At 40.7% G+C, this 239,955-nt stretch overlaps 5 protein-coding genes across 11 annotated transcripts; 2 read left to right on the forward strand and 3 right to left on the reverse strand.

The window, feature by feature from the left end:
• Positions 1-27,742: 27,742 nt before the first annotated feature.
• On the forward strand, positions 27,743-130,236 carry PEX5L (peroxisomal biogenesis factor 5 like). 5 transcript variants are annotated; one of them, XM_066557049.1, is made up of 16 exons: positions 27,743-27,833; positions 90,022-90,126; positions 91,429-91,467; positions 101,993-102,104; positions 103,938-104,147; positions 105,214-105,340; positions 105,850-105,946; positions 106,369-106,443; positions 111,445-111,540; positions 117,966-118,082; positions 118,988-119,131; positions 120,001-120,071; positions 120,937-121,134; positions 122,485-122,650; positions 123,037-123,194; positions 123,831-130,236. In XM_066557049.1, exons 1-16 carry the CDS (start codon positions 27,813-27,815, stop codon positions 124,033-124,035), a joined length of 1,941 nt encoding a protein of 646 aa, XP_066413146.1. In that variant the 5' UTR covers positions 27,743-27,812; the 3' UTR covers positions 124,036-130,236. The 5 variants fall into 5 exon arrangements, with proteins under 5 accessions (XP_066413146.1, XP_066413148.1, XP_066413147.1 ...); XM_066557051.1 differs by lacking the exon at positions 106,369-106,443; XM_066557050.1 differs by lacking the exon at positions 91,429-91,467.
• A 2,206-nt stretch (positions 130,237-132,442) lies between these two features.
• Positions 132,443-183,125, reverse strand: USP13 (ubiquitin specific peptidase 13). The gene is made up of 21 exons (XM_066556676.1): positions 182,973-183,125; positions 173,506-173,631; positions 169,472-169,532; positions 160,226-160,347; positions 159,662-159,804; positions 159,276-159,460; positions 154,185-154,279; positions 152,394-152,581; positions 150,846-150,917; positions 150,485-150,578; positions 147,233-147,358; positions 145,186-145,339; positions 143,754-143,928; positions 143,285-143,373; positions 142,803-142,925; positions 141,386-141,412; positions 140,517-140,660; positions 139,384-139,550; positions 138,725-138,887; positions 137,071-137,155; positions 132,443-136,438 (listed from the first exon to the last, which is right to left on the reverse strand). The coding sequence occupies exons 1-21, from the start codon at positions 183,123-183,125 to the stop codon at positions 136,345-136,347; spliced, it is 2,586 nt and encodes an 861-aa protein (XP_066412773.1). The 3' UTR covers positions 132,443-136,344.
• A 2,226-nt stretch (positions 183,126-185,351) lies between these two features.
• Positions 185,352-189,710, reverse strand: NDUFB5 (NADH:ubiquinone oxidoreductase subunit B5). The gene is made up of 6 exons (XM_066556847.1): positions 189,553-189,710; positions 189,005-189,093; positions 188,030-188,096; positions 187,253-187,314; positions 186,169-186,275; positions 185,352-185,587 (listed from the first exon to the last, which is right to left on the reverse strand). The coding sequence occupies exons 1-6, from the start codon at positions 189,692-189,694 to the stop codon at positions 185,467-185,469; spliced, it is 588 nt and encodes a 195-aa protein (XP_066412944.1). The 5' UTR covers positions 189,695-189,710; the 3' UTR covers positions 185,352-185,466.
• Positions 189,711-189,925: 215 nt separating this feature from the next.
• Positions 189,926-194,087, forward strand: MRPL47 (mitochondrial ribosomal protein L47). Its single transcript, XM_066556846.1, has 7 exons — positions 189,926-190,057; positions 190,758-190,903; positions 191,487-191,547; positions 192,187-192,283; positions 192,864-192,994; positions 193,267-193,362; positions 193,790-194,087. The coding sequence occupies exons 1-7, from the start codon at positions 189,972-189,974 to the stop codon at positions 193,905-193,907; spliced, it is 735 nt and encodes a 244-aa protein (XP_066412943.1). The 5' UTR covers positions 189,926-189,971; the 3' UTR covers positions 193,908-194,087.
• Positions 194,088-195,268: 1,181 nt separating this feature from the next.
• On the reverse strand, positions 195,269-204,820 carry ACTL6A (actin like 6A). 3 transcript variants are annotated; one of them, XM_066556811.1, is made up of 14 exons: positions 204,733-204,807; positions 203,846-203,922; positions 203,473-203,647; positions 203,003-203,103; positions 201,663-201,760; positions 200,884-200,978; positions 200,550-200,656; positions 200,375-200,464; positions 200,127-200,188; positions 199,689-199,803; positions 199,261-199,341; positions 198,221-198,316; positions 197,132-197,218; positions 195,269-196,539 (listed from the first exon to the last, which is right to left on the reverse strand). In XM_066556811.1, the coding sequence occupies exons 1-14, from the start codon at positions 204,755-204,757 to the stop codon at positions 196,459-196,461; spliced, it is 1,290 nt and encodes a 429-aa protein (XP_066412908.1). In that variant the 5' UTR covers positions 204,758-204,807; the 3' UTR covers positions 195,269-196,458. The 3 variants fall into 3 exon arrangements, with proteins under 3 accessions (XP_066412908.1, XP_066412909.1, XP_066412907.1); XM_066556812.1 differs by lacking the exon at positions 203,846-203,922 and having other exon boundaries at positions 204,733-204,820; XM_066556810.1 differs by lacking the exons at positions 203,846-203,922; positions 204,733-204,807 and having other exon boundaries at positions 203,473-203,818.
• Between the last annotated feature and the right edge of the window lie 35,135 nt (positions 204,821-239,955).

Consider the following 239,955-nt stretch of genomic DNA (forward strand, 5'->3'; position numbering starts at 1 on the left):
GTTTGTGGTCTGCCCAATTTGAGTGCTTTTTCTCTGTACCATGGTAAATCTTAAAAGTATTGTACAGCTTGGGGGAAAATATCAACTGTGTAGTAATTGCAGTTCTGTGCTTACTTTCTGTTTACACATTATTATCTGACTGCCCATTTAGGAGAACTAATTAGAACTCAGCTAATTATAAATAAGACAGATTTGTTCTTTCTGGCAAATTCCTTAATGTAACTTATTACCCTTGGCAGAGAAGCTGCCATGGCATGAACCTCTTAAATAAAACTGGCATGGTGACCTTTCCATCTGTCAAACTATCATAAATTAAGAGATCAGCAGCAAAGAGGAGGAGAGCTTAAAGTCTGGTTCTCAAGCATGGATAGGATGTGTTATTTATTTGACAGACAGGCTGATTTGCCTTCATTTCACTATTTTAATTGTTTTTCCTGCCATACCAGGACACCTGTGGGGGACCAAGGAGTCCACTGGACAGCTCCTGCTTTCAGCTACACCTGCAGAACACCGGAAAACATTGAAAAACAGTTGTGCCAACGTTCAACAAAAGGTAAATGTTGCTCATGGGGTGCTGACAGATCTAGAGGTTTTGAGTGAGATATATGATTGTGGGAGACATAAGGGAAATAAACATTCCTTCCATATAATGGAAATAAAATACTTGAGTTCTGTCCAGCTTCAGATCATATTGAACCAATGCAAAGGAACCTGTTGGTATAGGAACTTGAAGGGACTGATGTTTCTGGGGCTTTCACCCCAACTACAGTAATTAGTCACATAATGAAATGAAAATTGACCTGTGATAACAGGTTCCAGTTGCAGATCTATGCACCCATGTATTTCATTCAACAGATTTTTCACGCCCTTGTTGAAGTTTCAAGTCTACTTTCACCCACTTTTAAGGTTTTCTCCTTGCCCTGCCCTCTGTCTCTTATATGTGTCTTGCAGCAGTTAAAGCAAAAAGACAGAGAAACCATTCTGCTACAGTGATCCATCACATCAGAAATATATTTGATGTCTTGACTCAAGGGAAGCAAAAAAGATCCTTCTTCATAACAGAATCTATTGGGTCCTGGCTGAGGTTCAGAGCACGCAGAGCACCTACTCTCCACTGAAAGCATAAATTCAGTTGTTTCATAAAAAGTCACTATCTCTAAGATATTGGAATTTGAAACTAAAAACCTGCAGTTGCATAACTTATTTAGAAATTCTGTCACTTTATTCAGACACTGTCCATATTACGAAGACTCAAGTAAACAACTTAGTCTTTAAATGTGATCACTGCTTTGTTAACTGCAGAGATTAGAATATGAGATTGGGTATTAGAGAACAAGATATCAAAGAAGCACATACCCACACACCTTTCTGGAAAGAGAGGCAGTCTGAGGGCAGAAGTTGTGTATTTGAGCACCATCTAAGTGGGTTGGTAAGGAAGGGTCCTGTGGGGAGGCAGTGCCTCCTGTGGCTGGGATGTGACTCAGAGCAGCCTTTCCCTGTTGGGATGAGCTGACTTGGAGCAGGCTGTTGCTCACCAGCCTTGCCCACCCTCCTGCAGATGCTCCCAGCCCTGCTGGCTCTTCCTGCTGCCAACAGGGAACCTCCCACAGCCCAAACCACACAGGCACAGGCACTGCAAATGTCATGGGCTGCAAAAGATGGCAGCTCTGATCCTGCTCAAAAACACCCAGCTGAGAACTGGCAAACTGATCTGCAGCCTACAGAAAATCTCACACAGGGAAACCTTTTCTGATTGGATGTGGCCTCCTGTTTACACAGAATTTTGAGCCTAAATTCCCCTATTTGAAGCATGAAACAGAAGGAAAGCGAACATTTAGAAATGTGGTATTTCTTTTTTCTCTCCTCACTCTAGTAAACATGTAACTCCTTCCACACAATTACCTCACAGAAAAGTATTTTTGTGTACCAATATTAAAAAACTTATCTGCACAAAGTTTTTGTTTTCAATTTTCTTGCTTTGTCAGATGTATGTTATTCTAGCAACTGAACTACAGTCAATCTCAACTGGAGAGCCAATAATCAATTTGGAAGCAGTAATGACTAAATTCATTAAGTACAGAATTCTCATTTATTTTATATTTCCTTAATATTTTCCTAGGGCTTCAGGTCAACTAATACACAAGTCAGACTGGAATAGTTTCCTTACATCAGAGATTAAACACAGATCTCTTCCTCTTCATCAAACTGTTTCTAAATTATCCTTGTGCAGACTACTGAGCCCCTCATACAGCAGCATTTTCAGAAATACAAATTATACTGCAGCAGTTTTGTCCTTATTTAGCACTTCAAAACAGAAAACCTCCAAACCTGAGGAGAAACAGTGAGAAGAGAGAGTATATAGTAGAAAAAGTTCCTAAGCAGAGAGCAGAAAGATAAAAATGGAACATGCATGTAGCAGGAAACCAGTCTTCAAAAAAGCCAATCTTCAGATTCCATGGGTAAATCCAAAGGAAGCTGCTGTGATCCTCCAGACATCTCTGACACAAACATATGTGTCAGAGCTTTCCCACACAAGCCCTTGTTCTCCTTTCTCAATTCTGGTAAAATTGTTCCAAAACCTTCAAGATTATGTATCTCCCTTCTCTTTAGCCAAGCCAAGGTGTGTGGCTGAGGCACATCCACCCTGCCCTTCCTGGCTTCTCCAGAAGAACAAGCTGCTCAGTGGGAGAGAGGAGAAGGACAGAACAAGAAGAGTTTTCTTGAAGAAAACTATTCTTGCTTTTAAACAAGTCTATGACAAATAGACTTCATTAATTCCAACATTAAATGCAGAATCAAATGTGGTACAACCCATATAATTCTCTAGGAGGAACAGGAAAGGCCAGGACAATTCTCAGTAGGACCTTACTGGAATCTTACTGTCACAGTTGCCTATTGCAATTAAAGCTCAGTTGTAAAGCATGGCACCAATCTATTTCCACACAAACAAATACCTCCCACTTAAATACTGTCTTGAGGCAGGAATTTCTGTGAATGGAACAGAAACATGCTTCTAGAGCTAAAGAAAATAATGTAATAACACACTCCAGTTCATGTCTGATGGGACAGCATCAAATGTAGAAACTTCATCTAGAAAACAACGTTTGCCATGTTGCTTGATGTGCTTTAGAGCCCAGTTTCTGTGTGATGGATAAATAACATTGCTGAAGAGACCAAGCATAGGAAGGATCCTGGATTTGCAGATAACCATTTACATGAGGCATTAAATTTCCTTTTGACAGCCACAATTACAACATCACCAAGTGCATGTATATGTTGGTGTCCTGGGCCTCCTCAGCAAGGCTGGCAATTTAGAACAAAGAATATTTAGGATACAGTTTCAGTAGTAGGAAATGGAGACGTCTGTGTTGATGCATACATTTCCAAAGCTGAAAGGACAAGACTTCAGCCCACAGCTGTAAATTATTCATAGCATATTCTGACACACTGGGGAAAAGCCCTGAATATTCATATGCCACACAACTGGTAAAGTCCCTATAAATTTGGGAAATGATGAGGTTGTGGAAACTTTTCTTATTTTTCATTACACAAAACTGATGGGACAAGCTGTGCCACAGTGGATTTCACCAATACAAGACATGCAAGCAGATGAATTTCTGGAAGACCTGAGCCTTGACTTATAGCTCCTATATTTTTAGGCAATTTTCCCCAGAACAACTGGGGTTGCCAGGAATTTGAGAATCGTATTCTGAAACCACAGACACTCATAAAATATTACTCATTGTATTGCACTCATTTGTAAATCAGATGAGAAATTGTTTTCATAATCCGTCCATATTCAATAATGTAAACATCTGATCCATGATTCTCTGTTCTCGTAAATCTTATTTATCTGGACAAAATGAGTGCAAAATATAACTATTCCAATTTGGTTACATCTATTGTGCATTAATAAAATTGACTACTTAGTGCCCTTGATGATAACGAATATAAGTGCCCAATGATTGCCTCTGAATAAAAAAAAAATCACTATTTCTGCAATTTTTGTAATTTTTATTACAGAAATACACTACAGTGCCAGCCAAGCACTGGAAAATCAAGAATATGGTGCTCTTTTTCCTTAGAAAAATCATTTGACTTAACGAAGCAGATCTTCTCTGACAATACGTGTTGTGTGAGTGTCATATACTTCATATGAGCTGAGATGAGATTCTCTTACATAGCTTTAAACATCTTTAGACTTTAGCTAAAGCACCCTTTTATTTCTGTGAGGAATCAGTGGGACTCAGAAATCTGCTTTAGGGAGAAGTGAATTCTGCCCCAAACCCAGTGCCCGCACTGGCTCAGTCTGCACTGGGAGTCAGGATCACTGGTTCAGATGAATGCACTCACTTGGGTCTGATGCTGGGTGTCTTCTCTGGAGTCACACAGCAGCAAATCAATGACAGAGCCAGGATGGAACTGCAATTTTCTGGCCCTTCCTATGATGCCTCTGCTTCCATGTATTACTGCCTTGCTTTTGAAACTCATGCAGAACAAATTTTAACTTTGTCCACGGATACAACATCAGGTTTAAAGATGCCAAAAACCAGAAGACCACACTGAAAAGCCACATGTGTAGCACTGACTTCTCCTTGCTGCACACATAATTCCCACTGACATGAGCACTAATGTGGCATTTCAGGCTGGTGCACTGGGAATTCAGCTGCTCAAGGAGTGCAAGCACACAGTCCTCAGGTGAACCAGCCTCAGGTAGATTTCAATTACTCTCTGCTCTTTCAAAATGACAGTTTCTGATTGTGGATTTCCACTGGCTACTGAGCTTCAGAAACGAGCATATTGTACATGGCAAACAGTTATTGTATACACTGGGTCACCAGCCAGATTGTCACCAGCCTGCCTTTAGTGACACACATCTACTGTCTGCAGCAGTTCAGGACCCACCCAGATATCCTGAAATTCAGCTTCAGAAAGGCACAGTAGGGTGTGGATGTTGTTCTGGTGAAAGAAAACAATCCTAAAATTCTGCAGGATTTTCCCATGTAGAAAAAGAGTTCCTGGAAAGCTTGGAGCTGTTCAGCATTTCTCAAGATTTCCATCCTTTCTTGGGCACCTCTCTTTGCTTCAGGGTATGTGGTTAAGAAATGCATGTGGGGCACTCCTCAGGAGGAAATTACAAATGATAAAAAGCCTCTCTGAGGAGAAAGAATGATGCATAAACCAGAGCAGTTTCTGACTTGCATTTTTTATGCATGCAAACCAACCAATTACATACATCTATGCCCATTTCATGGTCCTTAAGCCAGGAGCAATCTTTTACCCAGACCCCTGAACTGCACCGTGCACCCATCCACAGAGACCCTGTTACAGCTATAAAAGAGTGAAAGCATAAAAAATCCTTTCATATTCCAATCAGTTCTGTGCAGATGCACCAAGAGAGATACAGACTGACAAACAGAGTGAAAGCATTGAGCAGTTATGTAACATCCTCCCTAAAACTCTGTAGAGCAATATAACCTCTTAATTTCTGCAAAGGCTGTAATGATACTCGCAACTTGTTTACAAAATAGTGATCCCTCTTTAATCATTCTGTATTTCTCATATGTTGTACTGCATATTAAAAGATTTTAGCCTTTCCAAAATAGATCTTGCTTATATAACATCAGGCACATGAAATAGAGTTTTCACTCTACAGCAGTTCACACCAAGAAGTACCTCTGTGATTCCTACATGGCTTCAAGCAATGCAGTCTTCACTGGAAAAGTTTTTTTTCCAATTAATTCTGAAAGTTTTCAAAGAGACTTCTAAAAATGAAGGAAGCAGTTTATTGTCTCATATATATACAACTCTATAAAGTTAATTCTTTGTATTTGGTAGCATTTCAGATTAAATTATCCATGCATAAACAGAGAATTCACAAGAACAGAATCCAGACACACATTCTCCTCCCATAAAATCAGATATATCACACCAAAAGCAAGCTTCTACAAATTATAATTTTGTGTAAAATAAACAATAAACTGTGGCACTTTTTTCTGCTAAAACTGACAAAAATTTATCAGATGTCAACTGAGAGCTTAACTGATTGCTGAGCCAGTTCCCCTTGCTGCTCAAAATGCCAGCTTTTTGCACTGAAAATATATTATATTTTGCAGAACTGAACGTTCCTTCATACATGCATGCACAGACACAAAGAGACAAAAGCAAGTACAGATTTTTATTCCACAGTGTGATGCAACTAATTTGAACTTGTTCACGGTGGCGCTCAGGAAAGATAATGCGCTCCCAAATTGGACTCTGGAGGTTTGGTCCTGCTCTCATTAGAGGCATTAGCAGAACTCTCTGTGATTTTACCAAGAGCCAGGATTTGGTCCTTAGGAAGATAAGAAAACTTAGTATCAAGTGTTGCAATCTTCTTAAAAGATATTGCCACTATTGGTTGATTTTCAGAACTAGCATCTCGTAAGTAGTTGGAGCATTTGTTGCGATAAGAAGTTCTGCTCATGCCTCTGGCTTTTCTGAGTTTCTTTTTACTTTATATTCTTGTCTAGTATAAAGATAAATGCTCAATGAACAAGGCTGTTTTAAAGTAATTTTCTTTCATTTTAATTTGCAGGGGTTTGTAAGATTGCAGTGGCTGTGTGTAATTTCTAAAAACACAATAATTTGCATACATTAAGAAGGTATGTGTGTGAAGTATGTCATTACCTCTGTCTCCTGCAAAGCTTTTCTATATGAAAAGAGATTCTGATTCAGAATTATGAAACATGTCTATAAATACTGTCGAGAAATTAAATTAATAATACTTGGCAATTATTTCTTTTCTTGAAACATTAATCATTGGGTCTTGTTCAGAACCTGTTTAATTCTGAGTAAAAGTGAAGACCCACTGGAGCCAGAAAATTTGTCATAAATTGTAATTCCATTTAAGTGACAAGGAAACTAAGAACTGGAAAGTTTAAGAGACTTGCAGCAGCTTTTCAATTTTTTTTTTTACACCAACAAGTCTGTATTCAGAGAAATATAAGCTTTTTGGAAGTCTTCAAACCTCATACCATGTTATTTTTGTTACAAAAAGGAGTTACTGAGTATTGAACAGCTTTAAAGTCCTGTCAATGCCAAGTCTCCTAGTGGAGAGCTGCTGCATACTCTGGTCTGTGTGTGAGGCTATTTAGTACATATTCAGTTGCATAAAAAAATAATGAAGCAAATTGCATTTATTTAAGGACTAATTACATCCAATAAGTGGTTGAAGGTAAATCAGAGACTTAGAAGGGAACAGTAATTACAGCCAGCTATCTAGATATCCACTATAACTCAAAAAAACACAGCAAAGTGTATTTGTATGTGGCTCACATCCCTGTATGTGGTGTTTTCTGGCCTGGCTGGCCACGCTGCTGAGTTTAGTAGAGGACAGTTCTTTCATGGTGCTTTAATGCTGCAACCCCAAGATGAAGGGCAGACCAGAGCAGCTCCAGTTATAAGCATGGCAACACTTCATCTTCATTTTGGCAGCTCAATTCCTTTTGCCCTCCTTTTGAAGACAAAGATGTCTATATTGCCTACAAGTCATTTTTTTTAACCTGAGTGATAAGAATTGCTCTTGATTTTCCAAATCAAATCTCTCTAATGCCTTATAAAATGACATTTCAGTCACAGTTCTACTGGAGATTTCTTGCCTGACATACATCTCAAATAGTTCTTAATTTTATTCCATGGATGGCTTACAGCAATCCTGTGAGTCAAGGACTGCAGTTGGCTTCTTCCTCCTCCTGTTATTTTCAAAGAGCTACTTTCAGGCTTTAATCATGTATGTTTATACTTTCACTGTTGTAGGCAGCATACAGGAGTTATTAAATGAGGTTTTCTAGCATGTGTTAAACAGGTTGTGTGATTTCTCATGCCTCTTGGCTTCGAAAACAAAACCATATAAAGCAGGGCCTTAGTCTACCTCTAACAGAGCTGATTAGGAGAGGGCTTGCTTTGATTGAGTTACTCCATAATAGCTGCAGAAACGTTCCTTGGCCCCTTTGCTAAAGCATCTCAGCACAGCATTTTCAGAACCACAATGCTGGGTTAACAATGACAACAACTCCTGCCCTTGCCTGAGTCTCCTGCTCGTGGCACAGGATTTGTACTGCTTGGAATTCCTGCTTCTGCAGAAACAAGTAAACACTGAGGCAGATTAGAAAACAGAATTGGCCTCACAATCTTAATCATTTCTAGTAACATCTTTGTTACTGTATTAGTCACATCCTTCACAGAGAAAAGGACTGTGAAACCTACTGCAATTTCCAGACTCTCCTCCCAGATTTTGTTAAGTTCAGAACCATTATACAATTGACTGTTTGCTTATTTTCACTTTTCATTTGTGTTCTATTGTGTTTCATTCCAGTTTTTCAATCTGGTTCATCTCTAATTCTATTTCCTGTCTTCCATGGTTGAACTCTTCCATCTCTCATTGTGCTATTTGCATGAAAGAACAGGTCTAGCACTTAGATTTGGTTTTGTACTTGTCATATCACAGAGCAGGATCTTCCCATTAATTACATCCACTCCTCTGCAATTTTAGTCTTTGTTTTGGTTTGAACACTTGTTTTAGTTACTTAACAAAACTTTGTATTTTTCATTCACATCTTCTGGTATTTGCTACCAGGAAGAGACTCCATACCACTGTACATCTTAGAGGAATGTATATGAAGCCCTCAAGGTCTGACATTTCAGAAACCTCAGGGACAAATCTCATTCCACTTCCCTTGCTCACCTTCAAAAGAAACCCCCAAAAGAGAGATTTTTCTGTATTATGCAATGGAAAATTAGATCAGCTAAAACTGTTGGCTTTAACCTTCATTAATTTAACATCTAGTTCATATCTGATTTCTGTGTCCCTGCACTGTAAGAGGGAGAGTAATACAAGTTAGCTCCCTAATAAGCTCCCAAATATTTAATTTTAGGTCTTTTGGCTAGAACTGCTCCAAAGATAAAATTTTTATTTCATTTACCTTTTTCAGCCTGTTTTTTATTACTCATTTCCTTAGCATGGGAATTATCACCAATTATCACCAGGATGGGGACTGGGAGGGACACTGCCAGAGCCATGTGCATACCAGGACTCATCCCTCTGCAGCAGAAAATCAGAGAAACAGACAAAACCCACAGCCTTTCACCTTTCCCTATCACTGAACTGAAATGTGTTCCTGCCTGGAACATGCAAATAGCTATTTTGGATACAGCTCTGGGGCTGTAAGGTGTAAAGAGCAAGCCTGTCTATGACTGAAATAGCTGTCATAGTGATTCTTGCTCATTAAGCTTTCTAAAATCCACCAGCACATCCAGACAGACCCTTGAAACTTTCCTACAGTCCAAGGCAACCTTCTGTTTAAGCTTTTAGGGTCTCTCCTGCCAGTTTTCCCAACAGTGAGAAGAGCCATACCCTGGCTCTGTGGTTAAAATTTAAAAAAAAATGGTTAAAATAAAATAGAAAAACCAGCTGCGGCCAAGGACTGGACTGAAAATCAACCCCATCACTTTTCAGGACCATTTCCCTGTCTGACACTGCTCATCTCTACCATGACCATCACACACCCAAATCAAGCACCCTCCTGTCAGATGGCAGCAGCTGCCAAGGGGTTTGCACATTCTCTGTCTTCCCAGTTTTAGGTGGGAGACAGTGAAATACCTAAATACCTCCCAGAGTCAGACATTTCAAACTCAGAAGAAAAAGTCATGCTCTGGAATATTAAATATAGCCTGGTGGAAAAATACTTGACTCCTCTCTAAAATGCTGTGCTGTTAAAAGAATGTGGAGCACCATTTTCTAGTTCTCCATGGGTAGGTGACCTCTATGTCACTTACACACTGCTCCATTAGTCAACTCTGCTTTTTCTGGTTCCAACCCTCGGTGAGGAATTCTGCAGACTCCAGCTAATTGTTGCAAAAAAAAAAAATAATTACAGTCCTGAGAATTATTTCTGGATCATCGTAACTGCCTGTCACTGTGAGTAAAGCCATTACCTGGAAGTACTTTTCATGGAACAAAGCAGCTCTCTCCCATTAGCATGGTCTTGTAGGAGCATACAAATATAGTGAATTTGTTGGCAATACTCTTAAAGATGTTGCTCCAAAACTTGCACAGGGAACTTCTACAGGGAAAAGAGCATCACTGTACTGATCCCTGCCTTCAAAATAATCAGGTGTTATGCAGTATGGGTCACTTTGTGGGTATCAATTACAGGAAATTCTGCTGACACATCCCTCTGTCAAGATTTAATGGGATAGATTTGTCTATAAGTAATGTGCTGAAGTTTGTCACAAAAAAAGAATTATTCCCAATGCAAATCACTCTCTTCTTTACCCATTCTCTCCTCCTTTCATGGATAGATAGATAGATAGATAGATAGATAGATAGATAGATAGATAGATAGATAGATAGATAGATGATAGATAGATAGACAGATTGATTTCCAGCCAGAGATGGCATCTTGCTACACATGTGACCCACATGTCACCAGATTTTGAAGATAAATATTTAAAGTACCAATAGGATGTAGCAGAATAATAAAAACTAAATTTTCTTTCTGGTGAAGAAAACAACAATAAAAGGATGCACGTGGAGCTCACTTGAGATAAGATAGATAAGGTGTTACTGATAGAGCAGGAAGCCATATTCATTCTCTTGAATTCTTATGCTCTTTTTCTAAAATACAGGGAAATGAACAGTGGAGACACTGAAGTGACACCTGAAAGTCTATCACAGCAGGGTCTCTGCAGCTCTGTGCCTCCGGGGATCACTCAGAGCCGGCAACTCAGAGCTGGACTTGGAAAAGCAAGCTAGATTTATTAAAGATATTTTTCTAAGAAATCAATATTTTTTTTATCATGACATTATTATTATATGATCCTGAAAATATATATTTCACACCATCATGAGAAGGAAATAATGGTTAATGTGACTACTGAAAGAAGCAAGTGGTGTATTTGGTATTCTTGGGCAGGATCAGTTCTGTCCTAAGGTTATATAAAATATTTACAGGACAGGAGTCTCTGAATTTCATTTTGAAGTTGCAATAAAAGATGCCAGTTCTACAGAGAACTCTGTTCTTTGTGAAAAATCAAAAAAATTTAAATCCTCGAACACAAAAATAGTTTTATTTTAGAGATAAAATTTTAAACATTACAATTCCTGAATTGTACAACTTTGACTGAAATACATCCTTAACGTGTAAAAATTTCTCATGATTCTGCTGTCATATAAGCCTGACCTGCCAGAAAATACTTTATAATGTTAATTTCTTAATTTAAAAAACAAAACAAAATTTAAAAAAAATTTATAAAATATGTATTGACTAAGATTACTCTTTTCTCATCCCTATGCCACCCCTGGCAAGCCCTAACAACAGCTCAAAACATCATTTTACTGTGTGGAAAAAGTTTAATTAAATGCATGTCCTATGACAGAGACATTCAGTACTACTCAGAAGATTATCTGAGCATTCCACATCCCACAAAATTCATTTATTTTACTGATTAGCTGTAAGTAGACAGAACTCAAACTTTGTTCTTTTGTTCAAACTGTATTTTATCGCATTTTGTATTTTTCTCATTATCCTCTTTCTAATTGTTTCTAGTTTTTGACAAATCCTACCTGAAGTTCCATACTTTAATTTTTTGAAAACTAATTTTGTAGAAGTCCTTCATTTAGTAATTAAGTAGTTAAGTTTAGGAGTTAAAGCTCTAAAGTTAAATGACAAATAATAAATTACAGCTCATTAGATAATCCTGGCCCTGCAGTTGATATTTCTCAATGCATTTGCTGCTCTCTTTTTACAGCAAGGTTACTCATGCTTTATTTTTATCATTTATTATTTACAAAGAACCATGTGTTCCTCATTCTTCACAAAACAGCAAATGTTCCAGGTCTCTGCTCAGAAAAGCTCAGGATTTATGATCAAAAGGATGTGGATTCTTCTGCTTTGAAATGTTCTTGAATGTTACATCACAGAACAACCAGCAGGAAAGTGAACAGCCCATCCCACCCCAACCCACCCCTTATTTGTTACCATAAAGCCCCAATCCTTTTCCTTTCCATGATTTCCATTCTTTCAGCACTTCAGAGCTGATGTTTCCATCATATTTTGGAAACCCATCTCTAACATGTGTTTGGGTGCTGGTTTGTCCTTACAGCTGTTCACTGAAATCTGAATCGATGAAGGGCTTGAAAAGTGACCACGACCTCAAGCTGCATTGCAGAGCACACATTGAATTTCCTTGTTCTTTTAAGTGTAACTCACCAGCACTCACTGGGTATCTGGCTTATGTGAATGATAGGTCTATAAATATAACTTATAGCTCTTTAAACTTGTTCATTCCATCCATGTCTGAGTGCCAGAGACATCTCATTAAAGTTCCTGATATGCCAATGAACACGAAGAAGAATTGCAGGAACATGCAGAATTGATTTTTATCCTTCTTTTTACATTTTTTCCTGAACAGTTCATCCTGTGATAACAGAAGTTAAATCCTTTACCAGCTTTCTAAACTGTCTTGCTCCTTGTTTAACCATTTCAGGTTTTCAATGAGCTCCAATTTCATAACCTCTGAGATGTGGAAAACCCACATATTTGAACTTCTCAACGTTAAAAGAGACAAACCAGTGGTAAATACTGTTACAGCCACAATCAAAAACTGAGCTGCCTCTTTTTCTCAGACCAAGGAGAGTAGCTGCCAAAACAACAGGGGCTTTCAGGTATGCTAACTTTTCTTGAGGTCTGAAATAGGAGTTAAATTTAAAGGCACATCAAGGCCCTCTTAGGAAGGGAGTTTCAAGTTTATAAATCAGGCAAGTGTTACTAGTAAGAGGGAAAGGAAATTTCCCAACCTCCCAAATTTATTCTCAGATGTGATGTAATTGTGCTCTTCTTTCTAGAGAAAGAATTGGTTTTTTCTGAAACATCTGGATCAGTTGCACAGCACTACATGAACCTCATCAATCATTTAGATAACCACATTATTGTATTTTATTTTCCCTATTTTTTCTCCAAGACCATATGTATCTCAGTGTCAGCTTTGCTTGGTGACCCCAGCAGGACATTGTGGTACCTTATCGAAGAACCACTTGAAAATGTGAATTTCTGTAGCATGTTAATAGAGTGAATAAAGCTAAAATATGGGCAAGAAGAGAACAAAGAGGTCACCTATGAGAAGAAATTCACTTTGTGACAGAGTTATGGCTACAGAGGAAGTCCAGGCCACAGAGCAAAGATGAGGAAAAGTCTGTTCTGGAAATACAGTCTTGTCTCCCCAACTGTATCCTTCCCTTTGTGACTAACATTTAAAAATTCAACGTTGATGGAGGAATAAATGCAGTTTACATGATGCTGAAGTTAAATTCAACATTTTTACTGCTCTGTTAAGTTTCTGACTGAACCAAAAAGTCCCTTTGGTTTGAGGTAAGATGTATTTCTTCTGTCAGTCATTAAGTTTTGCATTTTTGGGCAAACAAAACCAGAAATGTTTCTCTCCAGATTAAGAGACTTAGTTATAGTTCAGAAACATATTATGCTAATCTGGTTTAAAAAAAAAAGCAAAGGAAAAAAGGTCTGAAGAGGTAACAATACTGATTCAGCTTATCTCTACTCATGTTTTTAAAGGAAGCAGTCAATTACCTTTTATTTTTATTAATAACTCAGTTTCTACAGTATGGCCAAGTAAGAATTGGTTGCAACTGTGGATTGCAGAAAGTGATTAAGTGATCACTTCTCAGTCCAAAGAAATGGCTTCAGTCATACCTAAGACATTTAGGTATTTTCAGGCCTATATAAACACTCTTCTGACTCCCTTTCAGAAATACAAAGTCATATTTTGGGAAGCGTTTTTCTTCAATGACAAATAATTTTACATTTCAGGAAAAAGATGATTTCAAAACTGAAGTTGTCAGTACTTCAAAGTTTCCAATTCATTTAACTTTCCTCTGAGATTCAGTACATTCTCCTCTCAAATGAAGATAATGATATTCCATAACTTCTAAAACTTCTAAAAGGTTTTGCAGTGCTTAAGAGCAAAATGTTACAAAAATTGAAAGCATTTTTGCTTTATTAGTTAGAATAGAAGAGTGACACCTCGGCTGAACTGCAGGTCACACTTTAATACAGGTGGTTTTGTTATGTTATTTTGTAAATGTTTTTAGCTTTGGAAACATTTAATTTCTCTACTGTGAATGACGCACATATAAAAGCATATCAAATACACAGTGCCAACACAGCTCCCAGAAACACTCATTTATCTGGCCTTAGTTCTTCATATTTTTATCTGACATTGTACAGCTGTATTGGAAAGAAATAACTCATGTGTTGCCTTTTCTCCTAAGAAAGTGCTGTGAAAATGAACTTGTAGATTGTATGGAGGAATCATGACCAGAGCTCCATAGCCTGACAGGTCCAGGAACTGCTCAACAGGTTGGAGCAGAATAAAGGATGAGTAGGGCAGCTGAAGAAATGTTGAGTGCTTTGGAAGGAGCTACAATTAAGTTGGGCAGAGCATAATTTTTTTTTACCTGGAATTTAAGGAAGACAGCAGAGCCAACATGCCAGTAATGTAAGGAAATTGAGATGCAGGCACAGTAGATATTTTGACCACTATTAACTCACTTCACAGTTCTCTTAGGGTGATAGCACAATCTGTTACCACTGGAAGAATTGTGAAGCTTTAATTGAACACATTAAAGTCTCTTTATCCATTATTGGAGGAAAGACTTCAATATTATACAGCTGAAGTGCATTTTCTGAATCCTAAATGGAAACACCACTCAGTTTCTGAACCAAAGTTTGCATAAACAGTGCTTAAGCAGCAATTTCCTTGATCTGATTTATGAAGAGGCACTGAGACTGGAGCATCAGTATTCCAGAACCAGCTTCTGGAAGGATTTTTAGCACATCAGTAAGAAACACCCTGTCACAAGGAGTAGATACACACTGGGCAAGGTATCTTTAGCAAAAGCAAACGGCAGACAATCAGTAATACAGAAAATAAAGGAAAAATTCAGATTAAATCCCTCCATACTTCAGAGAAGGACAAGGGATTTGAGAGCTTTGAAAGTAGAGAGAGACAAGACCCAAAATTTTCTCCGAAGTGCCTCCATCTATTCATTTGGTTACAGAGCAAAGCAGGATGATGTGCAGCAATCCAAATAAAATGAGTAAAGGGGGATGCATTAAAAAAATTAGGCTGCTGCCTCCTCCTTGGACCTATCAAGTAGTTCTTTTGCCAAAGTACAAATTCTCTACTTGCCCTCCAGCTTCCCCACGTCAGCAGCATTTTTGCTCCTCATCAGCCAGACACTTCCCAAGTTAATTCTTTTGCCATGAGCTGGACTAAACAAATCTCCCAGCACACACTGCATCTTCCTCCCTGCCTCATGAAACAGGGATCTCACTCAATCCCTATTTTCTCCCTTGTATCACATGATATCTTAATCACTAGTACCTCCTGAAGAAAAGTTTCAACATCTGCTGTATCTTAATTATAGCATCTCAAGGGACACCAGCTGACTCTGACATTAGTTAGCAAAGCCTTTCCTATTAGGGATTCTTTGGAGGCCAAATTGTTCATCTGAACAATGCAACAACACAGCAGGTGAAATACCCTGATGCAGCAAAGCAGCCCAAGATCTATTTGCCAAGCCCTCATGCAGGATTTACTTGCTGAGCCTACACCAGGCAACGTAAATACCTCTCTGCTAAAAGATGAATTCCACTCTGAAAGAGGTGGAGTTGTTCTGTAAAGAGCAAGCCTTTGTCAGGTATAAATTATCACAATGCTGTTGTCATGGAGCTGGGAGAATTTATCCCTGCTGAGGATCTGCTCCAGGATTTTCCAGCTTTTATTGCTGTGTATGTATTGTTGTAGTGAAAGGTTGTCTGTCATGGTGAAAACAAGCACAGCACAATGATTTGTTTGTATTTATAGTTATAGCTCTGTGGCTTTGTGTCTGTTAGTCATTGGTTTCTTTGTTTTATCCTAATCACATCTGCTCATGCTACTTTCTGAATCTGAAATCCCCCATTAAGATGAGCTGTGAGTAACAGCTTTTTATCAGAGTTTATAACTCTCTGCCGGCCCTGGGACATGTGCAGCTAATGCCATGACTGCAGCTGAGAAAGCAGAAGTAGGGAGGCTGTGCTAGTGACAAGTCTAAAGAGAAACAGTGCTAGGAAAGTTTAGATAAATTCCTGGTAACATCCCTGACAAAGTGAGGAAGTGTTTCTTTTTGAAAATTATGAAAAAATTATTTAAAAGTCAACAAAAAGTGAACAATTAAAACTTGTGACAACTGTCCTGTAAAGATTTATTTTTATGCTTTATTCAGTTGCACAGCTGTTGAGAATCTCTCTTACATAGCTGGTTGTAATGAGAAGGGCTTATTTTTGGGATTAGATTTACAAAGAGATCTGTAAGTGCAAATCTCATGTCTTTCTCTGAGTCTTGTGTTATTGTATCAGTCACATTTGCTTTGAAAATAACCTCTTCTTATTCCAGTGGGGTTTTTATTCTGTTCTTCACAATCAGGACAGGTAGTCAGACTGGCCCAAAGCCAAAGTAAAAATATTTCCCCTGCACTGGAGTCATATATTATCATATAGATATGAAAGAATTCCTAAAATGAAGCAACTTTCCCTGGCACTGACAAACTAGAAGGCAGCTTTCAAAGAATCAGTTTTTCAAAAGACAGACTTCAGAGCCCAGTGTTGCACTTTAATCACTTGTTTTACAGAGATATTTCTCACACAAGCATAAGATGCAAATTATTATTCTCACCCTATCTCAGCCTGTTAGACCTGATTGCTGCTGATGTATGTTCTTTAAAGAACTTTAAAACCCAGAGTGAGCTTTTTATTCCCTCTTTGTCAAAGAACCCCAGCCAAATTTTGTCTGCTACCATCTATGCATCCCAATATGCTAATATTTTGTTAGCAACTGAAAAAATGACGCCTTTTTTCCCTCTCTGTAGTCAAAATGAATATCTGTTATGAATATGCCTAGAACCATTAAATAATGAGCCTGAAACACAGGTTATTTGTGAATGACAAAAAACCCAAAAAGAAAAAAGCAGCAGAATTTGTTTGTGGCAGACCAGTCTGACACGCTGAGTCTGACATTTACAAACTCCAGCTATTTAAAAGTTACTTCCTTGCTATTAATCCTGTCTTGCCATTTTTGTAACAGCAGAAGAAAAGATGAACTGAAGCTGGTGCATTACCATAACTGGTGACCCAGCAGCTTTTCCCTTGGCAGGTGTCCCCCAGCTCCCTCCACCAGCCTGTGCTGGAATCAAATGAGGATCTGTTCTCTTCTCAACGAGCTGATGTACACAATTCTCTGCATGGCTGCCTCTCTTGCTGTGAAATGCTGTAAAATACAGAGATCCTTGTGCTGCCTCTCCACATGACACCACATCAAACATAAAGAATACCAAATGACTTCAGGGGTGACGCTGAATCACTCCGGAACTGGCCCAGCTGGACTGAAAAATTTCAGAGCACCTCTCATTTTGAAGCAGCTGAGCAAGGGCACGGGTTTGGCCTTTGGAGCTGGTGGGACAGACACACGTTCAGGATCCTACAAAAACAGGTCTCAGAAGAGTGCTTCCTTATATCCTCCCTCTTGGGCAGTACACCTTTTCTGTCTGTCAGCAAACAACTCCTGATCTGTGTTATAGGAACTATTTAACCAACACAGGTATTTCAGTTAAAAAAAAGGGGGGGGGGGGGGAGAAAGATCCATCATTACTAAAAATTATTGTTAGGAGTTGAAATTGAACAATTGAACATGCATTATGAAAAAGGAGCATCTGAAACACAAACTTCCTGCTCAGCAGAGGAAAGTAATGACTTGGGAGCCAGTGCAGTAGAGGAAAGCCAAAAATTGTAATGAAAAAAGCTTTGATGGCTCCAAGGGAACTGAGAAAAGCACATTCTTCATCTGATATGGGGTGTATGTGGGAGATCAGCCCTGACTTCCAAGAAGAGCCTTCCCAGAGTGACATCAGCTGTCTAGATGCCACAGACTGAGGTTCAGCTTGGCCCTGGCTGGGGTTCCACAATTCTGCACTCACCCAGCACAAAGTGCAGCTTGAGAGCTGCTCCTGGGCAGGGTGCACAGATGGGGAAAGAGCTCCCTCTCAGCTCCCCCACTGAGCAGGGAAGAAGGACTCTCACATGTATATGCATGTGTAAAAACCATATATTGAAGAAATTCCAGCCTTTCTCTTAATCAGTAGGAAGTGGTGTGGTATAGAGGATAACACCCCAGGCTGGGAATCAGTAGGAACAGGTGCTATCCTGTCAGTGTCCCACTGGGGAGTCTCGAGTAAATCAGTTTAGAAATTCTAAAAACTGTTCTAAAATGATCAGTAACACAATGATCAATAACATGACACAGTGTTCCCATAACACAACTACAGGTTCAGTCTAAATCAATTCCTACATGAAGTAGAATATATTTTCCAGGAAAAAAAACCCCAAGGAATCTTGATTTTAAAATCTCCAGGCAGAGGACCCCTAATGATCCTTTAAAAATAATTTAAATGGTTTATTACTATTATTACAGAAATTTGCACCTAGAGTCTAACTTTGCCTAACTTCCAAATTTACACCATTTTATTTCTTTATAACTGCTATGTTGAAGGTTTTCAGCCTCATATTCTGTGCCTCATATAGACACAGGCTGGGACAAATGACCTCTGCTTAAACTAAATAGGTTCAAGTCCTTGAGTATCTTGATGCAAAGAATCATTCTCTAAGCCCTCACCAACTCTTTATTCCTGTGTGACACATGAACCTGTATCTTCACGTGGACTCAGCTGCTGGGGAATTACCGCACCACTACTGACACAGGATGCTCCATCATCCCTGCTGGGAGATTCCTTTAGGCCACCTCTAGGCCTTTGGTGGGACAGTGAAACCCTATATTCCCCCAATTATCCATCATGATCCCCCACACACCTTTCAGTTATTGTTTCACAGGTCAGTCATTCATCCTGCAATAATAATTTAGAATCACAGATCTATATAATGGCCTGAGTTGGAAGGGATCCATAAAGATCATCAAAGTCCAGTTCCTTGCCCTTCAAAAGACAGGGGTATACCTTCAGTTTTACTGAACTGCATATAATTTATTAATCACTTCATACATTAAATTTATTTCCAAAGGTCCAAAATTTATTCTATCTACATAAATTTACCATTCATTATTTTTAAAATAATTTCCCAGTCTTTAAAAGAAATGGGAAACAGAGCATGACCCAACAATCCCTAAGGGAGCCTATTAGATAATAATTCCCACTTTGCATATTAAGACTACCAGATAAGCAGTTTTAGGTTTTTGTAATATGTTGCCCAGTTTCATTTGCTTTATTTTCATTCCTTAATCAAAGGTTGTGTGGTACCATGACAAATGCCCCAAGAAAGTCCATTACATCAGCACCAGAACATTCATCAACTAAACCTCATATATCAGAAGAAAGTTGTTGAGTTAGTCCAACAAGATATATTTTCCATAAACCAATAAGAACTGCCATATATTACGTTATTCCTGATTATTTTGCTAATAATATCCCATATCAGTCTTCCATTATTTTGCCAGAGATTGGCACCAGGCTGAAAGGCCTGTAATTATGAAGCCATCCCATTTAAAATTCTGGCACAGTATTTGCCTTCCCAGTGCTGTATCAATTAATAAAAACCAACATTAACAGTCCAGAGACATTCTTAAGCAGTTCCTTGAATACTCCCTGATGAATGTTTTTGGAACTGCTCATCATAAAATGTCTCAACTTTCTGAGCTGTTTAACAGCCTCCTCAGTCAGTGATGGAATTTCCCAATCTCTTTCTCTGCCTGCATGAAATGCTGATATGCACTTACACCCAAAATGCCTTGAGATCTGTAGTTGAAAGACTGCTCTTAAGACCCAGGTATTTGGGTTTTCTAACTCCTCTGTGTTGCAGTACCTCTCCAGTGAGTAAGAATATTCCTACTTCAATAAAAATATTTCTTTCTTTTATATTGAGCAGGATCTGAGGAACAAAGTACTCTCATATCTTTTTCATGCTGCCTACCATGGATTTATATGGCAACATTAAACCTTTTGCTGCCAGGAAGTCCCTTATGTCAGTAACCATGTGGAGTGGCTCTAAATGGATGCTCTGATGATTCCAGTAATTTCTGAAGGTTTGTTAAGTACAACAAACAGAAAAGCAGTTTAATATAGTAAGAGGACTATGTCTCATCTATATCACCAGCAATCACTAGTGGATAAAATCTAATTAGAGCCAAATTTTCACTTTGAGATCTGAAGAGAGCTTTTGTACTCAAGAAAAAAATGATCAGAAGAAAAACCTTTCAAATCTTCCTTTCATTTCAGGGCCATCACGTTTTAGGTACTAGTACTGCAGAAACATTTTTAGCAATACTCAACCATTTAAGCCAGACTTTCATGAGCTCTATAAGCAAGTTTTCTGCCTAAGCAATTTTTCCCAATTTAGGGTAAATTTATGTGTTTAAATTGCACTCATTTATGTAATGGCAATGCAGTGCAGGTATACCAAAGCTGGGTGTAATCACAGCCAGGCTGGATATGTCACCCATACAGCACAGACACCAGGAGCCTGGAGTAGATAAATGCCTGCATACTTATGCAGCTTCTAAAACATGTTTTAGAACTTCCAGTGAGCTATATGAAAAGTAAATCCTACTGGTATCTGAAAAAAAGGTAGATTTAAATTACCTAAGATGGTGAGGTGTAAAGGGAAGCACAACAGACCTAACAGTAGTGATGGGAAAACACGGACTTGAAAGTATTTAGGCAAGTCAGCTGTCTTCAGAATACTCCACCTGATCAAAATTGCCCTCAGATAATCTGACCATAAATAGAAGCAATCTCAGAAGCATTAAACAGAACTTATAAAGAGGTACAAACACAGTGCTTATCATTACAAATAGGGCAAAAAGAGCTAGGAAGCTTATTTCTAGTTACAGCAAAAATACTGTAACAAATAAATTGTTTTAATACCTAGATTAAAATAAGGGAGGAGTAATCAGCATTGCAGACTGATTTCTCTCTACGGTACTGCCAGGTATTACAGACAGGCAAAACACAGTAGGTATATTTAACAAGAACTTTACAATCTAGTCATAAAGAGCTGCGGGAAAAACATAGTCCAGAAAAATCCCACTTACATGATTGCTTAGCTTTACTCAGAAAATAGTTCCTGATGATGCACTGTCAAATAGAGGGCTTTCCTGAGTGGCATTCCAGCATGTAATCCAGTATTTTGATTAATGATTTGGCTGAAGGAATAGAAGGCATATTAGTTAAATTTACAGGGAACATAAATCTAGAAAAAAATTAAGTGAATTAGACAAGGATGTGCTCAAAATTTAAAAACATCTAAATAAAGGTGTAAAATGGTTTTGAAGAAGCAGAATACAAGTGGTTAAGTACAGCATCAAAATTCTAAAGTTAGGTAGGACTTATCAGCCACAAAAACCACAGTGGCTAAGAAAGTGATTCAGTAATGTCACCAGAGGTAGCAGGATCACAAGCTTAACACCACTCAGCAGGATCCTGGTGTTGCAATACCACAGAGAGATGTAGAAACAGAAACACTGCATGTAACACACATGAAGAATTTCTTCTGGTACTTGTCCAGTTTGGGTCATTACTGAAGTAAACCAGTCTAAGAGAAGTAACAAAAGAGATGATCAATATCTAGAAAACCCAACCTGTGTGACAAGGTTTAAAGAACTGTCATTGCTTACTCTTTCAGGAAAGAGAAAATTACAGGAAGATGCAATAATTTTCTTAAAATGTGTACAGAGCAGCCACAAAAGAAAATGGAATATATCCTTCTTCACATCAATTTTGTCTAAAGCAAACAGAACAAAGGGCATAAACTTCATCAGTGCCTGTTTAAATAAGGTCAATATTAAAAACTCAAATAGTAGGACAGTTAAGAACTAGAGCTGATTATCTGTTGGGTTGTGGACTTCCCACATTGTGAGACTTTCGGTGGGGTTGCAGAATCAACCCCAACACATCTGTGCTACACTGCAGTCACACCAGCTGCAGGACCAGCGTATCTCTGGGGGTTCTAAATCTTCCATGAAACCTTTTCCTACTCCATAAATGAGGAATGGTGGGGTTACAAGTCTGCAGCACTTGTAGATGAGGCCCCTATCCATGCATTGTTCAATGGAGTCAGTGAAAGGTTTGTATTCACTTCAGCAGACACACACTGGGGTCCAAATTCAGGAAAACTTCCAAGAACGGCCATATGGCCATTGACATGGAGCTTTCCTGGGATCTGCAATCAGGTGCCTGGTAAGAGTGGAAAGCCATGATTTCTCCTCTTTTCTTTGTCTACACTGGCAGATGATCCTTCCTGCATGAGGCATTTCTGTGTGGGGAACAGTGTCACTACACATCCAAACCAGCTCCTCTGCAAACAAAGAAAACCTCCTGTGCTGGGAGCTGTGTGGCTGCACAAACAGAAACTCTGGTGCTAAGAAACACAACCATGCAGGGTAAAGGCAGGACAGACCCACTGGGAGGCAATTTCCTGCTCTCTTGGTTGATGATTTGATGGGGATGATGTGTTACTCCCTGCCCATGGCTTGTATCCTCTCTCAGCGGCTGCTCACAGATTCCATCACAGATACAGAGCTGCACATGGATAAAAGTGGTGTATTTACTAACAGATACAGAGCTGCAGGTGAACAAAACTGGTGTATTTACTAACAGAGCTGCAGGTGAATAAAAGCGGTGTATTTACTAACAGATACAGAGCTGCAGGTGAATAAAAGCGGTGTGGCTCCAACATAATGAAGACTTACTTACACTGTTAGTATTCTACTCACACTATCTATAACCTAATTGTCATTTGTTACTGTGGCTGGTGGTTTCTACACTGAGTCTTTTTAATTAAACATTGTATATGCATCATTAGCAAAACTTTCAGAATTTTAAAATTAATTTTGGATTGCATCTTGTTCACATTTATTATTCATTAAAGCACATAAAGGATCTCAAAAACTTTCTTTATATGTATTCCCTAAACATATATAAACACATTAGCATAGGAAAAGAATGTGTAAATACACATAATATAATTAGCACTTTCACTAATGTGTGGTTGTACCTTTCATACCTTATAACTGCCACTAGAAAACAGAGTATAAAGTGTAATTAGAATCTGTCAGAACTAACAATATTACAAATCCTAATTGTATGTTATTGATAAAGTTTAACACTATAAACATATTAATATATTAATTTTGACAGTTTTTTGCAACTTCACTTGAGTCTAAGAATAAGCTAGGTTATTTTCAGTAGTTAATTTTTAATCAGCTCCATGTTTTCACCAATTAGGCCAATTATTCTCAGTTAGCAGAAAACAGCATTAACGAAAATATTTATTAATAATAATGTTTGTAAAGATCTATTTCTTAACAAAATATAGGCACTAGGCATAAATTAACCCAAAGAGTTTCCATGTATGCAAATTACTTATCTCCATGGTTACATGAGCTAATAGACTGATGTTTCATACAACGTATATGCACCAGAACATTAATTTATTATTGAAAAAAGCAGTAAATATGTGTCTTTATGACCAAACATGTGCTATTGTTGGATGCTGGCAGCACAGCCTGTTGTCACACCTGAGAAACACCAGAGATTCAGAGGCATCTGAGAAGCACCCTGGAGTGATGGGTGCAGCACCTGCTGGGCATCCAGAGGCACAAATTCCCCAAAGTGGCCCCTCCAAATCTCCAGTGCTACAACTCACCCTCCTCAATTTGCATTTCAAATTCTTCCATTGAACACTTCTTTGCACACAACACATTGAGGATATTTTCACTTTTCTACATGAAGTGTGCAGGCCTGTTTATCTGTTCATGTTTAAGATTTTCCTAATAAAAATTGTTAATTACCCTTGCCATGTGGTTTCTTGGAGTGGAAATCCCAGACCCTGCCATTCCCATCACTGTGTTAATGAAGAATGTTAGAATAAGTGTTCTGAACTTGGAATCTATAGAAATGGTTGTGTGCATTTTCACAGTCAGTGATTTAAGAGTATTTTAAGTTTACAGGATGACAGAAATATCAGTAAGGTCTAAAGGAATGAAATCTCTATCACCTCCCAGGGTAGTTAAGTGTCAGGACTTTGACAGTAGCTAGGTAGCTGCCAGCTTCTCCAAAATCACCTTATGCACTTTGTATTTCTGAGAATGCCCTCCTATTACTGTCTTTAGGCTTCACAATAGTCCCAATTGCCCCAGCAATGTATTCAAAAACAAAATCTGAGCATTTATTTGTAAAATAAAGGATTTTTATTTGACTTCTCTCAAAATTTCCCCTGGAAATTTAATATTAATTAAAATCTGTTGAGCCATATGGTGACTTTTCTTTTTCTTAACAAACATTATGACTTTCATATTCTCTACCGTGATTTTTTCCATTTTTGCCATAACAAACAACAAAGCTTAGAGAGATCATAGCACACAGACATCATTGGTTCAAATATTAATGCAGCCACAGAGACAGACCAAAAGGGAACACAAAAGAAAAATGTTTTCAAAGCATTTAAAGCAAGTGAACCTTGTGCGATTATCTATGCCCTGCAACAAAACAGATTTTCACACTCATAAACAGAGCAGAGTGAGAGAAGATTGTGGATCCTGGCACTCACCTGTTTCTAAGCTGTAAAGAACTTGCCTTTATATGCATGGTACAGAATTACACATTAATGCTTTCTGTGCAACCCAGCACTGCCTTTTTTAAGTTGCAGGATAACTGAGCTATAAGGATCATACATTGATTGCAGGTTAGGACTAGATGGAGAGAGAAACAACCTCACTGAAGCTTCTTCTTGTGAAGAGCAAGAGCAGAGGCAGAGTTTACACCTGTGGAAGCAGAGCACTCGTGAGCGTGCCCTGGGCTGAACCACATTTGAGGAGCAGTTCCTGAAGCAGGAGGAGCCCCTGGCAGCCCCTCTGTCCCTGCACAGCTCTCCCTCCATCTCTGCTCTGCACCGACTGCTGCCCTGCCAGCTTCCTCCCTGACCACTGCCAAGAGATTTAGCCCTGCTAAGGAAAAAGGCAAAAGCTGGATCTATCTGGCTTTACTGGATCGCTCAAATCCTGCCAAAATGTGACATCAACATGCTATTGCATCAACAAATTGTGCAACAAATTGTGCTTCAGATGCATTAGGAAAAATGCCTGTAACACACTACACTGTTCATCTCTAGCATTTGGATCTTGACAAATTCTACCAATGTTTGTCCTGCACTCACAAATAACACAGCATGAATAACCATTGCTAAATTAACAACTCTTCTACTATAAGTGTGATTTTCATACCCTGTAGAAAAAATTTAAGTTACAATGCAAATACTTAGATTTAGAGAAAGGAGATATTGCTACACACTGGCATTGACAAATTTCCCGCAGTTTTACCCCTGAGAAAAACACAGGAGCCTCAGACTTAAAGCAACAATAACAATAAAAAAACCAGTAAGGAAAAGGTATTTTCAAGTGCCTTAGAAACATTCAGCTACTCTAGAAAACCTGCACACTGACACAGGAATGGACACTCTGGATCTACTGCAGTCAGAGTGAAAAATTGCACCTTTGAGATTACTAAAAGCTTAAGAGTCTAATAAATCTCAACAAACAGCAAAGACATCAGGGCTCCAAGTTTAAATAGGACTTGGTTGTTTTCATCTGGATCTGAACTTATAAATTGAATATATATATACTTAAAATATAAAAGCAGCCAAATATTTACATCTGGAAAATCTGTTCTCCATATCATGTATTTTAAATGAAACCATGCTAATTCAAATCTGATATTTTCACCTAAGTGCAGTCACCCTTTGTGAAATTTTACAGTAATATAAGTCTAACACGTATAGACAATCCCAAAGATGTATTTTAAGCTCATCAGCTCCTAATTGAGGTTTTCAAAGCAGCTTAAGGGATTTAGACAAAAAAAAAAAATCATTTCTTCTTTCCTTTTGTCACCAATACATGGCTAAACTCTTCGGCTGCTCTGAAAATCTCAGTGAGCTGGGTACATATTCACTGGATGTAAGAGAACTGTCACTTTTGCTATTTATCTAAAAGATAAAACTCTTAAGCCTAAGTGAAAAAAATAATTGGATAGATTTTGCTTATGCCATCACTGAAGACTTTATGAACTCATGTTCTGCAAAACCCCATTTTTTTAGCTGAATGGGAGCACTTCAAAAAGGCTTTTTTAGTCAGCTGAAATGAGAGCTGTGATGATACAAATGTGCTGCTTTCAGGAATAAGAAATCTATTTTGCATTGCTCTAGTACAGGAGCACATTTAATGCTGGATTGCTCTGGTCTATCAAAAGCATCATAAAGTTTTGTGTAGTTTAATAGTGAAACTTGAGAGCTCAGAGCCAAGAAATTACACAATCTAGCAAATTCCAGGCGCTGGAGGTTTTCTGTGCTACTGAATATAGACACACTGGGTAGGACAGAAATTTACGATAAAATTGAAGCAGCTGCTCCTTTTAGCAGATGGGGAGTTTCAGGTTTGAGGTGGCGAAGTAGAGAAAAAAGCTGGATCCAAGATGATGCAGGTGTCTCCATCAGGATTTAGCCAGGCCTGTTGTGCCAGTTTACAAGGTCAGAATTTTGCACGTACGGGCCGGTGCCAGATTTTTGCCTATATAACAAGCGTCTTTGGCAAGCGTTGAAAAACGCTACTAAGCGCTACTACCACGCCAGAACAGGAGTCTCCTGACATTTTCTGGGAATCACAAGAGATCACGTTCGCTCTTCATACGCAGAGCACAAGGTAGGGCCCGGTCCTTTTGCTGAAACCCGGTTAATTGCGGCCGGGAGCGCGGCGCTGCCGCTCCCGCTCCGCGGGCAGCGACCGCTCCCGGGATGCGCCCGCGCCGGAGCCGCTCCCTGCGCGCCCCCTCCGCTTCCACACGGGGAGCGAAAGTCGCGACCACATCCAGGTTTTGCCGGGTCCTGCCTCCGGGACGCTCCGATTTTTGCTGTTATGCTTAGCAGGGTTTTTGTGGTTATTTTGTTTCGCGTTGTTTTGTATTTTTTTTTTCTTTTAATGACTGCAGCGGGAGCCGCCAGCCCTGGCGGGGTGGTGGGGCCGGGGCAGCGCGGCTGCAGCGGGACCCGCCCGGTGGCCGCGGGGCTCCGCGCGTTCCCTGGATGCTGCGCGCTCCCCCTGCGGAGGGAGAGAGGGAGGGAAGAAGGGAGGAGAGAAGGAAGCAGGAGGAGGGAAGGGGGGCGGGAAGGAGGCCGGGGCTGCCGGCGGGAGGCGGGGGAGGGCGGCCGGGGCCGGGGCCGCCAGGCCGGGGCGGCTGCAGCGGGACGAGGCGCGGCGCGGGCGGGCGGGCGAGGCCCGGCAGCAGCGGCGGCCCCGCTCCGCCCCGCGGCTCTCCCCGCCCGGCCGCCCGCAGCCCTGCCCGGGTCCGCCCGCCTGCCCAGCGCCCCCGAGCACTGCCCTGGGCAGCGCCGGCACCGCCTCACGGGGGGAAGCGCAGGCAGCGAGGCGAGAGGAGGGCGCCGAACAGCTCTGGCTTACTGAAACCAGTACAGGAGCTGCCAGGACAAATTTTGCTATTTAGCCAAAAATAGCTCGTTCAGGGTTAGGCTTTTTTTTTTTTTTTGTCCTTTTTGCCTTTTTTTTTTTCCCCTTTTTTTTTTTTTTTTTGCTTTCTTGTAGTGGAGCGGCCGGAGCAGTGCCCCCCGCGCAGCGCCGGCCTGAGGGCAGCCGGGCGGCCGGGCAGGATGTACCAGGGACACATGCAGGTAAGCAGCCGCGCTCGGGCAGCTCCGGGCGGGCTCCGGGAAACGCGGCTCCGGGAAGTTTCGGTGGGCTGAGCGGAGGGGAGATGCCACCCTGGCACTGTGCAACAAGTGACCTGGTGCGGTGTGACCGTGGCGCTCCGGCTCGGGGCCGAAGGGAGCGGCGTGCCCGGGGCTGGCGCTGCTCGGCGGGGGAGGATGGCAGAGGGGTTCTGTCAACTTTGTAACTAGGTGAAGTTCTCTGTGTATTTTTCCGTGTGCGATGCCTGCTTGTTCAAACAGATTCAAGGGAGTATTCCAGGGCAAACATTGTTATGGCATGCTTTAAGTGACACATGTCTCCTGCCATCCTCTTGATGCATCTCTTCCTGTATGTCAAGTGAAGGGCAAACAATTAGGGAAAAGACAGAGCACTTGCTTTGCAAAATCTGCAAAGGTTTCACAACACACTCAAACTGTCGATTTGCTCAGCGTGTTGTGTTTAAAGGGGATGGATTTCTATTCCTCCCTCCCCACACGGGATGAGGATTAATTTTGCTAAGCCACGGAATGACTTTGTAGAATGAATTCAAACACCTGGCAAAGAGACTTCAACATTTTAGGCAGAAATCTTGTCTGATGATCCTACTGATCTGTTGCCTTGGCAGAATACAGCCCTCCCTGATAAAAACATTCCACTGCCTTGGACCTGATGGCTTTAACCTTGACTCCCGCTCTCCTTCACATGGCTCTTCCTTGGAAAGCCAAGTCTGTTTTGAAGGAGGGAGTATCAAAGTGGAGTAAAGGTTTTCATTGATCTCCCAGATTCATTCCTTTGCTTTGACCCAACAATCTGGCTTGGTGTTCACCGCCAGGAACAATCAAATGCTTTTATCAGGCACCAGCCTTGTGTGTGGTGTTAGCACCGAGGCTGTTCAGAGGGGAACTGCAGCCTCGGGAGGTGCGAGCTGACCACTTGTGATTGGTTTGCACAGCATTCAAACCCCGGCTGGGTGCTCATGGGGACAGCAGGAGTGTCAGAAGATGAGTTAAGGCAGGACTCTGATCCAGCACTGCCTTCCAGAGCTGAATGACACCGGTTACTCTTTCATGTTTGTGTTATCTGGTAGCAGCAGTGATAAATAATGTGACATAGCACTGCTTGTAACAGAAGAGCAAACAGGTTTTAACATGAGATGAAATCAATGGAGAGAGTATGCATGTTACCCTTTATTTCTGATAATAAGGTTAAAACACAAAACCAATCCTATAAATAATGCGGCTGAATGGGAGGTTGCCAAATAGGTATTTACATCCTTAAGAAAGCAGAGGTTCTTTGCTGTGAGTGACATCTTGCAAGATTTCAACAGACATACAGCACTTTATAAAAGGGAATCTAATGGAATCTTGAGGTGTCTCACAGCACTGTAAATTTTCTGAGTCATTCAAAGATTGAAGTCAAACTTGCAATAGGAAATAAGGTCAAAACATGCAAATATGTAGTGACTGGTGTACTTCTTTAATTTTTTCTTTCAAAATACTTCTATTTTTCCAGCTCAAATATAAATAAATTATAACTAAATTATCTTAAAAGGCATGCTGAGGTAAAAATACTATTCCTGTTGAGTACACTTATAATTTTTAAATACAAAAGCCCACCTCAGTTCATCATCCAAACTTTTGAATACATTTTTGTCCTAACAGGAAGCATTAATGAGCTTCAGATAACATCTACAAAGCTTAAAGCCTTAGGAGAGATTTTCATGTTTAGTATATCCTTAATTAGATCCTTTAAGTGAGTCAGGCAAAGACAATAAAAAGCTAATTTCTTTGCAATGAGATGATCTACTGTAATGTTGATTAAACCATGTTGGGACATAGGCCAAGTTACCATACAAATACATGAAAAAAAAAAAAGAAAAAAAAAAGTCAGCACATTTTAAGCATTATAGGTTCTTTCTTGCTATCCAAGACTACTTCTGAGACTTTTACTAATTTAGGAAGAGCTATTTGCTATTACCTAAAATAAGGTGAACCATAAACCCATCCCAGTTTGGGTGGATCACGTCAGACACATAGGTCAGCACCCTGGACTCCTAAGCAAAAATGATCTGATTTTTAAAGCACTGAGCCCTTAATAGAACTTACACTTCTTGAAGAGAAGGTGGTGTTTAGCTGGGTAAACTGCACTGGGTACATCCAAATGCAAAATGATGGGTCAATATCTAACACCTGATCCTGCACGCCTTAGAGCAATCGCTCTTCTGAACTTACCGGGGTCAAATGTAGGATCTGATTTAGAATTCCAGTAATCATTTCCTTTTTTCCTAGTGTTCTGTTCTCAGATATAAAAGTAAAATCTGCAGAATTAATTCCATAGTCCCCTTATTTTGAAAGATGCTTGCAGAGCCCTGTTTCACTAATAACCTGCTGTAACTCAGCTAATTCTTGGAATACTTCTAAAAGGGGAGAACCTTAACAACCGTGACAAGGTAATAAGCATAATTACAGAGATTGGGGTTTTACCTATCTTGAGAGGCATCAATCATTATCAGCTTCAGTGGGGAATTTCTGACTAAGCTCAGTAAATTGTGCAAGTGTAGATGAAATATACTTTGTATTTAAGCTCTGCTGAAGTCCACCACCGAAAATACTTTACCACATCAGGCCATAATGTGTGTATCTCTTCTTAATTTTTTGTTTATAGTACAGATTAGGTTTGTTGGTTTTGTGTTTTTTTTCCCCAAAAACCAGAAAATCACTTTGTTTATTCCAAAGACCTAGGTTTAGATTTTCTCCTTACTGGTTTCTAAGTGAAGCCTCACAACACAGAAATACTGAAGAGGTCCTAAGCTAAAATTTCAAAGTCAGTTTAAAACATCTAACAGGAAGGTATGTCCTGCCTTCACATTTCCAGGTGCCTTTCTGTAGGATTTGCTTTTGCCATCACTTGTGCAGCACATGCTTTCAGGTGAAACACCAGGAGAGAGGTGAAGTGCCCTTCCACAGAGCCAGCACCACGAGCAGCACGAGGATGCAGAGAAATGCAGTGCCACAGGAGCTCTTTCAAAGCTGTCTCACCATCCTCATGAGATTAAACCTTTGATTTCTCCATGTTTGCTGGTTGGGTTTGCACAGTGACCACAGGGACTGCCCTGGGTCCTGAGGCAGCAGCTGCCCCTCCTGAGCCACGGGGGTGAGGCTTCTGCATGAGAGAGAGAACTTCAGATGAGATGCACGGGTTGTTTGTCCACAAGTGTACAACCTCAGTTATGTAAGAAGTCCTGTTTAATTCAGTAGATGTAGGCTCTGACAGGATGGAGCCTGATGGATACAGGAGCACACCCTGGAATTCACAGATAAGGCAGAAGAGCCAAGTCTAAATGCTGAACTGTACAGGTGAAAGAGAGTGTTTGTCTCCTAGGATAATGTGTGCAATCCTGTGTGTGTGGTTTTCCATCTTCAACAGAACAGTAGCCGACCAGATGGAAGCAGAACATAAGCTGAGTTCAACCCCCAATCACTGCTCTCAAATTGCTGTCATTTTAACAACCAATTATAAAATGTTTTAAAGTTTTTACAGTATATTATAGACCTGATACCAGTCCTCCTGTTGACTTCTATGAAAGTACTATAAATGAGCAGGGGGCAAATTTCAGTCACAGAATGAGATTTGCACAGCATTTGGCTTCCTATGAAATTCAAAATAAATGCTTTCAAAACTGTTTGCCCTGATGCTGTATTTAGTCAGCCTTCCCCAGCACAAATGCTTGAACAGAAGAAGTGCTTTGCCAAATGTTGGCATGGGATTTTATATATGGCAGTGTTATGTTTTGAGATGGCTTAATTTAGACAAAGCAGAAATCTTGACCACACAGGGGTACCAGAATTCCTCTGGCACTTTTTTGCAGGAGCAGCCTTATTAGTCAAGATGCCTTGGCCAAGTTCCAGATCAGATAGTTGTCTCCTAAACTTTTAATTGCATAGGCAATCAGCTTCATGCCCTTAATTCTTGTGTTGTGATATTTAACATTGTGCCATTGGCATTTCCTATTTACATGAAATGATCCATATTAATCATTCCTGTTTCATTTCAGTTTGTCAAACACACACCTATATGCTCGTAGAGGGTCTACAAAAAAATAAGTATGTGTACATGAAAATTCTTGCATGTTGGAACCTCAAGGGCTTCACATCTTTTAGTGGGCATGAAAAGTATTGCTAAATATTTTATAAAAGGCATTTTTGCACTGATTAGTCAACATTTAAGACACAGCTAACTCACTGAGGAAAGGGAAGCAGAACAGTCTCAATATGAGCTGCAGATGCAGAGCCCATTTTGGTTTACTTGGAAACCTATTAAAAATATTGCAACAGTGTTGGTGACACTGCTACCTAAAGTAAATAAACCCCAAGCTATTAAAAAGTTATGAATAAAAAAAAATAAGTAATGTGCATTTTTACATTAATAAAACAGCCCACAAAGAATATGCACAATGTAAAATTCCATTCAATACTAAGTTGAATCTCTGCTCAGCTGTTAATGCCAACATAAACTTAATAACTTTAAGCTACAAAATTTTAAAAATCTGGGCACATGGCTGGAATCCTAACTGATCTCTAGTGGTGTCTATGAATCATAATTCCTATCCTATATAAAATTACGTTGTGATAAGCTGATAATATTTTATTATTACAACTCTTTTCTAAAAAAGTACTCACAACACTAGGGTAGTCTTTATGGTGGTAGGTGTTCCAATTTGCCTTGATATTTTCCAGTATTTCAGTAGCAGCCCTACCAAGTTTTGAACAGCAGATTATGAACTGCTTGTAAATTGAAAAAAGGTAAAACTAATGAGCTCACTTTCATAGAATGAAGTTAATTCAGAGAAAGTAGATGATGAATTGCATTTGGCAAAGGCACAGACTGAAACTGTAAAAATTGTGAGCATTTGCAATGCCGGTAGAGGAAGCGTTGCTTGAAGCTGTTGAGCAGTTTTATAAGAGCCTGGTAGAAAATCTTGCAAAGGCTCAGAAATTCTTGGCTCATGCTGTATTTTTACTGGATGTAAATTAGGAAGAACTTTTACTAACTAACTAAGGATCCACCCCTCTATTCTGGAATTAAATTCATTCAAAAAATAGAAAAACAACAGCCCCTAGTGTAGTCCCTGTCATATATTAATATAAATGTTAGTCTAAACCCAGTGTATAACTTTCACCAAAGAGGCACTGTTTACTCAAGAACCATGCTGTACTTTATTTTTTTAATCTACCATTATTTTCACAATTTACTATGCAAAGGAGGAGGATAAAAAGTTGGGATACAAGTCCACCAGCTGTATCAGGATGAATTGTTCAAATAGAACTGATAGTGGAGCCCTGGAAAATGTTAAAGATAGACTTTGAAAATGTTAGGCTTTGTGTTTTCTCAGATCACTGCACCTGCGTAAGCAGTATGAGGAATGATATAATTGTTAGATGTGATGATTGTTTAGTAACTAAATATAATTATTGTATAATCATAAGAAGAATCATGAGAAACTATGTTAGAAATTGAAGGGGGAACCATGAGAAGCCATGCTTGACTGAAATCTATGTATACAATAGAACAGTATGAGTTTAATAATTAACATGAAAGTTCTATAACGATAGAATATAAAAACACGATCATCTCGAATGTGTGGCCGGAGTCAGATTTGAGTTGGATACTCCTGACACCCAGAGCTCTTAATAAAAGCACCTGCATATAATCACTTATGTGATTATGTGTTTCTGAATGCTAACAGAACAACAGGCATGAAATGATGGAAAAAATAATTCATGCAGAAATTTAGACTTTAGAAAATGCAGTCTCATAACTTGGCTTTAGATTATTTTGTAATTTAAAATAATCTTGTTTCTAAGCAAGCTTTAAAAAAAGGAGTGTTGGTGTACAAACCAGGTCCATTTAAAAGCCTCTATCTAGCTCAATTTGCTACTCTTTTTGCAAATGTTGAAAATGAAAAAGGTAAAAGCACTGAAATAGTACTTAGAAATAATCTACCCAGCACACAAAGTATGTATTAGTTGTTTGTATCACAGAATCTAATTTTGCAGAGTCTGTTTCAGAAACAGGTGATGCAAAACTGAGAGAAACACTTGTCTACCAAATTAGAGTAATGGCATGTAAACTAGAAGGTGACTTACTGTAGCTATGGATTTTCATCATTGTCCAGTAATATTTCTAATAAAATGCCTAAGGATCATAAAGACCAAATTCAGCAAATTTTTCTGCCAGGTTAGAATTATTATAAACAGTCTAACATTTCATTGCTCTGCTCTCAGGCTTTTGAAGTTCTGAGTCATTGGTACATTAGTTTTACTTCCAGTGGTTTATTTGCATATAAATAAAGTAAATTCTAAAATATCAAGTAAGTGAAACTCATTATACGCAATGGAAAAAAAAATCCATGTCTCATCAGTTTACCCATGCCCAAAAATACAAATCGCAACCCAAAGTTTCATGTTAGCCCCTGAATGGATTTTCCCGAATTTTGCACAATTAATCATGTATCAGCATTGCTGCAGCTCCTCTCAAATAAAGATTTTGTGCCAAACTTCTGCAGGTTGGCATAGCAGATGTAAGTATTAAGTTTTCTTCCTCTACTTCTCCATTGCCTACCATGACACTTTGATTTGCCGCTGCTGCTCCTCTCACTGTCCTGTTTGCTGATTTTCTCCTCCTTGCTGGAGTTTGAAGGCTTTCATGAGATGTTTTGTCTCCTGCCACGTTTGTGGTGTTTTCCCTCCTGCTGCCCAGGGCAGGGCAGCCAGATCACCCACCCATGGCTGCTGCCTGCAGCAGGGGCTGAGTCCCCCCTCAGCACCCCTTGGGCACAAAACAAAAGTGTTCCACAGCCAGGTTCTGCTCCCTGAGCAGTGGTTCACTCACATCATTAGAGGGAGGTGAACTGGTGGGGGAAGATTTCTTACCAGCAGAGCTCCCTCTTCACAAGCTGGGTGAGGATTAGGAAGCAATAGGGGACTCCCAATAGAAGGGAAGTAGCCAGTTTAAAAAAAAAAAAAAAACCTGAATTTTATCTACAATGTTTGCAGGATAGACCTGTACACATAAACTCAGTCTTCTCACATGCTTCTCTATTTTGGCAATCCCTAGGGGAAAAGAGCCACACTAAATAAAGTGTTTGTGAGTTTCCCTGTGAAACGTGGAGCACTCTCCTGCTTCATGTTCACTTTCTTAGAGCAGCCTGCTGTCTTCTGGTTCATTTGTGTTCATGTTCATCTGGTATCATTTCCTTTTTACACCTCTTACCCCAATATGGGGAATACAAGTTACCAACACTTTTGGACAGCATTTTTTAATAAAATATGCATTTAGAACAGAATAACATCTATGCATTTAGAACAACAACAGAAGCATATGTGATAAGGAAAGTGCAGTGCAATTAATTTAGACAAATTACCTTCCTTGATTACATTAGGACTTTGCTGTTATGAGATACATAAATTCAGATGCTCTTGTCCACTGACATTTAAAAATGAGAGCTTCAGAATTATTTTGACATGCATTTACTATCAATCATTTGGCTTTATAGACTTTAATAGTTTTCAAAAGCTGAGGAAACAAACTTTGAAATTTGCCTCCCCAACCTTAGAGCCAGCAGTATCTTAACCTTTATATCAGTGTATCTACTTTGAAATTACACTGTTGTAAAAAATGCAGTCATTTGCTTCCATGTCTTTTTCATGTTAATTTCTGTCTTCCCAATGTCACCAGTCGGGTTCCAAAGCTACAGTGTCAAGTAGTCAATAAAGCATTTCCTGGATAGGGGTAGGGAAGCTGACACAAAATGCCTTTTCAAATTCTGCATTTTCTGACTAGTAGGTGTATCAATAAAAGGTCTAGGAACTCTTATTCACTGTTAATTAAAAATCAGTTGAGGGGAAATACTTGCCCATTTAAGCTTGGCCTGAAATACAGAAATATGATTCTCAATAAGTAATGCTGAATATTAGAGTTAAACTTCACAGAATTTCCTGTGGTCAATTTTGCTAATATTAATGTAGGAATAAACAAAGACTATAATCATAAATAGAAGCTTTTTGAGTATTTCTGAGTATTATGTAAAACTGAGAGTAAACATCACATTTTGATAGGTTAATAATCTGTCAGAAACTCTTAAAACTGAAAAAAATAATATTTTAAACAAAAGTACAGATTCATATTATTTATGCTAGGTAGGAGGTGGCCTTAGTCCTCAATATGGCCTTGGACACCATTGTTATAGGAGTAATGACAGAAATGTGACAGAAATGATTAATAAAATAAAAAACACAGCTTGACATGTGTCTCATCAAAGTGACAGGTTATTTCTGCTGTCATTCATGAAGTTTAACAAGGAATGTAATTTTCCAGTTGCAGGCTTGAGATGCAGATGACATCTTTCATCTTTTGCTATTTGTTGTCTAACACTCCTTTTAAGAACCAGGACAATTTTAGAAGGCTTTGAAAAAGGAACACAAGAAAGAATGTATAATAAAAGTGGGGGGGAAATTATTATGTATAACAGAGAAAACAATGCAAAAGTATGGAAACTAGGAAATAAGTGATTGGTGGTTTTGTTCTGAACAGTTGATATTACCACTCTACCCAATCCAGGTAATGTACACAACATGACAAGTTATATACAGCTAGAAGAGATGCATAGGATTGCCTGAACCTGTGCAAACAAAAGAAATTGTAATTATTAGAAGACAGGTAGATACTACATGGAAATAGTGAAAGAACAATGATCCATGTAATACTCACAAAAAAGGGTTACATGCTGTTCAGGAAAGGCAGAAAAACAAAGGTGTTGGTTACATTAAGATCTTGGACCCAAAGAAAATGAGCAAAAATTTTTTAAGAAGCTTCACAACTAATACTTTCAATTTTTATATTGTTGAGGTTATGCCTTAATACAGAGTATGGAGAGCACACAGAGGATGAAGATATTCCCTCATAGGCAGAAGGAAAATATGCAAGTTGCCTAAAGTAAAGCTTATTTGGATCTTAGAAATATATTAAAGTATATTAAAACAATCATTGGAGGTTTTTTTGTTTTCTCATGAAAAAGTGGGAGGAGAAGTAAAACATACTCAAAGTGGCATCTGTATTATGGATAACCTAATTTATGGTGCAAAACCAAAATGTTTAAGAGGGTATGAATTCTTCAGCTATTACAAATGTGTTATATTAAATTGAAGACTTGGTAGAAAATATATTATAGTCTAGTTACAAATGTGAACAGAACAACAGAAAAGAGACCAGATTTAAGATAAGGTGAGAAAAATGGTAAGACAACAGACCAGATACCCATATGGCTATCTGTAATCTTCAAGGTTTTAGGGAACAGATTTCAAAGAGAACTAAACAAATCTAGACCCAAAAAAAAAAAAAAATTGAATTTGCCAGGAAAACATAATGTCAGACTAACCTGACAGCATTTTCTGTTATCATAGCTGGGGTTTTAGGCAAGAGAACTATAGTGGGCGTGATCTATATGATCTTTGGTAAGCATTTGTTATGGTGTTACAAAAGAAATTATTATTGAAGTTGGAGAAGGTAAAGAATAGCACTAAATCTGTAAAGAAGGCAGGAAACTTATTCATGGGGAAAAGAAAAATAGAGCACTAAAAGAAGGACTGTCAGACTGAGGAAAGTTTAAGAGGGAAGGATTTTGTGGATCACTGTTGGAAGCGGTTGTTTCTGATGTTTCATCCACAAACACACAAGAAGCAGGAAGATGGTGACTGCATTTGTTGATTACTCAGTGCTGGAAAACATTGTCAATATTGGGAAACATTCAGTACTGCTGAGCTCCAGTCACCACACAGAGGGACCTGTCTGTACTTCAGCAATAAAAATACAATTTCATTTAACACTATCATCAATAACGGAAAGCCTACCCTAAGCCATGGACTATCATTTAGGAATTACTGAGAAGAACGACTTGCACACACATAATGACTGCAAGTTGTCAATAAAATACATCCATAAAAAGACAGATGCAGATCTAGCTTTAGAAGAGTTTTTTCCAGAATAGTCAGGAAAATATCAGTGCCAGTTGACAATGCCAGCAGCAGATTTTCAGTTGAGAATCTTGTACAGAAGGGAGGCATGGAAACAGCTCCAAAGAAGGATGATCAAGGAGAAGGGAAAGTCTGTCTTGCAAGAAGAGACCAAAAGATTTTGGCTTATTTCATTGAGCAGAATGACAGCTCAGCAGGACCATAATCACAGCATGTAAATGCATCAGGGAGATAAACACCAGATATGGAAAAAACTAAATTAGCTAAGAACAAAACTGGCATGGAAACAAATGGATATTAACCAGCTGTGAATAAATTTAGGTTGGAAATTAGAAGAAAGTTTCTGATCATTAGAGCAATCAAGACTTCCAGTAGCCTTCCAGCTGGAATAGTGGATGCAAAAAAACAAATTACTTTTAAGATGAAACACAGTCAGTTTCTGAGAGATTTGGTATGACATGCTGCCTATGAGACCAGAAGATTGAAGCTCCAAGGAAGGAACAGTACCTTCCTTGTCATAACAGAATCAAAGAATGGTTCAGGAGTGGAGCACAGTGGATCACCTGGTGCTACTTCCCAGCTCCAGCAGGGTCATCCAGAGCACATGGCACAGGGTTGTGTGCAGATGGTTCTGGGGTGTCTCCAGTGAGGGAGACTCCACATCCCCTCTGGGCAATCTGTTCCAATGCACAGGAAATTTCTTTCTCATGTTCAGATGGAACTTCCTGTGCATCCATTTCTGCTCATTGCCTCTTGTTCTGTTGTTGGGCACCATCAAACAGAATGATGAGCCTGGTGCATCCTCCTGACCCCCTCCCTTTAGATATTTATACAAATGAATGAGGCCCCCTCTCTGTTGCCCCTCTGAGTCCTCTTCAGAAGTCTTTCAGAAATTGCATTCTCAAATTTCTGTGACTTCAGCAGCAACACACCCCGAGTCTGGTTCAGAAAAACCAAAATACTCAACATCAAGAAGTCAAAAGTCTTCCTGTTACAGCTGTGGAAGGTTTGACTGTATTCACAGTTTGAGTAACCTTCTGCTAGGAGACCCACACAGGCAGTGACAAATTTGTACCACTTTGCCAAGTCCAAAACATTATTTTGAGTAGAGCTGAGCTTTAAAGTTTGAATATTCTCTCTGCCAGCTTTCTTATCAAGTCTCCCACTCTGCTGAACTCATGTTTTTGCTTCATCTAAAACCTTTACAATCAGAGAAAATGTATTTCCCCCATACAGCTAAACTCAATGGCTCATGTTGGAGACATTGAAGCCTTTCACCACCTTGTATTCATGTGGGCACTGCAGGCTGGAAATCCCCAGCTGTGTCAACATTGTGTAACAAGAAGCTTAAATTTATTTCAATAATAACCAAATTTTGTGTGCATGAGGATATAAACTAGAACCCATCAGAACCAGCAGGGATATTTTCCCTGACGTTGGCTGAGTCAGGAGTAAGCTCTTTTTCCATACTACCACCAGCTCACTTTTCTCTCCTGAGCTCCAGAAACAAATGCATTGGTTATTATTTAGAGTATGTGGTCTTAAATAAGAGAACTCTGTTTTGCAGTCCTAGTCAGGAAAAACTGCTGAACTCACTTTGGACAGTTCTTTTGGAAGGGATCACAAAGCCACATCTTAGTGTCAGTGCTCCTTCCCTGTACTGAGTCAGAAAATCACTTCTGGATTGATTCAGGCTCATAAAAGTATCTCAGGATCTGATTTCTGGAGTTCCTGTCCCATCTCATATCTGTGATTTGCATCCCACGATGTATCAGGGAGACAGATGTCCCTGAACACTCCATCACAATCTGATAACATCACTGCAGCCTTGCAGCTCTTGGTCATTATCAGTTCCGTGCTGTAGTAACTGAGCATCACTCTGCTACTCAGATCTTAGAATTTCAAGACTCACACCAGCAAAAGAGTTTCCAGATAGGTGAGGTCACTGGATATTGGCTAGACAAAGATATGCAAAAGCATATCACTAAATTTACTGAGCAGGGGAATAAGGTTTTTTTCCTGCCATTACACAAAAAAATGAATGGTTTTTTCCAAAGTGGTTTATAGCTGTCAAAGAGAAAGCAAATTTCACTGCTTTTTTCTCAAGTAGTCACTGACCAATACCAGAAATAAAAATTCAAATAGAACTTCAAATAATTTAAGACTAATTCCTTTATTTTACTTGGGACAAATCCTTACCCATGTGATTCTCAGTTTATTACAGTGTCAAAAAGCAGCTGTGAGAGGGGCCAGGCAGTTGACACATATGGCCCCAGGTGCTGGAGCACTTCTATGGGAAGAGGAATCTGCCAAAGGCATCCTGAATATCACTGTGGTCACCAGCTGCTTTAACAGCTGGTATAAATCTCAGCCTGCCCCGTGGGCAGGGGATGTGTACATTCACTTCACCCTCTTTTCTCAAGCTGTGTTAGGAATGACAGTTTCAACAAAACCTGCTGTTAAAGACCACAGTATTTGCTTATAGTTGCTCTCAGCTCTGACCACAGTTCTTTGTCATTAGACTGTGTGAGCTGTAGGCTACTGCTTGTAGAATCCCAGACCAGCTCTCCAGGGAGCACCAGCAATCTCTCAACAAAGGTAATAAGGAAAGATGTGATCCTCGGACCTCAATTCCCTAGGGATTCTTGTTTAGGAGGAGAAAGGAGTCCCAAGTTCCTTCTTCCTCTTTAGGCTGCACTGCCTCTAGAGCTATTACTACTAATGATACCAAAAATTATCTGTGGTGGATCTTGGAGATGGAAAATAGAATCAAATCAAATAGATCTTGAGTGGAATAGATCCCTGCAAGCTGCTTAGCTTTACCCCATCCTGACATCTGCACAGTCCCTTTTAGTTCAAGGGATGATACAGATGTAATTAGAAGAGAACCTGATGGAAGGTATTAATAACAAAAGCTAAATAAAATAATGTCACGGATTTATATTGAGAAGCTATTTAGGAATAAAGGTATTTTTTTCACAAAATGCTGAAATAAAGGAACCATTAAATCAAATCATTTTAAGAGAAAGCTACATTGCTTTTTTAGGAAAAAGAGAATGAACAGAGGGCACTGCTGCCAGCTAGGTGTTTGTTAATTTTTCATGTGAATTTATTGCATATGTAAGTGATTGAATTAGTAGCACTGACAGGAACCCAGGCACGGTAAAAGCTTCCTGCTACTGACACAGCAGTGCTCAAGCTGTGCACTCCTGACCATTAGCAGCCCTGCTGTGGGAGCCTGAGCCTGGCTCAGCCCGGGCTGCAGAGCTGCCTGGAACGGGACCGAGCCCTCCGGAACCAGGGCTAGCATGAGACCACTCCACTCCTTTAGATTAATGACCTCATTTGGACTCTGATGCCAGGCTCCAGGGAAGAAAGTCCAGTGCAAGCTAATATGCTGCCAAAATACTGCAAGGTAAGTTTGGGGGGGAAAAAATTGTTACGAGGATTTTGTGTTTTGAGGTAAAGAGACTGAATGCGGAAGGGAGTCAGAAATGGGCGGCTCGCAGGAGAGAGCGTAAGGGGCAGGAATCAGAATGTTTTCTCACCTTTGAAAAAAGAGGGTCATTTCCAAACACTCAGAGGCTGAGCAGCGAGATCTGGATCTTCTGTCACCCAGCAGTAGATTGCTTCAGAACAGCAAGGCTTTGAGAGCAAACTGGGGGAATATAAATTGCATATATAATAATATAAGCATGCCAGTGTGTTGCCAAATATTACCATCTAAAAGGAATATAAGTATCATGGCTGCTGTGAAGTCCTTAGGGAGGCTCATAACCTTTTGGGAACCCTTTCCTCCTCCCCTGCAATGTATTAACCTTTTGACCACGTCGGTGCTTAGATGTACATAACGAAATGGTACATGCAGACAGATACAGTTGGGGAGCGGTAGGAACAAAACATCAGGGATGCAGGATGTTGTGTGAATTCTTTATCAAAATCTTATAGCCAAGAATAGATACAGAGCTAAAAAAAAGGTATTTCTGATGTATTATGAATGTGCAGATGAGCAGCGATGGAAAAACATTTCATGGCTGTCCTACAAACTCTATTCCTGTAGCGTCAGATTGTGACAACTTAAAGGAACAAAAATGAGCTTTTTGTACAAGTAGCACTGCTGGATTTAATGGTGCTGCTAATGGAGCAAGATTTTTCTTGGAGTAAGGGTGCCATAAACCAGCCCTCAGCCACCACTTCCTGTTTACTTGTGGTTTATTCTCTAGAGCAAACCCAAGTTTCTCTCACTGCAAATTTCTAAAATTCTTCTCGTTACTAAAAAAAATTCTTGTTTAGTATTTTCCTTTGTATACTGTTCATCCTCATGGAGTGTTTTCTTTTCTAGTCAGTCATTTGACATGTAGAAGAATGAATGAATTAACTGTTCTATGATTTAAAGAGGTACTCTGCTTTACTCTGCTAAGAGGTAGAGCTTCACTTAACATGTTCTTTTCAGTAGATATAGACAGCCACTTCTAAAATTTCATTTAGGTATCATTTGTAATTAATTTGAACAATGCTAGTCACTTAGTAAAGTTGCTTCAATTCTTTCCTTTTTATTGAAAGTTATTTCACTGCTGCAAGCAAGGTATTTTATTTTATGATTTTCCATATGGTTGGTCCCAAGGGAGAAAACACAAAAGAGTTCCAAATTAAATTCTAATCCAATTTAACAACAGCTGTAAGGGAAATGAAGACATATTAGCTACTCTAGAACCTCAGCCTCCTGGAAAAATGAAAAATGAAGCTGATCATCCCAAAATTTTTATTAGTTTAAGTCTTCACCTATATAAAAATGTATAGTGGGCAGCTGGAAACAAATCTAGGCAGAAGCTCCCATGGAACTATGACATTGTACTGATTAAAAGACTATAAACATAGACTGTGGTGCATGACTAATAGCAAAACTAGCAAATGTTTTTTACATTTGGATCACACTTGAAGTTACAAAAAAAAAATTGTGTTCCAACACCTTGACAGATTTTGAGGCTGGGAGGATCCGTTTATCGACCTTTCATGTGAACTGTAACGTAATACAGGCTGATCACACACTTGACACAATTGATCTTCAACATCATCCTTTGAATGGGAGTAGCCCATGCTCTGGAAAAGCATTTAATTCAAGCTTAAAGATTTAAGTGATACAAAAATCCACCATCACTTGCTCAAGATACTCCTGCAGTGATTCTCCAGACTATTCTAAGTATTCTTAGCATCAACAAAATATTTATTTCATACACACACAAAATACATTAGAAACTACCTTAGAGTAATGTAATAAAGCAGATAATATTTTTAGAATTCTCAGGTAAGCTGTATTGGAATAAAAAGGCTTGAAATTACATTTATAGCCATGAAGCATGCAGCTCACTCAGGAGCTGTGCAAACAAGCACACAAAGAATCAGTCAGAAGATTCTGTTCCCACTTGTTCCCACTGAGTTTTCCAGTTCACTTACAGTGGTTAAAGTGGCACTTGGAGGAGTTGGAGGAAAAACCCTCAAGGCATCAGCAGCCTCCTGCTGTACATGGCACAAAATGAGCTTACAGTGTAAAAGTGTCCACTGCCTCTAGAGGAGCCAGGATTTCACCTCTAGCCGTGTGGGAGGGACTTCTGATCACCTCTTAGAAAACAGCTGGGTCACGAAACAGGAGAGCTGCTCTGGAGAGAAAATAGAAAATCTATTCACATGTGTATCAGGAGTGTGCATATCTATATTACAGTAAGCAAAGGGTAGTCTTACCTCCTCTGAGGTGTTTGATCATCTATTTTAGCATTTTCTCAGAAAGTTGTTGCCAATGAGGGGTTTTACAGTCCAATTAACACAACAGGGAGTGACAGTCTCTAAGCCTGGAAATAGTTCTCCCTAACAGTGATGTGGGCAAGGCTGCAGATAAGAAACTCCTCTCTTATGCATGGAAAGGTAATAAGGTTATTTAACCAGTTGCAAAACATGGAAGAACCATTTTTACCCATACTAAGAATGGAAGAAAAAGACAAGGAAGCTTGTACTTGTCAGGGAAAGAAATAGGTTAGCATGTGTCCTGATTTGGGAAGAATAATCAATATTTAAAGACACTGAACAGACTACAGTTGGAGACAATCCTCTCTCCAGGAGAATGTTAGAAGCCAAGAAAGGACCAGAGGGAGACTGAAAGGGGAAATTGCACTGTGCTGGTAAATCAAGGTAATGATAAACACAGGTCAGAATAGCAGAAGCATTGACTCCACCACCAAGTTATCATTTCCCTGTTCAGTGGAGATTACATACAATATCCCCTACTGCTCTGCTTTATTTATGATAACCAAGCCAATACTCCTAGAACTTAAAACAATATTTCATGCTTTCCAGTTGCATTCTCTGGATTCATTTCTATCCTGTTAACTCCATCAAGACACCAGTTTCTTGGGTTAATTCCCTTCTCATTTCTTGGCATAAATAGTAGTAATTTCTGTGAAACTAATACCAAAATGCAGTGCACTGATTTGGAAATGTTTTGTGTACACATAAAACAGAAATAGAGTGACCTTGCCTGAAAAGTACATTACTAAATACTTGAATATTTATCAGGACTAATCAGATAAGAAATACTGAATTTCAGAAGCTTATATATTTCAGACAGTATATTTACTTCCTTTCACAGAAATTATTCAGTATCATTAATTCAAACCAAAATACATCTACCATATCTTTTTAATGCTGGATTAGGACTTAAGGGATGTTTTTATTATATCTTCATGACAGTATAAAGGCCAAAAAAAATTCCTTTTCATAGACTCAGTGGATGAATCCACTTGTTTATGAAGCAAAGCCTACTTGTTTTATTTAGAACAGGCTCAGCAGAGTGAAATGAATCTCTGCCTGGATGCTGTCAGCCTGACTAAGCTAAAGCTGTGCTTTACCTTGAATTTCTAACATTTTGACCAACAGCTTTTTTTTCCCTCCCAGTTATTTTATTTGTATTTATCCAGCAGCAAAAGTTGATACTTAATAATTCACCAACAAGACTGTGTGCGTGCACCTTTCCCTTGCAGCTGTATTTACTCAAAACAAAGCTATTCAAATGAGCCTTAATCAAGACACATCATTCTGCTCTGTGTGTGAGCAAATCCACCCAGATCCCCTCAGCTGGGAATGCCAGCAGTGAAGCCCCAGACAGGAATTCTGGCCACTTCTCTGACAGGGCAGACTGGATCCATTGGGATGTGGCATTAATGCCACATTGAGCTGATTTAGGATTCACCTGGGTTCCCTGAGTACTCAGCAGAAATGTTGGTCCTTCTGTGCCTGCTGAGGCATTGTTGGAAGCTGATGGAGGAGCTCCTTCATGCTTGACCCTTTGCTCTGGCAGCACAGCTCTTCCAGAGTGTCCCTCCGCGTCAGTCTGTGTCCTGCCGTGTGACCAGCTCCACAGTTCCACGTGGAGAGCAGTGTCACTTGTTACCTGGAAATTCCCAGGGAAAGATAATCTCTTTTAAAGGCTTACTTTAAATACAATTAGGGTTGAAATTACAGTTTAAAAATACTATGATAAAATAAAAGCTTTATCAATAGCTTCAGAGTGCCAGGTGTTTTGCTTAAGGGAGGCCTGTCTCCTACATGCCATCCATCAGTGTTATTTAAATAACATTTTGACAGCTCAGCATAGCAGGTTATACTGGAGAGTTTTCACAGAGACTGAATGGGATATGTCAATAGCCCAGACAGCCTGTGAGGTGTTTGTGATTCCCAGTATGTCAGATTTGTTGGATTCTGCCAGGTTGCCCCGTGTAAGTCAGTCAGAGCTAACTGCTCATGGCTGTGAGTTAACAAATACAGCTGTTCTTTAAAAAAATCACTTTACTGAGCAATAGTGCATGTTCTTTTAAACACACTCCACTTTCACTCCATCACCTCCCACAAAAAATAGTGTCTAAAGTGCTTTCTGTATGGAGTGGCTGTGAGCTGGAGTTAATTCAGTGCCTGAGACTTAGCAATACATCAAACAGCATGGAGAGAAATAGCAAATTTCCAATGGCTCCAACAAAATAGCTTGAACACCCTGCCATGAGACACAACCTTTTATCTTTTCACTTGGAGCTATGGATCCTGTATATATTGTGCTGTAAGCACTAAGGAAAAATTAGAATGGCAGATGCCAGAAGGAAGACAACCATTTTTTCAGACATTCCAACCCTGAGCAGCAGCTCTGTGTGCCAGCCTGCAGCTGGGGGAACTTTCTGCTCCTTGGCATCCATCTGCACATGGAGCTCGTGGCAATGAGTGGGCAAGGCCACAACTGCTGCAGTTCACACTGCAGAGGCTGCACTCTTCTCAAACTTCTTAAAATAAATCCCTATCTATTTTATCAGTGCAGCAATCTGAAGTGCAAGTGTCTTGAAAGATTTCTGGCTTTATCTAAAATATGAAATGTATTTAAAGAATAAAGTTTTCGTGTAGAGCTGGGAAGATAATGTGAGCCTTGTGGGAAATAAAGCTATTTGTGTAAGGAACCTTTTCCAGCCTGGATGCTTCTGAACATACTCAGCTCTATAGCCATAGGTACTTGGGAAATGTGGCTTTAACTTTGTGACTAATCTCCAATGGCAGATTTAAGAATGAACTAGAGAAATAAATCAAAATCTGTTTCCACATGAAGTTTAGGTCATTTGTAAATAAAAGAAGTAAAGAACTTTTCTAAATAGGCTACCTGTATGACTAATGCTTCAGGCAGATAAATGCAGGATTTAGCAGAATCATTTGGAAGGTCACAGAAAGAGACTGCAAAAAAATTTCCATTCTCCCTTGCTACCAGACCTATAATGGAAAAGTATTTTGTGTTGTTATGAAAATTTGTAGGACTGTAACCTCTACATAATAAGAGTACTTTTGTCCCCAGAAAATCAATAGCTGTATCTTCACTAGAGGTAATCACTAAGGCCAAAATTCTAAGTGCATTTTTGAAAAGCAAGCTTTTATTTCTATATGTACTTTTATATACGTAACCAGAAGAGTAAAATTAAAGAAGATCTATGATATCAGTCTAAAACTACCAGCAAACACCAGAATATCATCTCCAAAACTATTCTAAAAGTTATTCTTCTCTATGTGTGGACTTCAATATTTTCTTATCAACCCCTCTGCCTTGAACATGAACTTTTGGTGTCATGGTGGACGTTATCCTGTACGTCCACAGAGCTGGCAAATCAACAGTAAATCCACATTTCATACCAATATTTATTGGTGTGCTGTCAGCTTGGCAAAGACCTTTTACTGGGTCCCCAAGGTGTTTGAAGAGTGAGTCTCACTGGACACAAGGTTCACTGTGCCTGTAAATACAGTCCCCTGTTCTCTGTGCCTTGGTTCCTCTCTTCATAAAAACACCTCAGGGACAGTACCAACCCATCTGAGAGAGATCAATCATGTGGGTAAATTCACTGATGCCTGTCAAGTTCTTCTCTTAGATACTTTGATATAATCTGAAATAATATCTCAAAATAGTGGGAATTATTAGCTACTACAATATAGCCAGTTATTTAGTTTTTAAGGCATAGGACAGGAAATACTTAATCCAGCACCATTAAAAATTATTTGGCACACCCATAGCTTCAGTCCAAGATGTACATACATTCCCAGACTAAAAAAAAATCTATTGTTTCAGCACATCCAGAGGGTTATGTGGGAAAATAACAGCTCAACCTGTTAAGAAACAGCTGACATCAGCACTTTCTGCAGTGACCCAGCTACTTCATCATAGTGAGCTTCAGCCTGTTTTTCTGGCTGGCAGTAGTGAGCAAAGAGATACTGAGAGAAAAAAAAAACAAAATGAAAGTTGGGGTGAGAGATTAGCTTGAGAAAGCTGCAGAGGGAATGTCTCTAACTCCATTATTCCCAAGTTTGCAGGCATTCACCAGTGGACTGCAAAGACTTGCTTGTTTTCTACACATACATGCAATAAAAACTGAAATCACCAAAGATTTAGTGTCTTTTGAAAAATACATGGGGAACCTCAAGCTACATTGTACCTAATAGGAAAATTATTGCAAAATTTCACCACAGCTGATAGATTTGTAGACAGATGGCCTGTATACACTACCCTGTGGTCTCCTCCAAGTTGTTTTGGGACTCAGGCCCTTGGATCAGGAGAAAGAAGAAAGAGCTCTCTGGTTTTGTTGGTCTGTGAGTATGTTATAAATATGAGTGCCTTTAATTCTTCTATTTATCACCATGATAACTTAGCAAAAAATCGAAAAATACTCACTAAATACACACAGCTTCTCATTCATACACATGCAGAGAAGGGTAGGTGTGACAGTGGTGAAAGAGTTCTGCCTTAAAATGCTGATGGGAGTAAGGAGTGGGTGGCAGAGGGGGGAGCCCAGGTGTGGGTAGAGGCTGGTGGACAATCTCCAGGGTCACTGAGGTGCTGCAGAGACAGGTGTTGTACCTGCTGCCCTCCTGACACATGTGAGGCTTTGTCAGTAAAGTATCTTAGACAATTCTCACTGATTTCCAGAATGTCATTGGAAATCAGGTCAGTAGTTTTATCTCCATCTTGTAAATGGTGAAAGCTACTGAAGGAAGTCACTTTTCAGTTCTACACAGCAGACTGAGAGGTAAAACACATCAGAACTTGTAGACCTAAGTTTCAGCACCTAAATTAGCTCCCTAGGTGCCTTGGAAATCAGCAGGCTCCCTGTGAGAGCAAATGCAGACTATTCCCCTTGCTGCATCAGTGAAGTGCCTGTTGCTGGTTCTACAAACAGCCATCTCCTGCCTCCAGAATCCCACTCAATAATGCTGCCTTTTTCCTTCAGTCTGTTCCTTCCCTCTTCCAAACACCAGTGCCTGAAGGAAACATGGCATTTGCAACTCCAGAAAGAGTATGAATGAGGCTGATCTACAGAAGACTTCAGCAGTCCCCCATGGGGAAACTATCTGACAAATCCATACTTTTGGAACAAAAACCAGTTTTTGGTCAGCAATTTAATCAAATGTACAAGTTACATTTTCCATTGCAAATCCTAACATTGCTGCCTCCTCATTGTGATGCTCCAGTATTCTGCAATTGTACCATAAATCTTCCTGAAACACATTGTCTGTCTGCTTTAGAAGTGGTGTTCAAAAACTCCAAGTCATGGAGAGCAATCCTGAGCTGGGAGCAGAGAAAGCAGCATAACATGCAGGGTTTTCCCACCTCTCAGGTTTAGGAAGCAGTTATATTAAAGAAGCCTCAAAGAGCTTTCAAGCTTCATTTTTCCAAATCTAGCCTCTTTTTAAAATAATAACTCATACATGGCTAACAACCTCCAGGCAGTAATCCTGAGCAGAGAGTCAGAGAAATTAGGCTAAATGCTGCTGCCCTACAGGTTTTATTTATGCTGGTAAAAGGTCAGGGGAAGGGCCTGGATGCTGGACTGTAACAATCTCTGCTGGGCTGCCATAATGGTCCCTGACAGGCTTTCACCCTCTGTTAGCCCCGTGCACTCTTCCAAGCAATTCCCAGGCAGGATTCAGAAGGTGGCAGAGGACAGTGACCACTTCCAGTGGCAGCAGCACAAATCAAAGAATGAGACTCCAGTTCCTCAGCTGAGACCAAGAGAATCTGTTCAGAATGCATCTTCCAGAAAGCCAAGCAGTCTTGACAGAAACAAGAGGAAGACAAGCTGCATTCCCCAGTGCACTCCCAGCTAAACAGGATGCATCATTCACTTCAAATGCACATGGCTGGGGTGTTTTTAGCACTGTTACCTGCCTTGTCTAATTAGTTATTCCTAATTGTATAACCCAGCACTAACTTCGTGGTAATGACAGCTTTGGAAGAAGATTTTCATGGCTGAGAGAGAGGTTTGCTTTAAAATCTCTAAACTGAAAATGTACTCATAGAAATTATAGCATGCCCATTATGCAAAAATATGCAGAATTATGTGAAAACAAGCAGTCAGCAGAGGGCAGGTAGACTGTGCTGATGTCTCTGGGTGATATGTATGTTTTGCTGTCTTAGCCATTCTCAGCAGTTTCTTTTGTGAAATAGAAGTGATGCTGTCTGGAAAAATCAGAGGCAGTCTAGTGCTTGTTGCAGATTTGTCACTAAGAATTTATTTGACATACATTTTCCTCAGCCTAGGACACAGGGTTTATTCCCTACGTAATATTGATATGATTGATATTGATATTCCCTACAAAAACACAGATACTATAGTGATTTTATGTCTCAAAATATCTGCTTAAGTTATACCAGTCAACTAAAGACACTGCTACTAGTCAGCATCAGCTTCTGCTTTGTGCCCAACTCTTGTTACCAACAAACAAATCTTCTTTAAGATTACCTCCTTGCAAGACTGAATCTCACTCTTAATAATTAGATAATCATAAGATCTACCCAGTTGTCTCCTAAAAATAAATGGACAAACAACAGAAGCAGCTGGGGTCCAAGGGGTCCAATCTAATTTAACATTGTAGGGAACATTGCTACTCTCAAAGCTATTCCTGTCTTCCCTACTGATGGAAGTGCTTGGGATCTCTCAGTGCCAGCAGCATGAAGTAATGTAACTACTCTAGCAGAGAGCATGACATCAGATCTGTCACTGCAAGCCAGAAAATCCATCACATTGAGGCTTTCTTCCCTCAAATAGTCATTTACTACATATCATCGAGCTGCTTATTTAATATTTATGCAAATTTTTCAAGACATTGCACTGGGCCATGCATCAGAGACAATCTGTTACAGAGGACCAGAGGAAGCAGAGGGAAGTCCTTTCCCTTTACATTCTTCCCAAACACAAACAGTCACCTTAACTGTGGTTTCTCAATTACAGTTTCCTCTCCAGCACAATTTCTGAATTGGAAGCCCAGTACAAACCCAATTGCCTTTCAAATTGGCCTACTCAGCACAGCAATAAAAATAAAATCTCAGATGCCACACTGTCAATCAACCTGGCCCTTACACAACTGTGAGCTCCACTCTTACATAAATGTCACAAATGCCATAATTAGTATCAGCTCATGCCATAGGAGTGGATCAGAATCTGTGTTATTTGATCATTTGGTTTTGATCAAAACTCACTTCTGGAAAAGCAAAAAAAGATGAAAGTAAAAAAATCCACTTTGATCAGGACTTATTTTGCATCATTTTGATTATGAGACTTCATCTGTGTTTGCAAACTCTAACAGTGGTGTCTGACTTACACCTTACAGTACCAAGTAATTCCTAAAATAAACATAAAATTAAAATCTCCTTAACTCTTGAAGTTTTAAAAGTATTTGGGATACAGACAGTGTTTAACTAACACCTTCTCCCTTGGAGTTATTACATTAATATTATTATTCCTGTCATGTTCTGTCAGTTTAATTGGATAATAGCTGCAGTCAGATTATTGCCTTGTAAGTGCATACAAGCACCTAGCAATGTTTATGCAAAGAAGCCCAAATGCCTTGCTTGTTAAATGGGAACATCAGATTTTGGGTGTGCAGCAAGGGCTCGTGGCTTCATTCACGAGTGCAAGTCACAGAGGGGTGAGAGGACAAAGGGTGAATTAATGAGGATGCTGAGATCTGGCCGCTGCTCACTGCTGCAAATGACAGAATGAAACTGGTGCTTTGCAGCACAAGGGCTGCTCCTGGCCATGGCCATCCATGATCTTCCATTATTTTCCTTCTTGCCTTGTGCTTGGTGGATCCACAGAGCAGAGAGCAGAGGAAACTTGAGTACAGGCACTGGCAGTTTGGGGTTTCCCCTCCACAAACTGTGCCTGTGTTATATTTGACAGCAGAACAGGTTTCCATGTGCCAGGGAAGAGCCATCAGAGATTTTTGCTCGCTAGTGTGGCAGAAATCCCACAAAACAGGTCAAGTGCAGTGACCTCAGTCCAGCTGCTGGGTATAGGTCAGACCCAAATCAGTCAAAATTCTCAACAACTGCATGGATTCATGTAGCTTATTATTAACACACAAAGCAGATTATACACATTTCTTTTATGGTAGCATCCTAGATTCTGAAGACACTGGGTAAAACCCACGACAGCACTTTGCCATCATTTATATTAAAGTTAAGCACAATCTGAGAGCAATAGCACTGAAAGCTCCCACAGAGGAGTTATCAAATGCTCACTTCATGTTCATATAGTGCTTGATCTGCATCAGTTTAATATTTTATATGTAGGGGAACACTTTCCAGAGGGTTCCAGATAGTTTCTCACAGAGAAATTGGTAGAGCTATAATTTTTATTACAATGTCAATATAAATACTCTTTTTATCTCATTTTAGGGAAAAGTTTCTCCTCCTACTGTACACTGAGATAGATTTGAAAGAAAAAAGGTTCAGTTGACACTCTCTAAACATATGTTCTCCCCAAATGAGCTCATTCTACTTCACACAAGTCAGAATGCTGGTGGAGAAAACTGAAAATGCAGCCCAATCTCCAAGCACGAATGGAAATGATTGGTTCTGACACCAGTAAAGGCATGTTGTTTTCCCTCCAGGTTGCCTACTTTTCACATAGGCAAGAAGAATTAAAGACATAAGATTTCTCTTCATGTGGGGAGTTGATAACCTGCCTTCTCAGAGGGGTTTGTTTATCTCAGAACATGTGCAAAGGGAAAAAAGCACACACAGCTTCAAGAAGCAGACTGTTTTGTAAAAAGTTTTTTGCCTTTTAGCTGAATTGTTGTTAGGGGAAACAGTGTTTCAGTATTTTTTTGAGGATAAAGGTTGATTTTTAATTCGTAGTAACCAAGTGGCTCCAGTGGTCAATGCAAAATGAAAAAGTCCTCGTTCTTTGGTTTAAATCCTGACCAATTGCACTCAAATAATAAATCTAGTTGTGAGTTCTAAGTACCAACTAGTGAAGAAAAAGTAAGAATTTCAGAACCTCAAACAGTACATGTAAGGACAATGCTCCATCTGTATATCTCAATCGGCATCTCTGGAACAGGACAATGCCTGCTAGGGAGGTTCAATAGAAGAATATCTTCTAAGATATGTTCTGCCAAATATCTGTCAGTGCGATTTGGTGGGCTTTTCTCATGCTCCACCAGGCAGTCAGTACATGGCCCGAAGAAATTTCAGGTTTCTGAAGTTCTTTGCAGTTCCTGGTGTTTAGGAGCATCCCCAGTACCACACTGGGCTCATTTTCCTGGAAGTGCTTTGCTTTGATTTCAGATAATGGGCACTAAATGAACAATTGGGGATGAACCATTTCAAGGACTTATAGAAACTTCTGATTCCCTTACAAGGTTCCACTTAAGAAGCTGAAGAAGGGAGAGAGAGGGAAAAAAAGAGTAAAATATTGTGAATTTGTGATTTCTTTTCCGTGCATATAATTACAGAATAAGCATTTGTAAGGTTATAACCACATCTCAGAATCCTACATGTTCAGATGAGGAGTGAAAGTTTAGATACAAGCATGAATATTTTCATTACATTGTATGTCATTCAAGGGAATAGTGCCTTACTAACTGCAGGACTGTGGCTTAGTCAACACATCATTAAGAGATATTTGCTTGAAAGCCTCTGGCTTACACTGAAGAAATGTGCTTATAATCTCTTTACCTGCCATGTATTTCATTTATTTACAGCAATACTGAAATGTTCAGTACCAATCAAGCCTACAAGAATGAAATGCATCTGCAGTATCAGGCAGTGTGTGAAATTGTACTGCTCTAAACAGTTATGCTCTTAGGGCAGGAATCAGTAAACAATTTACCATGCCATTTCACATGGCTCTAGGATTCACTGTCTGTACATAAATAAGTCTTTTTATGCAAAGTGAGAAAATTACATTCTGAAAAAAAAAATACAGGTCCTTGATTCTGCCTTGGTTTTCTTCCTAGCAGTTGTCTCCCAGATAAAACAGTGCTGAGCAGATGTATAGCCAGATTCTAAAGGTATTTTGCATGGTGTGCCTGGGAGCCTGCCACAAAACAAGCCTGGTTTATTTTTAGATACCCTTAACTTTATTTATTGATTTAGGAGGATATGAGGAATGGGCATAAGCAAAGAGAGTTTCTTGAAAATGGTGTCTTTTATTAGATTAGCTGATACAGCTTGAAAAAAGCGAGTATGCTTTTGGGTACAAGCTGCTTTCTTCAGCAAAATCTAAGTCAATACAGGCAATTTCAATTTAATCTTATTACATTGATAACAATGCTGTTATGATATAAGTGTGGAAATGAGTAAAAAGAGGGGCATTTTGAAAGTTTTTTATTTATTCTGAAATGTCAGAATGTAAATATATTTTTCCATATAAAGCCAAATGAAATTCCTTGGTCAAGATTATGGGAGGAAAGGAACAAGATTTGTTCCAGTCCCTCCCATTCTCCTCTCCTCCAGGAGCTGACTGTGGCTGTTGCTGGGAGTGGTAACTCTTAGAAAAGCAATATTTACTCTAAAGTTTCCATGCAACAGCAAAGATTCTGTTGCCCGTATGTGTTTTTGCTGAACACATAAAATAACCAGTGGAGTCCCATTGCCTTGCATAGTCCTGCTCCTTTTGCAGATCCTGATGGGAAAAGGCTGTGGGAACAGCAGGTGGGAGATATCCAAGCCTGGATTGCTGGTGTGACTGTGCCAGACTGAGGAACAAAGTGCAGGGAATAAAAGGCCATTGCTATTGAGAGATCAAATGGTGGCAAGAGAGCCTGCACTTAAAATGAGGAGAAGGAGAAGGAGCCAAGGAAGAATAGAGAGAAACTGCTGAGGCCAGTAGGGAAAGGTCAGGAGAGGAATAAAGGCAGATTGCCTGAAAGCTAAGAGGTGTAAAGAAAGACTTATAAATTGATGAGAGCATAGAAAAATGATGAGGGTAGAAAAATACCAGATAGCAATCCCATTAATAAGTGGAGACCAGCCTCCATGGTGATTCCTGGCAGTGCCACTAATAGCTGACAATTAGATTTTTCCACAGCAAAACATAACTGAACATCTAAGCAAAAATAAACAATTTTTTGTAAGTCAGCAGAAAAACAACACAGCAGTGTCAGTCAAAATCATTCTAATTAATTTACATCTAACTAGATGTGAGAATCCAAAGAACCAGGTATTTATTAGACAAACTACAGCAAGCAAATTAAGTGCAGCACTGATTATTGCACCAGCACGATGTTTTTATTCATCTTCATCAAGCACAAGACTTTGCTGTCTTCTAATTCTTTCTGACTCTGCTGCTAGATAACTCCTTCCTGAAAGGAGGACCATGAAAGTGGCATTTAGGCTAAGAAAGGCAAGAAGCCTATCTCACAAGGATCATCCTAAGCACACAAGGCTTCAGAAGAAGAACATGATGCAGGTGAAAGGACCCAAAGGAGCATCAAAGCTGACAATTTTAGGACTACACGGGAGGACGTGCCACTGTGTACAGAGGCTGACACTGTTCTCTATTTTCTTTCCATCCTGTCCAGGCTTCAGCTTCCATCAAAGTTCATTAATAGGAAATATTTCCAATCACTATTCATTAAGTTGAAAATGAATAGGGAGAAGAATTCTGGCTGGTTTTATTTCTGTCCCTGGTATTAGCGAGCTGCAGAAACCGCAGGCGAGTTATTTATCACCTTGTAATGAGACACTGCCTGAAGTGCTGAGGGAGGAGGCAGTGCATCCCAAGTGCCTCTAGAGGCTTCCAAGGAGAAAGAACAACCAGAAACAACAACCATCTGCATCCAGATGGGAGCAGAGGCAGGTTCCCTCAGCTCAGATAGGTCTGGTCTTACCTGGGTTTGCTATAAAACAGGATCAGCAATGGGTGTGGTAGCACATCCCAGCTCTTCTCTGCCCTTGTTGTTTTACACCTAGTGGGATTCATGGTTTGCCTCTAGGCTAAAAGAAACAAAGGATATTTCTGTATGTCCTCTGCTTTTGTACTTTAACTTCTCTTTGAATTATCTCCTCTGTAAAAGAGGACCAAAATAGTTCTTTACAGTACCTGCAAGTGTTGCTGTGGCTGTGCAGCTCGAGCACTGCAGAAGGTCACGTGAAGTGCTGCTTAACAAGACAGAAGTCAGAGCTCTTTATTTACAGCCTTTCATCCAGCAGTGCTGTGCACGGCTACCCTTACTGGTGTGATCTTTGTAAGGCATTTTATGTGTGTTTTGACATGTACTTTTCAAATTGCATCCTTAAAAGCACAGCTTGTTTGCTCCATGGACTATTGCCAGTGATTTTGATAATTTGAGCAACAATTTTATTTTATTATCGTGAATATATATTATTTTAATATTCTGAAAATTATTGTGGATAGAACAATGCTTTAAGCTGAAAAGAAAAAAAAAAAAGAGGAAAGAGATTAAATCTTTGGAAAACTCTTTCTCATTAGGATTCTAAGCTTTCCATGAAGAACCTGGTCAGGGCAGGAGAAGCACAGAGGCACAGTGGTGCTGAACAGGGCATCATCCAACACAGAAGTGCTGCACTGTGCCCTGAAATCCTCAGCTCAAGCTGTGCCCCAGACACCTGAGGTGAATGCATGCCTGAAATCACCATTCACAGCCTTTCAGAGCTGGAGCTGGAGCTGCTCAGGAATCCACTGCTCAGAAAAGGCAGGTTTGGCTTTTTACTGAGACAGAGGAAAGATTTCTTCTGACCCCTCCTGGGAATCCAACATGTCCCTGTCAGACTGAGGAGGTCCAAGTGCCCCTCCCCAGCACCTCAGGGTCCAGGGGAGAGCTCCCCTCTTCCAGAGGGAGTCTGTGGAATCCACAACAACATCTGCCACCTTCAAGGTGTCCCCAAGCCAGCAGATGTAGGACAATCTGCTGTATTAATGGAATTTTCATTCCTTCCTGCCGAATCTGCTCCACTGCATGGAGCTGATGAAATATTCATAGCACCAGTCAGAAGAGGGATAAAAGCAAACTTGGATATAACCCAGAGGCCAAAGCAGTTATGCTGGGCAGAAAAACACCTCAGTTTTAGTCTTTCTTTTGCTGATTATTTGAAAATAAAAAATGAAGTGTTCAGTAAAGCAAGGGTCTGAAACTCAGGGTATTCTCCTCTTAGTTTTTCTCCCACTAGGTTTTCTCTATATTCATAAACAGGGCTTTCTACAGTCCACTGAAAAACAGTTATTCCATACAAAGAGATGCTACAATAAAAAAGTAGTAAGAATGGCTTCCACTACACCAGGGTGTCCTGCAGTTGGGCATGTGAGCACTCTGATGGAGTGAGGAAAATTAAATAATTTTGGAAAATGGACAGAATGGGGTAGAAGATGACTATTCTAACCATGGCACTCCTGGGTGAAATAGAAGGATGTTGTGTGAACATGATATGCTCCCCAAAGGCCTCCCAGATTAAACCAAGCAGACAAAAGAGACACAGGAACATTTATTTGTTAATTTTACAGACACAGAATGAGACCTATCAAGATGGGAATGTCCAGCAGTAAAAGCTAAGTAATTGAGAAACTGCAAAATAATTGATTTTAGTGTCGGGCCTCCTTTCTCCATGAAAAAACCAAAAAACTTTTGAAACAAAGAGCCTTTACCTCATTTAGAAGCTCTTTGGGCAAGACAGCATTTGTTTAGAGAAATTAAAATTAGAACTTACATGACTGGAGTAGAAATTTTCTATCTAAAATCTGCCCAGCTAAGGAAATTGTCACAGCAAAAGAAAGGAGGTGCATAGAAGAGGACATGTAAACAATATATAATTAATATTTAATACATTTGAAAATAACCAATGCATTTTAGAGACTGTGTAAAGTTTAAGGGATATGGACTGTCTTGCACACTCAGGACTTTAGTACTGTATTAATTGCCCTCATTTGTCAGTGTTTAACACACAAAGTGCAGAACAAAATCATTTTGCCAATTCAGTCCAAGTAATTAGCTATTTTACATCCTTTTAATGTGAAAGGATCTGGTCCTTCATTTTGTGACTTGGAAAACCGTTCACTATCAATTTAGTGATAATATATTAATAATTGTGTGATGTTCTGAGCAGTTTCAATGGGTGATGTCACATCCACAGAACAGCTTATTATCAAGAGAACAAATCTGAGATGGAAATCTGAGTGAGAATTTAATTATGTTTAAAAAGACAGATGCTTTGCCATTCACCAAGCCATCTACTGACAGCACTCAATAAAACACAAATTGAATGCACATTTTTACACACAACTGTCACTTCCTCATCTGCATCAGTTGTCCCCTTCCTGTACACGTGCTCCTGGCTTAATAAACAAAATATCCACACACAGTGGATGCCAGCTGACTTCCATCCACAACTGTGTGCCACACAAAGGAGCTTTCTTCCATAAATTTCATTTTTAATGTTATTGCAGCCTTTTCCATTTTCACCAATTTGCGTTTTGGTCTCATTCTGTTCTTTTTTAAACAGCAAGCCTCTAGAGTCACACGTCTTTTGATTCTGGAAAAATGCGTTTAGCTTTTCTTGGTTGTGGAGAGGAACTTTAAAATGTAGACTTAACAAGTCACAAAGCAAGCAGAATAATTGACAGTTTTATTTTTACTATCTCATTATTTTTAATGAGTTAGTTTGTATTCCTAAAGAATTCAGGAATTCTTGACTTTCAGTGCCACTTTAGGACAACACTGAATCTAAATCTGCAATGTTCTTTTCAGAGAGCAAATTTTCAGAAGATACAGACCTGCAAGTAGGACTAGTTCAGGAATTTGAAAGTATGAAACTCCTCATATTGAAAATAATTGTGTGTGCAAAGGGAATCACAAACATACTCCTAGAGTGCTTGAGCACATACAAAGAATTATTTATTTGTTCCCACATATGTTAAAAAAAAGAGCCATGTTTAAGCTGATTTGATTTTGCTTCACATGGAACTACAAATAAAGCACACTGAAAAAACAGAACTTAATTTCTTTTAAAACCAAGAGTGGAAGTAAACTCTAAACTTAGTGACTGAAGAGAGAGTTACTAAAGGAACAAAATATTTTGATAGTGAGAATGTTCATTGAAACCTGACTGCTGCTACATAAATCCAAGTAACAGCAAGCTGAAAAAAATCCCTTCTGATCTTTTCCACTGTAAATGGGCTTTTCCATATCCACATCTCACTCAGCTGAAAATTGCCTTCACAGAGCTGAATACAGCATTCATTCCTGCCCTGACCCAACAGGACAGATTAATCAGGTTACTTCTTCCCTCCCTGGAATTGCCTGGATCATTCTTTCCACTGATCTCTCCTAGCCCCCAGTTCCAGCACTGAAAAGCACCTTACAGTAAGCAGCCCTTCTGTACTTAAGTCCAAAGCAGTCAGATGTGAATCACTATTCAAGGCTTTTCTGCAGCTTCTCTCAGCTGTTCCAACAGCATTTGCCTTTGAAAGATGCCTCAATGTACATTAAGCTGGGAAAATATCTGGGGATTGATTATTATCAGCAAGATGTAGATGCTTTTTCCTATTCATCCTGTTTAGTTATCTTCATAACCTAAAAGACTGTGTAAAATATTGGCTACATAAACTAATTAGCTGTTACCAAATCTGCATTCCAAAGAGGGATCTGCTTCTTAATGAAAGCTGCAGGTAAAGAAGCAGGTGACTGGTGGTGTCTTCGAGCAAGTTAGTTTATACTGGGCTTTAATCTAGAACAGTCTTTCAAGTACTCACCTCTTTCTTGTGATGGGTACATAAAGCAAGACACCCCTTGTTGAAGGGGACAGGAATGCCAATAAATGCAAATTACCATGCTGTGGAAAGCTGTATCGGATTTATTGTAATACAGGAAGCATGTATGTTGAGATTTGTATGTAATATGCAGAACAGTTTCTATTACTACAGGCTGAGCACAGATAAATCAGTGTGGCTTTTGGATATTTCTCTTTAAACATTTTTCAGCCATCAGTGTCTCATCATGACCATCCACTGACTTTCAGCTTCAATCTGTGCTTTTCTGACCCTGCCCATGGTACCAAGATCCAAAGTTTCCAGCCCCTACACTGTTCAATTCCTGACCAGACACCTGCACGTGTGCAGCAGACATCTCCTTTAATGCTGCCTTTGCTGTTCTTCTCTCTCATTGTGCTGAAATCAATACCTAGCCTTAATGTGAATCCAAAAAAAAGCAGCATTTGAATCTGACATCGACTGCTTTAATTAGGATTGGAGTACAACAGTTTTGCCAAACTGTTCTCTCAGTTTCAACTCCTCCAAGCTAAATCCTCATGGACAAGCCTGTATGACCAAACTTTGTACTCTATGCATTAGGAGGATTCACATGAACAATCATTTGGCTGAAAATGAATGTAAATTAGAAAGTTTGATGTATCTTATATATATATATATATATATATATATAAGTTTTTTTTCTTAGCAGAGTGGATATATTCCAGTATGTAGACTTCAACTGGCTTAGAATCATAAATTCCACAACTGTGGAAAATATGTATTCGTGCTATGCTTCCTCCAACATCATAGTTGGTAGTCTCAACAATTTCATGTCCTCTTTGGTAAAAACTGCAAAGGCTCAATATATTGTAATCTACTGTGAATTCAGCATCTGTTTGTGATATTCTCAGCAGGAAAATTTGTTTCTTTTCATCTCCTGCAGATGCAATTATACCAGCAAGGCCTGCAAAGTGCTCAGATATGAGATGTGTAAGCTTGGCAAAAACCCTGGAAAGAAACGTTACTTTTGTCGTAAAAAAGGTCCTTTGTGTTCTCCTGTTCAGAGCCCTTTAGCTTGAGAGTAAATATCATGTAACTGTAATACTTTGCACCTTTGTTTCACCTCCCATGCAAGCCTCTCAGCTGGCTTGGCAAACATAGCTGGATTAGGTATTTCAGCAGGGAGAAGCATCCTGCCAAAGCAGAACGCCCCAGAGGTCACACTCACACATTGAGCTCTGCATGTCTACCACTGTTCACACACAAATATGCTAACACTCTACATAAAAATATAGAAACTTAAACTTTTCAAAGCTAGCATGCCTATTTTCAAAATAAATGTGAGAGTACACGGAGATTTGGACCTGCTCATCACAATAAGATCTGAGAGTTTGTCAGGAAGTGTCAATGAATGGCTCTGGGAGGGTTCAGAGCCATATTCCCTACAAATAAAAAACACATTCTCACATCCAAGACTTTACATAAATCTGTCAAAATTAGCTGTATAATTAAGGACACTGTGAGCTTAGATACATGAAAGTGCCATGAGTGAGTTAACACACCAGGCTACAAGGATTCACTCTCCTATACTGCACCAAATAGAAAACAACCCCAGTTAATTCAGCCTTTTTTCATCACTTCCACAGGATCATGTAAGTGTTGATGTTGGAGGAACCTCTAGATTGTGTAGAGATTGTGTAGATCTCTGCTGGGAGAAGAGTCAACAAAAGCAAGTTGCCAAGGACAGTGTCCATTGGGATTTTGAGTATCTCCAAGAATGGGAGTCCACAGCCTCTCTAGGCAACGTGTTCTGGTGCTCTCATGTTTGAGATTGATGATGACATCCCTCATATTTAAGGTTCTCCAGTTCTCTTCATCATCTTCACTGCCCTTTTTGGACTCAATTTGGTGCCCACCAGGAGTCCCCAGGCCCGTTTCTGCCAAGCTCCTTTCTATCCAGGCCCGCCATGTCCTGTACTGGTGCAGGGGTCATTCCCCACCAGGCCCAGCACTTTGTTGAGCTCAGGAGCCCATGTAGCCCATTTTCCCAGCCTCCTGAGATCCCCCTAAACAGCAGCACAACCATTTGGTGACCCAGCCACTCCCAGTTCAGTGTCTGCAGCCCTGCTGGGCTCACTGTGGCCCATCAGGCCAGTCATTAATGAAGAGGTTTAACAGTGTTCATCCACTATTGATCCCTGGGGTAGACAAGCAGACATGGACTGTTTTCCTACAGCTCAAGCAATTTATTTTTGTCTGAGTCTTAGTCCCACTTCATTAAGTGCCTAACGACGAGGCTTTGCAGTAGTCAGAGAATCACCAAACAACTATCTTCCCAACTTTATTTAGGATCAGCAACCTAATCTTTGTAAATAACTTTAAAATATCAAAAACTTCTTATCTGCATCTTTTGGTAGATTTGGGAAAAATCCAACAGGAATTGTGTTTAAATAAAATGTCCACTGCCAAAAAGTCTGCCACTTTTGAAATTTTTATTCTTACTTCGTAAATGGGCAAATAGTTACCACTGTGCATTTAGTGGTGACAAATGGAAACAATAAAAATCTGGGCAAAGTTTCACAAAAAGATTGTAGCAGAGCCAGGAGCTGAACCTAATCACATTGATTTAAGCATCATTCCTCTCAGAATTAAGTTGTGGGTAAATGACTGAAGATATATGAAGGTTATGCAGATTATATATATCCATTCTTGTTACAAGAAAGAGGCAGCTTGGTTTTGATTGAAATTAGGTTTGTACTTTATCTTTGGACATCTCCTTGCTGTTGATTTTCTCCAGCTCTGTCCTCCTGCCTCATGTCTGGTTCACAAGTCTGCCACAGCCTGGAGCAGGGCAGTGACAGAAGGAGCAATCAGAGGAAGGTGAGCAGAAAAGCAGGAGAAATTTGCTTGGTTTTTCACTTGCTTGGTGCTGAGTTCATGTGGTTCCAGACAGGAAGTTCAGCCCAAACAAGACCTCTGAGAGCACAAAAGGCAAGTAAGTGAAGGACAGACTTTAAAGAGGTGAACTGGTGGAAATTCTTGTGTGTAAGACAGACGACTTGCACACCCCCAGATTATGCAATCTTAGTAGATCCTAAGAAAGTTTTTTCTATCACTAATTAAAACTACCCCAAATTCTCCTGTCAGTTTTCAGTGGGTTGATTCTGGAAAGATGAGTAAGTGTGAAGTTACAGGAAGCAGTGTGGTTTCTGATCAGATGGCAGATAGTTAATCTCAGAGACAGACATTTTACTGGAGAAGACCTCATCTCATTTCTTGTCATGCAGTAGTGGTCAAATTTAGCTAAAAAACTGCATAAAGAAATTAAACTTTACCATAAGGGTAGTAAAGGTAAAGGTTTAAGTAACCATTTATTGTGAAGGAGCACATGAGCCAGGGGCAATGATCCAGAATGTCCAAGCAACTACAGAACCATCCAGGCAGCAGTAGAAAAATACAAAACAGAGACAGCAATACCACCTTTACTTCTTAGTCCACACCAGTGGTTTTCTACCTGTGGCTCAGAGAGAGGGAAAATTCACGATGAAGGAAAATCCATGGATATCCAGAGAGACTTAGAAATGCAGTTAATAAAAGCAATGTCACAGTTGTTAGGCCTGAATTCCCTCTGCAAAGGTTCCAACCTCCACTAGCAACATACACACACATCTACAAGTGAAAATTATTTACAAACAGTGCCCACACTTCCCACCCAGGGAAACAATTCATTGTTTAGAAAGCGAGCTCATGAGCTGGAGAAAAAATATTCAAACCCCTGCCTTGCTGTGCACTTCCCTGACCTTTAGAAAATCAATCCCTCTGCTCCTCAGCCTGTGCCTGCAGAACAGGGCATGCACTGCTCTGTCTCTCCAGATCCTTGTGAATGGCACTGAAGGTGTGCACTTCAATTGGGTTGTTGTCAATAGGCGTCACAGGGTGGAGGAACAGCTGTCGATGGAATTATTTTAGAAACATTTGTAAAGGAAGCTGCCTGTAATTACCAGTGGATTTATTGGCCACACTGTGGAAGAAGGAATATTAGAAACAGCATCTAGTCATCTGTGTAGTCATTTATGAGACAGCTATGAATAAATGAAAGGTTTTTGTGGGAAAAATATGGGGGAAAAAAGCCAGAAGTATCCCTCAACTGTCATATATGAGATTAATCACAGGATAAAATCAGTCACTCTGCATTCCACTGCTCAAACCCTTTATTAAACCAAAGAGCCTACAGGAAGAAAGAGAAAATCAATCAGTAGCTTAAAAAGATTTGGGATATGCTCAGTCACATCATAAAAGAATTTCATTTTGCACTTGCAAGGAAGATGGAACTTCTACAGGAACTTGTTTCTAGACACTAAAGTATGATAATAAAATGCTTTTCATAACTATTTATAAGTTCAAAGACAGTCAAAGCCTCCAGTATTTAAGCAGTACTGCATGGCCAATTCTAGGATACTCTGTATTTCCTCCTCCAGCAGAAATGTTGATGCCCTAAGTGTCAAAAGATCTCCCCTATTTTTTGCATTCACCTGTCAGTCAGGGAATACAAGCTAAAAAGGGCTATTAACTGAAAGATGCTGTCAGTGGAGGTTTTCCAGGCAGTAACAATCAAGGATTCTTTTTCCCAGGTGCCCAAGATGAAACATACATCTACCAAGTGCACAAAAATAAAAAACATAAAAAATATTAAATAGGGGCAGAAGAAGTAACATAAGGTAAAATGTTTTGCAATGCACTAAATAATGCTGAGGATTCTGGCAGCTTTGGTCAACTCAGATGCTTGAAAAATGCAACTACTCACTGAGTCATTCCAGGCTGCTAAAGACCTGAGTATTTATCAAATATCTTTGTGCAGGCTGCCTCTGCCTCATGGCTATGCTGTGAATTCAGAAATCTGTGTTTGAACAGGCAGCACTGGATTTCAGAGGTGTAACATAGCCAGGCCAGAGCATTAAAATTCAGTTTGTGTGAATTTTATACCAGTGCCCAGGCAGGATGACTTCCAGTGCCAGCATTCATGTGCTGACACAGGCAGGGTTAATGCTGTCCTTGGCAGGGCCCAGACAGATCTGGTAAGGGAATGCAAAGATAAATATTTGTGAAGCATTCACATACTGCAGGGATAAACACAAATAACAGAAAGGTGATCACAAGAATAACCTCACTCATAAAACATCTTTAGAAGCAATAAAAATCTCACTAGGGCTTATCCTGATTTATTCAAACAAAAATATGTGAGTGGTATTCCATAAAACACACAAAATTAAAAACAACATTCAAACCTGAGAAACAAAGTGCTGCAATAAATCATACTTTCTCAGCAGCTTTATGTCTAACAATCCTCTTCTAACAATCTCATTTGCTCATTTGCTTGGTGGCCAAATTTTTGAAGCAGAACCATCCAGGTTTTCTGTAGTGAAAGTTTCCTGAGGTTTCTCTTTGAATGCAGTGTGCCCTGCCCCTGATAAATTTCTTAGAAAATGGTTTCTGCATCTTGGGCAGCACTGTTAGTTTCCAGTTCTATTTCAAGTCATACAAAATAGGCTCAATAGGCTCAGGAAGATGACAAGTCTTGGAATAACATCATTTTCTCAGCAGAAAACCAGGAAGAACATAAAAAGGTCTGTAAAAGCAGAAGGTAATAAACAATGCATTGCTTCATGAAGCATCTGCAAATAACTTTGTCATCTCAAAGGGGGATGGTGCAGCCTGGTTTCCTGGGCTTACCTGGATCTCACTTTGCCTACCAAAGCATGAAAGCTTTTGGCACATGCAAATGGAAACACACACCTCAAACTGCTCATGTAGTCAATCAACTCTCGTATCTAAACCAACAGAAACACTTGCGTGCACATTTTTCTCAAAATTCTCAAAATTTTAAGGCATCTGCAACTCAAAATCTTCTCTGACTTAAAGCTTTCAAAGGAATAAGACTGAGAAGTTTTCTAGCAAATTTCTAGGGATTGTTTGAATGCCAATCCACCTAGTAACACTTGTATTGTAATGCAATCCAGGACCTAAATCACATTTCAGAGTCTGCTAAATTTCAGTAATTAATGCAGCAATTCCCTCACAATGAGTTTATGAAAGTTCAGTACCTTTGTTAAGAGAAATGCAGGAAGAATTCAAGAAACATGTATTATTTTCTTGCAATTTTCTCCCCCCAAAAAAATCTATATCTGATTTCCAATATAACTGCTTTTAGAAGAATTCTGCACAAGCTGGCTCTGTGTACAACCCCAAAAGCCTTCAAGGAGAGATCATATGTCCAAAATATTCTGTTTCAATACAATTTCAGTCTTCTACAGATTGGACAGGAGAAAATACTCAAAATATTTTACATAGGTGGGAAAAAAAAATCCTTGGAAATGAAAGAAAAAAAAAGGTTTTAAAAGTCCATGTGTTCATATGCAAACAGCTGCACCAAGCCTGAGCCCCACTCACCCTTCAAGTACTGCACCAGCTTAGGGAAGAAAAAACATGAAACTCAGCAGAAATTTGCAATAAGCAAATCAGTAAACAAATTGTTTCATAAACTTTCTAAGGAGATAAATTCAAGGAGAGATTAATAGTGTACACAGGCAAGGAGAATTAGTTTCTCACAGCAAATTGTAAATATCACCACATACATCCTAGCACATCTCTTTCTCAGCTTTTGGCAACATCATCAACCATTTCTTATCCTGTTAAATATAATTTTAAATATATCCTGTTAAATATACTTTCCCTACTCCCTATATTTTGTCCCAAGACAAAACAAAGTAACATTTATACCCAAAGTGTCTGAGCATAGGCAGCACAATTCCAGAACAATACCAATATCTGTGACACGATAATGTGAGTTATATGCACAGAGTTAAATTTATTTGCTTGGCAAACTCTTTCCTCCTTCATGTTTTATCACCTTTAGCTTACAAAACTTGGTGATGATTAGCAGAGCACTGCAGAGGCTAATGCTTAATGGATTTAACAGAAGGGCTTGAAGAAGTGTCCTCAATGCCTGGGGCTTAAGTCCTGACACAGAAATGCAAACGCATACATATGCTTTAAATTTCACCACATTAAACATTATACAGGATATTTTCTCCTTGTAACAATGCCTCTAGCACAGTTCAGCTCAGGAAACCCAGAAGAGAATATGTAAAGATCCCTTACTCAGCCAGCCTTCCTCTAAGAGCTTTTTAAAAATGTTTATAGCTCTGATAACATTTCTCCAGGCTTTGCTAGAGCTGCATTCAACCAAATCATCCACAAAACAGAGAGAGCCAACACCACATCCTGAGAGGAACAAATCACACAGGAACTGAATGCTGAAATCACATTTGTAATTCTTCAGTAGACTGAAATATGTTTACATTAGAATCCATTCAGTAATTCTGAATAAAAAGTCTGGAATTGAAAATGAAGAACTGTTCACGTGTGACTTCTCAAGAAGGACAACTGAACACTCAACCCATCTCTAGCACCACTTATAAAGTAGTTTATGATTCATTATTTATATCAAATACTCACTGGAGGAAAAGGTTTACACTCCAAGCTGTTAGCCTTTTAGGCATGCTTTCTTTATTTGAAGATTTACTTTACCTCAGTGGTTATGTGAGTGACACACGACTAAGTCAAAAGATTACCCAAAATTTGCAGCCTAACATTGAGATTTGGTTATTTTTATGTTATCGCTCACCATGGATTTCAAGCTAAGATGCAAATAGGGGCCAGTGCCTATTTCAGTGTTAATATGAGTGGAAAGAACATTAAATTTAGGAGAAGAGACAAAGTCTGACTGCTCCAGGTATAGAGGAACTGGGTGGATTCTTGTAACAGCAAGAAAATTTGGTGAGCACGGATCTGTTACAGTATTTCTGTGATAACTTACACCAAATGATGTGCACCAACATGAAGAGTTTATTATGGGCTAAATCAACTACAACACAAGAAGAGATGAAAACCAAGACCTGGAAGCATGTGGCCATTTTTCTTGTTAGAATTTTACCTGTGAAAAAATCAAATTGATGTAAACATCAGTACTCAAAGGGATACTTGAAAACAGTGAATCTGGAGACATTATTGTTCTCATACAAGCAACAGAAATTAATTTCCCAGTTCAGTGATTCCGTAGGGTACTGAGAATTTTCTAGAAGCGTGAAAATGAAGATGATCATTATCTCCTAGGAGACAATAATCTTCAGTAGAATCATCCTCCTGAACATAGCTAGCAATTCTGTAGGGTTCAATTATTTTAGAGGAAGAATTCAGAGTTTACCTGCACTTTTAAATGTTTCTGATGGGTGGATAACACCCGAAGCTTTAATATAGCTTTTGAAAGATCAGTAAAATGAAATTATTGAAGAGGGACCAATACCATTTATGATTATTTTTTGTTTATAATCTTCTGACAAAACATAGAAACCAAATGTATTTCTTCAGCAGCCTAATTTTTACCTTTGTTTCACAGATGTCAAGCTTTTGTCCCTACAGCCATTATAGTTTATCAATTCCATCAAAAACAATGTAAAAATTTCACTTTCCAAAACAAAGACACATTTCACAACTCCCAACAGAAATCTAAAGGTCGGGCATTTACGTTTTCACCAGTTAGCACCTTGCCAGCAAAAAGCTCCCATTGTCTGTTCAGCACATTCCTCATTATTCTGACATTTTTTACCCTTTAGAGGGTGATGTCCCTCTTTTAATGAGGATATCAGTGGAGAGCAATTGTTAAACAGAGTCATTTTCTCTTCATACTGAAACAAACCGTTTATAATTTTAAAGATCATTGCCTTGTATAACAAACACAGAATGTAACATTTCCTTCCTCTGGAAATGCCCTAATGAGGCACTGCATTCTGTGCACCAGAGGACTGCTCCTATCCATCAATCCTGAAATATATCAGAGACTTTTGCTTCTTTGATCCAGGCTAATCTTAAATCATCAGCTTTGAGGCTGCAGAACATTCTTGCAAAAATTCATCAAAGTGACAGAGAGGGAAGAGGAGCTGATCCAGTGGTGCCATCTGCAGTTTGACATTCCTGGAGAGCTCTTCCTGGGGTCCCTCTTCCTGCTCTGGACCAAAAGGGCCCTGACCAAGCACGAGGGTGAGCAAGAAAAAGGGAAACCCTGACATCCTGCTGGGACTTGCACCTCCCTGTGCTGACCAGGCTGGGTTTTTGCATTGGAGTTCAGTAGCAGCAGGGATGGGGTTTCACACCCTTCCCTTCCAGATCAGTAATTACTCACTCCATCAATTCCAGTGTTTCAAATTCCCAGCTCATTCACATTCCCTCCCAGCTGCTCTTCCCTGAGTGAGGACCCCGTGTGCTGCAGCAAGTGTCTCCAGGATTATCATGCAGTCTGTACTTTATATGACACAGTGGAGATTAAATACTCCCACTATTTGTGAGACAGTGATTTGCCAGATGGCATCAGCAGAACAGGAACCCCAGGCAGCTTGGTAAACATTGCCCCTGAGTTCTCACCCAGGTACTGCATGACTCACACCATGGGTGGATGTGCTCCCTCACCTTGGGCCTACTATTGAAATACAAAAGTTCTTCACCTAAAAGGAAGCAAAGATTAAATTCAGGATAAGGAAATAGAATCATAGAATAATTTCATTTGGAAAGGCCTCTGGAGATCACCTGGTGCAAAGCCTTGAGCCCCACCAAAGTAGGTATTTTTTATTTATGTCATACAAAGAATCTATAAATCTGGAGGAGATAATCTTATAGAGAGGAACATATGATAATACCCCTTATAGGATATAGAAATTAATTGAACTTATAACAAATGCAAAAAAGCATTTACAATCTTTGTATTTTTGATATCTGGTGACTGTCTAATCATAGGCTTTATCTGGGAAATGCATTCAGGCTCCTGGGATAAGTATTAACAACATTCCTCCTAAATATGAATGATTTTCTCCTTCTCATGTGATGCAGGTCCCACATATCCCACTGACAGCAGGAATGAACAGTTACAATAAAAGAACAAGTATTTTGCTTTGTCTTCCACCCTGGAGTAGGCAAAAAGGAAGCTTCATTCAGCAGCACCACAGCACAGCTAAAGGAACCAAGGAGCTGTGTCATCCCACTCTTCCCCACACAGACAGCAGCAGCCAAATGCAAATGACATTTAATTAAAACTCTCAAGTTAGTTTAAGTTTGGAGTGCTTCCACTGAAATACAGTCTCTGACATAAAAAGAAAATTATAATCAGCCAGTATTGTGGGACCCACTGACAAGAGATCAACGGGCTTTCTGATGCTGCCTGCAGATTTCATTAGTGCTCTATTAAAAAATACCATTTTAAAATTATTTTTATGACAGAAATACAGCCAAGTCAAAATAAAAAGAAATGGATGAGATGATTTTTAAAAATCCATAGATCCATCATTTACTGTGACAATTTTGCAATAGCTTAGAACACACCCTGACACATTTTTAACTAAATGCTTTGAAACCAATAAGCAAAATGCAAAGATCTAATGCCAGGTATAGTCAGGTACAGGTCTGGTAAAGGTCATCTATTACTTCTAGTGCAAATGAGTTACATCAGACTCAAAGGAGAGGTTAGGATCAGAGTACAGCACTTGAGTTAACCCAAGCAGTTTCTGTGCCCACAAAGCATGGCTATACACCAGCAGCAATATTGGCTGCAAACACTCTCAGAAGGAGCCCAGTGGAAAGCTGCACCCTGACAGAGCTCTCTGGGCCACCTCTTCAGCTGTTTTCTGTAGATCCACACCAAATGCAACACTTTAAAAAGATGAAACTCTTTAGCTGCATCTGGGCACCAAAGTGCTCCCTATGGTAAAACAGATTTAGTAACTCCTTTGAAGAAAGCTCCTGAGTAGTCTTATGAGAAGCTCTTCCAATGACTCCATTCCAGCCCCAGGCTGTGGTGCCCCTTACTTCCACTGACCACAGTGCCTGGTCACAGCATTAGCAGGGAGGTGAGAGTTACAGAAAATGGGTTTAGAGCAGAGGACAGTATAAAGAAACAGATTATTTGTGCTCCTCTGTAGCTGGAGTTTTCCCAACTCACCGCCCAGGAAGGGATGGAGAAGAGAAAGCTGCAGCCACTCCCAGAATCCACCCTGGGCAGTGGTGACAGGGACAGGGTGGCCTGGGGACAGCACAGAGTTGTCTTTCAGTGTCACTCGTGGACCCAGGGGCTGCATCCACCTGTGAGAAACTCTGACTTCAAGCCATCCATCCACAACTCTGGCTTCCACAAGAATGTCAAAGTCCACCTACATTTTCCAAGAGGAGGATATAGAATCACAAGGGCTCCAAACTTGTCTAAAATACACTGCAAAAAAAGCACAAGTACATTTTCCTGACAAAGATACATCTGACACCTGAGAACAACCAGCTCCAAGAGAGGCATATTGAAAAACTGCCACGACAGAATTAGGAGGAGGGATGCACCTGGCCTTCCAGGTGTGGCAGACTCACAGGAGACATCCCATCACACCCCAGCCTTTCAGAAAGAGGATCCTGAATTTATAACATATGTAAGGCTGAGGAGTCACACAATCTGGTGTGCCAAGGCATCTGATTAGTTTCAGAGGGTGCAAAGATATTGATAGGAGAAAAAAGGGGGAGAAGATGGGGAAACCAACCCCAAAACAAGCAGAAAACTCTCTACATTTTAATTTATGGTTTTTTTCATCCAAAATTAACTTTAATTTTTGAGAATAAATTTCCCTTTAGGGGAAGGGGGGGGGGTGGAGAGATGTTTCTAGGGTAGATTTTAAAACTTTGTTTTTTGGCATTCTCAGTGGGGTTTTTTCAGCTGCTGGATACCATCATGAACAGCTGCTCCCAGCCATAGAGCACTTACTGCTGCCAGACTGCATGCTGAGAGCTGGAAATCTACTGCAAGGGAGGATTGCAGAGACCAAACCTCCACAGACAACTTTTAAGGCTGATTTAGAACTCTAGAGGTTAATAATTCAATTCCAGTCTTTACTGGAATTTTTACTGCTATCTTTGATTCCGTGATAGACCTTTAGTCTCAAGAAGAGAGGTTGCCCTGTGCAACCTCTTGTCTCTATGTGGTATTTATACATGTGATGGGTAAAATAACATGGCAGCGTGAATCTTGCAAAATTTTGCAAATAATGGAACTCTCCACTTGAAGTTTTCATACCTATTTACATCCTTGTGTACATTTAGGAAAGCATGATGGATAATGTGATTTATTGCAAATGTGTGCATGTGAAACACAGTCATGCAATAGTTAGAAGCTTTGAAACTCTGATATTCATATTTCTGCAGATACTGAATTTTCTCCCTAACTGGTCTTTTAAAAATATTTCACTCTACAAAAATTAAGTGTCTCACTTCACTGTGTCTTTTCAATAATTTAAGCAGGATAAGAAGTTCATTATAGAAGGTAGTTCACAAATGTTTAAAAGCTTAATTCTCTAGATTATGACTTCTGACAGGCTATATATATAAATTCAGCTAATGTATCCCTACAGAGAAATGTTGTGCCTCAGAATAGAAAGTCTTTTGCAGGCAGCAGCTGGAGACAATATTTTCTTACCACGTGCAGTGCATGGAGAAGCAGAGCTGTAGGATAACTGCAGGCCATATTTGTGCTGTGGAGCTCTGGAGTTTAGGACAATCAGTTTCCACTGTTTACTACCAATCTGAACTTTCTCAAAGTGGAAGTTCAGGTTGATTTGTGGTCCAGAAACTGCCAAAGACTGGACACAAGATGTTTTTGAACTTTAGCAAATCACAGCAAGGCTTCTATTGAGAATGAACTGATAGGAGAACTTGCAAAGGTACTTTTAGCTATTATAATTCATGGATGGTTGGGAACAAGCACCATCCCTCCTCCCTTGTGACAGGGTCCTCATGGAGCACAACTCCATATCCTTGCACATGTCTCATAAGACTGCCAAACATAGGAGATTTACCTCCCTGAAAATACAAAAATACAATTAAAAATAACATAAGAAAGACTAAAAATGACAACACATGGACTAGGAGACAAAATATAAATTGCACAAGCATATGTCAATTACCTGTCCACTTTAATAGGATTATTAGTTATTAAAAATACATTCTCACCAAAAAGATCACACCAGGGAAACAGAGGCAGATGCAGCTAGAACAAGTAGCTATAGCAATAGGTGGACACAGAACAAGTCCAGCTCTATTTCCCCTTCCCTCAAAGTCCATAGGACAAGTTGCAGGTGTGAGGTGCTAACTTAGAGCTGGAATGTGCTGTGCTGGTATTCCAATTTCACAGCTGCTCTCAGACTGCCCTAACTTGAGTTCTGAAATCCACAGGTTTTAATCATTACCTGTAACTGTAAATAAAATTAAAAGTGCACTGCCATGATGAATTCCTTATAACACAGCTGAATTTGCTGACCTTCACTTGTTGTAGGTTCTTGGTTGCTCCCAATGCCTTTAAAACTCTCTATGCTGCAAGTTCTGTGGCAGACTTTTTGGAAAGTTTAGACTGAATAAGTCCATGGGAAAAGTGTTTTTTTTCCCTCTGAGCCTTTAATCACAAACACTGAGGACAGCCCTGCAGAGAAGGGCTTGGGAGTGCTGGAAATTCTTTGCTCAGAGGGTGGTGAGACAGTGGCTGCCCAGAGAAGCTGTGGATGCCCCATCCTTGCAGGTGATGAAGGCCAGACTGGATGGGACCCTGGCTAACCTGAGCTAGTGGGTGGCATGCTGGCTCATGGCAGAAGGGTTGGAATTAGATAATCCTTAAGGTCCCTTCCAACTCCAGCCATTCTATGAAAAATGCTTTAAAAATAGTAAAATTGTGCTGCAGATATGCAAGTATATAAGCAGAGATACTTTCAGTGTGTGGTGTGTGTTGGTTATCTCACCTCATCATGTCAGCCACCTTTGACATGACTCACTTCATGAGGGCTGATGATCTCATCGTTCTTCTCCTCCTCCTCACTTGTGACATTTTCCATTATCCCTGGTCTCTCTTCCTCTGTCTGATGTTGGCAATTTTCACTGCTGTCTCTGTTCTCCTGAAACCAGGAGACAAGCTCTGTAAGTGCACACAATCCCTGATGCTATTTGCAACAGGGAGGTGTGGTGAAACTGATAATAGGATTGTGAACTTCATCAACAACTCTTTTTTTATTTTTTTAAACCTGTACCAAGAACTGATAAGGAGTATTTACCACCCAGGAGCTCTGGCTTGCTGCAGCTGTGCACACTGACTGGTGCTACCTCCAGGCTCTCCTAGTCCTAAATATTCCAGATGTTTCATTAGCATATTTCCCCATCATTCACAATACAATTATGAGCTTCATTTGTCACTACAAACCAAGCAAAGCCTAAAGTTGGAAATTTCAGTCACAAATGGGTTTGTGCTGACTGAATACAAACTTCAGGCTGCTTTTCGATGTTTATTTTTAATGGATTCTGAATGCTCCCACTAATTCAGGAACTCAAGTGATTAAAACAAGAGAAGGAGGACTTATTTTGCTAAATGTAATTCCTGCTTAGGGGATTTGCTGATCCCCCCTTGTAGCTGGAGGAGGCAAGGGGATTGGGAGCATTTAACTTCTTACAGTGTCAAACAACAGCCACTGCCTAAATGCCTGCAGGTTAATGCTCTGAGGGCAGATAACAAGGCTGGCCTGGGTCCCACCCCTAACTACAGACAGGGAGTTATATTTAGGGTTTAAATATATGAGATTTAGTCCTTACACACATCAAAATAGGCTGTTATATCTTAGACACGTTTGTGTCTTTACACGAGAGTCACATGTAACTACAACTACAATCCAGGGTACAGTTTCTGGTTCAGTAATTGCATTACTCAGACTTAGGACATACTTCCAGAAAACACCATATTCATATTCATATTCATGTTCTCAGGGGCTTGTAAAACAGCAGTACCAGCTGTAGATAGGCAGCACTATAAAACCTCACAACAGGAGAATCTGCAATATTTTAAACTGGCTTCTAGCCATTTTGATAACTGCTAGTTGATAACTGAATATTAAAGATACTGTTCTGGATTTCTCTGAGCAAAAAATGCTATTATTTTTCTATAGCTTGTTTTACATCATAATTTCCCAGCATCCTAGGTGAGACAAAGCATCTCTATGATGCTTGTGGCTCTTCAGTCCTTTTCCAATCATTTTATACGTGAAAGAAGTAAAAGAATACAGACACAGTTATTGCAAAAGGACAGTCTAATCTTTGATTTCACTTTAATAGCTGAAATTAGTTTAAAAAATAAAATGCTGTGGAAAAATATTTGTTCTTTGAAGTGGTGAGGGACAGCTGTGCTTATTCATTACTCTTTGTGCCACATTCCCTGATTTCTTTCAATTTGTCTTTCTCACTGGAATCCTCTTAGGCAATATGTTGCTGTATAGGCTCTGACCTTCACTGTTATGAACAACTTTTAAGAAGCTAATAGTCCTTTTTAGATGTGTTTCCTCACATCCATCCCCCATCAGGACCCCAGGGAGAAAAACATCAAGCTCTCAAAAGTTGTTCTGTTCTACTGTAGAGATGACAACTGCATTGCAAAGATTTCCTGTTGAGCTCTGAATGTTGCCATAAAATTCAGAAATTCCTTTACATCCATCTAGTCCTGAAGGTTTTATTCCACTTGCTGCCAACTTTAGGTCGTTTTTACAAAATGAGCAATTGAGAAAGGAGATACAAGTTTTTTCATTTGGAATTCATCCATAGAAGCAGCAAGCCAGCAAAGGAAGAAAGATGAATCCAATGCAGCAAACACTGAAATGGCATTGTTAAAAGAAAAAACACCAAACCAAGAAAGTCCTTTTGTTTTAGTATATAAAATTTGTTTTAAATGTCCATATTTCTTTTCAGTGAGAGGGCTTGTTCAGCATGACTACAATTTTAATAAACATTTGATGTACAGGGATTTTTCAGGAAAAATATAGCACATATTAGGTTTATAACATCTCCAGCTTTTGGTGACAGTCTTCTGTGGAAAATATCTTGAGATATCAGTTCCAAGTGTTCAGTTACTGATTTCTTTCTAAGCTATATATTTTTCTGTCCCCTCTGTAACAGGATAACTTGGACTTAGGAAAACATCCCATTTGATTCAAAGCTAACTACTTTCATAATTTTGCATTGCATTGATAGTCACTTTAGCTCTGGGTCAAAAACCCAATTTTTTCATTGTGATTTTTCCAGTCAGACAATGAGCCAAAGACTCACAAGCCAGAACAGGCAGATGCAGTCTGGATAGGAACATTTACAAGGATATTGTCATAGCATTTACACCGGTGCTGGTGCCAAATGAGCAGAAGTTCCAGCAGTTCTCCTGATAAATCCATGTTTCAACACTGCTTTATTCAGAACATCTTGTAAGGTGATCATTATTCCAGACCACTCTTGTATGTTTTTCTAAATAATGATATTAAATTGATATGTAAACATGGTAGGAGAAATGTCAACAGTGTACTGTAGCTTCTGCAGCAGGATGTGTGTCCTGAGAGGCCACAGCTGAGATTTATTGGTCCACAGTGTAACTCCAACTCAGCAGTTTCAATAGAGAATGTTTCCCATCCCCCTATACAAAGAGAACCTATTGTTTCTAGGTATGATATTCTGTATAAGAAACAGAATAGGGGCAATAGACATCAGGGCAAGCATCCTGGTAGTCACAAAGTGAAACAGAAATATCTCATTTTAGTTCTATAACAGCATTTCTGACTCACTGAACATGTAATTCTCAGAGGATGAATTGCAAGTGTTGATAGATTTATTGCAAAGTAAAATTAAGGATCAAAAACCAGCCTTCATTGCTATTTTATAGATTTTCTCCTAGGAGGATTTATAGAAATCATTCTTGAAGCAGACAGCAAGTGATTATCTGGAGTTGAACTACCACATTCAACAGAGCACTCCTGTGATAGCAGGGGCTCTGCTGCCTTTGGGGCTGCACTACAAAGACCAGAAAAGTAGCAGCAAAATAAAAAAGAGGACATCCAGCAGAGAATCCTAAGGACACTGAAGGGAGATGCAAACTGAAAATTCATGAAATGCTCTCAGCACAACATCACACCTGCCCTGAAGTGTGAACCCAGGAGAAGAAAGGTAGCAGTTTCCCAAAATAAAACCTTCCCCTCCAGATCAGTTGAGATCCTTTCTCCAGGCTGCTGAAATCCCTGCCTGTGGGAGTATGCAGCACCATCTACTCCCAGTGCAGAAGTGAAGTGCTGACAAGTTGATGTGAACAGCAGAAGGGTTTTTGGGGATGTATCTCATGAGGAAGGTGGAGGGAGCAAACCAGTGTCTCCATCTGAGCTTGGTTTTCCCCAAGCTGAATGGTCAGAGAGACAAAGATGTTCCTCTGACATAAGAGCAGCACCAGAGCACTTCACAAGCAGAATAATACAAATTCCACAAAAATTATACATATACACATATATATATATGTCTTAGAGGATATTCCCTGCAAGATACAAGTGTTGTACAAAACAAAGAAAGGCTTTTTCTACCTGTAATATATGAGGCCAGCTAAGGTGAGCACAAAGCATATCATAACCTCAAAATCTATGAATTACTAAGGGTTACTATATCACATGGTATCACACAACCCAGAAATTTAAAGCCACTTTCTCAACGGTACAAAAAAAAACTTGGAAAGGAAGTCCTTCTTCTTGTGGCTCCCACAGTATTTGTAACAATTTAAAATGTCACCTGTAATTTGCTGATCTGGTGATATCTGTAATACTCCTCATTAGAGTTAAAGGGCTAACCTGATATAGTCTAAACAAGGCATGCTCAGTAATAGGAGCTCTAAATTAGGCAGCTACAAGATAAACAAAAGACCATCTTTTGTTCTTGATCCTTCTCTGGTGCACTGAAAACCAATCATGCCCAGAGCTTTGAGTTCCTAAATTAACCAGCAAAATTCAGACTGAAATTTCAAATTTACTCAAATGCAAGCACTTAATGCATTCATTGTCTGTGTCTATTTTCTGCATTTAGTCTTAAAGAGCTCACATTTGCACAGAAGAAAATGCCTTGTTTTAATTAACAATTGATTTCTAGCTATCTTTGTGTCTGGAACATGCATTTTTACATTTACAAGCAGATCTTTGAGTTTCTAGAAACTCACAGCCTTTGGTAATGTAAGGATATTTACAGGGTGCAAAAAAATGTAAAGCCTTTATATGGAAATAATGCACAGTTAAACAATAAGGTCACAGACAATGGAGAAATAAAAGGTCAGCATTTAAGAAAAACAACACAAAAAAAACCTCTTTGGAGAAAATAGAAACAGCCTCAGCAGGTATATGAGGAGGCATTCCTCTACTACTCAGGGAACAGGAGCATGAAAAAGAGAGGGTTTTTCCCAACACTTTCAGGATAACATGGTAATATTTGAAAGGAGATGGTCTTTCATGTACTGAGATAAAAGTTCTCAGTCTACCATAGCCAAACTCTCTCCAGCCACTGGCACTGTTACTGACCAAAAACCCTACTCTATTAATGAAATGAGGCAAAACATGTGTAAAAACTCAAGTGTAGCTGGTGAGTGGACAGTGCAATTCAGAAAGGAGTGTGTGGAATCTGCTCTAAGCTATCCTTTCCACTTCACTGACCAGGAATCAACTGCTGGAATTTTTTTCAGCTGCCAATGACTCCACAGGCACTTCGCGTTAAGGTGTGAACAGGAGGGGGGAAAAAAGATCCTGGTCTTGCTGTAGACACTCTTAGTTCAGCTTTTAGACCAACCACAGCTTGGCAGGGTTTCAATCAAGGCTACCTTGTGACCCAGGTGACACCGTCCCTCCATCCCTCCCTCCCTTCCAGGGACGCACCGGCATTTCCCAATCCTACTGGGCAGCTGACACAATTACAGGTAATCCTTCCTCCCCTGCCCAGGCAGTGCCTACACAGCCCCAGTACCACAGGTTGCCTCTCTCTTGGAAATCCTCCTTCCCTCCTCTTTGCCAGATGCTCTCTGGCACCGATCTCTTGGGACAGACACACGTTTCTCACTTCTCTTTTCATCTCCTGGACACCTCCCCATAGGAAGGAGGGATTCGATTCACTCTCTTCATGAATATGCAACTCTAATTAGCTAATAAGCGTGTTTCTTGGAGCCTGAGATTCTGGCAGTAGCTCTGGTGTGTTATCCTACCTCAGTAACTCCCCTGTAGCAAACTTGGAGTTGAAGCACATGTCACTGGGCCTCTCACTGCTATCGCCATCTGCGGCAGCTCCTTTTATTCCTCAATTATGCTTGTGCTATCTGGGCTGAAAAAAAACTTCCAGTCCTTGCCAGTCTAAGCATATGCCTGTGTATTTATTCAAGTAATTTTTAACGATCTGAGTTGACAATGCCATCTTTCATATCATTTCACTGCAGTTTCATTAATACGAAGTGTCTCACGCTTAATGGGAAAGAGTGAAACTGGGATGAAACTTCCTTATTTACAAGATTTTCAGAACGAAATGAAGCAGCAGAGTGTTTCAGTGAATACAAAATCCAGAGTACTGGCTGATAGACTGATTTCAGTCAGTCATAACACTGTCATTAGAGAAGCTATCTAAGGCCACTCTCTGTTCCTAAATACAAAACCAGACAGGATAGTGAATTACTGCAGCACTACAACAGCAAAACCACCTTTCTTTCCCTGTGCTGGCTCAGTTGCTCGCCTCAGTGAGTAAAAAGCAAATACATATATATATATATATATATATATATATAAACATATTTTATACATACAAAAAAAAAAAAACATATTTCATACAAATATGTATGTTTGAAGCTCTACAATTTATCCTCTACACCTCACCCAGCCCGGGGTGCCAGAAACACCCGACCCCTCTCCAGGTGTTTGTCAGCCACATCCTGGGCTAGTCCTTGGTACAATGAGACATGAGTGAGCTGCTGCACCCCTTTCCCTCAGCTGCAAGCCTGCTAATTCTCTGATGAAAGCACATTTATTGAGATGCCTGCAAGCCATTCAGAAGATGGTTAACTCATCCCTGCTCTTTCACTTGAGCAAGATCGATTTTGATGTTCAAGAACGGTCTGTGGTAAATGAATGTGATCTTGTGGAAGGAGGCACCAGCGGAGTACAGGACTGCACTGCACAATTGAGAGAGATTTTTTTTTTTTTTTTGTGGAACCTCTGAGGAGAAATATTTCTGACAATAGCTGTCATGCGATTGTCAGGCCACTTAACCTCTGCAGCGTTGGGTTACCGTGCCCTGGGGTGTAGGGGAGATTCAGTTTGGCTTTAACTACACAGGACAGACTGGTGCTAGATTTGACATCCCAGCTGAAGAGGCACAATCCATTAGCTGGAGAAACTGTACCTCCACAGGGTTTTGTATCTGCCAGAACCCAGTTTTGAAATACAAGTAGCACCACTTACCTCCCAAGAAAGTAATCGCAATGGAAGCTTCTTGGAAAATATAACTGATGATTTAGCAATTGTTTTGCATATGAAATCTTAATTAAGATGTTTTGAGGATTAAGAATTTCTCCATAAGAGCCATTTGCTGTTACCAGCTGCTTTTACTACTTGGTCACGGATATCATCTTGTAGATACCCCACAGAGTTTTTATTAAACAAAATTGCTACACTACCAGCCAAACTACACTGCTGTAAAAAGTGTGGACTCACCACCTTTTTAATTACACTGCAGACATCCTCAAACTACTAGCTAACAACTGAATTTTGTGATACTGTTGAATTACAGGAAAAAAACAGAAAACTTGCTTCCCTAGTGAGGAACCTGCCAACCTAAGCCCAAGTGGACCACAAAACACTGCACTTTATAAAACATTATACACTGATAAAACACACATTTTAAAAGTGTGTATAAAGTGAGTGAATAAGTACATAATTTTCTTGACTTTTCTTCAATAGATACTTTTTACCATATAAGTATGCAAAAATAATTAAAATAGGTGAAAAAATTTCGATAGGAGAGGCTAAATGCCTATTCAAGCAGAACAGTACAGAGAATATCCGATATCAGTGATGTGCTGGCTATCAGAAATAGAGATGTTGCTTTCAGCTCCTTGTAGAGCAGGCCAGGTGCTAATTACTGTCATTGATATGAAAATGAAGTTAAATCCACCAAAGCAAAAAAGAGTATAGAGTACTTGCAAATATATGCAAAAGAGCAGATTTATACAAATGTAACTGATGTGGCCCATTATGCTAAAAAATTATCTTAAAACAGTAAAGAGAGATAACCAGGCCAGATGGGACTCTGTGCAACCTGATCTAGTAGAAGGTGTCCCTGTCCATGGCAGGGAATTGGAAATAGATGGTCTTTAAGAACCCTTCCAACTCCAATCATTCTATGATTTTTTGCTTAGAACAAACTTTTAGTTGTCCAAGGCAGCTGAACTTATGATTAGGTCTCAAAGTAATTATCTACTAATGCACCTAATTTTTTTTTTTCATTTTCATGTCTGTAATAACAATGTATTTGCAATAATGGAGTAGAAAAATCCATTCTCCACACTAACAGTGCACGTCAGAGAATTAGGAACATCTTTTAAGAGCGCAATCATAATACCTCAATTTTAAGAATTTCTCCCTGAAGCTTTCCAAACTGTGTAAATGAAGGGACAGTAGCATAATCCTCTCTAAATAGGTTTATATGATGCTGCTAATGCTGCTTTTATATGATGCTGTTAATGCTGCATTTGCAGCATTTGCTGCATTAACATACTTTGGAACATCAGATGAGATCATTGTGAAGCTGAGAGTGCATGCAGAGGCCATGTCTAGGTCAGGGACATGAAGTTATTTTGCAGCCACACTGTTATTCAAATTCCTCATCTGGTATTGCCACTGTCTGATAAGTGATAATTTACTCTTTTTAGGGAATAAAAATAAGAGGGTAAATATACTCTACTACACAGGTTAAAAATAGGGTTTTATTCTGGAGGTAAGTACACTCAGGTTCTGAACCCTTTGTTGCAAAGAACACACAGCACAAGAGAGACAGAATGAATTTTGGGTCAAGGATACAGCATAAAGACCCTTTATGACCAAAGTGCTAAAAGAGTTCTACTTTGACACCACTCACTGTAGAAAGGACTCAAATCTTAAGGTTGTGGCAAAAAAATTACATAATAAATTCAAGGGTATCAAGAATTTATATTATGGTGGGAATCAAATGTTTGTATTACAGGAAGGGCTAAATTTATCTTTGCAGCATTTAGAACCATGGCAGGAGAGAACTCTTATTTTTCAGAAAATAAGCCTTAAAAGTATTTTTCAATCACAAACTATCCTGATCAGTTTTTTTCAAACCTGCCATCCAGTATGATATGTTTTCCTTATTTAATATGTACAGGTTTAATCAGAGATGATGAGAAAGTAACATCAATCTGCTTCAAAACAAACCTGATCACAAACTTCCATCTACCCTTTGATACTTCTTTGTTCCATTAATTCTCTGCCTCATCATCTTTCTATCCTTTTACATGGTAGAATCACATATATTGTTATGTTTGGATTAAATCTATTTTAGCTTTTCATGTTTATAAAAGCTTTCATTGTTTGTAATAGCCTTTGAGCAAGGTGTTCAACAAGCAAGCCAAAGAAAAACAAAAATCCTAAACAGAATTAAATCTTGTATGGCTATACACAAACCATGAAAGAATCTGTATGAAAACATTGAACTGAGGACATGAATTTTGATCACATAATGTTTACCAAATATTTATAGAACTCAAATCCTGAGATTTTCCTTCTAATGTTCAATAAAAGTTAATAGTGACAATGCATTACAAACTGTCTTCAGTGCCTAAGCTGTCATCCTTCATAAACAAAACCAGAACATTCAAAATAAGTAATTTAAGAACTAATACTATTTTTAAATGGTTCTGAGATTAGGTACCTAGCAAGAGACATATACCAATTCACTTATTTAAATACAGACCTCATTTTTCAAAACAATATGCAGAATTTTATAACAGGTCATCTGAGCTGTCACCCTCATTCAACATAACTCCACCTTTCCTAAACAGCACCTTCCTTAAGGACTTCCAAAATAAGAGTAAAACCTTGACTATGAAAATAAGCAATTTGGACTCTAATCTGGTGATGTAAAACAAGAGGAAACAACAGGCAACTGTTATGCCCCTCCAACAGTTTTGACAAACATTTCTGTTATATTCTTTAGAGGAGTACCAGTTCCCTTCTGTGCAGAAAATCACAGTTTCAGGACTTGAAAATTATCTTATAACTCTCACAGAATTGTATCTGTAGGATATGATCAGATTATTATGCATTCAGATCTTTTTTCTAGCTCTGTCAGAGATTTCTTTCTTTTAAATTTTGTTTATTCCTTTGCCTGTCTTTTTCTCATTCTAAATGTCTGATAAGTGTCTGCCCAATCTAGAAAAAGTCTACACTAACAAAATTATGGGGTTAATGGGACTTAATGCATTTTCTGGCTACACAGGTTTACAACTGTGAAGTGCAGGATTTAATAATGATATCTGGAACAAGAACAACAAAGTCTGTAAACACTGGAAAAAATGCATATTTCTTCTATGTTCCAGGCTGGCAGAGGGCAGATTACACTATTTAAACATCAGAACCTGCATAACTTTCTTTTAAAAATATCTTGCATCATATTCCAGACACAGTTATACTTCCAATTGTCTTTTACACATGAAGTATAAAATAAATAGCTGCCTTCCAGTTAACTTGGAACAATGTTTTATATTCTGCATTTTCTACAAAGACTATCCTGGATTCATGCTCACTGATAAGCTGCTGATTTTTCCACATAAAATACCACCACTTCTCAGTTTATGTCATTGCTTTTCCTAAACAGACTGCAGAGTTAGTCTGAGTTCTCTGAATGTTTCATGAAACACAACCAGAAAAATTGTGTAGCAGGAGGTAAGGAACCCCTACCAGTTCAAAGAACAATACAGCATGTGCTGGGAGGAAATGAGGGAGCAAAATCCATCATTTACACATCATGGGTGCAGTAAACATTTAAACAGCAGACAGCACTTTAGTCACAATTGTTTATTTTGAAAGTGACCTGATCTCCTGGAATTTCACTGGCACTGGTACCAGAGGAATCTCTTATTCTAATTCAGCACATGCGTCATCATGGCAATATAGCAAATAATAGCAAGTAATTCTGTTGCTATGTGTATGTTATGACTGAGGATCATGATACTGAAGTCAACATAAAAGGAACTCAAATTATGGGAGAGAAAATACCTCAGCATTCATTCTCTGCTGAAGACTACCAAACAAATTTAAAATTGCCAATTGCTAAACCCAGTGGTTTCACAAAGTTCCTTGACACAGACTAAGCAGAGAGGAAAGAAACCCTGCAGCTATTCCCTAAGATTTTTGAAGTCATATACCAGTGTGCAGTCAAAGGACTCATCCCTTTGGTAAAGCAATTCCAAATTATTAAGAAGTCAATCAAATAAGGGCTAAAAAATAGTTTCTACATATTCACAATGGTCTTATTAAAAGATGACAATTGCAGAGAAAGAAAAGACTGCAAAACTTCTCATCCAAGCCTTCTATCACAAGATTTATTACATAACTCGTTCGTAAAAGGAGCAGAACCTTAAACAACCTCTAAATATTGGTTCTGTCCCAGACCTCCTTCTTCTTACCAACTCTGCCCGATATTCCCAGCTGTATTTATTATTTACAGTTAAATCATCATTATTGTTTCAACATTACAGTGTTATTATCTTGTTGTTATCTCGAACTGTGCACTCCCTATTATACCCCAAATAAAACTCTTTGACTTAAGAGAGGAAAAAAACCCTATTTCACATCCTCCTCTTAGCCTGCAGGAATCATACTAACTTATAGAGAATGAGTTAGATTGGCAGAATTGTTAATTTCCAGTCATAATTTGTGTTCAGATGTGTTAAGTCAGGTAACTTTGTACAAGTTCTTGAGAGCAAAATGGGTCTTGCAGAGCTTCTACCAGAGATGTTTGGAAGCTGTCCCACTTGGCTCTGGGAATGGATCTATAGGCTTCAGACTGAGACAGCCTCTCAAGGGAGCACAGGCGGTGCATCAGTTACTGAGTCAATAAACAGAACCCTTCCAGTGCCATTTCCATGCAAATGCTTCTCAAACTGGAACTCAATTTAACCACCCTATTGACATTTAAATGGGAACAAGACACAACCCAGAGAGGGGAAACGTGAATATTTATGCTTATTGCCTTTTATAAGCTTTTGTCCCTTTCTTTGCCATTTTTCCTGAATGCAGTAAAGTCTTCCCATATCAACTCTGAAATCTGTTATTCCATCAACATAAGAATGAAAATACGGGGAAAGGGATGAAAGAGGAGTAGAACATTGTGAACTCAGCCAATATGGATTTATCTGCTTTACTATAAGTTACTTCTTGGGCAAGTCTTCCTATAGCTGCTTCCTTGTCTGTAAGCAGCTCTGTCTGTGTTTCATCATAATCTTGTAAGAATGAGCTACTGAAAGTTCTGAGTCAGAAGAGTTTGGATAATCACAGAGAACTTGATAAGAGGTTCCAAATGATCCAAATACAACATCAAAATAGAAGCTCAGGTTCTGAAACCTAGTCTGAACCCTGAAAATGCTGTTTCCAGTTCAGGACTGAGAGCTTGTTTATGTTTCCTCACCATGGCCAACCAGGCACTGCCTAAAGGAATTGTGTTCTCATTTATCTTAGATATATATTTGACTTTATTAGGCTTGTAATAAAAATACTACCACAAGCTCTGATGAAACAGATTTTTCTGTTTAAATACCAATCTTGTATTCATCCATAAAACTGCCTCACCATATGTTTCTTCATTATTTTTAATTATATATAAGATGCAAGACAAAACCTCACTAGAAAAAAGTAAAAAAGTATAGATGAGAAGAAAGACATATGCAGAAAATATGAACATAAAAGCCTGAGAAGGGAAAAATTTGAAGTCATAAAGAGATCCTGTGTAAATCAAGAGCTTCAGTTGTATTGTGGGGACTAGAACTCCCATGGTACCATTGCATAGCTCTGAGTGCTCATTTTGAGAGGTAAAAAACCTTAGCGCTGCGTGATTTAAAAAAATAAAGCCAAGTTTTTCCCCTTCATTTTTATTTTTAAGTTGCACAAAACAGGAAGATTTGTGGAGCATGAAGCCATTTGGAATAGGCTGCTTAGCTGGTACTCTAACACATCAGCTGCTGGGGGATCTGGAGGGCAGCCAAGCCTCCCAGACCCAACACGTTCTGCAGCTCTCCCTGTTCCTTCTCCCGGCACAGGAGGACAACAGCTCCTCAAACTCCAAGTTCTCACTAATCATCTTTCATAAAGTTTGCTTTACAAAGGCCCTCTCAACCTATTAAAGATATTTAAAGTGCAGATTGGTACTCCAAGATGTCCTGAACTGGTGGGTTTTGGTTTTGTTTTGTTTTCAAACACTTCAATTCAACAGCCCAGTGGGAAAGGTCAGGACATCTGGCCATATTTTTTGGCATTACATTTATAAATGTTATTCTATTTCTCCTCAGCTAGAAAGGGAGATGCCCATGAAAGCATAATCCTGCCATACCTGTACCAGCACTGCCTGAAGATAAACTTTTTATCTATCAAATTTCTTTATAAGGAAAGCTGTCTTAAAACTTCTGTTTTACAGAAGCTTAAATTTAAACATGCCTGTGCTGAGATGATTTCTGTGAACAGGGATGCATTGTAGTGTGTCAATTAAAGCTGAAACAGCTTGGTAGGATCCTTGAAAAATAAATGACACAGACACAGGTCTGTGTAATGAAGGAAAACTTTCTTCATGTATGCATGTTAAAAAAAAAGAAAATCTGATCACTCCATTTCTTTCTGCTCACTTTCTCACAAGAACAGATGTTATAAATATTCCTGAAAAGTGAATTTAGGACTCAAGTAAATAAATATTTGTCAAAAGCAAACTTATAATTATGAAATGGTTTTAGATAAAATCCTTTTATTGCATAGATGACAACAAAGAATTTCTGCAATTAATCATTATAGGTTAAATACTGTTGTCAAAATGTTAAACATTTACAAAGCACTGGCTATTGGCTTTTCATGCACAAGAACAAATTTGCAAATCACTGTAATGAAGAAAATAATTACAGAATTATAGAGTATTGCACTAAATAGTAATGTTTCAAGTGTGAACATGTGTTTATTCTGATCTGCCCATCAGGACCTGCAGGTGATCTGTTGGTCCCAAGTACTTTAAGCTTTATCCTGGATGAGCATGGTTGCAAAGCTATATGCATCACTTATTTTTAAAAATCAACTTTATGCTGCACTAGAAATTTATATTAAGATGCTCTTACAGTAATTTAATTAAATACTCATTACTAAGTACCACATCTAAATAGTGTGACTTGTACAAAATTGAATTTGGAACTATTTAGAAACAGCAGCAGAATAAAAGTATTTCCTTACAAAATCCTGCTAAATCAGCATACTCCTATGGAAATGTCTATTACTACCCATTATCTGATCCCAAAGGAAAAGCTTAGAGAAATTGTTATTAAGTTTTGAACCCAATGCTGTTATAAATATTTAGCATCAGGGGAATACTCTGAACTCTAGTCCTTATTTTGCTATGGAGATATTACCTAAAGGAACTGCTGCATTTTCTAAATGTATCAAATAACAAAGCACTGACACCTTTCTCAGTTTCTCTTAAGCAGTATGTTCCATTAAAACAAATAATACATTTTTTCCTTCATCAATTCACATTTGTCATAATTTGCACAGGGGTTGTCATGTTCTACATCACAATTGTTTCCATTTCTATATTGCAAACCAATAGGGAATGATGAAATTTATTTACTAAATTGTTAAACTGTGGTTTACATGAGAAAGTAACTGACCTTGCAAACATCCACTACCAACAAACTGTTTGTTTTGAAGTTATGGCATGTCTAAAATGAGTTGTTACAGAATTACAGGGTTTGAGCAATAAACTGCTGTGCCAGGTAAATTTATATAGCACTTTGGCTTCCTAAGAAACAACACTTAATATCAAAAGAGGCTAAGTAAATAGCACCTTAAAAAATAATTCTTTAATGGTTATTGTAATAAATGTGCTGGAGATTATAATTTCGGCTGCAGTTGACAACAGTAACAAGGTCATCCTGACCACAGAAAAACTGGTTTTATCTCTCTCCAATTCTTTGGCCTAATGGCTTCATAGGCAAGAATTGGCTACACAGTGGTCACTACAGGGAAGAGAGACCAACATTTTCAAGGTTACCTACCTTACATAGGACAACAATTTAATTTCTAGCCAACAGAATAAAAAGCTGCATTTCCAGTGAATTGTTCCCCTGTGTACCTCTCCAGCAGAATCTGACAATTTAGACTATTCCACTGCATTGGCTTTCTCTTTGGCATCCAGGAAATTGTTACCAACTTCTAGTTTCAAAATGTTTCACACAGCATAGGCTAAACAGCCAGAAATGTCAACCTGACTTTCATACAGGAAAGTGTGTTTTTCTTTTAGGAAAGTTAAAAAGCTAACTTTAAAAAAAAAAGGTAGCATCAAACCACTTGCTTTGCCCAGCAAATAAACTAAGTCTGCTCATTAAAAATAGCACAGAGGTATCCTTTGGGTTGCTTTTCTCCATTGTAGCATGGCCACTTTAAACTGGTGAGACAGATTTTATATTTGGTGTCAGCCACTCCCAGGGCTTTGCAGTTACGTGTGTGGAGGATGAACAGCAGGCACTAATATGAGTATCATGACTCTTTTCAGGCAGTAGGTGAAACCTTGAAGAAAAAGTGGCTCTGTCTTCAAAAAAGTGACCTGACCTTTGCTTTGGTGGGTTTTTACTCTGCAAGAAATAAAAAGCACTGCATGCTTTCCAATGCATCCTTCCTAGCTGATAAACGATTTTGTTCTAGCACTCAGCACAAAAGGACTACATTTTATAAAGACCAATAGCATGCTATTAGTGCTAGCTAATGATAGCTCATGTGTCATACTGGAAACAAGCTTCATAGACCTGGAATATGTCATGTGAATCATGAACAAACACGTAATTGGCCCAGAACCTTTGATATGCTTACCAATTAAATGTAATTCTCATTGAATTTAATATATGTAATTTTACAATGACTTTGCAGTTCTTTGGATATCAAAGGCATCACAAGTCCAGCATGCTTATCATTTATGACACTTCTGCTCTGAGAATTTCTTGCAGCATGCAAAGAACTCTCTGTAGGGTATCTGTGATGTGTTGCACAAGCAAGCTAATCTAATATTGACCTGACCAGTAATAAAACCCATTTAGAACCTGCAATAGTACGTATTGGTTTTACCTGCAATTGATGAAATGTTCCTGAAATCATCTGTAGTTTGGTATAAGCAATAGTGGGGGTTTACTTGACTACAGAATATACTGCTAGTGAAGACAATTCTTGTATATGTCTTAGCAAAGAACCCCTTCTGTTAATAGACTTTTAAGGATTTAAATATATTTAAGTCCAGTGTAAAATACTTCTTTTATGGAGCCAGATCCTGCAGTCTTTGCACAGCTAAAACTTCCATGGAAACCAATGGGAGCTTTTAAAGTATAATAATAAGGACCTGCCCAGGGTCACTGGTATAATGCAGCTCTGCTGTGATACTTTATGTGTAAGCTCCAACCTTCTCTATCACTTGCAAGAGGCAGAGATTAAAATAAGACCAAAGATCAAGATACAGAAACCCATGTGAACTCAAGATGATAAAGACCCTCATTAAATAAAAAGAATGGCATTAAACAGCATGGCACATAATATTGGTGCACTCTTTGTTTGGGTATTTTATATTAAATAATGTTAAAATATCTTAACCTTGTCCAGAATATTTACAACGTGTTAAGAGAAGTTTAAGAAAAGTGTAGCTTAAAAAAAAAATCCTTACAGTAATGATCATTTTAGGGAGAGCTGTAGCAATGCCTACGATGGCAGAATTTGGCTCCGTATGTTCTGTTAGCAAAAACCCAGACTGTTTATATGATGTAAATTGCTTTTTAAAATGTTACTAGAGCTATAAACTCTGTGGGTCCAGATTATACATTCAAATTTCAGGGAGAGTTTGCCTCAGTGAACAACAAGGAACTGTGCTTTACTTGAAAATTCCGCTTGACGCTATTTTTAAGAAAAAACAGAAAAAACCCACAAAGAGGTATTTTGGGTATAAACTTGGATAACTAAAATTAAATCAACGGGCTGATCCTCCAGCCCCTGCTGCTCTGGGGATCCTATCCTGCAGAAGGTTGGCACGCGGGAACTTCCAGCAGGCCTTGGCCCAGAAGGAAAGCGCCAGATTCCTGTTGACTTCATTGGGGCAACTCGAACAAGCCACCAGACCACGGCTAGACCCCAACTGCCTCCTTAACCATTGGGTTGATGGACCACTTGTTACATTATTATTATTATTTTTCCTATTTTTAACCAGTATATGTGTGTGTGTGTTCTGCTTCCAACCGAGCTTTGCTTCCAGGCGCAGGCGCGGCCGGGTCCCGCGGGCCGGGTCGGGAGCGCGCGTGAGGGCGTTCGGAGCCCGCTGCTGACCTGGCGCCGTTGTTGGTTTCACTGTTGTAGGGCAAAGGCGCTAGGGCGGCCGATAAGGCTGTGGCCATGGTGATGAAGGAGATTCCGAGGGAGGAGTCTGCAGAAGAAAAGCCCCTCCTCACTGTGGCATCCCAGGTGGGCAGAGCGCGGGGCTCTGAGGGGGCCGCGGGCGCCGCGCGAGTCCCCGGCCCCACTGGGTGACCCGTCCCGCTGCTTCACTGAGGGGGGAAAAGAGCCTGGGGTGAATATTGGGGGTGTAGATGGTTTGACGTGAAAATTTAAACAAAAATGCATTTTTTTCTCCCCAGTTCAGTTACCAGAAAGTTGTTTAAAGCTAGTGTAAAATCTCGGTTCTAATTCATGTCATCAATTGTCACGCCATAAATACTCATTTGCAATTCATATATAAAATATTCCCATTCTGTGCATATGTAAAATAAGAAACGACCTGTTCACAGTAATGTCATTTCCAATATCTCAGATCCCATTCTTAAGCTCTCACTGGGATTCTGCTCCTGGTCTGGATCAGAATATGTGACTTGGCACATCTCATTGCTTTCATTTCTACACCTCCAGTCAAAGGAAGGACGTACATCCCCACACTAAACCTTACACCTACCTTGGAGTAGCTACCAAGAATTTGGTGGTTCCATTAGCTCCTTAAAGACAGTGACTGAACGCTACTGTAAACCACAGCACTCTTTCTATAAGAGTGGATTTTATTCCCTCATGTTGCTCACATGAATTTGTTCCCCAGGCAAGTGCATTTAGTTTACTGCCGATATTTACTGCACATAAATGCTTCCAGCTCATCAGGAATGGAAATTGCTGGAAGGTGGTTTTACATGAGAGCCTTAAACGAAATCCACAGTCCTGTTTTATTCCTCTCATGATTTAGGATAAGAGCTACTGTACTTTAGAAAGTTCCAAGATGCACACACACCAGCACATACTTCTCTAGCACAGCATCGCAGATATGCTGCACTAATACACATTCTAGAAATACCATCTACTAATTTGGAAACCAGGTCTGGCACCTCCTCCTCAGCCCCTGTTGAACACCAAGTTTTGTTCATGGTGAACTCCTCTGTCTGTGAAGAAATTGCACAGACGAAAAAGATGCTCTGTTTAAGGCATCATTTCTAATTTTCCATTAAGTGATTAACAAACAATTAGAAACACAAATAAAATGCCGCCCCCTCTAAAGCTTCACTGCACCCCAAAAAAGATTGACATGCAAAAACTTCCATTGGCTTCAACAGGGCCAGGAGTTCAGCCTGGGTTCATTAAATGTTTAACACACCATTTGTAGTGGCTGTCTGTCAGTCTCCTCAGCAATAGTCTATGATAAATTTATGAGTAAAATGCTTGTGTCTGTTAGTCAGTGTAATTTCTTCCACTAAACACAAATACCTACTTCCCTGCTATGCACCAAAGGGGTGCAGAAGCCAAAAGGAAGCAGAATCAAGTGAAAAAGTGAGTATTTTCCATGGCCATCTCTGCATCATGTATGTGTGATGTGCAGTTGTACGACCACGTTGCATCCATCGTTTGTCCCTGACTGTGGCTGAAGTGTTGGTTTGAGATGCTGTCCCTGCAGTGTGTCCATGTGAGCCCCCCATCCCCACCATCCATGCAGGAACATGCTCTGCTGTGCCAGCCATCCCCATCCCAGTGTCTGTCTCTGCTCCCTACATGGTGAAACAGATGGATGTGGTTGCTGCTCATGGGGTGGAACCAGTTCCAGACTGACTGCAAACTTCCCAAGCCAGATGGGTCAGGAGGATAAAGCCTGGTCTTTCCAAAAGTCCCACCGCCACCAAAGCCAGGGTGGGCAGGTCCACATCTTAGGGAGTCATTTAATGCACTAATTGTCCATGCTGCTCCAGCCTTCCAGCTACCTGAGCAAAAAACCTGCAACTGAAGTGAAAGGATCAAGCCCAGACAGAGCATTGGCTTTCCCAAGAGAAAAAACAAGTGAAATCTCCCATTTCCAAAATCCTTGATGAAAGAATGATTAATCATGTCTGACTGTGGAGACAGACTCCACAGGAAGCATAATTGGAATCTGATACACAAAGAAGAGTCTTTAAATCTGCTTTTTGATAATGTACATACGCCCCCGAATTTGCAATTTAAAATACGTGTCTTTGCTCTGTTCCTCTGGAAAGTGGTAAAAACATATCCAGCACAGAACAAGACAGATAAATAGTCCCATTTCATTGTAATGCTCCGAGCAAAGCCCAGCTTTTAAAATATGACACCTACTTTTTGAATAAGTGCTGTGAATTAAATTTAAATTATGTTTCCAATTCACAGATTATTTTATACCATCAGATATGGTTTTATATAATCAAAACTGAAGGCACATCTTCAAATAACATGAACCAGAAATGTACTGCAGACTCCTGTGGGGCTGTGGCAGTATATGGCAACTGGGAATCTCAATCACCATCCCAGCAGTAATGAGTGTACTACAATAGGCAGAGGAGTGTTCCTGGTAACTGAATGGACCTTTCAGCATCTATTTTTTGAAATCCTGTCTTCCTGTCTCAATTACCTTCTATAAAAGTCACTTTCTTCACACTTACTGGTGTGAAAAAGGATTCAGTAGTTGTCAAATTTAATACTTTAAGCATCAAGAGAGTGATCTTTCAGTTCTAATAGGATTTTGTAGAATATAACTCTATCCATGTTGCTGTCTCCCTTTATCTTTTAAAAGTTAATTCATAAGAGACTGGGACAAATGAAAAAAAGGTATTTATTTCATAAGAATTGAACCTAGAAAACATGTAAGAAACCTTGCTGAAGGTTGAAAGATTACCTGGATATTAAGCTATGAACTAATTACTTCTACCAGAAGCAGATAAATAAATTATAAAAATCATGCATAAATTTGGTTTTAATTGTAAAATAAAACTTTTGTTTAACCTCTTCACAGCTACTTTGCATTTGTCAGGAGAAAAAAATCTTGCTTCAGAATTACTTACTAATGAGAAATTTAAACCTAAATATGCCCTGAAGTCAAAGTTTAATTGTGCAGTCAGCTATGAAATTCCCAATTTACTACAGGTCAGTGAACTTCAAAGGATCTGATTCTGTCACACACTTTGACCCAGACTTATACTTTAAAATATGATTAACTGCTTTATTGAGCAGTGAAAAAGTTCATGCTTAAATGCTTTGCCAGCAAAAACAAAAGAAATCTCACAGTGTCACTGGAGTTATTTGTCCCAGATCCATCTCACCTAATTTAGGTTCCTTACCAGAGTACACAGGTTGGAAAGATACTCATGGCAGGATCCCTATAAAGCCAACAGAAAGAAAGAACTGCAGTGGAGGGACTCATGTCCATGAAAGTCCTGTGGCCAATATACTCTGGGATTATACAGAACAGAAATGGGAGTCCACGAAAACTTCACCAACAGCAGAAAGAAAAGCAAAGTTTATCCTGAAAGCCATTCCCCACTTTTGCTTTTATCTGAAAAATATTGGAGCTGCCTACTTGGAATTTATGGGACCCACACAGATATTGCTCAGAGCACAGTTTTGATCTCAAGCACTTATAATTTAAAAAGTTAGCCCACAAAACACTTAGGGTTTAGAATTTGAATTGGAAAGAAGAAATTTTAAAAGCTGGAATTACATTATAAGAAACACCCTGAATTCATCCTCCCCTGTGAAAAATGCAGGCTACAGCACATGTCAGAAAAAGACATATGTTTCATGACTACCCCCCAATTAACTCCACCAGATGCTTAAGGCTTTTTTAGGGTCTATAAGGTATTAGTTAGTATTCAAAGTAGGAACTATTATTTTTTTTTAAGGAAACTTCATTTGCATGCCAATACTTAGTTGATCTAAGCACATTTATATTTGCTTAAGGGCTTGTGAATAAAATAATCCAACATTTCCACTGCCTAAATTCCACTGTTTTGGTGTTTTGGTTTTCATTTGCTTTTTTTGTATGTTTGTATGTATGTATATGTGTATGTATGCATTTATTTACTTATTTTGGCAGTGGTGGTATATTTCTGCTTAGGTCTAGTCGGTTGTTTTTTTTTTTCTTGCTTGCTTTGTTAGGCTTTTCTTATATTTGTTTTGTTCTGGTGCTTTTTTGTGGGTTTTGGTGGGTTGTTTGGGGTTTTTAAGTCTCTAACAGGAGATTTTTAAATGCTTCTATTCAATTTTATAAAGGAAACAGATTAAAGATAGCTAATATTCAGCTCCCAATGTTGTTAGTAGATTTTCTGATGTGTGTATCAAGGGCTCACTACATGGATTTGATTGCATAATCACAGTTTTCCATATAAACTTAACAGTCCCATTTGAATCAATCATGTTCATTCTAAGCTTCTTAGCATTAGGCTTGCACTGACTTCCAGCCCACTGCATAAATGTGTTCTCAATAAGATTAAACCAGAATGGTGGGAGGTTCCTGTGGATGCAATTAGCTTCCCTTCTCTTTTACACCAACCTAAACCAGAATTCTCTCTGTTTTAACCAAGTGAAATATGTCCAGGTAAAAAGGCAAAAATCATCCCAGTTTTAATTATTGTCGTTATCAAAGTCTGGAGTGCAAGGATTCATTGTACATTCCAATCTGCCTTCTGAGAACAGTGGCAATTCCCCCACCGATCTTAGGATAACTAGGCTTGAGATCCTATTTTTTGGATTCTTTTTAAAGGATTAATGATAAATTTATTAGCACTATGTTCTATACATCTCAAATCTGATTTATTACAGAAGCTTTGAGTAGTTTATCAGGGGACACATCCTCAGTCCTTTTGATAACTCTTTTTCATCTATTATTAGGACAGGGTAAATACATGAAGAGCAAAAGAAGAAATACAAAAATGAATAAATGCATGCTTAGCAGTACAAATATTAATTGATTCTTTACCTCTAAGTTAAATATTGCTCAACATTTATTGCTTTTAGGGCCATATGCATAATTTCAGCAGGAATATCCTCATGAGTACAATAAAATTGCCTTGACAATATCCTTAAGAGTCATAAATTGGCTGCTTTCCTGAAGTTATGTAGATCTCTCTGTCACATAAATTAAATACATTTTTCACAAAATTACAATTTTAGTTTGAAATTACCATGAGAATTGATGATGTGTTTTTTTTAATAAAGTAAAAAAATTAACCATACCATTTCATAACTGAAAAATTCCTTACAATTCCTTAAAGACAAAAAAACTGGACAAAATTTTTTTTGTGAATAATATAATACGTACGTTTAGCTCTGGTTTTTATATTAATTAATAGGAGTTACTTTTCAGAAACTTCTTGGCTCTTCATTCATTAATACTCCAAGTATGAATACACTGTGCTGTTAAAGAGTTGCAAACCATGTGCTACATTTCTAGATTCACTGAACTTGCTGTTTTTTCAGTGAAATGCTCTACTGAATTGCAATTCACTAACAGCTTATGAATTTCAAGCTCTCCAATCTGCTGAAAACATCCCAAAGCAACCAGACATGCCATGACAGGGAAAGGCCATTTAACAGGAACTGATGATTTGGTTGCTATGACCTGTTACAGACACAGTAACACATCCAAAACCACAGCCTAACTCTAGATATGCTGCAGAACTTTGTTTGAGAAGAAAAATCCACAGAGAGGACAATAAAAAAAATCCATGTGGTTTTCAAGCAATTACAGCCCATATGCAAAAATACAGCAGGGATCTCAAATTATCTATGGTGATGACAAAATGTTGTCTTTGATCACTGCTGTAGATCTTCAGCCTAGATAATGATATAGGGCAGGGGAGAGGCTAAAACAGAAATCACCAGGTATCACCACAAAGAAAACTCATGGCTAAATGAGAAATAAAATCTTCTACCACCCAGGAGGGAGAGGCACTCCATTTTTGATAACAGCTTCCTTTAACTTAAAGAAGTGCATGGAGCATGGAGTCATGAATGCAACTGGCAGATTTATAATAAATCTGTGTGGGTAAAGGCCAAAATGTCAGTCACAGTTAAAGTATGACAAGAGTGACTTTCCTCCTCCTCTTCCCCCATGGCTCTGGTCCAGCAGCACAGTTAAGCACGTGCTTAACCTTGAGTTTTGCAGGGCAAGTTTAAGTGCTCAGCTGGAGCCAGGCCAAAATGCAGGAGCCAGACACAACTGCCATGTTAAACCTCCTTTCAGCAGACCAGGTTGAACAGAGGGAAGGAGACATTGAGCTGTGAGATGTTTAATTTTACAACAGTACAACATAACTTGCACAGGTCAGCACATAGAAACACGGGCAGGCTGTTGGTGTGAGCACAAGAGTTTTCACCCAGCAATGCAACTGCTCTTTATGGAGATGCAACATAAACAAAGGTTTTAAACAACCCAGCTGAATTCAAATATCCAATGCAGTGTCTACAGCCGCCCTCCCACAGCTTCTCTGGCCTCACACAAACCCTGGCAGCTGGGGTGACTTGGCTTGTGTGATTTCAGGTAAGAAATTGTCACCTCTGACTCACACCCCACACCTCCTACTGCCTGGCCAGAGAGCTTTGGTTATCACCTGGGAGCAGGGCTGGCTCCAGACAGGCAGCAGCCCCCAAGTGCTCTGTGAGGAGGATGCAAAGAACTCATCTCAGTTTTAGAGCTTGCCCCAGCTCAGGTGAGGGAGAAGTCAGTTATTCCATGTGCTATGTGAATTGATTCTCTCTTCTGGTGGAAAGCAGATGTTTGGCTCTCATGCCAGCTATATTGGGACATACATTCATAGTAGAGTGACAGAGAAGAAAAATAAATGTATCACTGGCACAAGGATGGGGCAAAAAGCCAAGAATAATTGTAATCATAATAATGTAGAAATCACACTTACTACACAAGAGTAAATAAAGTGTGTGAAGCAGTAATTTTATTTGTGAAATCTTTATATGCATACTATAAAAGTGAGAAAAGAAGAAAAACGAAACTCCTGCAATTTAACTATTATCACGAGACTACCCAGTTTGTCAGGAGTTCCCTCTCCAAACACCCTCTGCAACCAGGAAAGGAGTTCTTCCACTTCTTATCCTGCCAAGACAATGATCCACAGACATGACTGTCAGGCCAATAGTTCCAGTTATGCTCTAGAAAACAATAACCTACACTCTTAGTTGGGGTTCCATTTATCAGTTTTTAGAAAGAGCCAGGTAGTAGAAATCAATTTATTTGTTTCCTCCTATCCCAGTAAGTGCCACCAAAGTGCCAGGTGTGTGCAGGGAGCCTGTCTGTCAGGAAACCATTGCTGTGTATCATAAAAATAATCAGTGTTTGAAATTAGCTGGTGTTTTTACCTAAGCATAACACTTAGAAGCTGCTGGAATCAACCTGACCCTTGTAGCTGTTTTTCCAGTGTCACCCAAAGGGCAGACAAGTTTCTCAGAGCAAAGTTCAAATATAGCATTTTTCCAGTAGGAAATGTGAGTTCAATGTTTCCTGCCTTCCCCCATGCTCATTTTCACTCTGAGCCTTCTGGAGCAGCTGATGTCCCTGAGGCAGCCCTGCCACCCTCTCACACACTGAGGGGGCAGCACAGGAAAAAGCCTCAGTGCCCAGGAGTAGCTTTAATGCTGAACTGCACAGGGGATTACCCAGTGGTAGTTTGGGGTTTCCTAAATTAGCGCCATGAGTAATTCAATCAGGCTCAGGCAACAAAATGGATCCAATCCAAAATTCAATCCAACTCACTTCAGTAGCAAATTACATCTAAATTTTAGATGCTTTTTGAGCCAGTCCTTCTAAAATAAATCCCATATATAGCAGGGGGAAAGCTAGGTGCCTTTGAGAGCCTCCTGAGGAACAGCCTAAATTGGGCAGGCACAATCTCCCTCTGGAGTAGCTTTTCTAGGCATTTATCTCTCCCTATTGAACATGGAGGGAATTCAGGCACTTAATTTAAGAGAACTAGTTCACTCTGTGCTCAAAACATAGGTGCTAATTAGCTGCCCATGCCTGACTGGAAACCCTCCCAATTTAGAGTCTAAATAATTTATCTTAAAGACTAGCATTATGTTATGCCCTAGTAAAATTTTAAAAAAGAAACAAACCAGCATGCTTTGTGCACTGCAAACAGATCAGGATCAGGAATGCAGTGAGAGAATATGAAATGGGAGGGAAGGAACATACCTTAGTTACTGCTAAATCCTCCTTGCTTTGCACATTTGGAAGCAGTGGGGCTGATATCAGCCACTTTTGACTCTCCCAGTCTCTCTCCCAAAGCACCCAAAAGCCCCACTTAATTTCATTCCAAAAAGAACTTTCATGCTTTTTGGAATGAAAAATTACAGTAGCAGTACTGGGGTAGAAAAACCACCTTTTTCAGCTGTGCTGTTCCCAGAAGACTCATTTGAATTTAGGAGTATCTTGTACTATGGATGAGTGTCTTCAGATGTGTTGGTAGTAGGAAATATCAGCCTCCACAGATTTCACAAATCCCTCAATTAAAGGAGTGTGTGGGCTTCTTCTTTAATTAAAGTGAATCTTATTTAAGTTCCTAGAGACATTATGAGAATTTATGGCACCCACTGGCTAAATTACTACTGAGATTCCCCATTTTCTCAGGCTGAGTCTGCACCACTTGGTGTGTGTGCAGATATTGGGCACATAAATCCAGTGTGGGATCAGCTCCTGCCCCCAGTGCTCCTTTCCAACACCCAGGGATGCTGGGTCACTTCCCTAATTTCACTTTGCTCCCCTCATCTGCAACACAGAGATAATACTCCTCAGCTCTTTGGTGGTGCCAGGCTTGATTTATTAATGCTTTAAGGCATTCTGTGATTTTCAGCCTGAAAGGTGCTTGAGAACCATAAATTATTGGTTTAATATAGATCATAGTTTTCATCTCATAAATCTTTTATGTACTACTCCAAATTCATGCCTAATATAACTCTAATAACTTGTGCAGTATTAAGCAAGGGATAAATTTGGTGCAGTATATGAGGCAGCAAAATGAAATTCTAAGTTTGAGACCAAGGGCTTAACAAGTGGCATTTCTCACAGAGTAATGTCAGAAACCTACCCCGCTGCCCACTTCTCTGCAGAAAAAATATCATTTATGACACTCTATCTTAAGTCTTAATTCATCATTAAATGTCTGCTTCATGTCAAAATAGTGTTTTTCTGATATTTTCTATTGCTATACATAGGTAGTCTGTGTTTATTGATAATTAGTAGACATGGTCATGTTTTTGCAATCTGTTTTGACAAAAATGTTTGAATTGAAAGCAGATTATTTTTCACAGACATGAAATGTCTTTAAATAAGATATTCCTACAGCTTCTGGTCCTTAGGCATGGGAGCATAGGACCCAGGACTAGGAGGGGTCCACTGGGTCACAGTCACATCATAAACAGTGATGTAGGAGGCTTGGCAAAAGCCATTTTAAATAGGTGGGCATTTTGTCCCCCTACAGTAAGAAAAAAAACCACTGTTCATACAGTTCAGTGCTGTGATAGTTCAGCTCTTTTAATTCCCAGACCAGATGTTCTCATGGCCAGTTTAGAACTCTGTTATTGGGCCAGCATTTCTCTATAGCTGAAATAACTTTGCTCCTCCAGTGTCATCTGACCACTCCCCCTTTATGTGTACATCAAGAATAACTGCAATCCTGCTCAATCTTCATTTTGTTGGCCTAAGTCAAGTTCCTTTAAAATGTAATAAATCTAATGAACACAATAAAGAAAATTCTAAGGACATGATAGCCATCTTTGAAAAGGAAAAAAAAATTGTCAGACCTCATATTTCAGTTAGACCTTGGTAAAATTCAGCTCTTTATTGAGTCTTATCTCCTTCCCCTCCATGACTCTGATTCTTAACATTATTTCTGGTCTTCCCAGAGTCTACCTTCTGACCTCTGCAGCAGGTTTGGGCAATAAACTGCCTTTCCAGCTGTCTTCAGATTTTCTATTCTTCACTGTCTGCAATGAGTGGGCTTGGGTACTTTGGTTCTTGTAATCTTTCTTCATTTCATCCCTCCCCCATTCTTTCCTACTGAAGAAAATTTCCATGGAATGTAATGGAAAACCTGATAAGCATCTGAATCTTATGTGACAATGTACCCTATTGATAGTCTTACAGATAAAGAAACAGAGTTATTTCCTAAGAAGTTTTTATATTTTATATTTTCAATGATTCTTCTTTCTTCCTTCCTGTCCCTCTCCAAATGATCTGGGACTATTCTTTATGCTGTGTAAATGCAAAAAGAAAAATATATACGAGCAGCTTTTGCTGATATCAGGATAAAATTTTAAAATACTAGAAGTAGTTTGGAAAAGACTCAACTCTGAATTTAAGGCATCCACATTTTTCAAAATAGTCATGAGTAAGGATTGTCACCAAATCATAGAAAGAAAATATAGGTCTGCTTAATTCCTAAACATAATCATTAGGTAAATTTGTAGACCAGGGGATAATGGAAATCAAAGGTGTGCAGTTGATATAAATGCAATTTCCAATGAAGTGCTGAGATTTACCAAATTAAGCAGGAATTCTGTGCATTGAATTCTGAGGCAGCAACCCGGACAGGCAACCCAGAGTTAACCCCCCATGATTAATTCCCTGGTGAGGTGCATCTGCTGTCTGGGTTTAGCACACCTGGAGGTGGGACAGCATCACCGCCACATTTCTAAATTCAGATGCCACATCTGCACTCAGCTGGGCAGGCAATCACTCCTCTGTGTTCCATGGAAACTTCCATGGTGTTTCAGTGCAGAACTCTGAGGTCCTGGGCAGATGCATTTGGGCAAGACTTGCAGCACAGCAAGTCAGTGCTGGATGTCAGATTAAAGGTTTGATCCATTGAAATAGTGGGGTTGTTATTGCAATAGCTCAAGAATTTTGCTGCAGATTTGCACTAAAGAAATCAAGTACTGAACATTAGTGAATCTAATCTGGTTTGCTGTAATAACTTTAGAGATAATCCCGCTGCTGGAGTAGCTCAGAGCCAGTATTTAACAAACATGAGGGTGAGTAAATACCCTTTTTGGCCAGTTTTAGTCCGTGTAAGCATCCTAAATTTAAAAATTCTAACATGTCTGAGAGAAAACTTTGAAAATTCAACAATGGAAAAAGACTTAGAACAGAAGGTTGAGAAGAAGATGGAGAGGATAAAATAAAGCTGATACACCTCCAGACAAAAGCAACAGTGGGACAGCATTTTTTCAGATAAAGAAATGAAGATACTAAGATAATGTAAGTGCAGGGCACACCACCAGACATCCCTCCAGCTCAGCTGAGGTCTTAATCCTCTAATCAGTGATAGATGGCAAAGAGGAGACTTTTATTTCTGAGATTTGTACAGATTTATCTTTTTAATTCTGATACATTAAATAGCCTGTAACACAGAGATTTCTCTCAGGTAGCAGAACACCAGTGCATTCATCCAATTAAAAATGGAAAACTGCTCATAAATAAAAGGCATTTTATCAGTCTTCCCACAGTCAGAAGTCATGCAGGAAGTTCATACACTCACCAGGCTCCATCCACTGTCACTCACACATCATTCATGGCAGAGAATTCCTGTCTCAGCAGGTTATTGTTTAGTGGGCTAATGCTTTTTTGCAAGATGAAATGCTATTGTGGAAGTTCTGTGGGGAAGCACGTTACTTGTGGGGGGAAAAAGGCCACTTCAAAAAAGAGAAAAAAAGCCCTGCTTATCATCCTGGTGACAGAGAAGGGCAACTCCACCATGGATTTGAAGGGAGCTGCACCGGGCCCTGTAACTTTAGCCCTATAAGCAATATTATGCAACAACTGCCAAGGAAAAATCATCTTGCTGCTTTATTTTTTGTGTGATTTGTTAAACTGCAATATAATTTTGCCCCAAAAGAGTAACTAAAGCTTATTTTATTTTAATCCCAGTGCTATTTGTGCATCATCTAATGGCAATATCTTACTCTCACAATTAAAAATAAAGCACATGATATTGTGAGAATATGTTCTATTTCTGTAAACTCTGAATTCAAGAACACTCTGTGACCTGGGGTTCTTTGTTGCTAGCTGGTGAATGAGCAACAGGAGAGCAGACCCCTCCTGAGCCCCTCCATTGATGATTTTCTCTGTGAAACTAAGCCAGAAGCTGTTGCCAGGCCTGTAACATCAAATACTGCAGGTAAACAACATTTTTTTTATCCCTCACTAGAGAAAAATAGTTTTAGTTTTAGCTTAATTATGGTAAGTTCTTTGTCAAGTGACTTCTCAGTTTGTTACTGTGTGCACAAAATCACAAGCTGGCATTAAATTGTAATTGCCTGACCTGTTAGAAGAAAAACTTTGTTCATTACATTTGAGGGGAAATCTGGTGTGATTCAAATCACATCAATTCTAGCAGATTGATATGGAATTAATGACATCTTTGGGGCTGAAATTAATGCAATGTGTTTAAGTCTCACAGGATGTACATATGAGTCTGAATCAGTTCTCTGTATTTGGTTGTGCAAAATTTTAACCTATGGGAAAACCCACGTTTATTCTGGTTTTAATCAAACTCATTCCTTACTCTAGGAAGATTTTTTTTTTAGTGAAATCTTGGATGAATTGTTAGAGAGAACAAGGGGGGAGGTATCAGAACACTTTAACCAGGCTGAGTTCAGACACTTTAGTAGTGAAAAGATTTGATATATTTCTTACCTCCTTTGTGTTGAAATGAGGTAGTAGAGAAGGTAATACAATCTAATAGTGAATCCTGAAAACCTTTTGAATTATACTGAATTCTATTTGAAGCATATTGTCATTTGGAAGTATTTTTAGAAGTCATCCCATTCCTACTTGGTGTCTGTGCAGAGGTAATCAATGCTGTTGAGAGATCAGCTGAGACAATAATATCAGCACAGCACTACTGGGCTCTCTTCCTGCCTCAGAAAAGGACTTGGCTTGTTAGAAGCCATTTAATTAAAATTTACACCCATGCAAATTATTAAATGAATAATTGACAGCTGAGTGATTATCTGCACATCTAATTAATGTGTCTGTAGTAACAAAAGCTAAAATACTGAATTAGATAACAAATGTAAGTAATAATTTTTCCCTTTAAAAAATATAGCTGAAGATGTCACAGGGATGAATAGAGCTATTTCAGATTGTTTAAGAATGATGTTTTTTTTTAAATTTACCTGTAACATTTACACCTGTCTTGAATATCTATCAGATTGGAGTGGGGGGTGTCAATTAGATTTATTTAATAATAAAATAAAAAATATTCTATGAAGACTGATGAAATTCAGTGATTTCCAAAAACACAGATAAAGCACTGCAAGAGGTAATGCAAATTGATTTGTCAAAAACACCTGCCCTGTAACACGATGGTAAAAAGGAGTTTTTCTACCTTTTACATACTAAAAAATTGTGAATGCTACTCTTTAGGCAGATTTTAAAAGAAGAGCTGAAATTGAACATTTCTTCCATACTGATACAGTCCTTAATAGAAATGGCAATGGACTTTAAATTCAGTATTTATGGCCCAAAGGACAAACACCAACAACAGTAGAAAACATTATTAAACATCTCCTTCCCTTTTTGCCCCAGATCCACGCTTGGGAGCTGTTCCCAAATGGATTGTGGCACAACAGCACTGCCCTAAGCAGCTGTTACCAGGACTTGAAAAATCTAATATCAAACCAAATCTTATCCAAAAGCTGAATTGAACAGGGAACCCTCACAAAAGGGGAAAACCTGTGAAGGCCCCAGCCGTAAATCCTCAGATGTCTTTGAGATTTTCAGAGGAAAAGCCTTTTTTGCAAATCCACTAAACAGCACTCAGTTAAGCACTTGAAATCCCCAGGCAGATTTTAATGTACGTGCTGGTCATCATCTTTAGCCAGGAAATACACCCTTACTCTGGCCAAATGCAAACACATCAGGAATATTTTTCCCCAATTAAAACAAATCTTTAAAAGTGAGCTATTTGAATTCAAACAACACTGAATTTTAACATTTTGTCTCTAAGTATTATCAACAGGTCTGGATCTCTTGGATCTTAGTGAACCTGTCTTACAAACCCAAAACAAAGCAAAGAAATCAGAGAATCCTTCAAGAACTGAAGGCACAAAAGCTTCAACCCTCAGAAAGAAGACAGAGAATCCTGACCTGATCAGTGTGGATTCTGAGCAGAAAGTCCAGGCTGCCAGAGTTGCAGACAAGTCTTCTCTAGATTTAGGTAAGAGTGCAGCTGTTTTATCAGTGCTCCCTTGCCCTGATTAGCACAAGTTTCTCCTGGCTACTTTCACAAAATAATGAGCAACGCCAGAATTTTTGCTGCACCCCATTTCAGCCTTTTCTCCCCATTATAAACTACCTGAAGTACTTCAAACCTTAAACACTGTGAACACATTTTACATTTTGCCTCTGCCATTATACCTATTAAGTTGACCCTAAGTGTGCTAATAAAGTTTTGAAATTTCTTTGGAAAAAGGAATTTAGTTAGGGTGTGTAAAATGGTAGAAAAATCTGTAGGGGTGTGATGAGAAATTGGTAAAGGACACAAATGAGAGGCACCCATACTGATGTCCTTTTCAGAGCTGCAGGTGTCAGAAATGCACATTTATATTTGTAAATACTGCTTTATCTATGCATAGGAGAGAAAAAAACATCCATTCTTGACAAGAGAGATATATTTATACAGACTGAAAAAAAAAAATCCCCAAAACAACTGAATTTCCTGCCAAGCCTGATCTATCGACAAGCTTTGGAAAAGGGTGAATTTGATTTAGTTCCATCTAAACTAAATTACTTGCAGTGCAACTGAGAAATTTGCAAGGTAAATGTAATTTATACCAAGGCAGCAAATTTTCCATTCATCATCACAGAAATTCTTTTAGAGACCTTTATCTTCAAATAGGAGCTGAACATCTGATCTTTGCAAAGGGAGTCTGACATGACTGAATAATATCAGTTGCCTACATAGTCATTTTTACATGTTAGTCTCTAAAAGAAGCTTTATTTTCCCAATTTGTCTAAATTACATACAAATTACTGATTTGAAGTCAAGAATTACACTGACATTCTGACCATGAATGCTAACAGATTTAGAAAAGTGTTGTGAATTTCCAAATATTTTCTCACCGTATCAACTAGAAAGCTCCACAATATTTCTTTATGTTGGACCTTTATAAAAATAGAGGCTTTGGTGGCATTATTTTCTCTATAACACACATTTTATAGAGGAGATAAAATTCCCAGCAGTAGTTTCTTTAAAAGATTCATATTTACTCTTTGTTTTTCAGTTGATATTCAGACACAGATAGAGAAATGGGATGATGTCAGTTTTCATGGAGACAGGAGTAGCAAGGCCCACCCTTCTGCAGAGAGAACATCATCATCATCCAGAGCTCCATCAAAAGAGATTTTATGGTATAACTTTTTGCTTTCCTTAAAAAAAAATATTTCCAGCCCAGCTTTCTTAATTCCCAGAAATGCTTGCTTGATAACAAACCATATTATTAAACCTGTTATGATGACATTAAATGTGTCCAAGCACATATTTTGGACAATGTATCACAAACAAGAGCACAATAAAATGCCATTTTGCCAGAAATTTTTAATGGTGTGGAAAGTAGCAGGTGCAGTTACTTAATAAATGGTGGTGAGAATTCTACAGAGACACGCAGGGAAATCCCTTATTGTGGTGATTGATTTTTAGACACTGACTGAGGCACAGACTTGTGTCTTTGTCTAGCCTCAGTTTCCCTGTCTATGAAATGGAAGAACACAAAGAAAGGCCCAGGCACTTTTGATCAAGTGTGAGTGCAAGTTAAAAAGCTCAGTTGAAGGAAATAACCTGATTATGATTGTGTGCTTGTGAACCTGAAGACACAGGGCAGGGTGTCGTGGTGCTGAGTGTGTAAATGCATTATTTCTAGGTCCACAGAAAACAGATCACAGTCTGAGCTGGCTAATGTCAAGAGTGCCTTGGACTCTGATTCAGCATCAGAATTAGAACTTGCACCTGCAATACAGGTAAGAGGGTCTGGTGGATTTATTACCATAAAAAGGCAAGGAGGAACTTCCCACTGGCTAACCACTGACACTGGGAGAATTGTTCAAGGGATATTTTCAGGATCATCAAGGAAAATATCTTCACACATCTCTGAAATGAATAGGTTATGAAATTGAATATGTCAGCACCTGAAACATTCAGAGTTTAATACTGCAGTGAACTGTGATCTTCCTGTACAGAGGGAAAAACTTCAAACTGAGATTTGCAGCACCATCTTCTCTCCCCTCCCTCCAGCTCTGACATTCAGACTTGTAGTGGTTCCCTACCCATGTTAAATTCTATCCTTCAGGTCTCTTGGTCAGGCAGGAACCCCCAGAAGTGGGAAATTGCTGAGGAAAAAGGAAACATTGCACCAATGTTCATTAGCAGTTTATCTCCACAGGTGGGGGAGCAGTGTGGTCACAGGACTTTTTCCTGCTGGAAAAGGAACTCTAATACCGAGGGCTCTGGGCTGAAGGTTTGTAGATTTGCCCAATTCCACTGTTGTATTGTGTCTTGGACAGGTCTTGTTGGAAATGATTGCTGAGGGTTGCATGCATGTGTGCACACACAGGTGCAAATACATACAAAAACATTTATATATGCATTCTGACAGATCAGGTTCTTCACACACCTTCTTTGCTCTTCTTACTTTTTAACTGAAAGACTTCAGCCATTGCCACTGGAAGGGGGAAGAGAGAGTTTTCTGGTGGATTGGCTCTTAGCTGAAAATCATTTTCTCACCTCCCACAGCTATTTTTAGGCCTGAGCTTCAAAAAAACCTTCTGTCAGATAGAAAATCTGGAAATTAATGAAAAATAATTGCCTCATTTAAAAATGGAAAAATGAAAAAATGAGACATTACTGCCAAATGTGTATCCTGAGATTATACATATATATATTTTTTTCCCAGAAAGTAGAAACAGAACCCACTTATCAGATCAATTTTTGGGTTTTTCTTAGGCAAAAACATGTTCTTTACTTCCCTGCTGTCTCTACAGTGCAAACAGGGATTTTTTTTCCCCCTCTGGGAAGCCTCACACTAGTTGTAATGCATGACACCTTCCCTTTCTCTACAATAGATTTGTACATCTCAGTAATGGAAAACGCCTTTTACACAGTGCCATCCACTTGAAATGGATGCTGTGCTCTCGCTTGCTTTGAGCTCATATTGAAGCACCTCTGGCCCTCTCTTAGGAAGCTGTTCCTCAGCCCAGCAGATCCAAATTCCAGGACATTTGTGCTCAACCAAGATGCGTGCAAGCCAGGTAGACAGTCACAGGATTTAAATGCTGTGGCTTTTGTAAAAGCAATTACAAATGCAGTGTATCTCTACTTTATAAGGTTTATTTCCTTTTTATCTTCCACTAGAATAACTACAGAGACAGAAATCCACATTTTTCATTCAGTTTATGTTTGATCAGTTGAGGCTCCATAATATTTTGTAAAATGACTGCTACTTCAAAGTGAAAAACTGTGAAGTTGAATAAGCCAACTTGGAAAAAAAAAAAAAAGCAGAGACTAAAATTCTTATGTGTTGTCTTGGTACATTTCATGCTTTGTTTTGTTTTGTCGTAACCTGCTTGTTTCAAACCTGTCGTCCATTTGAGCAACAAAATGTGACATTAATAGTGCAGAGAAATGACCTGAAGTGAGAATGTGCTCTTATTCTAGGTAGGTTACAGGGAAATGTGCTTTTGTTCACTGCCTGTTTCATCCTGCTCACACTTGGGCTGTCAGAGTTGTCAGCTCCCAGCACTCAGGCTCATCTGTCTTGACCGAGTTCTTAATCTGCTTGCAGAAGAAATCACGTTAGGGCTTTTATCAAAGCATATGTTTTCCATACTTTGTCCTCTATAGGTCTTGTCTATCTCATTTAAGGGTAACCTTTGCAAATGCAACACATTCTGCCATACCCTAAAGATTTCATCTTGTCAAACTTGCTGCAGTTTTCCATCAGCAGTTTCCCAATCACCTCATCACTCATCTTTGACATCTTAGATTTAGCTCCTCAAAGTGAAATGCTAAGTAACTAGGTCATATTTTCATTAAAATTATGCAATCTTCTTAAGAAAATCCTTTATTTACCAGCATTTGTGCCAATACAAAATCCAAAAGACAAGCTTTGAGCTACAAGGGAGAAATGTGTTTAAAGGCTGTAGTGGGCAGTGGCCACTGGTGGCTGTCACTGGATGTGGCTTCTCAGCATTTACTCACATCATATTTTATATACTATTAACTTTCAAACAGCATTGGCCCAAAGTATCCTTGTTCTTTCTTTTATCTGCCATTCTGAAAAGCTCCTTGTTATGTACTGAGACGTCCTACAGTGTTTGGGGGGAAAGGAGGATTTTGAAGGGTCATTTTTAATCTTAAAATTATAAACTGCAGAGGAAGATAATATGTTCTATTTTCTATGCATAAAGTCTGTTCATGTTTTAACTCTTTAAATATTTTCCTGGGAATTTAAAATATTTCAGCTCTCCAGGGCTGCCTCATCCCATCACCTGCTGTGGCTGTGGAGCTCTCCAGGGCTGCCCCTCCACTCCCATCCCCTCTCCCTGGACTGGCAAAAAGCAGCAAATTTGGGGCTTTTCAAGGGGCTCTCCATTTCTGGGTGTCAGAGCCCACAGCACAACTCTGCATTGTCCTGTGTGCAAATGCAGCTTATGTGGGTTTTTTAAGGTTCATTTAACGAAGGGGAAACTCTGTTTCTGTGGGTTTGATGTGGGGACACATTGCCATGTGGCAGAGGAGGGCACCTCTGTGCTTCTTGTCCTCTTTCCCCTCTGTGCTGCCCTAGAAGCTCACTCTGCCCTCCTGCAGTACAGCTCAGTCTAAACATCCTCATTTACAGCATTGTCCTTGACCCAAGGAATGGCAGTCACTGGAAACAAATGGGTAAAAAGCAGAAGTAATCAAACGGTTTGCAGGAGCCAAGTCATAAATAATGAAAAGGCCAGGAACATAATTAGAGCCTATCAATAGAGTCCTGTGTCAAGAAAAACAAATTTAATTCCTTGATCGGATTACAGGTTGAGTTGATAAATGTTGATGTGTGATACTCTACAAGAGTTTTGAATTAATATGTCATATTCTGTTTGTAAATTTGGCACGACACAATGTGAAATAAAGCAGTTGTTAAACAGATTAAAACTGGCCAACCTAAGGGCTCAGGAGCAGTAGTTATTTACTAGGAATTGTAATCACATAGGGATTGTTCTGGGATTCCAAAGACAAACAATGTTCTTCAGTTGTATTGAGCTGAAAATAAATATGCAAGCAAATTCCTCAGAGAATTGCCATATGATGCAACAGTGGAAAAAAAAAATAAAGTAAGGGATATGTAAAAAGGAGCTGGTGATCAAGGCAACTGTATAAATAGGTATTGCAATACAGCCCCTTGGAAAATCACACATTTCAGAGCAAAAACACAGGCTCTGCTTACAACACTGTGCTGGAAAGCAGTTTGAAACAACAGGAGTGTTCCCTGTGCAGTACTGGGGGAAGAGGAGTGTGTAGAAGCAAACAGAATTAGTGGGAGACAGGAGATCACCTGGTTTCTGCATAGAGAAGCAGCAAGACAGGTCCTGGAATAAAGGGTTCACTTGGTTGTCTGTAGGGCTATAGAAAATTGAGAGGGAGAGTAAAAGTGACACCAAAAGGTTAAATCTGAGTGTTTCATGTTGAGAATATTCAATATTTTAATGCTTTTATATCATTAAATGTCTTTATATCACTAAAACCTGATTAAAATCATCAGTATCTTTCTGCAGAGAAAATAAGGAGTATTAAAAAGTACAAAAAAAAAGGAAACAATAGAGGAAAACTGAAATTAAAATTAATAAGAGAAACAAGGAGGGCTGTTAAACAAATTACAAACAGAGTGATGAAATTAAGGTCTCTTAATAACTTTAATTAAACCCCACCAGCTTCCTCAAAGACATTTACTCCAGACAACCTCAGTTTATTCTCTGAAAAACATAATTTTGGTTCCATGGGTGTTGAGAGACAAATGCCATCATGTGATACACTGACAAATGAATTATCTGAACCAGTTATCTCTTCTGCCCTAAGTTCTATTAATCAGTAAAGGAACTGTTTTATGTATAGGGTTTTGATTTGTTGTCAATGACAACCTGAAATCTCTTCCTGGCCTCACCAAAGGAAAATAGTATTTTCTAAACATGGACTAGAGGAAGAAGATGTGAAAGCAGAAACAATTGATCCTCAGTGTGGACATTCCCTCACACTCTGAGTTTCCTGTCAGAGCAGAGTCCAGAGGCCAGCACAGGAGAACACTCACAGTGCCCACCACGAGCTTCTCACAGAAATTGTGTTGTATTCTTGTTTTCTTACCTTATGTGTTTCATCCACTCAATGTGCATTTCACTCATCACTCTCTAAGTGAGAGACCAAAGCCTCAGGAACAAACCAGAAAACCTAGGGCTCATTTGACAAATGAATGTCATCTTTCTAGGAAAAAAAGCCATGTGTGTAGAACCACAGAGAAATGTGTTTGACCATATATCACACGTGACATGTGAGTGTCAGATGGTCCATCCCAGCAGAGCCCATTTCAACTTTTGCAGAGACAGCTCAATGAGTCTGATGTGATCAAAATTAGTCTTTTAGCAGTGTGGTTCACAGAAATTTAATATTACAAGTACAGTCATCAGAAATATAATCAGGGAAATTTATGCAATTGGAAGCATGGGCACACAAGTGGCCAATGAGTTTAACCTCTTGACAAACACTGGGGAAAGGATTAGCAGTCAGAGCCTTGTTTAGCAAGATTGGGACACTTTGTGCTTTTTCTGCCATCCTTAAATATTGTTTGGTTTTGTACAGTGCTTTTTGTAAAATAAACCAAAAGCAAACAAAACATTGTTTTTAGAAAAAGAACAGGGAAAAAGTTATTATGTGCTTCCAGTGGGAGTCAATTCCAGTGGGATTCAGCAATAGTATGGTACATAAGAGAGATGCTGACTGCAAAAAGGATTTGCCCTTCCAGTGGTGTCCAGGGCAAACCTGGCCCTCCAATGTGATCCCAAAAGAAAACTGAAAGAAAACCACAAAATGTGCAGGGAAAAAAAAATATTTTCTTCCTGACTCTTAGCGGAAAGCATCACCACAGTCATAGTGCAGAAGGAACAAGGAAGGTAAAAGTCTTATACAACACAGTCAGCTCTCTCCTTTTGTAGTCCAAGCCTTGCATTGCCTTTTCTCATCTGTCTCTTTATCTTTCACACATCTTGAGTGAAATGAAATATCTGGAAAAGATAAATTACTCTGCTTCCCATGAGAAGTGATCTCTGCTACAGCATAAGAGAATTCAGAGGAATTCTGAATTCATGCAGGGAAAGAAGTAGTTTTCCCCAAGAAAAAGGTCATTTGGGGCTCTAGACAATTAAGGAAATAACTCAGAAGTGTGACAGAGGGTCTATCATCCCTTTCTGATTTATTCTTCTATTTTTAGGCACGGTCAAGTAAGGAGCAGCGTTGGGGAACACCTCTTCTCTCCAGAAATCACTCCTTGGAGGAGGAATTTGAAAGAGCAAAGGCAGCTGTTGAGGTATTATTTCATTTACTGTTTTCATTTTCAGCTGATGTTCTACAGATTTGTTTTTTATCTTGCAGCACAAGCAGAGGAGAGAGTTGGAAATGGATTATTTAAAACAGAGAAAAGATGCGATTCCTGGATATATTAATTTAAAATAGCAGCTTGTCTCTTTAAAAAAAAGAAATCCAAAACACTGAGCTATAAAAAACATTAGAGAGAACCAAGTTTTTAAGGTAGATTTTTATTGGTAGAGCAAATGGGTAAATGCCCCATAAATGTAGCTAATTCCAAACCACAAGTAAAAGAGGGAATTGTATGCCATCAGTTCTTTATACCCAGACACAAACCAAGTCCCCTGTGAAACCAGAGCCCAGAATCACTGATGAGCAGCACAATCACCTGCTGTAAAGCAGAGCTGTGCAGAAGCACCAACCAATGCACCATTTTCACATTTTTACAACCAGTGGCAGAATGCTTAGCACAGGAGTATTCTTGTTTCTTGGTAAATCTATTTGGTTTGAGAAGATGATAGAGGTATTTGGATAGTTCTCCCATTGCACTTCTAGGGTTTTTTCACTGACTTCTACATTTCCAACATGTAAAACATCTCTTGTGTCCTGTCCTATACCACTAGTCCAAATCGATCCTGTCTAGACACAAAGTAGAACACAGATTTTTTTTTGCAGTACTCCATGAAAAATTAGATATAAGCATTGGTCTGAAGCATCATTACCTTCATTATCTTTTCAGGGGTTCCCATCATCACAAAGAGCCAAGACAGCTCCATTCCAGCAAGGACAGAATTTCAGGCTAAATTATGTAACAGCCACTGAAATGAGTTCTTAGGGTGCAGAGGATGAAGCTGTGAAACTAGTTCTACCAAACTGGTTATTTTTAGCATTTTTAGCACTGCAGGCTCATTAGTCTCCAAACCATCTAGAACACGTTAGGGATGTTTGAGTTTAGATTTAAATTTTAGTCATGTATTTTAATACTCTTCTAACTCAAGTTATAGACCATTTTAATTCCAGTGTTGGCAGTTGAACTATTCTAGATTAATATTGGCTGATGAGAAACGAAACTATGCCTAAGTCTGATACTGGCTTCTAGCTAGAAAGGGAATTTCTTCTTGAAGTAATTAATCTGATTTGTAGGGGTTTTTTCATTATATGCTACGGTAAAATGCAGGGTTTCTACCATATAATGGTTTCTACCATTTCTTGGGATTTTATTGCACACACAAAAAAAAATCTGGTCTCAGCACACAAGGCTAAAATGGACAAAATCAGTAAATTAGCTCTTTCATAAACCAAGCACAGAAGGCTTTTTTTTTCCCCAGATCAAATAAATTCTTCATCAACAACTGCTGGTGAGGCACAGGAGATGTTTCTGGTGTCATACATCACACACACATTTTTCCTGGCAGGAAAGGAGGGAACTGCTTTCAAATTGCCACTGCTGGAAATGCTTTAGATGTTCCTTCTTGCTGATCCTCAGGGTGGGATGTGCTGGGCTGTGACTTGGGGAGGCAGCACAGGGAATCTCATGTTGAACATCTCAGTGCTGGTGGTTAAGCAAATGATGTCAGAACTCCTGCAGTTGCCAGAAACTTGTGTGATGGGGAGTTTCCAGACACTCAGCAGTAAGAAAAATGAGTTGAGTCCAACAACAGATTACAAGACATTATTGAATTACTGTGCAGAGTAAAGTAAGGAGGAGAATATATTGTAAAAAAAACCCCAAACCCCTACAGACTAAAAGGTCATTCTGAGCCAACAGAGATAGATTGTTAAATACTTTAAAATACTCTCAAAAATGGCTATTAAAAAGAATCAAATTAAATGTTTCCCCAACTCTAGCTGGCAGCCTTAAGTTATTCTTTCTGCTTAAAATAGAACCTTGGGCCAGGTAGTTAAAATGTAAAGGAAAGGATTCTTCAAGAACTTACAGAGCAGTTATTTCCATTTGCATCTGAAAAGAGCTGAATTTCCATCCTAGCTAAAATGAAGTTGTAAGAAAGCTGGAGTGATTGAAATAAATTGAAGCCCATCTCAGAAAGATTAGTGCTTTCTTAAGCAGAGAATAGATACAGGCCAAAAATTAATTTTTTAGGCTTTGGATGTTTCCGTGTAATATTCTTCAGTTGGGAAAGCTCCAAGTGGAAAGATTAGCCCAGAAAACTGATCAAGAAAAGGAAGTAAATCTCGGGTTCTTGGTGGCCTAGTTCGAAAGGAATTAATTAACAATTCAGTAAATGAAGATACCAAACTTTATCCTCCACCCAGTATTCACCTCAGCGCTTGGGGAATGGTTTTAAGATGTCAAACTTTGAGATTAATGAAGATTTGTGAGGTAATTCTTTCTTAAGAAGGTTTAAAGATGTCTATGCCATTGGGGAATCTTTTAAGAATAAGTGGTGAGTAAAATAGCTTTTTTACTAGAGAGGGGGCAGATTCCCTTGCAGTGTTTGGGTGCTTGCAGACCTTGCTACCTTTTCTGTTATTCTGGAAATTGGATTTGATTTTTGCCTCATGCCTTTTGTCTCAATATTTTCCAAGTGCCATAAGAACTATGTTTTAACACAATCCTTCTGATAATTAGCTCTGTTTCACCAAAAATATGTACTTTTGATTTTTTTTTTAAATGCCAGGATGGGGATTGAGATCCATCCTGTACTTATATTCCATTACAACAATTGTTTTATCAACCACCATCCTACCAGTGATGAGTTAAAATAAATAAAAATAGAAGCAAGAAGATGCAAAAAACTTCCAACTGAGAAGTCTCAGAGATGCAAAACAAGCTGGTTTGTTATTTTCTTCTTCCACATTTCTCTGATTAGACTGCAGATGCCACACTGTTTTGTGAGCTTATGCATAAGAAATTTTGAGCTGTCCTTCCCAGCATCACTTTATTTACAACACAATGTCACATGGACCATCTGCTGTATAATGTACTGCTCTGAAGCATCAGAGCACATTACAGCTAAATTATGTGACAATAGGAGGAAAAAGATGGCATTCATTTGTTCTAGCCTAGGAAAACATATTCCAGGACCATCAGCTTTGTGGTTCCCATGAGTACTGGTTGGATCCTTTCTGTACCTACAATATCCCTGTCTCACTATTTAGACATTTCTTTGGATGGGCCTAAAACTGGTCAGACCATATGTTAAATTAGGAACAAGGAACTTGAGTCATTCAGATGCATTTCATTTGATACTCTTTCAAAACACAGTGGGAATCTTTGCCTTGATAAACATTTTTTATCTCTAAACCTCAGTAAAATTTCCAGATTTTGTTTCAAGAAGATATCAGCTAAGGAAATTTTACCTATTTAAGCACACAAGTTTAATTGACTGTGTTTTTCACATCAAAGAGTATGGTAATGTAGTGATTCAGAGAACAATGACAGAACCTTCCTTATGCATTGGTCAATGAGAAATTTTTCAAATTAATTTTTGGCAATACAGGACAGGCAAAATTCTAGAAATTATGACATTAGGTAAATGTATAAATACTTCCCCTGCCCCCTTTCATTGGATCATAGGAAATAAAGAGCCTGGGAATATTTTGCCTCCCATTTGTTTAACTGCTTCAGCATATTTTTCAATACTAAGAGTAAAAATAGCCTTTTTGACAAAATGCAGAATTTTCTGCTTGGAAGAAGTCAGATGGTATGAACATTTTTCCTGGTTGTCATTCCTCTTAACTGCTGCAGATGATCTGAGAATGTGTTAAATGTGTTCAACTGGGCTGAAAACTCTTGGTTTATCCAAAGCACTTTGCCAGCCTTAAGGTGGCAAAAACATTGAAATGAGGTTAATTGGCACTGGTGGTGGAGCAAATGGAGCTAAAATTAGACCTAGGAGCCTTGATCCAAAGCCAGGTTTCAGAAAGGCTCAATATTAATTTAACCCTCCTGCCACTGAAGTCAATGAAAAAATTGCTACTAAGGGCAGCTGAAATAGACTTAGGCCTCCAGCAAAGACTGTGATATTTCAGATATTTAAATGTGTGTAATATTTACAAATCTCTTCCTCAAGGACAGTGAACTGCTCTGCTGTTGACATTGGTACCAGCACTGGGTCAGAGCCTGGTCCAGGTGCTCAGGGCAGCTTTGCTGGGGCAGTGTCAGAAACCCCTCGTGCTGAACATCCTCAGAATTCTGGCCCAAACCTCCCCTTATCCCTGCAAAGTGACTCTGGGTCCTGTGTCCAAGGAGTGCAGGATGAGCTGAGAGAGATTATAGCAAAGCTGGTCTCATTGCATTTTCCCCCTCCTTTGACTCTGTAAATGGAAATTCAGGGTGGCTACTTGAGAGCACAGTAACTCACTGGGTTTTTACATAGAGTGAACTTCTGTGAGAATTATAAATATATAAATACATAAGTATATAAATATATAAATATATAAATATATTTATATATAAATATATAATTAAACAGCAAAATTTTAATTTAAGACCTAAATCCACTTGCTTACTATCTGCAGAAATATGATGTGATATTTCCACACCATTGATTCATAAGGAATTTTTGTCAAAAAAATGTAAGCAAAAATTCTAATTTTAAAAATTACATATAAAATTATACATTATATAATATATAAAAATTATTCTATATTAATATACAATATAAAATATACCATATACTATACTATATATGCAAATAATTTATATATATATAATTATTTCTATAAATTAATCAGGCTAAATAAGGCAATTACTGATTAGTTTTCAGTACTTGTATTAATTTTAATCTGAAGGAAAGGGAAATTTTCACATTTTTACCTCATGCTGAAGCTCAAATTTACTGCTTGTTAAAAGATGATCACATAATTTTTATTTCAGTGCTGGGCAGATTTGTGCTGAATGAGAGGCACAAATCTCAGGTTGATGGAGGCATCTGTTGAACAGGACCTTTTTGGGGATTCCATTGCCTCTGGTCATGGCTGTGAATACTTTCATTGATATGAAAGTATTTTCTTCAAGTCTGGAATGAGAGCAAATTCTGAAGTGGTGTAACAGAGTGGTCAGGGGCAGTTCACTGGTATTACCTGGAGTGAAATCTCCTCTCCAAGAGTGAATGATTCCCAGTTTATTTCCTTTTGCACAGAGGAACATAGCAGATACCTTCACAGATCCAATAATTGCATGATTCAGACAATCCTGAATTTCTCCCTGAATGGAGGACAGTTTGCTTTCCTTTTCCCCAGCACCTAAGGAGGTTTACAGCAAGCTATGCTATCACATTTTTAGCTCCATTTTTCCAATCATGCCTGGCTGTGGAGCTGCACCAAAGCTGTCAGCCTTATAACAAAGACTCACACAAAACTATCTGGACCAGTTCACAAAACCTTCAATTAATTTTGATTAGCACCTTGCTCTCAAATGGTTCTGTCTAAATCTCAATACATTTGTTTGTGCTGTTGTCTTTGACATAAATAAGCTGAGAAACTGTGCCCCCAGTGCTGTCAGCTCCCTGAAACCCTGGCCATGTCCTTGTAGGAACTGGAGAATTTTGGAAAGGCTGGTAGTGCTCTGCAAATACTCTGCTATGGATCTCCTTCTCAGAGTCCCATGACTAGTGTGTGGAGGCTGAAAAAGTAGCACCTTAATTTGGCTTCTCCCCTTCCATAATTCTATTTCTGTTTCTTGGCATCATTTCCTAGTAGCCACAGTTGTTCCCTCCTTCTGGTCGTTGCTAATCTCATTCCTTGTCCTAAATCTCATCTGTTTTTCATAAATTCTCCTTCCCTTGTATGAGCATTTTCCCCTCATCTTTGAGCTGAATATTAATCTTACTGTATGATTCTATAATCTCTTGTAGATTCCTCTCACAGCAGAGTATACAATGCAGTATTAAGATTCCTCCACTATGTCAAAAAGCCCAATTTGTATTACACCCCTTGCACAAACACCCTCTGTCCAAGCTTTGGCATTTCTCTTTTTCACAGCTGAAAATTATGCTGAATATACCAAAGTAAGCAATGCTTGCTCTCTTTCAAGCTGTTTTATCTATTGTTATTTTGCATATGCACTTAGTTGATTTTTCTTTTTCTTTCCCTTTCTTTTCTTTGTCCAGGCACTTGCAGCATTGATTGCCTTCAAATTTTGTGTAACAATTTGCTGTTAGCATCAATAAGATGCAGTGTAAGCTACAAATCCTGCTTCAAACAGGACACACACTGCCTCTGAGATAAAGAGTGTTCTGTTGACAAGATGCATTCCAATATAAGAGATGGGATTTAATTATCTGGAACTCCAAACAGGAGCTGTAGCATTTCAGTCCATGTGATTATTAATACAACTAATACTGCTCAGCAAAATTGACACCGGTAGAAAGAAATTCTAAGAAAGAAATTGTTTTAAAAAAAGCAGAAACCTTTATTTTAGAGTTTTGTTGTTCATTTTCTCTTTTCTTCCTTTTCTTCTAGTCTGACACAGAGTTTTGGGATAAAATGCAAGCAGAGTGGGAAGAAATGGCTCGCAGAAACTGGATTTCAGAGAACCAGGAAGCACCAGGGCAAGTCACCATCTCAACCATCGAGAAGGTAACGCCGGGTTTTTTGTTTCAGTACATCCCCCCTGTGCAGCTTTGAGATGAGCCTCAGCTCTTCCAGGCAACCCAAGGAAGCTCTTTGGACATGGAATTGTACCTCAAAGAGCTCATCCTCTTTAATTGCCTGTGGGTGGGGCAGATTTGGAAGACCTTGCCACAGTGAGAATATGTTTAGGCTTGCACACAGCCTAAATTCAGCTGAAGGATCACAAAGCTGGACTTATGAGCACTTTTGAAATCAGGCACTTAAGGAAAAGCACCAAATAAAAATACCTGGGCCAGCACATTCAAAGTGTTGAGTATAGAAATTATGGAGATTCCTTCTCTGTTCTTCATTCCTTCCACTCCATATTTAGTTTGATTTCTATTATGTAGCTGATGTTACCACACACCCTTTACACTGCAGTGACAAGAGAAGAAGGCAAAACTTCAAGGAATACTCAAACAAACTCAGGTGCTTGCAGCACTGTTGTGTCTCTGGAGGGTTAATTGAGGATTTCAGGATTTTAGCTGAGCAGCTGTGAGGTTATGAGCACTGCAGGGATTCAGCTGCTTGGTGTGTTCTTTACCACCACTTTGGATGTCCTGGGCTCAGAGGTTCAGCTCTGCTCTTGGGCACTGTGAGTTGTTGACATTACCTTTGATGGAGAGCCCAGCATAAGCACCAGTAGGTACAACTTCAGAGCTAAATTAAAAATAAAGAGCAGAAACATAAATGCCCGGTGATGTGACTTTTTACACTTTTTGTCATTGAAATCCCATGGGAGTAGCTTGTGCCATTTCCGCAGAGCAAAGGTTGTTTACACCATTTGGAAAACAGTGAGTCACTGCATTTTTTAGACTTGTCATTCCCTGCAACTTGCCATTCACCACGGGTCCATTATCTCTCTGCTCCAGGGTTATTATTTCCACACTGACAATCCCTTCAAAGACTGGCCTGGTGCTTTTGAGGAAGGACTGAAAAAAATGAAAGAAGGTGACCTGCCTGTTACAATCTTGTACCTGGAGGCTGCAATTCTCCAGGAGCCCAACGATGCTGAGGTATTCACTGCTCTGCCTTCCCCTGGCTAAGGGAAAGGGAGCTCCCTGCAGCACAGAGTGAGGGAATGATTTCTGGGCTCAAACCTCTGCCAGGCATGACTGACTGAAACATTGGATTCTAAGGGTTATGAGTTAGTATGTGCCTTTAAATAGGTAACAATGAGTTCTTCACAGGATGAGAACCTGGTTTTGAAATACTGTTGCTTGAAGTATTTCAAACATTCCCTTCGCATCCTGATATTTTCAAGCTATCTCGTAAACGCTTCTATCAAAAGGTGAATATTTTTGATTTAACAAGACTGTTGAAAAATTTTTCAAGTTATTCTTAAAAATTTTAAAGTTGCTGTTTTTGACTAGTTTGTATTTAAAGTCTGTTTTTTGTGAAATGTTAAAAATATTTATGCTGTATCTAGGGCTCCTTGAATCTCCTCCTACATTAAATTAAAGAGTGTACTTCAAAAAATCAGAGAATCCCAAGCTCCTTAGAAACCCTTAATATATAATATACATATAACATATATAGAATAACCTCCTATATATAATATACAACTAAATAATTCTTCTATATTTTCCATAAAATTGTAGCAAAATTTAAAATGTACAGTAACTCAAATTTAAGAAATCAGCATGTGATTATACACTGACACAATACCCATGCATTCATTGACTATAAATATTTATTAGTCCCAAAGATATTCAGAACTGCATTGATTGGGACTGTTGGTGTGCACATTGTAGAAAAATCTGTGGTTAGTGCTGGACATATCTGCTGCTTTTCCTCACCCCTGTGTTTAACAGTGATATTGGTTGTCACTCTGTTTGCAGGTGGATGTATGTAACAAACTAAATGATTATTATTATTTTCGCAGGCCTGGCAGTTCCTGGGTATAACACAGGCAGAAAATGAAAATGAGCAGGCAGCCATCGTGGCCCTCCAAAGGTAGAGGGAGATCTGTCCTAAATGTGGGGTCTGATGAGTGCTGGGTAATGGAGACCTGGGGACCTTTAATGCCATTCCTACCTTGGAATGAGAAGCATTTCTTCAGCAGAGTAGAGCATTGACACAGCTATAGAAACTCACAGTGACTTCAGAGGGGTGTCTAGTGATTAAGAGTTCTGTTTTATTAAATAAGTGAAGTATTTCATGGAGTAATTTAAGTACATGCACAAAAGAAAAGTTACATTGCCTAATAAATATGAGTTAGGCATGATGCAAATGAAGTGCCTTTTTTACATTCCAGCCACTTGGCATATTTTCTGTAGTCTGTCCTCTAATGAAGAGGTTTTCTTAATTAAGAGGGAGTGAGCTCCCTTCAGCTGCTGAATGCTAAACTGCCAACAGCTTTAGGTTGATGGAGATGTGAAGATGACAGAATTCTTGTACGTAAAATGTGAGCTCCAAAATACCAGCATTATTATTATTATTATTATTATTATTATTATTATTATTATTATTATTATTATTATTATTATTATTATTATTATTATTATTATCTTTCTGTAATGGGTTTTTATGTTTCCATTTGAAGCAATATTCAATTGCATCAGCACTGATAACCATGAAGTTATTTCACTTAAGGATACTCAAACTTGTTTATATGTCCCTTATTAGCTTACCTGGATATAAATCCAAGGGGTTGCCTGATTTAGGAGTAAAAAAGACCCAAAACCTGCTCATCCCCATTTTTTTTTTCAAAAAAGCAACAGTGATGATTGTGATTTTCTTCACATGGATTACTTTGGAACATTCAAGCATTGTGCTTGGCTGCAGAAATATCTCAATATAATTTTTATTTTCTGCCTAGGTGCTTGGAACTGCAGCCAAACAACCTGAAAGCTCTGATGGCCCTGTCTGTGAGTTACACCAACACTGGCCATCAACAAGAAGCCTATCAAGCCCTGAAAAACTGGATAAAGCAAAATCCAAAATACAAGTACATAGTGAGAAGCAAAAAAGGGTCCCCAGCACTGACAAGGAGGATGTCTAAGACAGCAGATGAAAGGTAAATGAAAAAAGTGGAAATCCTCACGGAGGAAATACCAATGACAGCCCTAGAACTGGTGGTGCCTGCTGTGTCCCCTTGTCCTGTAGAAGTCCAGCCTGTTCCCTATGATGGAAGAATATGTCTCTAATAGCAGGAGAGGGAAGCCAACAGAGAACATTTGATTTAATGACTGAAGGCTTTATGCCATCCCTGGAAGTTAAAAAAGCCAGAAAAAAAGAAAAAAACAAACCAAAAAAGCCAAACAAACAAACAACAACAACAACAAAATAACCAGCTTAAAAAGGATGTTTCTCCTCAACTCCCATCACTTTCCTCATCCCTGTCTCCTGCCTTTCTATTCCCACATTCTGCACCCTCATCCTTCAGCTGCTTCCGCATCCATACTGAGCCTTTATCCAGCTCTGCTTGGGTGTGCTTTTCCTACTGTTCACTGTTCCTGCTGTTTTCCATATCCCAGTCCAGCAGAATCCAGGAATGAGCCATTCTCCAGTGTGACAGGAGTTCTCTGAGAATACTGGGAGGTGGCACCTGCTTGTTTTAAAGCTGTTCTCACTCTTAACAAGAGACAACACAGCCATTTGATTTATCTTGGCCATCTTAAATAACAAAAAAATCATGATTTGGCAGCCCTTCATCATGATTTCATGAGGACAATAAACAAGTACCTCTGGACTGTGAGATGCATAATAAAGTCATTAAAGGCATAAACATGATTTAGAGAACCAAACCACTCAGGCTATCTCACTCTGCTTGTCATTTTGAAGACAGGCCTTATGTTTTACCCTCATCACTTACACGTCCTGGGTTGACAAGATAATTTCCTATGAGTAAAAATAAAATATGCAGGTTCTGCTTAATTGCTAAATGTGTTATTCTACTTTGGCTTCATCCTGCTGACATCTGGTGCTGTCAGTGCAAAGGTTTTAAGAAGTTACAGTGGGCACAGAAGTCTTATGTTTTGGCATCTTTCTTCAAGGGTCTTGGCTGTCCCCTTATGCATTCCTCCTAAAAATACTACTATTTTTGCCAGTAAAGAACTGTTTTATGTCTGAGAAACTCATCTAATTTGAATAATTTTAATAAACCTTCATGTCATTCCACTTGGGTTCACAGCTGTACTTTCACCTCATTTCATAGATGAACTTTTTTTATTTCAGACATGAGTTTACAACAGCACCCTGAAGTAAACTTTTGCCACGATGAAGAAGCTCATTCACAAATTTTAGGAATTTAACACTTCTGATAAATCCACTACAAAGATTTTCATTTCAGGCTATGCAATCAACATTGAAATGTTTGTAAATAACTGTGTGATGGATCTTTAAGTTATTTTTCTCCCTTGTCTAGCTCATTACTCGAAGAAGTGAAGGATTTGTACCTGGAGGCTGCTCACCAGAATGGTGATATGATAGACCCTGACCTGCAGACAGGACTTGGGGTTCTTTTTCACCTGAATGGAGAATTTAACAGAGCAATAGATGCCTTTAGTGCTGCTTTAACTGTTCGACCAGAGGTACATTTTAAACTTTTATATTTTTTTTAAATTTAGCTCTACAGGCCATTTCCTCTTTTCTGCCTGGATCAGGCTATTATTAATGACATGCCACTTCTGCTATTAAAATTTTAAAACCCAAAATAGAAATTTAAATTACAAGACATAATTAACATGGCCATTCTTCTGTTTAGGAGCAGATTTATGCATGTCCAATTCCTACCTGTGTGCTGATTAATGGTATTAAACACATAAAGTTGCCTTTGATCACGAGTCAGAACCTCACATTCCTTGTCAATTAAGATACAATACTACTATTTTATGCAGTCCTCTTTCCTTTGCAAGCAAAAATGAGACATTATATCTGGTTTTTGACACCTGCAGTAGAAAAGCCATTTTCTCCCCAGGACTATACCTTGTGGAACCGCCTTGGGGCAACCTTGGCAAACGGGGACCGCAGTGAAGAAGCTGTGGAAGCCTACACAAGAGCTCTGGAACTCCAGCCTGGCTTCATCAGGTCCAGGTACAACCTGGGGATAAGCTGCATCAACCTAGGGGCATACAGGTGAGCATAAAAGATGTGTAAACAAAAAGTCAGGCATCACAACTGCCATGTGGAGATTCATTTTCAGGCTGGAGGCATCTAAGAATAAAATGATCAGAATATAGCCACATAATCTCAGCTATGGTAAAATGTTGTCATAACTTTTTACAAAGGACTAAAAAGCAGTTTTGTAGCTCTACGTGTAAGTACTCTTATAATCAGTGGGATTGTTCTTGCACTTAAAATAGTCCTGCTCTTAAGAGCCTCTGTAAAAGAAAATGTAAGAGCCTGTCTTTTAAAGGGAAACTTGAGTTAAACTGCTTCTAGTAGTTCATGCCATCAAAAAGATCCTTCAGGGATGAAGGTGATATTCAAGGTGATATTCCAGGATCCTATCTGTCAGGCTGAGACATGAAGATGAAGGGGAATTTTGCTGCAATGAAGACAGTACCCCTACATGTTTGGGCAGACTGAGTTTTGTGTTACCCCAAGCCAGGCCCTCCTGTTTGATGAAAATCAAGCAAGAACAACACATTGCAGTATTTTACATTGTAAAATGGTGTATTTAAGCCTGTCATGGAACTTTAGAAAGTTTGCCTGTAGTTGTTAAGCAAATTATAATGCTTGTTTCTTTTTTCTTTTTCTTCTTCCCTACAGAGAGGCTGTCAGCAACTTCCTCACTGCTCTCAGTTTGCAAAGGAAAAGCAGGAATCAGCAGAATGTTCCCCACCCTGCTCTATCAGGCAATATTTGGGCAGCACTTCGGATTGCTCTGTCTATGATGGACCAGCCAGAACTATTTCAAGCTGCCAATGTGGGTGATCTAGACATTCTCTTAAGAGCTTTTAATCTAGAGCCGTAATAAAAAGGATTCACAAATTTATTAAATTGTATTAGGAAACAGAAAACTTTTTTATTACTCATCCCCAAATGACCACATTTTCCAAAAGATCATGACTGTAGATCGGTAGGGGAATTCCTTCAGACATTATTCATAAAGGGAAAGTTCAAAAGCACAAAAATAGTGTAAATAAATTCAAAGTCAAAGGGTTGAAATGAGCTGTGGCTAATCGGACAAAGCCCTGAACTAGATGAAATAGCAATTTCTGAAGAATCTCCATCCCATGCAAGCTATATCTCTCTATATACATACAGCTGTAAAAAGAAAAGTATCTTAAGAAGAAACCTAGATAATGGTTATTGCACCTTAGAATGGCAAGCAGTGCATCCAAGGAACCTGCTTAGTAGCTCATTGCACTATGCTGACACCACTTTGCTCCACAGTGGGCATTCCCTGTCCTTTGGTTTCTTTGATGAAAAATCTTCCCAAGATCCATTTTTAACACAGCTCTGAAAATAGATGCATGTAAAAGGGATGTGTTTTGTTTTGAATGTATTTATTAGCTGGCAATCAATGTTTTGCTTCCAAAGGTACCTGGATTAATTTGGGCCCAGTTCTGCAGGCTCATAAGCCATGTGCAATGTCAGGAGGAACATGGTCCATGCAGGGCTATGGGGTGAGGCCAGGTACATTTGGGGAAGCCAAGTGCTGCCAGCAGAAGAGGCAATTTGCACTGGAATTGTTGCTGTTCCAACCAGCTGTCCTTGATCTGGGACAGCCTGAAGGAGCTCATGGCAGGGTCTGCACCTTTCTGTGTACTTATGCACTTTAATCTTTCTTTTTGTAAAATAGTGCTATGCTTTTCTTTTAGTCACCAAAAACGGAATGTACAGGATGGCCTTGTTGGCAGAGAGGACCAAATATAATTTCCTGAAATGTAATGAGAGGGTTTTCAATATTTTTATGTTTAAAAATGCAAATACAGTATGAACTGCATTAACAGCTAGAAAGATTATTATATGCATCCATCAGGTACTGCACATTTACATGCATGTGCATGCACATACATGTTGTATGCAAATTATGTCATTTCAGAACATAACAGGCTACAGATCTTTGTTGCAAATGAAGAAAAATATTTGTAGGAGTTACTGCCCACAGACCATGCTCAAGGGAAAACTTTCCCTAAAGAAATTGGTCTGTACAATGCTTGTAGGATTGAGAGCAAGGCTTGATCCTGCTGTTATGGCAAACAGCAGCAAAAGTCTCCACGGCCTCCATGATACCAGAGAAAATCCTTAGATAACACCAGTATGTGTAGCTGCTCACAAATGTGTGCATAAACACACAATTTTCATTTTCCCTGGCTGGATGAATGGGGAGCAGGGTTGGGGCAGTACCAATCCCTGATGAATGGATTGATTCAGCTACAATCAAACACATTTAGTTCAGGGTGAATGTGTCAATCAAAGAAGGAAGAGAAATTTTTAGGAGGTGATTTTCAGTTGCTGATATTTTAAATATTTTTCCTGAATAGTGAAAGATAAAAAGTGTTATTGGATGTGTTGATCTGTGGTCAGGAATTCAATTTGCAGAGTAGCTATGGGAATGTGTTAAAGTGGGACAAATAGCACATTTCCTATAAACAACATATGAAGAAAAATCCAGCTCAGAGGGATAAAAAAAGAAATCCAACTGCACAGATCACAGAGAAAGATGCTCTGTGGGAGTTGGACAGTTTCACCAGTACAAACCCAAAGTTTCTTGCAGCTGTCTGTTATTTTGAGCCACCACTTAAAGGAAAATTCCATGTTAAGACAGTGTAATCACTGCATCTAATCACCATCTATAGGTTGCTAAATAAAAATAATTGTCATTAGGAAAATAAAAGTCTTACTCCTCACTCTCTCCCACTCAGTAGAGACGACAAAACAGCCACCAAAATTTTTTAAGAGTGCTGTATTAATTCCTTGTTTACACATATATTCCTGTTTACCTGTCAGGTGTTTCATAACTGATTCCTGCAGCTTTCTCTAAGGATGGGAGTGCCTGGGAATGTCACTTTGGCTAAGTGGGCTGCTGTGTGCATATCTGCTGACAACAGTTTGCTCTTTTGCTTTGACAGCGATGTGTGATGACAGCTCTTTATTGATAAGGCAGAGCAGAAGGTGCAGTGCAATTGAATCTGGGAAGTGATAAGAGAGAAGGGAGGCAGCTTTGAGAAGAGGCTGTAAAGCAAAGGCATATGTGCTTAGGTTTTGCTTGATGCCCTGCCATCACACAAGTTCTTCCAGGATATCCTTTGTGCTGTGGTGTAGGATAATCAGTGCTTATGCAGAGGAATTAGCTGTTTAGGGACTTATTTTTGTATCTTTCCAATTAACAACAACAACAACAAAAAAAGAAATTCTTTCTTAGAGTCAGAATGACAAGGGGTATTTGATTCTTGTGGCAGTTCAGTAAACATCTCCTCCAGCTTGTGGATGAGTAACACAGAAATCATTAGGAAAATGGTATGCAAGTCCAAGCCTCTCCAAAAAGAACAGACTAAGTAGGTAGCTCTTGGTTTATCCTGGGATGCACTGCTGAAAACTGCATTTATCTGCTGACATATGTCCACAGCCATGGGGCTGGCAGGAGCTGTGTGTGTAACCTTGAGACAACTCAGCAGGGCTGGATTCTGCCCTCCCAGGCAGGCTGAGCCCCCAGCCCATCCCAGCTCTGCTGCACAGGACCTGGCTCCAAAGCCTGTCCAGAGAGCTGCACAGCCTTGGAGATGATCCCAGCTGCTCTCTCTGCTGTACCTAGCTATGTGCCACTGACAGAGGCTGAAGCAGGGCAGATGACAGGGGACAGGGGCACATCTCATACAGCTCTGGACTGGTCAGGGTGGGGGAGTGGCTGGAGACTGAGCTCACCTCATTCCAACAGCTCAGGCCCAGCAGCTCTTGGGACTTCTGGGCACTTCCTTAGGATCCTGGGCTTTATCATCCTCCTTTAGCCCCCTCTGCCAAGCACTGCCAGTGCAGCAGGCAGGATTAGAGACAGCTTTGAGCTGACCTCCTCTTGGCTTTCCTTAAATATTCAGGACAAGTTTGTATATTTGCCTGAAACAGCAAGAGGAAACATGTGAGGAGGCTGCAGCATATTAACAACCTGAATAGAAAATTCATCTACTTGTGCTTCTAACCAAGCATGAGGCAGGATAAAGATAAATAAGGCGGGTGCTGAACAGTAGCAGATTGAGCCTGAGAGTGAGAGACAGCAAATCTGGGTCCTGTTCTCAGCACTCCCCGGGAGCTCGACCAAGCCAAAGCCTCCTGCCATCCCTGACCTGCCCAGGTGTGCAAGCAGGGAAGGAAGATGGGAACAGCATTCCTGGCACTACCTGGGAGCAGGGGGGAATCACTGCCTCCCACTGCAGGGGCCAGGTCACGTTCCCTTGGGCAGGGAGGTGACACAAACACAAGGTTGCTCTGGTCTAGGGAAGCAGTTTCACACAGAAACTACTGATTTCAGCAGAGGAGACTCAGACATTTCAGGATGCTGTGGAGCATCTGTGAGGTGAGGCCAAATTAGAGTGCTGCAATGGTGTATCACCATGTCCCACTCCTGTTTCCCTTTCTTGTTACTCCTCTCTTTTTCCAGAGGTGATTTATCACTGCCAGGTAACTGCTTCCAAGTTTTTGAACCTTTTTTTTTTTTTTTTCCTATTTTATATTTCATGCAATTAAAAAAAATAGTTTTCCTAACCCCAGCTTGGGACTGTCCTTGTCCTCGGCAAAGCTTTAGGAATAGTTATGACCTAGGAGCCTGATCCATCAAGCTGCTGAACCTGTAAGCCTGGAGTCTGCACAGGAGTGCTCAGCACTGTGCATGACCAGTTCACATGCAGGGGTTGCAGGAGAGGGCAGGCACTGCAATCCCAGGAATTGTTTAGAGAGTGAGGTTTTGCCATGAAGGCAAAAGGCTCATGGCTGCCTGACCTCTTTAAACTGGGATGACCACAGGAGCCTGGTGGCCACAGACTGGTTTATGGCAGCTTGAAGAACCAATCTGACTTTTAGGCACACACATAAATATACCTGTGACTAGTGGTGTTTCCTTATGATCTGACAAATCACAGCACTTGTAAAAATGTCGAGGGGGAGGTTCAAATGACACAAAACCTCATGTGACAATATTGCATGCAACTGCATTAACCAGTAACCACTATGCAATATTAACCCCCAGCATGCAGCAATGCTACCTGAGCATGTGTTTAGGGAATGCATGCAGAAGGCTCACACATAGGCTATTCTTAAACTATTGATTCATATCATCTGTGGAACATTTTACAAGTCTTTTCCATCTGCCAGACTCAAATCTGAGTTGTTCATATTACCTGGAACAGGCCAGACCAAACACAGAGCCCTTTTAAAATCCCATCCTTAGAATTCACTTTGTGTCGTGGGTTTCACGTTTGCTCCAAGTGTTTAATTAATAACAGACATCTGTATAACAGCTCTTGCAGACATGTTTTAGTCCTGCTTTTAGTCCTGAGAGAAGGACCCTCTCAAGAATGAAAAAGCTAAATCTGCACAGCTTTCACAGTGAAACTGGGTTGTTTGGATTTTCACATTTTCATCTCTAGTCTCAACCACAGAACAGCCAGGTATCCTAGGAATATCCACAGAGCACTCCATGGCAGAAATAACAACTGCTGTCCTCACTGGTACAGCCAGAGCCTGAGGCCTAAACCATTGTCTGCTGGAGCCAGTGAGAAATGGAGCAGAGCATAAATTGGTTGTAGGTCTCTTTTGCCCAAACTTGCATCTGCAAAACGAGACACATTAGTTATTTTCGCATGAATTACCTGCACAGTTGAAAAAATGTGATTTCTGGTCACCAGTGTTGTCAGCTTAGCAGTTGTACAGTGAATCTATGTAATAAATGTTAATAATATACCAAGTATTCACAAAAATGGTAAGACAAAATGCACTGCACGTTGTGAAAAAAAATGGTGGATATGCAATACAGTATTATCTACTATTCAAACCTTACCTAGGCTAGAATCAGATTCCTTCATTATGGTTCTACTGATTTTTGGACTGGTGAAATAAATCAGAGGAGTGCCATGCATGAAGAGATCACTGACACTTTGAACAAAGGTAGGAAAAATGAAAAACAGGCATGTCAGAGAATCCATGGGAAGTTTCAGAGCCTCAGCCCACAAAGTAACAGGCATCAGGCAAGGTAAAGAGACAGAAGGAATCTAAATTTTCCTAAAATATGCTGTAACTTTACAAATGCTTGCAGTGTGTGACAGCCCATTGAGCAAGCTTGCATGGTCAAGACTTGATGTGCTTTGATCTCTTTTCCCCTTCTACATTTACAGAATGCCATTGACATTGGCTGAACCTTTAATTTAAATAGCCTTTTTAATATCAGTAAGCTATTGTAAATTCAGAAAAATAAAAAAAATTTATAAATATATTTTATATATCAGAGTATAACATATCTAGAGTAAAATAAAACTATATAGTTTTGAGAGGCATTCTGTGTGGCTTCTTCTATATGCTGTTTGAAAACCTTTGCAATCTTGCATCAGTTCTTTTGGCTTTATTTTTAAGCCAACATAGAGGAAAGAAGGGATTCCAGGGTTGGCAGATACTTTCACCTGGGCCATCTGAAGAGCCCTGCTGCTGCTGCACAGCCTTGCAGAACTCCCTGACCTCCTGGTGTCCATGGGGAAGTGCAGGGCAGGGCTGGGCAGCAGTGCCCAGGTGGGAGCTCAGCCCCACACCTGAATGTTTACATTCCCTTACAAAGGCTCACACTGACCCAGATTCAGAATCTGAATGTAAGAACATACTGGGTACAAGGTCAGTTTCTTACTACAGGTAACTCTGCCTCTGTCTGCTTAGTGCATTATCAGCTGTGTACAATATTAAACACAGACTATAGTTTACTGATGCTTTAATTTGGTGTTTCCCTGCACTGCTGTTTAAAATAATATATTTCCTCAAAAGAGAATGATGTGCATACTGGATGTGTTAAATTTATTAAGGTCATAGATGACTATTTGCAAAGCACCACACTTAACGTAGTATTTTTGTACTGTAATGGAAGCATGCCTTCCTTGGGTTCTTTTCCACATATTAAATTGTATTTATTAATTGTATTTATAACTGTGCAATTTTTAAATATGTTTTAAAAATAAACTTTGTCTGTGGCTTCAAATATTTCAAAATCTCTTTTCAACTTGAAAGGGTCTTGACTTCAATTACTTAAACTGAAAGGAGGGATCTAAGTCTCCAACTGAAAGGATGTTTTCAATGAGGTATTCTATTCTATTGTTTACCAATTGAACATGCGTCTCTGCTTAAAAGTTAAGTCCAGAATATGCTTTTGTTCTCATTTTTCCTAAATTCATTGTTTCTCTGAGGCAGAGTTATTTTTAGAATTGATTTTTATTTCAGCATGTTGCTCAATTATACTTACAATTGGAATTTATACCAGCTGAGGCCTGGCCCAAAGGGTTCTGCACATACAGCCCATATGAGGAAAATGGGAAAAAAGTAGATAAGAATTTTTCCTGAGGACTGTGCAATAATTAAAACAGAACTAATAATACCCCAAACCAACCTTTATGAAAAGCAAAGCCAACATGCAGTGACTGAAATCACTACTCAAGCAATTTCCCACATACCACCGTAGGAGTTGGCTCTCAGCATTTTCCAGTTCTGTCCTTCATGGGATGAGGTGAAAGTGCTGACAAGGCTGGTGTCATTCCCACTCTGTGCTTCTGCTGTGAGACACCAACATAAGCACAGACACGAGGGATAAAAATTCCTGTGTGCTGCTGTGGACAGAAGAGCTGACAGCCAAGAGGGGCTGGGACAGTGACAGCACAGGGCCATGGAAAAAGCAGGACTCTCTCCATGGACATGGGGCTGCTCCAGAAAAACAAACAGAATACACAGCCATGGTTTCCCTGCACAAGGAAAGCTCTGTCAGAAAAAAACAACTGGCTAAAACCTATGGCTTTAACCAGAACCTTCCACCAAGGAACAAAAGGGAACAGACACAAGAACCACACTAACCCTTAGGTTAGGATGAAGGTAACCGTGGGCTCTGGACACTGGTGTGTTTTGCTCGGAGATGTTAAGGCTAGTTTAGTTCTTTTTGCTCAAATGCACTGACAAAGCAGCAGCAAGAAAATCCTTTGGTTATGTGCTCCAGATCAGGAACACAGCACTGCTGTCCTAAAGCCAAAGACAGTGGGAGAAAAGCATCGGTACCAAATCCACATGCAAAACTGCTCAAAAATCACTGCTAAAGACATCTGAAAACATAATCACCCACTCCAAACAGCTGTCAGTCATGCAGTAACTGTTTTCAATAATTTTACAGCATTTCAGTAATTTTACAGGCTGTCAGTGCTGCCCTTATTTGGGTTAGGCTTGTAGTACACCTGAGGGACACAAAGGTGCAACTTCCCACATCAGTGAGGGGGAGCAGAGGGTGGGAACTCATCAGGTATCCAACACTGCCTCCCACAAACAGCCTGCAACAGTCAGGCACAAATCCTATCCAGGAAACTCCTGGAAATTGTGAACAGAGCTGGTTAGCTTCTACAGGGAGCCACTCTCCCACCTCTTCCAGTTGCCACAAGTGGTGCGAACAGCGTGGCTTGGGTTGCCATGGACACAAAGGACATCTGTGATAGAAGAGAAACCAAAACAGATCATTATTAAGTTTAGACTTCAGAAGCTGAACCATCTCTACATTTCTTATCACTCAGCATGGCACATGTCCTCTACTTCTGTGTCAAGAAGTGTCACTGACCACAGCAGATTTACCTCCTACCTCTCTTCCAGTTGCTGGTCCCATGATCCTATAAAAAGTTGTCACCCCTCAGTCTTCTTTTTCAGCCTATTGCATCTACCAGAGTCCCAAAAGTCACATTTCCATGTAAAGTCCTTACACGTGAGGAAAACAGAGTTCTTTCTCCTTTACTGAGCAGCAGAAGAAATTTCTGAGTATGAGGAATCACAGACCATGATAAAGCAGAAATTTGGAGTGGAATGACAGCACTATTCCACACAAACATTGCCAACTCTTGTGATCAAAGAACATCAACAGGCCTAATAGTTCAAAACAAACAAGCCAGTCTTAACTTAAAACCTGTTTTCTATTTTTGCCATGTTGTGTATCCACTCAGGGCTTGGGGATTTTACTTGTTTGGTTTTTTTTTAAATCCACAGAAATGCCAGGAGTCACAAGAAATCAAGAGTCTCACAAATCTCTCTGTTCCCTATGCAGGGTCTTTTTAAGTAAAACACCAAATGTGAACACAAAGAGTGAGAGGCAGCATCAAAACACATTCTGTCTATTCCTCTCCAGTTCAGACAGGAATAAAGCAAGAATCCACACAGTCACCAGATGTGAGAATATTTCTTTTTAATTTAAAACGGTTGCAACAACGTCATTCACAGCCTTTCTCATCTCAGACAAATACTCTCCAGAAAGTTAACAGTGCTTCAAGCAAACAACTCCGAATGGTGCAAAGTAAACCAGGACAGACACTTCCAGGATACAACAGTAAAACCACTGAAGACTGAGTAGAAATCAGACACCAATCTCAGCCATTAAGGTAGGAAGGGCGACAGGGAAAACAATAAAATGTCCAGTTCCATATTTTGCATAGACTTCCAATGCATGAGAACAGCAAAGAGGATAAAAATGGCTGCTGCCAGGATGGAGAACAAAAGGAATCAGTTGGAGAGGTTTCTAAGGAAATCTAATGAGCTCTGGATGCATCCACATTCTGAATGTGTTCTGTGACCTGGTGGAGGCTGTCTGAATCAAAGAACTGGGCTGATGTTGGTTTCACTTACACCAAAGTCAGTCAGAGGTAATGGCACTGAACCCAGTGGAGTTACAAGTGATTGGGAGTTCAGAAACATCTACACTTATTTTAAAACTACAGGTCTGAATAAATTAATTTTTACCCTAATTATATTTTAGCTAGGAAGATTAAATAGGAGTTTGAGTCTACATGTGCTTTGGAGACAGGAGATTGTGACTCAGAATGAGAAGTCTGCTGGATCCAGCATGCTGCTAGGAATAAGAGAAGAGGAAATCAAGGAAAAGTTATTGAGTTTTTCTTCCTTCCTTTCTCCTAACCTAAATGTACCATACAAAAAAGTAAAAATAAGTCTGAGAAATAAGAGCATTATTTACTGCCAGGTCCTGGCTTGCCGTGATTCTCAGGTCAGATTGTCTCTAACAGCTCACAGGGATTTTTCTCCCTCCATTCTTTTTTGTCAAGAAGCTCCCAGCTCACGGAGCCCCCAGCACCCAGACAGGGAGTGTGCCCAGGCTGTGCCCTGGCACATTCAGCACATTCAGACTGCAGCAGGCACAGCCTGGCAGATCAGTCATCTCCTCAGGACAGTCTGTGTGAGTGGAGCTTCTGCAATGCTGGAGTTTAAAAAAACCCAAAACTCCTCTGCCCCCCATTAGGGTGAGGAGTCAGGAGTTTACAGCCTACTCCTCCAGGTTCTTGATGTTCTTCACACAAAACCCATCACAAAAGGGAGACAACTTAACCAGCCACTTGAAAAAAGGGAGGGAGGCCACTGTTTTGGGAGAGAATAAAGTAATTCCTCAAGCACCTGACTGAAGAACTTCTAACATATTTTTAACTGCTAAATTTTAGAAAACCTGAAATCCTTTCCCCTAAACTGCTCCCTGAACTCCTGACTAACTTTGGTTTGGGCAGGCAAAACACAAAAGTGATGAACTGAGAAGAACTCCAGGACCTGAGCTGCTCCAATTCACTCACCACAGTCACCATTTCCAGTTTATCACCCTCCAGATGTGCCTCCTGAGGCCAGGCAGCTCCACAGCCATCACAGCTCTGGGATGCACCAAGCACTTTGCAAGATTCCAGCTCCATCCTTGAGCCTACAAGACCAGCCATGCTTCCAGTTGGGTAATGAACATGGGGGTTACTCAGCTGGCCTTAATTTACCCAATATTTCTAAATAAAAAGGCAGCAGTCACCAGATCTTGGTGGTTTCTAAATAGCCCTTTAAGTTCATGAGGCAAGAGGGAAGCTGTTGTGTTGAACTTTGGAATATACATGGGAATTTAAAAAAAATAATTAAAAATTAAAGGAAGGGGGGGGGGGGAAGGCCTTCTCTCCTTTTTCTACTGCCAGAATGAAGAAACACACATATATACAGAAGTTTTGCTCTTTCACTTTAAATAGAATATGTATCACTGCATAATTTGCTGATCCCATTTTCAAACCTGTCACTTTCTGGTGAAGTCCTCAAATATCCAAAATCTGGAAGAAGCAAAGAAATTACTGGCAGCTTTTATTTCGTCCAGAACTGGTGGCTCAATAAGCTGAATGTCACAGGGGCCACTCATTAATGTGCCAGGACACTGCACTAATGTGTCCATAAGAGCTCTAAGTGCAGGGAGCTCTCCCAGCAGTGAGACACCTTTACACTCTACAGAATTATTGCACTGGAATTTCTCTCACAATCTTTTATGATCAAAACCTGATTAAAATACTAACAGTGTGTTTTGGCTCTGTGTGAGGCTTTATGACGGGAGGGAGAATTATTTTTCCTCAGACAATGCAAAAACTAAAATTCCCTTCTCATAAACAGATGTTTAATTTGGGTTCTCTTCTGTAGAGTGTAGCTGCCTGAATTTTGCTATTAAAACTTGCAGGCACTAACAGCAGAGAAAATGTAATGATACCTCTCTGGCTGTCCTGCACTCTGCAAAAAAAGTTGGGTTTTTTGGGGTTTTTTTGGTTGTTTTTTTTTTTTTTTTTTACTGCTGCAATTTATTTTGAGGGCTTGGTAACATTGTACAAGGCAACTCCAGCAACAGCCTCTAAGCAGTGTCCAACACTGTGAACCTTTGGGTTTGTTCTTTTTTCTGAATCATGAGGTTTTGCACTCACCATTGTAATTTCTCTAGAATCAGTGTTTCCAAATATAATTTAAAAATCCACATATGCATTCTCACCTGTGAAAAACACTTAAATAACACCATAAAAATTAAAAAAACAGACAGGAAAGGCCAGCCCCTGCCTACCCACCCCATCATCCCTGCCAGAGATATCAGACCCCTTTTAGAAGGTGTCTGTTGAAGAGATCAGATTATTGATGCATTTGCAAGTTTAAAGTAAGTGAGAATATCAATTCAAGGGGGGTTTTACTGTGGTTTTTTTTGTTCCTGTTGGTTGTTGCTGTTTTGGTTTGGTTTTTTAACGGAGGAAGAGAGGGGTAAATCAATAAATCAGAAAACTCACCAAGCAATTTCCTGCACTCAGATATGAAAGTCAATATTTAAGCAATCTTTAGCAGAAAGCAGGATTGCACTGCAAGTACTTTGTCAGGGGGTTGATTTCAGATGGAATATGAATGAATGGTCTAGATACAAATTTCCCTGACATAAATATAATGGGGCATTAAACCCTTCTTTACCTCCTCCATATGAAAACAAAATTTAAATAACAGCATTGCCTTTCCTGAGGGTGTGCATTTAATTTCATAGTCAGAAGGTCTGCTGCTTTTAGCCATCTGTAATCCTGAATCTGTTGGTAGAACTTAGAAAATAAACATTCAAGTGAAGATGAAGAAACTTATGCCTGCAAAAACAAAATTTCTCTTTGGCAAAAAATGTACAGGGCTTGACAGGAGATTGCTCCTGTCTCCATTAGTCTCTTAGGCTTAAGCCTGGAAAAGTCAAATCAAGATACTGTACCACTGAATCCCAACAGATACAACTTCAGCTGACTTTTCTCACTGCACTGAAAATAATCTCTGAAAAAGGACATTCTGCTTTGAAGAACAGCCGCAAACCCCCTCCTTTCAAATGATTTCTCTACATGATCTGGACTCTGGATGAAAGCACAGGCTCCCAGTCACCAAAGACACAAATATCTGTTTGTGGTCTTCAAAGGATGCAGGGGCAGGACAGGCAGGAGCTGGGCTGAACTGTTTTTGTTCAACACTGAAGCTTCCATATTCTCCACACACTAGCTGCAAACTCCACCAGAAATCCACATGGCCTGTAAGGTGTATAAATTTAAAACAATGTCCTATACAGCACCTAATAGAAATCTTCCATCTAACACTTAAGGCGGCATCAAATGATTGTTTTTAAATACACTATAAACATCCCATGGTTTCCTTTGCTTTTTGGCAGTCCAAGGGTTAAGGGGTCTTTTGTTGGTTTTAGATTTTTATTGTAGGCTTTTTTTGGGCAGGTTAAAAAGGCTTATGGCTTCTTAAGGCCAGGTGATAGATTTGAGGCCTAACTTGGTATCCTGTGGTAAAAATAAATGTAGCCCAGGTCTTTGGGAGGTCGTTCTGAGGCACAGACCCTAAGGTCGTTGTAGATCACCCATCTGAAAGGAAAACAAGACTGATTACATTCCATGAATATAAAAATCACCACAGATTTATCAGAGACTTCTCAGACTCAAACCTCAAAGAGTTTAAAATCTAAAATTAGGCATTGTAATGAGAACAAAGGATCAGAGAAACAGCTGAACCAGCTGCCAGAGTCAGGAATTGAAAAGGAGGAGGGATGTGCAGAGGAATGTGTAGTTACAGCTCAAATGAAGGAAAATCAGGGATTCCCAATGTCAAATAATGGGAGCATATCAGAATCACAGCCAAGATCAGCACCACAGCACCAGCAGCACCAGTATCAGCCCATGGTTCCATGGCTTTCTACTCATGGGCAGCAAAAGGAAGTTGGGAAGAGCTCAGACAAACTCAGCCAGATACAGAACCAATTCTCCAAACTGAATAGAGATTTGGAATGGTGAGCACAGGAGAGCCAGTGGTACATCTCACCACACACTCCAGTGGGATCAGAACTGACTCGTCACATCTGTGACAATTTTCATTTTTTTGGTGGGAAACCTACAGATGGTACCAGCCCATGTTGTCTGCCTTGAGCACACCCTGCTCTGTACAGATGCTTCAGATCAAACATTTGCTCATCCCATGTGTCTCTCCCAGCTGCACTCACCTTCCTTCCTTTCTGAGGTGACAAACGTAGTGGCCACTCATTGTGGATGTTCCCATGTGGCTGATGAACCCAAACAGCTCATACCCTGTTTTAAGAAATACAAATGGCACCCTAAGTCTTTCACTGCTACCACTGCAAGATGACTCCAGGGGAAATGTTCTAATACTGGAGAAGCAGCTAAGCACTCCCAACACAGACTCTGCATCCCCAAACTCAGTTTCTGACTTCACACTGCAGCATGTTCCCAACTTAACTAGTGGCTCAGATTCACTGTCAAACATCAATCCAAATCAAACCCACAGAGACCTGTGCACATACAGCAGGGCTGTGATCACAGCCCCTGCTAGGAAAGAAAACAGCAGATTCATCCCCAGTTCACAGAGAGCACCACAGAAAGTGCCAAGCAGGAAGCTCATTCTGCACACAAATTAGCTATGTCTATATGTGTGATCACAGATCTCCTATAAATCGAAAAACACAGAAGTCTATATTTCAGCATAGAAGAGAGGACAGGAAAGAAAGCTCTTCCTTTAACACAAGGACAATTTTTATGCTTAAAGTGTCTGGAGAGTTCAGCACTGGTTCTTGATCCCCACCCATTCATGCCATTCACCTGAATTACCACTAAAACTAAAAGGATACCTTCTTTCAGGGTATTGCATAAGGACATGGGCCTGGATTTTGCTGGAGAGGAGCTATTTCACAGAATCATGTTTGTTATTAGGATTTCAGGCACTCAGTAAAGGGTCTCTGTCTATAAAGGCTAAATACCACAAAAATAATTATTCCAAGTTTGGAGATGGGGGGGTTTAACTTAGCAAAAATCAATGTTTCCCATGTCTCCAAAAGACTGAAGGTTGATATTTATAATGTTAATATAACAGTAGCAACTACAGACACAAAAATCAAATTGGTAATTTTTTTTTTCCTAGACCTTTACATTCAAGATCAGAAGTAGAAGTTTAGAACATACTACAGTTATTAGAACTCATCACTAAAGACTCTTCAAAAAACTTTCTGTGACATCCTTAGCACCACCACTGAGCTTTTGTACTCCAGTGCTGTGACACCTCCAGGAGGTTCTTCTCAACTTTGCCTGCTGTACATTAGCCCCATCTTGTGGTTTATTTAGCAGCAGTGTGACAGAGAATCTCAACCAAAAGAAAACAAAACATGCAGGACACCAACTGTACTTGTGACATTGTGAATAAGGAACTTGGCTGAAGGGATTATCAAACTGTCCAGCAGACCACAGGAGGACAGAAACTCAGGTGGTCTGTAGCAGCAGTGCTGTCTTTAGGATGCTCAGCCTCTGAACATTTAAACATTCTAGATTTTCTTTGTCTTTTTATCTTATAGCAATGGAACAAAAAGTAAACCTAGGCCAGGAGAGACTTGTGTGCTCTGGTAGCAAAAAATTTTGGGCTCTTGCTATTCAGTGAGTCCAAGCAGAGTTTTCTGAGCAAACACAGCCCACAGAACTCAGTGGCCCACAGAGCTGTATCAGCCCCAGAAACAAGACTGCAATTAAATTGTCTGGATCTTGTCCAAAAGAACCCACAATAACTACTTTCAAAACAGAAAGGAGCTCTATGAACGGGGTGGGTGTGACACAACAGAATGGCAGCCAGGTCTAAGCTGAAGCAGAACTTACTTCCAGGGCCATCTTTGATCCTGGGTCCCTCTGACCCTGTGTCTGCAAGGATATTGGCATTAGCATTGTTCTCCATATCCATCGTGTCCAAAGCAGGGTCACTTTCTTCCTCAGGGTCAGGGTGGCTGAAGATCCACTCCAGTGCACGCTCCAAGTTGTTGTTCTGCCAGTCAAACAATCAAAAGAGCAGCCTTTAATACTCTCTAACATCACACTGCCACTCACCAGCCTTTGAACAGAGTAAGGATCATGTTTACTTAAAAATTGCACTTAAAAATTGTAAGATACCTCTACCTCCCTGGAAAACAATATTCAGCAAGCACTCTGCAAAAGCTTGACATATGGAAAAGAAATAATCCCACAATTAAGACCCACAGCCCCCTGCTCTTATCTTGCAGACACAGTCTCCAGGCATCCAGGTTATTTTTCAACAGGTATGTTTTCCTCACTGCCTTCCACACTGCCATTCCAGTGAAGCACACAAAGCACCTTCCCCACTCCAGAGAAGCAAGGCATCCCACACTTTGCCAGGACAGTTCCAGGCTCACCATCCACTAACTGGGTTTTTGCACACATTTCAAAGGCATCTGAGCACCCACAAGCACAAAGCACAGAACATGAAACAAAGCCCCAGTGCTACCAATAACCCATGAACTCACTGTTGCCTTCAGCGCCTGAATTGCCACATTCCTCTGGAATCCCATGGAAATGATGATTGCAACCATCTCTTCAGGAGGCTGGTTATCTAACCCTACAGCTCCTAAAGCAGCTGCCCCACTGGAAGCAACTTCTCCAAATGCAGGTATGACCAATGGCTCAGCAAAGTCTGGAACAAACAAACATTCATCAGTTCCTTCTTTTGCCTCACTTAACTAGAAAATCAACAACAAACACAAACAAACAACACACAGGACCTCAAAAGCAGTCCTGAAATCAATGTAAGTTCATTTTGCTGGCATCTAAATTCAGACTTAGATGTGTGGAAAGCCTTAAAAACAACAAAATGAATGTGCACTTTACAAAATATCTAGGTGCATGTGCTCATTCTGAGCAGACTGGAATAACTCAGCACATTGCAGAAGTGAAACAACTGCAGGAAAGCAGCAAAGATTGGTATGGAAGCAATGATGGCATCAGGATAATAGACAACCCAGTGCAGAGATGTAAAATGAACTGATTCCATATCTGGAAATGTCTGCTAAGCCCAAGTGAAACTCATTCCCCCTTTACACAAGCAACACAAAAGCTCATGGTGAAGCGTGAACTCAACCAAATCTGAAGTTTCCTGGCAAGGGAGTACTCAGTGCTGAATCATGAGTCCAAACTTTGCACAGATGAAACACAAGGAAGTGGAGAACATCTAGCAGCCCTGTCCATCACTAGACAGCCCAAGTATGGCATGAATGCTCCAGCCTGAGCTAGAGAAGGCTGATATGGAAGGAAAGCATCCAGACCACAGGATTCTTTGTACTTACACTTGGTCACAAGTCAGCTTCCCCCTTAGGAGCACGGACCTAGCCAAAAAGTGGAAACAGAGCTGGCCCACACCAGTGGTGAGGACAGGACTTCTGGTGTAGCTTAGTTTGTTGTCTTCTTCTAGGCAGAGGACACCACATAATGGTCAAGATCTGCACATCCCAGGAGCAGCTTAGGAAAATTCACTCACACCTCCAGGTTCCCCAGGTGGGGAAGGGGGGGTTGCTGTTTCTCTGTCACACATTATAAAATTTCTACTGACTGCCAAAATCCACAACCAGGAGCTGAGTTTAACTTACACCCTCCAGTGACTGACCTGGTTCTTCCATGTGTGCAATGATCCAGTTGAAAGCAACTTCAGCACCCAGGTTGCCTGTATAGTACACAGCCTTCCGACATGCCTCCAAAGGAAAGCCCATCTCTGCCAGCTGCATAACTGAAGACTCATCAATATCTAGGGCTGCAAGAAAGGACCTTCTAAAATATAAAAGTCTCATTTCATCCATTGCATAATATTTCTTATTGTTACTCATGGTGCCATAAATTACAGTACATATTGCTTGGAATTGGTTTAGTACTTCAATAAACCCACAGCCATCAGACAACAGCCTTATACAAAGCATTACAGTTGTTGTTATGGATTTTCTGATAATCTTTTGTCTCAGCAGGGACACAGATCCTCACATAGATCATTAAATCTTGATGAATTCCTACAGGATTCTATTTATTTTAAAATACCTCAGCGCTGGATTTTAAGGGGTGAGGAAGTCAGGTGCTGAGCTCAGCTAGAGATGGCAGCCAAAACCAAGCCCCTCTCAAAGGCAGGATGTTGCAGGTTAGAGAAATAACAGCTGCCAGATCTGGCAGCCTCTGGATGACAGGGTCAGACAGCTTTATGTGAGATCAGAGTGCAGAGGGAGCCAGGATAAAGTGGCTGTGACCTCCAGGACTGCAAGATCCTCCAGAGGAGCAGCAGGCAGAGGAGCAGCTCATATTCTGGCTATACCAACCCTCAAAGAGAGTACTGCACACAAGAAAGCAAACACTGAACAAGCACAGAAATCAGCTTTTATTTGGAAGCATGCAGGGCAAGGCTTCATGCATCTCTGAGGATGAGGAGAGAGAAGCCATCAGCTGAGCAAAAGCATAGCAATTTTTTAAGCAGTAGAAAAATGAGATACGTACACTCCACGAAATGGTTTGTCATGTGATCTGAAAATTAACAATGGAAAAAAACAGGGAAAAGGCTAAGTAGATCCATATGGGTAAAACAATTCCATATTTTTAAACTCATAGAAATATTTGACCTCATGGAGACAGGGCAGTTTCATCCTTATTTTCCTGATATTTTTGCCATGAATAGAGCAAGGATATTTCTGCTCACTAATTGTTTTCCCTAACTCAGTTCAGAGCAAAGTGTCACTGATACCATAAACCAGTAGGAAATAAAGCTGATGGCTGACCTAAGCAAGAATCTTTTAAAAAAAGCACCATCACCCATGCATTTACACTAAAACGAGGTCAGTCCATTCAGCAAGAGGGTAAGAAGGTACAGGCCTTTGTGAGGAACTTACACAAATAAGGGATGGAATTAAAACCTTTAGGGAATTGAAGTTTGTCATATCCTTTCTCTGCACACAATTTCAGGTACTAGCTTTCTTTCACATACATACAGCATGGTATTCTGCCACCATTATTATAAATATCCAAGCAAATGGGGGCACTCATGTCATGAGAGCAGCTGCATTACTGGCTTCATATTAAATACTGAGGCACTCAAACTTCAGTCATCTGGGGGGAAGTGCAGCCACCTGGGTCTAAGGTCACACCATAAAAACATGATTTTACTTGCTATAAACCATTTATTCTCCAGGGAAACCCAGGGAATAAAGAAGGAGGATATTTAATATTCTTGTTTCTGAACTTCAGCACAAAAGAAACAGTATTAGAAAAAAAAAAACCAGCACAGCATTTTAATCACTTCTCTTTCTTTCTTCTCCACAAACATTATAATCAGCTGTTTGCCATCTTCTCCTTGAGACACAGCTTTTTTTAATGGCAGCTCATATACATCCAGAGAAGAGGACTGTGCATGCAGGCACAGCTACTAGGGTCTAACAATTCTTGTATTTTTAAAGTGAGCAAAATTTAGAGTCTTAGCCTATGCCTGGAAAGCTGTTCTCTTAAACTGTAGTCCTTTGTGTATTAAGTATTGCTGTGCTGTGCTGGACCTGGGAAGTGCACAGTGGCTTTACTCCAAGGGAGTCATGGGGATGCATTGAAAGTTCTCTGGAGAGAGTCAAGGAAGCAACATCAATTATTAAACCTTCTAGGGAAAAGTGTCCCTACCCATGGCAAGGGGTCTGGAACTAGATGATCTTTAAGATCCCTTCCAACCCAAAAAACTCTGTAATTCTATAATAAATCCCCAAAAGAGGAAAGCTGGAAGAACTAGAGTTGTCCAGTAGAGAGGAAAAAAGGCTGTGGGGTGTTTTGAGAGTCAATGACAGAAGCACAGAGCTGGGTTTTTGTTCATAGTTCAAGAGAATCCCCATGTGCTAGAAGGAAAGGGTAATACAGGAGAGAGTAGGTCAGTAAATACCTTTTGGGTCATCAGGAATGACAATGGGAGGAGCAATGTCTGGGAGTTCCTCTTCTCCTGGCTGGAGCCCCCTGGCCCGAAGGTGAGTGATATCCAGGAAATCTGGCATGTCTATAGAAACGTCTACAAGAGCAGAGAAATGGGCTAAGCTTCTGCAGCCAGCAAAATGACCTTATGGTGCAACCTACGCCTTCAGAGAGGGAACTCTGGTACTCAAGGTACAGGAACAGCCAGGACTCTCCTTCTGCAAAGAGCTCTTAGAGAAATTTGGAATGCCAAAGCACAATTTAACCAGCTCAGATTACATGAAACTGTGTTTTAACTCCACAGACCTGATGGATTGGTTAGATTTGTTGTAAAAGGGAAAAAGATTCAATTAGGACCTTCACAGTACAAACTTATTACTTGAGTCAGGTCCTCACTACAGTGTGCACATCTTATTAATTATCTGGGATAGAAAGGTAAATAAAACAAGCACATACCAAGCTTTTTGGGTATCCAGTCAAGGCCAAAGGTGAATTTCTTTATCTGCACCACTAAGTACTCAGGAAAGGAAGCAAAACGGGAAGTCCTGTGAAGGACAAGAAACAGAATTCATTGAAATCAGGCAATAGAATCCCCAGCAGCACAGATCCCAGTACCTCATGCACACTGAGATGAGCTACTGCTGCTTGATACAAAGGATACAACCCTACAAGCATTTAAAGTTCAAGTTCTCAACAACCAGACTGCATCACTTCTTGGACTCTGACCATTGAGAACAATTAATTTCCTGCTCAGTTCATCATTACAACTCTTGCAAGGCTTGATCTGCACATCCCATTGATGAGCCCCGACACTAATGTGATGCCAGAGCTCACTGTGCATTTGTGTGTTTCTCTCTGCACCACGTCCAGGCAGCAAGATAAGCACAGAGCACAGTTTTTAACAGGCAGGCAGACACACACTTACTTAACTCCTGCAGATTTTGCTTGAAGGGCACTGCTCCAGAAATCCTCTACATTGCTTGGTTCAGAAAAGGCCTGCAGACAAGCACTAAATGGGATCTTGGCACGGACCAGCTCTGGCAGAGGTCTCCTTGCAGCTTCTGCTTCTCGCCTCTTCAGTTCATAGGCGATTAATTCATCTGAGAAATACACACAACACTAGAAGCTAATGAACATTGTCAGGGTTATGTGTTCCTCATCAGGCTTATTTCTGCAAGTTTTAGAAATGCAACAACCTACTTAGCAATAAAAGTTTTATGTACTTTTAACTAGGCATGAAATCTTTTTGTCTGCATTGGGGTCAGGAGCTACACTTACAGCCACATCTCTAAGGTTTCTCTAAGGTTCACGGTGAAAACACAGAACTGGAAATACCAGGAAATTAAAACTTTGCCACGACAGCCAAAATCCTGTGTGAAGAGTAATGCCACACATCCACTTTATCAGAGCTCAATCTGAGCTGGAAAGTCATTGCTGTCTATCTGTGTCATCTGACTTTTTAGATAGGCCAGGATTATCTATGATCTAGAAAAAGTCTTGACACTGGTAAGCTGAGCAGTGCCATATGGTAAATTCACAAACTAATCTGTCTCCTGAGTCATTACCTGGAAATAATATGTTCTTTTAAAAGCAACAGAGTCATCACTGAACAGATGAACAAAGAATGAAAAGTTCTCTTAAACTTCTTGTCCAGTGCAAGGAGTTGCAGCCTAGGTAAAGAGGAGGTAGAATTCTCCTCCTTGTGGTATTTCGTAGGATCTCATCAAACAATCAAAATAGAACCTTCTGGTTTTAAAATACTTTAAATGTTCAGATTATGTAGGAAATCTCCCTTCATGTTCCTGAGATGTCCCCTTCACTTCTACCTCAAGCATACATTTATTATGTTATTCTGCAAGGCTCTTCACCACTGACTGCAGATCCAACCACATCTTGTCAGTGCCTTCCTCCTGCTCCCAGGTGTTCAAGCCTCCTCAGCCATTTTCTCCTTTAAAAATAAGGGTGCTTTTCACAGGCATGAGAAAAACACTCCTGCTTATTAAATCAACATCCAACACTTCATCCTCCTTCCCTCCTCCCCTAAAGCCCAGAACATCCAAATTGTGTATTTTAGATTTATAGATTACAAAGTACCTTATACTCCTATTCTCTATGACCACATTAGATCTTATAACCTGCTGCTAAAGAACAGAAAGCAGATTTGGGTTTTCAGTTGTTCTTTGTGAGTGTGTGTTTTTAAAAGATATTCATTAGCTGCTATGTTCAGTTCATTTTTATAATGAAGATGCGTTCAAAAACTGTTTCACTGTCCAGGACGAAGGAGATTCAGTGCTGGTGAGGATGTCTGGGCACAAAGTGGCACATCCCTGGGTCAAGCAGAGCAGTTTGCCCTTTACCTTTGTTGGTGGCTGCCTCCATGGCCACAGGGAGCTGCATGATGTAGTCCACCCTGTGGGTGTAGCGCACCTTCCTGGACTGGCAGCACTGCGTGCGCTCCTCCACCAGGAACCGGAAAACATCGCTGGGGTTCTCCGAGCCCACGGGGTTCCTCTGAAAGGAACAGCACACCAAGTCACTTCTGTGCCTCTTGGAACCCTGGCTGCTGGGGACATCAGACTTTCTGTGCTGACAGACACTGACCCCCAAGAGAACACTGCATTTGACCTGAAGCCGTAGAGGAAACTTCCAAAATTGAATGATAGGACTGAGATTATGAATGTGTAGTTTGGATAGAAGTGTGTCACATCACATAGTAGAAAACCCAGAGTTTAAGGTTTTATAATGTAGTAATATATATAAAGCAAAATGAAAGTTTTAAAGCAGAAGCTAGTCCTTCTTCTTTACCTTCTTCTTCACCTTCTTCTTCTTCACCTTCTTCTTCTCCATAGGTTTAAGTAGTATTGTGCAATTAGATAAAAAAAGTCCACATTGCAGAGCATGAGTAGTTAGTTATTAGCTTAAAAGTAAAAATAATTTAGGTGCCATTTCTTAATTAGACAGCTTATCCTTAAAAAGCCTTGTAGAGAAAAAGATACATCTTCATTTTTACCTTGCTAGACAGAAGTACTGTAAAACTCACAACTTGTAAGAATATAATATAGGTAACAACTAATAAACATCTGAGTCCAAACAAGAAATACCATCTCCCAATTTAATCCCAATCTTAGCAGAGAAAAGAAGCAAAAGAATCCACATGTGGTGATCACTAAAACGACCAGAAAACCCAAAGGCTGCTGGTTGTTTTAAGGCAAGCTCAAAGACACTGATCTGGCAGCTCAGCTCACACTGGACTGTGTGCAGAGCTCTGTCCCCTACAGAGAAAACCAACAAAATCCACAAGTTCTGCACTCACAGCAGCATCTTTCTACCCACAGAACTTGCAGGGTATGTTCCTGAGAACATACAAGAACCTGACTGAGTCAAGGTGAACAGAAGGTAGGAAGGTGGCAAGTTACAGTAAAGTCAGAAAGCTCAGATAAATAACATGGAGCATCCTCTCAGCAAATACAGTTGCTCCTACCACTCTGAATATGCACTGAAACAGAACAAGCAACTTGTAGTTCATTATCCAGATGGGAATGTCATGCAAATAATATACCTCCTCTTTGTTGTTCATGTTAATGCCTGTTATCAGGCAAGAAACAGAAAAGTCTCTTCTAACCACCCCTATAATCAGTACATGCATTTAGGGATGTGGAACATTATGCATACAAATGTGAGTAACTTCATCCAGAGACTGAACACATGAATAAATAGCCTTGATTCTTGGGGAAAATGGGAAATGAGGGAGGAAGGGTAGACAAGAAATGCTTTACATCAAAACTGCATGTATTTGTAAATTCCTTTTCAGAAAGATAGCATTAAAATTCACACTATGACTCCTTCAAACACAGCACTGAGCTGGAGCTTGGTGGAACTAAAGCTTTATACAGAAATATTCCACTGACAAACAGCCACTCTGCTTTCAGCAGGGGAATCCTTCCTCCCATGATTCAGTAACATACAGCTGGGGTTTGTAAAACAGCTGGACAGGGTAATTAATTTGCTCCCAAAAATTATATGAATTTGGAACAATAACAATACTAATCATAATACCCAATTCATTGATATTCCATGGCACACTTCAATATGATAAACAGGAACAGCAATTTAAAAGGTCACATATGTTCATGAATCTTATAGCTTGTACAGTGAAGCTTGGCCTCTTTATATTTGTTAGCAGCACCACTGGCCCTGCTCATGGTCATGCAAGAGTCTGAAGTAAAGAAGAGGAAGCACTAAGGAAGCAAAGTTTTCTATAACAAAATACATTGTAATTAGTCCCACCTTCTACATATCTAAGGCTAAAAATAATTTAACTAAAATATGAGCCACTCATGTAACAGTTTTGGCTTCACTGTCTAATATAACCAGAAAAAGGAGCAGCAATTCAGGTTTTCTCACCTCTACTAGATTTATCAGATGTAGGAAAAATTCCTGTGCATCTTGTTGTCTATTAGAGGAAAATTCTGGGTGGCCTTTACTTATAAAAGCCTTGAACATTCGAGGAGATATTCCATTGTGTTGAGGCTAAATGAAAGAGAGAAAAACCATTTAAAAAGAGATTTTTATTCAATCACAAACCAAATATCTCAAAGTTACTCCACTAAATCAATCTATGGCCCATTTCTGGCACTGGAGGAATGATAGCTTCCATTTCATCTATTTTTCTATTTTAATAAAAATGGGAAGAGTCCTGAAACAAGATTTGAGGGGATTTTAGAATATGTTTTATGGCTTAGCTCCTGCAGAACTCACTCTACCTGTCCTTTGGCAATTGGCATTTTAAAAAGACTGCTGGAGGTTTTTAAAGGTTAGTAGTTTTCAGAAAGGCTGAAAGCCTACATTGTTACATAACATTTGATATTGCTTTCAGAACCTTGTGCCAGAGCATTGAAGCACTTTGGTGTATCAGCTGGCAGCTTTCCTCAGGACAAAACCTTTCCAGAGGGCTGTGCAGAACCAAGCAGAGAACATCTAATATGTGCAGCATGCATTCCCAGGCGAGTTGTTAAGAGCAGACATGAATTTGCAATTTGCAGGTGATGGTCATGTTGAAAAACCATAACTTACTGCCTTTGGCCATTCATTTACACCTGAGCAAACTGCCCTAAATTAGAAAACCTCTGGCTTCCAAGACAGTCCTGGTTTTGACTTTCTAATCCTTTATACCACTTTAAGAACCTCTCCAACCATTCCAGATCCTCAAGACAACACTAGCTATTAGCCTTTCAAATAACATTTTTGAAGGGGTCAGAATCTATTACTGAGATTTGCCCTCACCATTCATAAAGCCAAATAATTTTCTTGACAATCCAAGCAAAAGTATAACCTTTAGGAGCTCTCAGAGGCTGTTAAAAACTCAGCCAATTTCATTCCTTACTACACTTGCACTGTCATATAAATATAAAATTAGAAAAAGCAGCATGAAATGGAAGCCATATAAAATACACACTGGAAGAGTAAATTTTTTTCTTTGTTTTACCAGGGTGCAGTATTCCTAGTCCCACTGAAATCAGAAGCAGATTCTCATTTTTAAATGCTTTTTTCAATTCTTGGCAGTAGACCACCAACCACATCAGGCTAAGATGATCCCTGAATGCTCCCATGAAGAGACAGAGTCTCTTGGACAGAGAGATGCTCTGGGGATTTCTGCATCCTGGGTTATGTACTGCTTCAGTGTCCTCAACTGCCTTTCATCCAAACTGGGACTGGGGAGATAAGTGCATGAAGCAGCTCACATTGCAACTTCTTCCTGTGCCAGAAGCAGGAATGTGGCACACTGCTGTACAATGCTCTTTAATGCACTGAGTTTGGAATCAAGCCTTGCTTCCACCTATACACTTTGTACTCAGCCCCCTGAGCAGGAAGAAGAGGAGCATGCCATGTGTGACAGTCTGCAAAAAAAGGATTGAATCTTGCAATCTCACCTCAAGGACAATAAAAGGGAAAAAAAAAACAACTGAACTCAGAAGAAATGTTAAAGCTCAAAGCAGAAAATCAAGCCCTGGCTGATGACCCTTTAGGTATTCAGCCTCTTTTTAATCCTAAAGTGAGTCCAAGGAAAATGCTGCCATTTCCAAGCTAAACTTCTGTGGTGAAAAATTTCAACTCCACAGCACCACGAATATTTACTGAATACCTGGCATACTTTCCCCATCAAGAGTTACAAAACAGTTTAGCTAAATATAGATTGTTCTGGACCACTGCAGATCTCATATGAATGCTTTTACAGGCAACAACTCCCAAAAATTTGGATGAATTCCAAAGGCTCAGAAAGATTGGGAACTTCTTTGCATGTAGAAGGGGGAAAAAATAAAGGAATAAAAGTTAAATGAATAATTGATATTATAGACACAAAGCAGAAGCACTTGAAAGCATTTAAGGCATAAAATGCTAAGCAAACAAAAGGAAAAAAAAAGCATCCTCAACCTAAAAAAAATCATTGATTTGTATTCCAAGAGTGAATGAATAGAGAAAATATCTATATCTGACTTTTTCTGTAAATAAATCATCAATAAAACAAGCAAAAAAAGCTGTAAAAGCTGTTTCAAATCCTAATATATGCTCTGAATTACTTGATAAGGATGCTTCATGCATGCAACTTCAGCTTCATTAAACTGAACTAATGAACACAAGTACTGTTAAATGTCAGTAGATGCCTACTACAACCTGACAGAGCTTCATCCCATCTGTCATTAAAGAGTTCTCAAAATCTCATCTAATAGTGGCTGCTGAGCTAAACATGGAGGGGCAGCTTTATTCCAAGGATTCAGATCCTTGAACTTCCAGCACAATATTTTCCAGTCACATTCCTGTTTAGGAAAGCAGGTCAGTCAATACACATAACTCAAGATATGGAGTTTGCTGAAATCTGTCCCACTATTCCTTTGCCCCAGTGTTGATAAGCCTTGAACTTTATTCAATGGGAACAAGCAGGATTCATTTGCTGTTCCAAAACATTGAATTGCCACTGTACAAAGCAATTACTTAGAGACACATGACTTCCAGGTTGTGCAAACTACTCTGTACCAGATGCTCTGTCTGTCCAAAATCTTATTGGCATTCTGATTTCAGGAGAAATTCCTATATCAATAATTGATAGATGAAGGTAGAGGAAAATATCTGTTTCTGTGGCAACCACCACCATCCCTCAGTGGCGGAAGCATGCATTACTCCTGTGGCTCTGCATGGCCCCTCCACCTCCAAAGCCCCCAGGACCACCTAATCTTGCATTACCTTCTCCTGAAATCAAGTGGAGTATTGTCAGACACTCCCTGGAAACAATTCTTTAGCTATTTATACTTTCAGTAATTTAAAGAGGGTTTAGAAGTTTGCTTCCAGGACTCTCTGCATAACATTGTTTGTTGTTGTTCCTCAGAGAAGATAAACACTGGTTGCAAGTTGTGAGAACATTTGCACTCATCACTGGAGCAGCAGAGCACTTTATCAGCAGAACCAGTGCTTGCTTTGATGCACTGCACAAATAGTGCCTGACTAATTTATCCCTGACTTAGTAATCTTCACATTCCACCTTGCTAAGCATCCCATCCATGCTGGACCCACACGTGTTCCTCAAAGCCCAGCACCTGTTCCCTTTGCTCAGGATATCACTTTTACCTAGTTACCAGTGGCTGTACAAACTCAGGCAAATACCTTGTGTTCTTCTTTCATCACCTGCTCAATGAGCTCAGATTTCATGGGTGGCTTAGAGTATTGGCCTGAAAGGAGGCCGTGTCCCAGTTTAGCCCTGTAAGGAAGAAAGTGGAGGGGTGGAAACAAACATGTGAGAAAAACAGAAGATACTTACTTCAAGCAAAAAAAAAAAAAATTAAGCTTACTGCTTTTGACTCCTTGATGAACCATCATTACCATCATTGCAACTAAGTGGTCAAATCTCAACCTCCCTGTGCCATATCTCACTTCTAAGCTCATGAAAAGGTGTTCTTTTGCTCTGCCATTAAATCATTTAGATTCTATTTAACCTGATCAAGTAAATAACAGAAATGTCACTTACATCTGAGTATTGAAATCTTGTGTTGGATCAAGAGGGGAGTAGTCAAATATTCGTGGAAGGTTTCCCACATACCTGGGCAGCAAGAACAAAGCAGAAACATTCAAATATTGCAGCTTAATGATTCAATCTACCCTCAATGAGTGCTTCAGTCATGCAAAAATAATAGTAAAGAAATTAAGAAATGGACATTGAGGTTTTATCTGGAAGCTTCCAGCTATAAAGAATACTGCTGTGTTGTTCATCTGGAATTTACATTCTGTTCCTTAATCTTGCAAAAGCTGCAGGATGGTGTTGGTCAAAACCACAGAGCTGAGTTAAGAACCAGTGCACCTTTTACTCCCAACCAACGTAACCAAGTAAATTTAGGTTTGTACCAGGACAAAGATATGTAAAAAGAACATTTCTATTGAGTTTCACAAGAGAAGCAATTCTGATAACACTGAGGGAAACATTGCTCTAGCCAGCCTGTTGGAAAGTGAAGCATTCAGCAGCACTCTCTGAGCATTGGCTACCCTTGAGCACAGGAAAAAACAGGCTGGGTAGGTATGGCCATGGTGCTGGTCCCTCTCTCATCAAGATCTCCACTATTTTGATGACACTAAGTCCTCCAGGTAACTCCATAACCATGCTGTGGAAAATGATCTTCCCTAATAAAGTCCATTTTGATATTTTTCAACAGTGGAGGTAGAAGAGCTGGCACTTAATGAACCCACAGATTGTACTCCATATGGCTAACAAAGAAAATAAACACAAGTTTTCTCCCTCTTCCTCTCCAGAAGGCAATTTCTAACATGAAAACCTGGGAGGTTTTCCAAAATCTAAAAGCTTCACTTCCAGCACATACAGTAGTGCTGCTTTGGAAGGAATGGGCAGTCTGAATTTTATTTCAAACCATGGACTGTCCTTTATAAAAAGGCTTCTTTCTTTGGAATGATGTGTTCAGCTTTGATCAGTCAGGAGTATTTCATATCTTTCTGTTGTGCTTTGGTCCTTTTACTCTCTTAATTATTCAGTGGAAGAATACATTTACACTATTCTTGCCACTATTTTTTTAAATTTTAATTAAAATGTGCCTCTTATAGCTTCCCCCCTTAGCCAGACCTGCATGCAAGAGCTGCAGTGTTTTTCACTAGCATGGATCAATATCAACATGTTGTCCCAGTTTTTGGCACAAATCACACAGAATGACTCTATGGGCCAGTACAAACCCCCTAATGTGACATTGATGATGTGCATATTAGCAGAGATATATGTGCATCTGTATATAAAAAAGCAGAGACTCAGACATCAAATATCCAAGGTGGCAAATGATTTCTCACCACTGATGTTGAGATAGTTTGTTTTTATTTTGAAGGCAGATTGGGTTTTGTGTTCCAGCCTTTTCCAGAACAGACCAAAACAACCACTAAATCCTTTAAGCAGCCACTGAACTGACTGAAAGAGACCTGTTTGCAGGCGAGACAAAAATTAAACCACCATTTTTCTTAGAAAAATAACAAATTGATGAATGCAGCAGCTAGTGACAAGAGGTAGTTTGGAGCTACTTACGCTCGCTGGAACTCTGGGATGCTGAAAATGGCTTGCATGACAGCATTGAGGTAGCAGCTATTCCCCAGGTTCTTCATGCCAGTGTATCCTGGGCCATACATGGGCTTGAGTTTCACACCAGCTTCCTGAATCACTTCCCATTCTGAGACTCTTGGCTTTATGTCATTATCTCTTAGCCCGTTGTCTGTCTGAAAGCATCAAGATTTTCACCTTAGTCTCTTCTGCCATAATTATGCTGCTGCCACTAACTTTGTGAGCTATACTCCAAGAAATGAAGACCCAAATCAATGGGCAAGGGGAGGCAAATCCTGCATGTAGGGGAAGATGAGGGTCAGAAAGCCAGCAGTTTGTTCCTCCAATACACCCTTAGCTCTTTAGCACAGCCACTGGCACTGAGTGCTCCCAGTCGTGACCCCAGTCCCAGCTGGGAGCTTCACTTCTCTCAGGCCTGTGACCTCAGCCTCAGCATCAAACACTGCATTTTTTCAGGGTTCCTATTCCATTTGTAATGGTCAGGAATAGCTGCTGCTGTAGAAGCTGCTCGTAACAAACAAACCACATGAAAAGCAGCAGATCCAAGAACTCTTCCCTTCTTTCAAATGGTAAAAGCCAATAATTTGTGACACTGAAGTTTCTCCCCTTTACACTCAGCCTTCAGCCTGTAGGTGCAGGTCACCATAGTGTCATTTACTGCTGGCACTGCTCTGTCACTTCTCAAAGAATTGTACAGACCAAAGACCAGAGGTGAAACCTTTGCAACAGCTAAGATAGGTTTTCAAGGCTCCTGAGTAAAGGCAGGCTTTTCAGAATGATTTGGATAAAAGAAACTTCTTATTCGTGATCCTGGCAAGGACATCAGTACACCAAAATCATTCTTAGTATCATGAAGACATTTGAAAACACAGTTTAGCTCTTCTCCATCATTTAAATTAATATCATTTTCTCACCACTTGGACAATGAAATACACTTAACCAGAAGCAAGTTTTTTCCTTTTTAACATTTTCATGTTCTCCAGGTAATGACACTAGGTTATATGCTTGGGTTAAAAAAATAAAACCAAAAAACAACAAACCAAACCAAGCAAAAAACCAGCACAACCAAAAAAACCACACCTGGCTTTATAAGCATATCCTATTCTGATTTCCTACACCATTTAAAGAGAACTGGAATCAACATCCACTAAAACACAAGTTATTAAAATCACTTCTTTACTAATACAGACACACAGAGAGAAACCTTTTTTTCCCCAGTCCCTTTCTAGCATGTCACACCTTTGACCATGCTGTTTTCTAGACTTGAGAGAAAGTAGTTTTCTCATTTTCTAATTATTTGTTGACAAAACCTAAACTGAAATTTACATAAATAACTTTCAGCGACTTTTTAACTTATCCATTGCTTAGCTTCTTTTTGCTTATGAATTGTATCTGTTTACACATTCAATAGGCTTTCCTTCACTCTAATTAAATGTTCTAGACATTTTTCTCTAATTCAATAAGGTTTTTCATCTTGAAGTCAAAGGATACATCACACAGAAAAAGTGAAAAATGCAAACTAAAGACCACAAGGTACCTCTTTCAGAAGGCAATTTTTGGATTTGAGAGCAATGATTTACTCAGAGCTCTGACAGTAACCCCCAAATTAGCTGGCTGAACTTTACAAAACTGAATACTGTTGTAACAGTCTGAAGGAATCACAAATAAGCTACAGGTGTCATTCTTCTCCTGTTTCTCTCCCACCCCCAAGTGAACAAAGAAGTGAACAACAAGCTAAATAAAAGATGGATTTCCTACCGCTTGCATCTGCAGCATATCAATTCCAAAGTGTGCCAAGTGTTTTGCTATATGTGGATCTAAAACCGGCTCCTCTTCATCAAAGGAATAGACATCTGCAAAAGCAGAGAGAAACCAGTGAGCCCCAGTATCAAATGTGATCCCTTCTTGGTTACCAACACTGCATTCTCAGCACAGGGCTGCCCATACAAAATGCCTTGTTCATATTCTCCAAATTTGGTTCTGGCCAGTAGAGAAGTGCACAGACAAACACACAGCTCAGTAAATATCTTAACACAATCACCTCAAAAGAAATTATATGCCTCCATAGTATTAAAACCTAAAAACATTTATAGGGATTATAGTATTTCCTCTCCCTGAAATAAGCAATTTGTAGGGGATGCAAGGAACAGGGCACACAAAGCCAGCCCACATTTTGAACATGACAACAAGAGATTATGAATTTTTGTAGAGCTACGAGATACAGACAGATCCATTAAAGCTGTGAGTGTATCACACCAACTCACTACTGACAATAGTATTTTTAGTATATAATTTTTAGTACAGTTTACGAAATCCACTTTTGCCCTTTTCACACAGAGATGCAGGAAGAACAAAGAAATTCTTTATTAGAATAAGGAGGGGTTTTTTTGATTATGCACCACTGGATTAGACTTCCAAGATTAATCTAACCTTGTGGTTAGGGAGAAAGGCTGATTTTCTGAGTGAGGTGTCTTGCTTTATTGTATGGGAGATTTAGATTTCAGTTCTCTATGATAGACCTTTATAGCCTTAAGTAAAAGCTCATAAATATTCTGGCAGGGCAAAGTTCAGATTGTGAAGGGAAGCAGCATGCCTAATGATGATATTTTCAATATGAAACCAAGTTTAATAAATCCAAAAGAAGGACAAAAAAAAAATCGAGAGTAAAAACATTCTTTTTTAGAGTTTACCCATCAACTCCTATAATGACACTGAGTTCAGAGCAGGTTTCACCTACATGAACAAATAACAATAAAGCTGTAGGCTTCATACAAGGCTAGAAGTTGTAAGAGATGCGCTGGTAAGACTTGAACAGGCTTTCCATCTTTTCTCTGATCAGGTCTCTACCTCTGTAGTCAATGACTGCTTTGGTGTCTCCTCATACCAAAATCCAGAACCCCTGTGCCAGCCTCCCTGCACTTCCCTCAGGCACGTTCCCTCCATGCCCAGCAGCTTCTCACAGTGACCTTGCTCCATAAGACCAGACCTAGGCTGGCAGAGAAAGCTTAGCCAGGAGAAAGGAAAAGAAGCAAACTCAGGAGGAGATAGCAGGAGCACAGATGAAGGCTGTTCACAGCACAAATATCACTTCTGGAAGCTCCTCACCCTGGCCTCTCCTGGCAGCTGCAGTCCCTGGCTCTGACTCAGCCCACCCCTTTAACAAAAGTCAATGGTCTTTTTAACCCAAAAGACCTCTCCTTGAGGTGTGCTAGTAGCAAACCCCCACTGAAATGATAGACTGAAGGTTAGCCAAGAACTCAAACACTAACTTCTAACATTGACTAGTGCTATGGAAAACCTCTCTGAGCAGGGAGCTGTGCTTTGAGCCGTGCTGCCAGCTGCTGACCAGCCAGCAGATGCCCCACTAACATTGGTGCCCGTGACCTTTGTGGCATTTGCGTGGCTGTGGCTGCCCATCTGCTGGAATTCCACTGTGTGGTAGCAAATGCACCCAGAAGACATGACTGTTCATCCACACACATGGCATCACAACGTTCCCATAGCATTCTGCTGAGGTCACAGCACAGCCAGAGGATCCCAGAAAGTTCAAACCCCTCATGGAGTGAGATTACACAGCAACAGAGCTTGGGTGACTGCTTGCAGTGTGGAAGCTTTGGATATTGTTTTCCCTCTGCTCTGGCAACTGCAGAGAGCAAATCACCTGGGACTACTGGCCCAGAGCAGCAGGAGTAGAGCATGAGACTAATATTGTGCTCAAGCCCAGCTCATGCCTTACTTCAGTGCTTTCTGCTGTGTAGCTTAAATTCATGGGAAAAAGACAGAATTCACTTGTTTCAAAAAATCAAAGGCGGAAGATAAGAGAAGCAAACACAGGTGTGCAATGCTGTCATACAGACTCTGGTAGGTGAGGAATGTAGACAAGTCAGCAAATGTGACACACAAGAACCTGGTGTCATTGGAGTGAGAAAGGGGAAAAAGGGAGGAGTGGAAGGGGGAAAAACCCACCAAGATAAATCTGAGACAGGCAACACAGAATATTATTAAACAGAGAAAAAAGTCATGGAATGTGCTGAGTTGGAAGGACTCATCAGTATCATCCAGTCCAACTCCCGACCCTATGCAGGATGCACAAAGAGTCCCACCATGTGCCTGAGAGTGGTGCCCAAACACATCTTGAACTCAAGCTTGGTGCTGCAACCAGTTCCCTGGGGAGATTTTTCCAGTACCCAACCATCCTCTGGGTGGAAAACTTTTTCCTGATAATAGTATTTTCCTGATAATAGTCTTTATGATCCATATTATTTTAAGAAAATAAAAATGTCCATGCTACTTGACGTCATTCTCTTCCACAGCTCAAGACTTACACCTGTTCTGACTGTTCAGACATCTCTCCTTCCTACTTAGATGGTAACAGGCAATGGTAACAGTGTCCCTAAAGAAAGAAGTGGCTCAGGATACCCCCAAAAGTATCTGACAACTGCTAGGATAGATCAGCATCCACAAAGCAGCTCCTTCAAGGACCAGTCACAAGGGGTTTGCCACTGCCAGTGCCCAATTCCATGCTCCAATCTATTCCAAACAAGCAACCTCACAGTGACTGGAAATAAAATCCAGTGGCACTGTCAGAGAGGCAGCAGGCAGCACAGCCTGCCCAGTGCTCAGCCTACTGAGGAAAACAACCTTTATGACTCCCTGGTGTGTCCTGTCCAAGGTACAAGAGTGGAAGAGAAGCTTGGTTCAGTCTCTGCCCTGATCCCAGATGCGTCTGCTGACAGAGTGCTACAAAATGGGGCTAAGCTCAGGAACCTTTCACAGTGTACACAGCGCAGATTTCTCAGGGCGAGACAAAGAGCTCTCCTCTGTGTACACATGAGGTGAGTGTCAGTGGAACAGTGGCACCACCTCCTTCTCCTTCCTACTGCTGTGAAAAAGGAATAAATTATGTCAGGAGAGGGACCAGTGCTTATTACTCCTGTACCATCACCTCTTCACCTTTAACCCAGGGAAGCAAAACCAGACAGATTTTGTGTCACCATCAGCCACAGATGAGCTTTCCTGAAGCTCATCTATCACCCAGCCCCATCAAGGGGTTATGAGTACTACAGAAATATAGATCAGAGACAGAATAATTACTGAGAAGGAACAAGGAAGGTTGGGGGAGGGAAGACTTTTCTATAGGGAAACCAAGTAAACATCATCCAGAAGAACAAAGGTCTGTGGAGAACAGCTGGTGCCTCTCATTCAGAGGGAAGGATGACAGCCTGTCCTTTGTTATCCCAAAGGCCACATAAGAGAGGAAGCAGCTGATCAGTGGGAGGCACAAGGACAGAAGCCATAAGGAAGCAAGTATTGCTGCTAAAGATGGGAAAGAAAAGAAAAAATTCTGAAAAAAAAAACGCATTACAGAATATGCTGTTTGTTTTGTAGATGCAATTGAAAGCTACAGCTGGGCAAATCCTAAACACCTTCAATAACTGAGAGATTTGGAGAGAAATCATCCAAGGCCAGGCTCATGCAAGGAAATAAGATTCCATCTGGGAAAGAAAAAAAATGGTTTTTGCTTAGTGTTTTTGTGGCACAGCTGGTTGAATCTGACTACAGTTGCCTTTCCTCAACACTAAATAGGACTCAGAAAAGCTCTCAACTGATGCTTGTTAAAAAAAGGGCTGCTCTAAACAGCAATTTTTCATTTCTGTAGTCATAAGCACTAAAGCCAAAATATAATCATGCTATGTGTTCTTCCATTTTTACTTCTCCATGCAGCTGCAACAAAAGATCTCTTTGCTTATGACTTTTTCAGCTCCTCATGTTTTTATTCCATCTAATCCTCACACACCATAATCCCCTCTGCAACAGCACTGCAGAACATCACACTTGGAGAATATGCAAACAAGGATACAGCTACAGCTTTTTTCCCCCCTCTCAAGATCATCACACATTTTACAAACGAGCATCACAGCAGCCCCATGAAGATGAGTGTTCATTAGACTGTTTCAGCAACATTTTGTTCAACAAGGAAAAAGAGGAGTTTCCACTATGATTAAAAAACCCACACATGCTGTTACAAACAGACTTTTAAATTTAAAAAGCTCATTACCCTGCTGTTGTTTCTTTATTACAAAAAAATGAACCATTTGTCCTAGGAAATGTAGCAGAACTAAAAAATATTGTTTCTCTAGAGTCTGTTGTTTCAGACTAACATCATTCTTATGTTATAAGCCTAGTATTATGCAAATACTCCAAAAATATTTATGTAAAATATAAAATAAGCAGATAAAAGAGGTATGGGCTTTCTCAGAATGGAGTGTGTGTCACTCCCCTCAACCCTGATCAACATTCACAGACTCACAGAGCTTCCTTCCATATTGCAAATCAACGGTGACTCCAACATTGGTGAGGGAGAGAGAATGATGCATCTGACTCCATGGGTATCAGAAGGCCAATTAATTACTTTATTATACTACATTGTTCTATACATCTAAAACTGAATGTGCCAAGCACTCAACCCTGAACACAACTGCACACACTGCACTCAATCTTGTGACTGTCAGCTGACAGTCCTGACTCACACACACACTCTTGGCCCTGATCGACCAAGGAAACAAAACACCATCACTTTGGGTAAATAATCTCCATATTGCATTCTGCTTTTGCACACACACAGGCACAGCAAATGATAAGAATTGTCTTTTCTTTCTCTGAGGTTCAGAGAATGTGAATCCCAGAAATATTCTTGGGAAGATGTGCCATACATTCCTCTGTGAAGAGAAACGTGGGGCTACACTTCCACACCCAAACACTAGAAGCACAAACCCCATTGGTAATAGACACACACAGTCAGCCTCATGCACAGGAGGTACCTCATGTCAGAGCATGCCTGTGGCTGACCTGCTCCATCAGGAGTGATGGTTCCCAGCTTCACTGCCAGGGGATAGCCTGTGTCCCTGTAGTGCTCCACGGCGTGCCCGTTGCCCCCGCTGCCATCGAAGAACCACTTCCCGCAGAGCACGGAGCCGTCGCTCAGGTTCAGCCACAGGTTCTCCCGCAGGTCACACCTGGAGCACTTCCAACCACTGCCACACACAACAGGGAGAAACAGCAGCAGTCTGTAAGGCAGGAGCCAGCTCTGTATCTCCCATGACGGCAGGTCAAACCAACCCACATGCCCAGGCCAGAGTCACGCAAGGGAACCGTGGGCCGAGTTCCTGCCTTTAGTTCAGTTACCCTCGACTGAATTAAGAGAGCCTACAGTGAACAAACTTTGTTGCCCTCACCTGGGGGGAATTCTAACACCATTGTCTAACTGTACAAGTGTTTTAGCATGTTTAGATGCCTGCAGCTCTTCTTCCCAGGAGTCAGGTTCCTGCTTCCTGTAGGGTGATTTTGCACTGAGCAGTGCATCACAAGCTATCGTCACCTGGAAGACAAATGGATGTCAGTCAAAGCCTGACACGACTCAGTGACTGCACAGAACCTGGCATTCAGCCTATTGCTAACCACATACAGAACTGCTTATCAGTAGGACTATTTATATACTCAAATATGCATCTAATCTTTTAGACTGTCGTCATTATTTTAGCAGGAGAGTAAGCACGTGTGCTATGTGAGCTTTCCTAGGACAAGCTGGCACCATAGTAAGGGAAGGAATACAGGAGATAGAAGGAAATTCAAGAAACAAAGGCAAAGATCACTTTTTTAAATGACTGAGACTCTATTATACCTGGTAAAGAATAATCTTTATGTCCAAACAAGCACTGCACATAAGAAAGCAAGGCACCATCTTGACAAAAACAGAAACAGGAGACAATTCCTACAACCACTTCCACACACCCACTGACCAGTGCTGGTAGCTCTTCTATGTTGGGTAATGAGATTTCATAGTGATCAGGAAAGATAACAAGTTTTGCTTCATCCTCATATTCAAAGTCATCACTGTTGAGATCACTGCTTATCTCCAGATCTGGAAAACAAGATGGGCAATGTTAGGAGATTGTCCCATGATCCAGGTTCCAAAACTGTGACAGGGGTACCACTATAAACATTGCTTGCCTGCCATCAGCCAGTGGTTTCTCCAGCTAGAAATATTTGTGAAACCCTGATCTAAACTGAAATCTCACTATCCTTCAAGAGAATGTTTTGGCCTCTCTGCAACCAGTGCACTGTTGAAGACATTGCATTCTGCAAAGCAGCAAACAAAATTCTGCTCCTTTTAGACAAAATCAGGATGCCATACTGCTGTGCCTTTTACCCAGAATCTTGAAATGCTATAAAACATGGAGTCCAGGTGGCACTGCACATGCCCAAATTGCAGAGGACAAATAAAAAGAGCACCCCATATTTTCCAGATCACAGACCTGTCTGAAACGTGCTGTGACTCCCATCCATCTTGGACCTATGGCCTTTCCTCCCAGAAAGATGTCCATGGCTGGAAGTATTCCTGTGTCTCATCCATAGTCTCAAATAGCTACAGCATGTACAGTAACACCAACAGTATCCCTCTCTTGCTAACTCCACTCCTTAATCAGGGTAACTATCGTTTAAAAAGCACTCATTAGCTCTAAAGCTTTCCTTTGAAGATCAAGCCTTCCACAGTGTTTGTGTATATTTTCCTTACAGTGTAAGAATGACTTCTTTTCTTAAATATGAGCCTTGACCAAGCAACATCAGCTAAAATGTTTGCCCAGAAATATGTGTACCCATAGAGAAGCGGAAGAGTATATTGGGAATTCAATGGTTAGTGTTTGTGTGTCTAGCTGCATGAAAAAATATAATTATTAATTAATTATCACATAGTGACAAGACTGAGTAAAACCTTGTTCTGTTCTTCCTAGGACAAATGAAAAATGGAAAACCAAACATGCACATGTCAGAAATTTTGCAAGATTCGACTGCAAGAATTGCCCAACCAACAACCGGATTTTCTGGATCCTTCTCCCATTGGATATATGGGATCCACTGTATTCTGATGTACCAGTCACTGACAGGATAAGGTTCAACCAAAAAAAGAGATGTGTGAGCAGTAGCCAAAGCTGGCTCTTAATTCCCCCCCTAGTACAAGCAGATGCTTAATGAGTCACTCGATCCTAAACGAGCATTGGCAGCAACCACTGCACCCTGGGAATGCCTAAAATCTCAAATGTATGTTTGGGACAGAGGTGAGGATGACAGAAGCCAGATTCAGAAAACTGAGCTCCCAGAGAGCAGTAACAGACTGAGCAAGCCAAATGATAAAACAAGTATCAAAATATATTTTAGCTTGACCTGGAAAGAACAGCTCTTGAGAGAAACATCAACTCTTGGCTCACCTGCTGCACCAGCCAGTCCTGAGGTGACAGCACCCACTGTCAGTGACTTCCAGCACCATGAACTCTCTCTCACCAGCAACCAAAAAAAGCCCTTTCTCATCAGCTCAACATAGACACAAAAGCAAGAACATTTTCTCACACTGAAAGCGTGACATTTTTAGAGAATGTATTAATTCATTACTAATTCCCCAAATCACACCATTTTCATAATGATCCCTCACTTTACTCCAGGCTTCTTTCTCAGTTTGTATTACAGTCCTGTGTTTGATACAGGACTGAATCTCCACAGCTGCAGTTTTTAACAGCTCTTTTGCTCTGTGGAACAAGGAAACTGAAGATCCCCAAGCTGATGGTGCACACGGCAACGCATCTCAGGGGATTTTCACTTAATGCCAGACATTTGATGGTGGCCAGCACAACAAAGCCAAAAGTACTGGCCACCTCCTAAACGGGAGAGAGGTTCCTCAGAGAGGATAAAAGCTCTCAGGTTTGAAGGCAGTGAACTGTGGTCACACAGTACCTCAGCCACCAGAGGGAACCTGGCACCACCTCACAGCAGCCACCCGGCTCTGGGGACTTGTGTGACACCTGCTGATCTTCACTGCCTTGTGCTCTGGACATTAACTTAAAGCACCTGCAAGCCCCTTATAGAAACAGCAATGCTACAGTGTCCTGTGTTCAAAATTCAGACACACACTGCAGCTCACGTGCCCAGCCAGACAGCAGCCAAACAGCAGAGACTCAGTGCTGCTGGCCTGACCTGCATCTGAACCAGTGATCCAGGGATGAAAGGCAGAGGATCCTATTAGCAATCATCTGCTGTCATCTAAGGACTTCACATGCTTAGGAGCACCAGCCTCCTGTGGCAACAGGCAGGGAAGGGAATTTCCTTTTTACTGCTCAGGCTTCATGCCATTCATACCAGCAGAAAAGCAGAAAACAATGTCCCATCAGCATGGGACTCCTTCTGCCTGACATACCGATATGGCGGCACCCACTTGTTATTTTAAAGGATGCACAAAGCTTCATAACAGTCCTGGGAAACACCATGAGGATTTAAAACTCCCCTTTTGAAGGTGAGCACCTAAAACTGGTACACTTCCACCCAACACCTACTCCCTCTGACTAGGAATTAGAAGGCACTGCCTTATCACTCTGAAGACAGTTTCTCAGAGTCCAGATCCAGTACATAAGAGTGGAATGGACTTCTAAGGTCACAGGCTGAAATCCCTCCATACAGAGCAGGTGACCATATAAACTAATCCCTTTTAGGCACACTCAGAGGGACCCCTTAATAATGTCACCTGAAAACACCCAGATCACCACTCATATATTTAAATCTTGGCTTGAGAAACATAGCTGTTAAGTTTGGTAAGAAACTGTAGCTGCATTATATTTTCTGTGCCTGTGCAAGGGCCAGCAAGGCTGAGATAGAATGAGGGCAGAAGTAATAAAAACAGATGACTGTGACTTTAGAAGGCAATGCAGCCCACACTAAATGTGGACAGAATGTGACCCTGAAGCCACTGGGCATCATGTGCAATATGCAGGTAGTTTCTAGTGCAGAATTTTAGGGAGGACTAAGAGTAACTACAGGAAAGAGGACTAGGGTGAAATCTACTTGCAAAAGGAGCATATTTGATTAAAATTACCACGAAAGACATGGAAAAGCATGAACTTTCAAGCACTATACTTCATCCAAAGTTGTTTCTTGATCAAGGATGATCTTCCAAGATGCACTGTGAGTAGAAGGCAAAAGAAAAGGCTTTACTCAGTTCTGAGACTGAGCCACAAGACAACCAGCCAGTCTGTAATCCTTCCAAGGAGTGACAGCTTGATGGTCAAGGCCCACAGGACATTGTTTCCCTTCCAGTGGAGTAACACAATTCTGGTGCCTCCTGAGAGCCTCAGCTCAGCACTTTGGCCACCAAAACCAAATATCCACAGGTTGCCAGTGTTGTGTTGGGAGGGCAGGCAAAGCAAAGCAGCAGACATCTCAAAGCAGAGGCTCAACTGAAGCTGATATTTTGGGTGAGTGGTCGGTAGAGTAAATTTACTGCACCTCACAAGGCATCACTGAGTGACGCTGAGAATGTGCTGCTGCTGAACTGACTGAAAACAGCAGCTGGGAGAGACACTACTGTAATGTAAACCAACCCAGCAGAGGGGAAGAGGAGGAGTGGATGTGTCCAGATCAGATTTAGACAAGTTACCAACTGACTGCACTAATAATAGGGGCATAAAAGACTCCAGACAGGACCCCCAAAGAGGATTTCCTGCGCATGTGGATGTGTCTGTGTGCGTGTGAAAGGGAATGCAAACGTGAAAATTGAATGAGGGTGTTGACTAGCAAGTCTACAACTAATTTTGAAACCCTAGAAAGACATCTTAGGAATCTGGGCTAGATCCTGCTCTTGCTGAAAGCAATGGGCAAATTCGTATTGAGCTGGGAAACCTGGGTCTTTAAATCAAACTATTTTTTCCTGCCTCTAAATAATAGTGAATTGCAGCAGCAGCACTTTGCAAAGTATAAGCTACTCAGTTAATTTGTTTTCATGCATTTGTTTTGTTTTACTCAGTTAATTTGTTTTGAATTTTAGCTTCATCAGATAAATTATAAAACCGAAGAATTTTTTAATTTTTTTTTCCAGTCATAACATTTTCCTTTGCAGAAAAATAAAAAGTAAAACTTTCTACAAGGATCATTTGGCTGATTCACTACTTGTAAAAGAACATTCAAATTGCTTGCTACATCTCCAAAGCATTTTTATGTTGTTTCTACTACTAGGTAAGACCTCGTCCCTTGCATTTCTAGGATAGTCACATGTTAAGCAAGCAAAATTAAACCATAAAAATTCAAATTCAGAATTGTTTTTGACAGCAGCATTAGCCTGTGTTAATCTAGTCTAATTTTCACAGTTCTACCCAAACCAGCAAACTATTAAGAATCTGTTAGTGTAAGCATCTGCTCACCATCCTGTACTCAATTCAAGCACACATGGCAAAGCTACAAAGCAACAGCCAATCAGTTCTACTGCTGCTGCTGGGGAATATGCACTATTTTACTGGGCTAAATTGCAGAAATATTGTCAGGAAATGCTTAAGTTCCCCTACATCACAACTTTTCATTCACAGATACAGATACTCTATTTTTGCTTACTCACATAAATATAAACTTTAAGCACTCATGGTAAAAGCCCTCTTCAGAAGCTCTCCAAACAAAAACATCCTTACTGCAAACAGCGTTCTGCTCCTGGGAGAACAAAGTGAAGCTGTGGTCAAATCCAGTACAGCCACTCTTAGGAGTGGTCTTTACACTTGGAAACTGTAGCTGTGAGTCCATCCTCTGCCATCAGCAGGGAGGTGCCATCCAGGAAAAGCTCAGCAAGTTTGCAAGTTCTCCCAGACTATCCAAGTGGAAGTTTTCCTTTCCAAGGTGTCCTGAGACCTGCTGAGTGTCACAGATACTCTCCCCAGCTGCAATCACAGATCTGCTGACAGAGCTGTTCATCTGAGGACTTCAAAACACTTTTAATTGATGGTCTGAGTTAGCTCTGACTTTGCTCAAAACAGAGCTGCCACGGCTTGCTGCAGTGGCAGATGATGCTCTGGCAACCAATCTGAGACAGGACATCTGTCTAGGGACAAGTTTTATGACAGTCACTCTGCCAGGTCTGTATAGTCAGGAGTCCAGGCTCTGGCATGGACCAACAGATGCTCAGGAATAGGGCACCAGAGCCAGGCAAAAATGGGGTGATTCCTCCCTCAATGCAGAGTTCAAATATCTACTTGAGGGGTTTGCTGGGGTTGAGGGGGAATGGTGTTTGCTGGTTGGTTTTGAAGAAGGAAATAGGGGGAGATACTGTGTGTAGATGCAGTTTTGCTACTCAAAAGAGAGGTTTGATTTATATTTATAAAGCAAAATGATAGAGAACAAAATATAAAGTGTTGTTTTACTGGTGTTCCACTTAAACCTCCCACTGCTGCTGACAACTGAGCTGACATTTCAGAGAATCATCTGCCCCATCTCTCTCTCAGAACCACCTCTCTGAGCAGCAACAGCAACTGGGACCACATCTCTGTGCACACACACTCCAAGCACCTCTCTTGTACTCTTTGCATCTTTCAACTACTTCATCTATTGTTCAGTTACTCAGTAACACCTTAAAATCACTTTTAGACTTAACTCTAGGTAATTTTAAATACACCAGCAAACTCCGTTTCTCCAATTTTCAATCCCTTTCCAGACTATTTACATTGCATTAATTCTTCATCATTAGAACATTCTGAAAGACTCTAACTCCTGGGATAATATGTTCAGGGGGACTCTGCTGGTAATTATGGTAAAAATTGGACTTCCAATCCCTTCAGCACAAGAATCTTCCCCCTAATTCTGCCACCCCTTTTGACCAGAAGCTCATAAGGATGATCACAGTACTCCCCATTGACTGAGTTTTTCTTATTCACACAAAAGGCACTGAGATAGACAGTCTGCTTTAAATATCACCCCAAATTCCCTGAAACACTGCACAGCCTGAGCTGAAGTTGTCATGTCCACACTGTCTAGCAACACCTAAACCAGCCAGATTAAAGGCAGTTCATACATTTCAATAAACAATGCTGTTATGCTTCCTGATTACACAGAACACTCACAGCCAACGCCCTCCAGCCTTCTCCAAAGAAAACCAAACCACAACATGCCCAGAACCTGATGCACATGTGCAAGGCACACACACTTTGCTGTGAATCTTTCCATGTTTAAGGGAAAGATAAATATTGCAGCTGACTGGCCTGTTGCAGCCTGTGTTTCTATTGCATTTACTAGATAGCAGCAGTGCTAGAAAGTAATCAGTGAGCATCCAAAAGATGTTTTCCTAATACTAAGGAGATTGAAAAGGGTTTAGTATCTTTAATAGTTTTACATCAAAGAGGATTATAACAAGCAATGTAACAAATGCTCAAACTGGATTGACTTTGTACACAAAGCTTAAAGCTCTGGGCCTTCAGAGAATTATTGATAGACATGAGGAACAGAGAGATGTTGGAGTTAGCCACTGATCCTTGTCTGGTTTTGTCTGCCAGGGTAAGCCCTACCTGGCAGGTCACAGACATACCTGGGTTGTACCAGCCAGGATAAATTCACCATGGGCCAGCAAAGTGCCCTTGTGTCCTCTGAGAAGGCCAGAGGTATCCTGGGGGCATTAAGAACAGTGTGGCCAGCAGATCAAAAGGGAGATCATCCTCCTCCTCCTCCTCTACTCTGCCCTGGTGGGGCTGCACCTGGAGTATTCCATCAGTTCTGGGCTCCCCAGCCCAAGAAAGACAGGGAACTGATGCAGAGGGTCCACTGAAAGGCTACAAAGATAATTAGGGGACTGAAGCATCTCTCTGATGGGGACAAGCTGGGCCTGTTCAGCCTGGAAAAGAGACTGAGAGGGATCTTATCAGGGCATAGAATATCTTCAGGGCAGCTGTCAAGAAGATGGGGCCAGATTCTCTCCAGCAGTGCCCAGTGACAGGACAAGACACTGAAATATGGGAAGTTACATCTAAATATGAAAAAAATCTTTCTTACTTTGAGGGTGACAGAGCACTGGAACAGGCTGCCAGGAGAGCTCATGGAGTGTCCTTCTCTGGAGATATTAAATATGCCTGGATAGGATTGTGTGCAGTGACAGGACAAGACACTGAAATATGGGAAGTTACATCTAAATATGAAAAAAATCTTTCTTACTTTGAGGGTGACAGAGCACTGGAACAGGCTGCCAGGAGAGCTCATGGAGTGTCCTTCTCTGGAGATATTAAATATGCCTGGATAGGATTGTGTGCAGCCTGTTCTACATGAACCTGCTCCAGCAGGGGATTGGACTTGATGATCTCCAGGGGTCCCTTCCAACCCCAACCATTCTGTGATAGTGCCCAAGGTCACAAGGAGAAAGACAGAATTAAAACAATTTGTTTAGATGAGATCAGCAGTTCTGAACCAATGAAAAATATGTTGGATTAAGAGATAAGACACCAAATTTTGCTAACCACCTCTGCTGCTGTCACATGCAAAATGATCAAATCAGACACCTCTCTGTGCTTTTGTTTACTCAGCTGTGAAGAAGGACAGGAATAATCTTTGTTCTTTGCTTTAAGCATGGCCAAAACCAGTGATATCTGCTGATCCAAAGAAGTGGACACAATGCATTTGGAAGCATGGAAGTACTGCCTCCAGGAACAGAGCAGACCTGGTAGCAGTTCACTGCCAGCCAGCAGGGGCTGCAATGAAGGCTGCATAGAACAATAGACCAGAGGAGATACATTTTCAAAAGTGCATTAGATTCCAGAAGTGCTGGATGAAATGGGATAGATCCACGTCCTAAACCCACCCCAGTGAAACTGCACTGCCCTCAGGAGCTCCCTTGGAACTGCTGCTCAAGACCTACTCAGAGGGAACAAAATGCTCATGCACAAGGGTGGAATTTGAGGATTTCAATGTGGCACATCAGAGACCCTAGCCCTCTGCTGGTACCCTTTGTGCTGGCACACCTCAGTGACAGGGGCCTTCAGGTGTATGCAGAAGATCAGCAGGAACAAAATTTGAATGTGCTTTTGTACTTTGTATTTACACTCACATTGCTAACACTGTACAACCACTGCTGCACTGCAGCCAGCTTTGTTTCTGAACCAATTATTCTGTAAGCATCCAGTGACAATCATGATTTTCAATGTAAACTGGCAGTAAATGGCATTTAGAGCAGCGTCTCTGATGTAACAGTCTCTTCCTACAAGTTTAACTTTTTTATGACTCATTTTCAGTCTTTTTTCTTTCTCAGCCCTCCTTGCAAGACTTATTTACATTAACAACAACAATTTAATCAATCACAATCTGCAAAGACCTCTTAGGGACACATTCCACAGATCAAAGCAATCCCAGCAGAAGGTCATTCTATTGTTTCTCTTTAGCCATAAGAGCTGGCAATTGTAAAAAAAAACATTCCACCTTTTCGTTACCTGAAGAAAAATTCACTATTCACTATTAATACAGAGACAATAAATAATAGATGAATTGGAGAAACACCACAAGCTGTGGGAGAAGAGAGAATCCAGGCTTTTCATCACATTCTCCTCATCCATATTTATGAGTCACTCAGGTTTTCTGGGTAATCTGAATAAATGGATTTTGGATGATATGGGCATGGTTAAGAAAACTGCTTTCCAGGAAGCAAGGGAATAGAACTGTGGACATAACAGAATTAGAGATGGTCATGGTGTATGTGCAGTTGTATTCATTACAGGAGAGACCACAACATCACTGAAGAACATTTACCTGTGTAACAAGTTTAAAATGGTAACAACCCTTCCTATGACCAGCTGCTGAGCAGAACAGAGCCACACTGAGGCCCTAATAAATCTAAACATTAAGTATGGGCCAACATTCTAATAAACGAGTGCTTTTTGGAAATTCCTGAGAGAGAGAATGGACAGAATTAGTAAAAAAGTGCCTTTCAAAGCCTAGGCTGTTTTAGAATAGTTGAGGATCTATTTTACATTAAAATGTTTCATGTATATATAAACACATCTTTCAGTATGCACCAAAATGGTTAAGAATCACTTATTTGCCTGGAAAACCTTTAAAATCTACAACCAGAAGTTAAAAAGAAAACCAAAACAAACAGCAGGAAATGAAAACCCAAAAGGAGCCCCAGAGCCAGACACAATGGTGGGCAGAACCCAAGTGCACATGCAGACAGGGTCAGAAAAGGACTGTGTGAAAGCAGCTGCTCACAATACCTAAAAATAGCTTAGCATTCCTCCTTTTTGGTAAAGCTCCACCAGATGCTCCTGGTACCTTCTGGAAAGAGAGAAAGAAACAATTAAAAATCCATCAAGTGAGACAAGAGTAAATCTGCATCAACCCCTCCCATCAAACCACAGTCCTTGGTGACCAAGGATGCAAATGCTCTTTGCTCCCCTCTGACTCTGGGACTCATCAGTGCCCAGCACCCCATGGAGAGAGGGAGCCTCCACCTGAGTCCCTCACTCTTGGCTTGCTGGCAAATTGATCAGAGGGTGTCCCACAGCCACCAGGGGTGGCAGCTGTTCTGCCACCAAGGCAGAGACACCCAGCACCTCTCAAACCTCTCTCCACTAGATCCCCAACAGTATTTCTCAATGACTAAAGCCTAGTTAGAGAGAAGAAAAGGCAATTATCTGCATAAAGGATTCAACCCTTCACAACTGATTCCAGTAGGACCACTTTGCTTTGATGTGTTAGTTGGGTTCATTTTCTTCTATCCACAAAAGGTCTTTTCCATCAGGATCTACACCTAATTCCATTAATCCAAATTACCACCACATTTTCTAAATATTAGACAGTATGGAGGAAATTCGACAACACTCAAGCAATTGTTAGTGGGGGATTTGATTGTATTTTTTAATTTAAGCACCATAGCAAAAAACAGTAACTTCCAAATGAGATTAACTACTTTTGCAGTTCAGAATACCTCAGACTACAAGGGAAAACCCAACTAACTGTGGAAATGTCAAAGCCAGTGCACTCACTCCTTAAGCTGTTTATTAAACAGCACCATTAAATCAAATTAAATCAAAAAAGCCTCTGTGGCTATTTGGTGCCAACATGATACATGATGTAGTGTGTAATGTTAGTGTAACTGGCAAGGTTGTCAGGCAACTTTTTTTTTTTTTTAATAATAATATTGAGATACAACAGGTGGAGAGGAAGCGGCCAAGAACCTGTCAGCCCACAGGGAAAGTTCATGCTTGCCTCTGCCCCTTCACAGGCAAAAGGGTCACATATTTTGGGTGGTTCCCTTCACCATGTAAATTAAAGCTTTGGCCTCAGCAAACTGCTTTAATCATCAGTGGGGTCTTATACATAATAGGAAAATTTTCCATTCTTAGAAAGAGCAGATGCTGACAAACACCCCTTGGCTGCATTTAAGAACAGAATCCATTATCCACATAGAAAAGCCCTAGGGAAAAGTCAGGGCTGCAACTCCAGCAGTTCAAATAAAAATAAAAATTCCTCAATGAACTGAAAAAAGCATGCAGAATATTTCTTTCTTTAATGCTACTGGAATTTAACAAGTGGGAAGGAAGTAACCAGGAATCTATTTTAAATTTATTTTAAATCTTTTTTAAAAAGCAGCAGCAAGAAACAACATAACCCAATTGCAAATATATTATGAATAAATTGCACATTCTCAGAGGACTATATTTCCAGAACTAAAAAAAAAATGTTTTTTCCAATACTAGGAAACTCCAGTTGAATTCTGGTGTCACCAAGTGTGATATTGTGAAAGTTATGAACACTAGAGATTGCAAAGAAGAAAGAATTCACATGGAATGCTTATATTTAACTCAGGCTGACAATGATTTCAGCTTGATTTTTCCAAATAAAAATACATCAGAATCAAAGCTGCTCAATGCTCCTGAAACACCCACAACCTGACAGTCTTTTTCTTACCTTGTCAGAAATCACTGAAAACATTCTCCATTCACAAACTTTTTTTTTCTGACAGATGTGACACACCCAACAAATGGGAGTGACATGAGGCATCAGCAGTGACACTAAATTCCATTTGTGATGCTCCTTGGACAAGGTGACAGTGCAGCCTGTTCTGCTGTCTCTCACTTTTTATAACACCATCATCCCTGGACAGCATCCAGAAACCTATCCCTGCAGGAAATCTTTGTGCTTCTCTGCCCAGGGTTTTCAACAGGGCTGAGGGATCACTACAAGCTGAAGCTCTGCCTGGAAATGAACAGCACCCAGGCAGTTGTATAAAGTCATACACTACAGAGAAGAGGCTGAGTTAAAAATCCTGATGAATGTAACACTGTGGAAAAGGAAAAATAAAAATCTATTTCCTTCATCTAGCTAAGAATTTTACCAGGGGGTGCTCCATAACTTGTGCCCACCTCTGATGATTCAGCAGAGGCCTCTGGTACTGAGCTGCCATGGGCAGATGCTCCAGCTCTACTTGAGACAGCAGGCTGAAGATGTGACCCTTATTTTCTAATTGAATTGTGACAAGATACACAAATGACATTTATTCCAAACTTCTTGGGAAGCAACCTGGGATTTCTGCAGCAATGCAGTGCATTCTGCAAGGATGACGCCAAGGGAACCACAGGCAGGAATAGCAGCCTCACTATAAGAATCTTAAGATAGCACATCCAATGCCTTTGGCTTTACTGTATCCTACACCATTAAAAGCTTGGCTTCCAAAACCAAAACCACAATGCAGCATGTGCCAGACACTTCATAAAACACTTGATGTTTCACATTGCTCAAAGGAAAACATGGATGGCACTTAAGAAGAAAATAGTCATGGCAAAAAAAGAAATCCACAGCTAATATATGAGGAATCCTGGCTATGAGCCTTATTAGATGATGCAATATTCACCTGCACTGTGTATCAAACCCTGTTTCCTGCCACATGACCCAGAGAACCAGTGAGTTGCCACCTTCCAGCACAGAGCCAGCCCCTCTGCTACATCATGATACACCCAGAGAAAAACAGGAACCACTGAACTTCTTCAGTCAAAGGGATTTGCAACACCAAACAACAGTTGGGATATTTGTTTCTCCATTTTGGGGTTCTTCAGCCTAACCTTTATCAGGAAAGGAATTTTTGAGGCCTCATTTTAACCCCAGTTTACCTGAATTTATGGAAGAAAGTTATATACAAGGAAAGCTGACAGGATTTTTGCCCACCTGTCTCTAGATAGCATTTTCAGGAGTGTTAAATTCAGTCAGAAGAACCACTGCTAAAACCAGAGTAGGCTCTGCAAAAACTCAGTTAACAGAGTGAAGGAAAATGTTGGTATTGCCCTTAGAAGCAAAGGCAATTCTAAAGTATAACAAACATCATTTACCATCTCATCCTGGAAGATATGCAATCCACTTCACTGTAACTCTGACAAAATATGAACATTCCTCTACTGGCAATAAGGTAAGTAGTGAGGGCACTTTATATAACTCAAGGCCTTTATCACCCAGGGGAAGCCTTGCTGTAGAATGAGAAACAAGGATTTTAACCCACTCCAAACAGTTATTGTTCTAAGCCCTCTAACTTGCCAACAGAGACAAAGCTTATGGGAGAGTGAGCTATAAGCAAACCCAGAGCCTTCCTTATAGCTCAGGTCAGAAGTAATTAAGAATCTTTTAAAGATGCCAGACAAACCACAGACAAGCAGAGCTTATAAAGCACAGGCTATTTGTGACTATATGATGGTATGGAAGAGCAGTGAACATGCACACCCATGTGTGGGGAAAGGCTAAATGAGGGCCAGCATTAATTTAAGCTAAGCTTAAGATCCCAGACCTGGTCAGGGTTTAACTGCACAGGAATCTTAGGATGAAAAGGAGTCCTGTCACCCTGAGATGAAACCTCCTATGAAAAATAGAAATCAGCAGCTTCCAGTCAAATCTGAGCCAAACCCAGTAACTGTACACTTAAAAGGCAGGTTTCAGAAAATATTTAGCTATGTATAATGTGCACATAACATGCAGACAATATGTGTGTGATACACAGAAATGAGAAGTGAAAAACATCACTGAAAGTCAGGAAGGAGCTGCCTTTAAGGTCTGACTCTTTAGGGCTTTTGATTCATCTCAGAACTGAAGCTGTAGGATTGCTTGGGATCCAAGCACCTGGATTTGATATCCAGCCCCAAATCTGAACGCGTGCATTTCAGTCACTCAGGACTTGGTCTGTGTGTCTGAAATGCGTTACCCAAATGAGCACAAGAGACAGGAGCAGTGCTGGGGTGGCTCCCTGGCAAGGCACAGGTCTCACCTGTCTCAGGTGCCGTTTCAGGTGCAGGTAGACACACTGTCCCGTTTTCCGGTAATGCCGCTCGATGTGCTCCCTTCCAAATCCCAGAAAGGTGTTCATGCACACGTAGAGACCTCCTTCTGAGTCCTGCAAGGAATGGCACAAACACTTACAGCAGGGAAGGACAGGAAGGACTCAGAACACAGACAAAAGAACCCCAAGAATTACAGACCATTTCAGTTATCAGGCACACACTTAAAATATGGCTTTCATAGCACATTATGGTGTTTACACTATCAGTCCTCTGAGAAACTTCCCCATCATATCATAACACATATCCCAAAACCTATAGAAACTCTTTGAAATTAGTTACTTTGCAACTATAGATTAGTGAGTGTCCAAATTGGAAGTCTAGAAGTTAGTCTTGAAAAATTCCACTTGAGTGTCCAACCCACAGAGGTTCACAGATACAGAAATTTGTAAAGCATAGAAATAAGCATGAGCATTTATTTGAAATAGCAGAATTTCTTGTGGGCATTTGATTGCAAGAACATCATTCCAAACCAGAGAGGCACAGCAGAGTTGATGGTCCAGGGACTCTGCCACAACTTCTACAACTGATCACAATTTTGTCTGAGAAAAAAGATCTCAAGCCACCTCACAGCCCTCAAGACTGGCAAACAAAAACTTGACAAATGTTTTGTGTTCATTCTTCAGTATCGATCAGGGAACCTCTCCATCCATGCAATACAGAGCTTGGAGACAAGGGCATTACAAAAGCAATATAAAGATATATACTCCTGGTGCTGATCACAAATGCTGACATTTCAGTTAACGTAAGCTGGCATCACTTTTTGCTCTCTCTAAAACTGATGCTGGCTGTTACCAGAGTCTCGCTCAATTTTAGCACCACTCTAAGACCTCTCCTACATCAGACTGCCAGGAGGACTTTCAGTCATCTGCTCATTGGTGTTGGATCAATTTTTCCAAGCCTCTAACATGTATTGTTTTGAGTAGGTGGTGCAGAACAAAGATTGAGCCTTTCAGAAGCTCTGTGACCTTCCTTCTATTGTGAGCATGTTTGTGCTGTTGCACAGCACAGAACATCTTGTGTTAAATTCCTCAAAGAACAACATGAACTACACTCATTCATAGGCACCTCAGAAGTAAATGATAAATATATATATATGAAATTAAGGATCATTATCTCCAGAAGCAAATCATATTAGACACATACACGCTGCCTGCTCTTCTATCCCACATTCCAAATCCTTCTGCATTACCTCCTTCTGTGAGAAAGTCATGGATGTGTCCTCTACAAGAAGATCCTAGAGGTACCCACTCTAAATAAAAATATACAGTGTTGTCACTCTAGGTCTCAGGAACTTTGTTTAAAGTTTTGTTTTCCTGGAGATCATTCTCTCATTTTTTGGAGGGAATCCAAGAGACCACTGAACCATTTCTGAGGCAGCCTATGACAACAATCTGACACTTTCAGTATAGGAGCTAAATGTAGAGTCTGAGTAAGTTGGTTGTGGTTACTAACAAAACAGATGTTTCCCCAAGAGAGCACAGGCAGAGTGTTCTCTCCCACAGCTTGGAAAGAAGTGGACAGACTGTTCAAAAGCCCAAAAGGTCAAAGTAAAACAGAAGCCTGTGTGAAAAAGACACCTTTGTAGATGGCTGAGTAAAGGATTAGGCCCCTGTTTGGTGCTCAAAAAACACTCGACTGTGATCTAAGACAAACATTGTGCTGGTTAATTTAACCCCACTGAGCAGACAAACAGTTCTGGAAGGAATGATATTTTACATTGCCTGTGGCATGTAAATCTTTGTATTTGACAATCATCTTAGATGTGTGTGAAAGTTTATGCTGGAGGAAGGCAGCTTATCTGAACTACTGGAGAGACTATTCTACACCAAAAAAGCATAACTTCTCCTGACAGACAAAACCTTAGGAACTTTAGCTGATATTTTTCCCCTTCATTCTTGCTTGAGGCTGCAGCAGACACGTAGTGTGAAGTTCAGGATCAAGCAATGCATAAACATTCTCTTCCCTTATCACTCCAGTCTAAAGGCACTGCTGGGGCAGAAGCTTGTACTTGGTCAGGCTCCATCAAGGCCCACTCACAAGAGCAGGTTCAGCCCTCTCACCTTCTAAGCAGAAGGAAAAGGGATTGCTCCTCACTGTATTTCTGCTTGTTCTTTGCTGCTAAGGTGCTCATGGCATGCCAGGTGCTTCATTCAGATAGGGAAACAAACATACAGCCCACATCAGGGAGAAAAGTATTTTAAAAAAAGAAAAAAGAGCTGCTTTTACTTATTTAGACACCAATTCATATTTGGAGGAAGGAAAGAGGCAGAGAACCCCCAGGGAAAGAGAGGTAAAATGCACCAGTTGCTCCCTCTCAGACTCAAAAGCAGAGCAAGGAAGCTGGTGGGTGAGAGGCACACACAAGCACCAGCCATGGGGACAGAGAGAGAGAGATGGCACCCCTGATTCCTGCTCACCCCTGATTCCTGCTCACCCCTGATTCCTGCTCACCCCTGATTCCTGCTCACCCCTGATTCCTGCTCATCTCTGATTCCTGCTCACCCCTCATTCCTGCTCACCCCTGATTCCTGCTCATCTCTGATTCCTGCTCATCTCTGATTCCTGCTCACCCCTGATTCCTGCTCACCCCTGATTCCTGCTCACCCCTCATTCCTGCTCACCCCTCATTCCTGCTCACCCCTGATCCCTGCTCACCCCTGATTCCTGCTCACCCCTCATTCCTGCTCACCCCTCATTCCTGCTCACCCCTGATTCCTGCTCACCCCTCATTCCTGCTCACCCCTCATTCCTGCTCACCCCTCATTCCTGCTCATCTCTGATTCCTGCTCACCCCTGATTCCTGCTCACCCCTGATTCCTGCTCATCTCTGATTCCTGCTCATCTCTGATTCCTGCTCACCCCCTCATTCCTGCTCACCCCTCATTCCTGCTCACCCCTCATTCCTGCTCACCCCTCATTCCTGCTCATCTCTGATTCCTGCTCACCCCTCATTCCTGCTCACCCCTCATTCCTGCTCACCCCTGATTCCTGCTCACCCCCTGATTCCTGCTCACCCTTGATCCCTGCTCACCCCTGATTCCTGCTCACCCCTGATTCCTGCTCACTCCCTCATTCCTACTCAACCCTCATTCCTGCTCACCCCTGATCCCTGCTCACCCCTGATTCCTGCTCACCCCTGATTCCTGCTCACCCCTGATCCCTGCTCACCCCTGATCCCTGCTCACCCCTGATCCCTGCTCACCCCTGATTCCTGCTCACTCCCTGATCCCTGCTCACCCTTGATCCCTGCTCACCCCTCATTCCTGCTCACCCCTGATTCCTGCTCACTCCCTCATTCCTACTCAACCCTCATTCCTGCTCACCCCTCATTCCTGCTCACTCTCTCATTCCTGCTCACCCCCTCATTCCTACTCAACCCTCATTCCTGCTCACCCCCTCATTCCTGCTCACCCCTCATTCCTGCTCACCCCCTCGTTCCTGCTCACTCCTCATTCCACACTGCTCGTGACACCAGACACCAACAGCTTCCAAGCACCCCTAACCTGCTCAGGACTGAACTAATGACCTCCATCCCATTATCAGCCCTCACAAACCATTTAGATCCCTCAGGGAAATTTAGGGTTTAGCAATTTCAGCTCCTGCAGTGGCTCAGACAACAATGACTTTGTACAAACACAAGGGCTCTGGTGATCTCCTAACATGGCAAACAGCTGCAGACTCAGGGACAGTGTCTCATGCACAGGTACTTGCTTTAGATCCTCTGGAACAATGGCAAAATTTGCAAAGAGAGTATCAAGAAGAGAGTAAAATGGCACCTGGAGTCTCCACATGTCTCCACATCCAAATGTGAAGAATAAAAAGGTGATCCATCCTGTCATATATAAATAAAATGTACCTGTTATGAGACAGGATCACTGTCTTTGTGCATTCTACCATGGTTTCCATGAGAATTTCCATACAAAATTCATGCCCATATAGGCTGCTACAGGTTCTGCTCAGGGTGTCTGTTCACCAGGAATCACCACAAATTAATCTGGCTGTGGTCATAAGAGTCTTGCTGTATAATTCCAATCCAATCTTTAATATATTTGAAAAGTTACAGGACCATCCCTAACATACACACATTGCACTGGATCCCACAATAGTCTAACTAAATTACACATATTTTATTTCAGGACTGGCTGAAAAAGAACAACAGGTGTTTTGGCACTTAATATTCATCTCAACAACACATAATAATTTACAATGAAGAACAAAAAGAAAGCCTGTCTCTCTGTCATGTACCAATATTACCTACATTGAAACAAGGAGAAAAAAACCACAGCAAACCACAGACAACCAGCTGAACAGAACAGGCCAAAGAGATGGCTCCTGCAAACAAAAAGTTCATTTTTAAGTTTCCACTGCAGTAAATGTAGTTACTTCTGGGGTGGGTTGAGGGAACCAACACAAAAAATGTGTGCTAAGGCCAAGAATATATCTAGTCACATTCAAAAGAAATGTGGGATATGAGCAGTGGTGTGAGTCTGCCTTTTAGAGAACTGCCCTCTGTCACCCAAAGGTGACAGGAAAGTAATGGAGACTAAAGGAAAGCAGAAAAGGAATAATAAGAGGGTAAAATTGGGCATTGGGTAAAAAAATGATCAGAGGGAGAAACAACAGAATCAGAATAAGGAATGGAAGGACACTGACATATGCAAAACGTTGAAGTCAAAATACACACAAGCAGTGAAGAGGAGCCAGGTACTACTGGAACTGGTGAGAGATGAGAGATGGGAAAAGAAGAGCTGGGTAGGGCAGAGAAAGGACAAAGGATGTGGAAGTAGGAAATAAATTACAGGGCCCAGTAATTGGACTGTTAACTTGAAGTGCAAAAGAAATCCTTCCCCTGCTCTTCCTTTACAAAAGCATGGGATAGCAGTGGATATTTCCCTAGAAGCAAATTAATTCACAATTGCTTAACAAAGATTCCTGGTACCTCTGTTGTAGCTTCTGAAAGGGCACATGCACAAGGCCAATCCAGTACAGCACTTAAAACATTTCCTGGGAAGAAAAAAGCTGTATGGGCCAGTCAGCCACTAAACCAAACCCAAACCTCCACTCCAAGAGGTGCATGGACTGCTCACACCCACCTATAAATCACAGCTGGACTCCAGAGCAGTGCTATGAATTCCAGAGCAGTGTCTTGGACAAGTGACATGCACAGGCAGGATCAAAGCTTCACAGTTAGCGAGCAAATACAATGGCAAAACTAATGCTGGGTCAGGAGTGCTTCTAACCTGCAGGAATAGAGACCTTCCACCCATCCCTCCCCACTGTTCGGGGCAGCTTATCCAGGTGAGGCTGTGTGAGCCCCTGGCAGAGGTGTCTGAGATCCACCAGGGCTGACTGCCAAGCTCCAGCCCAGTTCTGCAGCCCCAGCAGTGCCACCTGAGATGTGGTGATTCTGCTTTGTGCAGAAACCTGGCTGTACAGCTCTGTTGGTCACAAAAAGAGTGCTGTCCTTCCAGAACAGAAAAGCTGGGGAGAAGAGCTGAGAGGAAAATTGATGGTTCCACAGGAGAGCTCCAGCACTTGTCTGCATCTCTGTATTTATCCTGACACTCTGGGTACCTCAGAATTCAGGTGTCTCTGCTGCCCAAAATACTCCTGTCCAGCACCACTCTGGGTAACAGGATGGTCAGTGACACATAAAGAGGAAAAGGCTAGTAAGATCCAAATTTAAATCAACTCCAAGGAAATGCACAATGCACATACACCCTGGTTGTTCTCCCAAGCACCACAGTTATTTCTCATGTGTGAACCACTGCAGGCACAACTTCTGCTGATATTACCACTCACCAACTTCAGAAGAGCAGTGAGTTAACTGATGTGAACCAGCTGAGTGGCCTGGTGCACTTCCAGCCAGCAAAACACCTCCCCATGTGACAGCTTTGGCATGTCCCTGTCAAGCAGCAGTACCACACTGCTCTGACTTTTCAGGTGATCACCCACCACCAAGCAATTGACTGCCTCCCTAACTGGAGGTCATTTTGCAGCTAGGCCAATATCCTCATCTGGAGTACTCCCTTTGTCTTGGTGTGTTCACTCCTCTTGTTTCTCCTCTGCTGCTCTCATTCCATCAATAGAAACAAGATCCAAGCCTACCCCTCACAGACACGGGCCTCAGTGACTTCCTGATTTTCCTCAAGGAATATTGACCAAAGGAGCTGCCAGACAGGAGGTGCTTATTTCTAGAATGTTTTATGCAACACAATCACCAACATCCCTTACACACTCCAGTCTCTCAAGGATTTCAGTCTCAACTGCACAACCAACAGCAGAGCATCAGCTCAGCTCAGACTTTGGGAATTGTCCCAACATAACCATTACAGAGTTCCCGAGCCACAAAAATGAAGTCAGCAAGATTCACAAAGGAAGCTGTTGTCAGCAGCAAGGTTTTCCAGCAGAGCAAAGCCAAACTTTCAGCTGCTCAAACAAACACAGTCCTGCACTCTACAGAGCCAGCCTGCCTGGTCCTGTCACCGTGTCAGGCTCATGGGCTGTGCTGGGGTTGTCACCATTGCCGTCTGTGGGGAAGGTTTCAGGGCACATCCACGTGCAGCATCCACAGCTCACATTAAGCCATTTTTATGCCCCAGTTTGCATCCCTTTGCCAGCTGTTGTCTCCTCCCCAGATGTGTCACTCCCACAGCCAGTGACAGGAATGGAGAGAATGGCATGGAGCTGTCTCAGGGGAGATTTAGGTTGGATATGAAAAGGTTTTTCGCCCAGAGGGTGGTTGGACACTGAAGCAGGCTCTCCAGAGAAGTGGTCACAGCACCAAGCCTGATGGAGCTGAAGAAGTGCTTGGACATAGTGGGATTGTTGGGGTGTCCTATGCAGAGCCAGGAGTTGGCTCAATGACCCTCATGGGTCTTTTCCAACTCAGCATATTCTGTGACTCTACAATTCTGTGATAAATGATCAGATGTTTTTGAGACCAGGGCACATTAAAAGGTGGAATTTCCAAAGCCGAGTATTATCCTTCTAAAAAAATAATAGTACAACAAAAGATTATTTAATGCAACCTTCATATCTTCTGCATTTCACTGAATACAAAGTCAGGCTCATCCACCAAAAGAGGAAGAGAAGTCACAGTGGACAAAATAGAAGAGAAGAAACCTACAGCACAGGTTGGAGATGTGGAAAAAGTCACCAGGAGGCATGACTACACCTCAGACCTGAATAATGAGAGGTGCAGGACTTTGTCAGCCAAGTTGCAGGGAGGTGGTTGGCTCAAATAGCTGCTGGGTCAATCCCTGGAGGAAGCAATACTCAACACTAGGCCAGGTTTGTGTTTTGCAGGCAGCCTGCCTTCCCTCCGCAATTCCTGTACAAAGGAACGGCTACTTGGAGTAGGAGCCCTCATCAGAGAAACACAGTTTTTCTAGAAGACATCAAAAAATCTCAAAAAATTAATTAATATGTAAATAATAAATGACATATTTTTCTCATCCAATAAGCCAAGCAAACTAAAAAGTGTCACTAGGTCTCTTAAGTGCAAAGAAATTTGCCTCCTGCTTCTGCCAACTTTCCAGGGACCAACCCCAGTATGTTCCATTGGAAGAAGGCCAAATCTAAAGACATTAATTTCTCATCTGTTTGTATTTCCAACAATACCACCTCTCTGACAAGATCACCACGATACAGTTAATCCACGTGGAACAAACACACTAAATAGCCACTTGTACTTCCAGCTCTCACTTCTGAAGTCTCTCAGCTAATGACTCTCACTGTAGCACAAAGGTGACATTGTTCTCAGATCTTCATCCAAGAAAGATTTAAACCTCATGGAAAAGGAACCTCAACCAGTTTTGAGAACAATCAGTGAAGCTACCTCTATCCACTGGAAGATGCACTACACAAACCCAGAGAAGATGACACAACTGACAGAGGGACAAACAGGGCTGCAAAAACCACGTTAAGCTTTGGAAGTAGAAGAGCTTTTGCTGTGTTCAGTTGAGGCTTGTTGCACACGGTGGTGATTGATTTAATCTGTAGCAGTATTTTACATCCCTCCCTCCCTGTTAACAGAAATTTTTATAAACCATAATATCGAATAAGCCTGAAAGTGTTACTAAAAGCAACAACCATGTGCTCACCCAAGCAGAAATCTGAAGGAAAGAATGTGGTGTATTGATTTTCCCCTGCCAAAACCTCCTTAAGTATATAATGCAATTATCGCCTCTGCGGTGGAGTCCGATTTGGCAGTTCTAATCAGCCCAGCTCCCAGTACAGTCAGGGCTGCTGGGTGACACTTGAGATCTGAAGAGTGTGGGTAAAAATAACCTCTGTTCAACAAGACATGACAAACACCAGACAGCTGAGTCACCTTTAAAATCAAGTCTGATTTTCTGTATTAAAAGGAATTATCAAAAAGAGGGGGAATTATCAAATAGAAGGGGATAAAGGATTCCAAAAATGTCCCTCAAAGGTAACTTTTAATGAATATTCTGTAATGCAATGAGCTTCCTTCTGATTGCTGCCATTGACATTAACATCAACATAGAGTGCTCAATCACCTTTGGGAAACCTCAGTTTCCTGTGGAGAAGCAACTTTTAATAAAATTTTCAACCTCTTTTGATAAAGTCTAATTTCTAAGCACCTGTTTCTTACAAAGCACTGCCCATTTATGAAGGCTCCCAGTATTAGCAGTGAAGTTAAAAACTGAGTCAGGCCCCAGATCTGCCATGGAACACATGCAATCTGTGGATGCTGGTGGAAATAACGCCACGGAAAGTTTACTGCACATGAAATATTCATCTAACAGCAAACCAACCAAGCTGGTGGGGAAATACTACAAGTCCATTGAAGTTCAGTGATGTAACTGAAACCCTTGGGGAGAAAGTGTTTCAGGGGAACTTCCACGCTGATTTGCAGGATGAGCCTTCACCTTGAAAGCTTTCTATGAAGATTTTGAATAAAACGAGCACGGAGGCAGTAGAAAAGCAAATTAATTGACATCTGCTCGCCGAAATAAACCAAGGAGAAGGCCATTACTCTCCCTTTTTAACTACCTCGGTGTGAAAGCAAAAGCAGGGCTCCGGGTGGAGCAGCCAGACCCCGACAAGCAGAGCAAGCAGGGAAGCTTCCCCAAAACCACAAAATCCCCGTGTCCAAGCAACCACTTCAGAACGCCTCGAAGGAGGAAAACAAACGAACAAACGCAGGAAGGACGAGCCGGCGGCGATGTGCGGGAGCGCCGCGAGCCGGGCCGGGCAGCGGCGGCGGGGCGAGGGCCCGCGGCAGGTGGAGGAAGGGCCGGGGGCGGCTCGGCAGCCTGAGGGGAGGCAGCGACCCGGGCAGGGTGCGAGGGGCTACGGCGGGGAGGGGAAGGGGCCGCGGCGGGCGGGGGCGCGGAGGCAGCCGGGGGTGGATCGCTGCACTCACGGGCGAGTCGTAGGAGAAGGCACATTCCGTCTTGAAGACCCGGTCCCCTGACTTGGGCACCCGGATCGTGGGCATGTAGGGGACGAGCAGCTCGCCCAGGTCCCCGGAGGCCATCTGCGCATCGCCGCCGCGGAAGAGCGCGGCCCGCTGCATCCTCCTTCCCTCCCTTCCCTTCCCTTCCCTCCCGGCTGCCCTCCCGCCCTCGCTCCCGGCCGCCCGCCCTCCCTGCCGAGCCGCTCTGCGCGGGCGATGGAGGCGGCGGGCAGCCGGGCCCGGGGCAGGGCGGCGGCGGGAGCCGGGCCCGAGGGAGGGCAGGGGGAGGGAAGATGCTATTTTTAATCCAATGGCAGCGGCAGCGGCACCAGCTGCGGCGGCGGCGGCACTCGGGGGTCCCGGCGGGGGCGGGCGAGGGGCAGGGCAGTGGGGCGGGATCGCCGCCGGGGCCCCGCGTCTCGCCCGAAAACCTTCGCTCCCAGCGGGGCGGCACGGAGGCTTGGCTCCTGGGCTCTCCGGGTAGCACGGGGAAGGTTTCCCTCTGACCGGTAATACTCTGTTATACGCTCTGTTATTTATTTTTAAGCTTTTAAAGACGACATAAATAGATACATGTGTGTGCATGTATGTATGTATATGTATATACATATATATTGTATATATATATACATATATATGTATATGGAAGTATATATTAATATAACTGTATATGTGTATATATATATGTATATACATCTGTCTATGTATCTATGTTTGTGTGAAATACACGCAGTAAAGAATCTCTCCTCTGTATTTTCATTCTCAGCCCCTCATTGTGGCACAGGTGTCTCACATGGACTGTGCTGACAGGTGGGATGTCCCCACCTTCCAGAAGAGCAGGTCGGTGTGGGGGATATAGGCTGGGAATGGCCAGCATGGGATGCTCGAGAAGCCTGTGGCAATGCCAGGAGCCAACTCCCAATTTCATGGCTTCAGGGGCAGTGCCTTTACCTTAAAATGCCCTTTTTTTGGCCTTTGCTGTGTTTCTCTCTGCTCTTCACTTTGAAAGAGTAACGTCAGAGGAGAAATAAGAGTGATCTTTGTAGGGAAAAAAATATTGCTGCTGTTTTCAAGCAGTAGCCAGTAACTACTACATATGCCTGGCAGCAACAGCATTAAAGAAAGGACCAGTCCATGTAAAATGAAGATGCATAGAACAGATGAGTTGCCTTCCACCCATCATCCACCATATATCCAAGGACTCATTGATCACTTTCAAGGAGGTGATGTGACCTTTGCTAGAACCACCTTTTACCTCAAAATTAAAATTTTCAAAAAGTGGTTCTAGGAAAATCTCAAAAACAGAATTGAAAAATGTTTGTACCCAGCTATGAGCAGGCTGTGAGGATGAGCAGGGTAGCAGAGTGTTCTCAGCAATTTTCACAACTGAAAAATCCAGTGTTGGGAACAATATGAAACACTGTGGGCAGAATGTGATGTCCATGGAGACTTACTGAAAAACAGACATTACATCAGACTTGCAAGCATCATTGGATGTTGGATAAAAAACACTAATGCAGGGTCAGACAGGTTTATTTTACCTGAGGAGACTTTGTGCTTTTTTAATGGCCTCTCTTATTAATAACTCAGCATTTATAAACAATGAGAGCCATAAGACATATGAGCCATCTAACCTGAAAGACTGATTCTATCAGAAAGGGCAAGCAAAGCACTGATAGAAAATCAATGTCTTTCTAATGTTTGGCAGTGCCAGGAAACAGCAAACCAGGCAGTTTTTGCTTAAAATAGTCCATGCAGTCTTGCCTAATATAAAAAAATAGTTTTATGTTTCAAATCACTAGATTATATGGGTTTAATTTGGGCTTATTTCCTTTAAAAAGTGAGAGTTTTGAATATGGACAGATAATTTAGAGTCACAAACTGTAAGAGGCACTTTCCATCACTCAAGAAATTTATAAGAGTACCATGGCCTGTAGACCCTGAGGAAACACATCCCTCTAGTGGCAAAAACCTGCCAGGTGATGAGAGAACTCTTTGTATTCCCTAAGGAGTTGCCAGAAGTGGTGTGGAAGAACAGCTGCACAGTTCTGAAAATGTATGGCAGGTATGTGTGAAGGTACTTTTCCTACTTCGTTCATCTCCCACCAATTACCTGACACAAAGCACTGAGAAAGAAAAAACTCTTAGCTTCTTGTATCTTTCACTTAAAACTATAAACACTAGAAATCACAAAATGGAAACTCATAGTACCGACATGTTTCATGTACATATGTTCTGAAGGAAAGGAGCGCTTGTTGGCAATTGACATAAAGCATTTTCACTGATTAACAGCTTTAATAGCTGTATGAGCTTAACTGCCACACAGTTTCTTTCAAGATACTGGAATCAACATAAACACCATTTATTCATTTCCATCAGCAAACAGCAGGATGTCTGTTCCACAGCACAGTCACAATTTGTCGGTATGCACTGAAGACCTTGCACACTGCCCTAGAATTGTTTAATTGTCAGGTGTGGCTTTCATAGAATTGTCAACAAGATTTTTGTCAGGTGTTTCGTAATGGTACCAAGGCCCATCTCCCCGGTGTCTCATCAGTCTGCGTGCCTCCAACTCCAGCAGCCTAAAAAAAAAGCAATAGACACCCTCAGCATGAAGTTTGTTGATGTTGAACATTACTGACAAAGCAATGATTTATAATATTTTTATTTATCAATGGTTTATAAATACTGCTGAAGCATAGGTAGGACCAAAATATGAAGGGTTCAGCTAAGACATGAGCTATTAAATCTTTTAATTTTGTTGTGTTGTTGTGGTTTTTTTTCCAGCAAGTCATTCCACAAAGGAGTAATAAAAATACTGGCAGTTTTGTCACAGGTTCTTCTCTAGGAACATTAGAGCATTAGCAGGGGCAAAAAGAGCTCCATTTGCTGATTCGGGAAGACAAAGACAGAGCTACACCTTCATAAATACCAAGTGTTTTGAAGACCCCCCCCGCCCTTGGATTGTTCTGGTAACCTGAATCCTGAGAGGGCAGCGATAACAGATCCTGTGACTCCCACTCTGGCAGCAGCCAGGGCAGGCAGCACTCAGGGGACACATGAAAGCACTTTATGTCAGCATCCAGCTCAGTATGTCATGCAAAATCAAAGAGTCAGCTCCAGTATGGATCAGGATTTTAACCCCCCCAACTACAGAGCATACCTCAGCTCAGATTTCCTCACTTCCACATCAAGCAGGGCCATGTCCTTCTCATAGTTCTTCTCAGGGGGGTCAAGTACATAACGAGCTATCCAGCGGGTTATGGGGTGCTGGAAAACATAACAGCAGAAATTGTCTGAGCAATTTCCAAAAAGAAATGTCACCTTGTGTATCCACAGTCCTGAAAAGATGGCATGGACACCATGAGTGCTGCCATTCATATCCTAACAGTAAAGTTACAAACATGCACAACTACTTGTGAGATCAGAACCCTAAAAAGTCGTATTTCTTTTGCAATCCTTAATGCCAAGATAACCTGCAGATGACTATTCTACAGCAAAAATAAAGTTTAACAGAAGATATAGTTTATTTTCTTTCTGTTAAAGTTCCTTAAACTGCCACAGTAATCACAGAAGTGGACTCCAAATCTTACTGTAATCAGCAACATTTCAAAATTCTGCTTCTACATAGAGGACATTTCACTAGGAACAAAAGTCTAAATTAGTTGAAACAGTCACAATAATATTGCTGAATTCAATTACTTCCTATGAGAAACAAAACAGTGCTAGCAGCAAGAAGCCAGGGACTAATTTTAAGAAAATACAATTAAATTGAAACCACACAACCTTGAGTTTGTGACTATAAAAATCTTCAATTCTAGATCCAAAAGTGTGTGTGATATGGGACTTTAAAACAATACTGGCAAACAACACAAAAGAAAGAAATGTCACTTTAAACTCCAGTTTCTTAAGACATTGTAGAAAAAAAATAAAGACAAAACCTGCATGGTATGAATGCAGAGGACTTTTCTTACTATTTAGGAATATTATAGAAAAATTCTTGGCGTACAGTGTCAGCAGTTTACTGCATACAGAACATTTTCATCTGCTTGTATCATTAAAGAGATTTCCAACAGCATTTTACATGTTCCATAAAGCCACAAAAAGTTTACCAAAATCAGAACTGCACTATTTGAGTTTTACTACACTGACAGACATCATCATACTCCATTCATTTTACTCCCAAAAGTATCAATCAAGAGAAAGGCTGTCCATAACATGCCCACCCTTTTACATGTTACACTCACTTTGTAGTATTCCCAGTGCTCTGGAACATAACCTTCAGGAATCTCTGCAAGTTCAGCTTCACCTGACAAGGAAAGGAGGGAAGGAATATTTAACTCTATGATTATTTTCCCAAGCTACCTTATATTCTGCTTTTCAGATAAGGAAAAGATCATTATTCCACATAGAGAGTACTAAATCCCTCAGTGTGAGCTCTATTCAGAAAAATTGAACTTGCAATTTTTGCAGATATATCACACTGCAAATACATATTCACAGATTTTAAGTGACACACCAAAATGGTAAAATTAGCAGCTGTATAGAAGAAACAACTTGGATCAAGTCCACAGAAATACCCTTAAAATACAAGAGCTGAAAGCATGGACTTTTCCTGATTTCTCTATTAAATTAATTACATATCATTACAGCAGGACATTTAAGACATGTATTGCCAGGCAGAATTTTGGCATCTTTGCTAGATAAAAAGCCAGAGTTGTAGTCTTGTTAAAGCAAGTTACTAAACTTCACTGATGTTTGAAAGACTGCTAGAAGAGAGAATGGGTTTTTGTTTGGTTTTTTTTTTTTTTTAATGTGATAAACTTTTTTTAAAAAGCAACAACTACAGCAAATATACTGGGAACATTTTCTATGTACTTATACAATATCACTGTATTTGTTAGGCCTATTCCATGGTCTTCCAAGGAGACAGCCCTAAAAGAGTGCTTTTTCTCTATCCAGCATGCTTAATTATCATTTAATAACTCTGACTGTACTTTGCTTGGCCATGACAGAGCACTCACCGATGAAGATGTTGATGTATGTTAAGAGCACAGCCACTGGTATTCCCGTCAGGAATAAATAGTATCTCTGTAGAGGGGATAAAAACAGTCAGTGTGGGAAACTCAGAACCCTGACAAAATTTACATGAGATCTGAAAATATCTGAAAACAGTCAACAGCCAATAACTCTGAGATTTGCACTTCTAGGCTGGAAAGGGATGTTATGTGTAAACACTACTGATTGCAGTGAGTTCATTAATGAACAGAACACACAAAAGTGATGCTGTGTCAGCCCTGAGCCTGTTCAGGTCAGTTCCCATCTCCCAGCGAGGTCAGTCTGTGCAGCAGCAAGCAGCAACACCTCCCTGAAATCCCTCAGCATCTTGGCATGGCTGGCTCCAGCTGCAATCAGCACTGACAGCAAAGCAAGAATCCAACACCAGTGCAGCCACTGTGGGCACTGTAGCTGAAGAAAGCAGAGAAATGAGTCCTGATCACATTAAGGGAGTTGTATCAAATCAGCTCTTGCTGCTTATAAAAGGATTTATCCAAAACCTGACTTTGGAGGGGTCAAACTCAGGTCAGGCTTCCAAAATCTCATCTCTGTTGTTAGTGGTGTAGATAAGCGAAGGCAAACCCTGCAGCAGAGTAACTGATATGTTTCAAAAAGCAGGATGGAGCAGAAAGCATTTGTGGGTCATGCATATATGAACACAGACATGTAATTTAAGAATGCTACTACAGCAGTAATTTAAGTACCTATCACAACCTTTGCTATACAGCCAGTCTTTGAACTTCATCTGGCCCTGATTTTACAGCATTTCACCAAAAAAATTCTTAAAGAGGACCTGAAATTCTTGTTTATGTAAATAGTGCCAGTCACATTTTAGACGCTATCAAATAAACAACAGAGGAAATTGTATTTTAGACACTCTTACACCATTTGCAAGTGATGTGCTACACTGAATGCAATAATACATTTGATTTTTAACTCACCAACAAGCTCAGAAATCGAGAATCATAAAAACTTGTTGCCTTGATGATAAACATTCTCTTCCCATGGTCACCACTGTGCCGTACAGGAACTGAAAATTGAACCAGAGTATTATGGTTTTGTACTCCATTGGTGCTTATGCCAGGACAAGGTCAAACATACGTGAGAAAGGAAAATAAAAAGAAGAGTGTACAACAGCAGCTGAGTTTTCTGCAGTTTGCCTGAAGGAATTTCGTATTTTGTTAGCATTCACCTATTTTTCTTCTAACTATAAACAGAGGTCTATGCCCACCTGTAAGCGCCGACACGTGAATCAGTGAATGTCACCATACAGGGCCGAGTAAATGGACAATTGCAGTGCCAGGAGGGTCGGCCTCCCGCCCGTTTCCATCCATTTTTTTACCCAAACCTGGCAGTTTTCCATAGGAACGGGGGCACAACGAGAAGCTGCTCAGCCCCGGGCGCTCCCGCGGCCTCCGGGAGGGCACCTCTGCCCCGCTCCGCAAGGTCACCCGGCCCCCGCCCCGCCGCTCCCCCGCCGGGGCCGTACCGAGGGTGCCGGGGAGGCGGGGGCCGATGCCGGTGATCCCAGTGACCCCGGTGGTCCCGGTGATCCCGGCGGTCCCGGCGCTGCCCGCCCGCCGCGCCGCCCAGGCCGCGGCCGCCCGCAGCACCCGGCTCATGGCCGCCATGGCTGGGACTGGCACGGGGCGGGGCCGGCCGCGCCGCTTCCCCTCGCGGGGTGAAGCCGGCGGCCGCCATCATGGGAAAGGGCAAAGTCTTCCCAGTGCCCCCGGCGCAGAGGGACAGCATGGAGGTGAAGCCGCGCGGACGCCATGCTGGAAAAGGGCAGAGCCTTCCCTGTGCTCCATGTAGATCTGGAGAGCGAGGGTGAGGCCGGGCTGGCGCCATCTTGGGAAAGGGCAGCTCCCGCCCCGTGCCCCCGGCGCTGTGGGAGGACGCGGGGCGATGGCGGCGGCCGCGGCCATGGCCGCGCTGGGCCGGAGCCTCACGGCCGCGCTCCGCCTGCCCCGGGCTCGGCCGGGACTCCCCGGGTACGCACCGCGCCGGGCGGACTCGGGCTCAGGCACGGAGGGGCGGGAGCGGTTCTCGGGAGGAAGGAGAGCCTGTGGCGGGAGGCGGGTGTCCGTGCGTCCCGGTGTCCGTGTGTCCCGGCTCCGCCAGCCTGAGGGCTGCAGTGTGGAGTATGGCCGCAGGCAGCGTGTAAGGGCAGCACCAAGCGGCTCCCTGGGCCTGTAGAATCCTGCAGGGAATTTGCTGGTGCGTTTTGTGCTTTCCCGGGTGTCCACAGCTTTTGTATTAAGGCCACGGGGGATTAGGGCGTGGATTCTCCCCCTCTGGAGCCACCCCAAAGCCACCTGGACGCGCCCCTGTGTCACCTTCTCCTGGTGACCCTGCTTTGGCAGGGGTGTTGCACTGCCTGATCTCCAGAGGTGCTTTCCTGCTAAAAGTTCCGTGCGTCCATGATGTACTCTTGTATAGCATAGCTCAGATTTATTCCTTAATTTTTAATTGCTTATTATCTCTAAGTCTAGAAAATTGACAATTAGATGAGATGAGAGAGAGGAGAAAACACCAAGATGACATCTTTGTGACTAACCAAAACTCTGCTTTTTCCCCACATGCCGTGATCTCTCTGTAAGACCTGTGCCTTTGTGAATGAAACAAACATTCTCATTTAGCAGAATATTATTTTTCCTATCATACATAGTTTTCCTTCTAACTTTTATGCAGGATGGCACTCAATCTGTACCACAAGAATCCACCAAAAATTGAGACCCTCCATCAGGTGAAGTTCCTGCACACAACTGTGTCTCGGAGAGGTCTGGAGGAGTTTTTTGATGATCCAGGAAACTGGGGGGAAAAAACTGTAAAGTCTGGTGAGTTATATTTAGCATTTCTGATAGTGATCATTGAGCTGAAATCTGACCTGTTTTTTTTTTTGCTTTATAGGGAGCATTCATAGCGACGTAAAACTTATTTTTCTATGTATATCATATTATTTTTCTATGTACATACATCCACTTGTGCATCTTTATGCCTGTTAATTTTTGCTGTGTGTATTCAGTGTCTATGAAAGCAAATAGCAACTCTGCAGCAAAATGTTTTGCTGTAAATCCTCTGCCTTGCTCTGAAGTGAGAGTGTATCACAGAAGAGATGTGCTTTGATGAAATGTAAGTACTATGGAAGAAAACTAGTTCAGTGTCAAGATTCATCTGACAGCTTTCTGTGTTTCCAGCCTTTTACAAGCACAAATAAACACTACTTATAATGGACTTTTTGTATTTTATTTTAAATGCAAAGCTGAATATCCTCAAGGATGGCTGTCCAAGCAGTAGTATTTTAAAAGTGGTCTTTATACTGTTGTGTCAGCTGAGCCTGATAGATGCATTTTTTATTTTCCAGAATAAGAGAACTTTGTTTCATTAAGTTAATGGTGTTTTTTTTTTTATCTCTTACAGGGGATTCATGGAATATAAAGCAGCTAAGGGGCAAGAGTAGTGAAGACTTGCATAAACTTTGGTAAGCAAGTAAGTTTTAGTGAAGAAGCTTCTCTTCTTTCAGAGCAGCCCTGCACATCAATAAAATGTGGCTGGTGAACTCATGATCCAGTAGCTTTAGTCTGGCACAGAGCCAACTTTGGGCTGGGAGCAGCCCTGGTCCTGGCCCTGCTCAGAGCACAGAAGCTGCACTGCAGGTGGCTGTGGGACAGCTGTGGCTAGTTCAGAGGGCTCAGGTTTTGTACAAAACCCTCTGGGGTTGTTTGAGTGGGACCCACTTGGTTTTCAGTCCCTTCTGGTGGGGTGGGCACTCATTCCATCAGGGTGCTCAGGCCTGCATTTATTCTGATTTTAGAAGTTTCTGAAGCTGGAATAAGTTCAAGCTGAACTAAATCATTACTGTGAACAGCTTTTTCCTTGCTTTGTCTTGTCCTTTTCCTATGTACATGTGAGAAGAATCTGGCTTTGTCCGGGTAATGGAAACAACTTAAACTCTTCCCTCCTAAGTCCTCTTTATTCCAGACTAAGTAAACCTGTCGCCCTCATTCTCCTCTTTTGTCTCATTATATGAAGCCAGCAGGATTTGGGATTGCAGATAGTAAGTGAATAACTGCTTAGCTATCCCAAAATCATTTTTTAATTACTGTGCTTTCTGCTCCAGGTATGTCCTGCTGAAAGAAAAGAACATGCTCTTAACTTTAGAGCAAGAGTCCAAACGACAGCGCAAGCCTATGCCAAGTCCAGAGCGCTTAGAAAAGGTACCTTTCTCATGCTACATAAAAACTGTAACTCTTAAGTAAAATTGCTGAAAGATCAAGTGTTTGTAAACTTGTTAAAAGACCTTTTTTTTTCAAATTATTTCCCTGATTTTAGTGTATGCACTAACTGCTCAAGTCATAATTTGGTCAAGGCAGCTTTCTCAGTGTCCAGTGGGCATTGCTGGGGCTGTGACCAGACTCCAGTGAAAACTAAAATAACCAACAGCCACTAAAAACCATAAGCAAATCTTCTGTTTGCTTCTCCTGCTTCCTTCTGACCCCTGCCTCAGAGCTTCCTATACTTCTGCATCAGCATTGGATCTGGTTTGATGCATCACCCAGCTGGTCTTTAATCAAGTATCAGACTGTCAGTTATTTCATATCTGTCCTGCTGTCAAATTAGGTTTTTGAAGCACCCATTCTTTACTGTTCTAGTACACAGGCCCTGCTGAGAGAGAACTCATGATCAAACTCCAGCATGTTTTACCTTTGTTTTCCCTTTAAATTTTGTCTTTGAGATCTTTTAAATTTTCAGCATTGTTTTTTGTTGGTGCATCCTGAAACTTTTTACCATTTCCAGGTAGAAACATCTATGAAAAATATAGATTTGGTTGTCAGAGAAAGAGAAATTGCTTTGAGGCTTTTACAGACTGGCCATGAAAAGCCAGTCCCTGGCGAGTGGAGACACGACTTCCTGGGACGCACCTTCTGGTATGGATTTAACCTTTGCTTTAATGGGGGAGTTTTTCTTGTGTCTCTCTCCCAGAAAATCCTTATCTAATCAAGGAAGGATGCATAGACTGTACAGAACACAGGAGACACAGTTACAAACCAAGCCAGCAAGAGCTGGAAAAATATACCCACATAGAAATTCTGCCATCTCCCAGACCACTTTATCACTGTACTTGAAACCAAGAGAAACTGGTAAAATCCTAGAATTAAGACATGTACATTCTGTAATCACTTTTATCTGTCTCCAACAGGTACAGTTACAAGGAATGGCCAATACCATGGCACTTGAACAAAAAACACAAAAAGAAGAGATTCTATTACTTACCTCATGTGAATCACTTCATCAGGTAAAAGGATTATTTTGACATTGAAAGTTATCTTCTGATCTGTTTGTGTCCTTATTCCACTTTAAAAGGAAAAAATAGCTGTAATCTTTCAGTTTTCAGCTACTAGACTGAAAATTAAGCTTTTTAAAATTACAGCTTGCTCTGTTTCTTTTTTTTTCTGTTTCCACCTTAGTTACTAAGGTACATGGTTATGCAGTGGCACTGTAAAAGTAACTTCAAGTGCAGAATATCAGAAATCCTCCCAGACGCTGAACTTCCATAGAATTCAGAACCAGAGTAAAAATATTACTCTGCAGGCTTTTTACTTATCAGAAGCAAATGAACACTGAAGTTATTAATCACTGAGAGCCTCTATCTGACTGGGGGGAGCTCATTAAAGTGGTCTCAAGCTGGCTGAAAATGAACCACACCAACTTCTTTGTTTCAGACTCAGACTTGAAAAAACCTTACGGAAAAGGGCAAGGCAGCAAAGCCTGGAGAGGACGAGGCGGAAGGTCTTGGAAAGGAAGTTCCCTGACATTGCTGTGAAATCCCAGAGCCAGTAGCAGGCTGGAAGAGCACTGCAAGCAACTGGTCAAGTGTCTGTGGAACATGAATCATGTTCTGGAACCACCAACAACTCCACTGAGCATTCCTGAGAGTCTCCATCTTTTTCTGTTTTTAATACAACATTTGACTTTAATTAAACTTGTGATCTGGAATTAAAAAGAAGCTTTGGTACCTAACTCAAATCATCTGATCTCTCGTTTACAGGAACAAATGTTGTGTTAGCGACCTGTTACAAGAGTGAGAGATAATTGGAACAATGAAGAGCAGCCACTGAGTGCCAGCTGACAGTAACGAGTGTAGGGGTAATATTTACCTGGTATAGTTTAACAAATGTGCATTAAAACCAGACAGAAACATGAGAGCATCTGAAGCACACATATGAGCCTTTTCCCTGATCATATTTTTCCTGCTACTTTCCTCAATATTTTCCCTGAGTTAAGGTAAGCTATGCAAGGTGTATTTGCTCTCTGCATAAATGCACTGGTAAATGGGCTCTTCAGTCTGCTGTGAGGAATTTTTTCCACTGCTTTAAGTCTAGATTCTTAGAAAGTATGAAATACTCAGCATGGGAACTTCTAATACAGTTGTCCTACCTTGATTTCTGTTACAATTCAAACACTTGTACAATGCTTTCTTGCACAGTGCAAAATGTTTGAAAGAAGGCTGCAATAGTCTTCTATGAAATTGAAGTAAGTATACTGCTGTTGCTCTCAGTTGATGGAAACACCTTCACCTTTCACTTCAGGAAGGCTTTTAACTCCATATGTGGTCATCTAGAAATCTAGATTAAAGTCACAAATAGCAGTCTTTCAGGAAGCAAATGTGCTCAGCAGTATAATCTGGTAAAACACTGCAAGGGAACCAGTACTGTTTCCTGTATCTATCTCCAGCATTTGGACCTTCATCTTCTCTGCATCATACAAAATTCCCACTGTTTAAACTCAGAATCTTTAGTGTGAGAAAACCTCCAGCAGTGTTTTACTCTCCCTCTGCTGCTGGAATATTAGCAGATATTACTACTGTACTGCAATTCTTTTAAGAGAAACAGAAGATAAAAGCTGATTTGGCATAATGAAATCTAAGCATGCCACAGGAGGAAAACTTAAAAACACCACCCCACTGCAATGCACTGAGGTAGCAGTTCAGTTGTGTTCCATGTTCCATCTAAATGGAAGCTGGACTGACTTTTTCTTCCACAATGACAACAGCTGGTGACATTGACAACAGTCAATGACAATGACTTCGCAGTTTGCCTCATTTTGCAAGAGAAATATGGTTTGTCAATAGCTTTGAAAATCTGATCAAGCAACTTTGTCTAAAGAGCAAATCAAGATTCTCATGATAAGACAAAAGCAGATTGGTTTGATAAATTACTTTATTATTTGGAGGTAATGTGAAACTTTTCAAATACAGGCCTCATAATTATTTACCCACAAGATCTTTTAGGATACAAAAATGTAGCAGTACTGTTAATTTTTTTAGATCAGTTAAATGCTATTTGGTTTTCCACAGCTTTTGAGATAAGGAGCAAAACTTCATTATGTCCCAAAACAGATCACCACACCATTGTAAATTAAGCTTAAAAGCAACATTGAGCTGCATCTTGACAGCCAATTCCTGCTGAAAAAAAAAAACTCATCCCCATTCCTGTGACCCTGAGTGCACGTTCCCCCTGCAAACACAGGCACTTACAGACCCTGCTGGGAGGCACAGGCGGAGCCATACACCACTTGGGGCTCCCTGCAGAGGGTCAAGCCACACACTGAAAGCTTCTGACTCTGCTCCCAGTCTTGGAGAGGCAATTCTTTGTCTCAATTTCCCTGTCCTGAACAGGCTTTGCTTCTCACCAACATCACAAAGGCATTAAATACATTCTTAGACATCAGGTGGAAAGCATCGCTTGCTTACTGAAATGAAAATGCTCCGTGATAAAAAAATTAACAAACCAGTGCTTAATATAACATTCACTCCATGGAATGTAACACTTCTGTGATACAGTAAAAGTTTACACTAAAATAGATTGCTGAATACAAACTTTCAACTTCTAGAACAGCAGAGTAACTTTCTCTGCAAGTACTCGCAAGCTTGCTCAAATATAAAAGACCAAATTTTATTTTTTAAGAGAAAACTGAGAGCAATTTAAGGCCAAATACCATCAAGGAAGACTAGTATGTGAAAGTAGACAAGAAATTAGACATGAGATAATTAATAAATAAGCACAGGCATTTGCAAGGTTATGCCTCTATCTATTAGCTAACCTGTAAAGCTGTTCCCAGGAAAAGATACTAGAGAAAATAGACATTTATACAAAATTATAAAATGCTTGTTACAGGAATTATTGCTTTACAAGGGATGTAAACATCCTTTTTCTATTATAGTACCAATTAGGTCTCTGAAAATTTCTAACTTTGTTAAAATGGAACTTGAATTATGCAAAAAACCCAATATAAACTTCCTACAAAAAGGAGTCCATCCCATTCCTGAGTATGCTAAAGCTATAAAACAGAAGGAGCACCGAGCAGGCAGCAGTTTTCACAGTAAAGAGGTCTAAGGACATTTTCTTTCTACACACTGTTTCCCTCCTTCTTCATACTCTTGTTTAGAAATCCACATCTGCTGGAAAGTACCCTACAAAAAAAGAGAAACAAAAGCGACACACAATGAAAAAATATCAGAACACAAATGATGGTTAATTGAAACATGATTAGCAGGTTTTCCTAGGAGTGAAAACAAGCAAGCCCTTACATTACATTAAGTATTAGGACTTGACTGCTCAACTGTCTTCTCCTTGAGTTTTATTGCTAAGGGATTAAACTCCAGACAGGAAGTGCAGCACCAAATGCTGATTTCAGTCTCCCTTTCCCATGATGATAAATTAACCCCCAAAAAGCATTTCAGTGCTCAGTAACTTGTAGAATTAACCTCAGGAATATGATGCAGAAACAGGTTTGCTACTTTCATGGTCTACTAGATACAGTCTAGAGAAAGTACATGTATTTCAAGGTTTTACCTTGCCACTAAAAATGGGAGAACATGGCAGGGTATGTTGTCACTGGAAACACTCACACCTCTTTTTAAAACAGATTCTCTTCCCCTTACCATGAGGATAGCCAAGATTATGATTATGTAGCACAGACTCTGCAATGCACACTTCTGGGCAATCAGATGTCTGGTGGCAGTGCTGTTCAGCACAGCAAAGCAGTAACACAGGTTTACTAACCAAAGAAGCCAGAATGGAGCCCCCAATCCAGGAGCTGAACCTCCTCTCCACAGTGGTGTTGTTGGCTATCAACTTCAGGCGCATGCTCTGCACAGAAAGGGAGCAAATGTCACACAAATGTAAACTGGTGACCTTCAGGGACAAGCAGCACAAGGAACCTGCTGTCTATACCAATATCAGCTGAAAAAGGTCCATTTTAGTACATCTGCAATACTGCTCATCTGCCCTGCATTTACAATTCAAAACAGCCACAGTGGAACAGGAAATATGGTTTTTACCTTGTCTACAAACAGCAGATGGTTAAGGCAAGGAATGGGGCAGGTGGAGAGCAATAATATCACAGTGTAGTGTCATCTCCAACACTGCACTGGGACTAAAATGGCTTCTATTGCTAGACTTAAGTCATCTAGTCTTACTTGGATCCATTCATTCCTTTTGCTTTCAAAATGCCTTACAGCAATAAAATCTTTGAATTTCAATGGGCTCCTCCTCAGCTATTATAAGCATTTCTCAGTTTCTCCTAACATTCATCATGACAGAGTTGTCCCAAGCAGAACATTTTTGCTTGAATACTACAATTCAAGAAATATCATAATCTGTATCTACTCTCAGATGCAAGGTACCAATACTTTCTTCGACATCAAGTGATTAAAAAATATGTAAATATGTAACTCATAGACAAAACCTGGTGATTTAGGTTGTCTGCAGAATCAAGGAAAAACAATTGCCACAACAAAGTGACCTCAGGCAGAATGACTGAACGTGCCTCAAGTTAGTCAGCAACACTGCAAAAGAGAGACCATCAAGAGAAATACTGGCTGTTGCTTGGGGACAATTACAGAACTTAGGATCACAATCTGAGAGCCAGAGTGGAGCAGTAAAATGCTCAAGGAATACTGGAGTTTATTCTGTATGAAACTCCTCAAGAATTCTTTCTTTTCTTTAGAGAGGGAGGTTTCTTAACCCTGCAGAAATCTATTCAGCTGTCAGGTTCCTAAGAATATCAAAGCCACAATATCCTTGTATACTTATATTTCAGAAAAATAAAATGTTAAGTACTCAATGCAGGAATGGAAGGAGTTGTTTTACCGGTGGGGTTTTCTGAGACAGTTCCCTGTTCAATCTGTCTGTGAAACTCTGTATTAGAGTGTTTCCTCCTGCTACAATCACACTGCCATAGAGACCCTAAAAAGAGAAAAAAAAAAACCAAACCTAGAGCTTTAACTTGGAAATCATTCTGGAAACAGCTCTTTCTCACAATAGAGAGGGGTGGTGCGAGAATGTAAAGTCAACAACAACAACAACAATACATCACTTGATGCCAACAATATTACCTCTCCCAATTCAATTTATTATTTAATCACTTAAAATATTGCAAGGCAGCTTAATAATAAACTACAAAAGGAAGGCAGAAGACATATGTTCTACATGATTTCTCTGAACAATTTCTACTATGGAGAATCCTCAACCTGTAGATCTCCTCTGTATGCAAATTGTTGAGCTTTTTACAGATGAATGCAACCTCAAAAGAAAACCCACAGGCCTGCAGCAGTTTTCTATCTCACTACTGCTGCAGTTGGTGAACACACACCATGGCCCAGCCCACTAAGCCCTCCTCAACACTGGTTAACAGAAAAAAATCGTTGAAAGAACTCTCATGCAATCTGCATCTAATTGACATCTGAGAAAGACAGCACATTAAAAATAATGTTTTCCTTTAGAACTTCTCTTCTTTATAAATTCCATGTTTGTTCTAAACATAACGATGTTTAGAACATACATGGAATCTGAAGATAAAAAATCTAAAGATAACACTCCAAGTTAGAAACATAAATGCTTATCTGAAGCCAGTCCAATCCAAATTATGCAGTGCCAGCCACAAAATCTGTGCATCAGATTTTTAAATACCAGTAGAAACAGTAAGTAAAAGGTCCTGATTTAGCATTTTGTAAGACAAAACACTAATGGTACATATCCCTATATAGAAATACATAATACTTACAGAATTATTCTAACATATCTATCATTATTCTAGGAAATCTCTTCACTTTGCTGTTCTAGTCCTAAAAACATGTATTGGCACAGAAATAGCTATGCCTTAAAATACTGCCTGGCTGAGTGGCACTTACCGGCCTGATATCTATATCACACATTCCAACGCTTGTTGTGACAACGTGGCTCACACCCAGCATCGTGTTACCAGATAAACCCTGCAGGGAAATTAGGAATCCACACATCACTGCTTCAAGAGAGCCAGGCATAGAAAAGCCCTGAATGAGCTGAATTTTACAAGTATTACTGGAGAGGGAGCTAAGCATTTTGTTAGGGAAGGAACAAAAATATCCCTGTTTTTCCAGTCAGCTCATGACCACCCAATCTGAACATTTCATCTTTCCCTTCCCCAGCCGTAATTCAAGACAGGCAAATTCTACCCCCAGGAGAACCCCACAGTGCAAATACATCCAAATCACAAGATTAAAAACATTATACAAAAGAAAGCCATGTGATAGCCCAGTCATGCAGAGGCCTCCAATCACAGCTATCACAGTGGTTTTACCTTTACATTGGAAGGGTCAAACAATCCCTCAGGAATTTTCAGACGCTCAGCACCGAAGTCACAGTTGTAGCCATTGGGGAACTCGTAATGAACTGTTGGCATCTGTGCTGCCACCCTGGAGCATCAGACAGAAAGCAACACATTAAAGTGCTCTCTAAACAGGATGTCAAGTTATCTAAGCAGTGTTATAAACTAGAGTTCCAATGGGAATACTGTGATTCATAAGACTTCCACTTCCAATAATATTTATTATGATCTCATCTTGGAATATTCAACAAAAAACTATCACCTGGATATATGCAGTACTCTACTTTCATAAATCATCTATTTTTAGATAAAACCTTCTTCCATAACAAAACCAGCCAACAGCAGTGAACAGGCTGAGCACCACACACACAACTGGTAACTGATTTTACAAGAAAGAAGAAAGTAACATACTGTTCATCATAGGTTGAATCTGATACTTGGAGGACAGAAGCCTGGAAGTCCTGAATGACACACTGTGGAGTTAAAAATAACAAGAATTTATATGAATTTTAGTCTTCAATTTTATAAAATTTATAGAATTGGTACTAATTTTTCAAAGATTTTTCTCATTCTTCAAGAGAAAATGCTGATATACTTGCAAACAAAACTTATTTATGGAACACTCAGGGAGGTGAGAGCAGGAAGAATGACCTACTTACATTACACATGTAGTTGTGCCAAGACCTGGTGACCTGAGGCAACTTCTCTTTTCTCTTCCAATTTGCTGGTGACCCCTCACGGACTGCCTCCTGAGATTGCAGGGTACAAAGTCATTAGGTAAACATCTAAGCCTCTCCCCAAGACATCGCTTACTAAATAAAGTCATTTTCCCACCTTTGAAGCAATCATATATGGAGGAATTATCTCTACGTTCATTTCCTGAAACAACTCCCGGCACTGCATAGTGATAAAGTCTCCTGCAAGTGGTGATTTTACAATACCTGGAAGGCAAAGAGAAGAGAGGATCCAAAATAAAAACCAAAACAACTAACCTGGAAAGTATCCAAATGATGAACAGACTCTCCCAACTATTTGTCAGTGAACACTATTAGGATTTTTTTTCCTTTTTAAGGGGGCACAGAGATGTAAAAGCAGTAACAAAACTGTGCAAACAGAAATCACTGTAATCACTTGATACTGCAGTGCTGATATCCATCAAAGTTTATACCTTGCTGAAGTACATATCCATCATGCACTGGAATAGCAGTGGTGTGTGTTGCTCCACTATCCAAGATGAGACCTGTAGATCTCCCATTAGCAAAACTAGTCAAAGTGATTAAGGAAAACATTGTAATTTTCACTTTAAAAAAAAAGTGCTGCCATACAATTAAAACATAACTAGGAATGAGGACTCCAACATGTTATTCCTTTCCTCTACAAGGGGATTTGTGATTTTCCAGTGTGAACCATCTTTCTGTGAAGTGCAAAATCTCATAGAGAGAGCAGCATTTAACTTCCATCTGTGAACTAACTCAAGCTTTGGAGACACAAGGGTGAGACTTCATGCCACTACTATGCAGCAAGCTCTAAGTACATCCAACTCATTTAGACTCGAAGCTGGAAACATATTATTAGTTAAAATAATCACAGGTATTCTTCTTAAGGCTATGAAAACGTCAAGCTCTAATTACTGTATTTAGCAATGTGGACACCACCATTTCAGGTCTGTAATATTCTTATCCATGGTATACAATGGAAAAAAACCATAATAAAAAAAAAAAAAAAGACTTTTACCCCAAGGACAGAGTCAGATTGGGAGAACTTCAAAGATCTAATGCCTTAAAGTTCAGAAAATGCATTTGTTTACTTCCTCCCTGGATCTTTATGGAAAAAATCAATTTTAAGAAAGTTAGGCAGGCTGTCATACTTGGAATTGCCTGGAAAAAGCTTACCATAATTTCCTGGGGGGAGGAAAATAAAACCATGCAGTGAAACTTCAAAGGATACGCTGTCAGAACAGCAGTTTTACATAAGAAAAAGGCCGGGATGTTGTAGTGTTCAAACATCAATTCCGTCAGTTTCTCACGCTTTGCCCTGGTATTCCACTAAAAAATAATAAACCCAAACCACAAGGAAGTGACCAAAAGGAAGCTGTGTTTGCACATTAATAGATTGCTAACACAAAAAAGAAGTTATTAGAAAAACTGCAGCCACAGTTTCCAATCATACCAAAATTCTACATAAATGTGTTTCTAGTAATTTACTTTTTTAGAACGTTTTTCATTCCATTTATACTACAACACATCAATGTTTATCTGAACACAAAAGTGCTACACACCTTTCACGTTACAATCCATTTCTACACTTCTGCAGCTCTTTCAGTGTCAGGTTCCCAAAGAACTCTCTAAAGCAAGCACCCTGCCTTTTACAAGGGGGAAGATACATGAAGGAACTTGCCCAGTGGGAAGAAAAATAAATCCAGACTTTCCAGTTCCCAAAGTACCTTTCTACAGTTCTACTGTAGTTGTGATTAAGCCAGGATATATCTGAAATATTCAGCACATTACTGAAAATGTGAAGTTTTTTCCAAGTCAATGCAAGAAAGTAAGATGAGGTTTTTAAGGAGAATTTCAATGGGAATGTGTCTATTCAGACACCCACTGAGCCGTCAAACAGCCACTGCAAATTCATCCACACTCCACAAGCTCTGATTCAACACAAGGGAACAATGAAATTCAACAAAATCCTTTTCACAAGGTTTTGTTAAAGAAAAGCATCACTTGTGTATGGCATGTCTACCTTTTCTACTCTGACTTCAAGATCTGCCTTCAAATGCTGAGCATTTTAAAATGACGGACGACTTGTCCAGATTTTCTCAGAAATTTGTATTCATCCACTTCAGCTGCCTTACAGGACAACTTACAGAAAGTAACACAGGAAAATTAAAACTTCTCCATCACAAATATTATTCTGTGTCACTTAATATTACTTGTAAAACAGAATGAAGCAAGATTTTTTTATGGCTTTTTATTAAGTATAACTTAATATATAAGACATCCAAACATCTTTCTTCTTTTTATTCTAGGCAGTAAAATTTCTTTTTTTAACTTTTGGCTTCTTTTCAGTAAGTGAAAAACAATAGCATATTGTAAATACTTTCTAATACAACTCCTATGAACTATTTCAAATTGAAGGTTTTCCAGAAGCTGTCCAAGTATTATAAAATTGTCACTTCTGTAGCTAAGTTTTAGCACTTGTCACCTACCAGCCATTGCCAGACTTCTCCAGGACTAATGTTTACAGAGTTATCAAAAAGATTTTCAAAATGCACAGCTGCTTTTACTCACTGGTGCTTCAGACATAAGGACAGGATGCAAACTTGCTTCAGATTTAATATGCATCTTGTAAGTGTGATCCAAAATCGCCTGGAAACTATCCCAGTCTTCAACTATAACAACATTGAGACAAACAGGTTAATGACTTCTAAGTTTTGTTCCATTTCATAAACACATAAAGGCTTTCCAATTTAGTTTTTTGCATAGTGCTCTTCAATCAAAAGCTGTCCTCAGCAGACACACACCTCCTCTAACAGATCTGCAGAACTCTCTTCCTCCACAATCACCATGGCTTCAACAATTGTGCTGAAAGCCCACTAACACTGAAAACCAACCACATCTCCATACAATTTGTAAAGCAGGAATCCTGTTCTTACAGCCTCTGTTGCTGTATATAACATCTGTCAACACAACCATAACTTCCTGCAGCATGGCAATGCTATTTTTCTAAAATCAGGTAGAAAAAGACAAGAGCACCATACTCATTCCATTTTTTAAAGGTGAAATGGCTTCCATATTCTCCCTTGGAACTCTCAGGGCATTAGTGTCTATGTAGTAAGTCGGGCCCCCTTGTTTGCCTTTGTCACCATCTATCTCCATCAGAGTGCTGCCATTGTCCCTTTCTAGCACCACACCAATGGCTGTTGGAAAATCCACCTGCAAAGCAAGAGGCAAGCAGCACATAAGGATAAGTAATGTTCTGCAAGTTGGTGTTTTTCTCATAAATTCAGAAGTTTCTTTACACAATACAGTCAGAACAAACCCCAGTGCATTCGGAAGGGTTGTGACTCGCAAAGAAGACTTTTTAAGGCATAAATTCATGTTGAATTTCCATCGAGGCACAGATTCTCTCACCTTTGGGCAGTCCTCGCCTGCATAGCCTGCTCTCACTGTGTACGAGCCAATGTCAAAAACCAGAGCCCCAACTTCATCTGAAAAGATTGTTAATTAAGAATGGTTATTACACTCTTCTGCAAGCCTGACCTTTCCCTGCCCACTGCCTGCTTTAACGGGAAAGCAAGACAAGCAAACCAAAGGATCTTTTACAAAGCAAGGACAAACTTCTCCATTCAGAACTCCCGCTGCCAGAGCTATCGGAAAGCTGCAGACAGGCTTTAATTGGGGCATTGCAATCCCTCCGTTTGGCGTAAGGAAGAGAATTTTAGTAGAAAAGGGAAAACGTAGTAGCAGCTAAACGGATCGCGAGATAAAACTTTCAAGAAGTTCTAATTTAACAGTCACACGAAGCCAGGCGAGCGCAGAGCCCCCGCGGGTGATGAGGATGAGGAAGGTGGGACTGAAAACATCACCCGTGTGAGGGAAGGGGTCAGAGCGCCCATCCCTACGGGCCCGATCCCTGCTGATCTACGCACATCCTAAAGGAAACCTGTCGGAAAGGATCGGATGTCACAGGGGGTGTGCACAGGGGGTGTGCACAGGGGCTCGGGGCAACCACACCCGGCTCCCAAAGTGCAGGAACCTTCTCCGGACCTTGGCACGGCGGATCCTGCCCAAGGCCGCGCTGCGAGCGGTCCCCGGCGGAGGCACCTCGGGGCCGCCAAGGACATAAACAACATGAACAACATAAACAAGGCCCGCCGCCTCCTCCTCCTCCTCCTCACGCGTGGGACACGGAGGGGCCGCGGCAGCGCCGGGCCGGGCTGAGGGAGGCGGGAAGCGCCTGCCGGGGCCGCACGCGCCGCCTCGCGGGGCGGGGGAGGGGAGGGCGGCGCCGGACTCACCTCCCCCGTACACGCCGCCGCTCATGGCTGCCGCTGGGCCCGGCCCCGCCGTCCGCCGTGCCCGCGCCGCGCCGCCCGGCCCCGCTCCCCGCCTGCCCCGGTGTCCGCGGGCCCCGCGCTCCCCGCCCGCTCCTCTCGCCGCCGACCCAGCAACAAAAGCGCCCCGGCCACGCTCCCCGCCCGCGGCGCGGCCCGGCCCGCAGCGCCGTCGCCCGCCCGCCAATGGCAGCGCCGCGCGGGCAGAACCGGCCAATCGCGGCCGGCGGGAGGCGGGGCCTTGCCGTGGACAGCCAATCCTGAAGCCGGACGCGGAGGGCGGGCTAGGCGAGGGAGTGCAGGGCGGGGGGGCGGTGTGAGGGGAGCGGCGGCGGTGGCGGGAGGGGACGGGGAGAGGGCAGAGGAGGCGGGCGGTGAGAGGAGTGGGGCAGGTGAGCTGGGGACCGTGAGAGGACTCACAGAATGGTTCAGACGGAAAGGAACCACAGTGGATCCTCTGGTCGCACTTCCCTGCGCCAGCAGGGTCGTCCCAGAGCACGTGGCACAGGATTGTCCAGAGGGTTCTGGGGTATCTCCAGTAGGGGCGACTCCACATCTTCTATGGGCAGTCCGTTCTAGTGAGCGGTCATTGCACAGGAAAGTTCTCTCTCATGTTCGGGTGGAACTTCCTGTACATCAGTTTCTGCCCGTTGTCTCTTGTTCTGTTGCTCAGCTCCAGCTGAGAAGGGCCTGATCCATCCTTTGCCGACATTGTTGAGGTCACCCCCTCCCGAGGCTGAAGAGGCTCTGCTCCCTCAGCTTCTCGTGAAACACTCCAGTCCCTTTATCATCCTCTGCCAAGCGGCTCCCTGTCCTCTTGTATTGAGCCCAGAACTGGACATGGGGAAGGCTGCTGGGTTTGCTGGAGTGGGGAGAGGTGGCTTGTGAATCCTGAGGGCTCGCAGGGTGAACTCGCTGCCACATGAGGAATGCGATGACTCCAGAGCATCGGCACTGTGGAAAGGAGCTGCTGCTCCTGGGCCCTCCCCAGTTCCACCTGACAGGAGGCTGTAACCTGCTGGGATCAGCCTCTTCTCCTGGGCAACCAGCCTCAGGAGCAGAGGATATAATCTCAAACTGTGCCAGGCACAGGCTGGACTCGGTCACAGAGATCTTTTCTAACCTAACTGATTCTGTGATTGCCCTGCTGCTGTCACTGCTCTGTTGGGCTCTTCCACTGAAATAAAAAGCTTTTGAAGCTTATCTTGATAACCCTGCCTCATGTTCCTTTCTTGCTTGGGGCAGAGCCCTTGGTCCCGGGGCTGGTGTGTTGGAGCTGGGCAGTTCAGCTGCCAGTTTTCCAGCTGAACTTGTAGTTAGGATTTCACATCGCCTTGTTTGGTGTCAGAGCACCCAGCCAAACCTGGTGTTCAGCCAGGACAGCCAGAGATGGGTAACTGTAAAGCTGTAGGAATTACAGAAAACAAAGGAAAGACCTCAGGCCTAACCAGCAGTTAGCATTAGAGAAGACTAAAATTTTAACTGGAGAACAAGGGAATTGGCTTAAAGAGCAAGTGTTCCTGGTGTGCACCTTTTTGAATTTTTTTGTGAGGTGGGTGTTTTTGGAGGGGATGGGAAGCTGTGTGTTCTTTTAAAGTTTACCTAAGATATGTAGCTTATTTTTGTAATACTGTAGCAAGAATCTTCAAGTGATTAGACTTAACCCGCCTAATACAATATTTTACTTATTACATTTACGTTTGACTATAAAGTTTTGGATAGCATAATGTGCAATCTCAATAGCACCTAATTATTGGACTATAAATGATAAAAAGAAGTGTTTCTTGTATTTTCACCATAAAACAAAAATTTATGGTGTGTCATTTTGTCTTACTTTGATGGGGAGTTCAGAACTTCCTACAAAACTTGAAGGATTTTTCCTAACCTGTGACTAAAGTTCCAGTTATGCCTCCCTAAGTACACTGAATTTTATCAGGGAGGTGAAGAGAGATAAAACTGACATTTGGTGTACCCAGTAGTTCTGGAAGCTGAATAAATTAGCTTGTTAAAGCTGTTGAGAATTTAACAAATCACTACAAATCTCAGGAAACTTTCTGCTGGTGAAGAGGAAAAGCAGCCTAGGTGTGTGTTTGTACTGCAGCTCCTAAGATGCTGCAGTTAACATTGGGCTGGTGAACAGCAATCCCCCTTTAAGGGGGAGGGTGTCAAAACACAGGGAAAGTAGTAAAATCCAGCAGTTCCAAGGGACAACCACTTGGGTTGGGTTTTTTTTAAGCACAATTATGACAGTACAAGGAGGTTATTTGATTTACTAACTCTCAAGGGTAAGGAACTTAGTTTGACACACAGTTTGAGTCTCTGTTTCTTTAAGGAGCAAACATCATAATTTTATCATGCAATTAAGAAATTATTTTATAATTTATAGTACAACTACAACATATAGATGCTAGCATTAGAAAGATAAATCCTGCTGTTTCATTAACTATGCATCCTATCCTTCATTAACTATACAAGCCAGTGCACCTTCATTTTGTGTTATGAAATATTTTCAAGTGAGTATGTTACCATGATTTCCAGTATGTGGCACTAATACTCAAGGCATAGTTCTTTGAAGAGGAGGAATTAATTGCAGATGGGAAAAGCAGTTCAGAAAATTTGGAATTACCATGCCAGAGGTTCTTCATTTAGCTCCTTCTTGTACTTTATTTTGCAGTGATGATTCCTTGTATTCATGTGATAAGTGACACTTTAAGCCAGACACTGCTCTCTGCACAGCAGCTGCTTGTGACTGATCTGCAAGACAGAAACCAACACAGCATTCTGCTGCTTTAGTTTTCTTCAGTATTTCTTCAACACAAGAAGAAAGAAGATTTCCATACTCTGGAAATCATGTTGGTATGTAGAAGCCTCAGGATTTGATAGCCATAAGGAACAAAGCCAAATCCATGCAATTCAAAAGAAGTCTGGAGTATAAGGGTAAGGAAATATAGACTGACAACTCTCTAGGTCCCTCTTTTGTCTTCCTTGTACTGTTCCAGGCGTTTCCATCAGTGGGAAGTGGGCAGAGCATCATCACTGTGGTTTGACAAGGTTCTGCAGTGACTTTGCTTTGCAGCAGGTGGATAACCCTACACTGTTGTATGCACAAGAGAAATGGACTTGAGGCATCTGTTTTCAGCAGAGTCTAACCTGACTTACAGAGTTGCAAATTTCAGATTAATTCAGTGAACTCCTGCACATCATCCTATGTTTGCATAAGAGCAGGTGAAACCTGTAATTTTGCTGCCACTTTCCATCATGAACTCAAATATTTGGGGGTCTTTTAATAATTTTTGCTTAGTTTCATCAGAAGCAAGAATTATAAAATCAAGGTAGATAGGAACAATAACTGTATTTTATCTAGGTTCCCATATTGGTACAAATAGCCATAATATCTTGGCAGGAGTTGTGGATGCAGATGTAACACAAACCATGTGCTATTCTTGGGACTATCACATACTGATTTACTGTATCTGACATTATATAGTAATCCTAGAGCCAGCCACTGGCATAAATTGTCCATGGGAATAAAGAGAAGAACCATTTAAAAGTGAGGCATGAACCAAGGCATCAAATTATGATGTTAACTCATAGACAAAAATTAATTCCATCAGTGATAATCTGGAGAAACAGAAGTTTCCTAATTATTGCTTTGAGATTTTTAAGACTTCATTATTTCAAGCAAGTTCATTCACCTTTTTGGTGACCTAAAGCAATGTAGAAAGTAATGTACATGTCAAGCCAAAACTGAAGAGAATGATTTTTTGTTTCTCAACAAGCAGCACTTCCCCATGGGGTGGCTGATGTCCTGTTGCTTTTGAGCTGTGCCATACAATGCCAGCCAGGCTCCCAGGCTGCAGTGCCAGCAGACTGCCTGGGACAATGGCTTATTCATCATGGCTGGGTTCCTCCTTGTTTCTTCATTGCAAAATGCATGTTAAAGGTTTTAAAGGTTTTATTTTTCCTACTTACAGATGAGGTCTTAAATGTTTATGTGAACTAGGAAAGCATCTGTAGATGAAAAGGCAAAATAATCATTAATATTTATTCACTCAATAACTTTGTATGACCTCTCAGCTTTCCACTTTCTTTGCTAAAGCACTTGGGTGCTTTGTCAATTTAAGTACTCCCCTTCCTCACAGGGATGCTGAATATCATTCTCCTGCAGAAAATGAGCAAGAACAGAAATTAAATGCTGAGCCTCACTAAGGAGCCTCAACACTGCCACAATGACTTTTAGGTTCTTATCTCAAACTGAATCCAAGCACTGAATTCTGTTTCATATAAAATGGACTAAAGACAGACACACCTTAAACTTGGATGACCACTATAGAGGCTGTTTGGTTCTTAGCAATTGAAAATTCTGAGGAAAGGAGATGTGTCTGAAATCTCTCTGTGACTCCAGCAAGGCAGTCCCTGAGGCTGTATGTTCCAGAATCTTCTTTTGGAGCTGGTGTGTTTAACTGGTTCTGCAAAAGACCCATGACTCACTCTTGTTGTAGAACATGACTGAAGGAAGAGGTGATGGTGCTGGCCATTAATGCACAGGCAACTTTCCCTCACCAATGGGTGGCCTGACTCAATTTCAGAGAGCATGCTGAGCTTCCATCTGACTGCCTGGAGTGATAGTGACTGGGATATGCTGCAGAATAGGGGGAAAACCATGTAATAACAGAACTACTTTATAGTTCTGTACCGTAAGTGGTTCCTCAGAAACCACATTAGAGGCCTCCAGACCCTTTCATTGTTTAGATCAGGCAGAGTAAGGAATCACAGAGCCAGATTTGATCAGCAATGTACAGTAATGCTTGCCTGGAACTGGTTCTGAGGTAATTGGTCTTCTGAGCTGAGCTGGCCCTGGCCAGAACTGAAGTGTGCCTGTGTTGCCCTTCTCAAATGAGTCTCTTGTGCACATATGTCTCACTTGGCTCAGCCCTGTCAGAACTCACTGTTTCAGCCTTACTGCTTGCTCTGTAGTCGCTTTGGATTCTTGCAGGGCTTATTTTCTTGGCAGCTGGGCCAACCCTGACCTGGCTCAGTACCTCTCATCTGCAGAAACAAAGCTCCTTACAGCTGGGAACCAGCTTAGCCTGACAAACAGAAGATCTTTGTGTCACCTGAGCCCTGCCATTAATGAGGGCATTGATCCCCTGCACTCCCCAGTGTGGCAATGTGGTTGTGAGAGCTGAGCAGGTAGCACTGATCTGCCTCCTGGCCAGATGCAGCATGGCAAGGTTCACATCCCTGCTCCTGCCTTGCCTCAGGAGCATTTTCAAACCCTGGTGCTGTCTGGAGACTGTGTGGGTGAAATGAGGCACTGTGGGGATCAGAGCTGTAGGGGTGTGCTCACCACTGACCCTACAGACCTGGTGACACATTTTGTGTCACCATTCAGTCTGGAATCTTGGTCTGCTTTACTTTAGAAAGCTGTTTGCACTTGGCATCAGGAAATGTTTGTTGTGCAGGGGAGGTGTTGGTGTAGCCACATTTGTCCCGTGTGCTCTGCCACCAGGAGAGGGCACAGGCAAAGCAGGGGCAGGGACACTGAAATCCACAAAGTGCTGCAGGGTTTGGAATACAAGTGAGAGCAGCATTATTTCTGCTGGGCTTCAAGAACCAAAATATTGGCTTGGGGGTTTAGATTTATGTATTACTGTGTCATCAAATAGATATTTATATTGTTGTAAACTAAATTATTAAACAGCAGTGAGGAAAAACAACAGTGTATTTGCTGGATGGGCATGTTTGCAAAGTGATTGTCCCTTCTTTCTTGAATTCATTCATGTCATTACTGTGACAAGTAGGTACTCTGTCATCCAAAATGAGCATGTAGAGCAATGCAGTTGCAGTGCAGCAAGAAGTCTGATGAGAAAAGGGTTTGTTTCTATTAAGAATTACCAGTTTATAGAGGGAAGCTTCAGACTGCAGTGCTTTATCTGAATATTTATTCACAAAAGATCTATGGTAGGGCAGTCATGCTACAGCTGCTCAAAAGTGTCAGCTGCTGATTTACAGCATCAACATACATCTGCATTATCATGCTCCATTTTAAAAAGTATTGGGATCATATACATAAGATCTTTGCATTTGTTGATGTTTATTGTTTGATGATTTGAAATTGTTTCAACAGATACATTCATGGCATATTTTATGACTAATGTAAGAATTCTGACTTTTATATCACATGCACATTTGTAATCCCTTTGTCTTCTGCTTAGGTGGTTATCTTGGAGACTGATTCTTCTCTCTCACCACACTGACACAGTGTCTTTTATTTCAGTACAGCAAAACTCTGTGCATCAGGCTCAAGACATCTTCCTTGCAAGTGAAATGGAGAGGAATGAGTGCTTCCAAGTGTTATCAGAAAAAGATGTGGTACAGTGGAGAACCTGATCAGATCTGCTGATGATGGATTTTCCTTGAGTCCTGATATATCAGCTTATATGGGTGGGTAGTCTTCATTATTTACTCCTATATATGAGAATTAGGTGTGGCATAGAGAATCCTGGCTAGGAGGGTGGTCAGGGATGTTCTTTCTCACAGGCCATAAACAGCATATAAAAGCACCAAGCCATGAAAATCTTGGTATTTTGTATGTATTAATTGCTTGATTTCTTTGACCAGTCAAGAAAAATCAATATGGAAAACAGTCTAGCACTGTGGGATGCTTTACAGTAGGGAGAATTGATGTAAGCAAGTCTCAGGTATTTTTAAACCAGTGTTTTAGGAAACTGGGCTCATGCTACCTTTTTGATTGCTTCCACAAATGATAAGGCTGCAGTATAAGCTGCATTATATTAGCTGGCAACAGATCATCCATGTAGAACACAGACTGCATGAGCATCTTTATCCTAGTAAAAGCTTTGATCAGAAAATTTTGCTTTTTTGGGACACGCAAAAGAATCTAAACATGAAACAAAACTGGAGGAAGCCAGGCCTTTTAAGCTGTATTTCCCAGAAGCTGCTTATTTTCAATGGCTTGTTTAGATCTGCCTTAATCAAAGCTGCAGACACAGTTTCTCTATGTGTGTACAAGTGCTCTTAGGCTCACCAGTGCCAGCCCAGGGAGAGCCAGTGCTGGGCACCTCAGATCTGCTGCTCTCTGTGAGCTGCAGTGCAAGCTGTGAGGATCCCGAGGCTGCAGCACCCCCCAGGACTGTGGTTTGGTTGGCTGGATTGGTCAGTCTGAGCCAGCAGCCCTGAGAGTGAGTCAGCAAAGACTCTGCAGGTGTCACCTGCACAGGTGACCTTGCCCCTGTGCTGTGTTGGGATGATGGGACTTGCTGTTGTCCCCTCTGGTCAGGACTGCTCCAGTGTTCCTGCCCCAGCATTGCCCCTCACAGTGATTGTCACCCACTGGAGTATTTTAGCACAGGGTTTATGGGGTCAGCAGGGGCAGGTCTGGGTCACTAAGGTGCTGGATGACAAATGCAGGAACTGGGAAAAATATGGAGTCATCCTGTGTTTGGATGGATCTGTTTTAAAATGCAAACTGTGTCCATGGATTTGATTAAAATGGGGTGGTGAAGGATACTGCTTTACAGCAGTGTGGTCCTGTTCAGATGTTTGCATTTTCTGAAAGTTAGCACTTGCTATTCCTTCGTTTATCTCACTGAATTTCACTGTAATAATGTTCCCAGATAAAGCTAAATTGTGGGAAAGCCAGAGAATGCTAAAAGGCTGTAATTTCTCCTCCTAAGGAGTGCTGTTATCTTTCAGCATGAACACCCTTGACATCAGCTGGCCTTGCTGCAATATTGCTAATGGAGAAGTGCAAGGACACTAATAATGGTTTTGGCATCATCTGGCAAGGCACACGTGTGTCCTTCTTCTAGAAGGACAGAGAAGGAAAAAGAATATATTGTCCTTACTCAAGAGGGCATTGTTCAGAATCATATCTATAGCCTGGGAAACAAACATCATCATTCTCCCCTTTGATGTTTACATGACATGACAGTGTAAGGGCTTCAGGACAGATAATATGTTCTGATGGATTTGGGATTTTTTCTGTAACTCTGTGGCATAAAGGACATTGGGCCTGCGAAGCCTGAGCTAATTTTTTTCCAGCTAAAAACCAGACTGGAGTAGACACACCTAAGAGAAAAGCCAGAATTTGGAAAGCATGGAGAAGGTGTGAGTGTCCTTTACACCAGGTCACTACAGGCATAGTAAGTGAATGGATTCTGCAATAGGATGCATGTCACAAGCATTTAAACAGTTGAACCAGAAAAATGCTGAAAACTTTTAATTCCCACTCACTTGAGTGAGCTGATCCTTTTCTGTGATGAATCACTTAAAATCAGTAATAATTTACTTACAGTGTGATTCCTGTCTCCAGTCTTTTTTAACATACTGATGAATTTTTAATTTAATTTGCTAATGTGTTGGCAAATTATACCAGTGTATAGAAAGGGTCCTTTAAGGACTGGCAACCCTTTTTTCATTTGTGCCTCTTCCTAAGACTCCATTAAAAACTCTTTTTTCTTCCCCATCTCCCCACTCATTGGCTGGATTTGTCCCTGTTATGCTGCCCAGAACATTTCATAAGTCAATCTGACATGCTCAGACAAAGGCAAGTTGACAGGCCTGGATATGATCTGAAAATATGAAGGTTTTGTTAAGACCATAAAATACAGAAATCTCTGTGCAATCTGTGTTGCAAAAACACACAAAATTTTTGTATATTTCAATACTTTTGGTCTCACATCTACTAACATTTCATACTACATATTTCCATGGCAGACCACATTTGTTCTTACAGAAGCAACTTTGGCAACACCAATGGTAGGAGGGAGTTTTGTTTGGTTGTGGTAATGAGTGGAAGGTTGGTGGAAAGTTTGTAGTTGGATCTCAATTTCAGCAAAGAGTAATTGTAAAAAGATGAGAAGCTTAGATTTGGACCATCAGGGTGAAGATTTATGGGAACATAGAGCTTTCATTGGCCCTGCACAAATGCTAAACTTTGCTTTCTGTGGTTTCTAAAGACAAAGTAATCCTTGTCCTCCTGTCAGGAAAAAGATGTAATATCAGAGGTAATGTTACACTGAGATTTGGCTTTGCTCAGACCAAGATATTTGTCAATTACAACCCAGCAGAACATTTGCTAGTATGATGTTGCTGGAGTTTAAATAATTAAAAATGAGCTGTCTTCAGCAAATAAATAAAGTACACCTAATGGATCATTATGGAATATCCTTTCTGTTCATTGCTTCTTTGGTCATAAAACTCAGTCACTTCCAATGGCTCATTCAGGCTTTTTGGAAAATTGTCATGATACAAGTGTAACACCTTCCTCCTGATTACAATGGAGTAGTAGCTTTGGAAAATAATAACAGTCTGAATTGCAGTGAGTGCTAACTTTTACTCCATAAAACTGTAACTAATTGAATTTAGGCAGCTAGAACTATCCTCGTGGAAGCTGCTGGTTACTTCCATTTCAATTCAGGTTTGGAGTGGGGCAGAGTTCAAATACATCTAATGTGTTTTCCTCAGTTCAACAGGAAACTCAGTTGTCATGGTAGAGCCATTTCCATCCAATTTTTACATAATAGCTAAGTGGTTAGAGCAGCCACCCCACCTCACTTACTTCTTCAGTTCTTATTTCAGAGAATTGTGCCCTTTCCTTTAGGTTATGAAATTATCTGAGTGCTAATGCTCTCCAGTATGCTCTTGGAAAGTTGTTTTTTGCAGATTTAGGAATGCAGAAATCTGAGGTCTATAGGAGAGCAAGGGGAAGGATCCCTGAGCCTGGATTGTAATTGGTAACACATTCAAGCAGGGGTGGAAGATGCTTTTCTTGGGTTTTGTACCCAGAATTCCTTCAGTTTTACTGAATTGTAGAGTGATGCAGATGCTAAACAATCTCAAAGCAGATTTCTTTTTTATCTTACTTGTGCTTTTTAAAATCTAATTGTGGAAGAAGTAACCACACCCAAATTCATCTTGCTGTGTGACAGACAGCTCATAGTATGATCAAATTCACTGTAACCATTCAGTGCAAAAATAGCAAAATGCTTTTTATTTTGTCCCCTGGTGTTTGGCTAGAGCTACATCTTCTTTAGGCACAATTATCAGTAACTCTGAATGCAATGGCTAATGTTTTAATGACATAAACATGGGAACTCTTGTACAATTTGTACAAATGAATTGTTAGGGAAAAATGAGGGTATGAGACATAAAGGAAATAAATATAATAATAGGTAACTTTATGTAGCAACAAATAAGGTGAAAAGAAATAATGAAAAATACATCCACCCTTGTCTGAATATGACTGTGAGCTATTTTAATGGGAAATTTAAACAGAATTGAAAAAATAAAAGAGAATAAACCCAGTGTCTGAATTATTAAAATAATCAACCCCCAATTTGCTTCAATTAAATACTTAGAGATGCTCCCAATGTTTTGATTAAGAAAAAAATTAGAAAGTTTCTTATTCACCTCAGCAGGCAGCTCTGCAAAATGGAAGGTCCCTGTGCTCCTCTGAAGCCATTTAATGCATATGTGAGCATGGATTCCCAGAACTATCTATAATGCATATAGTGCTTTCTTCTCTCAGTGGCTTTTTTTCCCACTCTCTTTACGTCATTTGCCATTTGTGAGGGTTGCCAGGGTAATGACCAATCATCCCTGGAGAGATGCCTGCTAGTAAGGACAACATAGGCTTTCTCTTTTTTGGTATTCTGCAGTATGTATTTGAGAGCTATTCTAGCATCGAGATTGCAGAACTTTTGTTTAGTTAGCAGGGAGGGAAAGTTTACAGAGTATGAAATAACAGCTTACAACTATTGAGGTAAGTGAGGAATTTTCTATTTTATTAACTGTCCTGTCTGGATTTATTCAAAGCATTGAGCATCATTACTTTATTTTGATGTTGTTGTTGTTTTTGTTGTGGTTGTTGTTGTTATACATGTAGCTGACCTTGAAATTAGAGAGGTTTTGCCTAATGTGAACAATGAAATCTTAGTATTGCTGCATATACAGGAGGGCAGGATTTTATTCTCTTTGTAATTTTGAACCCCGCTGCCTCTCTCAGCACTGCAATCACCATATACATCCACTCAGCCCCAAAATATTTTTCGAAGAATTAATTAAAAGTAGGAAACTCACAGAGTGTTGTAATGCAGATTTCAGAGCATGAAGTGTGGTTGCCTCTCAGACAAATGGGAAGTTCTGGATACTCTTCATTGTGCTGTATGTGTGTATTAGGCCACATCAGCTGGGAACTGAAAATCCAGAAAGGACCCTGTCCCATAGGGTGCTGAAGATGTTGAACTCCTGTTTGTTTTTAAATGTTGTCTGTTGAGTAGCCACTTGCAGGCTCACAGGTGACTCTTTGCTCAGCTGTGGACAATGAGAAAATAGAGCCTTCAGGCTGCAAACCTTTTTTCTGACACTGGAATCAGTAGTGTAAGCTGCTGGTGGTCATTGCCTCACAGAATGGGCCCCGATTTTGTTCTTTTGTATGAGAGGGCACTGAAACAATACATGAGAAAGGAGGCAAAAAAAAAAAAAAATCTATTCAGATGTTCCCAATGACCTCAGAAGTTCCTGTGAAGTGTTTATGTGTAATCTGGGTTGTGAGGGATGTGACTGAAGTGGTTGGTTTGGGATGGTTTCATTTGGTTTTTGTTGTTGCTGTTTTAAATGACCCCCCCTTAGAATTCCTCTGGCACAGTTCCTTGTTTGTGTGATGGCTTCCTGGGAGAGAAGGACAATTGATGAGGTGGTTGTATTGTTTTTCTGTAGAATTGCCAATATATCAAAGTTCAAATTAGTAACTGTCTCATCAGAATTACTGTTTGCTGCTTAACATATGTGCACCTACACATGTGCTTCACATCCTGGCAATCTCACCTGTCCTGATGAGCTTGGTGTACATAAACCAGAATAAAGCATATATTTATTTTACTCTATTTTCTGCTTACTGCACATATGTAAAGAGTGTCATTTTGGCTCACACTTTTCCCCAGTAGAAAAATATATTGGGGCACTTAATTTAGCATGGTAAATTCCAGTTGCTAAATCTTAGGGTGTTGCTATGTGTTCAGATGTGTTGGTGATAGCTTTGCATTATCAAAACAACTGGAGCGCAGCAGTGAGTCTGGATGTGGATATGTGAGAGAGAGAAGAGAATTCAGAGTGACAAAAAGTCTGAGATGAAAATGACCTTTTCATCAGGCTGTTGAGAAAATGTGTTTGTTCAGAAAGTTTCCCCTTTCTAAAAATTGTTGCTGTTTTTTGACATCTGTGTGCTGGGTATCACTTTTAGGCAGTTTAGGATATGAATAATATTAAATGCTTGCACTGCAGAGGAAAAAATCAGTAAGCTCAAAGAAAATGTATTGTTATCTAATGTTTATCAGCATTCCATATGATTCCACTATTTATAGGAATCTGGGAAGCAGAGCATCAAAATTATAGTTTTGTATTATTCTAAGTGGTGTCTTTTGACAGAGAAATAACACAATGACATTTAGATAAGGCAGGTAATTAGGAAAGTAGGTTTTCAAATGAGAGATTCAGAGGTAAACCTTCCTGGAGAAGATGGTGGGTAACAAGCCTCAGTCTTTATCTTTCTGTCCACCTTTTCTCTGTCTATCTACTTTCTTTTTACCATATCTCCTTCCAACCTGAAAATGCTCCACAGCTGTATTGTGCAGAGAATAACTGCCAATAATTCAGGCAAGGTATCTGTGGCCTTGAGGAGAGGAATAATTAACAGCACAAACTGATCCACTGGCAAAAAGTCAGGCTTCAGACCAGGATGGGAAAGTATTTGCTGAAAACCAAGGAGATGCTCATGAAAGGGGGGATATGTCAGGATGGCAAAAGAGAAGCCAAAAGGAGAAATCTCTCCAGGAGAGACTGAGACAGGCTGGATAAGTTCAAGAATGTCTAAAAACGTTCAGTAGCCCAAACTCCTTATCCCTTGAGAAACAGAAGGCAAAGAATAAATGAAGGTGGATAGTCATTGAGGGAACAATAGTTCCTAAACACAGAGTATGACAAAGCAAATCACTATTGATAACAGGATTGGAGCTACCTCTGCTCTGGACAACTCAGCCTGAACTGCAGCCTTTGCTGTTGGAGGTCAGTTCTCCTGACCTGATGGATTATTAAATCTGGTAGACAGCATCTCTCCATGATCTGGAATAGATTACATTTTTGGTTGGTTGGTTTGTAGGTTTTTTTAATGAGCAGTATCTCTCTGGATCTATATCTCATAGGAATACTGTGAGTTTTAATTTGTGACTGTAGTGGTTAATGAGAACATCAAATGAAAAATTTACTAATTCATTTTTATCAAACCAAACCCTTATGGTTTTGCATTTTGTTATCACTTTTTGGAATCCAGGTTCTTATTTCATTACCTGGGCCTGACTGTCCACTGCTATGAGTAAGCAGAGCTCTGTTGCTTCTGGGATCTGGTGATGTAACTCCAAAACTCATGTGAAATCATGGTATGTGTGTTTTCATAGCATTAGAGAATAGTTTAATTGCATGAACTTAGTTAAAGTGGCCCCAGAAGGCACAGAAGAGTTGCAATGTAAATGTCTCGTTTTAAACTGTCAGTTAGTGGCATTTTTGAAAAAAGAGTGGTGAAAATGTGCTTCATCACCCCAAACTGCAATTCAGGAGCAAAACAAAGGCATGCAGAAGGAAAGTTACTGCTGTTTGCCCAGCAATATGCATAGTTAGGAAAGGCTGAAATTTGGAAAGTGCTACAGCATTTCCAATGTGTCTTTTAAAGTGTGTGCTAAGGTTCACTTTGAGCAAGTACTGAGAGAGAGAATGTCTGGTGGTTTAAAACAGAAGTGGTTGATAGATGATGGGCATTTTAGAGCACTTTACTCAAAGCTTCCAATTTATCATTTTAGTCCTATTTTCAAAGTATTTAACTTGAGTTTCATTGCACATCCATAGGCTCTAAGTTTCAGAGAGATGCTTTTGAACATGACATCACTTATTGCTGAATTGTTATGTAGCTGCTGTGTGGTGCCAGGCAAGTCCATTAAACATTTCAGGGCTTGTTTCCTCCCCTGTGTGAACTGTATAGTACTGTAGTAGTATTTACCTTATAAGACTATGGGCGTTCCACTTATTCTTTATGTAGTGTTTTGAGTAGCCATGTTGTTCAAGGCCTGGTTACTTAGATATGCAAAGCACTGCAGCACACAGCCCTCTGAGACCCCCCAGTTCATCCTGTTTTTCTCTTGTAGTTACAAGGTCAAGTTGAAATAATCCCCATGATTATAAGAGCTTGTATGAAAAAACTTTCCTGGAGAGCAACATCTGTTATCTGGTGGTAATAGTGATTCAAAGGAGCTCTTTGGGAGGAGAATTCAGTCTGTCTCACATGAAGAGGATGACTCAGTAATTCACATTGGGAAAGAGAAACATTCTGCAGGCCTCACAAATGTGATTCTGGAGACTCATTACATGCATTATTGTGTGCCTTTGTGAAGCTCTTGACACAGAGCAATGTGAATGGCTTCTGGCAGCCACAGCCCTGTCTCCAGCAGCAGCAGAGATCCTAAAGCACCCTCAGTGCCAGGGCTGCACACAAACCCTCCTTCCCCTGCCACTCCTCAAAGCAGCACGTGTGGCTCTCATTTCTCACAGCTGGGATAAAGCAGAGTTAGGGTGTGCCAGCAAAGGACATTATGAACTGTTCTGTCCATGGCAGGACTCATCACACACCTACCTATTTACTGGCAAGTAATTAACAGCTCTGAATACAGCTTGGGTTCACTTGGTCAGAGAAATTGCATTCCTCTGATGGGCTCTGGGCACACACATCAAATTTCATGAGGATTTAATTTTATTTACCAATTCACCTAAAATTTGAGCCAAATTCAGCCCCCATCCATCCAATTGCCCTTGCTGCTTGATGCCTTCAGGTGAAAGCAGCCTCATATTCTCTTATTCTGGATAAGTGAACTGGGGCCCTGCCAGAAGGTGGTGGGAGTTGGTGACCCCACACCTGGCTTTGTGTGCCTGCCCCAGCCCTGTCTGCTCCACAGAGGCTTCTGAGCATCATTACCCTGCACAGATGAAAGTACTCAGAGATTCCATGTAGTAACATTATGTAAAAAGCTCAGGGCCTGAAATATTTACAGCTTAATTGACTGCAATTCCTATTGACTTCCATGGGTGTTTTATTCAATTAGGGGCTGCAGAATTTACATCACTGCCTCTGGCTTACATCATTGCAAATATTATTGATGCTTATAAAGCTTTTGGGATCTTTCAGGCTTTTAGTCCACAAAGTGACTAATGTGAAAGTCTTGCTCAGGGGTTAGAGGAGTATTTATATCCGTCTCATCTTTCATTTTCTTATTCCTGAGTCTCTCTGTGTTATTCCTTTGGGAATGCCCATATAAAATCTGCAATTTAGCAAAGAGGGGGAAAGCATAATTGTCTCAATACAGCAAGATTCAAGTTTCACTTTGAAGATTAGAAATGCACCTTTCTTATTTTCTTGCCTAAAAGGTAAAAGTGAATCTGATTGATTTTAATCTCATAAAACGATGGAATTAAGGCACAGTAAATTTAGAATGAATCTTGAGGAAAATTAACAGTTTCCCAAGGGTGAGCATGAATACAGGGACTGGAATTTAAAACTATGCAGATTGGAGCACCAGAAATTCTGACAAAAAGAACTGACTCAAACTGGTGAGATGGGTCAGGGTAGCTTGAAAGAATTTTTACCTTTCCAATTTTCATGTGCTATAAACCAATGTTGGAGTTACTATGTGAGTAGCACTAGCAGGCCCTGTGTAGCTTAATTGTGACCTCTCAGCCTCTGACTACAGTAGGAGTATGGATAATATGGAAATCCTTATGCTGGTTCTGTGTTAGGCCTGGAGAGAAAAGGGATACAGCTTCTCCTCCTTTTCATTCAGTGCTTTGGAGAAAAGTGGTGAGTAAACCATTTCACATGTACTGTGTGCAATTGCATTTCATACCTCTTTTTATCCAGAGACAGCAATGAAGCATCTATAAATATGTATAATTTATATATTTTTATACTTTTATAGATATATATGTGTGTGTGTATGTGTATGTAAGTACATGAAAACAAAAGATGGCACAAGCAGTTTTAGGATGTGTGGTAGAAATCTGATTGCATTTCAGACAATATTCTTACTACAGACCTTCCCAGAAAATTCTGCAGGAAGAGCTGGGAAAGGTCACACATATATAACATGCATTGTTTTAGGTCTGTTTTAACAAAATTGGAGAAATGCATCTGTGGCAAAATGGATACAATTCCCAGGTAGAACACTGACTTTCTTTAATTCTGTCATGGTAGGTAAAGTGAAATTAGACATGAAAATAAAGGTAGCCTCCTTATAGAAGGCTTTTTTTTTTTTGCAGCAGAGAACACAATAAATGTTATCTGTCAGGGAAAGAAGCAGGCTATTTAAATTCAGGCAGCACAGCATCTTCAGTTGGAAGGTCTATTTTTAACTTCACATGTAGCTTAATTTAGAAACTGAGCAGTCCAAGTCCCTTTTTTTTCCCCCACTTCTCCGACTGGAGATTTTTTATAATGATTGTAGATACCCTTGTGTGATGATGCTGAATAGAATGAGAAATACATTATCCTGAGCTTCAAGGTCATGAAAATGCACATCTAAACAAAGCAGCTTTGTGGCAATATTGGCATACACGTGTAAACACATAGACCAGATGAGATCAATGCACTGTTTTCTAAGCACAAGGGCCACTTTGGCAAATTGCCACGAGGTTGCATAGAATTTTCATATCCATTTATGCAAGATCTTACCCAGATCTGTGTTATTTTGTGTAGGAAGTGCTGTAATTGCATATAGTCCTATACAATATGTGATAAAGAGAGTGTAAATTCCAGTGGTTTCTAAGGCAGAAATATTTATGAGAAATCTGGCAGTGATTTCCTGCATTGATTTTTCTGAGCCAGCTTCTTGTATTTGGCTTTGTTTGCAAGTTAATCACAAGAATTGAGGAGCTCATTTCGTTATAGAAGATATTCAGAATTAAGAATTGCAGATTTGACTCTATTAAGTGATTACAGGCTTTTTAATGTATTCAGATTCAGAATATGAAAAAATCCTCTCACAAATGGAAGTACTTCCAAGATGGCTTGTTGCAAACACTCTTCTTGCATAATTGCATACTCTATGTCACTCAGCATTCATCGGGTGAATTGCAGCAGCATTTCAGCATGAAGCTCAATTCAAGCTGGATTTTACAGTTTACCTGTTCAAGCTGAGCCAGGAGAGATTCTGAAAGCTCTTCCAGTTGCATAACAATAACAGGGAGTGGAGAGACATGTGCCATTGCGACAGAAATGATGGGTTATTAATAAGCTGGATGTGACATGGGGAAGTTGGCTCTATTTCTGAGCACAGTGACACCTTCACCATTAACTCCTGAGCACACACAACTTTGCACTGAAATTCTGCTTGAGGGGTTCAGCATTTGTGCACGTACAGAAAAGAGAAATTTTTCTGTAGTCACCTAAAATCCTGCAATTATATGTGAAAGCTGCTGCTGCCATTTATTCTTTAACTTATGACAGCTAAAATTAGAGGCTTTCATTCCATTGTTTTTATACACTGGGTAGTGTGATGTAATGTAGAAAGAACATCATAAAACAAGTTAGAAATGTAGAGTTGTAATCATGAATGTTCAATGGAGGCTAAAAGGAAGTGTCATTTAGAGGCTGGACTACTTCTGAATTGCTTACTTTGGATAGGGATTCTTTCATCTTCCTCTGAAACATTTGTTTTTGAGGAATGTTCCTTTCCCTGGCTCTGTTCTATGTGGAGGGAATCTGGGAGTTAGCACAGAAGCTGTTAGAGCCATTAGACCCTGCTGTGGGGTTTCCTCAATCCTCTGCTGGCCACACAAACCTGAATCAAGGCTGAATTTAGTCTCTGGGAGGCATTTTAGTGGTGCTATCAGACCAGGAATTTCAGAGTGTGACGCACAGTTTGGATTGGGAATGTGAATTCACAGCCCTTTCTTAAAGAGGCTTTTCTTTACAGTAAAGCAGATATATTGCAGCAGCGTTTGCTGACGTGTTTCAGCTTTCAAAAAAGAATGTGTTTTTCTCATCAGAGACTTGATCTGAGGCTTGCAGCAAAAGAAGCATTCAGCACATGCACTTTCTTGTTTTAGGTATGTTGGTTTGCTGTCAAGAGGCAGGATTCTGTTTGCGTGTTAAAGAAGTTTAAAAAAAGACTAAAAACCATCCAAAAGGAGCAGGGGGGTTGTCAAGAAAAAGCTGAAATCTTACAGAATTGAGGGCAATATTTTTGGTCTTACAGAAGTAGAGGGTATACTCAAAATAAATTTTTGAATGGCTTTATACAATCTAATCAGCTTGACAATAAAACTGTCCATTTGTATCTGCTTTGTTTTCATTCAGTTTGTAGTACACAGGAAAACTGGTGTGAGAGCAAATAGTAATTCTATTTTCAGGCATTCAGACTCTTAAATAGCAAGTATCTTTGAAGAAATATGGTAACACAGATGATGAGGTAGGTTTCAAGTAAAGCTTGGATTTGTCCCAGAGCAGCACTAAAGTACTCAGTGACATAAAAGAGGTTGTAGCAAGGTGGGTGTTGGTCTCTTCTCCCAAATAATAAGTAATAATAAAAGAGGAAATGGCCTCAAGGTGCACCAGGGGAGGTTTAAACTGGATATTTGGAAGAGTTTCTTCATGGAAAGGATTGTCACATCCTGGCACAGGTGCCCAGGATGAGTCACCACCCCTGGATGAACACATGGATGTGGAGATGTGGCACCTGGGGACAGGGGTTAGGGTGGACTTGGCAGTGAGAAGTTAAAGGTTGGACTCAATGATCTTAGAGGTCTTTTCCAACCCAAAAGATAATAATTAGTTTTTATGTAGTAGAGATCTCAATGTGTTTTATAATGAAGGTCAATCACATGCACAATGACTCGTTCATAAGGATTTTGTTAGAATTTTTCTGTTCAAAAAGTTTAAACCACTCTTCTGTGTCACTTGTTACAGGAAAATGTATCCATGTGTTCTATGCCCACATATCACAGTAGGAAGGTCAAGCAGTGGACTGGAGTTTTTATTAATCAGTGTGCTGTCTTCTCAGAAATGGAAAATGATTTTATCAAAGTGTGACAAATTACAAGTAAATAAATTGATACTCAGGTGAAATCCAGGAGACTAACAGTCACTTTGTGTCTATAAAAATGCAGTGTGCTATTCCTGTAAAAGGATTTCCACGAATCAGGATGAAAGGAATCCACAAACCTACGTAGGCATTGTCATCCCATGCTCTTTCATCTTGGAGAAGATGGTCACAGACACAGAACTAAAACCAGTCACATTTGAGAGCGCATGCTCTCCAGAGGGGATCAAAGGCTGAGGTGCTGTTTAGGCATGCAAACAACCAGAAGTGTCAGAGCAGGAAGAGTGTGGTTGAACCAGTTACTGCTCTGATAAAATCTGCTGCTTCAGCTTCAGCCAAATTGGTGATAGTGACAGAGATGGGGTGCAGGGGAAAGAGATGTGAAAGGCAATTCCTATTGCCTGACCTTGCATGCCTGACACAGGTGCCTAAATGGGGAAGACAATTTTTCCTGGAGTACTGAAAGATTAAATACAGAGGATGTTATTTCAGAAATTCAGGGTACGTATGGCTTCTGCTCTGAAGCACCTCTGGAGGAGCTGGACACCCCTCAGTGATTTTGTGGGAATCTTGGGTGAAATGCCTGCCCTGGGCTGGTGTTAAACACAGCCCCAGCAGGGCCACTCCAAAGGCAACTTTGTACCCAAACTGAAAATCTTCTTTCCTTGGGAAACTAACTTCCTTTTTCCCCTCAGGCTTCTCTTTCTGCTCTTTATATGACACACAGACCTCGTGTGGGGAGGCTGAATCACTTGTCTGAAGGACAGAGCTGATCTTAGGTCTGTGCGTTGCACTTTGAGTAAGTCAGATACTCTCCTCTATGTTCCTATCTAGACAGGAGGTTATTTCTCTAATCAGGATTAACTTTCATAAAAGTCCCTGGCAAAATCATAACTTGTGTTTTTTAGTTCAATAACATCTCTGAAAAACAGAGCAAGGTTCATAGCCAAACCAAGAGCAATAGTTTTTGTGCCATGTCTTATTTAAGAAAGCAGTATTTTTACTTGGAAAGGAGGATATGTAAAATTTGGCTTTTCACTAAAACAGATAGCTTTTTTAAATTGAAAAAGAATTTTTATAATTTATTGTTAAAAATACAGTTTTCAATTTAATTGCTGAAAATTTTGCATCCAGGGCTTAGCTTTGGAAGTTCTTTGCAGCTGACTTGCAGCACTATTAACACTTCTCATGTTTCTCTGTTGCACTTGTCTTGTTTAATACCAGACAAGGAGCCGTGTGGGTGACAGCTCTATACCAACAAATCCTAACAGACAGATGCTATGATTTGATCCTGATATTCACTCTATGTTTTACTTAGTGCTGCAACCAGGAATTTAAAATATAAGCACATGCTTTTTTCCTGTGTATTTGTCCATAAAAAAGCCTGACCTGGTGTAACATAATAGTAATAGGAAGCTATTTTTAGACCAAATGAAGCAGGGAAACAATGACAATAATATGGTTCATGGTACAAGAAAGCTGACATTGGCTGACATTCATCACCAGATCTTGCATCAGCATCCACCATCCCTAAATAAAGCAGTAAGAAGAAACTTCCTCCTCATATTAAGAGGCCCTTTACAGAGAGGAGATCCAGTTGAGCTGATAATGTCACCAGGAAGTGTGTGCAGTATTTACAGTCTGGGTGACAAGGTAAATACTCACTCCTGGAGGAGCTGGGGCAGGGGCACCTCCTGTGCCTGAGCCCTGGTGAGGTGCCAGGGGGAATCCCAGAGCCAGGCAAATCCAAGGAAGAGCAGAGAGCTCTCCTGAGCAATCCTGGGAGTGACCAGGAATGCTGGGCACAGGGACCAAGGGGCATCCTCAGAGCAGGGCAGTGCTCACAGGGCCCCAGCCCTGGGGCTGCTCTGGCTCTCACACAGTGCTGGGCACTGCCCCACAGCTGAAACCACTTTTCCTTCCTTATGAAGTTCAACAAGGACAAATTTGTGCTCTTGCACCTGGGAAAACATAATGCAGAGTGGGCTTCCTCCACTTACCCAGCAGTTGGTGCCCCTTAGGAAGTTGGTTTTGAATGTGGAAATGGAGGTGGTGAACACAAGAACTGTGAGCTGGCTAAAGTTCTATTCCAAAGGAAGTGGCAAGGCTGGAGAAATGTTGCTAGTGGTGTTTCTCTGGTCTGTCTAATATATTCACCAGTGTGGTGAGGTGAAATTCCTGGGTAGGGCACATTGGGAGGCATTGCCAGTGTTGAGGAAGACTGAGTTGATGTTCAAAAAGGGTTAGGCTAACTTTTTTACCAGCTTTCTGGTGATGTCATATAAATGAGTCTCATACTGTACAAACCAGATCTCTGGGTTCAATAATAACCTGTAACCTGGGGCTTTGTGAACTGGAAGTAGCAGAGGTGGGAACAAAGCTGAGGGCACTTATCAGTGGAAGGATGAATGTGATAAAACATTGGAATATAATGGGGTAGAAAACATAATGCAGTCCTGGAAGCTGAGAGGTTTTTAACAATCTGAAGGAAACATTGGTACCATCTTACAAGGAGTGTTAACTTCTCTAGAGTTCTACAGCTGGGTGTAGCTATTTTCAGAAAAATTAAATGTGAGAGGTGTAAAGTAGAGCTATATGATAAGCAAGGGAATGGAGCTTCATCTTTTGAAGGGGAATTAGAAATGCCTCATGTACCAACCAAATGGAGGTTTCTAGGCTGATGAATCATGAAGTCCACTGGAAGCAAACACTGGTGAGTGGAAAGGTTCAGTGTCCATGATCACTGTAGCCTCTCTGCTGAGATCACTAACAAAGCTGGGCTGCTATTTGTTGCCTGTTCTGTAGCTTTCCTTGTGATGTGTATAGTGGACTAGTATTAATTCCAAAAGTGCACAAAACTTTTGCACTGACAGGAAGATGGCCAGCAAGGCTGTGCTTTTATTAGGACTGCACAAAGTACTCAGCAGCCTCAAAAAACAAACACCATTTTTCAAATCTTGCCTGCAGATTACTTAAGAGAGAAAGAGATTTCTTTAACTGAGATGAGCTTGCTGCTGTTTGGTGTGTCAGAGCTGGGCTGTGGTGGTGTCAGCCCCTGGCCCTGCCTGAGGAGCCAGCTCGGTGTGCTGAGCTCTGGTTTGGCTGGGAGAGCTCCGTGGGTGCGGGGCGTGCTGACATCACAGCCCCGAGGGTGGCAGCTATTAGCTAGGAATAGGTACAGGCAAACACTGAATAGAAAAATCAAATGTCTGCTTAAACCACCAGTGCATGGGGAGGCAAGGAGCTTGAGCTCAGCTGAGGGGCTTTCTGTTCAAATGCAAGGGCAGCAACATTGGGCATCACCCTGGTGCAGGTGATGCTTTAGGATTTGTGAGCTGGGAGAGCCCACAGAGACAAGTTCATCCCTGGTGTAATTCCAGAACTGTCATGGTAAGTGAGCTTTTTATGTTTATTTCCCACTGTTTAGGTTGTCTGATCTGACTGATCTGTGTTTTGCAGTCCTTACTGTAACTGTGGGATTCATGAGAACCATGTCAGTGTTACTGTCGGTATAATCACAGCTCTTTTAAAAGATGAAACACAATAAAGCAATACTAATTTTGCAAAATGAACTGTTCAAGGTTAAGAAATAATGTACAGTAAAAACTACATGTGGACATAGATGGTGCCTCCAGTCTCCAAGTTCAGGAAAGCATCCTGCTCATCCTGTGCTTTGCAGCTATTTGGCATAAATGTTACAACCTTTAGGCCCTGATTACAGATTTATGAGCTAAGGCAGGCTTGAAGACAGAGGTCACATTTTCAGGTTTTACTTACTTCCAGAAGTAATGCAAACTTCTATTTAATGTTTCTGTGGTATTAATAAGGTTTTTCAGATATTAAACTGTTCCAAATTAAAGTTGATCTAATTAAAAGAAAGCCCATATAAATACAGAAGCAATATAAGGTGAAAGTTAAGATTAACACAGGACTGGGTGTCTCACTCCTTTTGAAAATCTCATCTTGGTTTTTTATACTAATTAGGCCATGCACAGAAATGTTCAACTAGGTTACCAATGCTCTTAGGAGTTCTTCTAACCTGAGCTACTCCTAACAATATTTTTTACACTTCTTAACTTACTATATAAAGGCAGGCAGGGGTAGAAATATAAAGCTGTGTCTGTCCCAGACAAACACCAGAGATTCTCATTACAGTTACAAACTGACCTGAAGCTCCTTGGCCCAAGTGCAATCTTTGTCTTGCCCCTTTGTACTCACCCACACCGGCTTCATGGTGACTCAAAGCCATCAGAAATCACTTGTGACTATCCCTGGTCCCCTTAGCAGAGAGGACAACCTGTTCTCCCTCCAAATCAGGCACCCTGGCCCCAGCCTCCCTGGTTTGCAGCCAGGGCACAGCAAAACCCCCAGGTCTGCTGATGCTGCAGAGCCTGACTCCCATCTGAGGCAGCCCCTGAACCTTCCCAGGGGGAATGAGGAGCCTGATGGATGTGCTGCTGCAGGATGTCAGAGTGTGCTAATGAAGCAACAGATCCATTACAGCATTTAGTCATTTTGCAAGATCCAATTACAGCAACTTTGTGAAGTATAAAATAGTTTGATTTTACCCTGTGCTTTGCCTGTAAAAGACAATGGCTCTAAAAGATGCTGCCATCCTATCGTTATTTCTGTGTGCTGATTCATCTGTGTTCAGATTTGTCTAGAACTAGGATTTGATTCTGCCCTATTGCTTATCAGTTTTTTGTAAATCTGTTTGATAATTGTTATGGGTAAAGATGAAGAATCCCTGGGTATTCTGCTTGCAGGGTGTGCCATATAAAGTAGAAGTTTTTCTTTCAGATCAGAAGGCAGGACTGACGTAGGAATTGTTGTTTAAAATTACCTTGTCTCTGTTATGTAGGAATTCAGACAGTGATTGTGATAGTCCCTTTTGTCCCATAAAAATGAGAATTTATGACTCAAAAGGTGCTATGCTGTCAGTCAGAAAATTTTTCCATTATTCTGAATCTTATTTTTAATGGTGTAATATCCTGTTCTTTTAGGTGCAAGTGTGGTGTTTTGAAGGCAAACTGATTTACAGTCATTTTCTTCAGCCTGCGAAACAGGCACCAAAAAGAAAAAGAAAAATAAGATGTAAGAAATTCTATATACAGTGTTAGTGTCCAGAGGGGTAAAATATAATATAATAATAATAATAATAGAGGAAAATCTCCTCATTCCAAGGGTTTGTGAGTTTTATTTATTTTTAGGAAGAGGACCATGTTTAGGTGACTCTTACCTGAAGGAGTAGCACCTTTAAAGAGAATTATAATAAGAAATAGACAGGGAAGCTTTTATGAAATAAAGTGCATATGGCTCTTAGCATGAGGCCAACTTCTTATTTAGAAAGATTTCCTGCTGCATTCATTGTTCCTTGCTGTTTCCCCCGAGGGCTGAACGTCGCTGTCTCCTGCAGACAATGCAGCAACGCCCTGGTTTTGTACTGGTGAATGACTTTTACATTCACAAGCTGTTGCAGTGTTCCAGAGCATTGCATTGTTCTAGCGTGGATTTATCTGAATTTCCTCATAAAAGGATGATTCTCTCTGCTCTGGGGGATGCCATCAGGGATAAAGGCTCATGCAGTAGCACAAACAGCTGAGATCTTGTGGCAGACTTTGCGTCTGCTTGATGCTTTCCCTGATGGCCTTGACACTGATTTTAATGTCAGTGGGGGAAAATAGCCTTTGCAAAATGTGATTTTCTGTTGGAATGCTGGCAAAGGGGTGCTGGTGTGGCATAAACCTCTGTAGGTGGTGGCACTGTCTCCTATGTTCTGTTTTCAGGGTTGAATACAGAGGTGTACAAAACACTCCCAGCAAGAGGCAGGAGTACCTGAGCCTTGTGGCCTCTGACTTCAGCTGAGCAGTCAGACCCCTGTCCTTTGCTTTTTTGTGTGCAAATGGACCTGCCATGTTTGGAAATGATCTCAGCTGAAATTGAAGCAGTGTAGAAAACAAAACTGGGTACATGTCTGTGAATGGATCTACTTGATTTTTGTAGAAAACATAAGAATGGTGGATCTAAATAATCAACAGAATTAGGGTAAAAGTCTTTGTAAAACACTTGTGGAAGTACATATTAATCAGTTTTACATGTCCCAAACTCTATCCCATTGAAATGGTGAATGATTCAACAAAATATATTTCTGGAATGTGCTTAGATGCAATAGCAGGAAGCTGAGTCCAGATAGAGTCAGACTGGAAATGAGGCATGTGTCCATTGGTGTGGGTCACTGGCATATCTGCAGAAGAAACGTGATGCTTCACATTCACAGCAAGCTGAGGGCTTGTCCACATAAAACTACACACATGTAATCCAAATTAATATCTGCAAGTTAAGGGATCTGATGCACAAACTTCTCAGGGAATAAATTTGGCTGTTGCTGTAAAATGCCAGACTTAGAGATCAGAATAATCTCTCTGACTGGAAAATCCACTGATCCGTAGCAATACCTCTGTTCTCTATGTGCACAGCAGACAGAGAGCAAAAAAAGGTTTTCATTCTACTGCAGAATAAAATATTAATGGTTCTGTCTCACCACAAAATTTCACAAAATTATATAGTTAGATCGTGTCAAACCTTGGCTCATCACCAACACTACTTGCCATAAAATTTCTGACATCAGAAGGGGGACACCTGTATTAAAGTGAAATTTGAAGATTCTCTAATATCCAAGTTTGTGAGATGGAGTCCTTATCCACAGCCATCATGTTGTCAGCAGTGCTGTTTGCTGGAATTAAGGCTGCAGATTGGATCTGGTCGTTGATGCTGATCTCAACTCATATGTAGGGCACAAAGTGAATCCATTACATTGCCTAACGTGCCCAGCCAGAATCCTCTGATGCAAACACCAAAGCTGAACTAAATGGGAGCACAGGCAGTTCTCAGCCTGAGGTGCCAGGCCATTAGAAATTCCAGGTTCCTAAATGTAAATGTGGTATAGATATCCAAGCTGAAAGATGTCTCAAAAATACAGGCAAAGATTTATATTATTCTGACACCACACTGGAATCAGCTATTACTGCTGACACTGAGCCAAACCCAGCAAAGGAGTCTTTTGATGTATTTCAAGAAACAAGTTTAGTGTCCTGTAACTGCATCTGTCACCACCATCCTCTCAAAAAAACCCCTGAGAAGGCTGTTTTTGTTTTTTAATCGTTAACTCTGCACTGCTGTGCCTTCCTTCCTCTCTAAGCTTCCCTTTTGTGCAGATGAAACCTGGTGATGCAGTGTTTGCCTATAGGCGTCCTTTTTCCTGCAAACACAGAAAACCCTGAAGAACAAATAAACTGTTTAAGTTGCTGATCCTGCATGTTTGCAAATTCATTGGGAGATTTGGCTCACATGTAAGGACACTAGGATCCGGCTCCTAGGGAATAAACGTCAAAGAACATGCAAAGAAAAGCCTTGGTAGGCACTGGGACTGTAAGAACAAAGAGTGCTTCCAAACTGCAGTAGTAAAAACCACTGGGAAATGTGGGATAGTCTGACAGAAGTGGTAAGAATGATGGTTCTGAGTCAGGCACTGAATCAGGAAAAAAAAAAAAAACAAGAAAAGAAAAAAGAAAAAGAAAGAGGCTTGATCTAAGTGAATTAAACCCACTTATATTCCTGGAAATGAATTATTTCCTCTTTATCAGAAAAAGGAAAAAAGACAAAGAGGTTAAGAATGTAATTACATATAGCAGAAAGAATGATATGGCAATTTCTGTCTCCCAGGCTTATGTTCAGGGTACAGACCAAAACTCTGATAGTGCCTGACTTGTGCAGTGTCTCAGCAGCGTTGCCTGTGCTGCCTATTTACTTTTCAGCACTTCCTCTCAGAGGCTTTCTTTTAGCCCATGTCCTCTGCAGGCTCTCAGAGGAAGCTCTGGGTATTATTCTGTGTCCAGAATAAACAAAAAGCACAGCACTGTCTTCTGTGCATAATCCCTCTGCTTTCCCTGTGAATTTACAAATGCAGCATGATCACAGAAATAGCTGTGCTAGGAGGTCCCTCAGCACTGGGGACTTGGTTCCCTGCTTTGTCAGGGACTTCAGGTGTCATCATTTACTGACATCATTTACTGCTCACCTTGGGGCTCCAAGGAAGTGCCAAAGCCTGTGAACCAGCTCCCCTCTCTCCCATCCCAGAATCTTTTCATTCCTTCCATCTCTGCCTGGACACAGAGTGCCTGAACACTGTGGCAGGCGTGTTCTCAAGGCACACTGATGCTGTGCTCAGTCATGTGCCCAGTCAGAGCCTCCTCCCTCTGCTCTGAACAGCATGACCACGAAGGAAGATGAACAGTAACAGGACATCTTCTGCAGGATGTCCTTCAGAAGATGGATGGAAGTGAGAGGGAATATAGTTTTGTGAGCTGTGCTTCAGGGCCTTGCTCATCAGTTGCATGACATTGCTGCATTTGTTCCCCAGTGTTTACAAACAGAATTAAATCAAGGTTGTAAACCAGAAAACTGTATTTATGTGCTTTGTAGATTGATGACAGACAGCATACAATGTTAAAAAAAAGATCAGCTGCAATTAATCTTTAAAGAACCTAATCACCAATGTGAAATTAACAACCAAGATTTCAAATAGTTAAACTCCTTCTGTCCTATATGCTCACTGTCTTTTTGTGTTGTGTGGCTTGGTTTTTTTTGTTTGCAGTTTTTGGGGGCGGGGGGGTTATGGAGGGAAGCTATTTGGATATAAATATACTAAGATTCAGTTATTCCTAAAATTTTATCATTTGATGACAACAATCCATTTGCTTATGAAAGCATTGAGGTTGCTGCACTGGGCATATCCAGACTCTGCCACTCATCAGAGAGGGGCTCAGTCATTCTTAACTGGCTGAAGGGTAGAAAATGAGTGGGGCAACTTCCTACAGACTTGCTTCTGGCTCTCCTGGTATAATGCCTTGAAGTAGATGATGCTGCTATATCATCAGGTTAAATTAAGATTATAAAAACAATGCCAAAAGTTTTATGGACTTGCAAACATCATTCTCTTATTATCCCAAAGAAAGTTTGTTTCTCGCCAGTTCCCTTGAGAGAAGAGTTAAAAATTGCTCTTTTATGGGAAGACAACTGCCCAAAAATTCCCCAGAAAAAGCAATCTGAGCCTGGGCAGGGCTGTCTGGAGCCCAGGCAGTGGGACTGGGACTGGTGAGCCTCAGAAACAAAACTGCAGCAGAAGCTGCTGCAGAGCTGCCCTGGCAGGTGCTGCTTGGCCGGAGGGGCTCCAAGATGAAGCAAAGTGAACAGGAATGAAAGAAAAAAAAGGCAGGGGAACAGTGGGAAAGGAAATATTCTTTACTTTGAATGCTGGAAAGATCAAACCCCATTGCACCGGTGCAGGGTTTTGAAGGATGTTTTGCCTTGGGCCCTGACTCTCCCCCAGCCGGTTTAAGTCACCAGTTTGATACCTGGTGATGCCAGTAACACCAAGCCTCTGCTTCCCTCCTCACACTTTTCTGTTTCTCTGTTTTTCACCAAACTGTTTTCACTTTTTTCACACATTTCTGCTGGGTTCTTGCTCTTTAGCACAGGGGTGAACCAACGCTGCTAAAACACCATCTGTTTCTGTGTCAAGGGACCAGCTACCACTGCAGCCACCTCACTAAATCACATTACAGCCCTCAGTCTAATGACATTTGTATAGATCTCCAGCTCTCTACTATTTGCCACTAATCAGGGTGGTCTGAAGATAATCATGCAGGGACATTACCCCATTTCTGCCTCTGCTACTCATTTCTGCAGTGAACACACAAGCCAGCATGGCCTGACTTCTCCAATTCCTCTTGCTATATTTATTTGTTTTTCTTTTAGCAGAAATAATTGAGGGATCAATGAGGTTACTGTGCCAGGTCTATTTATCAACTCTCCACTTCCCTGTTGCAGTGGGATCTTGCAGGAAACTTGAAGATATCCAAAGAGCAGCCAAACCTCTTCTCATACTTGCCCTGAAAAGCTTACCCTGCCTGTGTAATAAGCACTGTTGAACATGTTTGAGGCTTAAAAGATTAAATATCTTTTTGTTACATCCCAATGGAGACAATGGTAGGATCCATATTAGCATTACTGAGTGCTCATTTGTTCTTTCTGTTTTAGCACTGCAAAAAAAAATTAGGTATAGTTTTTTCCCTGTTACAGGTGCTTGAAACTGCAATGAATTTCATTAAATGAATGGAATTATTTAGGATTCTAATCAATGGAGCTGCAGAATCTAACCAGGTATCCTAAAACCATCATATTTATTTCTAAGATTCAAAAATGTTTTATTAATAATTTAAACAATTGTAGGGAATATCCTGTTATATTGACCTTGAAAATGCTGTTAAACATAGTAAATACAAAACATTTGCTTCCTGAAATGGAAGGATAAAATGCTCAGTCACTTAGAGCTTCACATGGAAATCATCAGGAAAACAGCTCCTGTTGTAAGTGGAGCTGTCAAACTGACAGGTTGCAAAAGAAACCTATTCCCAGCTATTCAGTAGTAACAAAAGATCAAGATGATCCAGTTTCATCAGACCATCAAAGAGGGAGACTTGAATTTGTTGAATTCAAATCAGTTTTCTCTGTTTGCTCACTTAGGCTGGTCCTAACTGCAGGATTTAGGAAATTCGTAATAAACTGAGCTGTTACTCATTCCAAGAACATCAAATAGCTGTCAATTATAAGGTGGCAGAGACTTGAATAAAAATGCAATTGCCTTTTTTGAGAACTACTTTGGGTTGATCACAGCCACTTTGACGTAAGATTCTCTGCATGTGCAATTAGCAACTCATTCTGGCAGTTTCCTTATGGGAATTTTTCCAGGGATATTTGATGCAAATGTCTCTGAGAATCAGCTGTGGATGCATGGTGAGCGTCGTTTAGAAATCTTTTCTGGAAAAGACACCTCTGTGTCTGCTATAGCTTCAACAAGAATGTACAGCTTTATCAATTCCTAACCCCTTGTCCCCATCCAGCTTTCAGCTCCACCACTCTACTCCAGCCTTTTCTTCTTTGGATCGGTGCAAACCTTGGGGTTTTTCCACTTGCTTGGTAATGTATTTGCCAAGACTTGGGGCTTCTTTGCAAAGGTGCTACTGCTCTGCTGATTGACATTCAGCATGGGCAGGCAGAGCAGGCCAAGGAAAGAAGCACCAAGCCAGGACGGAACAAAAACCTTTCAATCTTGAGCTCTTATTCCAAGTGTCTTTGAATCAGCAGCTCTGGGCCCATCCCAGCTCCTGAAGGAATGCCAGTTCAGAGCTGTGAGTGAATCAGGTGTGTGCGGGGGCGACTGCTTCCCTGTCATCTGTCAGAAGCCTCATTTTAAAAAGTGCCTCTTCTTTTGCTGAGTTACAGGGCCTTGAATGGCTCAGAGGAGCTGGGAATGGCTCACACAGGATTTTTGTCCGTGGCCTGTTGCCCAGTGCAACCCAGCCCAGGCCACGAGTGACCAGGAGCTGTTCCCGTGTCGGCACAGCCTGATGGATGGTGTGAGCTGTGCCTCGGCCCAGCTCCAGCAGCAGGAGCACCACAAAAGCCAGCACTGCCCCTGTCCCCAAGTGACTCTCTCAGAGGCCAAGGCTGTTTTGGGGCAGGGGAAAGCCGAGGCTCTGGGGGAGCAGCTGCCTCCTGCCTCACATCCTTCCCTGTGCTCAGAGGGGGAACTCCAGCCTGCAGAGCTGTCAGGCTGATGCCTTCCCCAGCACTGGGATGACACACAGTGAAAACAGGCTGGCAAAGGAACAGAAATCAGGAGCATCTTGTGTTAGGAGCACGGATAACTTCTGGTAAAAAATACACACAAGAGCATGAATGATTTCATGCAGAGTTTTGGACCAAAGCCCTCTGTGGATGAGGAAAATCATTAGCACATCATTAGCTCTCATGCGTTAAAATGGAAATTATTTCTTTATTGTAATCTCTGATTTTATTTTATAAAGTTTTTACTATTTCTTTTTTGCAGTTTGCTTGTTTAGTTTCTCATGCTGGTCATTTTCATTCTGCTTATATTTAATTTCACTCCTTTGCTCGCTTGTTCTTCCATCTGAAAAGCTCACGTGTTGGGTAACTTGCTCAGCAGCAAGGATAGAAGGAAACAGGTGGGCAAGCAATCTGAATTCTGATCTTGGCTCTGCCACTGGTTGCTTGACAAGCTGTTTACACCCTTCCATGCTTTACTTTCTCAGAGAAAGAGATTCATAGTTGAAGAACAGTTGACAAAAAAGAACTGTGCAACTACTTATGCTATTTACTGAAGGAAAACACATGTAAAACCAGGTATTTTATTCCATGTGTTCCTTAAAATGTCTATCAGTTAAACCCAGTAAGCCTCTGTTCTTCATTTTCCTTTCTGAATTAGTTCTAAATGTTGAGTCACCATCATTGATGCACACATCCAAACCACCACAGAAATAGCCTTCAACCTGCTGAAAATCCCAAATGCTCTGGATACTTCGCCCATTTAACAGGTAGCAAATGCAAGTAGCAAATCCTAGTAACTACTGAGACACAGCTACAGCACAGATCTGCACTGGCTCTGCAGAAGGTATGAACTGCTCTCTCCTGAAACTTTAATGTTCTCTCTATTCCCTCCCTCCCCAGTTTAATTTGGATGAAGTGTTCACCAGCAGGGCACAGTGGTTTGTTAAGGGCACAGTTGTTACATAACTTTATATTACTTACAGCTCTATAACAGTGTTGCAGATAACATCAGAGACAGTGTCATTGCTCTACCTTGTTCCTCCACAGTGCCATTTCCAGAATCATAAATTCACAACTGAATCCCTTTTCCCTCAGGAGTGCCTGGGGTCAGAGCAGCACTGTAGATGCTGATGGACGTAAAGAGCCAGCAGCAGCATTATGCTGAAAAGCTTCCTAAAAATGGTCTCTGTCTCCCTGCTGACCTGGAATCTCAGCCTCTCCTATCAGATTTCCTGATTCATGCCCATAAAACTCTTCGGGTACCAAAAGTTTTTTAAGTTAAATGGCAAAACTTCAAAAGTGCAAGCTTGAGTACCACTGCTGACAGCTTGGTGTGAGCTCTGCCTCAAAGTCCAGGGGAAGAGGAAATCCATCTGTAATTATTCTGAATGCAACCCTTGACTGCATTTAGTATTTCTTGCTGCACTGCACCCAAGGGTTAGCTAAGATCCCAAAAGTGAATTTGTAAACTTTACTGTAATGCAACTGCAACTGACAGAGTTAAATTCTTGGTTCATTTTACTGATCTTCACCGAAGCATTTGCCAGTGTGGCACCTGGGAGCTGGTGTTCTGCAGCCTGCAGGAAGCTGCCAGGAACTGTGCTCAGGGGGACAGTGCTGAGGTTATGTGCTGCAGGGCTTCGGATGTGAATGAGCTTGTGGGTGGCACTCTGTGGATACACATACTGAAAAATATTACACCTGTGATTTCCTAAGATTGGGTAGCAGTGGAATGCAAGAATCTTTCATTAAAAATGTGAAAAGCAGTTTGGCTTTGTTGTGATTAGAAAGTGGCTTCTATTTGTAAGAATTTCTAAAGGTAATGAATATTCCTGATCATGCTTATTCAGTTGGCTTCCTGTCTTGTTCCATGAAAAGGCCAAACAATTTTTGAAAGGCTGAACAAAATAATACTTCTTTCATACTCCTTTCTTCCTAATTCCACGTTCTTACTACCCATGTCAGTTACTGAATGCTTTGTTAAGCTCCTTTCATGACTATTCATTTTCTCTTTTGTCTGCACTCATTACACATTATACCTGGCACACAACTTTAATGTACATTATGCTCTTCATTGGTTGAGGAAGTAACTGAAAACTCACAGAGTGATCACTTGCTCTTCTCTGGGCAGCACATTAGTCCTTGTTTGCTCCCTACTGCACACCCTGTGAAATTCTGGGGGTTGAGGATTAGGTTTGGTATATGGTAAAGTAAGTGTAGTTTCCAAAGCAGGATGTGGAAAACGCCATGCTCAGAATAGGTGGGAGAAGACCTACTTGGCTGAAAAGGACTGGGAGATTTTTCAAACTGAGAGTTAAAAAGGGATCTTCATTGTTTCTGCCCCTCCCATCTGCTGTTCTCTGCAGCTGAAAATGGGGCAGAAAGCCAACATTGTGACATTTGAGCAGACAGCACTTTATGGAAGTGTCTATTTCCATTCCACACCCATGGTAGAAAGGAGCCTTCTCCCTGGCCAGGGCGAGCAAAGGCGCTGCCCGAGGTGCAGCTGATGTGAGGCTTCTTTCCTTGAGGCTGGCATTTGGAGGCAAACTCTTACATTTTTCTGTGTAGGTTTTAAATAAGATTCCCCTTCCTCTGCTTGCTTACTCCTCTCCCCCTCCAGAAGGAATCAGAGGATTTCTGAAACACACTGTGGAGTTTTCTCAGCCCTCACGTGCCATCCTTGGGCTGGGCTGCAGCAGCAGAGAACTGCAGAAGCACCGTGACTGAGAAGAGCCCTGCCTTTGCCTCACCGAGTCATCTCAGACAGCAGTGAAATACCCTCTAAATTACAGCAGTGAATACCCTGTGAATTACAGCAGTGAATACCCTCTGAATTATATCAGTGAAATACCCTGCAAATTCCAGCAAGCACGTGAAACCCACACTGATCCCAGTGCCAAACTGATCTTAGATGGGAGCACTACAGATCAAATGGCTTTTTCAGCCCCTTTGATTTTCTTTTACAATGAGCACTTTCAGTGGTTCCACGAGTATCCTTTATCATTTTATCTGAAAGAAATACTAATATATTCAGAAATGCATGCATATATATAGGCTGCACGTAAAGCATCTATCCATATATCCCCACTCCCTTTCTTCTATTTAAATAGTGTTCAGTGATTGTTCAGTTCTCCTAAAAGGATGAGTCACTGCAGCTGCACAATGATCCAGCTGTGTAGCTTGATAAATTATTTTACTGGACCTCAAAAAGTAAATACACTGACATCCACTGTCATTATTTTTGTTTGTGCTTACATTATTTTTCCTCAATTTTTAATTTGAATTAAATATTAGAAAATTAGCATGAGGCTATAAAAGGAACTGCTGGATTGGCAGCCCTAGAAATTCAGGTTCTCTGTTTCTTGGTAGCACAGGGACACTCATAAAACACAGCAAGGACGTTCTCCTCCACCTGCCCCATTAATCAGTGATCCGTGGAGCAGAGCTGGTGGTGAGCAGCCAGTGCAGGTGCCTCACACATTCCTTCCAGGAATTCTAGAGACATGGAAACGACATGAACTGAACTTCCACCTCAGATGCTTTTCATGTGGAGCATCACCTGGTGTGCAGAGATCACCACTGCCTGGTGCTGTGAAAGACCACTCTGCATCAGCTGTGGGGTGACAGAAGAGCAGTGGGAGAGAAGAGGGTCTGTCCCATGCCTGCTGTGCCCTGAGAAAGCAGAGGGGTCTGCAAGGAAGGAGTGAATGTTAGACTCCAGTGAGAGTAAAACCAGGAGACTGAAGAAAAAGCAAGAAAACATTTGCTGTCATATTTAGGAATGAGCTGAGGAAGGGATGTCTGAAGGAGGATAGGTTTTCCATCATGTACATAGAATATAGAGATAATATGTGTAATCCTCCTTAGCAAGTAATTAAATAAGTAAATTAAGTGAACTTTTAAGTTTCATGCTCTCCATAAGGTTTGATTAAAATGAAGTGAGATTGCTTGCTTATTAATAAGGGGTTAAGTGCCATTTCATTCCTAGATCTGGAAAGAGAGATGCAAAGTGAGGGAGAGGAGATGTAGATTAGCACATCTCCCCTGAAGAGCTGCAGACTGCAGTGGCAGAAGAGCTGTCAGACATTAACAAAGAAAGAGGATAAAGCAAAGGCAGTGGCGCAACTGTGGGGAGAACAGTGACACAAACAACCCTGAAGGAAACCAGCCTTGCCACTGTAGAGGAAGTGGACTGTCCCTTCGATAAAATTCTGAAGTCTGAATGAGCAATTTATTTTCTCTTTTGTTTTCCTGAAGTCAGCCAAAGGGGTTGTGTGATTCAGTCTCACCAGTGCAGGGGATTCCCTCTGGATCTGTGTCTCTTAGCTATGGGTTG

Source organism: Molothrus aeneus, chromosome 10 (assembly GCF_037042795.1).
Source record: "Molothrus aeneus isolate 106 chromosome 10, BPBGC_Maene_1.0, whole genome shotgun sequence".
NCBI lineage: Eukaryota > Metazoa > Chordata > Aves > Passeriformes > Icteridae > Molothrus > Molothrus aeneus.

What these genes read in the sequence shown, in the direction of transcription:
- NDUFB5 (XM_066556847.1), bottom strand. Translation starts at nt 189,694, where the DNA reads ATGGCGGCCATGAGCCGGGTGCTGCGGGCGGCCGCGGCCTGGGCGGCG. An exon ending in CTCGATTTCTGAGCTTGTTG is followed by an intron (nt 188,097 to 189,004) that starts GTGAGTTAAAAA and finishes TCCCCTCTACAG; the next exon opens with AGATACTATTTATTCCTGAC. An exon ending in GTGAGGAAATCTGAGCTGAG is followed by an intron (nt 185,588 to 186,168) that starts GTATGCTCTGTA and finishes CTTTTTTTTTAG; the next exon opens with GCTGCTGGAGTTGGAGGCAC.
- MRPL47 (XM_066556846.1), top strand. Translation starts at nt 189,972, where the DNA reads ATGGCGGCGGCCGCGGCCATGGCCGCGCTGGGCCGGAGCCTCACGGCC. An exon ending in GCTCGGCCGGGACTCCCCGG is followed by an intron (nt 190,058 to 190,757) that starts GTACGCACCGCG and finishes ACTTTTATGCAG; the next exon opens with GATGGCACTCAATCTGTACC. An exon ending in GAAGACTTGCATAAACTTTG is followed by an intron (nt 191,548 to 192,186) that starts GTAAGCAAGTAA and finishes TTTCTGCTCCAG; the next exon opens with GTATGTCCTGCTGAAAGAAA.
- ACTL6A (XM_066556810.1), bottom strand. Translation starts at nt 203,812, where the DNA reads ATGAATTTATGCCTTAAAAAGTCTTCTTTGCGAGTCACAACCCTTCCG. An exon ending in ACCTTTAAAAAATGGAATGA is followed by an intron (nt 203,104 to 203,472) that starts GTATGGTGCTCT and finishes ATGTTGTTATAG; the next exon opens with TTGAAGACTGGGATAGTTTC. An exon ending in TTGACCCTTCCAATGTAAAG is followed by an intron (nt 199,342 to 199,688) that starts GTAAAACCACTG and finishes ATTTCCCTGCAG; the next exon opens with GGTTTATCTGGTAACACGAT.
- USP13 (XM_066556676.1), bottom strand. Translation starts at nt 183,125, where the DNA reads ATGCAGCGGGCCGCGCTCTTCCGCGGCGGCGATGCGCAGATGGCCTCC. An exon ending in CATCACTCCTGATGGAGCAG is followed by an intron (nt 154,280 to 159,275) that starts GTCAGCCACAGG and finishes CTGCTTTTGCAG; the next exon opens with ATGTCTATTCCTTTGATGAA. An exon ending in ATCCCAGAGTTCCAGCGAGC is followed by an intron (nt 150,918 to 152,393) that starts GTAAGTAGCTCC and finishes CTTGCTGCCCAG; the next exon opens with GTATGTGGGAAACCTTCCAC.
- PEX5L (XM_066557049.1), top strand. Translation starts at nt 27,813, where the DNA reads ATGTACCAGGGACACATGCAG. An exon ending in AACTTGCACCTGCAATACAG is followed by an intron (nt 105,947 to 106,368) that starts GTAAGAGGGTCT and finishes TTATCTCCACAG; the next exon opens with GTGGGGGAGCAGTGTGGTCA. An exon ending in GCCATCGTGGCCCTCCAAAG is followed by an intron (nt 120,072 to 120,936) that starts GTAGAGGGAGAT and finishes TTTTCTGCCTAG; the next exon opens with GTGCTTGGAACTGCAGCCAA.